This window comes from Pseudonaja textilis, chromosome 1 (genome assembly GCF_049901715.1).
Source record: "Pseudonaja textilis isolate UNSWEBS1 chromosome 1, rPseTex1.2, whole genome shotgun sequence".
In the NCBI taxonomy this organism is placed as follows: Eukaryota; Metazoa; Chordata; class Lepidosauria; order Squamata; family Elapidae; genus Pseudonaja; species Pseudonaja textilis.
The window spans coordinates 303,938,975-304,227,332 of record NC_141990.1 but is presented as its reverse complement, the minus strand read 5'-3'; the positions used below and the strand labels follow the sequence as shown (position 1 = coordinate 304,227,332).

Below are 288,358 nucleotides of genomic sequence, written 5' to 3'. Positions count from 1 at the left end.
GAAGACTCTGGAAGTTGTATTTCCATAAAGAAACCCTAGTCCATATAGATAAAACTATATGCTACTTCAGCAAAAAAAAATAGTATCTAAGACTTGTTTCATTTCCTACATCAAGCTTAACCATAATTCATTGAAGAACACACAATTGACTGGATTTACACATGCCTCAAATCATGGTTTAGAAAGAAATAAACATTAAGCCAAAACTAAACAAGAAACATTCTGGTTTAATATTGTATTATACATATTGTTCACATCATATATAACATATACAACTGTATGAACAAACTTGTCATGCTACGTATAAATTCATATTATTTGACAAATATTCATCCTATGCAACAGACCACATATCATTCATTACCCTTATACCAGCTATTTTCTTAAATTTTCCCCCTTATATATATAACTCACAGCCAATTGAAGCGTGTGGCAACAGGGAGAAAACTAAGTTAGGAGCCTTAAGGCCCAGTAAACCAGAAAGTTTCTATTCAATGATTATATCAAAGATAGCACAGCTAGCATGCTGACCTAGTAGGAAGGGATAAATGAATTTATCTAAAATATTCCTGCGTCATGCTTAATTTCCACTGTGTCTGCCTTTTCCTTTGTCCTACCTTTGAAATGTAATGAACCAAAGATATATACCAGTGGTGGCTAACCTTTTTGGGCTCCTGTGCTGAAAATTGCATGCGCACTTGCACGCATGTGCCAGCTCCCAGAAGGCAATGCATGCAATTCCCCCCTGCTGACACCCCCTTACCTGCACTGGGCATGCACACACCTCCCAGCTGATTTTCGGCCCGTTTGAGGCTTTTTTTTTGGCTTCCCAGAGGTTTGAGGGAAGCCTCTGCAGCCTTTGGAGGATGAAAAACAGGCCTGTTCCATCACTTCTGGTATTTCCAGAAGTGTTTTGGCCACCTCCCAGCTGATTTTTGGCCCGTTTGAGGCTTTTTTCGGCTTCCCAGAGGCTTGAGGGAAGTCTCTGCACCACTTAATAAGGTCATAATCCCCATACAGTTCAAGAATTTACTCTTATTACATATCTCCACAGAGGAACAACAGTGGCATACTTTCAATCAGTAGTCTCACACATGTTAAATAACTTGCACAGCAAACACGCCAATATTTTAATATTTATCTAGCTATAACCACCTATTCCTGCAGCCTTACCACTTTTTTCAACATTCTTAACAATGTATGAGTTGCTTTTGATCATCTTTTTCATTTTTCATATATATTTCAATTTCCCTCTTCAACATATCCCTATCATTTCCATCTCCCAAATGCTTCTTTTCAGTATTCCCTTACTTCAGTGGCCCCCAACCTTTTTTGTGCCATGGCCCGGTACCGGCATCACAAAATGATCCGCGGCCCGGTACTGGCATCAGCATGCATGACAAGGCAAGGCGAGCCAAGCGACTGGCCAGCCAGCCGTCCCACGCTTCTCCCTGCCACCTTCAACTCCTCCTTTGTACCTTTGTCGATGGGCTTCGCTTCAGGACGGCTTCGGGACGATCGCTCAGCTCACCTTGCCTTGGGTACTGAAAGAATCCTCGCACCTTAGTTTCGTTTGAAGCCCCCCACTTCGATGAAACTAAGGCACGAGGATTCCTTCAGGACCTAAACACCGCCTTCCAACCGGAAAAGCTCACCCGGAAGCACTTTCTTGTCAAACAAGATGGCGGCACCCAGCAAACCGGCGGCCCAGTAGGAAATGTTCCACGGACCGGTACCGGTCCATGGACCGGTGGTTGGGGACCCCTGCCTTACTTCATCCCAATCATTCCACCATTTTCATTATTATTTCCCAGCTCTTGGCTCCTTGTTTAGCACTTTTTCTTGATTTTCATTTTTTAAAAAAAAATTCACATCAAAATTGCTCAGCATTTTCTCTGCCTCTTTTGATCTTAACAATCTTGTTATGTCTTGGGAAACTTGTTAATTGCATGCCCTGGTCTAAGCTTCTCCTTCCTTCGAAATACAACAAATCTCTACTAGGCTGAAGGTACAATTGGCTGCAGATTGGAGGAATTTATATTCAGTGTAGTAAAACATGATATTCTGAAGGTTCTTTTTATCTGAAAAGCAGTTAACAAGCAATTTCCCAAAAGTGATTAAGACACGAAGTATGTTATCTGGTGTCCATAAAAGCACTAACAATGTTTTGAGCAAAGATAACTCTCTCCTTCTCCCTTGCAAAGCTGTGACAGGTCAGGAGTGGGTGTTGCTCTTGTCCTAGCTGCTTGGATGAAGTCTGCCTAAAAAGCTTATTAGCCTAGCTCTGCCTACTCTGGGTAGCTCCTCGCAGCTTTTGACTCAGTCCTCAGCCAGGATGGACACAAGTCACTGCCTCTCCCTCCTTTGATTTTTCAAAGGTAGCCTTTTCTCTATTTCTCAAGGGGAAAAAACCCTCAAAACAGCTAATTTTTTGAATTTACGCAGCTCTGCTTCTCAGCTGGTTTTCGGAACCACGCAACAGCTGAGGGCTGCTCCGGAACAGCCTGCAGAGAGCTGTGAGGCCATTTGCAGCCCTCCGCGGCAAAGAGGAGGGCCCAGTCTTCCAGTCGGCCGTTTTCAAGGCCGGGCATCTCTGCTCACTCTCTCCTGTGCCGCAGGGCCATTTAGGAGCTTCCGCAGCAAAGAGGAAGGCTGTAGTTTGAGTGGCCATTCCAGGAGCTGCCCTTGCCATCCAGGGGCCAGCGAAAGGTCAGGGATCCCTCCTTAGGGCTCTCTGATGAAACTGGCAGCCTCGTGGCCTGAAGCAGCTATTTTGGAGGACTTCGTGGCCAGGTGGCCATTTTGAAGAGTTCCTGGGCTGGAGGTGGCCATTTTGAAAAGGCTTGGCCTGCTCCTCCAACTAATCCTACGCCTTGCCAGCACTAGGCCACTGGTCTCTTGTCATTACTGGCAAGAAGACACCAAAGGGTAGGCATTTTTTAATTAATTTTCATCCCGGTGGGAGGCTTGGTTCCCTGTCCTGAAATAGACCAGGGCCTCCAGGCTCCAAGCTGGGCCTCATCTATATTTGATAGCCCTATTAGGCCCAGGAGGGTATGAGTCCCAGTAGGAAGTGTTAAAACATCCTACTGAAGATTGCATAGGGCTGAAGAAGAGTGATTGTTGGAGGTAGGGGATTGGAAGGAAGATTTCCCCTGAAGTTCATATATAAATCCCTTCATGTGTTTCTCTTTCTTGCGTAGGACTTCAATCCAGAAAAGGCCTTTCTTCTTTCAAGATGGCTGAAGCCCCTAGGGAGACCAGAGCATCTAGAGCAGCTAAAACTCACAGGGCAGCTCCTGCTGCTTCAAGTAACAAAAGAAAGCACCCTGCAAAGAAGGCCTCTAAGGAAGAGGAGAGAGATGATTCCAGGTGCCATCAGGCCTTAGAGAAGCATATTGCAAAAGTACAAAAGGCCTTTACAAGCAGTCTTCTCCTGCTTCGCATCTCAGTGAGGTGGATCTTCAAGATCAGGAACCTGGACCTTCCTCCAGAGCCATTGTCTAAACTTGATCCCCAGATGCAGCTGGAAGAGAGGCCTCCACTCATCCCTCGAAGGAGGGAAGTCATCAAGGTGATCCCCATAGTGGATGCAGAGCTGTACCTTGGCAGGAGCGTGTGTACAATAGGCCTCCTTTACCCCTACTGCAACAGGACTTAGACCTGCTGAGCCTTCTGATCCAGATGTCCCGGTCAACCTGCAGCTCTTGATTGACAAGGCCATCAGGAAAGGTATCTCTGAAGGTATGCAGAGATTTGCCTGACATTCTTCGGCAGCTTCTGAGATTTCAGAGAGAAGGTCCTGGGTTTGAAAGGGGTTCCGTGGTTCAGGAACCAGTTTCTATTTTGGCTTCAGCCTATGTTCCCACAGTCGCTGCTGAGCAAACCCTGGTTGGTGAACTTGATAAGAGGGAATCTGATATGAGTGAATCTGAAGATGAAGGGCCTTCCCATGAGATTCCAGTGTTCAAGAAAGTTTTAAGCATGCCTTATTCTCTTCCTTGCTGTATAAAGCAAGAAACATGGCCGACCTGAGGGATGCAGATGATGAAGCAACAGTTACCCAGCCTCCTGTGGAGTCGGATATCTTCTTTGATGAATCGGAGGTGTGCTGTCCAGACAGTTTAGAGTTAATGGGATTTGGGATAGTTACTTAGGAATTGTGAGCTGTCCCCTTAAGGGAATGCATCATAGTAAATGTAGTCAAAGGTATCCTGGGAAATGTAGTCCATGTCATGTGACCACATCTGTAATCCTGATTGGTCACTATATTGACCCTTATTGGGTTGGGGGAGGCTCCCTCACTCTTGCCTGAAACCACCATTTCATACCATGCTTCAATCATCATGGGGTTGAGACCTTTTTATATTTCTACACTACAAGACGGATATGCAAAGGATTGGACATTAAGAAGAACTTCGTTACAAATTTGAGTTATAAGGATACCTGATGTACCAATAAAAAAGACTTTGTTTTTGATGTTTTGTGGAGTTACTCTGTGATGCTTTATACCATCCAGAGAATAACATGCAGAACAGGAGGTGAGGAAGGAGGTGGTCCCACCTTCCAGGCTCTTTCTGAAGGTCATTCGGAAACAGCCAGAGTCACCTGCCTCAAGACCCAATCCCCTGTCTTTGGATTGCAGGTTCTTCAATGTTGACCCTGAGCTTACCAAGACCCTTCAGGTGCCCTTGGTGGATGCACCGATGGCAGCTTTGGCCTCCACCTCTTCAGCCCCTTCTGATCCAGATGATGTCCTCAAGGCGGATTAAAAGCGGATCGAGCAATCGCTCCAAAGGTTTCACCCAGCGGCTGCCTGAGCAGTCAAAGCTTCCACTGCAGCTTCGTTCTTCACCAGAACATCACTTAAATAGCTTAAACAGTTTCAGGACAGGATCCCAACTACAGATATCCAGGCCCATCAGGACCTCAATAAAATTGTGGCTGCAGCGAAGTTCATGGCTTATGCCAGGGATCCCCAACCACCAGTCCCCAGACCGGGAGCGGTCCGTGGATCATTTTTTACGGGGCCACAAAGCTTGGGTGCCACCATCTTGTTTCAACGGTGCTTCCGGGTTTTCGGTTGCTTCCGGGTTTTTGGTTGCTTCCGGGTTTTTGGTTGGAAAGTGCTTCTGGGTTTTCAGTTGGAAAGCGGCGTTTGGGTGCTCGCACCTTAGTTTTGTCAAAGAGGGGAGGGGCGGCTTCGAATGAAGAGCCGCCCCAATGGTGGTGGAGTCTCGCGTTACTCAGGTACTGGTCCGTGGAAGAATAAATAATTGTGAAACCGGTCCGTGGTTCAAAAAAGATTGGGGGCCATAGCTTATGCCACTCTTCATGGGGCTAGGTTTGCCACCAAAGCTATTGCTTCTTCAGTGGCAGCCAGACGCATGTACTGGTAGCGTTATTGGCAGGCTGATGGAAGAAGGAAGTAGAAGCTGGCCTCTACTCCAGTTCAAGAAGACAAGCTCTTTGGGGAAGCCTTGGAACCATTCCTGGTCGAAACCAAAGATAAAAGGAAGGTGCTTCCATCCCAGTTCAAGAGTGTTGAACATCAACCTGCTCCATACTTCAAATGCCCTATGTTTAGGGGTGAATCCAGTTCCAGCTTCCAGCGCCCAGCCAAGGCCCCTTACCAGCGTCTTGAACCTCCTCCAGATCATTCAGGCAAGGATCAGGTGTGCATGCACCGAAGCACATAGCACAGGTCACACGGGTTGTGCACGCTTGTGCAGGAGGCATGAGGGGGCCGCGCACATTGCCTTCTGTGTGATGGCACGTGAGCACGAGCAGGATCTTGGTTTCTCTATTAACATTAAAAAGAGCCAATTCATTCCGTCAACTCGTCTACTTCATTTGGGGGCCATCATTGACACAGGAGTGTGTCAGGTTTTTCTTTCACAAGGCAGGACAGCCTAAAAGGGTTGGCCAAGAGCTTTCGTAGTAGGGGTTCTATTCCTCTAGCTCATCTCTCCCAACTGTTGGTAAGATAATTTCTTGTATTGGTATCATTCCCTAGTATTGTTCACTCCAGGGCCCTTCAGTGGTTTTTACTGCCTCACCAGAAGACAGGTAAGAGTCATTCTTTAATGAAGGTGAGGTTGCCCAAGCAAGTATTGCTTTCATTTCATTGGTGGCTCTCCAGTACCATTTCAGGGGCCAGTCCTTCAGGGTGGAAGACAGGCTCATCCTCATGATGCCTCCTTATTAGGTTGGGGAGCTCAACTGGAGTCCCACATGGCCCAAGGGTTATGGTCTGCTGAGGAACAGGTTCATAACATTAATTGGTTGGAGCTAAGGGCGGTTCGTTTAGCCCTTAGAAAATGCATGAAACATTTTATTTAAAGCTAGTTATTTATGGCCTAAAATGTGTGTGTGTGTGTGTGTGTGTAATGAAGTAATGAATGTTTTATATTAGAAAGGTAACAAAATAATATATCAAACAGTTGTCAACAATGGAACTTGCATTAAATGCACTCTGTTATTGAATTAGGCCAATAGCCCATCTGATTCAATATTTTGCACCTCACAGCAATTAAACACAAGCAGATTCCTGGAAATAAATTATTCTAGGTACATGTTTTTCCCAGACTGAAAGAGAATTATTTGTACCTATTAATCACAATCTTCAAATTAATTACATGTTCTCTATGCCATTTAATTTGAACTGGCCAGCCCTATAAATCAATGAGATAAGTAAATACTGGATTTTTTTCTTGATAATAAACATATTCTAGAGCTGTAATTATTTAGACTGCCATTTCTGGATGGCAGAATGATGTGTGTTTGTTGTTTTTCATCTCTCAGCTATCCATTTTAAGGAGAGGAGATCTGAATTACACATAGTATTCCAGATATTCCCAGATTTATAAAAAGTCATTATTATTTGGGCTCTTTCCTTTTTGGTTCTCTTCCTAATAATTCCAAAAGAGTAATTCTCACAGCCTTTATATTATTTAATTTTAAAGCTCACCAATATTTAAAACTATGTATCGGAGATGAGATTTCCATCTTAATATGACTTAAAACAATTTTGACTTACTGAATAAATTGTACATGAAGTACTGAAGACTTGCCTCTGGTGTTTATGCATTGCAAGTTTGTATAGTTACTGCAACCTCAGCAACACTTCACTGGATTAGCAAAATGCCTGATATTTGCTCCTCAGCTAGTAAATTTGAAATCTTTATAAGATACTCGTATGTCCCATAACTCAGCTATTAGGGACACAGAAATAATATTTAAAACGAGCATATTCACATTCTTTGAATGAGTCTCTTTAAATATTTTTGGAAAGGAAAAAATGACAAGTACGTGGATAGTTTAAATTAATGAAGGCCAGTGCTCCCAAGGCTTCATACTTAAAATATATCAAATAACTAATAGTACTATTTATTATCTCCCATTCGCAGTAATCTAGACATTTTCACATTCTGGAATACAGTATGATAAATTTCTGGAACCTACTTAGTACAGTCCTACTTTATCTGAACAGAAAAAAAAATGACTTAACTCCAAAGGTGTACTAGTGAATGGCTGATCCAATGAAGAAGGGAGGGATTTCTTATACTAAAGACAAATTAACTTTGTGTTTTGCAAAAGAAATAGCTTCTTCCATAGTTTGTGCTGCATAAGCACAATTCACAATTCACTCAGTTATTACTAATTTCCCTGATGTCTTAGATAACAAGGCATGGCCAGTGGTAAAATCATTGAGAGAATCTCAATCTCAATATTTCTTGAGCAGAGACTGTATGTGTAGGTGACAATGAAACACTGGGTATGGGAGGGTGCAACACAAGGCTAACTTTGCCACCCGGGCTCACCACAGAGTCTGACAAATCAAAACTGCATATTTCAGATATTATATATACTTGTATGACTAGCTGAATAAAACGCAATGTTTACTAATAATACATGTGTGATATGATGTGTGTTTGTTGTTACATACGTTTTCTTACTTAATTTTGCACACAGGCTTGATATATTACTTTGTAAAATAATTTAATGAGTTAAATAAAAGCTTTTTAGCAGCTATGTTGGAGAAACTACAAAAATGAATCAGAAAGCATTTTTGCTTATGATATTTATATATTTACATATACAACATGGCTAATACTTGAAAAAACGGTTGCCTACTATTTTATCTAAACATGGCTTCAATATCATGTAAAAAAGAAAAGAAAACCCAAACTTCCACCCCAATAAAAATTGTGAATGAAGGGAAAGTGTTCAAAGAAACATGGACAGATGAATAATTTTCTGTTGAGACAAGTAATAAGGCAGTATGCTCAATTTGTAGGGAAATTATATCAGTTTTCAAAGATTACAACTCGAAAGGACATTATTTGCAAAAACATGTTGCCAAATTCGATGCATATCAAGGATTGTTTCATAAAGACAAAATAGCAGAACTGAAAAAAGTCTGTCATCTCAACAATTTTTTTAAAAATTTCAATTCAAACAGACTCTATTGTACAAGCTAATTATGTGGTAGTAAGTCTGATTGCAAAAAAATAATAATCAAAACTATTTATTGATGATAAGTTTATTAAGCAATGCATGGAAAGCATGGCATATTGCCCTGATTTTAAAAAAACTGTTTTTTTCTAAAGTCACTTGATTTTGCCATACTATAGCCAGGTGAATCGATGAATATATTAAAAGAGCTTTGAAAAGTAAAGCTGCTAATTTTAAATTTTATCCTTTGGCAAAAGATGAAAGTACTGATGCTACAAATATGGCTCAACTTGCCATTTTTATTAGGGGTATTGATAATGAGTACAACCTCACTGAAGAAATGGCTTCTTTGGTGCCATTAAAAGACCCAACTAAATATCTTAACTTGTATAATGCAGTAAAAATTACATTAAAGTAATTTTCTTTAACTTTTGCTAACATACCTGGTATAGCTATTGTTAGCACCATAGGTATGGTTGGTAAAAAAAAAAAGAGGGACTTATAAAACTGATAGAAGATGGTGCAATTGCCACCAGCAGCCGATGTTTGATGAAATATTACTGCATCATATATAAAAAGAAATTATGTGCAAAAGCTTTGAAAATGGATGTCATGCAAATTGTTATCAAAGCTGTGAATTTCATAAGATCTGAGGGACTGAATCACTGCCAATTCCATGAGTACCTTAAAAGTATGGGTGCTGGTTATGGGATATCGTTTACTTTTCTGAAGTAACATAGCTAAGTCAGGGTAAAATATTGAAAAGTTTTTATGATTTGCAAAATAAAATCACCTATGGAATCAAAAAGAAAGTTTGTGCCTGAATTTGAAGTGGAAAAATGGCTCATAGATTTAGCATTTATGGTAGATTTGACCACTCATTTAAATGAGTTAAACGTGTTTTTAAAGTGAAAATCAACTTTGCTATTGCAAACAATAGCAGCATTCAAAATGAAAGCTAAATTATGGCTAGCTCAAGTTATGTTAAATAATTTGATACATTTTGATACATTGACAAAACACAGTCCTGTGAAAAATATGCAGCCTTGTTTTCCTTTTTGATACAGGAATTTGATACTAGCTTTCAAGATTTAAAAAAAAATCTTCAATTTTTAAAAGGGAAATGGGCCCTATATTAGAAATTATATGTTAGTTTACTAGAATTCTTCTAAACTAAAGAAAATGATTTAAGATAGGAGAAATTTTGGAATGTTTTCCAAATCTCATCTGTAAATTGTGACAAACGTCTAAACTAATTCAGTAATGTAGAAAATATTTCAAAATTCCAACTAAGAGAACAGAAAATCAATCTCCCATATTTTTTTATTTTCAAATTCAGGTGTGGCCTATATCATCTGGCTTCAAGACTAACTCTCATGCAGCACAGGCTAGAATTAAAATGCTAAAATTCTAGCTATCTAAACGTTTACCTGGGAACAGATACTTTCCATTTTAAAATGCATGAGAAAAGTAAAATCAGTGTTTCACAGGAAATTATTTCACCAGCTGCAAACTATCTTAATATAAACTAAACCGAGTTCTTACCTGCCACCGTCCATAACTGAGTAGTAATAATGACAGGGGAATAACCGTGCCTGCCATGGCGTGAGTTGAGGGCATGCTGTATTCAGAATTGTAGAAAACCTCCAGCTTCACTACTGGGGGAGAAGCAGGCCTTGGCCAACGGATAATATCCTTGGTGCACTGACCCAAAAACATGTTCCAAACCCAAATGATGATGAGTCTCCTGCCCAGCCAAGCATCCACATTCCAGATGCAGAAGGAGAAAAACATGATGTAGAAAAGTTCATTGCCCAGTTCTGTGCCAAAGCTGAAGAGGTAATAAAGGAAAAAATTATGGATTCTGAACTTCTGCAATGTGGTTTCTCCAGTTAGAGAGTTGCGGCGAGGGTAGCTTTTTGAGACCCATTTCTTCCGCTTTTCCAGGGATGCTGGCTGAGATCCCACCCCGCAGGTGTCTTCAGAAACCATCCCATTCTTCCTACCATTTGAGTGGCTCTCATCCAGTTTCTCCTTCACGTTGGAAGAGTCTGGGGACACGCACCGTCTGCCACTTTCAGCCTGGGTCTTAGCAGCGGTGCAGGTCCCGTTGGCCAAGGGGTGCTCTGTGTCCACCGTCTGAGCAGGGGAGACAGACCTCCAGTCTGGTGGTGCTTCTACACCACAAAGTTTTTGGAAACTGGCAACTTTCTCGGCATCCTGCAGGTAACAAATCAGGCGATGGAGCAGGGACATGCTAGTTCTTCTGTCAGAGGGCAACTCAAGGAGGTAAATCTGAACTCCAAGATGGAAAGAAAGAAAGAAAGAAAGAAAGAAAGAAAGAAAGAAAGAAAGAAAGAAAGAGAGAGAGAGAGAGAAAGAAAGAAAGAAAGAAAGAAAGAGGGGGGAAAAGATATCTGGAAGTACTTAAGGGCAATTATCTGTTTTCAGCAGAGCGGAATTTGTTTTTTTAAAGTGAGAAACGGCTTGCAAAACAAGGGGAGCCGCTTCAGCAGATGACCCAGGCACCGACCTGTGCGCGCAGGGAGGGAGCTAGGGCGGCAGGTACGACTTCATAAGGCACGCTGTGAAGGACGCAAACCTTGCTGCCTGGAGAAGGGAAGGAGAAAGAAACAACGGGAGTAGTATATGGGGTTGAAGAGGAGGAGCTTCGGGATAGGGAGGAGAAAGCGAAGCGCAACGGGGGAGGGGGACCCCGAACTCAAGCTAAATTGCAGCCCAAAAAGACCCAAGAGAGGAGGAGGAGGAGGTTGCGTTAACCCGTTGGGACGCGAAGCTGCTGAGAATGGGTTCACCTCCACAAAAAGGGGAAGCGAGCTGACGAGCGGGTAAAGAACAGCTCCGGATGGGAAATCAGGATCCTCCGAAAAAAAAGGCGGCGTCCATCAGGCGCTCAGCCAGTCGACCCGGCCGCCATTCCGCCTTAACATCCCCACACGCAGCCTCTCCCCGTTCTTCGCTGCTCCGCGCAGCACCAATCCCATCTAAATCCTGCGTGCGCTTGTGGCTGCCCTTAATGAGCTGGGGGGCGCGCGCGCACGCACGATTAATCCCTGTCCGAAAAATCCGCTGCGCGGGGCCGCGCACGCCAGACATGAACGTGCGCGGGCTGGCGGAGGGGGAAGGAGAGGGGAGGCTGACGAGCGGCTGTTGCCGCTTAGTTGAATTTGTATCCCACCTGGTGACGCTTCTCCAAGGCATCTAATAAAAGCCCACCAAACTAGATAATCACTATATTAAAGCGAATACACACCCCATAAATCACACTGTGCAGTTTACAATACCAGCCTATTTCTGGAGCTGACAACTGTATGCCTCCTTTGGACCGCAGAGATTCAGCTTCTCACCTCGGAGCTCTTTTTTAAATACAGATTTATCGTAATTTTATTGAACATTGTAATTTAATGTAATGTACTAGGTATGAACTAGTACAAACAAAAAAACAGTAGAGAAAAGAAAGAAAATAATAGAAAAGAAAGGGGAAAATATAGTAAAGAAGAAGAAATAAGTCATAACTCGTATACATTTAGCAATAGCACTTTATATACTGCCCCACAGTGCTTTACAGTATTCTCTGGGTGGTTTACAATATCAGCTTATTGTCCCCAATAATCTGGGTCCTCATTTTACCAACCTCTGAAGGATGGAAGGCTGAGTCAACCTTGAGCTACATCAGGATTGAACTGCAGGCTGTGGGCAGAGTTTGCCTCAATATTGCACTTTAACCACTGTGCCACCAGGGCTCATTTTAATAAGTTACTTGATTCGTAAGTTATTAAAGAACTTGATTCCTTGTCATTTTTTCATTGTTCTCATAAAATTCTTCTCATAAAATTCTTCAAAACATTAATAAGTATCTTTTAACTCCAATATAAGAAAATTATCCAGCTCACTCTTTTTGTTAAAATATCAGCCAGTTTCATTTGTAGACGCAGTGTAACCTCTTGTTCCAGATCTTCCCATAGTCTGTAATTTTTAAATCCACTTTCAAACCAGTCTCGATCTATCTGATAAAATTATCTTTAATATTTTCTAAGCTCAGTCTTTTTATAATGGCATATGTTTCCAAAATTATCTTGCAGATCCCTTAATCATGACTATCCTTCAATACATTATTTAGCCTCATTCTGTATTAATAAGATTAAATCTTCTCCTTAATAATAACCTTTAGTTCCTTCTGGTTCCTTCTAGTATCAAAGCTTCAAAATCTTACATTTCTTACATATTTTAAGTATTCAAAACAGCAGCATGTTCCCACAGGAAGGATTCTTATAATTATTTTCAAAATCTTATTTCAAAAATAAATAAATTTTAAAGGCATAAAAAACTGCAATCAGAAAACAGTATAAAGCACTGGATATGGTTTCACATAGAAAATTAAACCTCATTTTGCTGGGATAAATTATAGCTCTATTATTATATGCAATATGGAGACATATACTATATATATTTAAATATATATATAAAACCAACCAGCAGAGTGGTTGTGTGTGAATTACTGGGCAATTTCTGCCTCTGGAGAGAAGCACCTATTATCCACTGTTTCCTATATGCTACCATATCCCTTATAGTATAGAAATTTTAGCATTTTTTTAAATTGAAAGCTGCTTCAAGAACCTTGTTGAAGAGCAAATTACAATTAATAGCATATATAGAATGTTTTTGAATATTCACTAAAGTACCACATGTATCATATTAATTACAAAAACTACTGAAAACCCTGTGACATACTTTGAGTCTTTGAGATTATTTGAAAAGGAAAAAAATAACCCTAAGAAGCAGCCCAAAATCTCTCCAGAATTAATCACTTTCAGATTATGATTGACTGTGATTGAGAGACAGAGGAGAGATTTGAGAGATGCCAGGAGCCTTATCAGAAGCTAGTTTCTAAATGGAGAATGCTTTCATTCCCAATTCCTAATGCATATGAGTCATCTACTTCAAAGTTAAAGGATAAATGCAGCAGCCAATCAAGAAACAGTCCTTTTGTCAGCAGTAGCTATGTTTCCTTAGTCATCAGAATTATGTTATAACAGATTCTGCCAAAGTAGTACTCAACAGATAACATGTATTTTCCAGGCCTGAAAATGCAAAGTTCATTTCTGATAAACAATAATGATCAAAGTTCTGTTTTAAACTGGCCTAGAGGTACTACATTTGGATAGCATCTCTCTCTGTCTGTCTGTCTGTCTCTGCAAACATTACGAGCCCCAGAAGTGTAAAAAGATATTTGCCATATCGTGTTTGCTACTGGTCTTGTCAGTATCTTGTAATTTGATTAAAAGCAGTTCTCTGAAGCTTCAGTTACAGCACAATATATTTTCCGTACAATTTCTTTCTCTCTTTTCTACCTCAGGGCCTACATACAGGCCAGGTTCATGTTTCATGCTTAGCCACTAGTTATTATTTTGATTTTGGCTTATTGTCTAATATAAAAATAAGACATTTAAATTGAACTCAATTCCTGGTGAATACCTGGATATAGCAATAACCATAGCAAACAATGATGGCACAAAAATACAAATCCACATGTAGTGATGTCATCACTCAAATGTCACTTTAATGTACTTTTGTCCTGTTGTCATATCATTTTGGGTAATGATGTCCTGCCAGGTCAGAAAAGGTGGACACACTCCTACCCCTTTCCCCTAAATTTTGCCATCTGATCGGAGTGAAAAAGTGGGCCTTTTCCATGGCAACTTCTGCCCTAAGGAACACTCTGCTCCCAAAGTTTGGTGGGTTTCTGCCCTCTTAGACTTTCATAGAGCTGTGAAGAGTATTTGTCTTTCCCCTCAAGCACTGGGATAAGATTGGGTAATTACACATTAAAAGTATGACTTGGCACCAGGTCCTTGTTGTGTTTAATGTGTAAATATTTTAGTTCATTTAGTTTTATGGTTTTAATACAATTTTATATGTTGTTTTAACTTTAGATTGAGAGCCGCCCAGTTTTAACCTTGGATTGGAAGATGGGAGACTATATAAATGTTTTAAGCAAGCAAACAAATAAATGAGGCAGTCTCACACATTTTGTGCTTTGTTGTCTTGTCTGACAAATCCCACGCACAGATATATCCACTCAGTTTTTGTGGTCATGGTAAACCCGTGGTTTGCCACTCCTTGCTTCCAAATATTTTCTTGGCTGGCAGACTTGATATTTCCTAATAGTTCCTGTTCAAATATTAACCCATTTAGCTTTTGAGTCTAGAACAGATTAGCGAAGTGTTGCTGATTATAAATCACTTCTTATAATGTATAGGTAGTCCTTGACTTACAACAGTTTGTTTAGTGACAATTTGAAGTTACAAAGGCACTGAAAAAGCAACTTATGACCATTTTTCACAGTTATGACCATTGCAGCATCCCCATGGTCAGGTGATTTACATTTTGGATACTTGACAAGTGGTTCAGTTTTATGACAGTTGCGGTGTTCCAGGATCATGGGATCCCCTTTTATGACCTGACAAGCAAAGTCAACTTAACCACCATGTCATTAACTTAACCATCATGTTATTAATTTAACATCTGCAATGATTCACTTAACCAGTGGCAAGAAAGGTCATAAAATGGGGTAAAATACATGTAACAAATTTCTCACTTAACAACATACATTTTGAGGTCAATTGTGGTCATAAGTTGAGGACTACCTGTATTCGGCAAACCATGGCTTAATGGAAAATGTGAAGCCAGCCTTGACATCAAGGTTGATTAAATTCAGAGGTGGGATGCTACCGGAACCGGGTAGCTCTGAAGAGCAGCAGACACCAAGCCGGTTCTGTGTTTGCTGCTGTTTGGCTCACCTACCCGCCCATCTGGGCTCTTACATGTCCTCACCTGCGCAGCACAGCTGAGATTGAAGAAACAGGAAAAACAGGAAAAAAGAGGCTTTACAAATGCTGCGCACCTGTGCACAGCGCTTTTCAGCTGTTTGGGCAGCACAGCTTAAGGGTTTTTTACACTTGCGCACAGCAAAACGCTAGTCACCAAACCGGTAGTAACATCAGTTGAATTCCCCCCCTGATTAAATTATTATAACATTTAATACCAAGCATCCCATAAGTACCTTACTTCTTATTGAGTCTCAAGTGCGGCGAAACACTTTCTGCTATTGCCCTTTAAGGGCCTTGTAAAATTGATTCCAGAAGCTCAGTCACTTTCAAATGAACAGTATTAGTTTCCATTCTTGGTTTCTAAAAATGCTCAATTCCCTTGGGTACCTTTGAATGCCCAAGAGTTTTGCCCAGTTGTTGTAAACTAGATTTTAAGCATCCATCTCTCCTCACAGCTTTGTCTAATTGTTGCTGAAGGGGACATACAAGAAACATAAGTATCATGGCCGCAGTTAAAAACCCAGTCTAACACTTGCTGCTTTGTGCATTTGACTTCCTGCTTTGATCAAGGCAAACATTCACTTCCTGCCTGTGGCTTTTTTGCAAATACAAAACCAGACAGGCAATTCATAGTTTTATCTCTAAAAACTATGCATTCCCCTTTCTCAGATTTTTTAAAACGATTTCATTGCTTTACAAATTCTTATGTAGACTCTTATGATTTTGATAGAAGAGAATACTTCTAGCTCAGGTTTGAATTGTAAGGTCCTTGTTGCTTTCTGAGCTTGGTTGTTTTCTTAGCAATCTAGGTAACATCATCAGTGCTATTAAGATTTCAAAGCTTATCTTGATGCAGTTCTTCTGTCGTACAAAACATGATTTACTTTAGCCATGTTTTGTGAAATAAATTGCAACATTTTGAGGAAACAGGATGCAATACTGTTGAAGACCATTACAACATATTTTTACTTGAAATCAAAAGAGTCATCAGACTATATGTACCAATAACAACTCCCAAATCCAGAAAAAACAAAGTACCATAATAATAAGGAAGCTTCAATCCAAAAAGAAATCACTTTGGCGGAAAAACAAATGTGGTCATGTTGCCAACTTCAAAAAAGCCACATTATGTATAATAATTGAACAGGGAAATTATCTTGTGTGCAAGGTAAATCTGTTTATCTTCTTATCCAAACAGGCTGTAATCCAACTTGGACTTTTAAGACATATTGCCCTGCTGGGCAAGTCCTGCATGACATTACAATGATACTTGGATTGCTCCTAAGATTTCCAAATCTTCACCATCCTCTATGTTCACTCTGAATTGTCACCGTTCTTTTTGAACAATGTTGGCCAGAACTAGACATTAGTATTTCATGTGGGATCTAACCAGGGCACAAGGGAGTGAAACAGTGACTTCTCGTGATGTTTATGTTCCTGAGGTTTGTTGTCTGTTTTAGCAGCTGCATCACATGTTGGGTTGTGAATAGTTTGCGATAACCAAAGAAACTGGGATTCTTTTCATATGTACTGCCAAGACAGGTAGGGATGTTTGCATTCTGCCTTGAATACATCTTAGTGGTGCACAAAACCCCATAATCTAATAATATACTTCTCTAAACTGTACATCTCTGCTTTGCATTGTGAACCCAGGAAGAACTCTGCTGACTTTCTTGCTTTCTTGCACACAGACAGCAACATGTTATGATGCTACTTGTTGGAACAATTAACATCCAAGCAATGTTTCACAGGCAAAAGGGGTTCCAGGGTAGATTTTATCTGGTGTAAGGAATGCACCTACCCAAAAGAGAGAAATCCATCCACGCTAAGGGTAATCAACTTACAATTTGAAACCTTACCCTAATAACCAAGGTTTTCGGAAGCTAACAATTTAGGCCCATGGCAGCAAGCTATTGGGCAAAAGGATTGGGCCAATTGAGAGGGAGGAGGAAGAAAAAGACAAATAAGATTTCAGAGTGGGGGAAAAAAGGCTGTGTACAGTAGTGATAACTGAACTACACCTTTCTAAATTAACCCAATTGTTTGGATCATATAACACACTAAGTATGTAGTCTGGGTTCATACCGCATATTGAGCCACAAACTAGCCAACCATATTTTAATCAAGGGCACTTTCATTCTATTTCAGTTTGAAAGCAGTTCTGGACCTCTGTATTCCACAACATCAGCAGCGTTGGGAGGGCTGACTTGATTTATTCCTTGCTCAGCTGTAGCATGGTAGAAATTGCTGTGATGGCAGGGTGAGTCTGTCTTCCTTTATGCTGGCATTTCCCCACCAGAAGAAATTCTTGCCTCATGCATCCTCCTGGCTCCTGACCTTTAAATCTTATCCATTAAGAGGAATATTCTTGCAGGCTTTGCAGTTCTCTTTCAGCATTAAGAATATTGATATAAATTTGGTCTTTTCCTCAGGAACAATCTGAGGATGTCAGACTAAGTCAGTCCTTCCTTCCTTCCTTCTTTCCTCCCTCCCTCCCTTCCTTCCTTCCTTCCAGAGATGAAGGAAGATGATTTTTTGCCATTGCAGCATCTATAGGCAACTTGAGGTGTGGCACTGTTTTTTTGTTTGTTCTCAGCGTTTCAAATCAGGAGAAATGATCAAGGAATACCTTTAAATTCCGTGTGAAAATTTAGGAAGAGAAAACAATGAGTGTGGGAAAGTGCTTCTAAGACATTATGTGAAGGAGCGAAGTGACAGTAGCAGAGAAGTAAGCTTGTCCATTTGGGTTATAGCTGAAACTTTTGTTTGCTTCAGACTTCCCCGGTTTTAACAGAGATAATGCCTTAAGGCACTCCTCGATTTTTTTAAAAAAGAGTACCCCTTCCTTATCTCTATGAATTTAAAAGAGAAGCCCAGCTGCAAGTAGACAGAGCTTGGATTTGATAAAATAACATAAGCTTTATTGTCATTTTTTACTATCAGCACACTGGCACACTTTACAAATGAAATGCTGTTGCATGCTTTCAAAAGAAATTATATATATTTGCACAATACTTTACTTTAAAAATGTTATTTTAAGGAAGGAAACCAAAACTGTTAAAGTGGTTTGGTCAGTCAACCATTACTTCTTTCTTTTATATATATATTTTAACAAATATTTTATAGCTTGTAAGCCTGATTATAATATGCATGGTAAAGTGCCTTATCATTTCTAAAGTCTTTTCTTTTTTTAGAAATTACCGGTACATGCAAAAGAAAATATTAAAAATCATCAGTAATTTGAAATGTAACAAATACAATTAGTTCCTTTGTCTCATTTACACAATGATATCTGCTTTAATAACCTTCCTGGATTTTACTAAAAATGGGTCATAAAAACACAAATCCTTTACAAATCTAGGCTTATACTTTTCAAGCAATCCTTTTAATGCAATCAGCTAAAAAGTTTAAGGTTTCATTGCTACCTTCAGTTTCCTCTTCTTGACAAGGGTAACTTTAAGTGAGGGGAAGCTGATGGAAGAAATATTCAGATCCAGTTCCAAGCTGGGAATAAAATTGAGGTTTATTGGAAAGAAAGTTGGTTTATTGATGAACAGAACCACCAACAGCAAGTGATTCTGGGACCAAATGTCTGAATGAGTGGGTGGATTTTTATAGTTTCTGTAACTTTAAAGTTTGGGATTTGGGCAATATGGGCTTTGTGGGTTGTTGGATAATTCTTCTTGTGGTTGATGGCTATGTCCTGTGTTAGATTTTTGGGTGAGCGGCTGCTCAATTTTGCCCATTAAGGACAATATGTGAGAAACAGCATCTTGATTATACCCAGAATCTAACTGCTAATCGATGAACTTGCAGAGCAGGGATGTCACCTATGAGGTTGGGCATGTCAATATATTTTTATTTATTATTACATGTATATACCACCTGAGTCCCATCATTACAGTTTGTGAACCATAGATTATATTTTAACCACTTCCCATAAACCATGATAAACCCATGGAATTTGTGAACTCCGTGTATTAGGCCCTCTCTTCAATTAATTGGGGAAGAAATGGTGTAAGGTGAATGATGGCTAATAAATTATTATTTAAGTAAGAGATAACTCAGCCAAATTTGACTTCAGCTAACCAAGCCTTTTCCCCCATCTCCCAAATTTTTTTGCGGAGGCCCTCCTTCCCAAATCCTCCCTGCCTTGTCCCCTTGCATCTCTTGCCTCAAACTTTAACATTTTTGCTTTCTTCTAACTTTTGCTGGGAGACAGATGAGGTGTTCAGGTGTTTTGTGGGTGAACTTTCACTTCAAGACACTGAGCTGTTAATTTCATCTCTGTTTGCGAGAGTTAAGTCAAGCTTATGAGTAAGACCTAAATTTGGGAACAGTGTGCCCTTAAAGGTTAAGCATATAGAGCCAAATGCATATGACCAGATCTCTGGGTTAATTTTTGTTCCTCTGAATGGATCAATTGACTTTGATTTATTCACAAAGTGGAAGCTGAAAGAATATGTTTGTGTAACCTTTCATCTCCAAGCTATTTCCTCCCTCTGGTGACCTTCAAGTATAGTCACAATAGCTAAACATCATGGGACCCCTAGTTGGGGCAGAATGACAGAAATTTTACAGATCTGTACTACTGAAACTCTTGTACTGCTGAATACCAGTGCAATGTAGTGGATGTGCAATGTGTTTGAACAATGGTGCAATGCTAATAATGTGTTAGCAAAGCACTAATGATTTGGCTTAGCTGCGATGAGAGTCTATTCAGATAATGGGTGTGTGTTTGTCCAAGTTGGAAGTCACTTCATTTCACTCTAGTGGTAACCCTGGTGAAGGTGTTAGGCACAAATGTTCTGGAAAGTAGCTGCACTCAGGATCCATAATTGCCTTTCTGCTTCAAGAAATGGCACTTCTTTGTGATGTTGCCACAATCAAAACAACCTTCTGAACTACGTTCAAGCCCTAGTGGTTCAATTTGTTGGATTGGTACAGAGAAAACCAGATTCAAGGCCACATTCCACTATCAAAACTCAATTTTGCATAGCAGGAAATTGGAAATATGTAATACAGTATGTACATAAATATACAGTATGTATTCTTGAATTCCTGAAAAAAATAATATATAAACTTAAATAAATAAAATGCTATCCTGAATCCTATAATTTGCTTTAGCTTGGGTGGGTGTAGTTTGAGGAAAGCCAGTAAAGTGAACTTGAATTCTAATAAAAACTGAAGACTTAGGAATAGAAGGTGGGGTGTATGATTTCTGAATGTAGAAAACTATATGTGTGGTTTTGGATGGGTAGAATTTCCCCAACAGAGATAACACAAAGAGAAATAAGATTGCTTACTTTGCTTTGGCAGTCCACATAATCATAACCACTTTTGGTTGATTTATCAACTGTGGCTTTTTCTGAGTCATGACATACTACCTACACTGATCTGTAGGTAGTTGTTAGGAATGTAAGTTATCTAACAGTTAGTTGGGTTGGAAAATATTTAAACCAGGATAGACATTTTAATACTGTCTCTTTAAGGGAAGGCTAACATTGTAATTGGGTGTGGTTCCTCAAACGGCCATAAGATGGAGCCAGAAACATGGGTTGGTTAGTTCCTGTTCTGTTCTGTTCTGCTTTGTTCTGGAAAGTGTTGCCGTTCCTATTGACTGTTATTCTTGGGTTTGATGTAAGTCTATTTACTGAACTGTTTTTGATACTGGACTTTGTTATTTTGATTATCCCTGGACTGAAAACTGACTGCTTTAATTGTGAATGACTTGGACTGCTTGTTTTGCTTAAATGTTTATTGGAAGTAAAAACCTACATTTTACTATACAGTGTATCTGTGTGCTGTTTGTGTGTTATTCTTCACCACTCTCACTACGTCTCCCTGTGTGCGCTCATTCTCTGATGAGTTGCGGGTCCCAGTACCAGGATGAATCAGCTGACGACCTGCACCCAGACAGACTGTCTGGGTGGGCTCCTCTTGATGGCAAAGATGACAGACACAAAGGTTTCTTTTGGTGAGAGGAAAAGAGCTCAGAGCAAACTTTGCCCCTCTCTTTTATTGTGCAGCAAGCAGGGGGGTGGGTTTAGGTTACATGAGGTTAGACAGGAACAGGAAACACTGCCATATATGGTTAATCCTTATGCTATAGCTGACTCAGGATTTTGTACAGGAACAGGAAACATTGCCATATATGGTTAATCCTTATGCTATAGCTGACTCAGGATTTTGTACAGGAACAGGAAACATTGCCATATATGGCTAATCCTTAGTGACTCAGGTTTTACACGTAGCTGTTCCTATAGTGTCACCCTATATATGTATTGTATGTGTATTGGGTTGTCTGTGTACGTGACTTCCTACTGATGTGTCATATCGCAACATCTCCTCTGTTTTTATCTTGTTTTTAGGGCTATTTACTCACTATCCTCACTGTTATGTCCAGTCTAGGTCCTCCGACTCATCCTGTCATAGGTTCATGAGAATTCGTGGTTCCCCTTTGGCAGCATCTTTGGTGAACTCGTTATCAGAGTCATCGGAATCTGAGGAGAATTGCAAGAGGGCCTTTTTCTCTATTAGCGCATTAATTTGTTTTTGTTTTGAGTATAAATCCGAATCAATTTGGCCAAATTTTCTTTTAAGGATTTCTAAGAATTTACCTATCACACATGGTCCAATGGTACATGCCAACAAGAGAAGGATAAGTGGACCAGCTATAGCAGATAACAATGTGGTTAACCATGGGGAAAGGTTAAATAGTCCTTGATACCAAGTATGTTGTGAAGTTCGCTCCTTTCTCTTAATTTTAATCTGGTGTCTAGTTCTTTCATGGAATCTAGGACAACTCCTGAGCTATCAGCATAGAAACAACACTCTTCTTTAAGTGCAGCACATAGTCCCCTTGTTTCAAAAACAAGAGGTCTAGGCCTCTGCGGTTTTGTAAGACCACCTCAGATAAAGAGGTAAGAGAAGTTTGCAAGGCAAGAATGGATTTTTCGACCCTTCTAAGATCTTCATCTATGGTGGCACTTAACTGGCGAAGATGCTGATCAGAAGTAACAAGGCCAGCTATACCTGTGGCCGTCCCAGAAGCCCCAATCCCAGCAGTACAGTTAGCATCAAAGCAGTTACTACTCTCTTTTTGCCCTAAGGTTATATTGTCTAGGTTCTAGTAAAGAAACAAAATCTTCTGAGTTATATACATCAATTTTGGGAAACAATTGTACCTGAATACAAAATGATTTTTTTGTCAATACATAATCATTTCAGCAAAGTCAAAATGTAATTTGGGGAAATAGGAAGAAATCATGGTGTAATTAGTTGTAGAGTTGAGTATTTGTCCATAAGCGTCCTTGATGACCCATGTGATGTTGTGTGGTTTGTGGGCGTTAAGGCTGGTGGATGTCCCATCAGTCCAGCGAAACGAACAGCCAAGCAGGAAGAAGAGGAGTGCTGTCATCTTTTTCGGATGATGGCTTCGCTGGTTGTGGGCGGTGATATGGGCGGACACACCTTGCAGGAACCCAAAGAGTTCTGTCAGGAAGCTGGACTGCTGCGTAGCCTCGACCCCAGGTGATCAATTCGGCAGGTCCTTTCCACGCAGGATCAGGTAACTGTCTATAATAGACTAGTGGTCTCGAAGTGGGAACAGGTGGTTTAGTAAAGTGTCGAGATGCAGCAGACAGGGAGGGGTGCCAGTGAGATTGAGGAAGTTAAGCGTATACAGACAAACATTTAAAATATTTTGTAATGCTGGGAGGCTAGGGGGCCTTTAAGGCCTTTTGACCCCATGTATGGTTGCAATGCCAATTTTAAGGTTTGATGAGCCCTTTCAACAATAGCTTGCCCCTGGCTATTGTAGGCAATCCCAAACTTGTGGATAATGGACCAGTGATAGCAGAACTCAGAGAATTGAGAGCTGATATAGGCTGGTCCATTATCTGTTTTTAGAATTTTTGGCGATCCCAGCACTACGAAGGTCCGAATACAATGATTAATAACATGCTTTGACGTTTCTCCCCTTTGAGGGGTGACCATGATGAACCCTGAATAGGTGTCAATAGACACGTGAAGGTATTTCCAAAGGGCAAAAGGTGAGAATTGAGTGACATCCATTTGCCATGTCTCACAAGCCTCTATGCCCCTGGGATTAATCCCTTGAGGAAAAGTTTTTGCTTGCAAACTGCAGAGAAATGCCAAATTGTTTAACCAAAGCCTTTTTGTTTTGATGAAAATAACTATGACTTTCCCCTGCTAATAGAGGGGAAGGTTGAGGCATCTTAATTGTCAGTTGCTTGTGCCAGTTCATACCAGACACAAGCACCATGAGTTTTAGAGCCATCAGTTAAAACTGTGATGGCTAGGAGTGTGAGGGAGGTGAAGCCATTCGATGATGTACAGCTTCTTTGTTTTGGGGGCTGTTTGGAAGAGAATAGCTGTGGGCAAGATAGCCAAAGATAGCAGACAGTTAGGAATGATGCGATCAAGCCCTTGAGGGCATGGAATAGAGGGGAAAGGGTTGCAATAACAAGAGTGGCTACTGTAGTGTTAACAGGAAATGAAAAAGATCTTTCACCTCTGAGAGAGAGGCAATTAAGAGTGGATGAGTCATAAAGAAAGGGGGCAGCGACCACCCCTTCCATGATCAAAGAGGAGTTTGGGATGATAGAAGTTGAAAGCAGAACAGAAAAAGCTGTTTGTGTGGAGGGGGCGGCAAGTTGGGGAGATGTCAGGAGCATTGAAGCCATTGTTTGCCATTCAGAAAAGAGAATATTATGGTTGTTAGAGATATTCTCCAGCATGGCACGCACATAGGGTGACTTTAGACCATAGTTGGTGGTGGCAGATTTAAGATCTTTCATAAGATTCCATTCCATGGGGGCATACTGAGCAACTGGATTGCCTCCTGCCACTGGGGCTTGAAGGATCATGGGGAAGCAAGAAAGATCTTCTGCATTAATCTTCCCATTAGCTAAAGCTTCCTGAAAGGTGTTACGAAGCAAGGGGGAGGGGTATCAGAGGGGAAGGAGTCAGGTTTTGTAAAGGAAGATTTTGAGGCTGAAAGGCTGTAGGGAGGGGAGGGGGGAAGAGGGGGAGAGGAATGCGAGGAATGTAAGGCTTTGTTGAAGGGGAGGAGGGAGGGGGAGCGGGGGGCGTTTGGAGACAAAGAGTAGATGGGTGGAGTTTCTGCTGGAAGAGGAGGGGGGGATTAAGGGGAGATGAATGAGAGGAATGTAAGGCTTTTGTTGAAGGGGAGGAGGGAGGGGGAGCGGGGGTGTTTGAAGACAAAGAGGAGATGGGTGAAGTTTCTGCTGGAAGAGGAGGTGGGGATTAGACAAAGGAGCTGCTGAAAGAGCAGGGGGAATTGGGCAAGGAAGCTGCCGAAAGAGCAGGGGGGAATTGGGCAAGGAAGCTGCCGAAAGAGGAGTGGGGGATTTGAAGAAGGAGGGAGGGAATCTTGTTGATTCAAGGTTGAATCAGAAGAATAAAAATATCAATCGCAGCCATGAGCGCTCTCCAGGTACAGAGAATATGTGGCGCTGCCCGAGGAGGTTGATGGATCCATTTCCCAATTTTCTCCCATGTGGAGCGTTTAAGAGTGCCATCCTCGGAATAAGCTGGGCAATGTTTTTGAAGATAGAGGAGGAAAGAGATTATAGCTTTCCTTGAAAGAGGAAAGACTGTCATGCCATTAGTTCTTTGCAGAGCATTGGCCTTCCTGACTAAAAATGAAGTTCATCCACATGCTTGGACAGAACTTTGGAAAGTGGGGAGCCCATACTTACGAATGCGCTTTGCTGTTGCCCAGTGGCGTAGTACGGGAGTCAGGGCGACGTCTCCCTAGAAAAGGAGCACGTTGTGAAGTGGACTCACGTCGGGGTCACCAGTTGATGAGTTGCGGGTCCCAGTACCAGGATGAATCAGCTGACGACCTGCACCCAGACAGACTGTCTGGGTGGGCTCCTCTTGATGGCAAAGATGACAGACACAAAGGTTTCTTTTGGTGAGAGGAAAAGAGCCCAGAGCAAACTTTGCCCCTCTCTTTTATTGTGCAGCAAGCAGGGGGGTGGGTTTAGGTTACATGAGGTTAGACAGGAACAGGAAACACTGCCATATATGGTTAATCCTTATGCTATAGCTGACTCAGGATTTTGTACAGGAACAGGAAACATTGCCATATATGGTTAATCCTTATGCTATAGCTGACTCAGGATTTTGTACAGGAACAGGAAACATTGCCATATATGGCTAATCCTTAGTGACTCAGGTTTTACACGTAGCTGTTCCTATAGTGTCACCCTATATATGTATTGTATGTGTATTGGGTTGTCTGTGTACGTGACTTCCTACTGATGTGTCATATCGCAACAATTCTCCTAATGGGGAATTACCTCAACAGTAGTCCTTGACTTATGACTGCTAGTTTTAACAACTGATTGATACTTGATAAAAGTGACTTCTGACCATGACAGAGTCTCCTCAGATATGTCATCAAAATGACCGCAACTGGCGGTCTTCTGGTTTGAGCTCCTTCGACAATGGACTGAAATCCACGATCGTGCGCAGTTTTGATCCATGCTCACCACTGGAATAACCTGAGCTGACTGGTTTCGGGACTAAGCCACCCTGTAGAGTTGGTGAAGAGGGGGGAGACCACCAGGAGGGTCGAGGAGAGCCTCATCTCTCCTCACCAGCTGGCCATTACTCCCTTTCCTGAAGGTGGTTGCAGTGGTAGTCAGAAATGGCCACCTCAAAGAAAAACTCGACTGGAAAAGAAAGTGCAGGAGGAAGATAAGAAGAGAAAGTTTTGGTTGACCAGGTTAAATTGAAAAAGCAACGACATAAGGTACCCTGGAATTTAAACTATAAAAATAACATTGTTCCCAAAGAAGATTTTGAAGTGGCGAAGGAGAGAGGAAAGGGAAAGGATTTGTTTTTTCTCTCCTCCCTTCCTTATACTGATAGCTAAGAGACTTAAGTAAGAAACTGATAAATATCCACTTTGACATTAATAGGCATTTAAGCTGAAAATAAAATGTCAAAGGGATAATAAAGAATAAATAAAGATTTTTGGATATTTAGAAACTTTTAAAATCAGGAAAGGAGAGAAAAGAATAAAAGGACAGGATCTGGAAAAATGGAGGAGACTGCCTGGAACTAAAAGGAATTTACAGTGAAACTTTAACAAGATTCCTAAAAGATACATTCCAACTGAAACTTTGTAACAAAATAATAGAACCCCAGGAAGAGAAAGTAAAAAAAGAAGCAAGAGAAACAGCTATTAATTATTTGGATTACTTGGTGATTTTTGGATTTTTGGCTATCGTATTTAAATGACTAAAATCAATTGGGTGGTTGTTTAAAAGTGTTTAAAATGGCATCACTTCTAGAAGAATTGAAAATGGAACTTGAAAAACAGAAAGAAGATGCACAAGAAGGGAGAGGTTCTTTTGGCTTCATATTTCAATTCCTAGAAATGGAGATCTGGAACTATGAGAAACAACAAGAAACGTTTGTAGAAAAGAAGATCTTGACAAAGAAGAAGCCATCTTTAATGATCAAGTAATTTTATGTGGGGGGAAAAAAAGGAAAGGGGGGAAAGAGAGTGAAAAGTTTAAGATGTGAAAAAACAACCAAAAAAAAAAATAGTTTGAAAAATAATTGCAATATTAGAAAGCAACAGAAGAGGGGATTACAGAAGAGTGAATTAGAAGTAGTGAGACAATGGGGTAAAAAGGGGAGGGAGAAGAGGAAGGCGAAGAAGGAAAGGAAAAGAAGTTATAAAAGACAGAAACAACATATAGATAAACAGGGAAAAGGTATAAGGATTGAAAGTACAAGCCTGTTCAGAGATAATGGGTGAAAATTTAATTGAAAAAGGGATTCTGCAAAAGTGCATAAGATAGTATTGTTATATTGGAAGTAGAAATAATTTTAGAAAATATGACTAAAATGATGGATAAAATATTTATTGTAATACAGTGGAATGTTCATTAATAAATAAAAGAAAGAAAGTGAATGAGAGAATGAAATTAGGAAAGGATGGGAACATTTTAATTATTAATGATTTATAAAAATATAAGTGAAGAGAAATATGAAAAAAATTAATTATGGAAAGTTTATAAGTGTTCACAAGGAAGTATGATATTTAATTGAAAAGAAAAAGATGTTAAGATTTCAATGAATATTAACGATAGAATTGAATTGGAATGGAATGACTGTTTTATTTACATATATATATAATTTTTTAAGGATATAGTGTGTATTTTAAGAATGCACCAAGCAGAATTCTATTGGAAGTTATGTATTATATTGAATGTTATAATTTTAAAGGTATACATTGATGTTTAAATAAGAATTGAATGGACAAAATCAAAAGATATAAAGGTGTCATACTCCAATTAGTAACTACAGGGGAAAATTTGTTTAATGAGAAAAGATAATATGAAATTGAAACAGGACAGACAAAAGTACAAATATAATGATTTGAACTGAGATATGAGATAATTAAAAATAAAGTTGAGGAAATTAAAGAAGAGAAAAAACTATGTAGAAAATGTTAAACAGTAATAAGACATGGAACAGAGCACAAAGATGAACGTGAAATTGAGTTTGTGTCTGTATGAAGAAGTGACAACCCGTGATCATGCTATTCTCAAAAAAAGATGTTTTATTTATATTATTTTTTTTGTGAAAACCCAAATAAAATTTATATTAATTTTTTTTTTAGCAACTGGCATGTATTTATGATGGTTGCAGAGTCCCAGGATCATGTGATTGTCATTTGTGACTTTTCCAAGGAGCTTCCAACAAGCAATGTCAATAGGGGAAGCTGGATTTGTTTAACATGTGATTCACTTAATAACCAGGATTATTCATTTAACAACCATGGCAAAAAATGGACCATAATTCACTGCATAACTGCATCACTTAGTGATGGAAGTACCAGTTCCAACTTGTTACTATGAAACTGCATGTATTATTTACTTATTTAAATAATATGCCTCCCATCTTGTGGTTCAAGGTTACTTGTTTAGAAACATTAATTAGTCAATAATTTTTCAAATAACAGAATAGAATAAGAGAGTTGGAAGGTCTTCTAATCCAACACCATGCTTAGGCAGGAAACCCTACACCACTTCAGACAAATGATTGTCCAATCCCTTCTTGAAAACTTCCAGTGTTGGAGCATTCACAACTTCTGGAGGCAAGTTGTTCCACTGATTACTTATTCTAATTGTCAGGAACTTTCTCTTTAGTTCTAAGTTGCTTCTCTCCTTGATTAGTTTCCACCCATTGCTTCTTGTCCTGCCCTCAGGTGCTTTGGAGAATAGCTTGATTCCCTCTTCTTTGTGGCAACCCCTGAGATATTGGAACACTGCTATCCTGTCACTCCTAGCCCTTCTTAGCATCAAACTAGATATACCCAATTCCAGTAACCATTCCGTTTTAGCCTCCAAGCCTCTTTGCTGCTCTTCTCTGCAATTTTTCTAGAGTCTCAACATCTTTTTTACATTGTGGTGACCAAAACTGGATGCAGTTTTCCAATAAGAATTTGACATTTGACACATAAGATTCTGACCAATGTGGTGGAGTCATACCAAAACATTTCGGGGGGGGGGATGTATTGGCCAATTTGGAGGATTCTGAAGCTATAATTAATTACTACTATTTAGTTTTAAGGAACTAGCTTGCTTGCAATTAAGAAAAACTGGAGAATGATGTACAGTATCTGAAGATCTGAAGATGACCAGCAGAGCTGTACTGGATGGTAAGAGCAGAAAGATAAGAGTAGCAGGTCACAAAGTTCAAGGCAAATTTGTAAGATAAATTATGCAATACAAGACATGATCCTATTTGCAAGCAGCTTTATTACCTACATAGGAAATTTGACCTGACAGCCTGCAGTTCAAAGATTACCCTGAACACAGAAAACCAAACAAGATGTTAAAGTGGGCTTGTGATTTTGGGCCAGAATTTTTGAATGTTCCTATTCCATTTCCCCAGTTGAAGCCAATGTTCTATTTGTCCTGCAAATGAATACTTACAAATATTTGCTATATCCATCATATAGCAAGTGGCAGCTGGAAAGGAGATCTTAATCTATTGTTGCATAATGTATAAAGCTGTAAAGTTCTAATAACCTGTGTCTGCATGCTGCCCCCCCTCCCCCAGTATAAACAGATTTTAAAAGAAGATTTGCAGTTTACTGTGTTGTTGAGATCTGCCATAGACATCATTTGGGAGATCTGAAACCAATTGCATCTGCAATGTTGTAGGTTACTCGGTCAGTTTCTAGACCTCAAATAGGGAGGGCAAGACAGTGGTATAAGCATGCTTGTTAACCAACCTTAAAAGTTTTTTAAAAAAAATAAATTCAAAGATGCGGGGGGGGGAGGTGGAGGAGAAGGAAACACATTACTTCCGTATTTCTTGCTCTCAGAATTTCCCCTTCTGGCCTACTATGCTCTACCGCAGTGAGGGTGAATTTATGACACATGTGTCACAGATGACACACCATGTCATTTTTACTGACACACCAGTACGTCCTATCTTTGCTGATGAGCCGCACGAGAATGTAGTGTGCTCTTGCATGTCTTCTTGGCTTTCTGGAAGTCGCACGAGAAGGGCTGTGCTCTCGCACGGAGAGCCCCCAAGAACCTTTTGGAGTCTCCAAAAAAAAAAAAATCACAAGAAAATGGGACCTGATTCAACCCATTTCTGGGAGGCTGCAGAGGGTCACATGAAAGCACAGGCCTCTCATGTGACTCCCAGAGGGTTCGAGGCCATGCACATTCTTTTTTTTTTTTTAAGAACAAGTTTTATTGATTTTGAAGACAAACAAAACGTAACACATAGAAGTATAAAACCTCCTTTCTAAGAATTACTTATAAATTTTAACAAGGCAAGTAAAGCATTATTTTTTTAAAACATCACATTTCCATTTACACATATATATCTTTTCCAAATTTCTCATTATTTCTCCCTTCACTTTTATTCAATTATATTTCTTTCTATCAAAGTTTTAGTAATTCTCAATCAGTCATAGGCACACAAAATACAAAACCTAAAGCAAAACATTGGAGAAAGAAAAAAAAAAAACCTCCTTAGTTATCATTTATACATGTCTTTTCCCAATTTCTCTCCCTTTGATTTCATTTCTCCAAGGTTTTATTAATTTACAATCAAACATTAATAATCAACACACAAAACATAGAACATAAAACTTCTTTTGAAAAGTGTCTTGGCCCCAGGTTACATCTTTTTTGACAGACCTAAATCAAATTCATGCCCACCTTATATACCCTTCATATCTTATTAACCATTTTATATTTTCTATATAATTTCTCCCATCTTTTCACTCTCTTAATTATATTTTATTTATTTCATCTTATTTCAAAGTCATTATGCTTATATCTTTTGTCCGTTCTTTAGCAAACATCTATTTATCTCTTCTCTTTAACAAAAAATTTCCCCTGTAATCACTTTTGACATATAACGTCTTCTCCTAAAATAAAGCTTAAAATAATACATAATTTCCATCTTGATTCTGCTTAGTACATTCTACATATTAAATCTTAAAATAAAAAAATAGTACATTTATAGTATAGTTAAATGTATAATTTCTATTCTAATTCTAATTCTGATAAGTACATTGTTTTAGAATAAAAAAATAAAATACCAAAGTTATAATAACATTAAGACAGTAACAAATTAAACTATAACTAAGCATGAATCATTTAACACATTCTCCTAATATTTTATTAAATATCAACATCTATCATTATTAAACATTAATATTTTATTAAATATTCCAATAAACTATTTCAAATGCAAATACTGCAATACTATCTTATGCACTCTTGCAGAATCTTCTTTAATTATACCCTATCCATCATCCTTCGTCTCTAAAAAAAAATTTCTTTTTAAAATCTTGTTCTAGCCCGTGGCTTTTTTTTTCTTTTTCCCTCCCTTTCTTCTCCAATCTGGTCTTTTTGCCCCTCCCTCTCCTCTCCCCCATTTTAAGTTTCCCTCTCTGTTGTAATTCTCTTTTCAATTGCTTTCTAACATTGTACCTTCTTTTCACCCTATTTTTCTTTTTCTTGGTTGTTTTATTAAATCTTAAATTCTCATTTTTCCTTCCTCTCTTCCCATTTTCTTTCTTAGTCGAACTTTTTAGTCCATTAAAGATGGATTCTTCCTTTTCTTCTTCTTCTTCTCCTTCTCCTTCCTTGAGTATTTGCTGGTACGTAGAAACCGCCATTTCTAAAAAATGGAAGGCAGCTCCCAAGGAATCCTTGCCACTTTGTTGTCTTTCTTTTAATTTTTCATATTCCATTTTCAGATCATTAACAGATGGTACCATTATAGATTTTTAAAAACAACCCAGATGCTTTCAATCTTAAAGTAATTTCCAAATGTCAGAGTTATCAAACAATCCAAACAAACGAAGATTATTTCCTCTTCTTCTCTTTACAGTTTTTCTTCCAGGGGCAAAATCCCAAATGTATTTTAAAAGCCGTGTTACAATTAATTAATGGTCTTGTAATCTTCAAGGCGTCTCCCCCAACAAAGTTTTTTTAAAAAATTTTTTAGTCCTCTCCTTCCCACTTATACCAAAGAGCTTATTTTTACCTTTAAAAAGCAGGTTTTTCTGTGCTCCTTTGCTTTCTCCATAAGGAGGGGGAGTAAGCTTTCCTTCAGCACTTTCGCGATAACAAATTCTTTTGGAAACAAATGTATCAATCCAAAGTCAGGTTTCCAGGGTGTTTTAAAAGTAACTTAATGTCCTGGTTCAGCCAAGATCCTTCTGGCTCTTCCTCCTGCACAATCTTATCCGGTTGAAGATTTCTTCGTGGCTGCCATTACTGACAGCCGCTCCACCGTCTCAGGAAAAAGGAGTCTAGCCGGCTGGGGAAGGGGGGTGCGATATCCCCAGACCCCTGCCCGGATCTCCTCTGTCTTCCACTGCCCCTTCAGGGCAGCGACAACCCCCAAATCCAGTTGGATTGGGGGTACCTCTACAGCGAGCGCAGCAGGGACCCACAGAGAAGCGGATTCCTGCCGCCGCCGAAGCCTTGCAACCGGAAGTTAATCCGCCATGCACATTCTTATGTGATTTCTGCAGCCTGAGAAAAATGTTGAAAGTTCTCATGTGATTTTTGGAGGCTCTAAAGGCCACACGAAAACATGGTGTGCTCTTAAATGGCTTCTGGATCCTCTAGAAGTTGCACAAGAGGGTCATGCTCTCACGTGGTCTCCGGAACCTCCAGAAAGCATATAAGAATGGGATGTTGTTTTTGGAGGCTGCAAAGCCATGCAAGTTTCCAAAATGAAAGCCTTGTAGGACCCGAAGCTGCCTGGAATGGGCATTTTTTCCCTGAAAGGTACCTGGGGCTCAGGCAGAATATTTATTTGACCTACCCTTCATATAGTTCCTATCTTCTTAAGTGTCCTTAGATTCTGTTGCTGTTTTGAAACACTTGAAGATGTCAGATTTCTTGCAAATTATTTGAATAATGGAAGGAGAGGAAGGCAAGCATAGGAAATGCTACTTGTTTTCTCTCCCACCAACTTCCCTCTGTTCCTCCTCACTCAGAAGTAGATGCTTTCGATTTCAACAATATGTGTTAGAACACAGCAACAAAGAAGTCATTCATTGATGCTAATCAAATCAAAAGCAATCTGTTGTTCCATATCTTTTCCAGTTCAATGGAAAATTACAACCATATTAAAAGTAGGGTCATTTTATTATTTAAGCCCAATAATAATCAGTATGCATATTGTTTTCTCTGTTGTAAGTCACTGTTTTTACTTTCACTTTTTCTCACTTTATACTTTTGCATAATTGCAATTTTCCTCCAATTAAATTAATATATTGCATGAAACTGTTTTTAATAATGAAATTGGAATAAAAAAGACTATTGTTTTTTCTTTATTATTTTGCATGTGTCTGAGTTTGTTTTATTCATATTTGTTTTTTTATAATCAATGGACTTTATGTAATGCATAATACTGCACAAGATTGGAATGTACATTTTTTTTAAAAATGGATACACAAAGAATTGCTTCTCTTTTGTCTAGGCCTGGGATGGAATTAAGATGCCACCCAAATCAAGTTTGGCATTTTCTGAATTTTTAACATGCATAATCAGAAAGATTTGCCATCACTGCCCTGTCCTATTGAAGGCCTACCTGGAACATACATGTATTTGTTTATTAAAACCAAATGTTGTTACAGTATTTTTATAACAATGTCTATTTTAAAATTTTAAGGAACAGACTGTCTGGTCTTCATATGTATTTAATATACACCGTATTTTTCAAAATGTAGCTTGCTTTGTCCCATTCCAAGTGGTTTTTCAGATTTTGCTGCAAAGACTTTGGAAGCATAAACATTTATTGTGTTGCAAGGCCCCCTGGTGGAATTTGGAAGATTATTTATGTATGTATATATGTATATATGCATGGCTTGATTTACACATTAGATTAAGCCAAGATTTCCCAATTTTTGGGGGTTTAGATACATTTGACGTTTTGAGAGCATCAAAAAGTAGTTGCCATAGAATTTGTGGCTAATCACAAAACACTCATCTTATTCATTTATTTAATCTCTCTTTTTAAATAGCTGCTGACTTCCTTCAGTGACTTTTGGTGGCATATATAAAAATAATAAAAAAAATGCTTAAACACGAGTAAAACAATCCATTTAAAATAAAAAACAACACAAAAACCAAATTAAAAAGCTAAGTGACAGAAACACAGTGCATTCTATTAACTATTGCGGAACCATCTAACAAGATCCACTCTACTGTAGTATCCTCAAGCTCGCTGACAAAATGATGTTTTAAGAGCCTTTCAGAAGGCCAGTAGGGTTGGGGCCAACCTTATCTTGGTGGAGGGAGAGGAATGATCTTCCATATAATGGTGGTTATAGTAAAAAAAAAAAAAAAAGGCCCAGTTTCAGTCCTTGGCTGACAGGAACCACAAAATTACAATCTTCTGCTTCAAGGATGAAGTCACCATTGCCAGAACCCACCTCCAGAAACCATTTATGTGACAACAAACTAAGCCTTAGGGTGCAGGTATGGTCCCCCACATTTGTGGTTCCTAAGAATGTATCTGGGATCTCTTTAGGACAGAAACACATCATTAGAAATACAAGTGAATAGTTTTCAACATGATAGTTTTCCATTCACCTTTTAAATTAAATAATATTTTTAAAAATAGTGGGACAAAGTTCTGGGTAAGCTCCAGCAGGCACAATGTCATCTTCCGCTGCCAAACTTCTAGGTAGGTACTTTCTTTCATCCTACTTGTGTATACCAGAGTCTAAATCTAGCCATTCAGCTTTCTACATTGGCAACCTTTAGAGGCAGCAACATGAGCACTTGTATTTAGTAATGTTCCCAGTTAAGAGTGGAAAAGAACTTTCCTGATTTGGAAGGAATGCTTTCATTGCTATATTTATCTATATCTACAGGCTGTAGCAAGAGAACAGAAGGCAGCGTTCAGGCTTTTCTGCATTGAGCAAAGGCATTGCATTGATAAACAAGGGGTACAAAAGACAGAATCAGGCCCTTGCACACATTCATCACACAATGATGTCATTTACACCATGATGTCATCTTGTAAATGACACTATATTGTGGAAAAAAAATAAAAATCAAAGTACATCAACAAGTAAAGAAAACAAATCTTTAACAGTGACTGTTGGATCTCTGCCACAGGATCAGACATCCATGCTTCAGCAAAGTCTATTGATTTAAGCCCTGATTTGTCTGTTCTTTATTCTTGTTTTGTACATGACCCAGTTCTTTCTCTTTCACATTTATATGACTGTGTGATGACTCCTCCAGATGCTTCCCCAGATGCCTCTCCAGATGTTAGTTCAAAGGAGGATGAACCAGTCCCAGCACTCCAGGAGGGGATTGGTCAGTGGCACCAAGCAGCTGGCTGAGGTTGAATTGACTGAAGCACAGCTGTAGCAGTACAGCCCGGAGGCTTCAGATGGGAAAAGCTTGCAGCTGCAGCCAGTTAGCGAAGAGGAGGAGGAACTGTCTTCTGCACCTGATATGAGAACACATCGGACAGAGAAAAGGCAGGAACACTGAAGGTCAGCCTGATTACTCAACAGGAGGCAGCCTCATCCCTCTTAAGGGGCTGCTGACTATTTATTTATTTTATTTAATTTGTCAATCGCCTACAAAATAATAGGTATAAGTATAAACATGACTAAGAATACAGAAAATAGGTACGATTAAATGGGGACAATAGGACAGGGACAGGAGGCATGATGGTGCACTTATGCACGCCCCTTACAGACCTCTTAGGAATGGGATGAGGTCAATAGTGGATAGTTTGAGGTTAAAGGAGTGGGGGTTTTAGGATGTAACTACAGTCAGGTAGTGCATTCCAGGCATTGACCAATCTGTTGCTGAAGTCGTACTTTCTGCAATCAAGTTTGGAGTGGTTTACATTGAGTTTGTATCTGTTGTGTGAACTTGTATTGTTGCGGTTGAACCTGAAGTAGTCATTGACTGGTAGGACATTGTAGCAGATAATTTTGTGTACTACGCTTAAGTCCAACCATAGGCAACGTAGTTCAAGATTGTCCAAGCCCAAAATTTCAAATCTGATGATATAGGGTATTCTGTTGCTAGCAGAGGAGTGTAGTACTCTTCTCGTGAAATACTTCTGAACTCGCTCAATTGTATTGATGTCTGATATACAGTGCAGATTCCAGATGGATGAGTTGTATTCAAGTATTGGTCTAGCAAAGGTTTTGTATGCCCTAGTTAGCAATTCAATATTTCCAGAGGAGAAGCTTCGTAAGATTAGATTTACAACTCTTAATGCCTTTTTGGCAATGCTGTTACAGTGAGCTCTGGCTCTTAGGTCATTAGATATGAGAACTCCTAGGTCCTTGACAGAGTGAGGGTCATCAACGATACAATCAATACAACCTAGTTTGTATTTGGTGTACTGATTTTTTTTACCAATGTGTAGGACAGAGCATTTGTTGGTCGAGATTTGGAATTGCCAATTGTTTGACCATTCAGACACATAATCAAGGTCACTTTGAAGAGCAGTAGCATTGTCAGTGGTGTTGAATAGTTTTATATCATCCGTGAAGAGGATGCAGTAGCTTATAAGGTGATCGCAAAGGTCATTTATATAGAATATAAAGAGTGTGGGTCCTAGAACGCTGCCTTGAGGGACATTGCTGTTAACTGGAGCAGGGTTTGATATAGCATTCCTTATTTTTACTCTTTATTGCTTGTTTGACAGGAATGCAGTCATCCACTTATGAAGGGATCCGGAAATGCTGTAAGAGTTTAGTTTTAACAGTAGTTTGTCATGTACCATTGAATCAAAGGCTTTGCAGAAGACTATGTAAATTGCATCTATTGCTTTACCCTGGTAAATTTAGGACATTTAAATTTAAATTTAGTACAGTAAACAGATGGAGGTGATGCTGGGAACAATGTATTCTTTACTTAGCTGCGTCTTTCCTGATCTTTGTGATTCCAGCCTTGGATTGATTGTATGTCTTGTGAACTCTGGACTTTTTTGGCCTCATGCATCCTCTTGTATTGTGGATTTAATTTTGCCTAGTGGATTTATCTGGTTTGGGAAACTTTCAAGTGACTTGCAGACTCAGTGGCCATTGCTCTGTGGACTAGGATTGTTCTGCTTTTGGCTGGGCTTAATTGGGACAGTTCTGAGTTTTTAATGAAGGGAATTGCTGGGGAATATTAATAAACTCACTAACCCACTGTTATGTGTGTGTGAGTGAGTGGCACAGCATAGACTGGTTCATTTAATTGTAATGCTAGGCTTTTAAAAAAGCAATACTGTCTTATATTTTTGTACAACATATTGTGCATTTGTGCAATGTAGTTATGTTCAGGGTTATCTTGGGGATAAAAAAGTCAAGATAGTTAATGACAGAAGCCTTTGCACCTGTGTGCAATATTGACACATATACATATAAAGCGTAGGGCTTTGATTATGCAGATGTTATGATTTTAACCTTTTGGAGGTGAGCTTCTGTGAGGGAATGAGAACAGAAATGTGCTGCAATTCAAACTCTGCCCTTATATATTTTCATGTGCTATTGTGATGGAAGTAAAATAAAGAGACCGGTTGTCCTATGATATCCATCAGAACAGTGTTTCCCAACCATGGCAACTTTAAGGTGTGTCTCAACTCCCAGAGGAATTCCAGGAATTCCAGAGGTTGAAGAATACTGTACTAGAACAGGTTGAAGAATACTGTACTAGAACAGAAGATTTGTAATGAGACCAACAAGACCTGTTACAGTGAATGTGAGTAAGAGCAGCAAAGGAGGTTCACGTGTACTGCAGATGTAGGGAACTGTAAAATTCAAGGAAAAAGTCTGCTTTTGCAAATTTTAGAATTACCTTCTAGTGCACAGGTGTCAAACTCACAGTGTCATGTTGCTGTCATGTGACGTTTCACAATGTTTTTTCCCTTTGCAGAGCTGGGGTGGGCTTGGCCTGTGCATGATACATCCGGCCCACGGGCCACCAGTTTGACACCCCTGTTAGTGTGCTTTCTAATCATCAATAGGCTGATGGTACACAGTTGTATCTTTCAACCCTGGGCTGGCCAAGTGAGGCTTTTGAGATTTTTATTAGAGTACCTGAAAATTTTATGGATTTAGATGGGGAAGAACCTTCTCCAATTCAATCCTACCAAGATTGTCTGTGGGACTTAGGACCACCCAGTTATTGGAATATTCAATCTTTGATCATGGGTGGGATTCCGCTTCCCTTTTCAAGGGTGGTGAACAATCTTCCTGGATTCAGTTCCTGCTTGATGAGGAGATGACAGATATGACTAGGAAGGCCATGCTGATTCTGCTCAGCAAGACCTTCATTGATTCTGTTTAGCAGGGTTAGCACACTTTGAGTTCCTAATATCTATTGGGATCCTGGAAACATGCTATCTCTGTAGCAGCATCTACTCTGTGAAATAAAGTCGTCCCCCTCCAAGATCCAGAGGTCTTCCACCCTGCTAATATTTTAAAGGTCCTTGAAGAAAATGAAGTTGATTCTTTTTTCCCATTCCATTTTCTATTGTTTTTCTTTTGTGTGTGTCTGATTGTATCCTTTTTTCAAAAAGTGATTTTACTTGTGATCTGCCCAGATTTGATGGGAGTCAGATGGTATACAAATATATATATTTTAATCTGCATGAGATTAACAGTAAAAATGTTGGCTCAGTGTGTTTCTTGCTGAAATAAGTTTTTCCCCAAATACTGATTAAATTCCAACACATTCTCCCAAGCCTTTAAAATGAAATATAATTCCTTCAACATGTTGTTTAATGTTTTGAAGATTATTCACTAGATGTCAGTATTGCTTTTACAAATAATCTACAATTTAGTTCAAATCTGAATTATTAAATATCAATTTTAACTTTATCCATCAAATAATCTTTGAAGGAGTTATAAACTGAAGATGACTATATCCATATTAAATAACTCTCCTTTTTATTTTAAAAAGCATGTAATGTGCCATGGTTGGATTGTTTCAGTACCAAGGTTTGTTTAGAAATAACCTAGGAATGGCTGAGATGTCCCTTGACTCTCTCTTCGATTCCCTGAATGGATTTGTTGTGAAGAGCTTCAGAAATCATGCCATGGGCTCTGTATTCACTGTGAGTTAATTAGATCAAAGCCCGGGCTCTACTGTGTTATTCTGCATTTCTCCAATCATCTTGTTACTGGAAGATGTTTGACCTTTGATTTCTGAATTTGTTTTTTCTCAAGTCAGACCTGGATTACTGTAATGTATGTGGTGTGGATTTGTACTTGGGACTGATTTGGAAGACATCATTCATGTCAGGTTGCTAAGGGGTGTTTTATCATATACACTGGTTGCCAGTTATGACTGAACCAAATGTATGAGAATGGGATTTCCGGAAGTATGAAGTTAATATATCTGAAGAGTAAAGTGAACTAAGTAGCCTGAGGCCAAACTGTCAAGACAGAATGCAAAATTGAAGGCCTTAACAGTAAGATTCTATACTCTGTTTCATTTAAAAAATAGTCATGTATTGACTGCATGTCAAAACCTCAACTACCTGTGGAAAATGGCAGTCTGAACATGCTCCTTTTTTTTGTTTAGAAGCCAGAAATCATAGCTGGTTTGTAGCTCAGGAGTATCCTTTGAAGCCTGAAGAATATTCCAGAGTTAAGCCAGACTAAGGAGAGTTCATGAGGTTGATTTGGGGGGCGAGGGTGAGTGGGTGAAGTTCACTTTTAATTTTAATTAAATTTAATTTTAATGAGTTTATAGTTTTCTCTTTTGGCACTGGAGTATGCTATAGATTTGTTCTGGCTTTAAAGAGAGCTCAAGGAAGCCAGTCTGGAAATATTTACATCAAGTAAGAGATAGGATAGACAACAGTGGAAAATAGAATGAAGAACAAAGACTTGGAGCTGGAGAAAGGCTTAGATAATATGATGTTGCTTAAGCTTAGAGAGAAAAGGTTTTGCTTAAGATTTTGAGCAGATCCTGAATATCTTGGTTAAGACATTAAAAGGGTAATGATTTAGGCATTGTCAAAACTATTGATTTGGTATGAGGATAGAATGCAAACAAAAATCGATAAGGTATATTGTATTAATTTAATTTATGCAGCAAAGAAAAATTCTCAAGAGATGTTTTGGCTTGAGGGGAAGTACAAAAGAACATATATGTATTATTGTTGGATTATATGTGCTACATGATGATAAAGAGAATATTTTTCAAATACTTAATGGACCAATTGGCTTTGTTTGCATACATAATTGCTATATATTGGGGAACTGGAATGAAGTAACATTTCCCCAACTTGATAAAACATATGATAAGGGAATTAAATCTAATCAAAGTAAGCTACTAAAATCACTCTCTTTTTAATTTGATTGACAATTTGGCTTTGATATACCTGTAGATAGAAAATGGACATTCAAAATAATACTTTTTTCCCCCAGAAAGTCATATTTTTTTCCCAAGAATTGATATGATATAAATTTCAAAAACAAGATAGTCCTACTAGACATTTTACCAAAAATGTTTTCTGATCACAACCCATATTAATTTTATGTATAAAGTTCTGGAAAATATGGATTTGTGGGCAATGTAAAATGCAGGGGTGGGAGTCAACTGGTGTTACTTCTAGTTCAGTGATCATGTTTTGCTCGTGCATGCATGCTTCTAGTTCAGTGATTATGTTTTGCTTGTGCATGCACACGTCTGGCACACACGCGTTCTGTGCACGTGTGTAAAAAACGTAAAAACCTTAAGCTGTGCTGCCCGGACAGCTGATGAGAGCTGCATGAGAGTGCACAGCATTTCAAAAGCCATTTTTTAACTGCTTTCTCAACCTCAGCTGTGCGGCAATTTATTATTTATTAAGGAAATAAAGGAAAGGTAAGAGCCCAGGCGGGTGGGTGGGCCAAACAGCAGCAGACACAGAACTGGTTCAGTGTCTGCTGCTCTTCTATAGAGCCAGGCAGAACCGGTAGCATCCCACCCCTGGTAAAATGGTCTATTAATCCAAAAAATCCTATGGATTTTTATTGGTCTTCCTTTAAAAATCATAATATTGTTAAGCTTATATTCTATTAATATTTTAGAAGATGTAAAGTATTCTGCGAGTGTGGGTGTATTCTGTGGAACTATGTTGCTGAGGGAGCATTTTAAAACTCAATGGTAGTGTAATTATTTGTAGGCTGGGCTTTGTATAAAATGCAATACTGTATGATACTAAAGTATCTTAAGCCTATTAAAGTACTTTGGTTTTCTGCTTGGAGCACTGTGAGCCAAGTGTGATTTAATTATGTGGACCCACAAAATATTACTAAATCACTATTGAACGCTGCTATTTTAAGTAAGAAAGGAAAGAAATAAATATTATTATTGTTCTTATTTCCTTGTCATGTTTACAGATTTTATTGGTTTATAATATAAAATACAAAAATATAAAAGCAAATAGTAGGAAAAATAAGGGAGGGAAAGGAGAAGTGTAGAAAACAATGGGAAAAAAAGAAAAAAAGGCATTGACTTATTTCCTTGTGAAATAAATAAACAAACTTGTAAATAAACTCTTGTGATGAATGCAGTGTTTTTAAAAGTTGGCAATGTTAAGATGTATGGACTTTAACATTCTGGCTGGGGAATTCTGGGAGTTGAAGCCCATATGTCTTAAAATTGTCAAATTTGAAAAACACTGATCTAAGAGGCTATTCCTCTGGGAAAGGAACACTGCAGAGGACATTGCAGAGAGACACGTTAAATTTAGGGGAGATTGGAAGCACAATAAAGAGATTCAGAATAACCTTAATTATCTAGGTATAAATTTAGCAGGGCTACTAGCAATAAAATCATCTCCAGAAATATGTTTGTTGTTTCCTCAGTTCGCCAGCTTCACCAGCCTGAGTACTGCCATTATCCTCAGCTGTGTGCCTGGTGCTTCCAATATTTTTTAATTAACAAGGTGGAAGTCCCACTGAGATTGGCTCATTACACCATCAATCTCAGGCAAAAGCTTGTCCTTCCTGTCACCCACAAAAAATGAAGGGCTCCTCTCACTTCCTTTCTGGAGGGTGAAGCATTTTGCAGGATTCTCTGGATGGCTCCTAGCATGGATTTCTTGCATTCTGGGGTTTCTAGTCTAAAGAAGCTTATCTCTTGAGGCCCTTGAGCCATTCTGAGCTTGATCATTTCCCTGCAGATGTTTCATTAGTGCACTGATGCTGTTATTTAGTTGGGCAATGAAATGTCTGCAAAAAACAATCAAGCTCAGAGAGCACCAGGGATTCTGAGAACCCAGATCGTTGAGGGCAATAAATTGTGGGGTTTATGATTGTTGGGGACTCTGTAAACTGCTTAGAGGGGGCTGTAAAGCACTGTGAAGTGTTATATAAGTCTGAATGCTATTGCTGTTCTACAGTTCAACCCTGAACCACGTATATTTTATCAGAAACTTGTATCTCCAGGCTTCCAATACGGAGAAAGATAACTGGGCCCATGCTAGCAATACTGAGAGATTGGTATGCTAGCATTTGGGAAACCCAACCCAGGTTGAAAGACAGGAGCCTTAAGGCAGGGGTCTAGCCCCAGTTGGGGTTATAATGGGTTAGCAGACATCCGGCAAAAGCAGTATCTATTCTCCTTTTTGCCCTCATGTCCTCTATCCAACAGGCAGTGCCTGAAATTCAAATATTGTCCAGCTTTTTGAGTATCTAAGAAGGTATCTTTTCTGGAGCAGTTTTTCTCCATTATACAGGACTTCCCCAATAAAAGCTAATGACAAGTTGACAAGTTCTGCTCTGTGACCTTAATTAGTTGATTAATACCCTCCAGCCAACTTCGGCTCCTGCCTAAAATTGACAAGACCATAACCAATTACAGGCTGAAGGCTTTTGCCTCCTAATAGCTCTAGAACATTCCTGTGATTGAAAACCAATATTTTTGATGCTGGAGAAAGTAATGTCATATAAATGTATATCTAAGTACGTTTTCTTTTCTTTTTCAGTTTTCATTGTAATTTTGTCACAGATGCAAAGAAAATCAAATAACTTCTCCTCCTTTCCCTCCCCACATTTGTCCTCCTTTTCAATTGTCCATGAGATCTTTTGTCTATTATGATTTCAAGTAACCCTCAGACCAATGGAGAAACAAAATCCTAGGAATAAGAAAATTGAGAAAAGGAGGATTTTTTTAAAAGGGTTTTGTGCACATTTATTTTTATGTTGTATGTTATAGCTGTCTGAAGTATGTCTGAATAAAAAGATATAGCCATTCCAAAATATTGTTTGGAATTAGGAAGGAAAGAATGGCTTTATCTTTATTTTTTATTGGTTTTATTGTAATTGGTTTTATTGTAATTTCTTTGTTCTCTATGTCAGAATCACTAATAAATTCTGGTTGTTTGCCCAGTCAGCCAGATGTTTAGACTGGATTTGGCATTTTTATCTCTATGTCAAATTCTTCCCAAGGAAGAATGTTGCTTTTTTTGATGGTGTAAAAAGTATCACCACAGGATGTAAGTTCTTCTTAGGATCAGATGCCCAATTTTCACAGAAGAGGACTTAGAATATGGAGAAATTAACAAATCTAAAGGCTGCAGTGCAAAATAGGCCAAAGCAATACTGTGCTTCTAAGATGCGGAATATACACTGACAGGAATCCATTATTATCAGTCTCCACAATTTTAACAAGAGATTAGTTGAGCAAAAGGAGAAATTGTATAAACAATATCTTAACTGTGTGATTAAAATTTATTGCCACAAGATGCAAATGTAAAAAAGAAAAAGAAGATGCTGAGATTTGATGATTCTTCTAAAAACTATGGTTTTGCCATACTTGGTTTCTCTAATATAAATTAAACTGGTCCTCTCCATGTAAGCCTCTTTGGTAGAAAAGCTCCAACCCAAAATAAAACATCATCTCCAAACATTAACTTTTTATAGGCAGGGGTGGGATTCTACAAGTTTGAACCTATTCATTAGAAATGGTTGTTAATATTCTAAGCAGTTTGGAGAACCAGTTGTTAGAAGAAATTACTGGCCTAATCCTATAAGGAAGGCAGGAAGGAAACATTCTGGTATTGCCTACAGAAACTGCCTCTCCTTTAGCCCTTATTACATTCTTGGCAGGACTAGACTTCCTGTCTCAGGAACTTCTCTGTTTTTTTTCCCTTCCTTTGCTGGTACTTTGCTTGTTTGGAGTGACCATTCAAAGTTACAATGGCACTGAAAAAAGTGACTTATGACCATTTTTCACATTTACAACTGTTGCAGCATTTCCACAATCATGAGAGGCCAGGCGAGGAGATGCGTGCCTCGATGTGAGTGATACCGAGTTGGCCACACCCAGCCAATAACATGACCACCAAGCCATATCTACCTGGTCACATGACCACCAAGCCACACTCACCACCTAAGCCACGCCTACAGAACCGGTTGTTAAAAAATTTGAATCCCACCCCTGTTTATAGGGGAGGAAAGAATATTGCTGAAATAGTAACCCTTGCTACAGTACTCAATCTCCAAAATAGGGGGGAAAGGGGAAAAAATAGAAATTCAGCTATGCATTCCAAGTTAATCAGCTCCAAGGTCTTTACTCCTTTATTTTTTACTGAAGGAAATGGGGTGGAGAAAGCTATTGGAAAAATAAATAACAAAATCAAAATTAGCATTTTCTTACATTCCTATCTAGGAGGTTGTCATTCCTGTGGGAATATTGGGCACTGCAAATGAGATTGTCCCAAAGACATCAATTACTTTCAAGCATGGATGAGCAGCCCTAGAACAGAACCAATGTAAGTAATTGCATCTTAGCATGTCTCTTTTCTTTTCCCTCTGCTGATTCCTTAGTGCACTGTAAAATACCTGAAAAACTGCCTTTTTAGCATGGAACCTTCTTTTTTCACTGTCCGGCATTGATTCATAGGGTATTCCTTTTTTTCCCCTATTTAGCACATATTGCATGAATTCATTTGTGCAGTGCAAAATACCTGGAAAAACTATGTGCTGCCTTTTAAGCATATTAGCTTCCCTTTTCACTATCCAATCATTGATTCCCAGGATATCCATTTCTTTTCCTCTTTAGTACATAGCTGTAGAAATTTCTAATTAATCTATTTCATGCCTGTCTCTTTCTCTTTCTATCAGAAAAGTGAGCCTCACCCTTTTCTCCCAGCTTCCCCTCCCTCTTAAGCCTTTTGGGAAAAGATGTGTTTGGCAAGCTGATATCTGCTATTTCCTTTATCTTGATAGTATCTATATTATTTATTTTGTATCCCGCTTTTACCTATTGTGGAGGCTGTATGTCTTATGATTAGATCTGTTCAAGAAGACAACCAGGAACATCTTAGTTCCCTTAGTTAAGGAACATAACATCTTAGAACATGTTTTGTTTTCACTTATTTGCAAGTAAAGAAGTACAGATTGCAGTGTCTCAGTCCAGCCTGTGAAGATTTTTGTAGATCCCTCCAAAGCGCTGCCTAAGAATGCCCAGTATTCTCTTAACCCTGAAACAGAGAAGGGTAATAGCTGTGCTTACTCAAAGCCTGTATGACAATCTGGACAGATATCATTTGCAAGACCCCAGGGATAATTTACAAGTGGGCTAGGCTTCCTGCTCCTCTTTTGAAGTCCCGGAATCTGCTTTCTTCTTCTTTCTTGTATAATCTCTTTATTTTTTTAAAAATAGCTGCTCTTCTTCATCCTGCTGCTCTATCCATCATTGAGCATATTGCTAACAAAACCTTTTGGAATGCTGACACCCTAGATACATATTGTCAGGGTCTTCTTTCAGATGTGAAGCTCTTTTGGGAAGTCTTATATGTCGGAGGTAGTCCCTGGCCTGAGGGAACCTGATTTTTCTCCAGAGCATCTGCCCAAAGATGCAACCTTACCATGTCCCAAATCAGAGGTCTGGCTATATAAACATCTAACAAATGAAGAATGCTGTCCAGCTGAGATGGAAAGGACATTTACAAATGCTGATCACCAACAGCACTATATATTGAAAAGACCATTCCTTCTTGATTGATGCTTATACCACAAGGGTACATTCCCATCAGCAGAGAAGTCTAAATATTGAATCAGGTTGATTCTGAACACCGAACCAAGAGAGGTGGATGATTTCTTTTCTTATTCCTTTGATTTTTATTGTATTTTTGAAATTTATCATTGCTTGGACTTTTATAATAATCTGGGTTGTGGAATTGTACACACTTAGCCTTAATCAAACCTCAGGACAGAACTAACTTTCCCTTTTTAATAAAATACTTTTCTGACTGCCCAAGCATGGCAACCTAAATTACTTAATAAAAGTAATAACATCCTCTAATTGAATAAGGTAAAGGTAAAAGTTCCCCTCACACAAATGTGCTAGTTATTTCTGACTCTAGGGAACGGTGCTCATCTCTGTTACAAAGCCGAAGAGCCAGCGCTGTCTGAAAATGTTTCCATGGTCATGTGGCCAGCATGACTAAATACCAAAAGTGCGCAGAACACTGTTACCTTCCCACCAAAGTGATCCCTATTTTTCTACTTGCATTTTAGATGCTTTTGAATTGCTAGGTTGGCAGAAGCTGGGATAAGTAATGGGAGCTCACTCCGTTTCATGGTGCTAGGGATTCATACCGCTGAACTGCTGACCTTTCTGACCAACAAGCTCAGTGTCTTAGCCACTAAGCCACTGCATCCTTATATTGGTGCTTAATATAAAATATTGGTGTCTAATTGTATATTGGTGCTTAACATAAAGTATTTTGCACACCAACTCTGTATATATTCCTGTGGCTAGTTCCTCCTCACTAAGAGCAAGTGACCCTGAACATCACCATACAAATGTCAAGTCTGTTATACATGCCAGATTCACCACTTCATCTATGATTAACTTGTAAATGGGGCAGATTTATTATAAACTTACCAGATATTCAAGGTAAACAACTAGAAATCATGGACTTGAGAACCTGATAACTTGGTTTATGGGATGAATACTGAGGGATGGGATGAGCATTGAGATATTTTTCAGATAGCTTCCCCAGTGTTAACAGGATTTATTCTCTCTCGGGTCCCTAGGAAGAGAATTTTAAGTGGATAGAGATATCCACTGAAGTGGAGCACTTTTATAAGTGGACTGTATAAAAATGAGGCATTTAAAATGATATCACTATAAAGCATTAGATTTATATTAGTGTGCAGAAAATGTTTAATTTCTTTTTCCTTTTCCTAAAAAGCATAGTTTTCTTTCTTTTTTCCCTTTTCTTTGAACTTGGCTTTTTTCCCTTGTTATCAGTGCCTCTAATGTAGCTATCAGGCCTCTACTATTACCAAGAAGCATCCTAACTTTGTGAAGGTTTGTGTTTTCTGCTTCAAAATGCACACATGATTTCCTCTTTATTTTCTGGTTGGCACACACGAGTTGTGCCTATCGAAGAAATTTAGACACTGTGCTATTCTGAGAAAGAGAAGAAAGAAATTCTGTTCTTACTTCCTCTGGTAATAAATAGACTGCCTTCACTTGAAGTTGTGTGCCCTGTGCTTTGAATTCTCCGTCCCCTTAACAAGTTCTTCTGGCTGGTGGGTCATCCATCATTCTTCTGCTCCCAGAAAAACACCCTGCAAAAATAATCAGAAGGAAATCTTCCTTTTGTTCGCTGAATGCAACACTTGAACAATCAGGCTTTTATAGCAACTCTGGAGAAATGCATCCCACAAGCTCTGTGTAGACCTATGCTATTTTTCTATAACTACAAGAATTAAGAAATAGGTGAATTAAAGCTTGCTTTTCTTCTATGTTAGAACATAGAAATGCTACATTTTATAGACAAAACTTCTTTAATATTTGCTGTATATTCAGGTTTATCACAGAAGTGTTATTTCAGACCATGTTCATTTCAAAAATGTGGTGGAATGTTTATTGACTATGTTCATTTATCTAGTTAATAGTGTATATCCAGTCTGATTGCTGAGCATTAGGCAATATCATTTTCCCAGGCTTGTTTATTAACAGTTTATTGTCTATAAATAATGGAGCAAGAAGGCAGATGAGATCATATGCATGGGCTAAATTGTATGAAATAAGAATGAAAAGGCGATAAAATAAACTTTATGATTGCTATTTTCTGTCCTATGCTTTTTGAATTCAGAAAATGAAACGATACTTGCATTGTCAACTTTGCTGCTTGCAATAAGATGCTAAAAAAGACATTTGATGTGTTCACACGGCATTGCTTTTCTACAAACAGCTGTTATATCTTTCCTAGTATGATTCACTGAGACAGTGTTTTTTCAGTAGCATTGAGCTGAAGATGATTAGTTCCTGGAATCAGAACCTCAGTCACTTGTGACCTACATATTTGGGGAGACAATCTGTGTGCCAGGGATCAGTCCAGAGACTGGTGCCTCCTGCTTACAGTATATCCACCAGTTCTGTACTCTTGCTTGTAATGCAGCTTATATCTGTATTTTCCCTTGGGGAATTACATTTTCATGTCAGCTTCTTCACTTAAAATGTTGTTAGAGCTATTTATACATCCTGTGTCACTTTAAAGTGTTGGAATATTATTTTTTTAATTTGAGAAATTATAAACCACTCATCTCTCCTTTTTAGAGGGTGCCTCATTTTTCCAGTTTTTATCAAAAAGCACCAACATTCAAATGTGCAAATACAATACTGAAAAAAGGAATGTAAATAATAATGTCTTCTAAAATGAAATAAAAAAACATGATGCTGTCCTTAGAATCTTCTTTTGATAGCAAGACTACATAGCATGAATGTTTTGAACAGCTTTGCAGAGCCTTTCTACAATAAAGACAATAAGCCTCTTCCTAAAATATTGATGCTGTGTCTAGGTTGCATGGGGCAGCTGTGTCTAAAAATATTTACTGGTCTCTTAAAAACAAATTTCTCTATATTTGCCTGTTTTATTCTATTTAGTGGGTTGAAATTTCATGGATACTAAGGATTAGAGGCAGGAGATAGCCCTACATCATGCTGCCTACAAGTACCAGCAGCATTTCTTGGCTCTGTTACTTCTGTTGTCATTGTCAGACATCTCTGCAAAGTGCAAAGAGCCTTTTCACAGCACTAGAAAGTAAAAGACAAGCATATCATCAAAATTAATTCAAGAATTTTCACTAGCAGTTTTATTCCCATGTTAATGTAACAGCTGCAGAACATGCAAATGCATCAAGAATGGAGATGCTTTGGAAACTGGTTGTATTTGGGAACAAGGTCAATGAAGAGCCTTGAAGAAGAAAAATCACTTTGCCTATGAAAACATTGCCATCTGCTTGTTCTTTTCTAGGAACAAAAGTCATGAATTGATACAATTTACTGAATATCTAACACTGCAATTTTTTTCAAATTTTATTCTGAAGTCAGAACTATAGAATTCAGAGATATTTTTCCCCAAATGGGTGTGTATTGCACAAATGGAATATTCCAATTCAAGGCTAAAATAATCCAATTTATGGCTAATACAATTTTTCTCTGACATACTTTTCGCACTACAGGCTCTTTTGACCTAAAATCTTTTCCACCATTGATGTTTGATACTGAACCAAAATGGAATTTCAGTTGAAGTCCTGCAAACCAAGGAGCCACTCAAGGCATTTTACCAGAATAAAAGATTGATAACCTTTCACAAAAAGATTAAGTTAAGAGATAATGCGGCTTAATTTTGGCTTAAGGTGTTGAGTAAGCCTAGACAATTGAGGTTTAATTAATCAATTGTGCTCAAGCAAACCAAGGCTTAATGCACTATGAGAAGCTCTCATTATCTGCAATGTTGGAGGTTTTCCCCTAATGTTGTAATAAGTATTTTATACAGCTAAATCACAAATAAGAGGATGAACAAAAATGATAAAGTCAGAAATAAGTAGAATTTTCCAGTAGATACACAGCCTTCCAGGAGTGGTTTGCTTTCCCAAAAAGTGTTGTGCAGATGGCTGAGGAGAGCAAGGATTCAGATGAGGGGCCAGGACCATTAGGGAGTGGACTGCTGCCTTCAGAGATTGTGGAGGCTGGCAGCAGTGATGAGGACGTTCCCAAGGAGCCTGTGCCAAGTGCACAGGATTGCTCGCAGGAAAGAGCAGCATGGGCGACTTGGGAGTAAAGCTGCAAGGTAATGGCCCCTCCTTCAAGAAGATAAAAGCCAGCTGTGAAACAAACGTTCTTTGCAGAAGGCAAAGACATTTTGAAACTCCAGCCTCGGGGACATTCCAGTATCCTGAGTTTGTATTTGAAGATTCTTGTATTGCAAATTTTTTTAAATAATTTTTTTCTTAAATTTTCAATAAACAAACATACACAAACAAAACACAAAACATAAAAACATAAAACTTCTTTTGGGAAAGCCGCTTAGTCCCGGGTTACATCTTTTTATACAGACATAAATCAAATTAATGCTCACATTATGTACCATTTCATGTCTTATTTATCATTCTACATTTTCTATATAGCTTCTCCCCTCTTTTTACTCTCTTAATTCTATCTTATTTATTTCATCTCAGTTTAAATCATTATGCTTGTATCATTTGTCTGTTCTATTTCAATTATCTATTATCTTTTCTCATTAACACAAAATTTCTCCTGTAATCACTGATTGAAGTATGACACCTTTATATATTTCCCCTAAATTTAACACTTAAAATAATATATAGTTTCCATTCTGATTCTGCTTAGTCCATTCTAAAGCTACATACTATATTTTAAGATAGAAAAATGATAAGTTTATAATATAATTAAAACAATAATCCATAGCAAATTAAACTCTATCATTAAATCTTAGGTGTTTTATACATTCCTTTTAATATTTTATCCCATTTTATAATCAAATAGTGTTCCACTTTTCTAACATTATTTCAACTACAAATACAACAATACAATCTTATGTACTTTTGCAGAATCTCTTTTAAAATTATATTTTTACCCATTATCTCTAAATAAATCCTGTTTCTTTACATCTTGTTTCAAACCTTTGTAACTTCTCTTCCTTTTTTCCTCTCCTTTCTTCTCCAGTCTAGCCTTTTTACCACCCCCCGTCTCTTGATCTCCACCTTCTTAATCTTCACCCTCTTCTGTAATCCTCTTTTCTGTTGCTTTCTGACATTATATCGATTTTTCACCTGATTTTTCCCTTTTTTGGTTGTTTTTTTTAAGTCTTAAATTCTCCATTCTCTTTCCCCTCTTTCCCTTTTCTTCCCCAACTAAAGCTATTTGTTCATTAAAGATGGCTTCTTCTTCTTCATCCCAGCCTTCTTGTTCTTGTAATTGCTGATAGGTAGAAATCGCCATTTCTAAAAAATGAAAAACAGATCCAGAAGAGCCCTTCCCCTCTTGTTCCTCTTCTTTTAGCTTTTTGAATTCCATTTTCAGTTCATCAACAAGTAATGCCATAGTGAAAAAGTTTTTTAAACAACCCATAAGTTTTTAATCTTTCAAATAATAGTTTCCAAAGGTCCCAAAGTCACCAAGCAGTCCAAATACACACAGTCTTTTCATTTAGCACTTTCTTCTTTTTATACTTTCTCTTCCTGAGGTACAGTTCAATTGTAAAGTTCCAAAATGTATCTTTTAGAACTCTTGTTACAATTTAACTCTAGTCTTGTAAGTTCCAAGCAGCCTCCTCCAGCAAAAATCTTAATGTTAATTCTTTTCCTCTCCCTTCCCACTTATACCAAAGAGTAAAAAAATTTTTTTTTCTTTTTCAATGTTCAGAAATCTTTAATGTCCCCTTGGCTTTAACTTTCAAATTTAATTACCTGCTGGTGCCAGAACGGGTTTTTCCGATTTCCATCTGCTATCACCGTAAGGAAGGAGAGTGAGAAAAAACAAACTTTCCCTTTTAACTTTCATCCACCGCTTTGCCCAATCTTCTTTGGGAATGATGTGTCTTTGACGAAATTAAAATTCCAGGGTATTTAAATGCTACTTATTATCCCAGTCAGCCAGAACTTTCACTTTTTCAGCTTCCTCCTGCACATTCTTATCTGGATGCAGGCTTCTTTGTGGCAACCATTGCTGACCGCTGCTCCGCTGCCTTCGGAAAAGGGAGTTAAGCCAGTTGAGGAGGGGGGGTTGCGATTCCCCCATACCCCTGCTGGTTCTACCCTATCTTCAGTTACCTCTACGGGGTAACTATTAGCCCCCCAAATCCAGCTGGATCGGGGGCACTCCAGTGGCGAGCGCAGCAGAAACCACGCACAATCGCGGATTCCTGCCGCCGCCGAAGCCTTACAAACCGGAAGTCCCCCATTGCAAATTATTTTTTGTCTGTTATCTTTTAGCAAGTCTCGCAGTTTGGCAAGGCTTGTGCTTATCGCAGCTAATTATTTTGCAAAAGCATTACAAGGTTTCTGTTCCTTTTGGATTGTGTTTGATTTGTTGGAAAAGGGCGTGGGTCAGAACACAAAGTGAAATATAAGGATGGGTGGATGATTGCCAAGGTGAAACTCAAGTTCCAACCAACCATACCCCAAATTGTAACATTTCTGGGGTAGTTAGTCAGGTTTGAGGAAGCAGAAACAATTATGTAGAGAAGTGTTGAATGCATGAAGAGATGAGAGAAAAACAATGGGTTATTTCATTCTGTTTATCACCCAGCATTTCATTGGATAAATGGGCAGACTAGACATATGTAATTGATGAATAAATAATAAATGTGTATGGCTGAATGTCACATTTAGTATCAACTGCAGGTTCTGGATCTAGCACAAGAACAATTCCACATGGAATACATTACTGTAGAGTAATTAAATATGAAAACAGCCATGTGAACAAATGTAACTAGGTCACCCCGTCCAGGAAAGGGCATAATTGGTGTATTAGCTGCAGATATAGTGCAGCTGCTAATAAAAGTAAAAGCAAACCAATAGTGCATATTACACCTATGCATTATTAGAGATTAAGGTACAGAATCTGAGAAATCTCCAAAATTCTGGCTTTGATAGAGAAAAATTTCCCATTATTCTTCTGGGCAATTAAAACTATTCACTGTGATTTTAGATTTGTCTCTCTTTTGGCTTCATTCCTATGAAGTCCTTAAAAGTTCACTAATTGATATGTCAACGTATCCTTACAGAACTAGTCTATGGGGTGGGTTATGTACATATTTAAATATGTACATATTTACTGTTCGATTTTCTGTTGCATTTGTCATTCATTTCATAATTTCAATATATTCTTTACATGCAAGGTTAATCTTTGATATGGACAAAACTGATCAGATTAATGCTAAAATGTAAACCATATTATTTGTTATATACATACTTAGGTTTTTCTTTTTTTTGTTAAAAATGAAAGCAATCATCATGCTAATCCATAACTGGCTCTACAATTTATAAGTAAAGATGAACTGACTGAAGTTTTCACTACCACTGTCAGGTAAGATTCCTTATTTGGAAACAGCCACTCCTGGGCCATAAATCACTCTTGTGTGCCACTATGGCCTGTACAGGTACACAGGTACACTAGTACCTGTGTACTATCCCTCACCTGGCAGCATCCAATTCTGAGTCCCAAATCACTCATGCTCATTGACTTGCCTGCCAGCCTACTTGCAAACCATCTGGGACTTGCAGCTTCCTGCTGGCTTCCCTACTGAGTTTGGTTGTGGGAAAGTGGCAGGAAATTGTGAGGAGGTCCTTGCTTAATGGTTTATAATCCTGGTTTAAAGACAACAATAAGGTCTGCTGGAATTGCCATTGCTAACTGATGTGCAAACATTCCATTTTACAACTGCATTGGTCAGCAGTGGAAATTTTGTTCCCATTTACTGTCATTAAGCAGGGACTAGCTGTTCCTCTAAAATTCAACATTTTCTACATCTAGAATCCTAGGCAATAATCACCCACTCTTAATATTGATTCTGTTTAGAGCATTGCTATCATTTAGAGCATTGTGTGTATTATTCTTTATATAAGCTACTTTTAAAAATAAGATGTTGCCATCATACAAACACCATACTTGACCACTGGATTATTTTTATATGGGATCCTTCAGACTCAAAGTTATGCTATCAACACTGGTTCACAATGTATATTTAAGATTGAATTCAAGGTGGGTGACAGAATTACTGGTAGTCACATGACTAATGACCCACACCAATAAAACCCACAAGATGACAAGTTAGAATGATACATAAAAGCAAGCCTCCTCTATGATGATCCCATGCTCTGAAATGACTTATGTGTAAGAAACCACAATCCTCTAACTTCATTAAGGACATGGCATGCTGCTATCCCCCAGGTGCCGTCTTATCTACTTGGTTGATTTACCACAGAGGCAAGCAATATTTTGTGACTGATAGGCACATTAGGAAGCACTCTTGGGGGAAAAAAAGCTATAATAAAGATGTGACAATCACAAAATATCCATTTATTAGTTGGCAAACTAGTGAGGTTCCTCACTTCCTGTTCAACCCCCACCATCAGAAAAACTTGGACATAAGCCCTTTCCAAGTCATTGATTCTGTGATCTCTGTTTTCTGGACAGGTTGACAGATTACTAATGAAGTGCTGGGCTTCCGATGCCAATTACGTTTATTCCCCAAGAATGCATTGCCTATGAAGTCTATGTGCCATTCTTGCAAATGAAGGCTATTTATTATTCGATAAGACTGACGTGATTAAAGTACTAGGTTACAAACTGGGAGACGGTGGGTCATAGGCATCAAATCAACTGGGTGATCTTGAGCCAGTCACTGTTTCTTGGCTGCAGGAAGAAAGCAGTGGCAAACCTCATTCAAAATGCTGCAAATAAATGGTAGAGATTAATTCAGGCAGTCTGCAGGAATCAACCGACTTGAAGATTCGAAAAGAAAAGAAGATTTAAATTTTTTTTACAACCAGCCTTTCATTTAGCAACTAGCAACTGCCTTTCGTTTGGCAACTAACTTGCTAGTCACTAGTTTTACTTGAATCTTAAAACAAAAAGGAAAACATACAACCAGGTGGACAAAGCGACTGATAATTATCATGGGAAATAACCATAGGTACATTCATGCCTGCAATGCAAGTATATTCTTATATAGTCTTTAATTTAAATTATCCTTGCTTGTTGCTTTTATAAAATGATGATCTCTTAATATATTGCTTACATGTTGCATTTTTACTGTCATTATTGTAAAAAGAGCAGATAAATATTTTAAAGTAATCAATTAACTATTCAATTGAAAATAACAGAACTGCCATAATTTGAAATCTGTCACTATACAATCCTAAGAATGTCTCTGATTGATCAAAATTCATTTTATTTTTTTTCTTTTCAGCTTCAAGGAAATACTGACTTTATATTTCTGAGCCAAGCCCTTGAATGGAAGAAATGTGTAGAAAACCAGTTTACCCCAATTTTAGCATATACTCAACAGACCAGAACTGGAAGGGATTGCCTGAAATGAAGCAGAAAACAGCAAAAATGGAAAAGTCAAATTCAAGACCACCCTTAGCTCTGAGATTGATTAATTGCAGTTAATTTAGATTGCAGCTTCTCTAACATACCACTGGCTTCTATTAAATGTAAAAAAAAACACACTCCAAACCCTATCATCACATCAACAGCACTTTGGAGTCAAAGTGCTTTTACATGGGTGGAGTGTTACAGACTGTACCATTTTGCAACTGATCAACACCCCAAGGCAATCATTTTGTGAGCATGCCCAGTACAGGCTTTCAAGTTTATTTCAAAATAAACTTTCTTAGTCAAAAAAGGTGGGAATTCTGGATTAATTTCATGGAAATAGTTTATCGTTCTAGCCTGTTGGCAGTTGTGTCTGGCAGCTATTTCATTTGTCTCAAGTTTACCTGAGTTAATTTACCTGAGTTAATTTGCTCAGCTTTTAAAGCACTTAGCAAAGCTTGGATGATGCTTCGGAATTGATTCCAAGAAAAAAAAGATAGGGATTTGCAGATCCATGTGATTTTATATTCAATTTCCTTATCTGACTGTCCCAAAGGTACTTTCTCAAGAGGCAACTGTACTTTCTGGGCTTTTTTTTTTTTTTTTTTTTGAAGACGTTTCGCTTCTCATCCAAGAAGCCTCTGAAGAAGAGCTGAAGCTTCTTGGATGAGAAGTGAAACATCTTAAAAGAAAAAAAAAAACAGAAAGTCCAGTCACCTCTTGAAAAAGCACCTTTGGGACAACCATGACCTGGATGACTGAGCATCTCCACAGACCTTATTCGACTGTATGCACCCTAAGAGAACGAATTCTCCGAAGTGAATTGAGGATGTAGGTCGACCCAGAGTTAATTTCTACACCTGTCACGATCACACTTTCTGGTTTGTAAAAATTTACTCCTACGGGGTTTGCCACTTGATGAGAAGCAGAAAGACCCGGTTTAAACTTCACCCCGGCTAGTCCCGTCACGCAACGCCTGTCTTGAGGAAAGTTCAGCGCTCGCGCCATCTTCCTTCCCGATCCGAGCTTAACTCGACTACATAATAGCAATAACTCAGTTTCCCTTTGCCCGACAACCGAGCAGTCGACGGGCCGCCTCTCCTCCGGCCACAGCAGGTGCCCTTTGCCTGGCCAACCTTCCCTTTCCCAGCCACGTGCTGTTTGTTTGTTTGCCTGGCCAAAGGGGGCGGTGGAAACGAACTCACGAGAGCCAAACAGAACCTCCTCCTTATTCCTCCTCTCCCGGGGGCGGCCTGGCGGGCCATCGGCCAAGTAGAAAGAGGGCGAGGCGGGGAGCCGCAATCTCCGTTTCCGACACTCGAAACGGTCACGGTAACGGCCGGAGCCAGAGAAATCAGACCGGGCCCGGCGGGTTTGGGGCGGAGTTTGCGCTCCCGAGGGAACGGCGAGGGCGTCGAAGAGCAAAGCCCCAACCTGTGAGGAGAGAGACGGATCCAAGCGGGGCCGCCCAGAGACCTTTCCCCTCTCCGTCTTTCGTCGCTCCCTCCCCTTCCAGCCCATCATCCACCTCCCCCCCCTTCCAGAGCCCATCTGGAGCGGCTGCCCCCCTCAGATCTAGGATAACAGAGCGCGCCGAAAAGTGAGTCTTTCTCTTCGTGTTTTTCTCCAGGGACAATCAAAGAGAGCTGCCGCCGCCCCGCGCGGGGATGCCCATTCGTAGCTACGCCAGCCCGCAGCGTCGGGGGGTTGGGGGCTTCTCAGGCGGGGGAGCAGCGTTGCAGCTGCGGAATGCTCTTCCCGCGTAGATGGGCTTGCAGTTGGGGAAACGGGGGAGGTCCTGCGCGCCCGCCAAGTTTCTGGAGCAAGGAGAAAAGAACCGCTTGAGCGTTAAAATAAAGGGGGATTTTGTTGTTGACGTTGCTGGTTTTATTATTGTTGCTGGTCGAGTTATTCGTAGTTAGTTTGTTGAAGCATCCCTGAATGAGGAAGTGGAGAGAAAGAATCCAGTCTTTCCCACCCACCCACCCCGTGTGTGTGTGTGTGTGTGTGTGTGTGTGTGTGTGTGAGAGAGAGAGAGAGAGAGAGAGAGAGAGAGTGCGAGCGCGCGCCCAGGGTACCAAAAGAGCCTCTGTAAACTCTCCCGAGAGCGGAGCCAAACATGTCTGGGCGGGAAGGATTAGGTTGAAAAAGAAACGGGCCATTTGCTCGAGTTGAGAAGGGGAGGAAGAAACCGAGTCCTCCCGCGGCGTGTCTTTTTCTCCGGGAAAGTTCCCTTCCCTTCCCTTCCTCCGCCCGGCTGCGACCTGGGATGCCCTGGATCGGGTCCAAGGAGCGACCCGCCTTTTTAAGGCTGAGTCCCTTTCCCTCCCTTCCTGACCGCCCCTCCTTCGCTTTGCTGGGCGATTTCCTCGCGCCTGCATTTTATTGGCTGGTTGCTTTACCTGGCGGCCTTTGTTGTCTGTAGCCGCCTTTGTTCTCTCGAAGGTGTCAACTCCACTTTCTCTCCCCAACCTATTATTTAACCCGCTTCTCTGCTCCGATAACGGACTTCTTCTAAGTTAAAAAAAGAAACCAGCTTAGTTTTGGACTGGTAGTGAAAAAATAACAAAAACATTTTGAGATTGGGGAACCCCCCCATAAAAATATAGTTAGGGACAGTCAGCTATGAAGTATGGTGGCCCAAGTTTCTACCCCTTTACAAGGTGGTGGTGGTAGTGTTGGAGGAGAAGACAGTATTTTAAATTTATTTTGTTTTGAAATGATCAAAGTAGAGAAGTCTTAGGAAAGCACAGAAGTGAATTTTATTCATGTTTATTAATAGATTTCTATTGCGTATTTCAAGGCAAGATACTGTTTCTTGACTGTTTACAAAATTTAGATAACATCAGCTGCATGTAATAAATATTGCATATTCATAGGAAAAAATAATAAGCAGAGGATGAAAGTTTGACTTAAAGGCACATAAAGTCATTACTTGCTGCAAGGTAGAATTTAAGAAATGTGACATTGATTAGATTGATGCAGATTAGAAATGTCTAAAGATGGTTTAACATGTAAAAATACTTTGGGGATCAAAAGTGGGAACAAAGTGGATTGCAGATGAATTCTAACAGAGGCAATCTTTTCATCAAACATTTCAGAAAACTAACTTCTGAGTGAATGGGATGGGTGATCTTTATTTAAGATGGTGTTTTGTGAGGAAGTAATGCAAATGATTAGGATGGAATTTTCTGTGAATGAAATATAGGCAATAGAAAAATATGGTAGTGCAAAGATACTTTATGGAAATTTCTATAACATGGAGTGGAGGGAGTACTTGTGAACCAAGATACTATTTTACTGTAGCTGTGACTACAAATCAGATTAATCACAACAACTTTCAAGGTATCTTTCAAAAATAAAATTATATGATGATAATAACACAGAACAAATCAGTAGTTAATTTTGTTGTTAATTGCTTCCAACTCTACATGACCCCACTGCTATCATTTTGCCAGAATTGTCTGTCAGTAATTGCTTCTTTGAATTAACTCCTATTATGTCATTGGTATTAGTTTCAAACTATCTTGTCAGTCTTTCTTAAAGTTTCCTTTAATTTTTCCAAGCATAAACATCAGATACCAGAACTGACTCAATAGAAATCTTGGAAGTATTTTGTAAGACTTTTGTTAACAATTGTTAATGATGGATCATGAGAAACCACATGTTGTAATTCATGTTTGTTTCTAGTTGAAATCTTACATACACCCTGAGTGCCATAAATGCTTTTCTCTTTCAACGTTATTCTTCCCTCTCTCATAAATAGGAATCCTGTCTCACCATTTGGAGCTGTGGTAAGAAATACTGAAGAAAGTAGATGGGATTTTGTACTCAGTCATACTTCGAGTAAATCCCTTTAAATCAATGGGCCTTATTCTATTCTATTAATACTGTGAAGCATTCTCATCCTGCTTGAGATGTTGCTAAAATGTGAGATGAAACAACTAATTATAAGGCCTGTGAGATGGAACTGATATGGATGGGAATGCTAAACCCAAAGCAACTGAAAGCTACTATTCAGAGAAGGTTGTTGTGAAGTATAACAATTTCATCATTTCTTGTATCACCTCCTTCTTATTATTTTGAGGAACTAAAATATTCCTCCTTATTCTCCTGTATCTGTTGCTTACATCAAGTCTACATTGGGACTAATGACAATTAGAGCTAACTTGGGTTGCCCTCAAGCCAGAACTTATAATTGTAGGTTGTGAATGGTCGAGGGAATACTATTGACTTTCTCCAGAATTTGACTTGACTATATATGTAACATGAAACCATAAAAATAGGTGAGACTTACTGTGAACGAGAAACCTCAGAAAGAAAATGATACTCCCAAACCCTACAGCTCATTTCCGACTTGGGAACCATAATCTGGAAAGCTATATAGTATTAATGGATTGGATTTTGAAAGGATTTTCAAATACCAGTATGGTGCAGGGCTGTCAAACTCAAGGCCTGCACGTTTTGTGTTACGTGCTGGCCAAGCCCGCCCCTGGTTTAGCAAAGGGGATAAAAAGTCCTGACATGTCACATGACATTGCCATGCTGATGTGAGTTTGACACTCCAGGTATAGTGCAACTATAGTGCAACTATTCAAGAAGCAGATGGAAAAAGATGAGGCGATGATCTTAAAATGCTTTTTTTTTTCATTAGCTGCTCCTTGTCTTTCAAAGTTGAAAGGGACAAAGTTTGCTAATGTTCATCCTCACCTGCCCTTGCCTGACCTACTCAGATTTTTTATTCATAAAGTTGACAAAGTTACTTGAATTGACATATACCTCCTTTTACTCTTGTACTTTAGGCGTGAATGGTGAATGTTGGAACAGGGCTGCTTACCTAGACTTCTGCTGAACTAAAGAAGTAAACTTGGGAAGTTGAATAGAGGAGAATAGAGTATGTGTAAAGATGATTAACTTTTTTTGAGGCAAATCCTAAATTCTCCCTTCCAGTTTGAATTATGAGAGTAACACTTAAATGTCAAAGTCTGCATTTTTACATTCCCTGCTTCTGTGTCTTTAAGAGCAGCCTGCCGTACAGAAATTTAGTAGAGGAACTGTTTTGGGCATAGCAATTATGTAATAGGGAAAACCTTCATACTGATGTGCAGTTAAAGGTAGAAGATGAAAACAGACTGTCAATTGCACACTGTTAAGCTTTTAATCAAAATAAAACTGTATATAATCAAACTTTGTAAACCTTCATGCATTTGTGCAACATGCTTTTTTGTGGTTGAAGCTAAGTATGATCAAGCAGCCCAGCAGTTAAATTTCTGTTTTGATTTTCTCTTCACTTGATATTCCAGCCATCTTTGGGGAGTTGAGTAACTGGCACTGTTTATTAAAAGCCTAATAAGCAAACATGGTAACATGATATAGACTGATCTACCTAGGATAAAGAACAGCTTATTTTTATCCATTCTATATTTATCTTGAGAAATCTTGTATGGAAATTTTGTATGCATTCAACTGTACATGTATTATATAGGACATATTGTGCATGTATTATATAGGACATATTGTGCATGTATTATATAGGATATATTGTGCATGTATTATATAGGACATATTGTGCATGTATTATATAGGATATATTGTGCATGTATTATATAGGACATATTGTGCATGTATTATATAGGACATCCAAATGGGCTGCACTTGTAGAAAAATCAATTTGCACTCACTCCCATTTCTATATCTTACCACTCCACTCAGTTTGAATAGTATATGAAACTGTGACTGTCCCAAGCAACTGTACAGTAAACCAAATACTAAACTGTGGTTAAAGTGATCACAAACTTTGGAAGGGATTAAATATAATTTTGTAGCAAATAGCATTTTATTTCCCTGCCATGAAAAGCTTAAGCCGTTGTTTTCTGCAATTCAGCTTATTGAAAATATTCAAGTGGGTTATGGGATTAGTTGTTCATGCCATTTATCATCAGGATTCATACTTAGCAATGATGGCAGTAATGCCAGAGGGGGAGAAAACAATGAAATTCTTCAGAGGGCAAGAAATCTTATCTAACAATTGATTTTTTTTTCATTAGCTGTGCCATTGTAGAAAATGAACTTATGAAAAACTAATTTTTAAAAACAAACAATTAATTCTAATTTGAACTTTTCACATGTGGGTTTGGTTGACCATATCTGAGACAATCTATTGGTTCAGCTAGCCACTATTAAGGGCTGTGTGATAATTTAGAAAAGCTGCTTCAGAAGTTCAAGAGTCCAAACAACACCTTTCTAAAACTCTTCTAAAGCAGACACATATTGCATGGCAATCTCATTGCAATTGCCACAATGCCGCATGATTCTTTGGAAAGGATGCAGCTGTTTTAAAGAGTTCCAGACTGGTACAAAGATGATCCACTGATACTCTAAAGCTATAAGGGGCTAGATGACCTTGGAAGCCAAAGAAAAAGATGCTGTCTAGGAAACAGATAAGAGAGGGCCCTCAGTGACTTAAAAATCAGAGAAAGAAACTTAGGAAGGATCCATCCTTTCCAGCTGGGAAGTTTGCATCTTTAAACTTACAAGATACTCTTAATGTAACCTTACAATAAAGTAGATTTAGTGTATCTAGATATTTCTTACCTGTCTGGTTTACTCAGGAGGGCTGACATCAATTTTGTAAGACTGAAGATACAAACTCCCCACTGCCACATTTACCTGTCTGATCAATTAGGACAGAGCCTTCCTAAGTTTCTTTATCATTAAATCCTTGTGGCCCCCCTCTCTCTTGTATGATTGTTTCCTAAGCAGTATCTCTTTCCTTCATCCCCCAAAGTCACCCACTTACTCCTTTATAGAAGCATCTTTGTAGAATCAGATCTGATGTATTGTTTGTACACCCTGGCTCTCTCTTCCATCACTTGTTGTATTGATTGGGATGTTGTATTGATTGGGATGATAGGAATTGCAGTCCAATAAAACTGGATGGCACTAGTGGTGGGATTTTTTTTTTACTACTGGTTCTGTGGGTGTGGCTTGGTGGGGTGTGGCTTGGTGGGCGTGGTAGGGGACGGATACTGTAAAATCTCCATTCCCACCCCACTCCACTTGCCTGCTTTCCAGCTCTCTTCTCCTGTTCAGGGAAACAAAAGAAGACCCGGTCGATCAGCTGGGACTCGGGAGGCAGAGAATAGATGGGGGTGGGGGGTGGGGGTGGCAGTCAGAGGCGGTATTTGCCAGTTCTCTGAACTACTCCAAATTTCCACTACCGATTCTCCAGAACTGGTCACAACCTGCTGAATACCACCTCTGGATGGCACCAGGTATACCTATCCTTTGTGATTCCAGATTAGAGTCCATCCCAATCTGTCTGGAGGTGCCAAGGATTAGGAAATGGACCTTCCATACATGCACTGTTTCTCTGAACTATGTTCCTTCTCCTAGAATGCAGATTTTCAGACTTTTATGATTGACCCAATATTTCCTGGTATTATTTCACAAATGTACTTTTTTCTACAAACCAAAGAGCGTAGATAACTTACGATTTTAAAAAACAGAGTTTTGAATTTTCTAGCCTGATGAATCTTGTTAGGTTTATCATTTGCTCTCTTTCAGTATTTGAACTTGGGGGTGGCAAATGATGACATGTGACGTTATTCTCTTTTGAACTCATCCTTGATCTGCATCACCAGAAAAATTTAAATTGGTTGTAAAAGCCATGTTTTTACTACAGAATAGCTTATAAGAATGAAGCATTTAAATTCTCACTGGTCCATTCATCATCCTGAGAGTCTCCACCTTTAGGAGAAAATTATCAGTCTGTGACAATGGATTTATTAAAGATTCCCATGTCTTCCTTCCTCTGCCCACAAGATCCTTGGGGACTTACTGGATGTAAGAGAAGAATTACAGTTTCAAATTCAATGGCCCATTTCAGCAGTCAGAAAGGAAACAAAAAATAAATAGTTGCAAAATGCATGTTACACTTTCAATATATTCCTTGTGATTTTCTCAAGATAGAATTCCACTAATGAAACAGCCAGGCCAAAGTGAACAATATGTGTGAAACATTCTAAGTAAAATGATAATGTATGTTTGTTTGTTTGTTTGTTTGTTTCTTTCTTTCTTTCTTTCTTTCTTTCTTTCTTTCTTTCTTTCTTTCTTTCTTTCTTTCTTTCTTTCTTTCTTAAGGCTGCTTTTCCTTGTTTCTCATCTGCTTACCAAATTAACAGTGCTTTAATTGCCAATCTCTCATTTGTTCTTGTCTTGCTATCTCTTTGAACAAAATAAGCCCAAAGAACTTTTGCTTCAGCATTTCTACTGCAGAAATGTTGGTACCCAGGGGAGGGATGCAAAGGAAAAAAGAAGAAGTAGGTCATCTATGCTATATGGTGCATCCCCAACAGATTTTTCTTGATTGGATTTTTTTTACTGTTGTTTTAATAACAAGACCTGTCTGTTTCTCCACTCTGTTCTCCGGAATGAATCCTATTTTTCACATTTCCCCTGAATGTGTTTTCTTCCTGTTTTTAAAAATCAATCAGTATTAAAAATTAATATATTTGGGCTTTTTAAAAATATTGTTTTCTGAATTCATTTGGAAGCTTAACTGAATTTTATAGCCTTATTGTTTTTTAGAAAAACACCTTCCAGTTGCAAAGTGAGTTGGGTACACTCTGTTATTCTATGTCTCCTGTGTGTTGGTACCACTTCCAGGAAAAATTCCTTCCTTCCTTCCCTCATTCCTCTTTATGCATTAGCATCACAGGATCTTCATTTCCAAAACTATCTAAGTCTCCCCTGTGTTGCTCAGCAAGGGTAGCCTGTTTCACTTGATTTAGGAGCAAAAATTAAATATGAGTTAAGTGGGAGCCAACTGTGTTATGCCTATCCTGGGGCCAGTGACATATCTGCATTTTCTTTCTTCTCTGTTCACACAACTACAGTGGATCGTGTTTTGTGTGTGTTGGGGGGTCTATCATTCAGCATAATCTTCCAAAACATTCCTCTGGACTTCTCATGTTTGACATCCTGAGCTAGTCAATCAGTTCCAGGCTTTATTAAAATTGATTTGAAGTATCACAGGAACATCGCTAACAATTCTGGCCCCAGGAACTTCTCCAGGAGGGTTGATCCCAAGATACTCTGCATTAAAAAAAAATCATTAGGAATCTCTCTACTAGTTCTGGCCCAAGGTGTCACAGAGATATCTCCATTAGATTTGGCCACAAGGTAGCTTAAACTCATTACTTATTTAATCGTATATCCCAGAGCATCAGACATGGCCAATGCACATGCATTTCAGCAAAGCTCTGCATAGAATTTTAATAGACAGAATGAAACCCTTGTTCTGCCTTGACTGAATTAATCATATACATTAAGAACTGGATGAGAAGTAGCTTTTCATAGCAGTTTATTGGTATCCAAATAAATAAAGCAAGAAAGCAAGCTGCCACTACCACATCCCATATCCCCTGTACTGCTTTGGGTTTGACCTTTACAAAAGGCAGAGAAGAACCCTGCCACAATGTCCATTGTAAGGACTTTTTAGTGAATCTCTCAGGATACATCTAGTAGGTTGCAGCTTTAGTTTGGCAAGACTCTGTCCAATAGGTGTAAGCCAATAAAGGATTGAACTCAATTGGATTTTGCTGTGTTGTCTCTGGGCTTGAGCCTCACATACCATTTTATAAAATTGTTAAGTAAAATACACGTTATATGTTACAACATATAAAATTGTTATGTCTTTTAGTAGTATATACTGTAGATGTGCAATAAACCTCCATAGACGGTATCACACAGTTTGAAAACACACTTGTTTGATCCAGTCAGAGAAGCTCTGCCTTAAATGTTGGGTGATTTGAAGGTTTTGCCAATATATTATCTTCCAAAATGTGTTGTTCTGTTTTTCCTGTAATATTAATGCAGGTAATCCTTGACTTACAACAGAATGCATAGTGACTGTTCAAAGTTACAAAGGCACTGAAAAAGTGACTTACGACTATCTTTCAAACTTATAACCGTTGCAACATCCCCATGATCATGTGATCAAAAGTCAGACATCTGTCAACTGATTCATATCTATGATGGTTGCAGTGTCCCTGGGTCATGTGATCACTTGTTGAGACTTTCCGATGAGCAAAGTCAACGGGAAAGCCAGATTCACTTAACTGTGCTACTAATTTAACAACTGCAGTGATTCACTTTATAAAAGTGTGGCAAAGAAAGATCATAAAATGGGTCAAAACTCATGTAACAAAGGTCTCACTTAGCAACAGAAATTTTGGGCTCAGTTGTGGTTGTTCAGTCGAGGGCTACCTGTACTTAATTTTTCACTTCATTGGAAGAGAGAAGAAAATACATTAATGGATTCAAACTCCCCCTGATTCCTCTAAATTAATAGCGTCTCAATGAATTGATAACCATTTCTGCTAGTATTTAGACATTCAAACAAGCTAGTGTGCCACTGAGCTACAGCCTTGGCTTAGAGAAAGCTTGCAGTCTTCATGCCAATGGTGATTTTAGCTAGAGAATCCAATCTCCGTGTCTGTGCATATTCCAGACACTACACTCTGAAGAATTTTTTAAGATATGTACATCTTCTATTTCTCCCCCACCCCCCGCCCCCAAGATTCAACAGCCCTGGTTGTGGGGTAGGGGAATGTTTTTAGCAGTATTGTTTTTAAAATATTGTCTTTTTTCTTATATATCACTTAAAGCAGTTTGGAATGGAAGGACAGAGAAATAAACAAACAGACAAACTATAAATACAATATTGTTGCTGCTATTTTCCAGTTCCTGCTATGGAAATTTTTCAATGTGTTATTTTCAGGACAAAACTAAGTTGGGCCTTTTCTTTTTCCTCTATGAGATTTCAGCTGTGGGTCTATTTATATAATGGTGGCCGGCTTCCAAGCCAAATATACTAGAATATGTGGCTTTCTCACTTTTGGGAATCAACATCTTGCTCTTTTGATGTTTGATTCCTAAACTGACTTTTCCTTCCCTGGAATAATCTCAGTTAAGCTGCCCATCAAACTTACCACTCCAGAAATATATTTGCCTCCCTTCGAACCCCATGCTTTCTCTTATCAATAGAGAGGTTCTTTGTTTTAAACTGGGCTAATACCAAATAGTTTCCCAGATTATAATAACTGTGGTGCAATTACTTTTCTTTTCCTTGCAGGCATACTTTATGCAAGATAGATAATCAGGTCATGGTTGCTATGTTTCTTCCAGACTAATTATTATTCTTCCAGACTGAATTATTTTCCAAAGTACTGGAAGGCAGGACAAGAAACAATGGATGAAAACTAATCAAGGAAAGAAGCAACTTAGAACTAAGGAGAAACTTCCTAACAACCAGTGCAACAGCTTGCCTTCAGACATTGTGGGTGCTTCATCACTGGAAGTTTTTAACAAGAGACTGGACAGCTATTTGTCTGAAATGGTATAGGATCTCCTGCTTGAGCAGGAGGCTGGACTGGAAGACCTCCAAGGTCCCTTCCAGCTCTATTCTATTCTAATTTTATTCTAGCTAGGCAAAACCCAGACTCAAATCTTCATTCAACCATTAAGCTTACTAAGTTGATTGGGCTGGTCCTCCTCAGTCACACTTATTGATTTATATTTTATCTTGGATTTTCTATTAATACATGGTGACCATGGGAAGGAAACAATAACAGCAAATGGTATCAGGAAGTGTTTGCACAACTGATGCAATTTGTATCATTTGCACAATGATACATGATGGTTATGGTACTGTTTTGAATCAAATATGTATATAGTGCTTATTCTGTTCTCTTTTTGCTGATATGAAATCAGCACTCATCAGTTGGGTAAAGGAAGACATCTATCTTAGGGAGACAGAGAAAGCAGGATAAAATGGCTTTTGGGTTTTGGCCTTCAACATCTGGTGGTCTGTCTCCTTTGACTCTGGATGTGTTTAGAGGTTCGCCTGAACTCATGGCTCTTGTTTGATGAGCAGGTGGCTAAGCGCCCTTTGCACAGATTTGTCTTGTGCACCAATTACATGTTTTCCAGGGCTGGGAAGCCTCACAGTCATTCATGCCTTAGTCACCTCTTAGCTATATTATTGCAAAGTGGAGCTGCCCTTGGAGACCACACAAAAGTTACAACTGGTCCAGAACACAGTGGCTCACACAATATTGGTTCTGCATAAGTTCGTCCATATTATAATTTTGTTGTGTGAGCAAGCACTGATTTCTTTTTAATTTACAGGTTTTATGCTTGTTTAATTTGCTCAGAGTTGCTTAAGATGGGTTGCCATATAAATTGTTTAATTTGAATATCAATAAATATTCAATATCTTAATTTTTACAGGCATGTTTCAGATTTAAGAACATATTATTAAACCCTTGTATACACTGTTAGGAGGGGGAGTTAGCTTTACCATGTGATTTTGTTTTAGTGTCCATTAAACTCCAACATACAACTATCAGAATCACATGGTGCTGCTGTTTTCCCTGAACTCTACTAATATATAGCTAATATACAATGAAGGATTTAAACGTATTTTCATTAAAATAACTCTTGCATGTAGACTATCGTTGTGTTAAGAAACAGGGTTTTATAATAATCTCTTTCGTATGTGAGTGGTTCAGCATTCAGACATTCGGTCCTCCCTTCTCCAGGGACATAATGATGTAGTACAATCCAGAAAAACAAAAAAAAATTGTTTATCCTGCATACATAGATAAGTTTTAGGAATGGTAATGGAATAAGAAAATCTGTTTGTACCAGAGAAGTGATTGCAGGAATTTTATGTTCCTGATTCCTCCAGGATGTTAAAAAATCAATGTTTCTGTTCAGCACTTAAAATGAAAACTGAAAGCTAGTTACACAAAGCCTGTGCCAATCTTAAGTTTTCTCTCATCTGACCTATGTTATAAATTAACAGTGTATTGCTGGAAGTATTCATTTGCTTATATAGAAGACTCTGGCCATATAAGGAAACAAAGTGATTCAGAATTCATGGCAAGATCATAAATAAATACTCTCTGGAGAATTAAATGGAACAGGCCTGTGTGGAAATTACTGTGTTTCAATAACATTTAAACAAACATAAGGTAAAACAATGTAATGTAGAGGATGGAGAACTGCTCTCCTGTTGAATCCAGTCCAATCCAATCCAATCCAGCCAACAAACAAACTTCCATGTTCTGCTTCTTCAAAGGGGCACAATCCCAGATTATTGAGTTACAAGTTGCTTCCTTATGGAGACTTTCCATTCTATCACAAAGAAACCATTATGAACAGTTTTTTCCCCAGATTTATCAGTTCCCCCCAATGTTTAGTTTTAGAACAAAGTGTAGATTAGATTTAGGTTAAGTTCGCACACTGTTTTAAGTTTTGTCTTTTCATAGAACAAAAATAAACCATAATTGACTGACTTTGCATAACACTTTTAAGGCATAAACCAAACAAACCCCGATTCTGGCTTACTAATATGAGTGAATTGAATCCCAGAGACTTCACTTCTGCTGCACCAAATTACTGCTGACAGATCTCCCCTCCATGTATTCATCTTGCCTTTCTGTTTTTCCATTAGATCACAAAGTAAGGATTCCATCGGTTAAAGGTTGATTGTCTGTGTTAGAGAGATTTGTTTTTAAAGTTTTAAACAAATAGAAGTGAAGAGGTGTTTTTCTCAGGACTGAGGAATTTTGATCCAAAACAGTAGAGAATGACAAAATTGTATGGACTAGATATCTACTACACCTCAGTAGAAAAAAAAAATTAAATTTACTGCCATTTTTGTGGTTGAGTGAAGGGCAGATTTGTTTGGCTCCTCTACTTGCTCCCAGTTTTTTTGTTTGTTTCTTATTTAGACTTTTAGATATAGTTTGTTTCTGTTTCTTCTTTAGATCTTTCACTAGCTGATAGCACAGATCTATTGCAATCAAGTCCATGAACTTTCTTTCATTAAGATGAGTTTTCATTGTCTATAGCAGCTCAATATGGGTTTTTTGATTAAAAAGTGTTAGCATTCAAAAGTTAGGCAAGTTACCAAGTTCAGGGCTGAAACATAAAATCTGTTGCAAAAGGAATTTGCATGGATACACTGTGGTAGCTAAGATACAGATAGGACAAGAATCTTGTGTCAGGCAACTTACTTTCACAGCTACCTTTTAATCTTTTGTTGGTTCTGCTACTTTTGTATCTAACCTGCTGTAATAATTGCTGAGCAAGAAAAGGTTCCCATCTTGCAAAAGATTTATTAAGGGTGAAATGAAAGAAGCTTCTCTCTTGGACACAATAACTGAAAGTATCTCAGGAAGCTGTCAGTTTGACTTTCTAATTTATCTTCCCCCTTTCCGATCTATGCTTCACATTTTTTTTTGATTTTTCAAGAAATGTATCTTTTGTTTTTGGCAATGACCTTTGCAGAAATGGAGGTGAGCCAATAGGAGTACAACCTAAAAAGCTAACTGATAGATTTATGATTCAGAAAGGAGTAGTTCCCAGTTCCAGATAATGTTAGCAAACATTGTTCATAGCAAACAGAAGCAGGTAAATTGCCTTAAAGAAAAAAAGGCTAGAGGCTTTTACAGAAAGCATTAGTTTTATAAGAGAAATCTAGTCAAGTTGGTTGCTATTAATGTTGGTTTCTCTTCTAGGTTTCCATCTTCCAGTTTGACCACTGAAATGAATGTACAGTGATTACTTGTCCATAAAAGCATGGAACCTCTTAAAACTTCATTGGTATCTGAAGAACAAACTTCTACAGAGATTGATGATCGACATTATTCATTGCAAGGTAGGCTTTGTTTAAATGCCACAAAATATATTTATTGAATTTTTTATGTGGCAAATGTTTATGGTCATAGCCTCATTAGAAGTTTATTTCAGATCACAGAATAGACTTGAAATAAAGTAAAATGAATAAGATTAATCTAACTTGGTGTCTTGCTTCTGATCATAATCAGCTGGATTTTACCAGCAAAGAAATAATGTTGTCATCTGAATACTGATGTTGTGCTAAACTATATCACTGTTTGTTTGGTTTGAGATCAGAGCATAGATATTATTTTATTCAAAGCTAAGAGCCACTTGTAACTGAAGGCATGCCAAGAGCTTCATTACAAAAACAGTGGGTAAAGTCAGGTTAAATATTAAATTTAATATATCTGGAATGGAAATGAAATGCTAATATATTACTACATGTAATTGAATATTCTCCAATCATGTATTTTTATTCTTTTGCTACATTAAAAACTATAGTTTGGATTGGTGAGGGATGTACTTAATTTTTTTAAGGGATGGGGCAAATGCAGGCATTTAAAATTATATACACTATATAGAAGCCAAATCATTACATACAACTGAGCATAGTTTAATACATTCTGGGTTATACCAAAGGTGCTTTTCAAAAGGCAACTGGTCTTTGTTATTTGTGTGAAGACCAAGAAGTTTGCTTGATGATCCAATAAGCATTTTTTAAGTTCAACTGAAGAAGCTTCTTGGATGGAAAGTGAAATGTCTTCAAGCGAAGAAACAGTTGCCTCTTGAAAAAAGCACCTTTGGGACCACCATGACCTGGATGACAGAATCTCCATATACATTCTGAGTTATACATTTTTTATGAATAAATTTCACAAAATTGTAAGTGTATGAATTTACACTCTGAACCTTCATTTAATGGCATTAGTATCAATTGTTTCCTCTTGTTTAGAATGTATTGGTTGTTCTGTTTCACTAGTTGAAAAAAAATAATTTGCTTTTGGAAGAAGAATGATGTTGAAACGTGGTAAATTGGTGAAACCTAAAACAAGTGAACCAATTCTGGTCCATTGGAAGTGGTGCCTCTGATATATCCAAACAGGGGCAAGTGGGAACCTTCTGCAGGACATGCCTAAACTTTGGAAGAGGATCTTTGTATAGGCTCAATAAAAATTGTAAATTGCTCTTTTCAAAGGTTTTGCACAACCTTAATAGAAATAATTTTGCTTTCATACTGTTGCTCTTGTGAAGACTTGTTAAGAAAAATGTCTGATGTTCAGAAATCCTCAGCCCAAGTACTTATCTATTTTGTACTTCTTGAATGGAGGTGCTCATTTAATATGAAAAAGCAGATTGGAAAATGGGATGTTTGTTTATTTAATTTTATTTCTGAATGACATTACAAGCAAGCATTGTAACTTGCAGAATAGTAAAGGCAGAATGTCACCTGGGGCTAAAAAGGACCCTTGAACATAAACTTGGGGAACCTGTGCAAACATTACAGAGAATACTATGTTATATAGATGAATGATCTATTGTAAATCAATTCCCTTTTAACTTTAAGAATATGAGAGGCTAGTTGGATACTCCTTTAATCAAACTTTCATTACTACTGCCAAAATCATGGATATAATACATGGACAAGATTATAACAGGACATGGCTAATGTTGTACATGGTGTCTAAATATGGTTTTCTTAAATACAATTTAGTGAATTAACTGCAATTAATTGGCTTCATAACTAAAATGTATGTGATCAGTGTAAGATAATGATTATATTTGTTATCTGTATTCTGTGATTAACTTTGGTTTACTGAATTCTGTCTGTTTCTGAATTGCCAACAGAAACTGGACTTGCACAATACACTGGGCTAAAATGACTAGATAAACAAGATATTTTGAACAGATTGACAGAAATATGATTTAAATCAGTCAACATGACAAATTGTTTTTTCCAATTTACTATATTATGTGAAACCAGTGTAGTGGTATGAAAACCACTTGAGGTTTATATGACATGAGGCTTATATAACATAGTATTAAGCCAACCAATTGTGCCTTGATTGATGAACTATGGATAACACAATATGTGAATCCAGTATATATAAATACACCCACAAAAATTTACACTTCTGAGCTTGTTTTTTATTACTTCAAAAGTTAGGAATTTAATTTTTTATGCTTGTAATTGCAAAGGAGGGATAAAGCAATCTATGAAATCTTAGACAGCTTGCTTTCTCACTTGCATGGAATTCTAGTTGCTCTTGGCTATTAGGCAAGTTACAAGCCTGTATCTACATGCTAACATTGAAGAAAGAGTAACACAGCAATTGTTTGTCATCTTGCTTAGTCACCTTCCTGGAATTGTGGTTGGCTAGAAAAGTGGATAAGCACAAACCTCATCCAAGTGATTTAATAACTCAAGTTTTTTGGTCTATATCTTGACATTATCTGTCTTCTTATTGATACACACTTATCATTTGGAAGAGAAGGAAAGTGCAGTTCAAAGAAAATCTTTAGCCCCAGTTATGAATACATCCCTACTTCATTGCAAAAAATGTGAAAGAGCTGTATAATTTATCAAGTAAGTATTCTGTTGGTAGTGATTTTCCTGGTTGGTTTTCATGAACGGAAATGTATAGACTTTATGCTTCCCATGTAAGTGTTTTTATGACTTGCTATAAAAACGTCTGTAAGTCAAAGTCAAACATCAAACCCACATGTTCATATTATATATACATATTATAAATACTACTAATGTGGTGCAGTGGTTAGAATGCAGTACTGCAGGCTGACTCTGCCCACTGCCAGGAGTTTAATCCAGACCGGCTCGAGTTTGGCTCAGCCTTCCATTCTTCTGAGGTTGGTAAAATGAAGACCATATACTGACATTTGTAAACTGCTCAGAGAGTGCTGTAGGAGCACTATGAAGTGGTATACAAGACTAACTGCTATTGAAGTTATTTCCTGTGGTGCAGTAGCACCTCTGTTTAATATTTGTTTTTAGAAAGGGAAATCAGTTCAGGTGTGTCTGCCACCACACCCTCCTCCTTAAAAAACAAATAAAGTCATAAATGCCAAGGATGAAGAAATAGTGAATAAATTCCATGATGACTCATAGCATTTTCCATTTGATTGGGCTACTATGCAGCTACACTGATTTGAGAGAAATATTATCCGAAAGACAGATTGTGGTTTTAATCTGCTTCCCCTTAGTCTGAAAATGTTTGTGTGTCGTTTCTGGAGACAGAGAGCTAATGTGGATGCCAACAACCTCATTGATATATGAGAATCCAAGAGGCATCATGGGTAAAGTAAGCCAGGCTACACCTAACATTATGGGTATGGATATCCATTTGTACAACAGGACTAAAAAAAGGGCTTCCTTCCTACTTGCATGACCCAGGTATCTTCTTAATTCACCTGGAACACATTTGTGTATACTTGGGATAATACAGAGAGGAAGAGGAACTTGTTCTGCTAACTGACAACAGTGGTTACAATTTGTAATTGCTTGCTCTTCCTTGCTGTGTATGAAGGAATAAATTAATATTTCTGATGCTGTGCCACTTGCACAGTTATGTTGTGGATAAGGAACATTTTATTTTACGCTGCTTCTGGTGTAATGACTTAGAGTGACCTTCAAATATCAAAAATTATTAAGGCAACAATATTGCAGTACTTAAAAATGAATAGAAAAGAAAGAACATTCATCCATAGCATTCCCACAAGGAAGGCCTGGGTGGAAAGGTGAGTCTTCAATAAACGCATGGTGGATAGTCCTTGACTTATAACAGTTTGTTTAGTGACCATTCAAAGTTACAATGGCACTTAAAAATGACTTATGAAGTATTCCACACTTACAACCATTGCAGTATTGCCATGGTCACATGATCAAAATTCAAACACTTAGCGACTGGTTCACATTTATGATGGTTGCAATGTCCTGGAGTCATGTGATTACCTGTTGTGATCTTTGGACAAGCAGAGTCAATGGGAAAGTCCGATTTACTTAACAACTGTGTCACTGACTTAACAACTGCAGTGATTCACTTAATTGTGGCAAGTAAGGTCGTAAAATGGGGCAAAATTCACTTAACAAATGACTTACTTAGCAACAGAAATTTTGGGCTCAATTGGTCATAAGGCAAGGACTACCTGTATAGTAAGTTCTCGTGGATTTCAGGGGAAAGAGCATTCCAGACAGCAGGTAACATCCTAGAGAGGTTCCCTATCAGTAACATAAGTGAACATTGCCAATCACAGCACATACAATAAGACCTCTTTTCATAAGCTTTTTGATCACCCAGTTCTGCAATGGACAAAAAATCTGGAATTTAGACTACTGCAAATGGTTTTATACTTACAGGCCCAAAGAAAAACTATGAACCTGGGTTGGGAATTAATTGACCACTTATGCAGTTGCTTTAACACTAGCAGTAACATCTAATGTAACCGATCCCCTTCTCAGCAAACAAGTAATTGCATTCTTCATCAATTGCAGGTTCAAAACAAAATATATCATTCTACTGTAATCTCAATGTATGGTTACTGGTGTACACCAGCCAAAGCTAGTAATAGGCAGCAGACAGACTAAAGGTAGACATTGTTTTATGATGCAATATTGAGTTCACTGTCCATTGTTGCCTCTGGATGATGCTATTTATCAGCAGCTTACTGCTGCTGCTTATATGACTTTACCTCAAAGCAAATTAATTTTGCTTAGCATCTATTAGACCTATGGACAGAAAGAAGAACTCTTCAGACATTTGGTGACAAAGATTGGAAGCATAGTTATATGATTATTATGATCTTCCCTCTATCACACTTGTTCCGGCCTCCAGTTCCTATGGATACTAAGCCTGAGAGTGCCAGGAAAGGGAATGAGGTATGCATCTGGGAGAGAAGGAAGAGGTGGGTGTGAACTCCCATTGAACAAGCCTGTGCAGGATTTACATTCCGTGCCTGCCGATCCAATTTGCACACCATCTGCCAAAGCACAATTCCCTTTCTTAACCTATTTAATTCTCATGCATAGGACCTGATTCAACAGACATTTGGACAAATCAGTTGTAAAAGCAGGTACTGCTTAATTGAACAGGACACTCTCATACCTTCTATCAGAGAAGAGATCATGAAAATATTGAAACATAAGCTAGAAGAAATAGCAATAATACTTAGACTTATATACTACTTCACACTGCTTTCGAGCTCTCTCTAAGCTGTTAAGTATGTCAGCATCTTGCCCCCAACAATATGGGTCCTCATTTTCCTGACCTTTTACTGGAAGGCTGACTCAACCTTGAGGCAGTGAGATTTGAACTATTGAACTGCTGGCAGCTGGAGGTCAGCAGAAGTAGCATGCAATACTGCATTCTAACCACAGCGCCACCACTGCTCTTAGAAAATTGCTGCTTTGTCCTTTATTTATAGAGAAAGGGCTGCATCTTCTAAAAATTAGATTATTTGTCACAGTTTATCTTGTGATTTTGTTGCATTACCATCTTCTTGGAAATATAAATATTTCCATTGAGTCAGTTTCTGAAAGATGCTTTGTAAATCTTCATATAATAGATACCAGTAATAGGGTAGAAGTTGGGTCATAGCAGTTTTTCCCAGCCTTGTGTTAAACTAAAGATGCCATAATAACATCAGTAATTGTTTTCTTGTCAGGAAAGGTTCTAATTTATGGCAAAAGGTTCCATATTCAATTCTAAACATTGACATAATAACAGATCTCAGGAGTAGATGATGGAGTAGTGTCTTCAAAGAACCATCTTAATTCAAAGATTATTATATATAACCTCTGCAAGTCTCATAGTTCATTTTAGCTATAGTGAACAATACTGGAAAAGATAGACAGATGAAATAACTGAACCTAAATTCCATACATTCAAATTACAGATGCATTTCATTTTTAATGAAAGATATGCACAGATTGCCTTTTTTTGTACATCTGCTTTAAAATCTGTGTCCGTGACCATTTAATGTTCTTGGAGTTTCAAATAATTCTTGAGTACTGAGTAATATCCATCCCCTCTTTAAAAGCATCCTATTGATCTTGAGTTACATATTCAGTGTAGTTTGCCTAATTACTAACATGTGCAATCGCCTAGGGTATGTGATTCTAGAGCTTTAATTCTTGCAGCACCAATGCTGGGGACTGGGGAAATTGTGGGATGAGCAGTGAGAAAGATCTGATAGTGTATGATATGAACAAACACATGTACATATGAGATTTATCTTAATTGAGAATTAACCCAAAGGTTTCTTGTTAATGAGATTGTGCAAGGAAGTGGCAACAAACTAAACATAAGGGCATATAGCAGATGTGGTGGGCAGGTAAATTAAAATATGAGAGACTGGTTGCCTTGCGGTCCATCAACTGATTCTTCTTACACCTATCCATTTTGTAGTCCCAGATGTATAGACTTTGACATTAATCCTGCTGATTTCAGTGGCATTTGGCAGAATAGAAATCAACTTGGGGTTAGCCGTGTTCTATAGTAATCTTGTCCAGGTTGGTGCTGGGCAGATGTGTCAAACCCTTACCAAACTAAATCATAGCAGAATAAAGTAATGAAGGTGACCTGTCAAGATGCCCTTTTGAACTGCAATTTAATATTTTTAAATTAAATACATTGATAAATTAAAGACAGAGGGAAGGAAATGTACATGAAAAATTGTGACAACATGATCATATTGGCCATTTCCCTGTGGTAAGATGGGTGGCTAATACATTAAATAAATAAATAAAAATAAAATATGCAGAATAAAGCCCCCAAAGCAAAATTAAAGAATGGCAGACTTCTAATAATGAAGGGTTTCTAGCAGTGAAAACAAGGGCATTGGTATATGACTTACACCAATATTTTAGCATTGTCTAATTTTGGATTTTCAAACTCTTCAGATGTATGAAGCTCAGCCCCCTCAATTCTCTGCTGAGAATTCTGTGGATTGTTATTTATGCATCTGGAGTGCATCCAAATGGGGAAAGCAGTTAGGATGCAATGGGCTATAATCACTCTAGACATTAACAAAAGTTACTGGAGATTTTAGGAGTTTTCATGGAAAACTACAGCTGTCCCAGTGGTGGGATTCAATTTTTTTTACCACTGGTTCTGTGGGTGTGGCTTGGTGGGCATGGCAGGGGAAGGATACTGTAAAATCCCATTCCCTCCCCACCCCACCAACCTGCTTTCCAGCTCCGTTCTCCTGTGCAGGGCAGCTGGAACTCGGGAGGCAGAGAATAGATGGGGGCAGGGCCAGTCAGAGGTGCTGTTTGCCGCTCTCCAAACTACTCAAAATTTCCACTACCGGTTCTCCAGAACTGGTCAGAATCTGCTGAATACCACCTCTGAACTGTTCCATTGCCTTTCTCAGATGTGGATGATCAATAGTTATTTACCTTTGGAAAAAAAGATCACCTTGCATATGTAGTACTTTTAAAAAGGAAATGCACAGTTTCTAATCCAATATCTTGAGTAAAATGTATTGTAGGTCACTCAGTTATTCTAAGCAAGCAACTGGAGCAAGATAAATCCAAGATAATTTACTGTCTTATTAAAATCCTCTGACACAAATAGTCTATTCATCATTCCTTCAGATGTGAAAAGTCTGTTTTAATGAACCACATGGTAGAAGAATGGGAGCTTTTGCAAAATTATTACTTCCTGGAGTTGTCTGGTATGGAAAAAGAATAGCCTCGTGTTGAAAATAAATGAGGGGGAACTGTGGAGGGTGGAAGCAGCAGCTGCAGTGGGGACTGAAATACCATTGGATACCCTGGATAAATAATTACTGCCTGCAGAGTAGTAGTGGCGGCTATACAGTCTTTTGACTGCTACAGACTTCATTGAATTGTGAACAGTTTGATTGAGGCTGCAAGACTTTATGTACAATTTGTCTAGCCAATATTTCTCAACCTCACAAACTTTAAGATATATGGACTTCAACTCCCAGAATTCCCCAGCCAGCATGTTTAAAGTTGAGGCTGACACTGATCTAGGCCCAAGGTCTGTTAATATCAATTGTATCAGTTTTGAACTAATATATAAAAGATAGCAGTATTTCACTGCATATTGTTCTAAACTTGTGACTTGTGGCTAAAATGCTTTTACTTGCTTTTGTTAAAAAAATAATAATTTTATAGGTGTCTGATAGAAACCATAATGGTGTGATATATATCATGATGTCATTGCGCAAAATGCATACAATACCTGTTTATTTGCATAATGGAATCATTATATGCCCCCCTTCTCTAGATATCCTTGCTAATTTCTTTGTCTTTCAAAAAATAGGACTATAAGAGTAACCCACAATGAAATTTATTTTAACACTAATACAATAAAAACAGATTTCTGATTTTAAGAGTTTTTTTCTTTTCTTTTCTGATACTACTCAATCTCTTCAGATTGGAGTCAGATACATGTATTGTAAAGTCAACCAGTAAATAATACAATATAATTATAACCAACCTAAAAGATAGCATGGAAAATTGGTATCACCATTATACATAGACTGGATTTCCAAGTTGTGCTAAGCTGTAATGTGGTTTGTTTGGTTTTCACTTAGCATGTCATGAGAACTCAAACACGGTAGTATGTAAATTTTTTTTTTTGTTTACTGTGATCAGCCAATCCACTCAATTGTGGCTTTTTAAAAAATACATTCACCCAGAGTCAAACAATTTATAACCAAGCAGGATGATTGATCCATGTCTATGTGTTAATGTGCTTTCTAAATGCTGATATACCTCTTCAATCTAGTTCCCTATCTAAAAAGTCTCATGAAAGAAGAAAAGAACCTTGAACTGTGCAAAGCATTTAAAAACAGTCTCAAAGATGCTTTTTCAAGAGGCAATTGGACTTTCTGGTTTTTCTTTGAAAACATTTTGCTTCTCATCCAAGAAGCTTTTCAGTTCTGACTGGATGGTGGGGAATGGAAGGATCCAGTCAGAGCTGAAGAAACTTCTTGGATGAGAAGCAAAACATCTTCAAAGAAAAACCAGAAAGTCCAGTTGCATCTTGAAAAGGCATCTTCGGAACAACCATGACCTGGATGACTGAGAATCTCCATAGACATTTTAAAGGAGCTTTGAGCAAAGTACAGTGGTATTAACAAAGCAGTTCTCCTCAAAGTATTAAAGCAGCCAGATCTCCTGGACCACTGTGAAAGCAATCCCCTAGTCACCTGCACATGTGTATGCACAGATATTTTAGCTGGGATCACAAGTGAAGAAAAGCAGGTGGGCATAAAGTCACAACCAAAGCAAAGTGGCTGTGTATGGGCACACATGTGGAGATAACAACTTTCTTAAGTAGCGCACAAAATCTTTCCCCTTTCCAGTCTGTGGATTTCCCTCCCCCCCCATGGAACCAGTTCCTGGTACCCAAAAGGATGGGGGTGGGGCGGGGGACACTGTGTTTCTAAAATACAGAAAACCCAACAAAAAGGGAGCTGTCAACTAAAAAGATAGCCATAATAGTAGCCAAGGTGGCTGCTCCAGTTTAAATGGGATAATCCTTTATCTCTTGCTCTGATGTTGATTCCTCAAGCAGGTCAGAAAATATCTGTGCCTCTGTGTAAGGAAAAATGGTCAGATTATTATTTCCTTGGCTTTTAAAGATGCAAAAACTCTGGCACACTGAGTAGTGCTTGTCATTTGAAGACTTCTGTGCCCCACATCATATATTGAATTCATCTTGTCTGTCTGTCTGTCTATCACATTTTTAAACCACCCATCTCCCATGCAGAGGGCCTTTCAGTAGTGAAATTGTTTTAGCACAGATAATGAGAGTACACCCTGCCCCTCATCTCTAACTTTACCTGAGCCTATCATTAAAGAAATCCAGCAAGGCCTCCTAGGCATTCCTCCTGCACTGCCATCCTTGAAATTAGTTTGCTTTATCTTCAGTTACACAAAAGTTTTCCCTTCTGTGAGAAAGTAGTTCAACCAATTAATCCTTGTACTGTAATGTAATAAGCTCTTAGGCTCTTCTGTCAACATCCTGACTGCTTCATTAACTTCCTCCATTTTGCTTTCCTTTGAGAAAAATACCTCTTTGTTGCAGCCATTGTCATTAAAGTATCCCCAGAATTCCCTTAAGAAGGAAATCTTGCTCTTGTCTTTTAGTTAGTTAACCTTCAGGAGATAACCTTTATTCTTCCTTTCCCCCCCCTTTTGCCTGGATCATATCAGAAATTATTAATTAATTAATTAATTAATTTGATTTGCCAATCACTTACAAGATAATAGGAATAAGTATAAACATGGTTATGAATACATGAAATGGCTACGGATAAGAAAAACAAAAAGAAACAATAAGACAGGGACGGTAGGCACGTTGGTGCGTTTATGCACACCCCCTACAGACCTCTTAGGAAAGGGGTGAGGTCAATAGTAGACAGTTTAAGGTTAAAGTTTTTGGGATTTGGGGAAGAAACCACAGAGTCAGGTTAATAGTTCTCTGATATGCTCAACTGTAACCAATTACTGAAGGTATATGTGCCACCATGTTTAACGTTTACTGTTTCTGCTTTTTAATATACTGGAAACAGTCTTCAAAGTTTCCAAAGTGCCAGTCAGGTGTTATGCAAGTAATTGCCTCAGCAGAAGTTATGTGCCCATCTCTCTGCAGCCCAACAAAAGCAATCATGGAGGGTGATGCATATTCTCAGAAGCCTAAAGTGCCTGGAGTAGCATGGCAGCTCTCAATACATATGTGTCATTAACTGCTTGTTTGAAGAAGCATCATAAATCATGTCAGTGGTCAAATCTATATTGGATGAAGAGAGAAAACAATGGCAAAGTGGAACAACTAAAGGCAACTTGAAGCTAGCTCATCACTGTGTATGGGTAAAACAAAGCCATTATCAAGAGCCCATGGAATTGAAAAAGAAGTTGTGGGACACTGTTAAGCCATTAGAGCAATTCTTCCGTGGTTAGAGTGATGTAGGATATGATTAAGCCTCGAATGTTATTGTGATGACCCAGAGTATCTCAGAAATGTAACAAAAACCAAAACGTAACTAAAAGTCCTTTAATGCCTTCAACTTGGCTTCACTGTTTAATTGTTCACAGTGGAGGAGTTAACTATTTTCAAAATAACATTTCAAAGGCAAGAAACACAGTTCACATTCAAAGAGCCGATAGCGAAGCAAAAACCAAAAACAAACCACACTGAATAAAGTTCCTCAACAGACCAGGATAGATAATTGCCAACTTCAGGAAGATAACCAGGTACAATCCATTGGAAGAACACCAACCAAGATAAACCTTTAGGAATAAAACACTAATTTGTCTCCAGCGTCTGTTAGCACTCAGGTCCAAACTCTTATGCAAATCTCACACATTTTACCCTGATCCTCTCCTCTCGAGTAGACCATGTTTTACCCTGATGCTCTCCTCCCTGCATGCCCTAGGATGGATAGGGGATGGGCCTGGGTCCACCTCTGATTGCTCAGCTGGCCTCTGCCCTTCCCCAGCCTCCTCCACCACCTCTGGAGCCACACTTCCATTCTCTGTTAGCTGTTCCTCCTCTTCCCCAGAGTCAGTCTCCACCAGGGGCATGACAGTTATGATCAAAGGGATTCAGGCTTGCTCTCCTTGGCTGCTATCATCTTCACACCATAAAGGACACAAAACACTGTTTGCAACTTTAGTTCTGCTTACAATTTGGTAGTTCAAATCTCACCAGACTCAAGGTTGACTCAGCCTTCCATCCTTCTGAGGTGGGTAAAATGAGGACCCAAATTGTTGGGGACAATATGCTGACTCTGTAAACAGCTTAGGGAGGGCTGTGAAAGCACTATAAAGCAGTATATAAATCTAAGTGCTATTGCTCTTTCTATATCATGTTTAACTACTGTTTTGGCAGTAATTTGTTGAATATGATATAGTGCAGGGGTCACCAACCTTTTGGACCTCAGGGACCACCAAACTCATAATTTTAAATCCCGCAGACCAGTGACCCTGGGAAAATCCCCCCAAAAGTTGGTGACCCTTGCAGTGGTTGCCGACCACTGATATAGTGGCTGGGTTTATCTATTGCAAGTCATAAACGATGGGTTTTCATCCTACTAAGAACTGGATTCTTACAATGTTGAACATGTACTCCATAGCCTAGCTATAATGAAATGTATGGGTCACCTTGAGGAACAAGGAGAAAAGGTGCTGCTTAGAAAATAATTAGACAAGAGAGACAGAAGCCCCCAATGACTTAAAAGTGAGAGAAATAAATTTAGGAAGAACCCATCTTAATGAACCTAGAAGTTAAAAGTGACAAAGGGAAATTTGCAGCTTCAAACTTGCAAGACTAATATAGCCTTACAATAAAATAGAATTAATTCATCTCATCCTATTTCCTGTCTGGTTTCCTTGGGAGGACTGATACAGTGTTAGCACAAGGGGCACACAATGTTTGGAGTTTGTCTAATTGTCTTTGCAATGGTTTTGAAAATATTAGATTTCTTGTGGAAAATGCCTATGCTAATGATTTAATCCTTATTTTGAATGAGGAACAAGATAATCCCTTGTGACTCTTTGCATAACAAATACTGGTGAAATGTAAATTAAATGCAAACTTAATGCTGCCTTGAGTCATGATGTTGAAAAATATCTTGCTAGCAAAGCATTTTAAAAGGGTATTCAAAGTAAAAAAAAACCTTACTTACTCATGAAGTACAGTATGAGTATTTCTCATTGTAAACAGGGATTTTAATATAAGCTGGTGATATAAAGTAGCATTTTTTCTAAGAAAAGTATATTTTTGAAAGTAGAAAGTAGGAGTGTGTATGGATATTTTTAGTCATCCAAGTCATGGTTGTCTCAAAGATGCTTTTTTCAAAAGGCAGCTGAACTTTGTTTTTCCCCTTGAGGAAGAAGATATTTTGCTTCTCATCCAATAAGGTTAATCAGTTGTGACTGGATGGCAGGTTGGGGTGGTGGGTGGTGGTGGAAGGATCATGTTTCTTTGCAGTCATCTGGTCACTAGCACTGAGTTAGCACAGTCAGAATTGATGAAGCTTCTTGAATGAGAAGCAAAAGGTCTTACTCAAGGAAAAAACATAGTCCAGTTGCCTTTTGAAAAAGCACCTTTGAGGCAAAGTAGAAGTAAATTGCTCTTTAATTCACCACAGTATCTATATCTGGGAGAACATTTCTTAGATAGTTGGGAAAGGAAATTGCATTTGGCCCATGGGCCAGGAGTTTGACAGCTCTGGCCTACTGTGTCTGCACTTCTAGATATCTCTAATTTTCCACTCAGATTCTATAGATGCTAAATTCCAGGTTCTTTTTCTTCTAGTCAGTATCAATTCACAGCCTGGCACCTGCAGTTCAATAGATGTTTTGTTTTCTCTGCAATCTTTAGAACTCCAGAGCACATGTGCTTGATTAAGTTGCAGCCTCACTGAGCACCAAGTCAAGGCACTAATAAAGAATATAACTCAATGTGATGCAAGGCTAAGATTGTTGTTTAAAAACACTGTACATGGGGAGAATACCATTAAGCCAAATATAAAGAAACCTCTCCCTTTCATTTTTCCACTGAAATTGTACACATTTGATGATCCAAACTCTGTCAAGGATCTTGGAGTACTCATCTCTAATGACCTAAGTGCTAGAGCCCACTGTAACTACATAGCCAAAAAGGCATTAAGAGTTGTTAACCTAATCTAAGTAGCTTTTTCTCTGGAAATATTACACTAATAACTAGAGCATACAAAACATTTGCTAGACCAATACTCGAATACAGCTCATTAGTCTGTAACCCACATTACATATCTAATATTAACACAGTTGAGAAAGTCCAGAAATATTTCACAAGAAGAGTTCTCTACTCGTTGCAGAATACCTTATGCCACCAGACTCAAAATTCTAGACCTAGAAAACTAGAACTACGCCACCTTCGGTTTGATTTAAGTATAGTATATAAAATCATACATTGCAATGTCCTACCTGTCAATGAATACTTCAGCTTCAACCATAACAACACTAGAGCAAACAATAGATACAAACTCAAGGTTAATCGCACCAAACTTGATTGCAGGAAATACGACTTCAGCAACAGAGTGGTCAATTTTTGGAATACTCTACCTGACTCTGTGGTTTTTTCCCCAAACCCCAAAAACTTTAACCGTAGACTGTCTACCATTGACCTCACCCCTTTCTTAAGTGGTCTGTAGGGGGCGTGCATAAGCACAGCAATGTGCCTACCGTCCCTGTCCTATTGTTTCTTTTATATTTTTTTATTTTTCTTATATGTATCCATGTATTCATAACTATGTTTTTACTTACACCTATTATCTTGTAAGCAATTGACAAATATAAATAAATAAATAAAAATAAAATAAATAAACATGCCCCTGTAAAGAATCCTGTGTATGAATTTGAGTATTTTTAGCTTAGTGAAGTAATACGCAGAGGCAATCAAGTCATTATTTCCATGCATTTGAAATATTGTCACATATGTTATATGATACATTTGTTTTTTGCTCTGGAGAATAGGGTTCAAATCATATGGCCACTTATCAACAAGAAAAAGATATTAATTTTCATAGAGTCTGTACTTGCTATTATATCTTGAGATATTTTTTTGTGGGTGGGAGTTGATTTCAAGTCAGTTTTTTATTCCTGGAGATTGCCTGGACAAGATTTTGGAAGTGGTTTGCCATTGCCTTCTTCTTAGGCCTAAGAGAAAGCAACTAGCCCAAGTCACCCAACTAGATTTGTGCCTAAGGCAGGACTAGAATTTATAGTCTCTAGTCTGCTGCCTTAACCACAACACTAAACGGGTTCTCTATGTAAATAAATAGTAAATAAATAAATAGTATGCTGTAGCTGGATGATATGCTGTGCTTGCTTTTCAGAGGCTTGAATGGAGAGATGCTATTTGAAGGCCTTTCTTTTTCTTGATGTTTTCAGTTTTTAAACTAAAACTTTTAGAGCAGGGGTCTTCAAACTTGACAGCTTTAAGACTTGTGGACTTCAACTCCCAGAATTCCTCCTCCAGTCATGTTCACTCATGAGTTCTGGGAGGTGAAGTCCACAAGTCCTAAACTTGCCAAGTTTGAAGACCCTTGCCTTAGAGAGAGCTGAAAAGCACTGTGAAGTGATATATAAGTCTAAGTACTATTTCTAAATGTAGATATTTAAATGGGACCTTTAAATAGACTTTCCCAAAGCTGGAGCTCAAATCCTTGGCCAACAGCAGACTGGGGAAGGCTAAAATAGCATACAGCTTTTAAAAATGGATTAAAGTTGATGTCAAAATAATTAATGTATGTATTTTGTTTTCCCTGACAATTAGTGTTTATAGATTGTTTCAAAACATATATAAACCATGGGGCATAGATCTGCACCATTGCAAACAATGCATTCTCAAGAATTGTAATTCTTGTCTAACTTTAAAGTCTGCATCTCTCATAGTAGTTTTCATAGAATTGCATATATTCAACATCTGTGGGAGCACTGATTGCCCCCCACTCCACAAGTGATAACCTGGTTATCTAAAAGTGTTTTATACATCTTGTTTTCATTCATAAACAAAATAAACATTAAGAGTAGTAAATATTGTATTTTTCAGAGTATAAGACAGACTTTTTTCACCCCCAAAAGTGAGTTGAAATGTCTGTGCGTCTTATACATTGAATGTTGTTGAAGCCCCGCCCATCCTCCAGCCCCCACCCTTTGGCCTTTGCTTCCTAGCAATTTGTTTCCTTGTAGCAAACAGCAAACAGCCTGTTTCAGTTTTAGCACAGCCTGATTAGCACAAGCAGCTGATCGTTGGTTGGAATGGCCTTCCGACGATCAGCTGTTTCAGGCTAGAGGGATTGCCATCACTTATTGCCGCCTCCGCATCCCCCATTTTTGGCCTCTGTGCACCCCATTTTCCTCCACTCAGAATCGGCGGAAAGTGGGACACAAGGAGGCTGAAAATGGGCTACATGGAGGTGAAAAATGGGATGTAGAGGCCAAAAATGGAGCATGCAGAGGCGGCAATAGGCGATGGCAACCCCTGCAGCTTGAAACAACTGCTCATCGGGAGGCCTTTCCAACTGACAATCAGCTGCTTGTGCTAATCAGGCTGTGCTGAAGCTGAGCAGGCTGTTTGCTGCTTTGCTACAAGGAGGCAAATTGCTGGGAGGCAGAGACAGATTTTCTTTTCTTGTTTTCCTCCCCAAAAGTTAGGTGCATTTTATACTTCGGACAGTCTTATATTCTGAAAAATATGATATATTTATAACCTTTATTTTTGTTTTTATTTTACAAAATAGCTAAGCAAGAAGACATTCAAAAAAGAACTTTCACAAGCTGGGTGAACTCACAACTAGAAAAGGTAATGGCATGGTGATGCTGTAGAATATCTTTTCTAAAATATATGTAAAGTATAATAATATTTCAGTCCCTTTTGTCTTATTAAATATTTGAATCTCAGTAGGAAAATTATATAGAAATTATATAGAGTGTTTACAGCAAGTATCAAAACTTGGTGAAATGCCTGAATTAATGGCCATAGAACTTTTTCCACGTGTGTAAAATAAAAAAAGGTCAGACCTGTTAGTTAAACCAATTTATTGTGGATTTATTGGCTTAATTGGTCATCTTTTACCACTTAGACCAGAGGCCTCCAAACTTGGAAACTTTAAGACTCACAAAATGCCCACTTATCAGTCTGGTGAATATTGCTCCCAAACATTCCTTGTGGTCTCTCAGGATGATCTATATTTCAGCAGTTTACAGTAGCCTTGTCTTTTGAAGGGTAGGGAAAGGACAATCCCCCACCATCTTATTTTCTAAGAATGCCTATTTACAAATGGATTTAGAAATATATAAATAGATGATGCTAGAGACTGATGCTTTGGTTTTCATATTGGCAGAATCTTTAGTACCATTATTAGTACTACTAATAAAAACATTTTTTAAAGTACTATAATCTCATGGAATAGGAAGACTAGCAAGAAAGTATCACTTAACCTATAGTTGACAGTATGATAATAACTAGCAGGTTTTTACGATGACCCAGAGACTAACACACTGAGGTGCTATTTGCAGAAGAGCCCCTTGGGTCCAGAAGAAAAAGCAAAATATGCATTCGATTATGCATATGGTCTTGTTGTAATGCATACTAAAACCACTATAGAATATATAACCGAATATAAATAATTATTCTGCAGCATCCATCACCTTCTCTTATCTTGGACTTGTATTCAGACATTGGGAAGGGACATGTGCTTTTGGATCTACTGGAGGTCCTTTCCGGACAACAATTGGTAAGAGTATTATGAATAATTCAACCACAAGAATTCATAGAAAGGCTTTGTACACGTAGTTCTCAAGTTTCTCAGTCAGTTAATCAAATAGCCCATGTTTCTCAGCTGAGAAAAATATAGATGCATTTCCTAAATCCTTTGTTTATTATTTATTTATTTTATTTTTATCCAGCCTCTATACTTTTTTATAAAAAAAAACTGAAGACATCAAACATATCCAACACACATTCCTCCTATTTTCCCCACAATAATATCCCTGCTGCATTGAGTTGGGCTGAGAGACTGTCACTCAAGATCACCTAGTTGGCTTTCATGGCTAAGGCAGGACTTGAACACACAGTGGTATCCTGTTTCTAGCTTCATGCCTTAACCACTAGACCAAACTGTCTCCTGCAAAGATATACCTCTATGTGACTAGTTGAAGAATCTGAATCACAAAAGCAAATTAGGCAAAATGGATAAAATGTGCCACTCTATTAAACACAGTTTCTTGTTCCTAAGATTATGTGTGAGTATTATTTTTCAAAATACAAGCTATTTTGTGCCAAAAGGGTTTAGGGTGATAATTATCTCAGAACATGTGCTTCTTTTTCCTTGTGTATCTATTTCCTCCCCCTCCCCTCCATTGCCTCTCTATAACTCATTGAAAAGGGTAAAACCCTTTGGGGCAGTGAATTTTACTTTCACTCTTTGTAAAGCATTACACACATACATAGATATTCCTGCAATATTTACAAGAACAGTAGTAGCAGCATATAAGAGGACAGAATCAAAGTAGAGAACAACTTCAGATCACAGCCGTCTGCAAATATAATCAATTGTTGCTACATCCTGGAATTGTCCTATTTTTATTGTCAGTTTGCCTTGTAAAATTGCAATCAAGAATATATATGTACAAATAATAAAACATTGTTACTGTTGATAAGGATCAAACTGTTCTTTTCTGTTTCTTTATATTTTATAGTCACGTGAAAAGGGATCGAACACTTTCCAACGCAGAAGCAACATTGAAAATGCCTTAACCTTCCTGAAGAATAGATCAGTTAGTATTCTGGCTTTGAAAGGAGCCTGTATTTACTTAGTTGCTAAAGCATTAAAATAATTATTAAATGAATTGTTCAGTGTTGATTTCCAGCATTTTCACTACAAAATTAGTTACAGATCTCAGCTATATAAGAACATTTTCCAACATGTGAAGGACATCCAGATTGACTGCTAGGTCTCTCTGATATTTGCATATCTTGTACTTTTATTGTATCTACTTTTTGCAATAAGCACACATGGTACTCCTTTTTTGGTGCCTGAATCACAATTGAGCAAGTTAGTTGTTACTTTTCCAGGGAAGAGAAGCAGATATTTGTGTCCATCAAGAGTTGGATTTGGGGCACTGTGTTCTTATCTTAAAGCAAGCTTATTTTCTTTCTACACTATTGCAGTTTGTTCCACCTCTAACATTGGATCAAGATTGTTATTATAAAAATCATATACTAAACATTGCAGATTTGTAACACAAGCCCATCTTTCCTATGGGTGTCCTCCAAATGTCCTGGGATTGTAACTCTAAGAATTTTCCAGTTGACTAGGAACTTCGGGAAATAATCTCAGCACATCTGGAGCTAGTAGTATCTTCCTGTTCATCAAAACAATAAGTCTTCCTTTTTCCCCAGCTGAAACTTATAAACATCCATGTTGCTGATATCATAGAAGGAAAACCATCCATCGTGCTTGGTCTCATATGGATCATTATATTGCATTTTCATGTAAGTATTAATCAACATAAAGAGAAAAGTTTTTCATTTTTTTCAAAGTTCCAGTTGGCGGTTGTCCCACAATTTCAATACAGTACTGACTTTGTCAATTCTGCTTCTTCTACCATGGCTAAACCAGGAAACTATTTCAAACATACAAATTGTAATGTAAAATTATGATAATTTTTCTAGAGTTTTATGATCTTTTGGCAATGTTCAATAATTTTTGGAAGTTATTTATCCTATTTTATCATGGCTAGTACAAATTGAAATTCAAATATTATTGCTGTTATTTGTTTTCCTCCATATGATTGATAAGGAAAATATTGAACATTTAGTTACATATTTTTTCCAACTCAGATGCATAGTGTTGAGATAGAATAGTTCCTAGGAGAATACTAAGCTCAATGTATTGGGTGACTATACTTATTTAATGTGATAGAAAAGCCAAATCCTGCATGAAGAATATGTCTTGTCAAAATCATGGCTAACTAGATTTTTTTTTGGTAGTCTTTTTTTCTGCATGGTTTTTCTGGCTGTTATATGAGGAGCAGATCATATCAAAACCAGCCATTTGAGCTAACTTTTTCTTTTAGATACAGTCAGACATTTTCAAATGCGTTTTTTCTCTCTTTCTATGTGCATGGATAGATTGAAGAATTAGCCAAGGCTCTTTCTTGTGGATACAGCCATTCATCTCTGGACAGTCCAAGCACTGGGGATTTATCACCAGCAATGAGCCCAACAGCTAGAACTAATGTCAAAGCAAAGGAACGATGGAAGATATCAGCGAAGAAGGCTGTCCTGCTATGGGCTAAGGAACAGTGTGACAAGTATGTCAGGATAGGAAAATCAGCCTATCAGTTATAAATCTGTTGTGTCCCATTTCCACATTTATTTGCTTATTTTAAAGTTTGAGCTATAGGGTAATTGCAGACAAATGCAGATCTAAGAAGCAGCTACATCTATATCAGCATATTAGTCTTAAGCCAATTTGTGTCAGTATTCCCCAAAATTGTATCCTTCAAAGACCTCTAAATGCATAAGATAGTATTTAAAAGATGGACTTCAACAAGCACATTGAAATGTATTTTTCAGCTGCTCTTTCTTCATGGAAAGTTTACAGTACAAAATGTAACAGTACCTGGGTATTTAACACTTAATAAAGCCATATTGCATGACTCAATGCTAAATCTAAATTAAAAATGTAGAGGAAAAGAGAGATAGATGGAAATAAGTAATAGCAACAGAGGAAGAGAAAGAGGTGTTTCTTTGTGTTGCATATTATAAACTGGACTAACACTAGAAAGCTTTATAGCAGGGTCTAATTCAGAGTTTGCAAGGAATAAATGCAGTTTACTACAGGTGACTTTAAATAAAGATTATGTGAGGCTTTCCTGATTCCTTCCAGATGTTTTGGACAACAATTCCAATAAAATCTCTGCCCATTACAACTACTTGGAATTTATGGGAGGCAGAATCTGAAACATCTGCTATACATTAGTTGAGGAAGACTGGACTGAATAAATTCATTATGAGTGCATAATATAAACAGATGGATAAAATGCAGCTTGACTTTATAATGAATGCAGGATGAGTTGCGGGAGATAATTAGAGGTTGGTGTTATAGCATTGTAAACAAAACTTTTTTGAGAGGTAGGTGCTGTCCTTCCAAACTCTTGCATAGTAATGAAACTGTTAATAGCTGTTGGGACTCTGCCCAGGAGATCAAAAGAGTTGGGTAAGTTATGCTGAAACAAATGGCAAGCTGATTTCCTGCTTCCCTCTGTGCACATCTGAAGCTCTTCCAGTTAAGTTCAGCAAATGATGTCAGGGCTTCAATGAGCCATTTCATCTCTCTGCACCCAGGAAACACCTATTAGGTTGCACCTAAATGCAGCCTATTCTCTATCTGTGTGGAGTTTTCTTAGTTTCAAGTCTGTATTCTGCTTGTGATGGAAATTATATATAGGGTAGGGAAAGTGCCCATAACTATGATTCTATGGGATTGTTGGGCTAAGTGGGCTTAGGAAGTGAAGGGAGTATTTGCAGAGTGTCTTTGTGGCTCTGTTATGTGGACAGAACACAACTGATTTCCCATTTTTCAAGTAATTCAGTTATTCTTCTAAGTGAACAACTTTTATTTCAATTGGTTAGGATTAATATATGAAATTAGACAAGAAATCTATCTGATACAAGTACATTCCTTCCTTGCTTATTTTCAGTTTAAGTTGTTTGGTCACCATTCATCTGGTTGAACTGCATAGAAAGAAAGTGTGGTTTAAGGAACAAATGGTGTAAAGTTTCTTTCAAAATATATTCAAATTATATTAGTAATCAGTTTATTATGCCATGGAAAAGAACCACTCTTCCTCTTAACTTTCCCAGAGAGTTTATATTGAAAGTCAGGGCAAACTATAAAGAACCTCCCACATTTTCTATTTTATTTTCTTTATTTTCTTTAATCTATCCATTCATTTATTAACAGAACTTCTTTACTTTGGTCTTTAAGATAAGGGCAGAAGGATTATAGCTAGTTTTAAAATCAGAATGAGGGGACAGGCTGATATGCAAATTTTTATTTTCTTCTCCAGCATAATATTTTTCTCCTCTCTTTAATTTTGTGTGTTTTTAAATGCTTTTGATCATAGGCATGGGTCTATCAACATTGCGGATTTCAAATCCAGTTGGAGGAATGGATTGGCTTTCTTAGCCATCATTCATGCATTAAGGCCAGGCTTGGTTGATGTGGAGAAAGCAAAAGAGAGATCAAACAAGGAGAATCTGAGAGAGGCGTTTCAAGTAGCAGAGAAGGAACTCGGGATACCCCGGCTGCTTGAACCTGAAGGTAACTCATAGATTTTACATGCACTTGATCTTCAATCTGCTTGGTGTTGAGTTTTGAGCATCATCAATCCCAGCTGTGCTTACTGTATTGTGCTGATTTATTCTACCAATTTTGGTTTCCTTGGCCTTAATATTAGATTATTATTAATAATATTGGATTGAAACAGATAAAACGACACGACTATTAAGGAAAATCAACATTATGGATATTAAAAGTGGCAGTGACAGAGATATATAATCAAATGTGCTTTGCAATTTTCTTCAATATCACTATCAAGCATAGAAAATACAAAATATAAAAGCATATAATCCTTTTGATTGTTTTTAAGATAAATACAAATATATGAAGTTATTTTAGGTTGAACCATAGATCTGTTTACCCCAGGATGGTCTAATTCTGAAGTTCTTAAGTTCTACTTAAGAGGGCAGGGAGTGTAGTTGAACTCTGCAGCCTCTTCAGCCATGAGGGTTCTTCACTGGGTTCTTCTGGATTGGATTTAGATTTATTGTGAATAAATTATTTAGACATAGTGAATAATTTATCCCCACCCCCAAGAACCTAATTCAGGCTGATAGCTGCATTTCCAAAAGTAGCAAGCTGGTCCACGCCTAAAATGTTTGGAAGCTTCTTCTTGGAGATTCTGCATTACTTTGATGGTGGGAAAGGGAGTTGACATATATTGGATGGCGGAGATTTCCCACTCAAAGATGGGAAAGCATTTCATTCTTGCTAGGGGTCCAGAAGTATTTGTCCCATGATTTCCTTCTCTATCTCCTATGCAAAAGGAAGGGCTGATAACATAATTTCCCACTAGAAAATATAAAGGTGAATACAACACCGGAAGTTTTTAAAAAGATGTTGGATAACCATTTGTCAGAAGTGGTGTAGGGTTTCCTGCCTAGGCAGGGGGCTGGACTAGAAGACTGCCAAGGTCCCTTCCAACTCTCCTATCCTATCCTATCCTTTCCTTTCCTATCCCTGTAATTGCTTGTGTTGTCACATAACAATACTTTTTGTTGTTATATTGGTCTAATTTATACATAATATTAAACTAGAATGAATGGTTCATAAATCATGCTGAGCTGAAATCCAGCAAAATGTATGTATGGACTATACAATTTTGAAACCCAACACTAATACAATTATGGGCAACGCAGATCTAATCAGTAATATAAACAGTGGATTGGTTTTCTGGACAGCAGTGCAATGTATTATTAGAAGTTTGTACTTTGGAATATATTCAAAGCTCTTAACGTTCCACAGATGTTGATGTCATCAGTCCAGATGAAAAATCCATCATGACTTATGTGGCTCAGTTTCTCCAGTATTTTAAAAGTTTACCTGTGGCTGAAGATAGAATGCAGGTACAGTATGTGACATCTAAAGCTTTAGAACATGTTTTATACTTTTTTTGCATCCTGTTTTTTTCCAACTTTTTCTATGATTGTTTTTTTGTAGAAAATCCATACCATGATAAATTTTATTTTTTAGAATTTGGTTAGACCTGCAGCTGGTTTCACTGATAATTAATGTTGCTTAAGATTTTGATCTTGTTACATTTATAATGCTAGATCAATTTTTTAAAAGCATGGTTTATTAAAACAAGTAATATGTGGTAATGGGATAATGATTTGGTTCATACATTACACTAAATTAATACAAATAGTTCATATGATGGCTTAGGAGCCTGGGTGGTTAGGAACAGTGGTTAGAATGCAGCATTACAGGCAAATTCTGCTCACAGTTTGGAGTTCGATCCTTATGGGGCTTGAGGTTCATTCAGACTTCTATTCTTCCGAAGTCAGTAAAATGAGGACCCAGATTGGGGGCAATATGCTGACTTTGTAAACTACCCAGAGAGTGCTGTGGAGCATTGTGGGGTGGAATATAAGTGCTATTGCTATAGCTGTAGTGCAATATGTGAATAGAGCAAGATTGGTATATTCTAGACACTGTATCACATGCTAAAAAGTGATTTATTTTAACCATGTTTTTTGGTTGAAGCATAGAAGCCTCAGTCACAGATAATGCTGAATTGTGTTCTAAACGCTCAATATTTGAGGTCAAATGACTTGCCCAAACTAAGAAGTCATATGAATTAGAAGCAAATATTATTTCAGAGTTGTTTGCAAAACAGTCTATCAAGGGCAAACTCTCTGGGAATAGAGTAACAAAGTACTATTTTTCTGTAACAATGCAATCAGGAATATATGTACAAGTATATACATTTTTTGTTCTGTTTTCCAGGAAAAAATCAAAGAGACTTTGAGCTGGCTCAATGCACAGGAATGCAAGTTAACAAAGTTGCTGACTGAGCTAGAGAATGCATCCTTCTACAGGAAGTTTGAAGTAAGTAACTTTGTAAATGTATCCTTTGGAGGATACATTATATGACAAGAAATATGAAATAGTAACAATTGAGCCCTTTTTGTATCCTTTTATGAAATCAAGATTTTGGATTTTGCTTTCTATGCTCTTTTTAGTCACTGTTGCATTTAGCAAACTTTGATTGAGGCCCCATAAAGAACGCATCAGCCTTAGCAAAGGCCAAAGTAAATACATTGCCAAAGTTGATCCACGAATATGTTAGCTGCTACATCACTGGTGTTATTGAAGAAGCCAAACATAATTGCATAAAAATATTAAAACAAAATAAGACATGGTATAAAGAGTTTACCTATCACTCAGGAAGTTGATGATAAAGATCCAGACTACTGAGAAGAATCAGACTGAAATGTTGTTGCTTAGTTTTCTGTTCCAATAATGGCCAAGTGGAACAGATAGACATGGGTTGTGTTTATGCAACATGATTTATCAAAGTACCTTAAAATCTAACACAGGTAGTCCTCGATTTATAACCATTCATTTTGTGACCATTCAAAGTTGCATTGCCTCTGAAAAAAAAGTGATGTAAACACATAAAAACTGTGTTATTAACTTAACAACTGCAGTATTTCACTTAACAGCTGTGGCAAGAAATGTTGTAAAATGAGGCAAAACTCACTTAATAATTGTCTTGCTTAGCAATAGAAATTTTGGTCAAAGGATTGTGGTCGCGTTGACAAGGATTATCTGTTTTAATACAGGTATTAAAACAAGATGTGAGTAATTTTAAGCTTGGTTAGTTTTTGTGCAATACGCTGTTATTTGAATCTACTTCATTTTGCATATAATTTTTGTGTGCAAATTATTATTAATTAAATGTATAAGCTGTCTAATCCCAGTTGTAGAAACTATGTAAATGATATAACCAGACTAAGTTCATTATGTGAATATTATGTTGTTCACTTGAGCCACCATTATTCGGAGATAAACTACCTTTGTATCCAGTCCCATTTAAATATTATGTTTTATAACCATTGATGATCCTCTTAATGTCCCTAGTTCTTTTAAGTGTTTGACACTGAACATATTGATGCACTTACACTTTTAAATATCCATTTAAATCCTTAGGCAATGCTATCATTTACAGAAGCATTTAATGAAGAAAAAAAACGCTTCCTTCCCATCCTGGAATCTAAAAGAAAAGGGTCAGACCTGAATGAAGATTACTTGGAGATGAAGGAGGCATGGGATAACCTATCGCATCAGGTCATTAGGATGTTTACAGGAATTTGCATTTATTTTGTTGTAAAGGGTTTCTTGTTCATGCATTTGAATATATGGCTTCCATGAGAACACATTTCCTGCCTTACAAATATGAAGCGAAGATGAGAGCAATAGAATATTTTGCCTGTCAGAAGGATAACTTATCTGCACAAACAGAACAATGACTCTAATATATTGGCACATTTTGGTGACATAAAGTATGCATAGTTGAAGGAGAAACTTCAGAAGTTTTGGGTGGTTCATCACTGGAGGGTTTTTAAGAACAGACTGAACAGCCACTTGTCTGAAATGGATAAGGTAACAGATAACAGATGATCACAGTTGGAAGGGACCTTGTAGGTCATCTAGTCCAATTCCCTGCCCAAGCAGGAGACCTTGCACCATTTCTGACAGATGGCAGTCCAGTCTCTTCTTGAAAGTCTCAAGTGATGAAGCTTCCACAACTTCCGAGGGCAAGCTGTTCCATTGGTTGCTTGTTCTCACTGTCAGAAAGTTTCTCCTTATTTCCATGTTAAATAAGGAGATATTAAACATGGAAATAAGGAGAAACTTTCTGAACTTTGTTCAGTTTCCATCCATTATTCCTTGTCTGGCCTTTGGGTGCTTTAGAAAATAGCTTGACCCCTTCGTCTCTGCTGCAGCCCTTCAAATATTGGAAGACTGCCATCATGTCTCCCCTGGTCCTTCTCTTCACTAGACTAGCCATGCCCAGTTCCTGTAACCGTTCTTCATATGTTTTAGTCTCCAGTCCCCTAATCATCCTGGTAGCTCTTCTCTGTCTCTTGCTTAAGCAGGGGCTTGGATTAGAAGACCTTCAAGGTTCCTTCCAGCTCTATTTTGATTAAGCAATGTGCTGGTATATTTTTATGTGATATAAATGAATAGTTGAAGAACCAACATGAATGGCATTTCTCTGTTTATTTGTCTAGATGAATGAATGGAAAGCAAAGCTGGACAATATGTTACCTCCACCTCTGGATGCCATTGAGGCTTGGCTGAAAGAAACAGAGCAGCATCTGGTACACAACCTACCCATTTCTCAAGATCATTTGAAAGCAACAGCTGCCCTTGAAGAAAAATTAAGAGCTGTACAGGTTGGTTAAGTAAAGTAAAATATTTATTGCCTCCCACCTTGTGGGCCACTTACAGCATAACAAACATTGAAAAACATTAAATTGAATATATCGTTGAACGTAAAATGACACAACAGACCAAATAAAATCATTAACACAAGATGGAAAAGGAGGGAGCTGGATAAATGGCAGGGGAAGGGGAAGAGGGATTAGCTTTTAATTAATCAACCACCTCAAGTGTAAAACTTTCCCATTGGGTCCCCAAGCCATCTGGCAGAACCAGATCTTAAGACTTTTTTTGAAAAATCAGGAGGGTGGGAGCCAATCTGTCCTCAGGGGATAGGATGTTCTGGAGGCAAGAGCCAGAGAAGAGAAGGCTCTTTTCCTGGGCCCCACCAGGCAAAATTCCTTTTACTAATATGTCTTAGTAAAATATATCATCCTCTTATATACTTGCCTTGCTTAAAGCAACCATCATGGCATTTACTGTTGTTTGCAGCACTGTTAGCACTGTAATACAATCATCAGTGCCTTTTTCCTATTCCCCTATTTGGGGAACCGTGAACAATATTGAGGAAAAAAGGACCACAAGCTTACATTTGGTTCACTGTATGATAAGAGTCTAGACAATCAAGTAAATCCAACTTACACATTTTTGTAAGCTGCCTATATTCACACGAGTGAGTGAAATAGGTAGTATATAAATTTGATAAATGAATAAGACAAATCAGCTAAAATGTGGGTAACTTCAGTTTCAATAAGCATGCATTTCTATTGGAATTTATCTTCTACACTTTTATATACACTTTTAGGATGTGTTGCATGGCTTTGATAGATTTGGAGTTGCTTTTCAAATGATTGGTTGAAGTCACATTTTGAGATAAGCCAAACTCTTGACATTTCCCACATTCTTTATGCTGGATCGGGCTTTGTAAGACATTTAAACAATGACTTCCTTCAGCCTTTTAGTTCTATTGAGTGAAAAAATGTAAAGGGCGACCAACTCTAGTATTGCTCTGAATAATATCTCTTTGAGCAAATACAATCCCAGTCATACTCACCAGGCAACATCAGTGGGCTCTGCTGGGTTTTGGGGCTTTTGGGCAGCTGCCCAAAAATTACAGCAGCTGATAATATATCCTGGGGTGTAAAATAAAATAAGATAAAATAAAAAAACAATGTAATATTAAAGCCATGCAACCTCATATTACTCAGTAACAATACTGTCAGCTCTTTAAAGAAAGATGCAATATTTCAGGAACCATCCTTATAATCATTCTGTAAACTAGTGCATAATTATTCTATATTTTTCTTTGAGAAATTTATTAGCCTTATTGCTCTTCTGTCCTATTGCTAGAAAAGTAAATGCATATATAGATGAATTAATTATAAGACATATGTGAATAGTGCTTCTGTTTTTAGAATTTGATGGAAAGTTTTCAACAACATTTGGAAACCCTCCAGTCCTTTGACAATAGAGATAATGCTGGAATGCTGGTAGTTCCACCTCAGAAGCTGGAAGAAATGAGAAAAAGGTTTGTGATGTCAAATTTCTCCTTTGATTGTTCCATTCAGCTAAATATAATTGTGTTCTTATCAAATTTAATACCCTAATTGCAAGACTGATGGTGGGCATCTCTGCTGCTCTTATTGACATACATACTGTATGCATTTCGCACAACCTGATATCCTCCAGATGTGATGTATTCACTAGATTAGGGAATTTATTCAATCCCAGGATCTGATTTTCCTTGTAGACAAGTTGTGTGGTCTTATTCTCCCCATGATCAATTCAAGCCTAGCTTGTGGTTTCTCTGAAAGCACTGCAGTGGCTGAATTAGTATAACATATTTACTTGTTTTTTTGGGGAGATTCATATAAGGTATTGTAATATAAACCAATTCAATAGTCTGAATTTTCACCAAACAAAGTTAAAACTAATTAACTAAGATTAAGACAAATGAAGCTCACCAGGAATGTGTGTAAATATAGAAAACAATGGTACTCTAAATGATCTGTTTAAGTATCTGTACTTTGTGCAAATCCAGCTAATAGAAAGCAAAATGTAGATGGGTCACAGGCCTGATTCAACACAGCTCTTCTTACATTCTTTGTTTCTGGACATTTTTTGACTTTGATCATTCATATTTTTGTATCCAGTTTATAAATGTATGAAGCTATTTAATTCTGAATCAGACTGTTGATCCATCTGGTTCAATTTTGCTTCTATTAATTGCCAGGGGTCTTTTAAAGTCCTCCAAGACGTCATGTAGTAATTAAAGTCTTTAGGCCCTCCAGCAATTGAAGCACTTTTCTTCTGCTCTTCAGATGCATCTACTTTATTCTATCATTCTTGCACCACCATGATCAGATCACAGCATTTCCTGTTCCTGGGTCAACCTAACACATCTGTAAATTGGTTGGTAATAAAGACAGAACAACTTATTTAGCCAGTAAAAAGCTGTGCATTTTTCTAGGTCACAGCATGCCTTATGGAGTGCAGATCACGCTCATTGGTTTTATCTTACATTTTATAGACAAGATGTTGGATTTATTTTCAGGTTCAGCAAAGTTCAACTTGAAAATTTCAGCATTATTGTGGAATACTACTGCTCATCCAGCTCAGCTGTCTTCAACGAACTGACATCTAAACTGAACATCTGGCACATCAAGTTTGGAACCAAGGAAACTGTGGAGTTATTGCAATTAGATTGGCATGTAAGCATTATAGTTGCTTCTTGGATAGCTATGCAGAAGAGACTAAAAAGTTGAATCAAAGGCACCCATACAAATATGTTCATACTATTTATTCATTTTAGTTTTATTTTTTATTAAATATTTTATCCTACCTTTATTACTTTTATAATTAACTCAAGGCAGTGAACATAAATAATATTTCCTCCTCCTCCTATTTTCCCTACAACAACAACAACCCTGTGAGATGGGTTGGGCTGAGAGAAAGAATGATTGGCCCAAAGTTACCCAGCTGGTTTTCATGCATATGGCAGGACTAAAACTCACAGTCCTCTGGTTTCTTGGCCAGCACTTTAACCGCTACACCCATCTGGCTGCTCTGAGCAAGTAATTTTCATCCAAATATGCACTATGGATTTAGCATGTTAAAAGTGCCATATCTTAGCTGCAGGTGTAAATAAGTAATATATATTTTGTCAAGGCTTTGTATAGGTGTGACAAACTCCTTCTCAGCAATGCATCCCCCATCAGGATCAAATAAGTTATGATAAGTACATTCATTGCAGAGTGCTGCAAACCCATATGAACAAAGCAGTTCAGCATCGAGCAGTATACAGAAATCCAGCCCTATATGTATATGAACTGATCTAAGGGTTAAATACTGAGTTCCTTCCTCAGGCCTTTTCAAGTCAACAGCTTTTGAATTGCTTGTTTTTTTTATCATTGAAGGTTTCAGCTATCTCTTTCCCATTTTAAAAACAGCTTTGTTGCATCAGAAATTATCATCTTATCAGTTTTAATTCTTCTTATACAAACATCCAGCAGATGTCAGTGTAAATCTACAAACATTTAATAAAAGGCCTGAGAAAAAAACATGATTTGCTTCTCTAAGTAGGAAGACTTGCCAAACGTTGTAAGATCTAAACCTTGACAGTGTTGTTGGTTTGAGAGGCAGAGAACACTATTCACTCTTGAACTGTCTGTATAAAGTCCTGTTGTTTTTAAAAGCTGTTTGTTAATAGAGCTTTGAATTAATTTATTTCAATTAAGATCATGTGTTCCAGGCCTATCACATATTTCAAAGTTCATGCCTGGTACAAACTATGCTGGATGAGGGTTTTTTTTGTTTTTTTGTTTCTTTCATCATGTTATCCTCATGGACATTTTAATTATTAAAATTATTTCTCACCCTCCTCCACCTCAGCAGATAAAACCCTTACTTTGTTTCAATTTCATCTGATCCACAAAAAATCAGAGAATGTAAATCTCAAATTGAATTACTTCTAATTTTCTACAGCAGCAGATATTTCTCAAATAATTATGTCATTTTATTTTGGGGCAGAATTTTATTGAAGAAAAAGGTTTTCCTGGTCAACTAGACACTGCATTACAAGTATGCGAAGCACAGAAAAATAAAATGATAAAGGCTCCTAATTTGGGTAAGAATTCATAAACATCACAGTGGTTCTGTCCAGGCTTCAACCTTCCCTTGATTTTCAGCGCTTGGTCTGTAAGGATTATTGTTACAGAGCCAGAATCGCACAACCCATGAACTATAGCAATGCATTTAAAGAAACTTAAGATTTAAGAGCATATAAATTTTTTTTTTAAAAAAAAGGGGGGGGGGAACTGTCAGAGGACACCTTTTCCTTCTTGAAAACAGCTTTAAGAAAATGTGTGTTTGTTAGGTATGAAATAGAGAATATTGGATAGAGACAGAGCAAGGAAGTATAAGGAACTAATGAAATGGCTAGAATCTTGAACATTCAAGGAGATGCATTTATTACACTGTTATGAGATCTTTGGCCTTGTCCTCGATGAAGTAAAGAAAAGTAAAAATTCAGCTTTTCAAAAAGAAAAAAAACCAGATAATCAGAGTTGGAAGTCTGGTCTTCTGGTCATCTAGTCCAACCCCCTGTCCAAGCGGGAGACCCTACACCATTTCTGACAAATGGCAGTCCAATCTCTTCTTGAAAGTCTCAAGTGATGGCGCTCCCACAACTTCTGAGGGCAAGGTGTTCCATTGGTTGATTGTTCTCACTGTCAGAAAGTTTCTCCTTATTTCCAGGTTAAATCTCTCCTTGTTCAGTTTCCATCCATTATTCCTTGTCTGGCCTACATGTCCCCATCTTCTCCCAAGTGTTCTTGTTTTTAGCATGAAGGGCTTTTTATTGTATTAGTAATAAGCGTTTCATGAAAGCAACATGTGGAGCACCAAAATAGATTTAACGGTAAAGGTTCCCTCACACAATACATGCTAGTTGTTTCCAGCTCTAGGGGTGCTGCTCATCTCCGTTACAAAGCCGAAGAGCCGGCACTGTCCGAAGGCATCTCCGTGGTCATATATCTTCCTAAGAACAACGGAATGTATACCTTGCCTTGAAAATGGCAAAAATTCCTAAATTCTTAAGGAGTTTCAGGAAAAATTACTAAATAATGTCACCATGATTTTGTTTGGTGTAAGATAGGGAAGAAAGAAACAGTGGCAAGCTTTCTGAATGCCCTGTTTCTTGACTTTGCTTACCTAGGACTGGTACCCTATGACCCACTAAGCTGTATTAGTAAGATTTCATTCATCTTTAAGGTAACTATTTGGGACAGAACAAATAATATATTGTGTACCTATTATTCCCTTGCTAGTGGATACATGTTTTCCATCTTATGGGAGCCTAGTAAAGAATGGTTGGCAACATGAAGTGAGACAATTTCATTAAATATAGGATGAAGGCTTGATCCTTATGGCAAATTTACTTAATTGCAGTTCATTCACTCATTCATTCCTTCGTACATACATACATACATACATACATATTGCAAGAAATGAATTATAATTGCATGTTAGATATAGCTTGAGTCCCATCCCAATAACAAATGTATTTATCTTATGCAAGTAGTTCTCTTTCAATATTGATTTCTGATCTGTAAAATCTGCTTATAATTCCTGGTTGTATAAAGTGAACCAGGCAGGTAGAAAGTCTTTGTATACAACTGTGGAAATGGTTAATGATATTATTTATTTTAAAATATTTTAGAAATTGATCCTGAAGAAATAGCCAAATTGTTTAAGATGACAGAAGTTCAGGTTGCCAAGTGCAGAGAGTACATTAATAATGTGAATGATACCTTGAAAAAAGTTTTATCGTCTTGGGCTATCTATATGGAGAACATCCAGTTGCTAAAACCTTGGCTGGAAGAGACTCGAAAAGACCATCTTAAGAAGGTATGCTTATTTTTTCCCCAGTTATTGATATTGTTTTGAAAATTATGGACCCCATAAACATCCTATGGATTTTAATATTATCCTTTAGATCTCCCCAGAAACTTTGGCAGCCTGGAATTCACGGCATGGTTCCTTGAACGAAGCTGGAAACTTTTTGATTGAATCCAGCAATGCAGAAGTGGGATCATCTGTTTCCGGAGAATTGAAAAAATTGAACAGAAAATGGGCTAAGCTTATAAAGAAGACAAAGTTTGTGAGTGGACATAAATATTTTACTTTCCTAATTTGATCAAGTCGTACTTTACAGTCCAATGAAGTGTTACAATATTAACACCTGACTGTACTGTGAGGTTAGAAGTTAATAGAAGGAATAAAAAGTTTCATATCATCACTTTGGGTTTAAGCTCAATGCCAGTAGTTCAGTGTTAAATTTACAGAGCAATTGCATTTTCAGTAGCACTTAAACTTATATACCACTTCACAATGCTTTACAGCACTCTCTGAGCAGTTTTCCGCAACAATCTGGGTCCTCATTTTATCGATCTCAGAAGGATGGAAGGCTGAGTCAACCTTGAGCAGCTCAAAATAGAACTCCTGACAGTGAGCAGTGTGTTAGCCTGCAGTACTGCATTCTAACCACTGCACCACCACAGCTCCATATTATATATTTATGTATTAAATCTGCAGACTTATCCCTGGTTTTTTTTCAAAAGGATTGAAAAAAACTCAAATGAAGTGATAAGCAACCTCCCCTAGATGGATGATAATTGCTTGACAAAATAAATAAATAAAACAGATGTATCCAATTTTAATCCTATCATTCATAGTCAATCACATTGCATTCTAATATTAAGTAATATTGCAGTGAATATTGTTATTCCTTCTGTAGTTAATTATTTTTTCTTTCTATCAAATTAAAATTAGAATTCAGTGGTTGTAGGGACCAATTTCACATTTTCTTAGTCTACAGTTATCAGTTTTACTGAAATGGAATTTGCATGTGACCTATTAATTAAAGTCTTCAAAACTCATTGATGGTTTTGTAATAAGTTAGTAACACAAGATTTATTGTGGCATATGCCTTAATAGACCTACTTTCTCATATGCATGAAATATTCTTAATTAGTAGTTTTTTAAAAAAAGCATGGTGAAAAGACCTTGATAAATGTTGATATTGCCACATTTATAAAACTCCAAATCTATACAAGAACACTAACCATTCATAATAGTTGTTATTTTATGGTGTTAATTGAGAAAATCAATTAAAAGTATCATGTTTACAGATTCTTGGATGACTTTCATTAATACAAACACATACTTAGAATAAAGCCATTAGAGTCCAACTAGCAAACTTGGGGATTATAACAAATGTTGCTTGATGTTTGTAGGAAATGAAATTGTTGAGGATGCAAGAGGAAGAAACAATGTTAATAACAGATAATAATGGAACTGTTGAGACTTCTAGGAAATCCAATCCAGACATGTTTAGTAATCCAGTGGAACCCTCAAAGGAGCTTCCTAAAATGTGCTTTGAAAAGGCAGAGGTAAAGAATCTGCTACTTTATATATAAACTAGAATTTTAGTACTTGCCTTATTTGCTGCATTCTGAACTAAATCTCTACTCTTGCCATTCATTACAGGTGATATAGCGTCTGTGCATTTGTAAGGAACTATGCAGGGAAGGAAAAAATCCCACCCATAATCCTGCTTCCAGATCTGCAGATATATTGGTTTAAGACTACCCATTTAAAAGAGCCCATACTTATACTGGGCAGTTATTAGTACTCTTATAGTTACAAGTCATGGTAACTGTATACTGTTTTCAAATTACTAATAGCTGGGGAACAAGAGTAGAAAGAAATTTATTATTATTATTATGTTAGCCAGATATTCAGATTGGGTTTGGAATTTTTGTCTACATATTGAGTCCTTTCCAAGGACCTGAGATGGGCAGATCTGGATGTTTGATGCAGTGGTGGGATTCAAAATTTTTTTACTACTGGTTCTGTGGGCTTGGTGGGTGTGACTTGGTGGGCATGGTAAGGGAAGGATACTGTAAAATCTCCATTCCCTCCCCACTCCTGTGGGAAGGTTACTGCAAAATCCCATTCCCTCCCACCTCACTAACCTGCTTTCCAGCTCCGTTCTTCTGTGCAGGGCAACAAAAGAAGACCCAGCCGATCAGCTGGGACTTGAGAGGCAGAGAATAGATGGGGCAGGGCCAGTGAGAGGTGGTATTTGCCGGTTCTCCAAACTACTCAAAATTTCTGCTACTGGCTCTCCAGAACTGGTCAGAACCTGCTGAATACCACCTCTGGTTTGATGGTGTTACAGATATCCTTACAGGATGTGAGCTGTTCCGGGTAAAGCTGCTTTTTGCAATTAACTGATGGTGAATTTGTCAATGTGTTCAAGTGGTGCTCCTGTTGTTTTTGGGATTGCACCCAAGGCCCCTATTACTATTGCTACTACTTTTGCTTGTTTGCAATATTCTTGCTGCAACTTGCCAGGTGGTCCACTGTATCTTCAGCTTCTTTGCATAGATGGCATTCACTATCTGTTGCTGTCTTCTCAATTCTGGCTTTGTATGCATTTGTTCTTAAGACAGAATTAGTCCCTTGGTCTCCTCCTCCTTCTCTTCCTCCTCCTCTACCACAGGGGAATCTGGTTTACCATGGTGAAAAACAGAATATTGAACTTTGGTCTAGCCCAATTTGGCTTGGTTTGTGTTTTTGTAATATCTATGAAATACAGTGTGAGTCATATTAACCAAAATTAGACTATAGTTCAGATTCATTTATGGAGTGGGCCTGTCAAAAACTTTACTCTGCCAGGCATGGGTACACAATTGAAGCTCCCTTAGACAGAGCACTTATATTTCCTGGGCTACTGTTTACCTCTTTGGCTTGGTAAACTTGGTTCGAGCCTGCCTTGGGGAGCTCTAAAAGTCAGTTACCCAGAATACAGGCTTGCATAGACTTCTAATAGTACCTTATTGGAAAATAGAGCTTTTTTGTTAAGCTAAATCCAAAAACTAAATGGAACAATCAGCTAGAGTTCAGGACTTTATTTGCTTATATGCAGTAGACAGAATCTTGCCAGACTAAATCCTTACATCTTTTACCCTAACAGATATATCCTGGGAGATTTTAGGGATGGCTGTCCAAACTCTCTTATTTGTCTCCAATCCAGGTCTGGGTTGGGTTGCCTCTTGTCTCCCCCCCCCCCCCCCATACCTTCAGGAATTATTTCATATTCTGCAGTGAGTAAGAATGGAGTGAGTGAGAGAGATGAAGTCTTGACCTTATTCTGAGAGATATCCTTTTAAATATGTGAAGGGTGTCATCATCTCCCTTCAGTTATCTTTTCTGAAGGATAAGCATACCCAGTTCTTTCAATCCCTCTTCATAACAGTTTCTATTCTCCTACCATCTTCATTGCCCCTAGTTGAACATTTTTCAATTTTCTCTGAATCCTTCCTAAAGTGTAGTAGCTAGAATTTGACACAATACTTGATGTGGAGGTCTGATCAAAGCAGAATATAATGGGATGATTTCACCATTTAGAAGTGGTACTTATGTTTATGAAACTTAAAATTGAATTTACCTTTTTTGCAGCCACATCTCGTACTATATTATCTATGTCTTATATTTATCTTTTCCATTTTCTAGTTTTTCAGAGGATCAGATCCATAAAGGATTTTTTAAAAATGCAGTCCTATAAGAGAATTAGTTACAGAAATGTACACAATCCTGAAATATATACTATACATCTTCCCATAATTGTTTCTATTTTGATAATGGTCGGAATTATTCCAGCTCTAGAAAAGGATTTTTAGTATGCAATTAAGTTTAAAGAAAGTTCAGATAGTAAGTTTTCCATCTTCCATCTAAACTCTCTAACAATTGCGTAATAGGAAAAGATGAATCACAGGCCTTTTGATGGATATATGGTAAGACTACATGATGCTTTTTCCTATTATTTTTCTTCCTAGATTGTTCCTATTAGCCTTCAGACAGATCCATTTACACCAGATGAGTTTTCCTCAGAAGATGAGGACAAGCTAAACTTTGAGAAAGCTCACAAGGAACTTGAAACAATTGTTCTAAAAGCCATGCATCTTGTAGGCCAAAAAACAATTTCTGAAGAACCACGTTCAAAATATGAAGTGAGTTAATCCATGATACCATTGTAAGCACCCTAAAGGACAGAGTACTGTGGTTGTCCTAAATGAAAAACAAAACTGGGTCTTATGCGAGTTTAAAATACGTGTTAAAGATGTCTCCAGGCAGAACTAAAAAAAAAAGTATGCTCTACTAGTGTTCCTTTTATAATGGTTTGAGCTCTGTCAACATTTTTAGAGATTTAATGGGTTCTTTAAATCTTGTACATGCTGAAGGCATTCATTTTACCTGTTAAAACCAGCTCCCAAAACAAGCCTGGCCCTATGTATTTTTGGAATGAGACCCTCAAAATATTATGCAAAACATGGTGCAGTATTTGAACTGATGGAAATTGTACATCTCTGACATAAATAATCTGGACTGTGAAAAACACCAAAATGATGTCTCCAAATCAAGTCTGAAAGCACATTTTTCAGTTAACACATTTTATTAAAAGGCATAATAAGCCTTTGTGAGCTGCAACTCCTGCATTGGTTGGAAAAGATATTACCAGACCCCTGATTTTTTGCTGCCATAGATTAACCACCTGTTAACAGAAACAGCAACCTTATGTTTATTAACAGTTACAATTTACAAACCACAGTTAATGTTGATATAAAGTCTTTTCCTTACCTGTAAAATTATAAGTTGCCTAAATCATTATAGCATTAATAATATCTAGTTCATATGTATAGATACCACTGTACCCAAATAATACAATTTATTACTTGCATCTTGCATCTTACAGTTCAATAAAACAGTATTTTTCTTTTTTTAAAAAAAAGGAACAGCATTGCCTGTCTCTTCCCCATTTTCCTTCTGCTTTTGATTATAAAGTAATTGAAATATGATGGTATGTCTTCTAGGGATGCAGCTTCTTGGTAGGAAACTGCAACTAACAAATATACATGAGTGTTTAACTTAGGGTTCCAGTTGGCCTCACCTGCTGGTCTTATCTTGTGCGGGCTATGGGGCTGAGATCAGCACACAATAGAATGGAGATACTTGTAATTTCCCTATGCAGTGCCCCAGAGTTATATCAAAGATCTAATGGGGAGGGATAGTAACAGGGCTTCAAACTAATGAAACTAGAGAACACAGGAAAGATAAACAAACCAGATGGGCCCTATCTTCATGTTAGGGCTACAGAAGCTTTTCAGTGCATTATGTCCTAGGGCCTGACTCAGTGTTTCTCAATCTTGACAACTTTAAAATGTGTGGACTTCAACTCCCAGAATTCACCAAGCCAGCATGAATGCACTGAATGCACATTAGATGAGCTGTTCTTGTTCTGACTATGGCTTCAAACATGTTATTTCAAAGGTTGTCCATCCACGTCCAGCAAAACTTGTTTTAATCTGTAATTGTACTGGAATGGGAAGGACCTTTATATCACCTAGGCCTGCATCTACTTTGGGATGGAGGGGTTGCTGTTTTGATTATCATTCCATAATTTTATGTCATTTTTTTCCAGGAGGCTTTTAGCATCTTGGATACTAACATTCTTAGCAAGTTTTTGAAAGCAGCAGAACAGCTGAAAAGCATTTTATCGGCTCATGAAAAGGCACTTGTGGAGGAAAGGAGCAAAGATGTTTGTGAGAGATGGGAGGTGAGAAAATGTGCTTGGAAATATATATTTTAATAAAAAAAGCCACTTGAGTATTTAATATTTGCATGAAATGTTTGCAGGATTTTTTTGCTACAGTATGAATGATATAAGGGTGAGAATTATTAGCTTTCATCCAAAAAGACCTAAGCTGAAGACATATTCCAATAAATTAGTTCCACTTAGTAATGATGGACAAGTTACTTTTATGTGGTTGCTAGAACTTTCTCCATGTCTACAGCAACTGTATATATCAGTGGCAGCCCAGCGGGAGGGGGAAAGAGTGGTAAACTCAGCCATGTGACTGGCAGGACGGCAGCTTTGCATGAGTGGCACGCATGCATGCATATGCTCTCTGGCCTACTGCTCGCAGAAGTTGAGCTACAGGTGCATGCATGGTGGCCAACCACTCATGTGGCCCAGTTCTGAATAGGCCATAGTCTGGTAGTTGGCCAATGCCCAGGAGTTTGGGATCTCTGGTATAGAGGATATGAATCTGTAGCATTAGACTGTATTTTGTTGCCAGGTCAGAGTTGGTTAGGAGGAATCTAGATGCAAATTCTTGTGGCTCTCCATACTACTACAACTTCTTCACTTGGGAGATTTTGGCTGGTATAATAATATATATGCATTCTTTTTGTTGGTCTTCCCTTCAGTATGTTTTCTTAAGTTTTCGCAGGTACTTACATGTATGGCATTCGGCTTTGTTCGGGTATTTTCCCACGTCATAGTAGTTGTGCTTTTAAAGTTGTAGCAACGTTTCGGCAGAATCTCATCTGCCATCATCAGGCTTCTGTATTGTGTTCGTTTGTGAGTCAGGCTTTCACAGCCATTTCTGTTTTAAATTTGGTGCTAGCCTACTGCTGTGTTAGAATGGTTTTTTCCTTCATCCTGATTGGTTGGGAATCTTGGTCTGTGTTTATTGGTCTTGGAGTTTGCTGTGTTCTGCTTGATTGGTGTTTCTAATATCTTCTGTCTGTTTTGTAGCATTTTTTGATTGGCTGGCAACATTGTGTTTCCTGTATTGGAGGTTTTTAGTGCAGCTTGGCTTTGGGTAAAAGGACGGCTATCATTTATTAGGAAGCTAGGTTTCATCTGGGTGCCTGGTTGGGGTGAGTTTGAGCTAGAGGTATCAGGGGGTGGTCTGTTTGTGCCCTGGGGTTTGCTTGGCTTGTGGTGGAGATTTTTTTGTTTGTGAGTGCAGGCTTCCAGATAATTGACAGTCTGGTGGAGTCATCTCTTCTATTCATGCTTTCAGGTCTTTTTTCAATCTCTATGGCTTCTCTGATAATTCTGTAGCTGGGGTTTTCTATAGCATATATATATATATATATATATATATATATATATATATGCAAAAGTGGAAGTTCTGCTTGGCAGAAGTTTAAGACAGAGCCTTTTCAGTGACTACATCCAAATTTTACTTATTTATTAAATTTTTGTGCCGTCCATCTCTCCTATGAGATGGCACTGGGTGGCTTACAGGTTATTACAAATTCTACAATATTACATGAAGGAGTGGTCCCTTTGTGTTATGAAATAGACAGTGAGGTCTTAGGATCCAATCTGGGTCAGTCACCGGAATCAGAGGTTTAGTCTTCCAAGCTTCTGGACTCATGCTGGAGCCCATCCTTGGGGAACCTCTCTCTAACAAAATGTGAGCTTTTAATTTAGAGAGATATTGCACCCACTCAACTAATTTGTTTTTCTGTTCTATGTTTTAATATCTTTTATATAATCATGTTTTAGTTTGCTTCCATTTTCAACAAAATTGTAAATAGAGTTGACATATTTAATGTATATAAATGTTAGATGAATGTGGCATATGATATGGTTTGTATAGATAGTTTGCTATAGTTCTCTTTGTGTTTTATTTGTTCACTTGTTTTTCATAATGGATTTTATCGTTAATCACTACAGACATTTTTAATGAAGGGAAGTGCCTAAATACACTGCTCAAAAAAATAAAGGGAACACTTAAACAACACAATGTAACTCCAAGTTAATCACACTTCTTGAAATCAAACTGTCCACTTAGGTAGCAACACTGATTGACAATCAATTTCACATGCTGTTGTGCAAATGAAATAGACAACAGGTAGAAAGCATAGGCAGTTAGCAAGACATCCCCAATAAAGGAGTGGTTCTGCAGGTGGTGACCACAGATCACTTCTCAGTTCCTATGCTTTCTGGCTGATGGTTTGGTCACTTTTGAATGCTGGCGGTGCTTTCACTCTAGTGGTAGCATGAGATGGAGTCTACAACCCACACAAGTGGCTTGGGTAGTGCAGCTCATCCAGGATGGCACATCAATGCGAGCTGTGGCAAGAAGGTTTGCTGTGTCTGTCAGCTTAGTGTCCAGAGCATGGAGGCGCTACCAGGAGACAGGCCAGTACATTGGAGACATGGAGGAAGCCATAGGAGGGCAACAAACCAGCTTCAGGACCACTACCTCTGCCTTTGTGCAAGGAGGGACAGGAGGAGCACTACCAGAGCCCTGCAAAATGACCTCCAGCAGGCCACAAATGTGCATGTGGCTGCTCAAATGGTCAGAAAGAGACTCCATGAGGGTGGTATGAGGGCCCGACGTCCACAGGTGGGGGTTGTGCTTACAGCCCAACACCGTGCAGGACATTTGGCATTTGCCAAAGAATATCAAGATTGGCAAATTCGCCACTGGCGCCCTGTGCTCTTCACAGATGAAAGCAAGTTCATACTGAGCACATGTGACAGACGTGACAGGGTCTGGAGAAGCCATTGAGAATGTTCTGCTGCCTGCCACATCCTCCAGCATGACCGGTTTGGCAGTGGGTCAGTAATAGTGTGGGGTGGCATTTCTTTAGGGGGCCGCACAGCCCTCCATGTGCTCGCCAGAGGTAGCCTGACTACCATTAGGTGCTGAGATGAGATCCTCAGACCCCTTGTGAGACCATATGCTGGTGCGGTTGGCCCTGGGTTCCTCCTAATGCAAGCCAATGCTAGACCTCATGTGGCTGGAGTGTGTCAGCAGTTCCTGCAAGACGAAGGCATTGATGCTATGGACTGGCCCGCCTGTTCCCCAGACCTGAATCCAATTGAGCACATCTGGGACATCATGTCTCTCTCCATCCACCAATGCCACGTTGCACCACAGACTGTCCAAGAGTTGTGGGATGCTTTAGTCCAGGTGTGGGAGGAGATCCCTCAGGACACCATCCGCCACCTCATCAGGAGCATACCCAGGTGTTGTAGGGAGGTCATAAAGGCACGTGGAGGCCACACACACTACTGAGCCTCATTTTGGCTTGTTTTAAGGATATTACATTAAAGTTGGATCAGCCTGTAGTGTTTTTTTCCACTTTAATTTTGAGTGCAACTCCAAATCCAGACCTCCATGGGTTGCTAAATTTGATTTCCATTGATAATTTTTGTGTGATTTTGTTGTCAGCACATTCAACTATGTAATGAACAAAGTATTTAATAAGAATATTTTATTCATTCAGATCTTGGATGTCTTATTTTGTGTTCCCTTTATTTTTTTGAGCAGTGTATATCAAACAAATATGTAGAGGAGGATTTTGTGAACCCTGCTATATTCTCTCTCTTTCTCTTATCTACATATCCTTTGGATGAACTTTAATCTTTTAATTACAATTTCATTCTTTTATGTTTATTTTACTGTTAACTGCCTTGAGTGGAAATTCAGGAAGGTTGTAATGAACAAACACATAGCTTGCAGGATTATTCTGAATCTAAAATGTTATTCTGATCTTAGAATAAGATTTGGATGTAAAATACTTCCCTTGCTGCTTAAAATGAATATTTGGATTTGTCCATCTCTTTTGCAGGCTGCTCGCTGTGAAATCATGTCTTATATTCACCTGAAATTGAAAATTGAAAGAGAGAAGTTCAATAAGACTTTTTCAAATCTCAATAAGCAGATTAAGAAAGAGAAGAAACTGCTCAATTCTGGGAAAACCAAAGGACTTATTGAGGAGCATGAGGTACCATATAAAACTGGCATTCTCTTTTGTTTCTTAGGCATTTTTTTTAATTCTACAAGCCACCATGTAATGGGTCAGAATTACAATTGTGGTTCTCCAGTATCTCAATGCCACAAGAGATTTCCTTTGACTCTGTTTCCTGACGTCATTGTCACTGGAGGAGGCCAAGAACCCATACTGGAATTGTCTTCCTGCTCAACTGGGAAACAGTGTAAAATTGAATGATACTGTAGTATAATGATGCAATCATGTGTTTAGTAAGTTGGTGAGCTGCATGTCCCAAAGTGAAATAATTATAACATACTAGTTCAGTAAAATCTATATGCCTGAGCTGAAAGTGTGCATATTCTGCCTGTCTACAGTAAGTAAGGATAATTTTTTTAAATCCAAAATGGTACCTGTGAGCTAAATTACCAGTGAACAGTACTGGGTAAGTATTCTGATCCTTTTAGTTCTTTCTCTGATATTTGGCTGTCAGTGCTTTGGACTTTCCCCCCCTAAAAAGTGCCTTGGAGCATGCCCCTGCTTTGAATTTGGCAGATATTACATTTGCCCTGGTGCATACTCCAAGGCACCTTTGGATATTGAATTTGAATCACCATATGATTTGGTCATTTAATGGAGCAAACAGTTCAACTTCACATCAACAGACAATTGAATATGTTAACAGGTCAGCCCTCTGGCTTCTGAATTTCAGCAGACATTCCTTATCCATAATGTAATCATAGCCATGACCCTTCAAGAATACGATTGGTTAGGTGAGGCTTAAATGTGTTTGTGGGACTGGCATTAAGAGTTTTATGGCATGAGTGGAGGTGATTTCAACTGTCAGTTAATAAGGACTTGGAGTACTCAAGATGGATGAATCTGCATTTCTTTATCCATTTAGGCCTTCTTTTCTCAGCAAGGTAGCCTGGGTGAGCTTAACACTTGCTTGCAAGCTTTGAAAACAATGAGTGATAAAATAACCAAAGTGGAAAAGGAGTCCAAAATAAAGCTGCCAATTGCAGAATATGAGCAAAAGGAAAAAGAACTTCAAAAATGCGCAGCAACTATTTACAATGAGTTGGTATCTAGGACTGGCGATGACCATTCACCTGAGAAAGGGTGGGTATTTTCAATAATTAGTGTAGAACTGTGGCATGGGGGCACTTATAGTTGGTTTAGCATCAGATAAAATTGCTTTTGTGAGAGGTTCTTAAACTATTTCACACCTTTGACTGTCCCTCATTTCATGGCTGGAGTAATGGATTTCATTATGCTGTAAATTAAAACCAGACATTTTGCAAAAGTGTGTGTAGTGTGGTAAGCTATTTTGAGGAAGAAACTTATAACTCACCATTATGTGTAAATTGATCTTGAAATTAAAGTACTTTTTCTGAAAGGGGTACATGGGGGGGATCACGGTGAGGGGTGAGCAAAGAAAAATTAAGAACAGCAGTGGGGTGATTTTATGTCACCAGTTCCAACCATTTTTTACACGCATGGCAGTATCACATGTGCTCCCAAAGGGCAGAACTTATAGCACAATGTTGTAATGTTGTTTTCATCATTGCAATGAAAATAGCAAGTCCCTGCAGATGCTACTATTTGTGATGTATGAATAAAACATGTTGAATTCCAAGGAAGAGCCAGGAGTGGAGATGAGAGGGAGAGAAAATAAGAAATGAAGTTTGGGAAACTTTGAATTATTTTCTTAGTAACATTACATAGAATTGGGGTGGTGCCCCCCCCCACGGTGTTAAGTTGTATTTTTCATTGCTTTGCTCTGGTGTTATTTCATTTTAAAATTCAGAGAGTTTACATCTGCTTCAGTCAATGAAGAGAAGGTATCATCTCAGAATCCTGAAGCTGAAAAGGTAGGACCCACATTTTAATGTTCATGTAGGTCAGCCTTCCCAAATCCAAAACTGAGTTGGGGGAGTTGCATTCCAACTGGTTGATGTAGACTGATGTATGTAGATAAACGTCTGTAGATCAATGCCTATTTGTTATTATGTGACACTCTTGCATGAATCAAAGAGCCACAGATTGGAAACCTGAAATTCATAAGGTACTGTAGTATTTGCAATTCTTCGCACAATACTTTTCTCCATTGGTGATTATAAGGTCTGTTTAGTATAGCATAGCAGTCATGCTATTAATTCATTAATACCTTTTGATATCAAGGCTTTCAATATGAACTCTTATCCTATAATAAGCAGCTATCCTGCATCCCCCTGAGATACAAGCAGTCCGTTGCATCCCTTCTGCATCATCACCTCCTGACTTTTACCTTGAGTGCTAACTCCTTGGGCTTCCAGAATGCAACTGACTAAGCCAGTCTTTCTCAACCTTTAGCAGCTTGAAGTCCACACATCTTCAAGTTGCAAAGATTGAGAAATACTGGGCTTAGCAGTTGCAGGTCTCCTCTTCCTGAAAGTTCCCTCTCACTGACCAAGATGTTTTGCTTGGACACTTCAGACCAGTTGGATAGCTGGCTACCGGGACAGTGAGTGGGGTGAGAAGGTATTGTGGCCTGTCGGCTGCTGGCCCCTCCAGCAGCCAAATCAGAGGAGAAGGAGGATGTGGTATGGGGGTCAGGGTCAGCATCAGGGCGATCTGGGAGCTCTGAGGGGGAAGAAGGAATGGAGCTGGCAGGGAGAGAGAGACAGAGGTGGAGCCTGGGCTATCTGTCAGTCCTCAGATGGAGAGTCAACAGCCCCCAGGTCTGGAGGTGGTTGATGAAGAAGGGGAGGAACAGCTGGGTCCAGTGCCTGATGCGCGGATATGCAGAAGGCAGAGAAGGGGAGAGCAGTGGAAAACTGTGGGCTGATCCTGGGGAAGGAAGAGCCACCACTGCTGATGAGGCCCCACCCTAGCTCTGGGGATAAAAGGCAGCGGGCGGAGATGAATAGGTGTGGCAAACAACTATTCATCTTCTGGCCAGATGGACTTGTTAGCATGTGAGAGAAACTTTTTGCCGGAGCTGCTGGCATTTCTAATAAAGGAATGTTTTGAGTTCACACATCAGAGGGTTTGTTGTGTTTGGGGAGCTGGGTCAGAACGGAAGGCTGTGAAAATCACAGGCACGCCTTGAGATGGATCTTCAACACCATTGCATCACAACCTTATGATGCAGATGACATAAATTGCAGTTAAATTTCATCCTTTGTATGTAAAGCCTGCTGCACTGAGGCCAGGTCAGATCAAGTTTTTCCTATATTGCAACTTTTTAAAAGAAGCAGAAAAAGTTATTACAATCTTTCCTGAATTCAGGCATGAGTTATTCCCCTGACAGCCTTGGAATTTTATGTCTGGATAAATCTAATTTAAAAACATCTTGGAAGTTCCCATTAGTATTAACAACAAACCCCCCCCCCCCAATAATAGTTTTGAATAAAAACATATAGCCGAATTTATTTATTCTAGTCATTTATTTATTTAGTGTAAAAGAAATTGTGAGGAATAATGAAGGTTGTCACTTTCATAATTCTAACTGATAAACTGGGGACAAATCTCAGGTGCTTATTTAAAAATTCAGATTGATTTAAAAACTACCTTCTATAAGCATTTTTGATCTGTATTCTGTAAAACATGAACTTTCTAGTCTGAGCACATTTACTATTTTACCATTCCTAATACATAGGAAAAAATACTGTGATAAGAACATTTAACTTTAGGTATGGATGAATGCAGCCTTTATGCATATGAAAAGTTCCTCTTTATCAACATGAATGGGAAAACAAATGTTCAATATCCCAACTTTTCATATAAAATGTCCTGAATTAGGGTAAAATAAACCTGTGAAAGTAATTTTCTTTGTGACTTTGTAATCTTCAGTCTTTTAAAGTGTTTAATTTGGGGGGGTGAGATTTCTTTTATATGGAAAATTAATAAGGTCTCATTCCATTGAATCTACATAATTATTTTAATGGATATTATATCTTACAATTGTTTAATTATTTTGGTTATATTTTTAGGATTCAGAAGATGTTTCTTGTATAAAATTGGAATCAGAAAAGGAATTGCAAAATGGCAGACACCACACAGAAAAGTTGGAAAGTGATGGAGACCTGGCCTTAAAAAAATTAAAAGAAAGGTATATTTCAGTGTTAAATATTGAATGATGAGAAATAGGTATTTACCAGAAATATCTGGAATAAATTAGCAAACATCTTTTTTTTTAAATAAAGCTGAATTTCAAACTGGTTTACCATGTTTTAATCTGATAGATTCCAGTCCTAGAATTATTATAAAGAGTAACATTTTTTTATTTATTTTATTTTTTATTTTATTTATTTTGATGTGTCAATTGTTTACAAGATAATAGGTATAAGTAAAAACATAGTTATGAATACATGGATACATATAAGAAAAATAAAAGAAACAATAGGACAGGGACGGTAGGCATGGTGGTGCGCTTATGCACGCCCCCTACAGATCTCTTAGGAAAGGGGTGAGGTCAATAGTGGAAAGTCTACAGTTAAAGTTTTGGGGGTTTGGGGAAGAAACTACAGAGTCAGGTAGAGTATTCCAGACATTGACCACTCTGTTGCTGAAGTCGTATTTCCTGCAATCAACTTTGGTGCGGTTAACCTTGAGTTTGTATCTATTGTGTGCTCTTGTGTTGTTACGGTTGAAGCTGAAGTATTCATTGACAGATAGGACATTGCAATGTATGATTTTATATACCATACTTAAATCAGACCGAAGACGGTGTAATTCAAGGTTTTCTAGTTCTAGAATTTCAAGTCTGGTGGCATAAGGTATTCTACAACAAGTAGAGGAGTGGAGAACTCTTCTTGTGAAATATTTCTGGACTTTCTCAACTGTGCTAATATCAGATACGTAATGTGGGTTCCAGACTGATGAACTATATTCAAGTATTGGTCTAGCAAATGTTTTGTATGCTCTAGTTATTAAGTGTAATATTACCAGAGAAAAAGCTAGGTAAGATTAGGTTAACAATGCCTTTTTGGCTATGTAGTTACAATGGGTTCTAGCACTTAGATCATTAGAGATGAGTACTCCAAGATCCTTTACAGAGCTTGGATCATCAACAAGATCTTGACTATTCAGCTTGTATTTTATTTTCTGATATTTTTTTTTGCCAATATGTAAGACAGAGCATTTATTTGTTGAGATTTGAAGTTGCCATTTGTTTGACCATTCTGATACATAGTCAAGATCTTTTTGAAGGGTAGCAGTATTGTCTGTGGTATTGAACAGCTTTACATCATCAGCGAAAAGAACGCAGTTGCTCTTAATATGATCACAGAGGTCATTTATGTACAGTATGAAAAGAGTTGGTCCTAGAACACTGCCTTGGACACCATTATTGACAGGTACAGAATTTGATAGGACACTCCCAATTTTGACCATTTGTTGTCTGTTTGACAGGAATGCTTCTATCCAGTTATGCAGTTGTCCAGAGATATAAAATGCATTTTCCTCATTCCCTCCCTTCTTTGGACTAGTCTGAATAATTATTTTAGATTTCACAATTATTTGGTCTTGAAATAGACTAGGGCTGTTCCAATTGAGTGCCTTACTTTATCTCCCTTTAGGAAATCTCCTCAGTGTTCCTTCCTCAGCCTCAGAAATCAGAACTCTCCTGGTTGGATTTGCTTACTTGCATGTTGAACATTTAATTTAAGAACCTGCCTCTTTTTGTGCATAGTTTTTGTGGCTCCTGGCCAGAAAATAAACTTAAACATAAAAAAACCCCATTCATTTAGGATGTGCAAGTAAGACGATGATTATATAAATCAAGATGGCTAATAGAAGAAATTAGAAAGTAAAACAATAAAAAACAAGCAGTTGTATTATTTCATGAAGACAAGGAGAAGGCAGCATTAGAAGAAACCGGAATTTTGTTTTCATGTCCAATTTTGCATAATAGTACTAACAATATCATGTTTTCTCTCAGCTATGACGCAGCAAGGCATAATCTGAAGCTTCACCTAAAGAGCATCAGGGAGACTATAACTCCGTCTTTAACTGATGATGTGAGAAACATTTCTTCCCTTAAGAACAAATTGCAAACACTGGAAGTAAGTGTTCAGATGCTTTCCTAAATTGTCTATTAAGTCAGGGTTTCTCAGACATTTAGCACAAGTGATTATGTTTGGAATTTTGAGAGAATATGGACATGTTCATAAAATGGTTATTAGGTCAGGTTATTAGGTCAGTTACAAAATACCTGTAAACCAGAGCACAAACAACAGCCTAAAATACAACTATCCCCATTTGAGTTTCTGACAGTGAACTTGGGGGCCACAGAGAGAGCCAGTAGCAGTGTAAGATTCTGTTTGAGGCAGATTATTTTGTTTATATCCTGTTAACTTAATACTAACTTAAAAAAGAATTTAGAAAAATTAAATTGATAAGACAGGAAGCTTGACTGATGCCAAAGAATGTCACAATGCAATTTGCTGCACACAAGCACAAAACATTATCTTGGGGTATTATGTAGACAGGTGTTTATCTTGGCAGTAAAAAACAAATGGATTCTAATGGGTCATCCATGGAACAGCTCACAAAAGAAACATACTGCAGGACATGTTATATAAGACTTCTGCTTATGAAAGTAAACATTATATTTTGCCATCCTTAACTGTTTCTTGGAATGTAGCAGGGTCTAGCACAAGAGTTTAATATAAGAATACATTATTCTTTTCAATTTTAACAGGGTTAGCATTGGTAATTATTGATCATTCATTAAGTTCCTGTGCAGAGAAATTGACAAATGAATTAAATTATTTAATTTAATTTAATTATTTGTTTTAATTATTAAAGTAATTAAATTTATTAATACTCCAATTGGAATTTATATGAATGTATTATAATCAATAGACAAGGGTTGTCCTTTGTCTCAGTTAACACACTATGGTAAACTATGGAAAAAAGCATAGTTAAAATTATTTCTGTGTTTGTGTTTATAAATCAGATAATGTTACTTAAAAATTATAGCACACCACTAATATTTATACATTTTGTTTCAGGCTTTAGAAAGCAAAGGTAATTCTTCCTGGAAACTCTTTGATTCTGTGGCTTCACAGTTAGTAAAGTTCTCAAGTGAGATGGACTTGGAAGATTTGCACAAAGAATGGGATGAGCTCCAGTTTGCTTTAGATAAAAGGTACAGTTGGCAAATTAAAGCTTGATGAAGCAGTGGGCTAATTGACTGGACATAAGGGAGGCACACATAGATTTTGTCTTCAAGAAAATCAGTGATGCCCTATTCTGAACGAGTCTGACTTATCAGATGGTGTGAGAGATGGGGAAAGTTAGTTTAGCTTGCAGATTGCCTCCTAAGTATTCAGCTGTTCATGTGAAGAGGGGATGGCTTGTACTCCTTATGGACTGAGACCACAGAAAGTGAGAAGAAGTTATAATGCACAATCTGGATTGATGTCTAGGAAGGTCTCCTGTTTAAAAAAAATATATTCATCTAGTCATAAAAAGGAAGAACAGAAATTCCCCAGAAATGAAGATAACAAAGATGTGCTCAAGTTACCCCATCATTATGAACTCCTAAGGGAAGTCGTAGTAACTGATATCAAACATTGTATCAAATTAGATTTGTCAAGCATAGCACATCCACATGGATGGCCAGTTCTTTCAGTAACTTCTGCAGGCAGTGAAAGTGATCTTGGGAAGTTTTGCTCTTTTTCTAGACTTTTTCTTTAGGCTCACATGGGCTTGATATTTTAGACAAAATGGTGAGTTAGGGCATTGATTATCCTACTGCTGTTAATCAAAATTTTGCAAAGCCTGGCTGATCCTCAAAAGCTAAGACCTATGAACTTCAATGAAAAAGCAAAAAAACAGAAATTCCTGGGTATATACCACATTCTTTGTTAATGGAGTTGTGTCAAGAACTTCTCCGACCTTATATATTGTACAAAGTGTGGAGGCATTTCCTTAAGTGATGTCCTGTTCCGTTTGTGCTTGCTGTCCTGCAGGATGGAATCTTTAAAGGCTGCTTTGGCCCTTGTTATGCCAATAGAAAATGAGTGGGTCTTACTCTGCAGATCAGAAGAACAGCTTTGCAAAAGAGACATTCCACGTTTTGTGATGAGTAAAACTGATCTTCTGTACAAGAAAGTGAAGGTTTGTACTGATTATGTTGAAATTTTCTTTGGAATTTGAAGCGCACCTATTCATCTCCAGTAGGTTAGCACCAGATTCATCTACAGCATTACCTATATTTACAGAAATCCTAAGTGCAAAATTGCAAAAAGAAATTTTCAGAAAAGAACTTGGAAGCAGAAATGCTGAAGCCTCCTCTTTTCTCAGTTAAAACTTCCCTATCTCAGCCACTTTTCTCTAAGGAAAAGTGGTAGAGAGGTTCTGAATCTTTCTTACTTTGTGTTATACTACAATATTTATTATGGCCCAAATACCCAAAGATTTCTTTAAGTGCTTTCTTCCAAATCTGTTTATTCCCCTTGAAGAATAAATGTGTCTTCTCATCATTTTTCATCTACATTTTTCATCTGTGCTTAGGAATATAAGAAACTAGAGTACTTTATATCAAGTTGGTCTATCAACATTGACCAGTAATAACTTTTTAGACTATCAGGCAGGAATTTTTCCAGCCTTACTTAGAGAAGTCAGGTTTTCAACTTGTACCTTTCTGAATAAAAGTATGCAGCCTAATATTTTGCTATAGAGCCATCTCTCATTCCTCAGATTTAGCAAGTGTAATAGCATTGTGGTTAATAATATGCATAAAACATAGTGTCCTGATCTTATCTTTCCTTCTTTCAGAAAATTCAGGCATCTATATCAAATTGCATTGAACAATGCAACAGCCAAGAACTAAAGAGCCCTGCAGGATGGACAATTGACCAAAGAGATAGGCAGGCCATTGGTTTAATGATCAGCGAGTATAAAATACAGTTAGAAGAACTGAGTCAAAAGATACAAGCCATTGAAACAGTCTTGCAAGATTTTGAAAGTTTTCTGGCTTCCCTGAGACGTATTCAATGTTCTATGGATGCCTCTACATCGCTCAGCTGGTCTCCACAGTCGATGGAGGAGGTTTCACACCTGGAGAAAGAGGCCAAGTCTCTAGATGAGAAATTGAAGCAACTTCATATCTATTTGGTAGAGGCTGAAAGTGATAAAAAGATAGGCTGTGAAGAGTTCGTAGCAGCTTTACTTGTAAAAGAATTCCCCTCTATTAGTTCTGAAGCAACTCAGAGTCAAAAAACTGAAGAATTTTCCTTAAGGAATAATGAGCTATTTAAAAATCTTCAAGATATATATGATTCAATCAGTGTGATAGGCTTGAAGGACCCAACAATTCCTGCTATTTCACAAAGGTGAGAAAACTTTTTTTCATTAATTCTTAGATATGGTTGGGAGTTATGGAAGGTGAAGCCCTTCTTGAAACTGGAAGTATTTTAAAATGATATAATGATAAAATACAACATAATAAAATACAACATAATCAATCTGAAAGATGCTTTTTCAGGCGACAACTGGACTTTCTTGTTTTTCTTTGAAGATGTTTCACTTCTCAACCAAGAAGCTTCTTCAGCTCTAACAAGGAAATCCAGTTGCCTCCTGAAAAAGCATCTTTGGGACAACCATTACCTGGATGACTGAGAATCTCTATAGACATCATAAATCTGAAAGTATTTTAAAATAAAGAATATCAGAATAGTCACAATGAAATTATAAGGTATCAATCTATTTTTTTCTCCTCATAATATAGGTTGAAGTTGCTTGATGAACTGTGGAAAAAGCTGGATCGCTGTGCTCCAGAAATGAAAGCCTTGAATGAGATTAGTCAATTTTCCCAGTTGCCAAAAGCCCAGGAGAATGAAGTCAGTCAGCAGTGGAAACTTACGCAGGACCTATGGAAGAAGACTAAAGTTGCCATTACGGAAAAGTAGGTCACAATTCTATATTTATATGGGCCTCCAAGGAAGCCCTACTGGAATTCAATAAAACATACTTCTGAATAGATTTCATTAGGACTGTACTATATACTCTATATGCTGTTCTGCTATATTTCATGCAACTGTAGGCTGAAATATTACCCATCTTCACACGTTGCAATAAATTAGAGATAAATTATCACTCATGCTGGAACACATAACTTCCTTTTTAACTGGATGGTAAAGAAAAAAAATTACGTTTATCAAAATTATTAACTGTCAAACAAGTCAGTTAGCAAGCCATATTTTCTGCCTGTGGTTGTGGGAAAAATCAACCTGGAACTTTTGGTTAAAATACTATAAAAAGAAAATGATGAAAAATGTGACCAGAAATTGAAAAAAGAACATTATTTTTGAAAGAAAAATGTATACACAAGCAATATATTGTATTTAACAAGTGTGTTGACTTGTTCATAGAAAGCCAGAATTCTCATGAATCCTGGCTGGGTCAGTTCTCTTACTTGGAAGTATATTACAATTTTTAAATGATAACCTGACACTACATGATTGAATTTTAGTTTGTGTAAGAAACTCTCTATGTTGGTAAGAAAGTAGAATGTCAGAGAATTAAAAATTTTCACTATGGAAGAATGAAAACTACTCCTTCTAGCATTCTAAGTGAAAGAGTCCAAGAAGGGATCTCGTACTTTGATATTCTGAAATGGCCATTCTTATCGTCTCCTTGCTCACTTTGTATATTTGTTTTTATAATATTTATTTTAAATATGGACTGTTATATTTTTATGTGTTGTTTTCATATTTATGGTTTTATTTGATTGTTGTATGTTGTTCAGAGTCACTTTTAGAAAGATGAGCAGCTATAAAAATTTGATTAATACATACAATGTAGGTATTATGCTGCCAGTGATATATACAGGTAGTCCTCATTTAGTGACTGCCTTGTTTAGTAACCATTTGCAGTTACAACTGTGATGAAAAAAACATTTTGTAATCTATTCTTGCCTTTAGGATTTTTAATGACCTGTAAGCTGAAGTAAGATCATAAGTACAGTTGTGTGTTCATTTAACAACTGCCTTGCATAATGACCAAGTTGCTAGTCCCAATTGTGGGAGACATAGTCTCTTTTTCTCTTTATATGGTCAGTTATCTTCATAATAAACTGATGCCAATTGTCATAGGCATCTATCATAACTAGAACAGCAGCTTAGGAGTGGGCGATGCAAAACTGAAAATAAGTTAAACTCCTCTCCTTATGTAGTATGATTCTAATTTTAATTTTCCTCTAAGATGGTATATGAAACTATGAAAGAATATTCCTGCATTTAATCCCTAGTCTGTCCTAAAGTCTACTAATTCTTTTCCTCCTTTTTGTGAAAGCTTAGTTACTTTGGAGTTGAATGGGCATACTGGATTCCGTGACATGTTCATAATCATTGAAAAATAAGGTTTTCTAATTTTAGACAGGTGTATAAATGTCTTCAATTTTCTTTTGGCTTTGTTCCCTTCTATAGGCGTGAGTACTGTAAAAGCACAATGGAACTCTTGAAGCAATATCAAAGCTGCAAAACCTGTTTGACTAGCATTATTCTGAAGCAAGAAAATGCCTTATCACAGCAAGTTTCTTACATGGGAAAAGAAAACCTGCAGAAGATAATTGCTAAGGTGAAGGTTTAGGAAATTTTTCTACATATGAAACCATTTCCTTGGTTCTCTGCAAATGATCAATGCCCTGTAGCATTCAGTGATGGGCATGGGACATAATGCATTGACAACTGGAAGTCTTTAAACAAAGACCTTGAAATTAGTCATAAGTATTTTTCCTCCTTCTTATTTATTTATTTGGTTTGTCAATTGCTTACAAGATAATAGGTATAAGTAAAAACATAGTTATGAATACATGGATACATATAAGAAAAATAAAAGAAACAATAGGACAGGGACGGTAGGCATGGTGGTGCGCTTATGCACGCCCCCTACAGATCTCTTAGGAAAGGGGTGAGGTCAATAGTGGAAAGTCTACAGTTAAAGTTTTTGGGGGTTGGGGAAGAAACCACATAGTCAGGTAGAATATTCCAGACATTGACCACTCTGTTGCTGAAGTCGTATTTCCTGCAATCAAGTTTGGTGCGATTAACCTTGAGTTTGTATCTATTGTGTGCTCATGTGTTGTTATGGTTAAAGCTGAAGTATTCATTGACAGGTAGGACATTGCTATGTATGATTTTATATACAATATACTGTACTTAGATCGGACTGAAGGTGGCATAGTTCTAGGTTTTCTAGGGCTAGAATTTCAAGTCTGGTGGCATAAGGTATTCTGCAATGAGTAGAGGAGTGGAGAACTCTTCTTGTGAAATATTTCTGAACTTTCTCAACTGTGTTAATATCAGATACGTAATGTGGGTTCCAGACTGATGAACTGTATTCAAGTATTGGTCTAGCAAATGTTTTGTATGCTCTAGTTATTAAGTGTAATATTACCAGAGAAAAAGCTAGGTAAGATTAGGTTAACAACTCTTAATGCCTTTTTGGCTATGTAGTTACAATGGGTTCTAGCACTTAGATCATTAGAGATGAGTACTCCAAGATCCTTGACAGAGTTTGGATCATCAACAAGGTCTTGACTATTCAGCCTATATTTTATTTTCTGATTATTATTATTTTTTGCCAATATGTAGGACAGAGGATTTATTTGTTGAGATTTGAAGTTGCCATTTGTTTGACCATTCTGATATATAGTCAAGGTCTTTTTGAAGGGTAGCAGTATTGTCTGTGGTATTGAACAGCTTTACATCATCAGCGAAAAGAACGCGGTTGCTCTTGATATGATCACAGAGGTCATTTATGTACAGTATGAAAAGAGTTGGTCCTAGAACACTTCCTTGGGGGACACCACTGTTGATAGGTAAAGAATTTGATAGGACGCTCCCAATTTTGATCATTTGTTGTCTGTTTGACAGGAATGCTTCTATCCAGTTATGCAGGTGTCCTGAGATACCGTAAGATTTTAGTTTCAGGAGTAGTTTGTTATGTACCACTGAATCAAAGGCTTTACAGAAGTCTATGTAGATTGTGTCTATTGCTTTGCCCTGATCGAGTTGTGTAGTCCATATGTTTTTGCAGTGTAAGAGTTACAGATTACATGATAGTTTTTTCCTGAAACCAAATTGTTTATTAGAGAGTAGGTAGTTTGTTTGTAAGTGGAGGATGATGGATTGGTTAATAATTGATTCCATGACTTTACAGGTGACGCAGCATAAAGAGATTGGTCTGTAATTTTCAACTAGGCTGGGGTCTCCCTTTTTGAAGAATTTTTGAAGATGGGCATGACCGTGGCTTGTGAGCATAGTTTTGGCAAGGAGCTGGTCCTGAAAGTTTTTTCAAAGATTATGCTTAGAGGTTCAGCTATGGCAATGGATAGCTTTTTTAAGAAGTAGGCCATCATAGTTGCCTTTTTAGAGATCATAGTTGCCTTTTTTAAAGTTATAATTGGGGATCACATTGTTGTGTTGATTTTTGTGTGGATGTATGTTGAGATAAAAATTAATAATGCTGTGCTCACTATTGGAAAAGGTTTTTTTAATTTGTATTCCATAAATTGAATTCAAACTATTGCAGAAGATCAGATCGATCAATTCGACTCAATGCTGATACTGCATTAAAACACCGCTGTAATGTTTTAAGTGCATCATCAGTTATATACTGCTTAGGTATATCATCAGAGGTGGTATTCAGCAGGTTCTGACCAGTTCTGGACAACTGGTAGTGGAAATTTTGAGTTGTTTGGAGAACCGGCAAATACCACCTCTGACTGGAGGTTTTACAGTATCCTTCCCCTGCCACATCCACCAAGCCATGCCCACAGAACTGGTAGTAAAAAAAATTGAATCCCACCCACTGTATATCATCAATTGACACAAAGGTCTAATCCCTAGTCATGAAACCCTATAATGCCCTCAGTTCAGAGTGTTATCCTCAATTTGAGCTGCCAGTGTCTGGCTCAAGAACATTATGTTTGATAGGCTGAAACTGTGTCTTACTTTTTGGTCTGTTGCTGCCTATCCAGTGCAGCTAGTAACTTACAGATTCATATTGAATAATGATAAAATCCTAATAATCCTACTCTAGGAGTGTGTATAGCATGTTCTAATGAAATGGGAATTATGAATCCATGCAGATTACAGTCCAGAGATGCATTGTTTGGTGCCCTTTGGCTAATACCTATTAAGTGCCAATTGCATCTGCTGCAGATGCAATCGGAAAACAAATCTTCTCTGCTACGGAACACCGTCTTCTTAGCAGTGATTCATTGGAGAAACTCCACCTGTGTACAGTGTTGCCATCAACACTTCATGGGGAGATAGGAGACAAAACTCCCAAGCCAACAATTTTGGGACTTCTTCCAGGCCTCATCCTGCAAGTGTTGAAATTTTTTAGCTGTTACCATGTCTATAGGCAAAGTTCCCTGTTGATTAAGATACAGATAAGTTTCATGGAAAGTGCTTACTGTAGAATAGAAGAATTGCTCACAGATACCCAACTTTCCATAAATCATGAAATATACCTCTGAAACAAGATGTTAATAGAAGTAGCCCTTGACTTATTACCTCAACTGAGCCAAAATTTCCTTTGCTAAGTGAGACTTTGTTCAGTGAATTTTGCCTTATTTTATGACTTTGCTTGTTCAGTGGATCACCACAGTTATTAAGTTAGTAACACAGTTGTTAAATGAATCTGGCTTTCCCATTGACTTTGCATGTCAGAAGATCGCAAAAGTTCACATGATTCCTGGGGATGCTGTAATGGTCATAAGTCACTTTTTTCAGTGCCATTGTAACTTCAAACAGTCACTAAATGAACTGTTGTAAGGTGAGGACTACTTGTCTAGGATATTTGAGTATGTCAATATTTCCACGCTTGAATGGGAAGCAAAGTTTATCAATAGGCAACAATGTCAACTTTAACGAAATATATAAAGCAGGGCTGTCAATCTCCCGGCCCATGGGCCAGATGCGTCACATGCTGGCCACACCCATGCCTGGTTTAGTAAAGGGGAAAAAAGTCCTGATACGTCATGTGATGCTGCTGTGACGACATGAGTTTGACACCCCAATATAAAGAAAAGAGATGATTCAGAATTCAATAATACATTTTTGTTACATTACCTTCCTTGAAAATTTAACTTCACCTGAAAGAGGACTTGGAATGGGTCATTCCATTTCAGAAGAATCTTGACATCTCTTTCTGTGTCTATTACTTAAATAAAGGCCTAAAGATTTATCATTCCTGGTCTTTTAGGATTCTCCCCAACTTATGCATAATGTAATTAATAATAAGAGTCAGAATCCAAATACTTATGTGTGATATATCTTTCCTTTCTGCCAAGGTTGTTTTATTTGGATTCAACAATGCCATGAGCATTCTCTCACACATCAAGTGCAATATTTCACAGGTGCAAAGAGAGGGTCCTTAGCTTTTTTTTTTAGCCTTTTTTAAAAGGGTATTGGCACACAGGTCTGCCATGTCATTCCATGTCATTCCTGGCTCAATTCTGCACTGACATTTCTAAGGAAAGAAATTGGTCAGAATTCTCCCCCCCCCCCAAAAAAAGTATGCAGAGTTTCATGCTTATTTTTTTCTGTTAGGAGAATAAGAGGACCAGTTGTCTATCATCTGTTGCTTCAAAACCTTTGTCCTTTTTTCTCATTGTCTAGCTGAATGTACTAAAAACAGTATTGTCTGACAGGGAACAAAGCTGTCATTAACAAAAGCTTTATAATTGCCAAGTAGTAAAGGTCAATGCTCCACTGCTTGTGTTTATGTATTTTGGGGGCATAAAAGAGCCACTTCAAAAGCCCAAAGTGGAAAATAAAAATGACATTTTGCAAGTTTCAGAGACACAGATTTGGTGACACAATTCTATAAATTAAAATGGGTGATTTATTTTGGGAAACAACTGTAGTTATCAAAGGAAATATTGCATTACCTGAAAAACAGTGTTTACTATTTTATATAGCAAAAGTCCCCAAACTTTTGGGCACCAGGTATCGGTTCTGCGGTGAGAGTTTTTTTTCTGTGGACTGGAGGAAGTGTGGTTTCATGTGCTGCCTTCATCCCATGGATGGAGTTTCACTTGTTTGCAAAGCCCAGTTATTGGCATACCGCTGACTGGTGCCAGTCATGGACCTGGGGTTGGGGATCCCTATTATGTAGAACAAAATATTTGAGGTTTGATTTGCCATCAATAATCCTGTTCTCAACATAGTTTTGACAGTATAATTCAATATTATATGAACAGTATATGGAAAATGTGTGAGAGGAGAATTTAGCGGACCTCGCCCGAGCGCGAGACAAACGCTGAAGAAAAAGAAGAAGAAGAAGTGTGAGAGGAGAATTGCAAGTCCATATATTTGAAAAGAAGATGAATAAACAAATTAACCTGAGATATTGCTATTGTGCAAGTTAATGAGTGCATTTGCATAAAAACAAAGCAGAATATTTCAGAAGATTTAGAATATTTGAATAGACTTAATTCTTGTTAAAAAATAATTGATTTTTTTAAAACTTGGAAAATTCATAATAAAGCACGGCTCCATGACTTTTTTTCCTCATTCTTGTTTTATGCTGAAACGAATATAAATATTGAAAATCAAAGGCAATGCGTTCTCTCTCCTTTTCCATTTTGATAAGTTTCTTACTCTTTAGAATTTCCCACAAATGCAACAGATTTGTTCTTAAATGGATTTTCTCTTCTTTTCATAGGTTAACATGGCAAAGGAGGAATTTAACAGTTACTCTGAAGATGTTGATAGATTAAACCAAATGTGCAAAAATCTTCAGTCTCAAGTGAACAAAATGAAGAGTTTTGAGGAGCCCCCATTTGAGAATGAGGCTAATGCTATTGTGGACCGATGGCTGGATGTATGTTATATAAACTAACTATAAGGATTTTCCAAATTATCATTCATTGTAATTATTAATTTTGACTTCCAAATATTATTCAAAGTCAATTAAATTAAATGTAGCATGATGAAGAACCCAAAAGGAGGGAAATTTGAGTTATAATTGGAGCATGTTTAATACAAAATGGGACTCTAAGAAATGCATATTTTTATTGGGTACCACAAGGAAATTCTTCTTGAAGATAATTCTCAAAGATGTAAACAAACAAGTAATATTATGTTGTGCTGTTTATATTGCTTAGCGCTCCCAGGAGTTTTTCCATGAGTGAAGATATTAAGAATGTCTTACTTCAATGCTTTAAAAAGCTAGAGAAGAATATTGACTGCTGAATGAATATGCCCAGGCAGTTCCTAACTAAAACCAGTTAGGACACATTATTGGGAGAAGATTCCATCTAATTAAACCAAGCCACCTTGCCAAACCTGTTTCTAGAGTCTGGAGAGCTATTGTGATCTTTGATATGATAATATTTAAAGCCATATTTAGCAAGAAATTGGCTGTATCCCATGGGAACGTTGGATTACTTCCCTCCCCTTATTTGTTTCTGTGTCTGGCTTCATTTTACCTTGCCTCTCTTCATGTTCTTACTTGATTAGAAAGCTTTATGTTCTGTTTCTTTCTTTTTGGGTGGAAAACATAATCCCCTCTTCCAGATCAATGAGCGGACTGAAAGCTATTGTGAAAACCTGGAAAGAGCTCTGGCTTTATGGGACAAGCTTCTTGACTTATCCAGTTTGATTGACGAATGGTCAGATGCAGTGCAGAAGAACTTAGAAGATGGGAATGTGACTGAAAAGAAATTGGAAGAATTGGAGGTATGGTTGATAGGGATTATTTGTTATTCTGTAATTGCAGGCAACTTTTTCTAAACTAGATGAAGAATGGGACAATGCTGTCAAGCTCTGATTCAAGATATAAAATTCTGTTCTTTTTTTCTTCCTCCTTGTTCTTTCTTCCATTGTGCCAGCATTTCTGCCATTTTTTCATTTACTTATTGATCACCACAAACACTGCCTTTGGGATGCTTCTTTTATATACATCCCACATAATATACTGGCTTTCTTCTCCTCTGCTTGAATGCAATGACAGATTCATTCATAAAATACCTTTATGAGATGCAGATATGAAAAAGATACATTTAAAAAGCTATTTTTATCATGAAAAGGGAATTTTAATCAAAATGATAGTAGATTTTGAACAAAACTTAATATGAGATCTTCAAAACCCTTACCATTCTTATGTTACGATGCAGCCTGTTCTAGAAAGGATTAGGAATCCATTGCAAATAATGTGTCTATCATGAGAAAGCTCTTTTATTTTCAGTCAAATCACTCCCTTATATAGTTCAGTATTACCTACATTAGCTTTAGAGGAGGTAATCATCACTGGTAATCAGTCTAGCTTAACAGCAGAGGGGTTACATGGGTATTCTGAATTTGTTCATAACTGCTTATGCCATTGCATTTTGGCCCAGTTGCTGCTTCCTAGCGATCTTCAAGGGCAGCGGATTATGACTTCTACTCAATGCTAACTGGTAAAATAAAATTTACTATTGGATAGTTTGTACATAATCTGTTTTCTGTATCTTCTCAGGCTGATGTCCTGTTCCAAGAAAAAGAGTTAGAGAAATTTGATACACAGGTGGATGAAATTCAGGATCTTCTTAACAGCAGTGAACCCCCACTTGAACTACAGGTGAAAGAGGAGGAATAACAAGAATTATGATTGTGGTTGATATAATAGGCCTGCCTATCTTTGTTGTCCAAAAAAGATTTTCTATGCCTTCATATTGCCTTGCAATAATGAAAATAAAACACAATTGTAAAGGTCTCTTTTGCCATCAGGTCTGACCTACTGCTTTAATTGGACAGTGCAGGGTAATTACTACTTCAGCTAATATTCAATATCACATCTCTTAGTTTCCTCTCCTTGACCAAGTATATAGGAGAAGATGAAGGAAGGCAAATGTCTTCTATTCTGTTACTTCTCTTCAAGCTGACTATCTGATATTGACTCAAAGTGCTGTGATATTTTGGAAGTAACAGAATCTTTGGTGCCAGTTTCTGAGCTATGTTACCAGATTACAACCACTAAGATACAAACGGGTGCTATCTGATTGTTCATTACATCTAGAGGTCATGATGTATTATGTTTCTCCTTGAGTCCTATGAAGAAGGTTCTTTTTTTCCCTTTCACTCATAAGAAGGTCTAGTTCTCTCTAGATGACTATAGGAAGAAGACCCCATTCCTTGCTGTTTAACTTCAAGGGACAAAGATTGAGTTGGTCCCATCTAATGGTTTTCTGGAGTTTTAACAGTGAGATGCAATAGCTCTAATTCAGCTATTTTTTTTCCTCTTAGTCATCTCAGTTGAGATTAAAAGGATTGGGACATATGTTAAATCTGTGTCCACTCTTAAGAAATGGAAATTTCTGGAAACTTGCCTTGCCAGAAGTGCCTGGCAAATACAATCATGAAAACCTATAAGTGTGTTTGTGCATCAGTATGTACATGTGTGTGTTTGGAAAGTGCATTCCTCATAAATATTTGAGTATCTGTGTAGAAGGGGAAACTTCTCATCATCCTCTCTGTGTTGCATGTCAGGAAAGAGTATAACACTAATAAAGATACTTAGCACCTAAATTTAACATTCTGGGGAGTGAGGACTGCAACAAAACATTTGCACAACTTTTACAACATCCTTTGCAGGCCATGAAAGAAGGGAAATATTTTCAGTGATGTTCTCAAGAAAATGATAGAAATATTCTACCGAAGTTACAGGGAAATTATTTGAATAAGAGTGGTAGTGCATAGTAGAAATTATTTTTCTGAAGGAAGAAATATTCTGCCCTGAAGCACATATATTGTTGCTTCTGACAGTGAGTGTTGTCCCTAATTAGTTGTGATGTAGTTGGTCAACATCTCATTTGAATGCTAGGTTATGAGACAACATGTTTCCAAACATATTATTATGAAAACAAACTTAATTACAACACAGTTCTCTGAAGACAGGTTCCAGCATTAGTCCAAAAGCTTGGGTCTGGTCCCGGTGACCGACCCAGATTGGATCCTGCAATATTATCCTGGGACACATGTATTTGCCTTCATTTGTTAATTACAACTGGTTTTCTTGATTTAATTTTCTGAAACAAAACTCACTAAATGATAACATTTTGTGTTGGAGTGAAGGAAATTTACACTGTAATGTTATCATGTAGACATTGTTACTAGCTATGAACATGGAATGCCTTTTTCAGTAACAACTAGTTTCAACCTTTTAAATAAATTTTGGGTATACCTAAAATCTGAGATGTATTTATCAATTCCTGCAAAAAAGAAGGAAATTGTAATTTAAAGGCAGATATGTATAGCAATATTTCTCCCAAATTTGTACTAAAATAGTCAATGAGAACTTCTATCCCAAGAAAGTAGCTCTGTTGAATTCCACTGTATAGTGCAGTGCTGGTACGGTGTTGGGGGTTTTCAATTTAATGTGTGGAGTGTGAAGGATGTGTGTTTGTGTTTATTTTCACAGTCATGATGTGCACTGAAGATGATGGATTTCGTTGTATGAGGTGCAATGACAATAAACTAAACTAAACTAAATTGGCATCTGGTTTTCTCCTTTTCAGGTTATTAAATCTTCTCTTTTGAACAAAATGGAGCTAATAAGAAAGTATTTACCAAATAAGTCAGAACCTACAGAACTCAAGGGCAGTACAACAGAGCTGAAAGGAGACCTTGATCTTGCCAAGTCTCAAATCGGAATGACAGAATCGCTTCTGGAAGCTTTATCTCCCTCTGATACCTTGGAGATTTTTACAAAATTGGAGGTACTTCAGACATATACAACAGCATAAAGAAGCATCTTTAGTTTGTTTGACAATGTGGGTGATATTCCACCTGAAGATAATACTTCAAACTGCTCTTACAGTGACATAATGATGGAATTTCAATGGTTGGTTCAGATATCACAGGACTTTGAGCGGGATCAGAAAATTAGGAGCTCCATCACTCTCTTCCATGTGAATTTCCCATATTCCATTCTCCTGCTGCCTTTTACAGAAGTTAAAAATTATGTCAATGTCAGTCTCAACCATGATTAATATGAACCAGGATTCAGAGAGTTTGTCCAAAATATTAAACCATAATGGATGGACATATAAGTAAAAAACCCCCAGTGTACATAGGTTTAGCACAATCTAGTTATACTTGGACAAGATTCACACATAAATATTAAGCCCTGATGTGATTTTTGAATAGTGTTATATCATAGTTGGGTTATTGTAACTTATTCAGCAAGTTTTTGTTTGAAATATATGTGAACATAACATAATATAACCTGAGGTACAAATTTCAAAAACTTATTAAAAACAAAATCCAATCACATTTACTTCTGTCAGCATTGCCAAATTATTACATTTGGACATTGGTAATTGTATATTTATATGATTGCTATTATTAATGACTATGCAGAGTTTTAAATTCAGTAGGGAAATGAGTGATGCAGAGCCTGTGGGAATAGATAGATAGATAGATAGATAGATAGATAGATAGATAGATAGATAGATAGATAGATAGATAGATAGAAACAATACTTTATTGGCCAACACTGGACACACAAGGAATTTGTCCTGGTGTAAATACTCTCAGTATACATAAAAGAAAAGATACATTCATCAAGAGTCGAGAATCATAAGGTACGACACTTAATGATAGTCATAGGGTGCAATAAGCAATCAAATCATACTAGGAAACAGTCAATATAAATCGTAACTATACAAGCGACAGTTACAGTCATATAGTCACAAGTGGGAAGGGATGGGTGGTAAGGAGTGATGACAAGATTAACAGTAATAGTAGTGCAGACTTTGTAATAGTTGAACAGGGTTGAGGGAATTATTTGTTTGGCAGAGTGATGGCTTTCGGGGAAAAACTGTCCTTGTGTCTAGTTGTTCTGGTGTGCAATGCTCTATAGCATTGTTTTGAGGGAAGGAGTTGAAATGGTTTATGTCCGAGATGTGAGGGTTCTGTAAATATTTTCACAGCCTTCTTTTTGGCTTGTGCAGTATACAGGTCCTCGATTGAAGGCAGGTGGGTTGTAATAGTTTTTTCTGCAGTCCTAATTACCCTCTGAACTCTGTGTCTGTCCTGTTGGGTTGCAGAATCAAACCAGACAGTTATAGAGGTGCAGATGATAGACTCAATGATTCCTCTGTAGAACTGAATCAGCAGCTCCTTGGGCAGTTTGAGCTTTCTGAGTTGGCGCAGAAAGAACATTCTTTGTTATACTTTTTTGATGACGTTTTTGATGTTAGGTGTCCATTTTAGGTCATGTGATATACTAGAACCTAGAAATTTGAAGGTCTCTACGGTTGATACTGTGTTGTCTAGTATTGTAAGAGGTGGTAGTATGGGAGGGTTTCTTCTAAAGTCTACCACCATTTCTACACTTTTGAGTGTATTCAGTTCCAGATTGTTCTGGTTACACCACGAGGCAAGTTGTATAACCTCCTGTCTGTATGCGGATTCTTCACTGTTTCAAATGAGACCAATCACTGTTGTGTCATCAGCAAACTTCAGTATTTCAACAGATGGATCATTTGAGATGCAGTCATTGGCATATAGGGAGAAGATAAGTAGAGAAAGCACACAGCCTTGGGGGGCCCCTGTACTGATTACGGATGTGATTCCACCTAGCTTCACCTGTTGCTTCCTGTCTGTTAGGAAGCTTATGATCCACTTACAAATGTGTTCAGGTACTACTAGTTGATTTAATTTACTTAGAAGAGTGTCTGGAATGATGGTATTGAATGCTGAACTGAAGTCTACAAAGAGGACCCTTGCGTAGATATTTGGAGATTCAAGGTGTCATAGGATGTAAAGCAGAACCATGTTAACAGCATCATCTGTCGATCTATTTGCTCGGTATGCAAACTGCATGGTATGAAAAGTGCAGCGGATCCGTGATGGTTTTCAGATGGGACAGCACAAGCCTTTCAAAGATTTTCATAACTACAGATATTAGAGCAACTGGTCTGTAGTCATTTAGTTCCTTGATGGAGGGCTTCTTTGCAGTGGTGGTGTTCAAAAACTTTTACTACCGGTTCTGTGGGTGTAGCTTAGTGGGCGTGGCCATGTGACTGGATGGGTGTGGCTTTTTTTGCAGCTCCCACCCATTTTTGGGAGCTTAGCCACAGAGGAGCCTCGGGGGGGGGCGTTTTTGCTCCCCTAAGGCTCCTCTGGGGCTCTGGAAGGCAAAAAATGGAGGGGGTAGGGCTGAGCTCCTCCCTCCATTTTTTGCCTTCCTGGGCCTCAGCAAGGGGAATCCCAGCACAGCTGATCTATGCACAGCTGATTATCGGGAGGGAAAAAAAAGAAATACATACCTTAGGCAAATGTCAGGCAGGTGGGCAGGGTGATCGAGCATCAGGCAGGAGGGCAACCAGATGGGGGGCGCGTGGCCAGTCAGAACTTACTACCGGTTTGGCGACTCGCGCCAAATTCTTCCTACCAGTTCACCTGATCCGTTGCAAACCAGCTGAATACCACCATTGCTTCTTTGGCACTGGGATGATGGTAGAGCGTTTGAAGCAGGAAGGAACATAGCACATCTCTAGTTATCTGTTGAAGATTTGGGTGAAGATGGGGGCCAATTGGTCAGCACAGACTTTTAAGCAAGAAGGAGTTATTTTGTCTGGCCCTGGTGCTTTTCCTGGCTTTTGTCTGTGTAATAGATCTTGCACTTCTTTTTTTGTGATCAACAGAGGTTGTGAACCCAATGAGTTGGGGCCAGTTGTAGGAGGCTTGGCTGTTGGTGTGTTTGAGGTGTAGGTTGTAGAGATAGGTGGCTGTAGTTTCCTTTCAAACCTGCAGATGACATTCAGGTCATCTGCTAGTTGTTGATTTCCTTCTGCCTGGGAAGGAGGTTTGCTGAAGCCAATGATGTTTTTAAGAGTTTTCCGCATCTTTGCTGGTTCATTTGTTGAGAAATGATTCCTTAACTTTTCTGAGTAGCTTCTTTTTGCTGCTCTGATCTCTCTTGTTAATATGTTTCTGGCCTGGTTGTATAGCATTCTGTCACCTTTTCTGTAGGCTTCCTCTTTGGAACGACGTAGCTGCTTAAGTTTAGCTGTGAACCAAGGTTTATTGTTACTATATATTTGCAGGTTCCTTGTTGGTAAAAGATCATATCTTTTGTCATAGTTTTAAATCAAATATGTCAGATCTGCCCCAACTTAGACATTTTGGAAACAAAGACCCTTGATTTCATTTGACTGAAATGATTGAATTTGAAATTGAGATTGAAACTAAAGTTAAGTGGTTGCAGCAAAAGTAAAGCTAGATCTGAATATTCCCACAGAAAGGTTACCCTTTCCCCCCTTTCCTTTGCCCTCCCCCCTTAACCAATCCATCAGTGACCAATAGGATGCCTTTTGGATGTTTTGGGAACAGCTTGGATGTTTGGCACATCTCATTACAGTTTCACATTCGGTTCCCAGGTCAGGTATCCTTGGAGGCTGGTTCATTCCGGTTCCCTTGCAATTTATGGCTGACTGGTTCATTCCCCCTTCCTTATAATTTATGGCAGGATGCTATTTTCCTGGATTCTGTATGAGCCCAGGAAAAGATGCAAGTTCTTTTAAAAGATGCTAACAAATGTCATCCTTAATATTCCCGATTTCCTTGACTTTCTAGGACTTAGCTTACGAAAATTATTTCCAGATAGGTGTTCTGACAACATGTGAATGATATTCCCTTTCTTATTTAGGAAATTCATCAGAAGATTCTTCATCAAAAACAACATGTGAAATTGCTTCAGAAAGAGACAGGCTATCTGAACCCTGATGTTATTGAGTTAAAGAAGCTGCTGACAAGTATCACTGACTTATTTAATTCAAAAAAACAAATATTTCAGGATCACTTTATAACTCTCTTAAATTGTGAGTGAAAAGTTATTATTTTTTCTTAAGTTGCCAATTTTAAGCTGTTTCTGTTTTCTTTAAAAGCAAATTTTAACTGGGGAAAATAGTCTGAATTGACAATTGCTTTATGTAAAAGTGTTTTCGAGCCACAGAAAGAAACAGAATATGATATTTAAACTGTTTAGAAACATTCATGAAGTAACTACTTCAAATTTTTATATAGTTAAAATATAGTTACTATAGTAAGCATATAATAATATCGATTTGTAACTTAATTTTAAAGATGTAATTGTGTGGAGGGAAAACCTCCTTTTTCAAATTGCTTTAAATATCTATACCTATAATTATTTTTCAGTGTAAAATAATTCTTATTGAAGGATTTTCAATTTTTCTGATTGGTACTTCAATTTGTAAAGGCTTTTCATCCCAGGCCCAAGAGGAGCCCAACAATGATAGAGCTAATTGCTTTGATTCAAATAATGAAGCCCTTTGTCTCTTCATCCTACTCATCTTTTTTTATATATATATATATTTTAAATTGCATCTTCCTACAGACCAGTGTAAGCGTTTTGATGATTGGTTCAGCAATGTACAAATCTCTCTGGAAGAATGTTTTGACTCCTCTGAAACAAAAGAGATGGCAGAAAAGAAAATTCATCAACTAATAGTAAGGCATAAGACTGCTAATTGTGTTGACTACTTTTCTTCATGATTCTTCAGATTTTAAATAAATTAGCCCTGTTTTTCTCACATTAAAAATGAGGGTGCATTTTAGTTTCACATATTCTATATGTGATAAATGGTAGATTCATCTTCTAGGAGAAGGGAAACTCTGATTTCAAACCTCCACTGCCTTGTGGTTATATCTATTATTGGAAAAGGCTTCAGGAGTCAACCTTGAGGTAAAATTTTGAGCCCGAGTCCTGAAAGCAGTTCATGACTCTGTACAATCACATTCTGGTAACTCCTGCAACGCAGCTGGAACTAATTGTATTGGCTCTGCCATTCCATTAGACCAGGGGTCCCCAACCACCGGGCCACGGACCGGTACCGGTCCGTGGAACATTTCCTAACGGGCCGCCGGTTTGCTGGGTGCCGCCATCTTGTTTGATGAGAAAGTGCTTCCGGGTGAGCTTTTCTGGTTGGAAAGCAGCATTTGGGTCCTGAAGGAATCCTCGTGCCTTAGTTTCATCGAAGGTGGGGGCTTCGAATGAAACTAAGGCACGAGGATTCTTTCAGCACCCAAGGCAAGGCAAGCCGAGCGACCATCCCGAAGCCGTCCCAAAGCGAAGCCCATCAACAAAGGTACAAAAGAGGAGTTGAAGGTGGTGGGGAGAAGCGGGGGATGGCTGGCTGGCCGGTCTCTCGGCTCACCTTGCCTTGTCATGCGTGCTGATGCTGGTGCCAGGCTGCGGATCATTTTGTGATGCCGGTACCGGGCCGCGGCACAAAAAAGGTTGGGAGCCACTGCATTAGACTATTTCAGTGACATGGAGAGGGGGGAATCTGCTGCTTGGGTAGCAGTTTATCCTCCATATTAAAGTACCGAGGCCTTGTGATCTGGAGAGGACACACCAGCTTTGCATACAGCATTGAAACAACACGGGAAGTGGCAGTTGCCAGTTTCATAGCACTATACCATAGTCTCTTGAGACTGAAGGATTCCAATTCAATTCATTCTGTATTGTGTGTTCTTTTAGAATACGAAAGAGCAGAATTAGTTAAATAGATTAAAGTTGTGATGTGTAAATGTAGTGTGGAGAAACGAGAAGTTTCATAGTATTTCCTTCTTAGTAAATTCACCTTGGAGAGCAATGTAAGGCTTGGCTACTCGATCTGGGTTGCAAATTCTGAATAACCATGAATGACAATCAAAATATCTAGAAAATTTGAATTCTGCACTACTATCTTGAGTTATCCAGATTTTTGCAGCCCCTATCTGATGATCCTGGTAAGGCTATGGTTCTAGAAACATTTTACCATAACTTACTTCTGTAATAGACCATTGACACTTTAATAGACTGATACATAACCTAGTTTAATTTTTGATGCAATCTGTGGAGGGCAAATACATTCCTAGAATGTACAACTTCCATCTGAGAGAAAGAAGTGGGGTTTAAATCAGTGCATGTTATGCATTTTTCTAATTTTATTTTTCCTTTTGCTATATTTTTAATCTGTCATTCCTCCAAAGTTGTCTGACAAATAATACATAGACTTTTTATCTTTAAAATTTTATCTATTGAAAGGTAACTATGACTGTGAGGTAGTTCATGAGTTGGATGTTATGGATAAGTGGGATTTTAGAACTGAGTCTCCCTGGCCCAAATCATATATTTTAATTACCTAATTTCATTGACTAATTTTATGTAAATTTAATTAATTGACTTAATAATGAGTCAGTTTTGTTGGCCTTTTAGGAGCCTTAAAACCTAGCTCTTCTCTTGGGTTTTAGGTTCAGGATGTTAGTTGAGCCTAGTTTGTGGTTTTTGCCTTGTGCTATTTGAGGAGTTGATTATTTTTACTTATTATCTTTTATTGTCTTTTCTACTGTGTTATATTTGATTCAGATGGGTGACAATAAATATTAGCATAGCAAACCAGCCACAAGTTTATTGAACAGTGATTCTAACAAGAATAGAACCTATGTACAGGTAGTCCTCGACTTACAACCACAACAGAACCCAATATTTCTATTGCTAAGTGAAACATTTGTTAAGTGGGTTTGCCTTATTTTGCAACCTTTTTTGTCACAGTTGTTAAGTGAACCACTGCAGTTGTTAACTTAGTAGCATGGTTGTTAAGTGAATCCCCATTGACTTTGCTTATCAGAAGGTTACAAAAGCTGATCACATGAACCCAGGACACTGCAACTGTCATAAATATGAGTAAGTTGCCAAATGCCTGAATTCATAATCAGGAGATTATGGTATGCTGCAATTGTCATAAGTGTGAAAAATGGTCATAAGTCACTTTTCACTTCCATTGTAACTTTGAATGGTCACTAAAAAACTGTTGTAAGGGCTATCTGTACTAGAGGTTGTAATTTTGCTTCTCCCCTTTCTATCTTCAGTGAAAAAAGGAAGTATTCATTTCAGTCTTGAAGTGTATCAAGATTGGAATAGTAAGTCATGAAACAGAGGAATAAATTTCTTCTATGAAGGATTCTTTTTTATGAGAAACATAGAATAATCCAATCATTTCCAATATATATGTATCCAGGGCAGTGTTACCTATTGGAAGGAGGCAAGAACATGCACAGCCACATGAAAGCATCGTCTATGGATGGATGTTTTGTGATAGAAGCCTTTGATTAATTGATTACTCACCATTACATGTTAATGGTTTTTCTTCGCTATGCCAAGAGGAATGTGAATGAGTACTTAGTTCTATTGAAAAATCATGCATCAATGTTGAATGAAAAATCAGTTGTGTAGGTGCTGATCAATTGGTTATAATCTATTCAGAAATTGCCACATTGCAATAATCAAGGAGTGAGTTATGGATAGATAGATGGATGGATGGATGGATGGATGGATGGATGGATAGATAGATAAAACTATAAAACATATCAAACATCAGCAGCAATGAAAAGATATTGCTGATCTTGGATAAATCTCTTTTATGGGTTTTTTTTTAGAGTTTCCTAAATTTTGAAGACAAAGGCAGTGATATTGATGAGGTGAAGACTATTGTGAACCAGGTAAAAAACTATTTGCCCAAACCAAATGTCCATCAGTTGAATAACTGGGTGAGGGACCAAGAAGTGGAATTGCAAAGAATAATTTCCAAATGTCAGGCACGAAAAATGGAGCTTCACTACTTTCTTCAACAGTTTGCTAGGTAAGAAGCCAAAATGAATTTAGCTTGCCTCATCTATATTGTGATCCAGAGTGATTAGATGGATTTTAAATCTAATCCTCCCAAAATATGTTTTGAGATTGATGTATTCCTCTTCCTACAGTACTAAATAAGTAAATAAGTATTAATAGGTAAGCTTGCTGAACTAGACTCAAACTTAATTTCCTGTATAGCATTAAGTGCCGCTGTTCATGGTTAGTTTTTTTTACAGCTTAACAGGATTTTCTTGTAAGTATTTATTTTATTTCTTTGAAGGCTTGAAAAGGACTTTAAGAGTCTGCAGAAGTGGCTAAGGACGCAGGAAGAAAAATGGAAACAAGTTCAAAAAGAAAAGACAGGACTTGAACATTTTTATCAAATTCTACTCAAACAAAGGTATTTTGTCTTAGCTATAGCAACTCATTTAACTTTGCTCCTCACTTGAGAGCTAGTTTCAGTGGAATACTCATGTGTTCTACTGAAAATGTTCCTGTCTAAAACATATTTTCAAAGATTTGGTATTCACAATTGAACACAAATTTATGTATATTTTTCCACATAAGCAATAGAGTAAATATAATGATTTTGAGTTCAAGTTGTCAGTCGCTGCCTATTTAAAGAATGACTATTGAATGCAGTGATGAAACAGAAGAATGCAAAGAATGTGATTTTAAATGTTGAATCATCCTGTCTTGGTCAATTGGAAAAAAAGTTGATATGATGTTGCCTTATATGAAGGTTGATCATTGACTCAATTTGTCCAGTTCTGATATTATTTAATAAATAATGACATGGGTAAAGCATGGGGAATAAAGATGACAATTAAATTTCACACAGTCGCTATTCTTTTACAGGGAGTGGTTTGATTCTTTTGATTGCCGGGCAAATTATTTGAAAAACTCAGGATTTTTCAATGATGAAGCAGTTCTAGAATCTGCCCAGTTTGTCAGTAAATACAAGAGGTTGGTTAATCATGTACAGAAAACCCTTGGAGTTTCTGAGATGTATTGTGTAGAAAGAAAGCATTTTGAAGAACTTGTCAGGAACATTTTTTGCTGGATGGAAATTCTAAAAAAACCTGTCTTGGAGATGAGTGCTGAAGAATCTGAGATACCACTGGAAGAAAGGTTGTTCAAAATCCAGGTATCAAAACATACTTGAAGCTCTACGTTTTATTAATAAAAGAACCATTCAATAATTCTTTCTTTAGTCTTTTCTCATTTTAAAAACATTTTTAAACGTGCTTGACATTTTTCTTGAATTTTAGTTTTAACTGTTCCATGCTCTGTTTGCAGTTACTATTTATTTATTTGTAATAAAAAAAACCAATAAAAATTGAATTCATAAGCCACAAAGAAAGTCTGGAGAAAGCAGAAGTCAGTTAATCAATTAAAATATTCCAGAAGAGATCAACCACTTATTCTAACTGAGGCCTGGGATAGAGCCAGGTTGTAAAAGTCTGCTTAAAAAAGGCCAGGTGAAGGTGAGCATATGAATTTCAGATTGAATGGTGTTCTAGCAGACTGCAGTAAGATAGAGAAGTCTATTTCCTGCATCCCAACAATTGATATTGTTTAATTGATGGAACCCACAGCATGCTAGGCATGATAGAATATATAGGCCAGGCCAAACCCGTGAATAAATAGCCCTCAAATAATCAAAGTCTGTATCCTAATAGGTGATAACCACAACCTTGAATTGCACCCTGAAGCATACTGACAACTAGTACAGCCACAAAGTAGAGTGTTATGTGAGCATATGTGGTGCATCAGATAAATTTGTGCAAAGGCAGTCTTGAGCATAGTTGCCACTAGCTCCTGCATGCCAGTCCCAAAAGGGGAAATACAATTACATTCTGGACTAAAGATGGAACCACTCCAAGCTCAGAGGATCAAAATAAAGGGTGAAGGTAAAGGTTCCCCTCACACATGCGTGCTAGTCATTTCCGGCTCTAGGGGCCAGTGTTCATCTCCATTACAAAGCCGAAGAGCCAGCACTGTCCAAAGAGATCTCCGTGATCATGTGGCTGGCATGACTAAACACCGAAGGTACACAGAACACTGTTGCCTTCCTACCAAAGTGGTTTCTATTTTTCTACTTGCATTTTTACATGCTTTCTAACTGCTAGATTGGCAGAAGCTGGGACAAGTAACAGGAGCTCTCTCCATTATGTGGTGCTGGGGATTTGAACTGCCGACTTTTCTGATTGACAAGCTCAGCATCTTAGCCACTGCGCCACCACGTCCCTATAAATATGGGAAAGACCACTAATTAACATTGTTGCCAAGACAAGCTGTTCTGTCAGTTTTTCATTATAATCAATCCATGTTTCAGAACCCTTAACTTTTACCAGCACAAATTAAATTAATAAAATAGCAAAATAGTATTTGATAGTTCAATATCAAAGCTGTAGAAGATGAACAGGCCAAGCACAGCTTTAAACATGTCATCAATATGAAGTCATTATGTTCTCCCAAAAGACTTAAGTCCAACCCCTGTGAATTCTGGCTTATCTGGCACCAATTGTCTTGAGTGTTAGTAAATCAGATTCTTGTTTATAGGTAGCATGTAATAAACAGTACTTTGAATTCAACCCTTGTTCCTAATAATTAATACCTGACAAAAGCACTTTATAAGCTTAAAAAAGCATTTAATTGTTTTATTTATTTGACTTATTTATTTGTATCATGCCTTTATTATTTTTACAAATAATTCAAGGCAGCGAACATATCCTACTTATCTTCTATTTCTTCCATTCCCACTCTCTCCAATATTGGCAATGTCTTCCAATATTTAGGGAATTAACAAAAGAACTTGAAGCAGTTTATTAATTTTCATTGTGTGAGATTTAATTGGAATGACAATTATTTTTTTAAAAAGGGTTGTTTCTCTTGATAATTTTACTATGTCAAAACTAGCCTGGGTGCTAGGTCAAAACAGTAAAAACAATTATCTTCATGTTATTTCTTACAATACAGGAGATTGCTTTGTTGAAAGTGGAAGGCAATGCTAAATTGCAAACTATCATAACTGTTGGAGAACATTTGAAGTGTGACGATAAGAGCAAGAACCTAGCTATTGAGCAGATAGTTTCTGATGTCCACAAGAAGTGGGACTCCACTATTCATTTGGTTATTGGCTGTCTGAGGTAAGTAGCTTAGATTACACCATGAAAATGTCCACTGAGTTGAAAATGCAGAAGAGTCATTCTAAAATAATATCATCCAGTGTAAAATTCCGCCAGAAACTCTCCACTCGGGTAATATTGCTGAAACTAGTGGAAAACTGAAGATTTTTCCTGCAAGCTTTTGACTAATCAGTATAGAAAAAATTTATAAATACAATTTTCTTTATTTATATTAAAATATAGCCCATTCCTTTACTGCATATGGGTTACTCAAGGCAAATAATGACCATTAAAATTTGTAAAAATTAGATTAATTTTAAAAAGAAAACATTAATTACGAAAAGATTTGGTAAAGAAGACAGGATCCCCAGAAGTTTATTATTATATATACAGTATTTTGTAGGTTGCAAGTATGTTACATCTGTTAACTAATTTAGCATTCTACCCTATTCTTATGAAAAACATGAACTTTTTGCTTTTTAACATTACAACAAGTTTGTCACTCTGTTCTTTATTAGGGGTGTCAAACTAGATTTCACTGAGGGTCGCATCAGGGTTGCATTTGACCTTGGGGGGCTGGGGTGGGTATGGCCAAAGTGGGCATGGCCAGTTTGACATCACTTGTTTTGGGGACGCCTGCGGTGGCCCGAGTGCTCTGCCAGTGAAAACGGGCTTCTGAGCTCTGTTTTTGGCTGCAACAGCCTCCTGCAACTCTCTGCCAGTGGAAACATTTTCACTGGCAGGGGCACCACAAGCCGGTCCTTTGGTGTTTCCAGGGTGACCCTGCAGAACAGATCTAAGCACTCCATGGGCCGGATCTAGCCCCCAGGCCTTAAGTTTGACACCACTGCCCTATATATTCAGCGGTCAGTTATTAAATTGATATTTATTTATTTTTCCATGATAGGGACCAGGAACAACTCCAGCATCAAATGGAACACGTGAAGCAGACAGAAGATGCCATCAATGCATTGTTTTATGAAGTAGAGAAGCAGAAGCAAGGATTAAATGTTGATATTCTTCCCAATTCACAGCAAGTGCAAAGTCAGCTAAATAATTATTCTGCACTTCTAAAAGAAATTGAAGGCCTAACACTTCTCTTAAATGAACTAACGAAGCAGCGCAATTCTTTGGAGATATGCACTAATAGCTTCAGTGCTGAATCCTTGATGGCTTTACAGCATCTCTACAAATGTCTTCTTTGCCGATTACAGGTTGGCATCTTGGCAGATTATTGGTTTGGAAGATCCAGAATGAAACTCTATTAGTGTATATCTTGCAATATAAATGTTCATTAGACATGGGATTAGATTTGATTCAAACAAACAGGTAGGATAAGATGAAATTGGATCTAGACCATGCCACTTTAATGACCAGTAGGGTATATTTATTTTAATGTATTTATTTATTTGTAAAAGTTTAATTATTACCTTTATATAGCTCCCTAACTCTAACACAGTGATTCTGGGTGGCTATATAAAGTTGTTTAATAAATAAAATGTTTGTTTATTTGTATATGGGTTCAGGGAGGTACTATGCTATATTTTTAGAGAAGTCTAATAGTCTGCAGAAAATACTTTATTATATTGGACAACTATCTATGCATGTTGGTTTTGATTTTGAGTTTTTCCTTAAATCACAGAATACAACTAAGCTCTTGGAAGGCTCTGTTGAGGGACACCAGCAATGTGAAGAGTTGAAAACACTTTTGATAACTTCCCTAGAGGAATTGTGGGAGCCTATGGGTGCAGAGCAAAACCAGGTCAGGAGGAATTTTGTTTCCAGTGAATTTGAAAATCAGTGAACTAGAAAGAGTAACAATGTAATAATAAGGATAATGAGCTGTGGTGGTGCAGTGGTTAGAGTGCAGTACTGCAGGCTACTTCTGCTGACTGTTGGCTGCCTGCAATTTGGCAGTTCAAATCCCACCAGCCTCAAGGTTGACTCAGCCTTCCATCCTTCCAAGGTGGGTAAAATGAGGACCCAAATTGCTGGGGACAATATGTTGACTCTATAAACTACCTAGAGAGGGCTATAAAGCACTGTGAAGCGGTATATAACTGTAAGTGCTATTGCTATAATATATTAAACTTGTACGCCTCTGAATATCGAGACGCTGAATGGCTCACAAATAATCAAGGAAATTACAATAAAACCCATAAAACATAAAAGACAAAAGACAGCAAACACAATGAAGTGAGGGTATCTCACTCTCCCTTGCTAAAGTCCTTAATGAGAAGCTAAATTCATTAAGAAAATTTGGGCAACAGTGTTTCCATCCCAGAACAAAAATGATTGATAAAAACAAGAAAGAAAAATACTGAAAATTAAGAGTTTTATGAGCAGCATCTTTTTATTCATAGCTGATTATTGGTGCAGAGTTTTTATCAATGCCAAATGAGATTGCTTTCAAGATTGCAGCATGAACAATTAAACTGAACAAGGGTAAAAAGAACTCTTGCAATTTGCCCCATGGCTGCTTTCTTATACAACTGAGTCATCTTACACAACTAGCAGTCAGATAAGTCAGCTGGGAATCAAGTGCAAGTAAAAATAATTCACATTCTTTTTAAAGCAATTTGGTCTCAGCACCGCCTCTTGTTTTATCAGTCTCTGATGAGCAGCACCAAAGCTCAAGCGAGCTCTCATTCACGTCATTGAAGAAGGGAGATCTGAATGTGCATGCCCTTGGGAGCATGGTGCTTTTTCATTTACAGATAGTCCTCGACGTACGACCACAGTTGAGGCCCAAATCTATGTTGCTAAGCGAGACAGATATTTGAGTTTTGCCCCATTTGACAACCTTCCTTGTCAGAGCTGTTAAGTGAATCACTGCAGTTGTTAAGTTAGTAATACAGTTGTTAAGTGAGTCTGGCTTCCCCATTGACTTTGCTGGTCAGAAGGTTGCAAAAGGTGATCACATGACCCCGGGACACAGAAACCGACATAAATACATGCCAGTTGCCAAGTGTCCAAATTTTGATCATGTGGCCGCGGGAACGCTGAAATGATCATAAATGTCAAAAACAGTCATAAGTCACTTTTTTCAGTGCTGTTGTAACTTTGAATGGTCACTAAATGAACTGTTGTAAGTTGAGGACTTCATGGATTTAAATGAATATGGATATCAGTTCTCTGTACAAATCAGAGAACAAGCATGATCCCTGACAAAGACATTGCCTTTTGTTTACTTTTCTTTATCAACTATCTAATTCTATATGAAAAAATGTTGTGAGTGTTTTACCCTATTTTATTCTCTCCGATAGCCTATTTGTAGAGGGCAATAATATTGTCAAACTGCGCAGATTCGCTGTCATTATGATCTTCTTGCACTTTTTCACTTAAGGTACAGTATGCTATTCTTTGTCAAGCTGAAGACAGACTACAGGAGGTTGTTGCTCTAATGGACTCCATCAGTTTGGAACAGACATGTGTGAAAGATGACATAGATGCACCCCAAATTAAGCCGAAGCATCTTAAAACTAAGTATGGACTTGAGCATGAGACTGAGGATATCCATTGTGATATACTCAAAGATAAAAAGGAGATGGATAATGAAACAACAAACAGAGAGAAACTGGTAATTTCTAGCATCCCCTTTGCTCCCCAAGAGGTTAGTTTTGTGGAAGAAATTTAGTAATATTATGGGATAAATATCCAAAGGGGGATGGGAATCCAGAATTGCTTATTTTCTCTGATTTTTTAAAAATTATGTTATGTTACATTATTTGGAGGGAGCTCCTTACCACTGAACATGGGATTATATGAAAATTTCAGTAACTCATTTTACCTGGTGTTTCCACTTATTCCCAAATAAATCTGCTCAAATATTGAACTTATTTTCACAAGCCCTTCTCTACATGTCTTCGTCATGGAAGGCTAAGCAGGGATCAATCAGGGTTTTTTTGGTACCATCATGTATCTGGAAGAACTTGTTTCACAGTGAGGCCCATGGCTCCAGGGTTTCCTGCCTGAGCAGCAGGTTGGACTAGAAGACCTCCAAGGTCCCTTCCAACTCTACTCTACTCTACTCTACTCTATTCCTTATTCTATCCTACTCTACTCTATTCCTTATTCTATCCTACTCTACTCTATTCCAATGCAGATTTATTACAACTGTTATTCAGACTATTTCTGGGCTTTATGGAAGACAGAAGCAGAATTGTTAAGATTTTAATGATCTGAATATTTTATTTTACAATAATAAGCCGGCAGTGCAGTGTTTGTTATTCATGGCAGTTTGAAGATGTGTGGACTTCAACTCCCAGAATTCCCCAGCCAGCATACTGAAGTCTACACATCTCCAAGATGCCAAGATTGAAAAACATTGGTATAAATATATAGTTGTAAACTGCCTAAAGACATTCAAGTAGATGACCTACAGATAATTATAGTAAATAAATTGATGGTGATAAATAAATAAAGACTGGTTCCAGTGTGGAAAGAAAATAAGCAATGCTTGCATGTGTGCCTGTACATAAACACACACATGCTCAGAAACTATTCTGAGATGGTAGGAATATTCCTACTTGAACTTTATACAGACGTTCAGTAAAGTTGTTTAATATCATTTTAAAAATAAAATAAAATAAAATTGTGGAGCTTTATAAGCCTACATGCAGCTTTTATTTTTTAATTGCAGAGCAGGGTAGTAAATATTGTACATAAAACTTCCTCTGTAAACTTTAGAGGTGATCAGAAGCCAGATTTTGTTTACAAGTTGAGAATAGTATTAAAAGCAATATATGCTTAGGCATTTCTTGGATAAAAATAAGGCATTACTGAAATAAAACACATGTGTAAATAGCTTTCAATGAAATTACAATTAGCTAGTAAATGTTGGGATTAAGTGAGCTGCCTCTGCAAAATGGGCAATGTAGAAGTCTAATAATAAATAAATTGAATAAAAAAGGTGGGAAGTTGCCAGATATAATGCAACATTTTTTAACCCTTTTAATCAAACTTGCAGTCATATTCTTTTGACAGGACATTTTGTACAATAAAACATTACTCAGAGGTTATTTTCAAATTTGTATAGACATTAACTTCACAAAACAAGTAACACCGGACAGCATACAACAATACTCAAAAAACAATCGTTCATAAATAATAATTATTATTAAAAACATTAAAAATGATAGAACACAGCTTAAAAAAAGAATAAAAGTATGTTAATAATAATGGAGCTGTCTTACTAGTATACCAGTTCTCTGGGCTTCTCAGGACTTGATGGCACATCCAGATCTTATGGACCTTTGGCTATTATTATGATGTATTCTGAATATAAATATAATATATAATATAGTATATAATCATATAATATGAATGTGAATACAGAGGTAACATATAATAATTCTCCAACTTCTGCAATCTTTGTTTGACTTAATTATTTCATTCTCTTGTTTTTGAAGGAAAATCCCCTCAGAGTGAAAAATCAACTGGATAGAGAAGCTCCAGAATTATTTCCAGAATGGTTTACAAATAAAGTACAGTTACCAAGCTCCTTAGCACTTGGATATGAGGAGAGAGCAGCTGCCATTACTGGGGTAATCATTTACTCTCCCTGACAATCTTACTTTCAAACATTTGATAGAATGGATTTTAAAGGGTTTTTTTTTATGCCATTTCCATAAAATAGTGTTTATGATATGGAATGATGAGGCCTGGATTAGTAAAGGATATGACTTTACAGTCACCAGTATATTTCCATTTCTTTCCTTATAAATTTGCTGTTTCTCTATTTTGAAATAGCTGGTTTATTTATTCCTAGAATATTGCTGATAGGTAATAAGAGAGCAAGAATCATTACAGAAAATGTGCAGCACTCAAGAAACAATTTAACTGTCCTGAATAACTCCTCTGAAAGTAAAAAACTGAATAGTTTTCTAATTCAGTGTTCTCCAGCCACTTACCTAAAGAAAAGTCTGTGGATAATCCTGGACTGAGACCAAATTCTGCATTCTTCCATAAAGTTCTGCAGGATATGGACCAGTTGGTTTATTCTCCATATCGTCTTCATGTATTTTTAAGGACATCTATAAAAGGATGAGCACTGAGTGAATGTGCTTAAAGTCCTTTTTGAAAACATTGGCACAACTCTTCCATAGCAACAAATTTACCATTGCTGTGCATTAGGAATTAATCTGCTGCTATCACCTTCTCCTCCCACTCTTCCAGCGGGGAGAAAAATGTCCCACAGCTCTTTAGAAGAAGAAGATTGTAACTCTCCACTGCATTTTCTTTCCCAGCAGCAGGAGGGAGAGCAGGTAAACAAGTGACATATGGATTGAGAGACAACCTCATATTCTGGGTTGGTGCCTCCAATGCTGTGATTATTGCCCCTTGCTGTTGCTGAGAAAGAAAGCATCTCATAGCCATGAACGGTATTATGAGTTTATTATGACAGCATTTTGTCACCTCCATTGGCTCTTGGCTCTTTTCTGGATCTAGTTCAAAATGTTGGTTTGATTTTCATACTTCTTTATAGCTTTAGGCCATAGTACTCAATGGATCCCTTGTCTCCACGTGTTCCTGTCTGTACTTTTGAGATCACAATGAAAACTATTCACGTGGGCTTTCCTAGGATTACTAAACTGCCAGTGTGTCCGGGCAGAATATGTATGCTCCATGTCTCTTCTATTAAATCTTGCCATTTTATGGTATCTGGAAAGTGTGCCATCTTGGGGGCTGTTGCTGCCCCTGGAACAAGCATCCTCTCAGAGATACAGATGGCATCCACTTTCCTGGTTTCTGAAAAGCCCCTTAAGGCTGGATTTGGTCCTAGGACGGTCTTCAACTGAGATTAATATGTTGTTGGGGCTGTCATGCTGAGGGGTTATATTTTGTCAATGTTTTTAACTGTTTTAGTTAGTGTTAAATTTTCTAAGCTACCCAGAGTCTGCTAGAGTGATAAATTTAAATAAACTAACAAACAAACATGGGGTAAAAACTGGATAACCCACAGAGGGCAACAAAGAGATGCAGACAACTCTTAACACCAAATTTTGCAGTGTAGATGCGTAGCTTGTATTCCCCACCAAATACTGTTCAATGCCCTCTTCTATTTTGTTATGCTTTCAGCAACAAGTTAATGTCTTATCCAGAGGAGTTACAATTTTTTTGGATAGCAAGCCCATAGTCTTTAGATAAGCAGGAACATACAATTATAATCAGGGAAACTAACGCAGAGTGACACTTTACAAATGCAAAGCTTTCATAACTGAGGCCTTCGTGGTTCTTCTGGCAATGGTCAATCTATATAATCTATAATACTATCCACATAAATTGATGAAATAAATTCAAGAGGTAGACAAGCAAGGTATTTATAGGATAGTTGCAGCTGGCAAGACACAGTAGAAAAATACTCAGAACTAAGATAAACAGATACAAGAACCATCAGCATTTGATTTTGCTTATATCTGCCATACTGGATGTTTTTCCTCAGATTCAACTTGTGGAAAGCTGAACAGTCCCGTTCCTTCTATCAAATCCATGGGGATAGCATGTTAAAGATGCTTCATTCCAGGGGTGGGATTCTACCAGTTCGGACAGATTTTATAGAACCGGTTGTTATGATTCTGCACATTTCGGACAACTGACAAATCGTGCCCCTGGCCCCTCTCTGCCCACCCCTCTCCTCCCCTCCCAATCAGTCCTTATCACACATGCGTAACATCGTGCATGCCCGACATCACTGACTACATTCTTCCCTGCCCAGTCACTCCTTAAGGTATTTCTTTTTTTCCCCTCCTGATGATCAGCTGTTCCTGTGCCAGGATTCCCCTCGCTGTCTTTGCCCAGGAGGCTTCCCTGAAGCCCAGGAAGGCAAAAAGTGGAGGGGAGGTGCAGCAACACCCCTCCATTTTTTTGCCTTCTTGGGCCCCAGGGAAGCCTTCTGGGAGTAAAAACACCCCCCGGGAGGCTCCCTTGAGGCCCAGAAGGCCCCAAAACAGAGCATGGGGATGCTGCATGCACACCCCAGGCTCCATTTTTTTCCTTCCTGAGTGCCAAGGAAGCCTTCTGGGAGCAACACCCCCCCCCCGAAGGCTCCCCTGTGGCCCAGAAGGCCCCAAAATGGAACACAGGGAGTGCTGCTGCTGCTGAAAAAAAGAAGCCATGCCCACCCAGTCACATGGCTACACCCACCCAGTCACATGGCCATGTCCACCTAGCCATACCCACAGAATCAGTTGTTTAAAAATTTGAATCCCACCCCTACTTCATACCATAGGGCCAATGTAACTTGTACATGTTTCAGACATCAGTTGTATTATACTGTCTGCTGCATTCTCTTTCTCATCTAAGGAGCTTCTTTAGCTTCTTTAGTGGGGAATGGAAGGATTTATACTCATTGCAGACAGCTGGTCATTTGTATTCTTTTAACAAGGCATTGAGGTCACCTGGAGGTTTACCTGTCATCAGGGTCACCTGAGTGGTGCAAATGAGTGTGAAACCTTCTTGGAACTGTTGAAACAGCTGTGATGTAGACTGGAGATAGATGATGTCATATTCCCCCCCTCCCCCATTGAGAGAGGGCTGTTCAATTATGACATAAATGGCCTCTTTGATCCCTCTTTCAAACCACTGGTCCTCTCTGTCCTAATGTGGACTTCGCTGTCTTCAAAAGCGTGGCCTTTCATCTAGTCCTGATACAAACTGTCAGGGAGTGCCTGTAATTTCAAGCATAAGTCTTTCCCAGTCCAGTTAGAAGATGCCAGGAACTCAACCTATCAATTCTGTATGTGCAATATCCTACATTTTATTACAAAACTAGTCCAGTGCTCCCATTTCTGATGGAAAACAGCTTTCCAGACAGAGGTGCTTTCTACACAATTGCATTAAACAGTATTGCCTTACGTGACCTGAGCTCTCCTCATGGATACTTTCTCCAACCCCTTTGTATGTCAAGCTGCATCACAGTATAGAGAGTAAACAGACTGAATCTGGTTAGTAGGGACCCATCTCCTCAGAATTATAAGATTACAGCCATAGAAGAAGAAAACTTTTAGGCCAATTAACTTTGTCAGAGCTTTGAACAACCTTCTCCATCCTCATAATATTGTTCCTTAGAGAGCTGTCTGTGCAGATGTGCTTTTCTCTGACCTTTACCACCCCTTTATTCTATTATTCTTTCACTATCTTTCCATTAAGAAAGCAATTGACATTTCAGTACCTGCTGTCCCGAGAAGGTTATGATTTTTCTCTCTTTCCCCTCCTTTCTCCTCCATTCTACTTCTACTTAGCAGGAATTGAAAGGCAATTTAATGGAAGCCCACAATTTCCAAAGTTCAGCAAGCCAGTGTGTAAAGCAGCGGCGGAAATCAGAGCAAATACTGGCGGATGATTATCCCAATGAATCTCCGCAACAGCAGCAAGGCTATCAAAAGAAATTGCAAGCAACATGTGCCTGGTCAGAAATGCCTCAAACCATTTTGCCGTTAATGAACGGAAAGGTAATGGAGGCTGACCCTACTGCTTTGCCCATTATACATCCATCTCCGGAAAGCAAGGTAATAATCTCTGTTGTTGCACAACTTCATTGAAGGACTTTGTTAAGTGCTATTCTTGTGCACTGCTACCTCTTCAGCCAGGATAGCTATTAATCCATAATTCAATCAATTTCATCCTTTCTTTTTTCAGTTTCCAATAGTGGTGGGTGGGCCACTGGCCCAGGAATACTGGTTCATATGATGCTGAGTAGAATAAACTTCTTTTTAGTGTTAATTCCCTCTAAAATAAGATTTGGCTTTTGAAATAATGCTTCTTTTTTTCTCAGTTTCACATGTGCATTTTCAGATCTTTATTTTGAGAGAGGGGGGGAGAGAGAGAAAGAGAGACTTAAAAACCACAACTGAGAAAGAGAAACAGAAAAAAGAAAAAAATGTGAAAAAAGAAACAACCAATAAGCAAATAGTAGAGAGATCTACAGCATTATCAAACCGAATGGTCAAATAAAATATCAAAATAATATAAATTTTGTTCCACATATTTATGTATCTTACCACATTTTAAAATATTTGTTCTTTATCAAAATCAAATTAATATGCAGTTATTAAGGGGATAGTCAGGTTTAACAATATTTAAAAGAAAATGGTAGGTTGGAAGGGAAATTCAACTTTTAGAATTTGTTTCATTCTATTATATTTTCCAAATTTTTGAAGTTTAACTGTTGCTACCAAAAATGGAAAAATAGTCTGATCAGCTCAGTGCATTTCCAACAATTTTTTAAAGAATGCATTGTCTATATTGGCAATTAATACTGGTGTAATGTACCATTGATGAAGTATTTATTTACTTTACTTATTCTTTAATTGTTTAGTCATAACTCAGAATCTCAACCTTGGATAGTAAACAAAAGAGTAAAAATCAAAGGAACAGGTCCAAATAGTAACTAACAAACATATCAATTTACTTTACTTTAACACCAAATTGCTGGAAATGTTGACAACAACAAGGTACCTTATTTCATTCTTGGTGGTCATGCTCCGAAGCGAAAAAATATTGGAAAATAATACAAATGTGGTTAGAAGAGTTAATTGGAAGCAAAATTGATTTTGTCCCTGAATTATATCTTATAAGGATAATAAAAAGAAATTACAATAGAAAGATAAAATATCTTATGTTACACGTATTAACACTAGTAAGAATTTCCTATGCGTACCTGAAGGTTTAATAATTAAAAAAAATCTTCAAGTGTGTGGAAATGGATAAATTAACCATGGAATTAAAAGGGAAAGTAGATACAGAATACTATGCAATATGGGAAACATAGTATATTTGGATTGAAAAAATAATAATTTACTTGAAGTGCAATATTCACCATAAACGTAATATTTTTCTTCCATTGAAATTCCCATTATTGCACTCTTGCATTTTTCAGCAATGAGAATTTCATGAGAAAAAAACCAGTTGGTCCCTCAACATGGTGTCTTGTTTGTATTTGTCTATGTCCAGGAAGGTACAGACATTCCAGGTTCCAAAAATGAATTTTCTTTCTTTTTTCTTGATTCTTGACTGCTAAGGTGATCTGCTAAACATGGTTAACTAGCCAGATGTTGTTGTGGGGCAGGCAATGTTTAGGGTATTTTTTCTAACCCCTCCATCCTGCAAGGGGGGGGGGCAATAATCATCTTAGCAAGAACAATGAGGAAAGTAGAGAGGATGTGACTTCCAGCAAGATTTGTTTTTGATACCTTTTTCTTCAATTAAACAAAAAATCTGGATAATTGATATAGGATTAATTAGTTGTTCTGTAGATTGCAAAAGAATTTATGCCAAATCAATGCAATTACCTGTTTGAATTTCCCAGCAGGGTTATCTCGAAGACCAAGCAATTGCTGAGTATGCTAAGCTGGAACAAAAGATCAACAAAGTGAAGATTTGGACTGCAGAGTTAGATATTGTGTTAATGAAAGATCAACTGAGAGAAATGGAGGTAAGAAAACAATATGTTCATTGGCATAGCTGTAAGCACTCTGTTAGTCCCTGTTATATTCTTATTCTCCCACTCGTCTGCTCAGGCACATGAGAGCCTCATAGCTATTTCTGGATAGTGCAATCTCATGTCATTGGATACATGAACATTTCAACAACACGAAGGGGATAATAGCATTGATTGTTCCCACCAATTGGCATCCTTCTGCCTAAAATAGCACAGGAAGAGTTTCTATGAGTGACCTCACCTACAATGTTGCTTAAAAATCTGCGGACCCATTTGAACTTTCCACATAAATGCATAAATGTGACCTAAAATGTGATCTGTTCTCCATACCAATCCTAAAAGTAGAGAAAGAGAATGTGATTAAACAAATGAATTGAAAACTTGTACTTATTCCTTTGTTTTTGAGAAGAATGATCCAAGGTTACATATTTATGTGTGGCAGGAGAAATGGGGTATACGGGGAGATGTCTTTTCCTCTTATTTTTAAGAAGGGGTAGAAAATGTCATGGACAATATGGAGGAAATGGTCATAAGCCCATGCAGCTCATTATAATAATTTCCTCCCTGTTGTCCATGACATTTTGCATTTTGCCCAGGTCCCTCTTCACCTTAGCAGCTTCACTAGACTTGGTGCCCTAAATGTGGACTTTGGGGAAGTATCTGACCATTTCTAGTTAGTAATACAATACGTGGTAAATAGATATTTCATCTGAACTGATCAAAAAGACATAAAAATGAAAACAATCCCTTTTTAAAAAACAAACAAGACAAGACCCATCCACCCCATCTGATTTTCTGTCATAGGATTTGTGTCTGCAGCTAGAAAAGAAGAAAGCCCAAGCTTTGTCAGTGTGGCCAGAACACTCAACGGTGGCAGAAGAAAGTCAGCCAAACCACCAGGGCGCCCACAGTGTTACTTCTTCCAGTTGGGACAGACTCCTGCAAGAATTAATGGCTGCTAAAGAAGCCAAGCAGAATCAGTTTAATTTAGTCAATCGCTACCATGAATGTCTTGCTACTGTTCAGTCTTCAATGAAACATTTATTAGCAGAAAAAGAAAAGATATATACGTAAGTTCCTGGACCATGTTTCTACATCTGTTGGATCTGATATAATTAACTTAATTTATTGTTAGTGTACACCATAAAGATAAACCTTTTCTTTCATTTACTTTGTAATTTGTTATATTCCCAAAGGCTTGGGGTAGACATAGAATAATATGATTTATATGCAGTACTAATATCTGAATTTTCCTATTGTGGCTTAGTAAATCAACATAGGATAGGAATGAATAAGCATTGTAGTTGCAGCAATTATTGCTAAGCTATTATTTATATATAAAATCCCTTTTTGGAATGGTTCCGATTATATTTAAATGTTAAAAGCATACATATTCATCCTTAGTAATTACATCCAATGTATGGCAGAGCTTTAATGTAATTTTATATATATGAAATAATACCTGATTAGTGATTGCATGTTGAGTAAATTGACTTTCCAAAAAAAAATTAAAGATAGCTATGTCTGTTTTTCTATTGCAGAAGGGGGCCCGTGGAAGACACAGTTCTTCTAGAGAATTTGAACAAATTGTTGGCGTCTCTACAAAAAGAAAATAGTCTTTTAGACAAGCTGAAAACTGAACAAGAAAATCTTTCTAGACATTTGTCTACTCTGGACAGAGAATTAGTACAAAGCCAGGTGGATCAAGCAGAGCAGTGGTGGAAACAAATGGGGGACTGTCTTCAAAAGAAGCAGTTCTGTGTTGCAGCAGAAATGGATGAGTTTAAGCTTTTCATGGACAAAGCAGAGGAGCTCCAAAGATGTTTGCAACAGCAACATGATTTGCAAACAGGCCTGAGTGCTCCTGGTACAGAAGAGCATCCATGCCCTATATCGATTCCTTTAGAATTGCACATTCTTAAGCGAAACATTTCTTTATTAAAAAGAAATGCAGAAGTACAGATGAAAAGAATGTGGAGCAATCCAGGAAAAACAGCCTTAGACAACACAATAAATGATCTTCAGAGCCAGGTAGAAGAATTGGAGCAAATAACCCCTAAAGAGAATGTCCAAATAACTGATAGTCATCCCCAGATATATGAAATAAGGAAAGAGATAGAAGATGCCATTTTGGGGAATAAAATTTTAATGCACCATCTTGATGAGAGGGCAGCACTCTTTCCAGATGATCTCCTCTCACAAATTAAATGTTGTAAGGCTGTAATCAGTGATGCTAAAGAAAAAGAGCCAACTTTTATAAGGCTAGCAGATGAAGCCCAGCATGTTGCTTCTCACATGCCATCAAAGGAGAATTCTGCACTTAGCATCCTTTCACATGAGTTGCAAACTGGTTACCAATTCCTTATTTTGAAATCATCTCAGAAGTTACAACAGCTGGAATTTCAGCTTGGAAAAAGGGAAAAACTTTTTGCAAATATAGAGAAATTTGAAGCACAACTTCAGAAGATCGTGGCAGCATCTAGCTTAGATATTGATAAAACAAATATAAAGTCTGAATTTGACCACATGCAGAATCTTTTAGAAAAGATTCCCAAGAAGGTCCAGGAGATGGAAGCCCTTGTAGATGCAAACTGCAAAGATTCATCTGAAGGATTAAATACTTTTGAGCAACTGTTTTTAAATGATTGTTTGAAAAGTCTGAGAAGTAGAGCAAAGAGGGCCCATAGGGTAATTCAAATTAAGGGTCGTTTAGCACAACACAAAATGGGTGCCTATCAAAAATTCTCAGAAGAGATAAGGGCCTTACAGCAGGATCTAAGCAATTTTCATTTTGATGAGCTGGAACTAAGTCCAGATGAGTTACTTTCTAAGAATCAAGCCATAAAAGATAAACTGAATATGTTTAAAGAGAGAACTTTAGCCATCCAGTCACGTTTATCATACCTGGACCAATACCAGGAGTTTTGGAAATGGCTGGATCCGAAATGGGATACATCACCACTTGTTGAGCTGAAAAATCAGTTCTGCAAAGCAAAGGATAACCTTGACAAGAGAGCTAAATATCTGAAGAATTTATTTGCAGAACATGACAGGCATCAGATAGTCCTAAGTGAGATTGAAGCTATAGTATCTAGTATTCAGAAAGAATGTGGTGATTTAAAAGATCTTACCAGTTCTACTCCTGAAGCCAATCTGATATTGGGGAAAAAATTGATGTGGCGAGTTGAACATGCCAAATATATAACTCAAGAAGCATTCAAGCTATTCAAGAAAAATAAGTCATTTAGTGTCTCTCTCAAAAAGGCCAACATGCAGCAAATAAAGTCCTTAGATGCAAAAATAGATGGGCTGGAACAAATTACCTGTTCTGTGATAGTAGCTAATCAAGAAATATGCAAGTACAAACAAGGTTTCCAGAGTAAGCTGGGCCACAGTTTAAGGACTTTAAAGCAAATTCAATCTGAGTTCCAGCAGCCTGTCCTACTTGACTTGAAAATTCAAATGATTCCCTATGAAATGATGTATTGCAAAGTGCTTAAAGGTGCTATAGAGGCAGAAATTCATTCTGCTGAAGATATAATAACTAAAGAGAAATCATCTACAAAACAAATATGCCTCCATTCTGAGAGTTTAGATAAAGAAATAGAGGAATTCCAAAATCTGAAAATACAACTGAAAGCAGACTTTGCTAAATACACAGTAAGTAGTCCTTACAGTTTTGTTTCTTTGTAAACAACTTTACAAACTTTGGTTGCTTCCATATAAGGATTGATTATGAAATACCATGCTTTTTATCTATATTTTACATGATATCCATGTAACAGATTTGACTTCTAGGCCTTGTAAGTTCTCCCCCACTCCCTCCCTCCCTCCTTCCCTCTCTTAATAGATTAATAATGACACAATTGCAGATCCATCTTAACTTTTACTGAAAGAAATTTTTTTAAAGACTGGTGATACTATTAAAATAAGTAGAAGGGTTTTGTAATTCAATGTAATAAAATATCCTGTGGAGACCTTGGAATTCTCTGAGCTTGGTTGTTTTCTTGCAGATGTTTCATTACCCAACTAGGTAACACCTTCAGTGCTGTACATTGCATTGCATTGCAGTATATTGCATAATATATAGGGCTATAAAATGTTCACTATTAAAAGCATGTATTTTTGACAGTGATTGTAGTGAATATCGCAATACTTCTCAATGCTTTTGCTCTGACATAAGTACAGTCACAAAATATTCAAATCTGTGACTGTTAATGACTTGCCATCCAAAGGACTGGCTTCTTTTCTATGACCCTGTCAGTTTATTGAGATGTTTGATGGATTTATAGAAGCTGTTATGAACAAGTTCATTTGCCATTTTATCCTTGACTTTGCAATGTCCTTCTCACTACCAGTCTTCAAATATTTTGAGACACATGAACATTTTTATTTAGAATAATATATTATGGCTTTGAATAAATAAAAGCTTCTGGATACTTCTTTGATAGTAGATATCTGTTCAGATTTATATGTATTTTTAATAAAAAAAAATTCAACTTGTTTTCTATATGAACTAAGCTAACTGTAGCAAAATTGATATTTTCTTATATTTTTCTCCTTCCCAAATTTGTTAGCCTTCCATCACTCAAATAATTTCTGCATTTATTAAATGCCAATTTAAAGTGGCAAAAAATTAAAGTGGGTTAAAAACTTTTAAAAACAATATGGAAGCTAATTAAAATATATACAAACTAAATATAAATTTAATGATAACCATGCAATTTAAAAACAAACAACAGCTGACCAGTGAAATACGCAGCAGAACCTTTTTTTTCAAGGTTGTTTTAACTTTGGAAAATTGTTAAAAACAGCAAAAGGTGGGCCTAGGCATCTGTAGGCTCTTTGACCATCAGTTAAAACAGGGGTGTCAAATTCGCAGCCTGTGAGCTAGATGCATCATGCGCTGGCCATGCCCACCCCCCCACCCCCCACCCCGTTTTAGTGAAGGGGAAAACGTTGTGATACATCATGTGATGACAATGTGTCGTTGCAAGTTTGACACCCCTGAGTAAAAAATCCACTAGCTAACAGACACGAAGTTAGATCAGGGCTGCAATGGTATGCCTTGGAACTGTAATTCAAGAAAACATTTGGGAGAAGAGAATCATTTTTCGGCTTGTATAATAACGTTGCTTTTAACTATTTATTTGTGCAGGAAGCTTTAGATGAAGCTTTTAAAATGGTGAAGCTTTACAACAAAGCTGTCGAAAAATCTGCAGATCTCCTCAGTCAGTGTGAAGCCTTTCTTTCCATCCCATTGCTTGATTTACCTAAATTAGAAGAATCTCATCTTGACTTTGCCAAGAAACAAGAAGAATCCGAGTCTGCAAAGGCTGAAGTGGAGGCATTAACCTCTACTCTGAAAAAGTCAATTAAATCAAAAGCCAAACTGCAGATGGAGAAAACGCTTGATGATCTAACTGCTAAGAATTTGACTATAAAAGAGCAGAGCCAAAAGAGAAATTCTTACATACAGAGGTAGGATGAACATTTTCATCATTTCAGGGATTTATGAAACTGCCCTATCTGAATCACAGCACTGATCCATCTAGCCCAGGGGTGTCTGTTAAGTATGGTCGGTGGGTCCCATGAATAGATGAGGCTTGAGTAGTGAACAACAGCTCTTTATTTAACAGATTCTGAGACAAAACACCCTAGCGCGCAGCAGCTCTTCCTATAGAGCTGGCCATGGCTAGGCAGCCAATGACAACTCTTTGAGTTTGCCGCACTTGGTTTCAGCCAATCGTGGCAAACCCTGTATGAGCCCATCAGGAACATTCAAGCCATCCAATCACGATCCGGCTTTTCTGGACCAATAGGAACGCAGGGTTTCAAGCCTGCTAATATGGAACAGTGTCAAATTCAATTTCATTGAAGGCTGTATCAGGGATGTGGTTGACTTTGGGGGTCCAGGTGGGCATGACTGGGTGGCTGGGTGTGGCCAACTTGATGCCACTCCCCAAACCGGGCTGAAGCCACGCTGGCCCAATCATTCCTCATCGCATTGGGTAGACCAGGACGGCCCCAAGGGCCAGATCCGAACTCATTGCAAGCTGTATCTGGCCTGCAAGCCTTACGTTTGACACCCCTGATATTTGACACACCTAATATTGTTGGTGATTATTAGAGTGAATGATGAGAACAATTACCCCAGAGATTACCATCCTTATCTGGACATGCTAGAAATCAAACTTGACCATGTTCTGAATGGAAGATGTGTTTTGGTCCTTTGAGCTACAACCAGGGGTGGGATTCAGCCAATTCGGACTAATTTGGACATATTTGTGCTGAGCAGTGAGATGAAATAAAATTAAGAAATCTTGACTGAGCGACTAGCTTTAGAGCAAAAAGGAATTCACAGCTGGTCACAGTTTTACTATGTTGCTCACCTGCTCATGATTAAGGTAAAACCCACCAGCCTAAAATAGTGGGTTTGGAAATTCTTGTGCATTCTTGTGTAAAGTACTGTTTAAAATACTATGTAAAATGATTGGGAAGATCTGTCAATTTCTCTCCTATGTACCACTTTTATTTCTACCAGTAGTTAAAAGCTGACTGCATAATTCTATTATTGGGATCAATTTAAATAATCTTATTTAAATACTCTTGCATCTGTAGGTATATGGAAAAATATCACAGTTTCAAAAACTCCAAAGAGAGGATATGTGATGAGCTTAACAATGCAGAAAAAGTGCTTTGGAAGTATTTGTACTATATTCCAGTATCTTACAAAGATTCTTTAGAACATTCAGAACAAAGCAAGGTGAGGACTGTCGTCGTCATCGTCATCATCATCATCTCCATAATTTAATATTTTATATATATTTTTTATAGCTTATATGTCTTCAGAACCATGTTTACAATAGAGAATTCAATGCACTTCACACTGGCTGTAACAATTACAGTAATTTATATTCTGAATAGTTATTAACGTTAGTCTTCAAAGGTTAGCTGACATCATGGTCAAAATGTGGGTAATGGATGCAAATCTGCATCTACAACACATGATTGCAAAGATTGTAAAGAAGCAGACTTTTTGTTGACTCCTTCCTTGCTGTGAAGTGTACAATTTTAGATATTATTACGGGTGCTTGAGATACTTTGGCTTGATTGTCGCAATTTGTTTTTGTACTCTGCCTTTTTCCCCCCGACTAGATGATTGAAACTCAATGTTTATACTTTACTCTTTATACTCTCCTTTATAGATGCTATTGTCCCAATTACTTTCAACCAAAGAGGAGCTAATGAGGTTGAGACGAGACTCACAGGCTCTAAGCTTGATGTGCAAAGAAAACGATGGAGGGTTGATTGTACCCATTGTATCAATGCTGTGGCTGAAATGGCTCTGTTTGTTCAATATCACAAAAGAATGGGAAGGCAAATGTGAAGAACAGAACCAAGAATGGAAATCTGTCAGTGAAGAAGTGAGTAATAGGGGAACACCTGACTGATGTTTTCAAACTCAGTTGTAAAGTGGACTTGTTTGATTGTCTTAAGTACAGACAGGCTGAAGAAGATAAAACTGCCTGGTTTGTCACCTGAAAATGAATGAAGGATAGAGCAGTGGTAGTACAGGTAATCCTCTCTTAACAATGTAATTGGGACTAAAGACTTCATTACTAAGCATTCCAGTTGCTGTTAAATAAATATCGTGCAGTTGCAGCACTTTGCCTTCATAGGATTATCATTTGCAACCTCCTGCTGACTTCCCCATTGACTTTGCTTGTTGGACTTGGTAGTGAAAGTCTCAGATGGGGATCACATGACCACAAGATGCCACAATGTTGTAATGAGAGTTGATTGCAAGGGCCCAAATCACAATTCACATGACTGCAGGGATACTGTGAGGGCCACAACTAGGAGGAATAATTGTAAATCCCCTTAACTTGTATACTGCTCCATAGTGCTTTACAGCATTCTCTGAGCCATTTACAAATGTCAGCATACAAATTGCCCTCAACAATCTGGGTCCTCATTTTACCAAGGATGAAAACTGAGTCAACCTTGAGCCCGTCAGGATAAAACTCCTGACCGTGGGCATAGTTAGCCTGCAATTCTACATTCTAACCAATGCACCAACATGGCTTCTTGTTGAGCACTGTTGTAAATTTAAATGGTCATGAACGATTGATTGATGAACAAGGACTACCTATACACAAAATCATGCATGATGTGGAGAAAATATAGAGCTTAATTTCTCTTACTGGAATCTGGGGTTATTCAGTGAAGCTGAATGATTTTAGGTTCAGTGGCTATCAGTAGATAATAGTGATTGTTGTACTTTGTATTGGGGATTAAAGGTGATTTGGAAGCATTTCATTTTGCAGCTTGTAGTTGCAGCTGCCATTTTTATACTTGCATTTTAAACAAAAGTAATATAGTAAATCCCTTACCATTATATTTCTTACATAAAATGAATACATCGATAAAAGCATTACTGCAAATATTTGTAGAAAAATAAGTCCCCCTGTATTAAGAGGAATTTATTTCCAAATAAGTGTGAGTAGAAGTGCAACTTCAATCTACTTAAATGTCTTTTCCATGTATTCCCCCGAATCAATATTTCTCTTTTTTTGCTTATTTTCTCTCTAGCTGGAACGAGAAACAATTATTCTAGACAGTCTTCAAGAAGAGCTGCCTGAGAGCGTCCAAGACAAACAGCAAGCAACCAAAGAAGAACTGGAAGAATTTCTGGAATCCGCAAGCAATTATATAGAAAATTTGGATACTGAGAAATTATTGCTACGCTTAATACTTTGCCGATTAAGGTACATTTTGAGTGTCCCTGGGAGTTCGTCTGGAAAGGAAAGCCTTCCTATTATCTGTGAAATTCAAAACATGCAGCAACGAACAGAAGAGTAAGTATAAAACAGGCTTGCTGAGTGAAGTCATACAACATTTTGTACAAAGTTTAATTCTGATTTCAAAATACATTCTGATGGGTTTTTTTTTTTTTTACTAATTTGAATTCCTTAACTGCTTGAGGAATTCTGGGCATTGAAGTCCACAAATCTTAAAGTTGCCAAGGTTGGAGAGCCCTGATCTAGATTATCTGGCAAATGTGCATAAGTTTCAGACAGAAAGGTATTTATATAAAAAAAAAATAAAACAACAAGGATTTATTTCTTCACCCAAGCCTTCCCAAAATGAATGCTGGAAGAAAGTTTTAATATCTGTTTACACCCAAGTTTTAAATGCAATGTTTTATTAACTATCATTATTTCATGTGATGTTAGTACTGATACTTTCTAGAACCTGCCACTTTGCTTTGCATTTCACTTGAATTTTATTTTTGCTTATTCCATTCATGTTAATGAAAGGGAATTGACACAAGTCTTAGAGTTGCCGTGATTCCTGGTCTCTTATTTGAACATAACGGGTCATTCATTCACTTATGGGTTCATTCATTGAATTTGTATATCTCTTGATTCCCAACAACTCTGGGCAGTTCACAAGAAAATAGAAAAACTATAAAACAATAAAAAATAAGCAAAAGGAAAAACTAGGAAGCCTGCAAACATGCAAAAATCTAAAAATGGGCTATGCCCTTCCTAGTTGAAAACCTGGGGGAAGAACCAGGTCTTCAAGGCCCTCCGAAACACAGAACACACAATCTCCTTCTTCTTCTTAATAGTATTTCTAATGGAATTTCTTCAGGCTCTGTCAAAAGGCTCAAACAGAAAAAGAGGCCACGCAATTCGAGATGGCATACCGGACTGAGTGCAGTGAAGAACTGAAAGCTATGAAGACTTCATTACAGGGCATCATATCCCAACTCTGTGGCATAGATTTGGAAACCCCTACTGAAAAGGCATTGAAACTTGAGGTTGGTAGAAAGCTGCTTCTGTAGATAGTGGACTTTAGATAAAGTACATTTTCTGGGCCATTTGTTTGCTTTAGATAAATAACATACTTTCCAATTTTTGAGTTGCAAATTGGTGTATCATTGATCTCTGGTCCTTCCAATAGTCATAATTATTAGAATTGTGTTGTCCTTTATTTCCTTCTACATTTAACTGCTTAACAAACATGGTATCCAGATGCTGTCATCCATACACATTTAACCAGAAAAGGAATGCAATGGAAAAATAGGGTTTTTTCCATTGCATTTAGAAATCCTCTTCATAGATGGCTTATTTAGAAGGACCAAATAAGCCATACATGACAGAGCATTGAAAAGGCTGTATAAAGAATTACAGAATGCTAGTTTTGGAACAGATTTGGTGTAATCCAAACCTTTGCATAGTCCAGAACCAATGAATCTGTCCTGTTGGCTATCCAGCCAATCAAGGAGACAATACTATTTACAGAGGTAATCTGTTCCACAAACACCTTTCCCTATTAAGAAACTTCTTCCAACATTTAATCAAATTTTGTTTCTTTGCAGTTCTTACCCATACTCTTTATTTTCACATTTGTTTTCTTACTGTGAAATAAAATCCAATATTTTGATATCTTGGAATTAAAACAAATAATTGTAAACGAAATGTATCTCTCAGCAAGAGATCCAAGTTATTTGGCAACAAAATGTATTTCACGGTTGTTCATGCCAGAGGATGTAGACCAGATTGAGTTTCTAGGCCACAAATATTAACAACTGTCAGGTTTGTTTTATCCTGTGAAAAAGATATCCTTCACGCAGAACTGGAAGGAGCTGTTTTGTTTAGATATTTTCATTAAGATGACACCAAAACAAATGGCCCAGCAAATGTACTTTTGGTCACCTTTTGTTTTTAGGGTTTTTTTGTTGTTGTTCTGAATCTGAAAAGCTCTTTATGGAGCTTAAATCAAGCAAGCATTGTGTCTCCTTTAGCATTTCGTCTGTCAGTAAGCCCTGACAATACAATGAAAAATATTGGGTTTAATGTATTCCCAGTGAATTGAAAAGTATGATATAAAACAAAGTAAGCATCTTTCAGGTTTTGCTCTGCAAAGCTTTCTCATGAAAAATAAATAAATCCATTTGTACCTTAGATATAGTGGGAGAGGTTATTTCCTCCAACCAATCTTGAAGTAATTTCTATTTTTTTTTTCCTGTTAGGAGATTCAGAGAGTAGTTGATAGCAAGAAGCAGATCATGGACAACCTACAAACCAAGTTCACTGAACTATATAGAACAGTCCCAGTTGGTATTGAAGGGCATTTGGAAGACTGCAAGGAAATGTTACGTGACCTGGAAGAAAAGGTCCTACTTGATTGTAAAACTTAGGGAAACTTGCTGAAAGTCTAGATTTATTCTAGTTAGTTGTTGTTTAGTTCTCTAGAAAATTACATTTGGGGTTCTGCTTCCCATGCTAACAAATTCTATCTAATTTTTATTGTTCACTATCCCTTTCACTAACCTTCTAGACAGTATTTTAAGAAATGCTCAGATAATTCTGTAAACCATAAGATACTGTGGTTGGTTTATTCTAGCACATTTGTAAATCCTGACTTTAGAAGGATAGATTACCTTCCTAAATCAGGACTAAGCAACATTTTGACTAGATAAGAATCTTAATGTGGATAGGAATGAAGTCAAATCAACCCTCTCTCAGTGAAAATAAGGTTCTTTCATACCCATAGTGACTCAAAGCCTTTTTTCCCAATCTTTCCTAAAGTATACCCTCTTTTGCCTGGTATTGCTAACTTTGACATAAGTGGTAGTTGAATGTGTAAAAAACTACCAGCTCTGGCCTGAGAACCATTGGCTTTTATACTTTTTGTACTACCAAATAATTTTATTACACCTTAGGGCAATGTACAGATCTAAGCTAGATGTTAAAAATTAAACTATAAAAATGGTAATTAAAGTAGAGTGGAGGGGTTATTCATAATCTGAAAAAACTGATAGTTAAGTTTTTAAGTTTATTTTCTGTTTTTTCCAATTCAGGGCTGAACTTTCCTTTATTCTCTCTCTCTCTCTCTCTTTACTATGGTAGGTCAGCACAGAATTTCTGAAAAATTCTCCTCACTACAATACAGAGAAAAAAATAGAAGACATTAACAAAGGTTTGCAAGCCATTGAAAATATGTTACATCAAAAGAGTGAGAACATTGCAAAAGCAAAAGAAGTTCAGAAGGTAACATCCCACTTCTTTGCTCCAGATGAAGCAATGAGCTTTCCTTCCCCAACTGATGTTGATTCTGCCCTCAGAGTGACTTGTTCAAACTAGACTTGCCTTAACCAGTGTAAATGTGGAAGTAGAATGGTGTTTTTAAAATAGAAAAAAAAATGCCTATAGCCATAGCTGAACCATTGTTCATTTGTTGTTTTGTTCTCTTACGTGCAGAGAATCTGGGATTTGATAGATCTTTGGCATTATAAAATGAATGAACTGGATTCAGAGGTTCAAGATATAGTGGAGCAAAATCCCCACCAGGCTCAAGAATTGCTAGATCGATTGATGATACCCCTGCAACGATATCAACACGTTTCACAGCATGCTGAGCGTAGAACTACAAACTTGAACAGGGTAAAAAGATGACTGAAAAGATAATTTGTGTTTGAAATCTGGATGCTTCTTGATTCCTGCCAGTCAGACTGCAGTGATCTCAGCTTTATCAATTGCACTGCAGACACATATTTTAAGGATGCATCTATCAGTGTGGCTGACAGGGTGAATTTCTACATAGGTATAATTCCAAAGGGCTGATAGATCTCCCCAAAGTGGAGTGGTTCCCTAAATTCTGAATATATGGCATTATCTACAAAACTACGGTAGATACTCAGCTGAGATCTCACAGTATTTCTTTTTTCTTCCTTTAAGGAAAGTAATCCTCATGCACCTGAAAATAATAACAAAAATAGACATCATATATGTAAATGGAAAGGCAGAAATTCTGTTCTCTGAAAAACCTGTTATTCTCTTTGTCAGGATTCCGACACTTAACCCCATTTAAATGAGTCTCTAGCCAAACTCCAAAAAGATTTATTGGGAGATAGAAGATGCAGCATTGCCTTGGTGTAGCCGACTCTATATAATTCATTGTCACCCTTGACCCTGGTTTTCCCCCACCCCCTGGGTGTATCATAATTCATATTCTCCAATGGGATGCATCCATAGCCAAGAGTCATCAATCATACTCTCCAGTTAGAATTTTGTGTGGCAGAAACCTCGGTCACCTGGAAATTATCTTTGAAAACATTTTGGAATGCAAGCTGCCCACTGCTTCCCCGTCCCTTTTTGTTGGCAACTCTAAAAGACCACAGGAATATTTTATGAGTTGACACTCTTTTTATTTTCAGACTTTCTCCATATTTTCAGTATATGCCCATTGTTTCTTCTTATATTTTAAACCAGAAATTAAACATTAAAATTTTAACTGCTGTGATATATCCTAAGAATATTTAATTAAGACTTACAATGAGTATAATCCTGTGATATTTATCTACTGACAAAAAAGTCAGTAGATAACAGTAGATAACATTTTTACACTCCCTCTTCCTTCATAAATTGCTGCAGAGGGGATGATGAGAAGGTTTTATTGCATGAGTGGAAATCTGCTTGGGAATCTGGATGACCTGCCAGTGTTTCAGATACCTATGTATTATTTTGTGTAAAATGATATGTGATATCTTATATTAAAGGCTGCTAGCAAGTTGGAAGAATGTGATGAGCTCCTGAAAAGCATTAAGGTTTGGCTTGAAAACACCAGCCGCCTCTTAACAGAGGAAGTGAAAAGTGATTCTGCAAAAGCTTTGAATAAACATGCCAGTGCGCTTGAGGTAAATTGATATGCAACTAAATGACGGGAGCAATGTATTGCTTCTCCTTGAGAGCCCATGCCAACATGTTGTTACATTGATAATGACCAGTACAGGTACATATGCTAGCCTAAGTAGTAGCATCTAGCTAGCCTGAACTTAGGAAGCTAAACAGAATCAATTAAGTTAGCGTTTTGGTGACAGACCACTAAGGAATAGCAAGGCAGTAGGCTAAATAGGAAAGTTTAAAAAAATCTTTGAAAAAGATATAATGAGGGAAAACCAATATGAGGGGAAATGTTTTACATATGTTGCCATCTTTAATATAAGGCGAGGGTGTGCCTATGCATATAGAAATATAGATGGTACTGCAGGTGACAGCATGCATATAAGGTCAGTAGTAAAACATCATTGAATACGTAGGGGTTTGGTCCCTCATGAATGGATAATTATTGATAAATGATTATTTTATTGAAGGTGTTATAGCTGGGAATGCAGTATTATGCTAATTGCTCATTTACATGTATATATTTATATTTATTCGGGTATTTTCCCACGTCAGTGTAGTTGTGCTTTTAAAGTTGTAACGACGTTTCGGCAGAATCTCATCTGCCATCATCAGGTTGAGCACAACCAAGCCCCCACCTGAACAGAACATGCCTCCAGCCAATCAGAACACGGCCAAACCCCCTACCAATGAGAACACACCCCCACCCAATCAGAACACAGCCAAGCCCCCACCCAATCAAGTCACACCCCCACTAGCAGTTAAAAGGAAGAAGCAGCTGCAAGCTCACATCACTCTGAGAAGCACAGAGCCAAAGACACAAGCCTGAAGATGATGACTGAGACTTCATCGAAACGTTGCCTAGATACTTCCAATCTTACGCGGGAGAAAACCCGAATAACCAAAGATCCACATACAAATACCCGCGAGAACCTCAGAAAACAAATATATACATACATATATACATATATACATACACACACACACACACACACACACACACAGAAGCCTGATGATGGCAGATGAGATTCTGCCAAAACGTTGCTACAACTTTAAAAGCACAAACTACAATGATGTGGGAAATACCCGAACAAAGCTGAATACCATACATACATACATACATACACACACACACACACACACACACACACACACACACACACACACAATCTAAATCTACCACATTAATTTTATACACACACACACACATTCATTATACATACATACATACATACATACGGAAATGTGTGCTACTGTATTACACTGGTGTTATGGATTTCTTTTTTATTTATTGATTTATTGAGATATATTCTGTGTTCTTGGGTGGATTGCACCAAGGGAAGCTCATTCAATTTCATCGTATACATGTTGTGCATTGACAATAAAGGCTTGAATGTGAATACAGATTTTAAACAAATAAGCTAATTTTCATAAGCTAATTTCCATTGATGGATTAATTAGAAAGAATTCAGAACCAAAACAAATAGCAAAGCAACAACTAGGGTTTGCTTGAAATACAAAGGAAATCAGTACATAATTTGTGATTAAATGCCAGAGGAATTCATGTAGGAAATTACTTTAAATACCACCACCCAACTGGAAGTTTCCTGCATAAATTTATCAGGATGCCCTTATTTATGTCCATTTTTTCTTGAATATTAATATATGTTTCACTATATATATATTTTTCCTGTTGTCAGTGAATTAAAAACCAGATGAAATATTCGGAAGATAAGGTTTATTTTACCAAATTGTGTGCTTCCTTTATGCATTTTAATGTCTTTGTTTTTTAAAAAAGAAAAATAATATTAACTTTTCCTCTCCAGATGGCATTAGAAGATTCACAACAAAAGCAAAGTATTCTTAGTGCCATTTCCCCAGAACTGAAAGAATTGTCCCCTTTAATTGAAACTGACAATATGGTGCAGGAATTGACAGAAGTAAATGAGCAAGTTAAAGCCTTACAGCAAAAGATAATGGAAATTCTTCCATGTATCCAGCATTTGGCTGATGTAAGTGTGAACAATACAATTATTTCTGTTTGATTTAGTAAGGTTCAGTTGCTATTCTTGATGTTGATGATTTAGCCACCTACTTGCATGCCTCTTACTGGAATACAAAACAGTAGAGGGGGCAAGAGAAAGACCAGAGAAAGGTGAGATAAAGTGAGACTGTGGTAGGCAAGAAAGGTTGTGCATTTATTTCAGTATGTTCTTGGGAGAAAAAACAACATAACATTATTTAAATATGGTATATGTGTCAGAAACATTTGGGACCAAAGAATAGTGAAATATCAACAAAACAGCAAATAAAGGGTGAAGATATTTTTTTTTATTGGCCATAAGAGCAAAGGCATAATTTATTCAGCATCACCTGATTTGGCTTCATATAATTCTAGCTTGGGTCAGAAGCAAATTTGATATTGTCCTTGTGGTTCTCATAACATCCAATATATTAGACAGTTTTTCAGAATTAAAATAGAGAATCATATTTGTTAGGTGGTAATGACACATGATTTAATGAGGGAATTAAAAAATGGATGCAACCAATTGGCTAATAAGGTAACACTCAAGGGATGTGTGGCTTTTTAGATATAAATAAAAATGTAGGCTTTCTGAGTCTTATATTGCTGCGAGTCCATTGGTTTTTGCATTTAAGAGACTTCAGCAGAGAATAAGTACTATGATTGTTTCTGAAAATGTAGGATGTTGAAGCTATTGAATCTGAAGTGAAAACAATGGAGAAGGACATAGAAAAAATAAAGACAATATTGTCCCCCTCTGAAGACACACTTGATCTTTCTCCTAAGGAGCATCTTAAACATTGTAAGGTAAGGTATTTCACTTAAAAAAGGAACTGGAAAAATCAACATAGGAACAATTGTAGTGTAATATATATATACTGTACAGTGCTGGATTAGAAGCCAGCTATTTCTAAACATTGCTATTCTTGAAGTATTCCCAAACTTTTGAAAATGTAATGATAGAGTTTTCTTTTTTGCTGCTCCTTTATGACAATGCTATAATATTTTTAAAAACTGCCTTTTAACTCTGAATAGCTCATCACCATAAATTTCTACCATTAACCTTCCACCTGTAGCTGCCAAATAGCCCCCATCTGCCAAGTGAAAATGGTGGCTCATTAGGTTCAGTCAAGAATTGGGACAATTCAGCAGGACAAAGCAAGATGTGCTTTAACCCAAGACCCAAGGTAGAGATAGCAGCTTTATCTAGCCAGATGGGGCTCTTTCATTTCAGAGGTCATTTACATTGTGGGGAAGATGGTTTATTGTTACAGAATTTGACCCAACAAATTCTCCTGAGAGGAAGAAGAAAGGTGCTTGGATTCTGTTACTAATATTCCTGGTTCAAAGTAACACATTGAGGTCATCATTTCCATGAGCAAGAAGCTATTTTTGAAATTAATTTTGGAGATGTATATAGTGGGGAGGAAAGTGAGAAATACAGATGGGTGTAATTCTAGATTCCATCTGAGGTATTTTGAAAATCATGCCGTCCTAGATTTTCGGAGATCAAATATGTGAAGTATTTTGAACATAAATATCTGAACTTCCCAAAGTGCTATAAGCATGCTGAGTCTTACATACTTTTCCCATCCTTGTTAATACATTCTATTTTAGGTTATATTGACCCACATCTGCCCCATGAAGAAGGCTGTGGTTGAAATGCAATCCTATAAAGCAAAATTGAGATTGACTGACATGAGAATGCAACCTCTTTCAGTATTCCAAAGAACTAAACAGCTTTTGAAAGAGCTGAAGGTTCTAGAAAGACTCACAGAGAAACAGAACACTCTACTTGAGGTAAAAACAAATTGATTGAGTGGTTATTTGTGAATCTTCTTGGAAAACACCTTCTAATTTTTTATTATGTGTTTTCTGAATAAGATCATAACACATGGAAAAGCTATTTTTTGAATCGTATGCATATGGGTTGGTTGATTATTTAAGGCACAGGATACTGAAAATATCTTATATTTTTAATTGACTTGTAGGAACTCATTCTAGTCAACTGCAATAATTAATCATTTATCATACAGCACAAACCATAACATCCATGATCTGGAATGCTCTGAATATATTAAAGCAACTTTAAATTGTGTCTGATTCCTTTTTCTCACATGCACAGTAGTAAAAATATGATTGGCTGAGTAATCTAGTGATTAAAACCCAGTGATATTTTAATGACACACAGATGGAAATCATTTTTTTTGCATACTATCTATGCATTTGATTGAAATAAGCATAATTGATATAATATTAACAATGTGCATGCAGCAGGATTGTTTCTTTCCTACTGCAATTTAGTTAACTATTCCCAAATAGTTCTCAGAAGCTTCCAAATGATGCAAAAATTAAAATAATTATAAGCTCCAATAGCAATCAACTTGAATGTATTTGCATGGTTCTCCTACAAGCAGAGCAACATCTTTTTACTGCTTGTTTACTACTAAGCATTTTAGAAAAATAAGTTTACTGCTTTAGGAAAACACGTTTACTGTTTTCCTAAGACTGCTCTATGTATCGCTCCAAAGTATGGCAGAATATATCAGCTGTTTAACCAGGTCGTGCAGTATTGTGTGAACTCAGCTAATGAGTTACTGTTTCTTCTACCTAAATACAGGTAGTCCATATGTAGCACACACAATATGGACTGGCAACTTGGTCATTAAGTGAAGCAATCGCTAAGTCGAACCACAGTTGTGTTTATGACCTTACCTTAGCTTTGTTTTGCTTTACAAATCTTAAAAGGTCATAAATATGAGGACCGGTCACAAAATTATATTTTCATTGTGGTCACAACTGCAAACAATCCCCCAAAAGGCAGTCATTGAATGAGGACTACCTTATTTTGCTCCATGTTCAAGATAGCAATAGCAAAAATGTGGGAGCAGAAAATCAGGAGTAGATAGTCAAAGAATGCAGAAAATATATTATCAATTAAGTTTTATAAAGAAAAACAAATCCCCCTACAAATATTCACTATTTCTATCTTCTGAAAGCCAGATAATCATTATTGGAGTAGTTGGATTAAATGAATCAGTGTTCCCACTTACTAGGAAAATATTTTCATACATATATATACTTCCAATTGAAATTAGAATCTGAATGTGAGTATTAATAGTTTATTAAAATATATGTTCCATTATCCACTTTGAAACATAGTAATTGCTGGTAATTCTGTTTTAGCCAATTGTAAAAGAAATAGAAGAATTCGAGCAACGAATTGACTTCCTAAAGCAAAGCCAATTCCCAAAGAGTAATTTAGATGAATTGCCCTCAGAAAATCTGTGGCCGGTTCAAGACCACACCTTCCTCAAGGTGAGCTTTATAAATTATATTGTATGTCTTGCTTCATTTACAATAGACAACTGTGGTAAAATTGCTTGACACTGCTATATTTCCATGATTAGATCCTTTCTAATAACCATAGGAATCTCTATTTTGGTGTGCGTGTGTCTACTGAATCATGTTCTTGCTTCCCCAGAAGCAAGTGGGCACAGGATCCAGAATCTCTTCTACATTTGTTCTGAATTTTATTTCCTAACCTGGCAAAAGGATAACAATATTAAATACATAAATAATAATCTTTAAATTATTTTTTAATTTAAAAACTACGAAAATTTGGATTATATAAATTGCCCAGAGTCAGTTGGAGTGGGCGACTATAATAAGTTCCCCCCCCTCTTGTTCACTGCATTGGATTACTTATAAAATAATAAAGAAGAAAAATCTAATAAATGATTACAGGTAGTCCTTGATTTACAACCATTCATTTAGTGACTGTTCGAAATTATGATGGCACTGAACTGTTGAGGTATTTCCCGTTAGGAGAATGAATACACTCAGGGAAATGTAGTGAGAGTAGTGTTGAATAACACACAACCAGCATACAGATACACTGAATACTAAAATGTAGGTTTTACTTCCAGTAAACAGGTAAACAAAGTCCAACAAACAGTCCAAATCATACACGGTTAAAGCAGGTAGTATTCAATACAATCAGTTCAGGGATAATCCAAAAACGAAGTCCAGTATCATAAACAAAGTTCAGTAAACAGAGTTTGCTAACAGTTTGCAAGACTCACAGCAATCCAAGCAGAATCAGGCAAAAGGCAACAAGGAAATGCAAGAAGAGAGCAAACCAGGTTTCTGGCTCCATCTTATGGCCGTCGGAGGAACCTCAGCCAATCACAATTACAACATTCTCTTAAAGATACAACAGTATTAAATACCTACTCTGGTTTATATATTACCAACCCCACTGTTAGGTGATTATCATTCCATTGTGACTTATGACCAATTTTCACACAACTATTGCAGCAAACCGGTGGTCACATAATGAAAATTTGGACACTTAATAACTGCCATGTATTTATGATGGTTGCAGTGCCCTGGGGTCATGTGATCACCTTTTATGACCTTCTGACAAGTGAAAGTCAATGGGAAACCCTTAACCATGTTACTAACATAACAACTGCAGTAATTCACTTAAAAACAGTGGCAAAAGAGGTCATAAAATGGACCAAATTCACAGTTGTTTGCTTAGCAATGGAAATGTTTAGCTCAATTGTGTCTGTAACTCAAGTACTACCTGTAAATGTATTTCTGTGCTTCTGTATTTTTCTGTCATGGCTCTGTTCTTTTTGCAAAGTGGGACTCTAAGTAGCATACTACTCAGAGTATAATTATATAATTTTCTGAATTTGATGACGTATCCCTGATTCGATATACAGACATGTAGTAAAGAGCATGCTTACACATGCACAGGGATGATGTGGCTTGGCCCCACTGGCTTACTCGAGTGATAGGCCTTAAATTCTGCACTCACAATCCTGACTCTTGCAACTTCCCACATTCTGGGCTTGGGGTTCTGTCTGTGTGCTGTCACCATATCACTCTTCTCAAAAATATTTCTTCTCTTCATATTTTCTCAGGAGGAGGCAGGCCAAATTCCTTCTTTCTATCTTCTTGCCTTTCTGTAGGTAGCAGAATGACTAAGTTATGTGGCAGACTAAATTCCCTGCCAGAATGTCTACAGACTTCAAAAGAAGGTATTATTATGTAATGTAAGGTTAAGGAGCTGAAAGTTGAAGAAAATATGGAGAAAGGAATTTTCATAATTTTTCTGGACTTTGACTCTCAGCTAATGTTCCAGGCAGGAATATTTCATACAAGTAGAACAACATATCGTATAAAGAAATGGGATAGATCAATGACATACATTTTTAAAAGCTCTTACATCATAACTCTCTCTGCATTTCATTAAATGGCTACTTCCTCCAGTTTTTAACTGATGGTGCCATATTAGGAGGCTAGGTGTCTTATTGTGATGAAAGACAAAAGAGAAAAGCAAACTGGAGTTTCCTCCACCCCTTTTTAAAAGCTCACCTGAGAGAGGGGAAACCTTCCTGTTTCTTAATGGTCATTCAGATTTTGACTTTCTTGAAGTTTTCTGACTTCAGTGTCTACATTGGCAAGGTAAAATTTGATGAATTTAAGTTTTTCTGATCCTCTCGTGATATTTGTTTCCCCTTTCACTACAAAACACTAAGTATTAATGCAGTGTTTATGATTCTGTTTATCAAAAAACAAATCTTAACACTAGTATCCATGCTTTATTATCATTCATTTAGAACTTAAAATCACATGTTGCTCATGTTTGGGGAGATAGATTTGGACAAGAAACCATACTTGTATTCTTCTGTTTGAATAGACTTACCTCTTATTGTTTGTTTTACTTATTTAGTTGCAAGTGGATTTATGCATCCACAATGTCATGCTTTCTTTTTTATGCCTAACCTTTATGGAAAATACATGCGTGTGATTTGCCGTAGTGTATTCAACAGTTGTTTCAGAATGCTCTTCTGGGTTAGTCATATGAATTAGCTGGTGCCGCCCAAAGTGCTAATTGCTTTAAGATTTCTTTAACTTGTCAGAGCTTAATTATATTGAGACTCAAAGTATAAACAAAAAGGTGGCTCCAGAAGAGGTGAACATTTTCTAATCAGAGAAGTCAACTATAGAGAATGCAATGCAAAAATAAATTAAAAATCTGCCAGGTAGCATTGTGCACTCAGTCACTTTTTAAAAAAGCTAAGAAAAGTGGAATAGATCATTTTTACTATGATGGAAGTCAAACTGCTGAAATAGAATATAGAGTTTGGAAAAATCGGAATCCACCAAAACTATGTCTGATGAAACCCATACATATGTTAAATTGCTGGTAAGTCTTGTTGGAATTTGGGGACAGCTTACAGAATTGATTAAAATTTCTACAACTTGAGACACCCCAACTCTCAGAATTTCCATTCAGCATAGTCATTGCTGCAAATCTGGGGAACTGAAATCCTCTTACCTGGAGTTTCCATGTTGGGAAAGAACATGAACCCATTTTACAGGGGGACATTAGCAGGAAAAGTACTAGTTAGGCAAAGGGAGAGACTTTTCTCGATAGACCTGATCTTTGCACAATTCTGATATTCTCATTCACATATGACAGCCATTTGGAGCCATACTATTGGAACCCTGCTGAGCTATACAGGTATGAAATTATTATTATTTAGATTGATTATAGCTACCCCACTGGATGGCTTAGAACATCCAAAACACAATTAAAACATAACAGAGTATAATATCATAGAGGATAGTAGCCTGGAGAAAAGCAACCACAATAACCATAAAAATGCCACTAATATGCCAGCCCCTGGTCTGAGAACAGAGCCAGGTCATAAGAGCTTTCCAAAATCCATACATACATATCTCTTGGAGGATGCTATTCCAGAGGACCTTGAAGACTGTCCAGGTAAAAGTGCTTGGAATTCTTCCCTGATGGATCCAGTTTTGCTGCAGGTCTAGAGGAGATACCTGGTGAGGACTCTTGCCAAGTTATCTGGGAATGGTTTGAGCCTTTTGGACCTGAGGAAGTGCACAAGATCCTTAAGACTGTGAGATCAGACACCTGTTCTTTAGATCCATGCCCCTGCTAGGTTGTGATGCTGGCCAGAATGACTTATCATGAGATGGGCAGCCATATCACATTAATAAATGAATAAATAAATTACATCCTCAATCTGGGGCCCGAACAATCACAGCCATAATCACTGAGTTTTATAAGGATTGAGCTGGACTTAGTTCTCCATATTCTTAACTTAACACCCTCAAGATACTGAGTTAGTATGGTGACAGCTTCATTTGCATAGCCCATAGTTTGTCATCATGTAATAATGACACCAACCCCAGGTAACAGATGAACTCCACTTCATGAGTTAGCTTCATGTAGATGTTAAACAGCAGTGGAGGAAAGTGTGGTATCATGTGATACACTACACATGACCTCACCAGCAATTTCATGTTGATATTAAACAATAATGGGGGAAAGTGGTGTGTGCCATGACAAACTCAGAAGCCTGATCTCCTCCCTCCTGTCAACTCTGACTGGAAATGATCACTGAAGAAGGAGGTGATCCACTGCAAAATAGTTCCCCACATTCTTAACACCCAGGGTTGATGGTTTCAGAAGCTACTGAAAGATCAAGGGGCACAAGGATGGATGTACCATTCCCGTTGTGAATCTGCCAAAGTAACTGACAAGCCAACCAAGATTGACTTCATGCTGTAGCTTGGTCTGAAATCTTACTGAATCAGGTTCAGATTATTCTTTTCCTTCAAGATCCTGTGTATATATACCTGTCATTTGATCAATTTCTCCACAACATTTTCCACAAAGGGAAAACTGGAAATTAAATTATAATTATCCAGGATAGCGGATTCCACAATGGTATTTTGAGAAGGAGATGCATCACTACCTTCTTCAAGGCCAGAGGGGAACCTCCTACCCTTTTGTGCTCCTTCAAAGATCCCATCCTCTGACTGCCTCCCAAAGCCAAGGAACCAGGGTTTGACAAACAAGTTGCTGTGCTGACAGTTTGTGGGACTATGTCTACTTCCTCAGGAGTCACAGGAGTCAGTGTCGATAATTGAAGAAGACTGTGCCCCAGGCAACTTACTTCAATCTGCTAAATTGGAGGCCAACTACAAGCAAATCCAAATATCTTTATTCATTAAATAGCATGAATCACAATCTGGTCCTGTTATTTCATACTGAAGTTTGTAAGAAGCAAGAAATGGAATAATAGATTGAAATGAAAAAGAGTAGCCCAAACATTTTGAAGCTGAGAGAAATAGAAAAGACGAGTTACAATTAGTTCATGTGACCTCTGCTAGATCTATATCCTGCCAATCCACTAAAATTGTACTCACTGGGAATGCTTTTGATCCTCAAATTACACCGACACTAGCAAATCTTTCTGTAATATGGATAGCATACAGCCCTAATTAAAGTGGATAATTTAATTATGCCTTTATTAAGTTGAAGGATATCCACCTTATGCAAACAATATTTGGCAAGGTTGCCAGCACAGAGTAGGAGTGGAAGGGTTACCTGTATTTTATTAGGATATGTTTTTGTGGTCTTGTATAAAAACAATTCACTTCTGCTAATTTTCCAGTTTTTCCCACTTGAAATAGGAAAAATGTTTTAAGAAAAGAAAAAGCTCTTCCAGAGAAACAGGAAGTGATGCTTCTGTCTTAATTAACCTACTTTGCATAGTATTATGAATAAACTGCATGCTATCTGTCACACGCCTGACCACTTGCCATTCTGGAATTCAGCTCCCAAATTCAAGCAGACAGCTATGAACTGTTCAGAGTGCTGTTCACTTTCCAAATGTCCCTCTAAGATATGGCTGGCTGCATACAGATCCAGCGGGCTTTACGTTTTGTATTGGGTCACTTGGCTTGGTTTTCAGCTGTGCTAAGGAAATGCTTTAGTGCAAAGAAGGCACCCAAAGAAAATCATGCAGATCATGTTACAGTAAGATGTCACAAGCTGTTCACAATTTTATTTCATGTTCCCATTTTTATGAGATATGTCATGTCTCAATATTATTTTTCCGTAGGATGAGGAGGTGGAAAAAGTAAAGCAACAGATTGCCCTATTATGCCAACAGAAAGAGGATATTCTATCAGCTATGAAGAATGCCTTGGTGGAACTTCATCAGAATCAAGAACCGCCAGAAACTGAGGACAGTGACTTAGAATCACCAGAGGAAAATGGAAATGCTGTTGAGTTGCAGGTAAGTTCTTTTAAATGGTTTCATAGAAATACAATTTTAATTTCCAAAGATATAGAGTGGCCACCAAAACAGGTATCCTTTTGTTGTTTTTATCCTCAGTTACTCAGAGCATACGGAAGATCTTCCTGCCTGTCATGCTGTCATTTTGTTGTGTGTTTTCTTTTATATATACCACATCATTGTCTGAAAGATAGGGGTGAATGTATGATCTTGGCTGTAGAAAATCACAAAGAAAAACCCTTAGAGATCAGAATTCAGCGTTTAGGAGGAAATTAATTTTGGATTTAAAAATTATATTCTAATTATACTCTAATGAACAGAGTTTCAGTTCTTTTCAGCTTGTTAGAAAATGAAGGTTTTTTTAAAAAAAACTGTAACTCAAAAGAAATGAAAATCTTACTTTATGCAGCGATACTGCCCAAAACCAGTATGTATATGTATATGTATATGTATATGTATATGTATATGTATGTATATATATATATATATATATATATATATATGTATATGTATATGTATATGTATATGTATATGTATATGTATATGTATATGTATGTATTAGGAGGGATTATAGGGCCCAGATTTCTCAATCGAAATTCAATATATATCTGAAATGTAACAATGATAACTTTTTTCAGCCACTCCCCATTTGATGTTCTATGGCCACTCACAGTTCAGTCTCACTTTTGGTGAAATTTTGCCTATTGTGGAAGCCAACTTTTAGGCTGATATCTACTAGCAGAGTATAAAGACAGTTTTTAATCTAAATAGAGACCACTCACTGCATACTGCTTTATTTTTAATCACTGAAATGAACAAACCAATTAGAAATATTAAAAATCATTCATGGTTGTATTAGCTGATCCATATTTAAGGGTTGCCAGTAATAACAGGTTGTGGTTTTTTCTGGCAATTATTCAAGTCATTGAAAACTTGATTAGCAATAAGATGATTCAAAGTATTAATATCCACATTAACTCATAAACTATAAAATGCATACATGGGGGTTGGGTACATGTATCTGTGAGATACTATGGTATTTTCAAACTGGGATTATTCCAGAGTGTAAATATATTGTGAAAATAGTATTCAGAATTATTCTTTCATCTCAGCATCTTCCAATTGTATCTTGCAACTTTCTATGCTATATGGACTACATTTTAAATATGACTACATTTAAAATTTAAAAAAGGAACCAAGCCAGGATATGAGACAGATTATATAATAGTTGGGGTTTTTAAAAATTGAATTATTTAAAGAAAAGATCGGAATATATATCTAGTGACAGTGCTGAAAATCATAAAAATGAAAGACCTCATCATTATATAAAAGCTTTAACTTAAATATTTGGGAGAAGAAGGGTAACTTTCTCATAAAATATGTATTAAGTGTTTTATATTAAACAATTATCTGAATACCTTTAAGGCAGTTGCAAAAGGATTTTTCTAAATTTATATTTTATCCTTAAAGTAGGAGTACATTGCCATTACATTTAAGCTTTGCTAGAAATGCAGTGGAATTTTAGACCACCAGTTTATGTCATTGTTATTCTGAGATAAGTAGTATGAAACATCAACAAATAAAGATTTTTTTCTGGAATAATTATTTCATATTATTTTAAAGAAACTGAAACCCATATTTTTATAGATTTCCATAGGTAACACTAAAGACTATGACATACATAACTACATAGCTATGACTTAGTTAATTAAGTAATCCAAGAGAAACCTTGCAGAAGGGAATTCCTGCCCTTGAGAATTGAATTGGAATAGATGGCATACATGGTTCCATTCAACCCTTCCACCCTGTGTTTTTGTCAAAATAAAATAAATGTTAAATAAAATGTAGAACAACTTAATATAGTTATAAAACAAACAAGTGCAGGGATCTGAAAAATGTGTTGTAACTGAAGGACTAAAAACATTGGACAGTAAACTGATTCCTATGACATTATATGAGATCATGCCTACAAAACTACTTAATTTGATTATTTCTTATTATTTCTGAGAAGCATGCATTGTTACATGTCAGATGGAACATATTTAAAGGCTGCTGTAATAATGGGGGGGTTTCTTTCTCTGCATGCTACAGCCCAAAAAGCGAGGCTCCCTGGCTCTTTTACCTTCCTTGGTTGAGGAAGCAGAAGACAATTCATTCCACAATGAAGTAAGTACACCATGGAGTATAATGGAGCTGAGTCTTATTAGAGAAATAAAAGGAGGCAGTGAAAGTGAGCAAGTTAGTCCTGGCAAAGTTATACTGATAACTTTGGGAATGAGCAGCATGGTCAGAATTGTCTTTTTAAATGCAGATTTTGATTATGGCAGTATTATAAATATGAGTTTTGAGTGGCTCCCTCACGTACGTCATTAGGAAATTATTGGGGATCTGTTTTTCTCACAATCTCTGATGACAGGATGATTGTGGATCATCTTTTTGTTTTATTCTGTTTTATTTTGATCTGATCTGTTTTTGCTTTGTATTTGGCATTTTGCCCTTCAGGTCAGTTATCTTAGCTACATGTTTTTAGTTGTGAGCTGCCCAGAGTTGTTTAAGAGTTAACAGATAACAGATAATAACAGCTAAGAGATAATCAGAGTTGGAAGGGACCTCGTAGATCATCTAGTCCAGTCTCCAAGCAGGAGACCCTACACCATTTCTGACAGATGGGAGTCCAAACTCTTCTTGAAAGTCCCAAGTGATGGCGCTCCCACAACCTCCGAGGGCAAGCTGTTCCATTGGTTGACTGTTCCCACTGTCAGAAAGTTTCTCCTTATTTCCAGGTTGAATCTCTCCTTGTTCAGTTTCCATCCATTATTCCTTGTCTGGCCTCCAGGTGCTGGGCAGCCTATAAATTATTTAATCAAAATAAATAAAATCATCCCACGCAGGACTGAACTTAAGGATTGTTTGCAAAAAACCCTTCAGTAATAGCAAAAATTGCTGCTTTATTTTGCAACCTTTTGGAAATATTTGTGGAAAGATGTAAATTGTTTGCCTGTTGATCTCATTTTGATGAATGCATTCAAATCTCTTCCGTTTTTGGTAGATGCAAAGGATGCATCTACTATCGGTGAGGAAGGGAGTTTTAATCTGAGGTTGCAGTGCAATCTGTATCTCATTGTGCAATCTGTATCTCATTGTACGAACCGTGGTGGGACATTGGTTAGAATGCAATATTGCAGGCTCATTGTGTACTGCCAGGAGTTCAATTCTGACTGGCTCAAGTTTAACTCAGCCAACTATCCTTTCATTGTCAATAAAATGAGGACCCAAATTGTTGGGGGCAATATGCTGACTCTGTAAACCACTTAGAGGGGGCTATAAGGCAACTATGAAATGGTATAGAAGTCTAAATGCTCTTGCTCTCTTCTGCAAGTCCTTCGTGTTACTTTTGAAACAAAATGTAACTGAAATGTCTGGCAGGCATCTTCAGCTAAAATCTCCATTACCACATATCTAACTTAAAGAAGCAGGCTGTATGTAGCTTTAGAGAAGCTATCTAAAATAAAATCTAGTACCAACTGTTTTTGGTGTCTGCACTTTAATTTTATATACAGAATATTTTCCATAATTGTGAATTGTTTTTATTAACTATTTTATTTCCCAGAGGTGCTTTATCAGAACAAGAAGGAGTGCATAGGCAGAAATTTATAGTTTTTTCTGACTCTAAATATGGACTATAAAACTTAATAACAATTCACAATAGGGACAATCTGTGAACGATATTCCTGCAGTTTTTATCATCCCTATGAACTTCAGAATGATCCAGAGACCTTTCTTAAGATTACTTGGTGGCTTTTGCAGTTACATTGGTAGTTGAACATCTAACTTTGGGTGGCTGCAACTTTCAAGTTAGAATCTTATCAGTGAGCAACTTCATAGGGAAAAAAAGCTCTCACTTTCTTTATAGGAGGTGGATACTGATACCACAAAGGTCATGTCCAGTGAAGACTCTCTTGACATTCCAACCAAGGTAAGTGTCCATGGCTATTAAACTGTTAAAAATTTAAATTGCTCTTTGGAAATATAATGATTTGCTACATAATATTGGAAAACTAAAATGATAAGAAGCAAATATATTGTCCAGCTATTGATATATATGTTGCATTCAATTGTAAATAAATCATAAAGAGTTTTCCCCAACCTGGAGCTTTCTCGATGTGTTGACTTCAAGCTATGATCCTCCTTAGCCAGCATCTTGAGAAAACTTGGGTTAATTACAATTTCTACACAATATTCAGAGCAATTGTATTCAGATCCTCTGTATATTTGTCTAATATGATCTGATCCAATAGTACATTCTGGACTAACTAAAACAACGTAATTTATTTTCTTAAGATATAATAATAATAATGATGAAAGGATTCAATAGGTGGATAAAAATGCCAAAATCAGTCTGAATATCTGGTTCACTGGGAGATGAACCAAAATAATTACTGTCATTATTTATGATTCCTTACAGTTTTAAAAAAACTACCCAAAAGCACATGGTCCTATATTATTAAAAGCATCATAAAATAGAATTATGCACAATAGCACTAATTAAAATGAATAGTAGAGGTTAAATAAGAGTATAAAGTCTAAAGGGACTAAAATAGTTTTTTTTTAGAATGCCTGGGAAAAATAAGACAGTTCATTATCTAGCACTTGAGAAAAATACTGCAGTCGATGACGGACATATCTAGGGAGGGAGCCCTAAGGAGTGCCACTACTGAGAAAGCTCAAATCTAATGACTACCAGATCCCCTCATCCGGCAAGAGAATCTGAAAAAGGACCCCAGGCAGGACTTAAAGTTCAAAGAATGTTGTATATCCACTTTTCCAGCTACAAATATTTCAGCTGTTGCACCCATGAAACACAAGACACTGACTTTGGAGAATGCCGAAATGCTTTTTTTAAAAAAAAAAGCGGGGGGAGCGGAGAGAGTAGAATGAAGAGGGGATTAAGCATACTTGCTTGTCACAAAATGCTAAAGGAATCTTGGGGGAAGGAAGAGTGGAATGACATTGTTTACAAACTTTATTTGACAACCTTCCCTTTTGTGAAGAAAGAACATTTCTCTTTTCTGTTAGGTTTTTATTTTATTGTTTTTAATGTTAGAATACAATGTCTTTTTGAGACCAAAGTTCAAAAGCAATATGTAAATATTTACTCTGGGGCCTACGTTCCAGCTTTGAAATGCATGCAGTGCCTGGAATCTTCTCCGACAAGCACTAGAAAAACACCTTTCTTTAGATCCTGTGGGATAGCATTTAATAATAAGCTATGAATCAGCCAGCTTCCTGTTTCGTCAGCCTTACCTGTGGAAATGCAAATGAGTTGCTAAGAAGCCTGTTGTGCCAGATCACATGTTGTTGATGGTGGCTGAGATTACTTTTTCTTTCTTTTTTTCTTTCTATCTTTCCTTTTTTAAATGTATATATATATATATACCTATATTTTAAAAAGTCCCATTTGGCAAAGTGAGAATGCATGCTGCTTTCTGAGCACATGCTCGCTGCTTTAGGTCTCATATATCCTGGAGAATCCGACTGTTCTTTCTTTCAGGGCAAATCTTCCACCCAACTCACCAACCCTCCCGAGTGCTTATGGAGATCACTGAGCAACACAAAGGCAACCAAGGACATAGTTAACGAGCCGGCTCAGGTCCTCCATGTGTGCCAGGCTCAGATTGCTGAGCTGGAGCTGTGGCTCGATCAAGTTAAAGAGTCTCTAGGATCGGAGGCCCAGATCTGTCAAATGCAGCAGTTGGTGGACCAGCATCTTGCTGCATGCCAGGTAAGAGGAAGAACTGGCTAAACTTCACCACTGCTTTCTGTAAACCATGAGCATTCTTTAAAGTCACTCCACACGGTACCTAATGTTTTCACTGCTCTTACTTCTTGTTCTCTTTGAAATGCCCCTTTAGTTAGATGGGTTAATTTTAAGGGGTGTAGCTAGATTAATTTCTCAATGCTCTTGACCCAACCAATCTCTGCTAGCTTGGACAGGCACTACAAGACAAACAATCTCAATCTTGTTTCCATTTCATTCGTAAACAGGAATGGGCAGAATACAGACTGGGGTCTATTAGCCTGATATTTTATAGCTGATCAACAAGTGTTTCCAGTTCCCAATTATTTAGCAGTAGCCGCAACAATATATTTCCCATCTAACAGGAGCTATGAGGTAATTCAGTTTTGGAATAATCAGGACTGTGAACTCAGTTTGGTGCTGATTATGAAAACTAACTCCTACACAAATATTCCGAAGGCAGTGTGATACGTTTTGAAAAAAACACATTTTGGCTGCTGCTTCTATATCTCTCGGGCCCAAAAGTGCTAAAACTCCGATACCATGCAAATACAATAAGAAGTTTTGTCCTAATTACAAAATGCTGACCTTGTTGTCCCCTAATTATGAGTCCTCCATGCAATGTCCAATTATAAGGGCATGAAATCAATAATCCAGCAACCTGGAATTCCAGTTAAAAAGCACTGCCAAGATTCTAGTCAGCATTACCATAACTTCAAATGAAATATGATTACCTGAATCAAGTTGCTAGCCCTTATTGTGACGAAGCGGGATAAACTACATGAAAGTACCAAATGAAAAATCCTAGACTATTTCCAGGACAAGAGTCCAATACCTGATGATTGGGCTGTACTCCAAGCTAGATGAAAAATTCAGGCAAAGATACCTTAGTATACACTTGAAGCCTGTCACATTTAAAGGAAGTAGGTACAAGGGTGTTTGTGTTTAGCTTCTTTTTGTTAAGACTTTTTAAAGCACAAAATGAGAAATTAAATGAAAATGTCAAACATTGTTACTTCTTTTGTCGGGTTAATGGATGCTGAAATACTAGGTATGAGGGTTTTTGTGGATTTTTTAAAATACAGTTTAAGAAGATGATTGAAAGTATTACTAAAGTTTCTATTGTTTCTGGACAATTTTCTACAAACTGATTGTTTCCTAACAAATTACTTAGATTTACAGCAAATTACTGTACTAAGCCTCACCTAAGTGACTTTTGAAGTAGATGGAAAGAGAACTGGAACAAGAATACTTAAACTTTATCGTTCATGATATTTGGGGAAGTGGTGATAAAGAATTTGGATTCTAATGTTTTTTGTATGGACCTCAGAACAAACTGCACAATTCTCTTTATCTCATCTTTTATTAGATAAGCAAAATCTCTGACATTTTTTGCAATGAGTAAGATACAGTATGGCAATACCCTACTAAAAGGGAACACTTCCTGCTCTAGCCTACCTTCTAAAGATACTTAATGAAATTAAGGGCTCTACAAAAATGCTAACAATTATGAGCCTGTACTCAATTCACTTCTGCATTTGAAACCTGCTTCTACATATCCTAAATTATTACAGCAACACACTTCATTGATTCAGAGAAGCTCTCATGCTCCTGAATCCTTTGCCCGCATGACTGATCATTGGGCTGAGCATGTCAAAAGAAAGTAATATTTTTCTATTGCTTGGTGATTTTGAAAATGTTATCCACGGATCATGAATATGGCTGCTGCCCTTATTTTCCCTTACACTGTGGTTTCCACAGTTCTTTAAACTTCGCTTCTGGGCCTCTTGCTGTCCCATTAGACCATCTGACCGTTTTCCAGGTGTCCTTAACACGGACATTCTGTTCCTGTTAGCCAACCCAGTGCGGTCACTCTGTGTGGTACCTTTTTTCTCTTTCACATGTGCCTCTGTTGTCAATCTTTCCAGCAGCAAGCTTGTGAAATGAAGGTTGGGGTGATGTTATGCTAGAAAGTAACAGTACAGTCAAACAGAGAAGTGAAAATGTTTCAAGTCCATTAGCGCTCTCAATCAGAATGTATTTTTAGGCTTTGGTTCTGCTCCTTTTCAACACACCTCCTCTAGATAGAATTTGCCTAGGGCAGAGTTTCTCAACCTTAGCAACTTTAAGATATATGGATTTCAACTCCTGGAATTCCCCAACCAGCCAATCTAGCTGAGAATTCTGGGAGTTGAAATCCATATCATCTTAAAGTTGTGAGACCCTGGCCTGGAGAATGTGTATGCTGAAAGTCTTCCAGGTCAAGGAGAAGGATGGAGGGAAAGGGTCAGAGGAGAACATTCTCCCCCAGGGAGCCCCTTGAATGAAACAGCTGACCCGAGCAGCAAGATTGGTCCTTTCCTGGTGATCTTTCAGAAACTTTTAAAGAGTTGTTTGAGATTGAAAGAGCAGAGTGAAATGTGAGAATGCTTGTCTTGGATAGAATGAGTGTGCTCTGGGTTCATTATGGTATTATATGTTCTACAGTGTTACTTGTTTTATTGGCTCTTTGGCTTTTTAAGTTGATAAAAATCAACCAGATTAATGCAGCGTAACAGCTGCAATGATTAATAAATATGTGAAAGGGGAAAGTCAGAAGGGAAAGGAAATCATCTCAGGTGGATATTTACAGAAGAGTTGTAGGATGAAATTGGCACACCAATATCACTACATGAGGCCAGCCTTCAGATTTCTGGGATGTATGGCTCTTTTCTTTTTCTACTAGAAAAATGAGATCCACAGTATATGTAATAAAAAAGACAGTTCCTCTGAATGTATGCTTAGCTGAGAATTTTGTGACCAGTACATGAAATGCATAAATTACTATTTCTTGATTCCTTCATCCCCCATATCGTCAGAAGCCTGAGGCGGGGGCAGGAAAGGGGGTCACTTTTAGATGGGCCTTTCCAGGCATTGGAGCTGTCAGCCTTTAAGCTTTAGGACGCTCAATAAATAAATGTTTTGTGAATGATTAACTGCTTGGCTTCCTCAGGTGATGTTAACAGAAATTGAACAGAAAGTCATGTGGTTATTGGAGGAATGCAAAGGCACAGCCACTACCAATAGCTCAGGCCTCGAACAAGAAACAGAGAACCTTTCCTTGAACCTTAAAAATGTGAAGTGCAAGTTGGAAAAAGTCCAGCGCATGCTCCAAGAGAAATACACAGAAGAACAGGTAAACTGAAACGTCAAGAAACTTGAAGAGTAATTATTATGCTGCCTGACTGCCAACAACTCTTATTGCATTTACTTAAAGCAGACTTCCTCAATCTGATGTCCTTCATTTATATGGATTATAGACTCCAGAATTCTCAGCATGGGGGAATTCTGGTAACCAAAGCCCACTTATCTGGCAGGCATGCAGCTTAGAGATAACTGGTGGAAAGGGTGTGTATATGTGTATATCCTGCACAATAATTATGACCAGGTAATTCCAGCCTTCTGAAACTTGGAGCCTTGTATGCATTTATTCTGGGATCACAGTTCCCTGAATTCCCAACACATTTGCAGAGCCCTAGCTTGGGGAAGGGGTAGCCTGTATTACAATTACTTGCATCTTCAGCTCTACTTAATGTTGTATCTATTGATCAGAAAATCATGCATTATTATTTTGCTGAAAAGTGTACTCTGCCATGTAGGTTTGTAGATGGAAAAAACATCACAGTTGCCTTTCTTAAATAATCTCAGGCACATCAATAACAAAATAGCTCATTATCTGTAGCAATTCTTTCCTGTATTGTGCTTCTTTCTCTGTGGTTGGTTTGTAGCATGTGGCATTCAACGGTAAACCATCATTCAGTATAGAGATGGGTTAGACGGAATTCACCAGGGTTGCAATGTTGCAAAAGATTGCAACATTGAATATTCCAGTTATGTATTTGTTTTAACAATTTCAAATAGCCATTCACATTTCAAATGGTGATTCTGGGTGGTGAACAATTATAAAATCAATTAAAACCAGTATAAACATTATAGACAAACACACATGTTCATTCATTCATTCATTCATTTTCTCCAGATGTTGTATTTTCCCCCAGATCTGCAGCTATTGTCCCTTTTCTGCTAATGATATTGTTTTGTCAGCATAAGAATGTATATTCACACAATTATTTTGCTAATCATTAAGAAAAACCACAATAATTTGATCTGATACAAGCAGCTTCAAACTGGCTTATATGCATGAAATGGATGTATTTGGACTGCAAAAAAAGATTCTTTTTTTAAATAAGGAACAAAGATACTGAGTCAGAGAGAGTACAAATGGAACATTAGCTCTCTGCCATTGGGCCTACCTCCCTGGTTCCTTATGATTGTCTGTTCATAAGTGCCCATAATTGGATTTAGTTCTTTGCAAAAAAATATATCCTTGTGCTTAGAGATGACATGGCCTTGGTGATAATGTATTTGGGGCAAGAATAGCAACAATTATTTTGAAAAACTATTTTGAAAACCATTTTTGAAATGCTGCATGAAAGTGCTCCAGGATTGCCTCATGCAGAGTCTCCTTTTCTCCTGGGGAGGGGGGGTGGGGAGGGGGGAAGAGAAGGAGAGAACTTAGTTGTTGCAGCAGGAATGAATAAATGAGCATTGTGGACTTTGATAATGAAACTGAAGTGTCTTCACACGGCCTCCAAGCTGCCTCAGAAGAAGAAAGTTGATAATGATGAATAAAATATTATTTCACTTCTCTGTCATCACTGCAGGCTGCCAGAGTGTTCCATGTTTGATTTAAAATGGTTCACCAAGCAAATATTTGTGTACATAATAGTGTCATGCTCAAGCATAGTGTACAGTGGTGGGCATGTCTGGCAGGAAAAAAAGTCCCAGATTCAATTCATGTATTTCCAGAGAAAACTCCTGCCTGAAACTCTTGAGAACTCCTGTCAGTCACTGTCAGCATCATCGGAGTTGGTGGATCAGTACTCTGACTCAATATATGGCAGCTTCCTGCAATTCTAACATACTGTGTTCAACCAGATTTGGTGAATAATATGAATACAAGGATAGGAATTTAAAGGAGAGAAGCTGTGGGTAGTAAGCAGCATGAAGTCCTTCCCTCAGTAGTTGCTTTTTGCCTGTTATCCTTTCCCTACTATCCATCTGTCTATCTTGGCCAGCCTTCTTGTCTTTCTGAGAGGAAAGTGACAGGAGTAGAAAGGGTACAGGGAAAAGCAGCAAGATGAGGAATGATTAAGAACCTCCTGTTTCTCTCCTCTTATTCTTTTAGCAAAAGAAAGTGTTTCCTAGTCCTCTGCAATCATTTTTTCTGTGTGTATTTTCATCAGAGAAAAGTTCTTACATGTGTATTTTTACTGTGACCCTTCTACTTTATTAAAAAATTGTAGCATAAGAAATTGTAAAGTGCATGCATGTTCTCTCTATATTTATAATAAAAAATGCAAGCTGCTTCTAAAAAACAGTATTCTTTCTCTTTGAAGATGAGCACTAATGAAGAGATCTCTGACAACTTCCCACAGCCACTTCATTTGGATTCCTCTAGTTCATTTCCAAATGAGACCTCAGAGAGACCTCTGTTTATTAGACCAAATGGTTTTCAGCATAAACAGGTAATTTTTCCTTTACTTATTTATTTATTAAATCACATGCCATCCATCTCACTGTCTAAGGCTTTTCCTCTTATTTATTAGTTTCTTTGTTTATGAGAATTTATATGGCTGCCCACTCACTTTCAGTGACTCTGGGCAGCTTATGAAAAATAAAAACCCAATGTACAAATAGAAACAACACCAGCTCCCTAGCAATAAAATCAAATAGGCCACTTGATGGGCTCCATTCCACTCTTGGTTTCCGAGGCCCGTTGGCAAAACCAGGTCTTTAGGGCTTTGCAAAAGAGTGTCAAAATGATGGCCGATCTAATCTCCACTGAGATGATGTTCCAAAGAGAGGAAGCCACCATAGAGAAGGCCCTTCTTCTGGGTCCTGCCAGATGTATCTCCTTAGGAGAAGGGATCCACAATATTCCCTTCAGGTAATCTGTTCCCAAGCTATGAAGGTCTTTATCAGTAAGCACTAGGATCTTGAATTGTACTCAGAAGCAAATCAACAGCCAATGCAGCTCCCACAGGAGGGGAAACGTGCATCTGGGCCTGTACAGAACCATGTGCATTTTGAGCAAATTGGAGCCAGCCCCATGTAGAATGGGAGTTGATTGGGGCATAATTGGCTAAGAGCAGGGATTCAAGACCAGAGATCGCAATTCTCCATGGACCAAAGAATAAATCCATTTCTTATAAAAGAAATGGGGAGCCCACTCACTATTTCAACTGATTTCTGGCCCATGGATGGTGAAAATGTTGGGTATCTTTACCCTTGCAAAGGATTGTTTTTACTCCTTAACCCCACTGTCCCAGTCCCAATAAAATGCAAGTCTGACAATATTGACACTTCAAATTCTGGGGAAATCATGATGTCACCAAACATGCCCACTGCAGCCTTAGGCAGAACACAAAGGCAAAATGCAACCTGCATGTTTAAAAATAGCTTTCTCTTCCCTTCCCTCATATGTCAATTATTGTGGGCTAAGTAAAGCTGCATCTAGAGCTTCTAGGATAGACATACCAAATTGAGTAAATGTAATTATATAATGTGGTTGGATTGGTCCTCTGGGGCCACCTGCTTTCCTTAGCTCTTCTGGGATGAAATAAGAGAGCCTCACTTTCAGTTTCGTGCAGTTCCCTCTTCTGAATTTTGATCTCAGGAAAGCAATAAATAATAAACGAACATCTAAATTTGTTGGTTCCCAGTTTGATTCCTACAGCATCTTATGATGAAACAGTATAAGACATTTTTGTTGTCAAACACCTACTTCTTACACTTCAATTTTCTTAACTTTGTTTTTATTTCTCCTGAAGGAACTGCTGTTAAAGCTGTCTGAGCAAGACAATCTCATTGACTTCCTAGAAGTATACATGGAGAAAATTCAGCCTCAACCTAAGCCCAGCAGAGTTCTGGGACTACAAACAAGGTACAGTTGGAAACACCTATCCCCTTTGGCTAATCTCAAAAACTAAACATGATTGGACCTTGTTAATATTTGAATAGGATACCATTAGAATCTCAAGTCTGCACACAAGATTTTAAAAATTGAAAAATATTTTGCAAGAAACCTTTGAAAGGTTCAGAGCCTTCCATGCTATTGCCGAGAAAATGTCATTGCCATGGCCATGTAATCACCATAGGCATGTTCAGCTCAAGAGAACCAAATATAATATAATGCAGAATGGCTTGAAAGAGGAGTTAGCGGAAACTTCTTTTCTTCACTTTTTATCTTTTCATCACTACAAATATAGGTAACCAGGGGTGGATTTCTACCAGTTCTGTCCATCTCTGTAAAACCAGTAGCTCTGAAGAGCAGCAGGCATAGAACCGGTTCTATGTCTGCTGCTGTTGTGGCCCAACCTCCCACCCCCCCACCTGCCTGGGCTCTTACCTGACCTTTATTTCCTGCTTTTTCACTGCAGCTGCTTTGCGTGATGCAGCTGTGGTTGAAAAAGCAGGAAAAAGGGCTTTTCCAACCACTGCACACTTGCACACAACTCTGCTTACCTGTCCGGGCAGCTCAGCATGTGCGTGTGATGCTAATAGACAGAACCAGTAGTTATACCAGTCGGATCCCATCCCTGTAGGTAACCAATTATGCTCCAGATCTTAGGATTTCAATTCCCATTAGTTCTAACCAACATGGCCATTGATAAAGGATTGTGAGAATGTTACTCCAAAATATCTGGAGAAGCCAAAGTTGTCTATCCTGCATTTAATGAACTTATATTAGAATCCTAATGGCTTATGCTCAAAACAGCATCTGCTACTTTCTTTTTTCCAACTACAGTAATAAACTGAGAACCCATGTGATAGCATAATGTGACATAACATAATCTTGGCATATTGCTGGAAAAATAGAGAGAACCTGAAGTTGCAGTTTTCAGTGGCAATCATATATGCCCCATTTCTTCATTTCATCTCTATATCTGTATCAGAAGCAGGATGCCAATATATATTAAGTCTTTGATGTGATCCAGGATTTATGTTCAGCAATATATTCACCAATGTCTCCTTTTTGTTGCCTTTCACTATATTTGCTTACTCATAATGGGGATATGATGCAATTCCAGCAATGAGGCACTCAGTTCAGGAAATGAGCCTCTTAGATTGACTCCAAAGGACCAAACGGGTGATAAATGGCAATATTTACAAGAAGAACTGCTACTCAAGAAGAATGCTCCTCATTGTCAATTGGATGAACTTCAGGTTAGTATATCCTTACTCACTTGCAGGTCAAAAATATAAGAAACATCACACAAGCACCTTCAGGTGTTAAAAGCAAATGTGAGGGAGTCATGCAGGTGTTGTCCCATAACCACATTCCATCCATCTACCCCAGCATACTTTTTATGAATGCAACAGATGCCAGAGTTTCTATTCTCAGAAGATTTAAAACCTGATGTTTGAGTGCATCTGCCATTTCACAATATGATGATGATCTAGTTTTAAAAGTATATTTGTTTTTACTTTAAAAAAATAATATTATATAGTAGTCTTGACTTACAATCACAGTTGAGACCAGAATTTCTGTTATTAAGCACTTACAGTTGCTAAGTGAATAATTCTTGATTTTATGACTTTTTTTGCCATGATTATTAAAGGAACAACTGCAGCTGTTACATGGTTGCTAAGCAAATCCAGCTTTTCCCATTGACTTTACTTATTGGAAGCCAGCTGGGAAAGTCACAATTGGTTATCACCTGACCCCTGGATGATGCAACTAAATACATGACAAGGCCCCAAAATTTGATCATGTGAGGAAAAGTCATATGTCATATATGTGAGGTCAGATCATACATCACTTTTTAAAGTGCCATTATAACTTCAAACAGACACTAAGCAAATGGATATAAGTTGAGGGATATCTTGGCAGCGGGGTTGTCTGACATTATCTGTATGTCACCATGAATTTAACCTGGGGCACTTGTCTAAACATGTTTTGGTTTTTTTCCCCAAATATTAGATCTCTACCAAAATAAATATTCTGCCCCTGGGTGTTACATCGAGTGTGAGAACTCCAACCATTGAGGAGCTAAAAACATACACAGCACAGCTGGACAATCTAAGCCAGGAAGCTTCTATTCAGGTACAGGTACTAAAGGCATTTCTCTGAGTTATATAAGTAGCCACCAGGATGGTTGAATAAGATCTAGCTTTGGCACCATGGAACATCTACTTTCAATGCACTAAAAAGTTAAACGTTTCCCTTGTCCAGTCATGTCTATTCTAGGGGGCAATGCTCATCTCTGTTTCTTAACCGAGGGAGCCACCACCTATAAAATGACCGTAGAATAGAATAATGGAGTTGGAAGGGACCTTGGAGGTCTTCAAGTCTAACCTTTTGCGTAGACAGGAAACCCTATACCATTTCAGACAAATGGCTCTCCAATCTCTTCTTTAAAACTTCCAGTGTTGCAGCATTCACAACTTCTGGAGGCAAATTGTTCCATTGGTTAATTGTTCTAACTGTCAGGAAATTTCTCCTTAATTCTAGGTTGCTTCTCTCCTTTATTAGTTTTCATTCATTGCTTCTTGTCCTGCCCAAAGGTGCTTTGGATAATAGATTGACCCCCTCTTCTTTGTGGCAGCCCCTGAGATATTAGAACATGTATCATAAAGCAATTTGGAATAAGTGCTCAATATTTTCCAGACTTATAACTTAGTTCTTGAAAATGTCTGTATATGTTTCCACCATAAATATTAAACAGTAGTCTTCAGGCCAGGATTTTGAAAAGTGCAGTTTCTTATGTAAGGATGAGAAGTTCTGAATCTAATAATATGACTGCTTCTACGTAACTCTGAAAATAATACTGTCTTCCACATCTATCTTCCTCTATATCAGATCATCCTAGAGATCACTTTCAAGTTACTTGTAATGCCCAATATAGAGGGCCTTTCTTTACATTAGGGGTCTTCAAACTTGACAGCTTTAAGACTTGTGGACTTCAACTCCCAGAATTCCTCCTCCGCTCATGTTCGCTCAGGAATTCTGGGAGTTGAAGTGCACAAGTCTTAAACTTGCCAAGTTCGAAGACCCTTGCTTTACATCTTCACATTTTTGATTATCAGTTATTATAGGCAGCATTGAGATAGAAGGACAAATGACCTGACTTCCTATAATCTGTTTTCTTAATAGATTAAAAATAATAAACCACAGATATATCTACTGCAGTGCCAGCATGAATATATTTACACTGGTTCATATGCTGCTTCCAAATAAATAGGAAGATTGAGAGGGAATTGAAAATACGTATCTTCCCATTTTGTAGGAAAATGAAACAGGAGAAAATCCATTAAGTCTGGATGGGAAACTCTTTGAGTTGTTTCTGGCAATCAGCCGCTGCCTGAACAACATGGAACAGATGTTGGGCACCTGTGTACTCTCCAGTGAAGAAGCTCCTGTACAGCAAGTACTTTATGAGGTCAGTACAAATGGGAGAATCTATGTCATAGGTGTTAATCTTGCAGCATCACATGATGTTTCGAGATGTTTTGTCCCTTTGCAGAGCTGGGCTGGGCATGGCCTGCACATGGCACATTTGCCCGCGGGCTGCCAGTTTGACACCCTGACCTATGATTTCATGAGGTACAAAGCAATATGTTTTATATTTTTGCATAATTGCAAAAACCATTCACCATAATGGCATTAGAAGTAGATATTTCCTGAGAATGCTAGCTTTTATTAAGATTAAGGTTGACCAAACTCCAGTTCTTTAAGATTTGTGGACTTCAAGTTCTAGAATTCCCCAGTCAGCACGGTTGGCTAAGGAATTCTGGGAGTTGAAGTCCAAGGTTTTAAAACTGCCAGTTTGGACATCCCGATTTAAAAGAAAGAAATGCAATTTTTTAGCCACTAAAATTGTACAGATGTGTTTTAAAAATTGGAGAACACCTCAGAAAATCTCAGAAGTTTAAAATGGGGGTCAGTTTTCATTTTAATACTATCTGATCAAATTTGTACTTACTGAACTAAAAGGATTGGATTGAAATATAGTTACTCTTCCAAATATGAACTTCTTTGAATTTGTTGATACAATTCTTTGCTCATGAAGCAGTGGGTGAGGAGCAGCATTTTTTTCTTCGCTTCCTCCATAGCCATCTGCTCAGATCAGCTCCCAAATATTGGAGTGAATATCAGGAAGTGTAATTTCCTTCCAAGCAAAAGTTGACTATTTGGGGGAGATGGGCACTGATACTTTTTTTTGGGGGGGGGGTCTTTGCTGCTGTTTTCATAGGCCATGGGGAGTATGCAAGTGACACAATTGTGTTATCAGAAGATATCAAATTCTTCATGTTTTGGTTGGTGATGATAAGGTTTTTTATTTTATAATTAAGCTAGCAAAGTTTAATGCACATGGTTCAGGACTTTTATGATACTGAAAATCTGTCAGTTGACTTAGATTATCTACCCCACAGCATTCAAAATTATTGTAGTATCTGAACTACAATAGGTTTATACATTTTTAGTTCCATTTACATATCCCTCCATGTTTACAAAGGGCAAAAAAGTAGGAAAAATCAGGTTATTGTACTGAGATAAACACCAAAAAATGACTAGTTGTTTTTTCTATTTCAAGCCAAATGTGCTCAGGCTAATAGAATTTAACCAAAAAACAAACAAACCCAAGTATAGAAAGTTAAAAACAAATTGATACTAAATATGTTTCGTATTTTGAAATCCTGGTGAAAGAAATGTATTATTCTAAATGGTGAGGAAACAGGTTAAACACAATTTCTGAAGGACTGTGTTCCATAGCTAAGGAGCAATGTAGGAGAAAGCCATTTCCTGTTTCAGAAAAATAAATCTCTGGCTATTAAGGTATATATAAAAGGAGTTTTTTGTTTATCTTTACTACCATACAGTTTATAACAATTGCTCTGTAAATAGCACTACCGTAAACTGTATCTGGTAAACAGCTGGCAATCAGTGCAGATCTTTCTATATAGATATTATATAATCCCTGTAGCATATTTGCAACTTCAAGAACATGTCAAAGATGTCCAAGAAGAACACCATTGAGTATTTTCTCAAGAGGGTGAGAGATACAGTATATGAATGCCCAAGTCTCATGCTGATATTAAAACTTCTCTCTTGAAATAAACAAATAGATGTTGATGGATTCTACAAAAGCCATATTTACTTGCCTATCTCACCTACAATCTGTTTCAGACACTCTCTGCAGAACTACAGAAACTTCATACAGATATTGGAGATAAGAAGGACGATCTTCTGAAATCCATCACCTCTGCCGGTGGAAATTCTGAGAGATTCTCCCAGTGTTTTAGCAACTTGCAGGCATGGCTCCAATTGACACAAACAACTGCTGCTTCTAGAAGCGAGTCTATGAAAACTGAAATGGACCATTACATCAATTATCAGGTATCACAGGGTCAAGTTTTCATTTCAGCCTTTAAAATCTATTAAAACAACTGCTCACCCAAAAACATGCTTCATCCTTTTTCAGTTGAAATGCTAGTGATGTCATATCGATTCACATGTGATCAAATTTACAGAAAACTCTGTTGGAAGAAATATCCATATGGTTCAGTTCCAAGTGGGGAGAAAGATACTGGAAACATGGATGTTGATTAGAAAGATGGTTTATTGATGAACAGGATCACATGGGTTGAGGCCTTGGGCAGCTGACCACGTGGAGTGGAGAGTGAGGGTTATTTATACCTTCTCTTGGGCCTTGCCCTTGAGATTTCTGTTCCTGTGCAAGAAATGCATTCTGTTGATTGCTGTCAGATTCCTATGAGGCTATGCAGGGGTCAGGTTGTAGGTTATCTGAGTCAAGCGTGGTTGAAGCTTGGATTGATGCAATGAAGGGGCTTTGTTATGCAGTTCCTCTTGTGGCTGAATGGTGTTGCCCTGAAGGATAATCCCATCATCCTGGAACCGAAGGTCTTCTGATAGGCTGGCCCAGTCCTTCTCAATGGGCACCAAATATCTGCTGGGGGCAGGGAGGTATAGCTGTGAGTTTCTGACTTTAGAAACATGTTTCTCCTTTAAGGAAAATATAATATTCTGTCTTTTTAATATTTCCTAAAATATTTCATTCTTCTAAGAGGGGTGGATGCTAACTTTCTACAACTCTGATCTCTTGTGCCTAATTATTACCTAGAGTTTTGCAACTAGACAGAGTAGTCCTGTTTTACAGTCATAAGCACAATCTTTGTATTGTACTCTTGCATGGACATCCTAAAAGAGCACAATTTCCTACATAGGCATTCAGGTATAAGCACGTGCTCACATAAAACTTCTACCCACAAAGGAGCTTATCTGAGATAAGACCCATGCTTGCAAACATAATGCAAACTGTATCACCTTTACAGATGATTTAATCTTTGATCTCCATCATGAGAAGCAATTTATGATTACAAAACTGGACTACACTGAGAGTGTAATTCTAATGCATTCCATTTATAAAAGGGCTCTTTTTCTCCCCTTCTCCAAACGTATATACATAAAGAATGATACTGATTAAACAAGCCATTTGAATTGCAGTTTCATTATCCCTTAATTTTGCATAATGCATTTCTCGATTGATATTGGATTTTTTGTTTCTTGTCACAGAATGAAATCAGGCTCTTGTATGATGCATTGATTGAGAAAAAATCCTCTTTGCAACAGTTTTTCAGTGAAATGAGTGGGCATAATATTTCTAAGCAATTCCAGGTAATTAAAATGAGACACGAAAATCAGGTATAATTAGATACCCAGCATTTTAACTAAATTCTTTTATTTTGCTTTTAATTCCCGCAAAATCAAATATTGTTTGTCACTGTGAATAATTTGTATATTTATTTATTACTAAATGTTTGTCTTACTTCTGTCAGTAATCTTTAATTGTGCTAATTGATGTTATTTACAACTACCTGATTTGCTAGTTTATAACACATTTCAATTATGCTTATGGAATTGCTGAAAACATCTAATTGGATTTTAAATATTCTATTAAGTAAAGTATGTCATATTAATTTGATACCTGGCTTTTTAAGTTTTTTTAAATTTTGATTTAAGATGCTGCATCTGTAAAAAAAATTGTTGAGAAATCTTAAAATGTTAGTGAATGCTAAAATCCTGAACCCTAAAAAGTTATCTATTATCCTCTGTAACCCTGTGTTACAGTGCCAGAGCCTAAGATATCCTCTGATAAAGATATGAATGCTTGTTTAACTTTCCCAATATAACTGTATGCTGACATGGAATCAGATCATGCATATAATATCCTCTCTCTTTAGAATCTACAGTAAAATATATCTAAAGTTTAATCTTTACGTTATTATTTTCTGCCTACCATCCCTTCTATGTTATTTACTACCTTTGGTAAAAATAGAAACATTATTATCAGGATATAGGCAACTTGCATTTCATGTTACAGAAGAAAAAAGGAATCTAATGTCATTTCCCCTCTATTTTGTAAAATCTGGTTTACCCTAAATTTTCATTAGAACAATAAAGAGGTCTCAGGTTTTTAAACTACAATTGACAGTTCTTGATAATCAAGTCAGAGGACTAGTGCCAATAAGATTATAGTCGGACAGAACTATTAAGAAATGAGAAAGAGGATATAAGCATTCTTGGTTGTAATGCAAAGATTGTAGAAGTGCAAACAAGCTAAGAGAAAAACCCTAAGTGGTCATTAATTCATCTACCCTGCCCCCCACCCAACAATTGACAAAAAACTAAGTACATTCATTATTCACAAAATACTGTGATTGTTTGGAAGAATGGGCTTGACTATTTTAGAAGAGAGCACAATTAGCTAGAATATGAAATAACTGCATTCTGTACAGCAACACTTACTTGCAGATCTCATTTGTAAATCATTGTTATAATGTTCCCGACATAAACAAATCCTCACTCCAATTACGCCAATTTGTTTTGAGTGTTTTTTTACTTAGACCAGTCCCTTTTTCCACTTAACAAGTGGTTGTTTTATTCTGTTATTTGATAGATATAATTCAGAAAATTGTCAGATCTTTTCTCTGCCTCAGAAATATCACTGCTATTAAAAAGACTTGCCTAATTCTGAATCATTTAATATCTCATTCAGCAGATGGATGTCTTTGAATCGGAACTGCAAAATTTTGAGACACAGGCAGTTAAACTAAGAGATCGTGGAGAAAGAGTTCATTGGCCAGTTGCTGTAACCCACGACGTGTATAAACTAGAGGTAAACATGCTGAATAACAAATGGACACATGAACCGAATAAAATGAAATGCAACTGATCCGAGCATGCTGAGATTGAGGTTAAATGGGGGGAAGGGCAAGGGCACAAAGTAGAATTGCTAGAAATGAGGGTGAGAAAATACATGATGGTCAAATACAGGTAGTCCTCAACTTACGACATTTATGTTGCCAAGGGAGAAATTTGTTAAGTGAGTCTTGCCCCATTTTACAACTTTTCTTGCCACATTTATTAGGTGAATCACTGCAGTGGATAAATTAGCAACTCCGTTGTTAAGTGAATCTGGCTTTCCCATTGACTTTGCTTATCAGAAGGTCACAAAAAGTGATCATACCACCCCAGGACAATGCAACAGTCATAAACAGTTATGAAGCATCTGAATATAAATCAATGACCGTGGGGATGCTGCAATGTAAGTGTGAAAAACAGTCACAAGTCCTTTTTTCAATGCCGTTGCAACTTTGAACAATCACTAAATGAATTGTAAGTCAAGGACTACCTGTACAGCATATAGAATAGGGGTTGGCAACTTCCTTCTACACAGGGTCCAGAAGCTATGCCACTGCCACCATTTCCAAAGGACTTACTGCTGTTCTGACCCAGGCTTTGTTCAAATTAAGAAAAGAAAAATTAAGAAAATGCTGTGTGTAAAAGCGAACCTTTTTTAATGTGATGCTGGGAATTATTTGCATTCCCAGCCAAAACTCATTAAACACAATTGTCTGAGATAAGAACATGCCTTTCAGGGTTGTAAAAGCTGCCAAGAAACAGACGTTCACTTAATTAGCAGATAAACTGACAGAGGTTCCAGCAAAGACAAACCAGAGTCCACAGGGCTGCGATGAGGAGTCAGAATCTAATGAACTTCTTTACTTCCTCACATCCCCAAGGGCTGGCTTTTATCCCTTATGGGAGGGGCAATCACCTCCCAGCCTTACTCCCAAGTCACTCGTGCTGCTTCAGCTGCTGTCTCCTTCTAGCAGCCCTGCACGCGTGCACACTGGGAACAGGCTTCCCGGGATCCTCTGCTTCACTGCTGCCAGAGTCCAATGGCTCCAAAGGCAGCACCCCACTTTCAGATAGTCCTGGCCCCATCCCTGCATCAGATGCAGGACCCTCGTCCAAGTCCTCGTCAAACTCCCTGACTGGTTCCCTTTCATCCTCACTGTCTGATACCTCTGCTGTCCACACTGGCTGCCAGTGAACCACAACAACTGCTCTGCCTTCATTGAGGTGGCTGATGAAGCCTTCCACAACCATTCACCCAAAGAGACAGCATGTGCTTTCTCTCTCCCCCCCCCTCTTTCCAGATAAACATATATTTGGGAGGGGGACTTGGGCTAGATGATTTTGGATAGCAGACCATATCTGACCCATGAGTCATGGGTTGCTGCCACTGAACTAGAATGTGAAATATGGCATTTTCCCTAGAAAGCAAATCACTAAAAGGCCTATTTTAATTCTGGAGATGATCTAACCATTTGATGTCTTTAGGAGCCACATCAGCCATTTCAACTGGCTGATGGACATTGTAATTTGATGGGGAAGATATAATATAGATACATAAATACAATCCTGAACTGCATCCAAAAAAGAATGGATTAGAAATGCAATGTTTGGCTTAGCCAATCAAAATTTGCAGGTTTATAATGTATGTTGTCAAAATATGCAGTTAAACCCTGATTGCTGGTCAGCCGTGTAATATAAAAAACACATTCTAGAACAGTAATAATATTAGTACTTTGTGGTATCTTGAAGACTATTGATTTTGAGATGCCACAAGTTTCTCTGTAATATAATTGTCTCATAAATTATTCTAATCAGAATTTCATTTAATTTCTAGGAGGTGCTGGATGACCTCTGGGAATTCCTAAGAGTCAAACAGAAGGAACTAAATTCTTCATTCATTAAGGAACAACAGTGTGAATTTTTGTTACAAGGATTTGCAGAGCTTATAGATCTTGGGCAAAAGAAACTTGTTCATCTTTCAAAGCTGAAAATTACCAGTCGATCTGATTTAGATTTACACTTGCAAAGCCATAAGGTATGAACATCTGCTTAAATTACACTTAAATATAATTTTCCATACCAAGAAATCACTGATGGATTTCTATTATATGTTCACAAAACACACAATGAATAAATCACATGATGGGTTGATGTGATTGTATTTATTTAAAACAGTTATATAGTCATCTACCTTATAGCAAATTCTTGTTGACTCCCAATAGTCCTACTATGACTATAATGGATTTCCCACCATACACTGAACCACAAACTATAGTTTTAGCCTAATCTAGCCTTGTATAAACCTAGCCAGTGAGATCATGGCAATACTAAGATTCATTGTTTAATGTTATCATATGTTCAGGCATGCATGCATAGATTCATTCACTGGTTAGAAGGAAATGGCCTCACTCCAGAGCTCCAGGCAGTCATTCTCTTAATAAGTGCATTACATTAGCTCATTTGTTCTATGTTTATTTTTCACTTAGAGCTTTTAATGTAATCTCATCAACATGAGCAGAGGTAATTTTATAGGAAGAGGAGGGGCTGTTGCTGTTATGTGTAATCATAACATCTATCCAGGGCTATGATTACTTTGCTGAAAATAAAATATATCCTTGGTAATGAAGATGAAAATTTATAGACTGCCCAGGAGAACATTTGAATAAACACAAGTTGATTTCTACTTAATTTCTCTGAATGTAAACTTAGGAGAAATAGCTATTTGGCATCAAATTAAGAAGGCTGTAATTGTTCGCATGTTGCATATGGAAATGCCCCTTATTTAAAATACTAGCTGGATACCACAGCTTCACAACAAAACTTTGTGATCAGGCTATGCAGGAGAAATTCAGTTCACAATCCATTGGCCCGGTGCTCTGGAATTGAAACACATAAGGGAATATCACTCCCGCCTCCTTGAGTCCGGAAGCAGTTTCATAGGTGGAAGGCGTAGACATTTTGGTGAGGTACCGACGTTTAGTACTGTAAGGAGCCCCAGACCACTCTTAAGTGAAGGAGTGGAATGTCTGTGAGTTTGAACTAAGGTAACGGAATGTGAGGCAATTGGCAGATGGAATAGAGTACTTTTCAGGTGGGGAGGGGGCGTAGAACTCCTTAGCATTAGAGCATATTAATTACTGTATAAGAAATACTAGATCTGATGGTCATTTCATAAAATCCTTTCTTAGTGAGCACCTAGAAGCCAAGAGGAACATATGTGCCCAATTTCAAGTTTGTAGGCTTTACGGTTCTGGAGATTTCGTGATGAGTGAGTGGTACTTGGCTATATAGATTAAGAAAAGAAAAGTTTATATGAGTGAATAATTACTTTTGGGATTCAAAGAGATTTTAAAGATATATATATATATATATATATATATATATATATATATATATATATATATATATATATGGATCTTTGGTTGTTCGGGTTTTCTCCGCGTAAGATTCGAAGTATCTAGGCAACGTTTCGATGAAGTCTCATTCATCATCTTCAGGCTTCTGTCTCCGGCTCTGTGCTTCTCAGAGTAATGTGAGATTGCAGCTGCTTCCTCCTTTTAACTGCCAGTGGGGGTGGGACTTGATTGGATGGGGGCTTGGCTGTGTTCTGATTGGGTGGGGGGTTAGCCGTGTTCTGATTGGTTGGAGGCGTGTTCTGTTCAGGTGGGGGCTTGGTTGTGCTCAGGTTAGTCTTAGTTGCTGGGGGATTTGAGCTGGTGAGTTTTGATCTTGCTGTTTGGCTTCGAGTTCTTGGTCGTGCTGCATCTTCATAGTGGGTGTCGGTTTGCTTCATGTATGGCTCGGAGGGGTTTGAAGTGGGTAGTGATGCAGCTGCAGTGCGAACATGCGAACCCGAACAACCAAAGATCCACATATAAATACCCGCGAGAACCTCAGAAAACATATATATATATATATATATATATATATATATATATATATATATATATATATATATATATATATGTATGTGTGTGCGTGTGTGTGTTTGTAGATTTTCACGGGTACAGGTATGCAGGCCTTGGCATGTTTGGGTCTTTTCCCGTGTAAGATTGAGGGTATCTTGGTGATGTTTTGATGAGGTCCCACTCACCATCTTCAGGCTGGTGCTTTCAGCTTCATGCTTGTGCGAGCAACAGCACAAAGCAAAGCATCAGCCTGAGGATGGCGAGTGGGACCTCGTCAAACGTGCCAAGATACCCTCAATCTTACACGGAAAAGCCCAAACACACAAACCTGCAATAAATATATATATATATATATATATATATATATATATATATATATATATATATATATATATATATATATATATATGGATCTTTGGTTGTTCGGGTTTTCTCCCGCGTAAGATTCAAAGTATCTAGGCAACGGTTCAATGAAGTCTCAATCATCATCTTCAGGCTTCTGTCTTTGGCTCTGTGCTTCTCAGAGTGATGTGAGATTGCAGCTGCATCCTGAATTGCATCCTGAACAGAACACGCCTCCAGCCAATCAGAACACGGCCAACCCCCCAACCAATCAGAACACAGCCAAAACCCCTACCAATGAGAACACACCCCCACCCAATCAGAACACAGCCAAGCCCCCACCCAATCAAGTCACACCCCCACTAGCAGTTAAAAGGATATATATATAGAGCGCAGTGTTTCTCCAGAATTGTTAGAATTAGTGTTTGATGGCAAAGAAACCCTCCACATTTCATTTTGGTTCAATCGGATAAAGAAATCAAGCTCTTTAAATGAGATATAATTTGCTTCCAAACCAAGTTGTGATTTAAATTCAACTATGTTGCCAGAGTAACATTATCAGTTTTACCATAAGGTCCAATTTTCTACCAATATATCCTCCACTCTTATCCAGATGTCCTGTACCAATTTATCCATCAGTTTCTGGGTCCACTTTCTTCCCTTGATTTTTGGGTATACGCCAATGACTAGGATAAGGGAAGCAAGGTGTATGAAGCAGGAAGCGGCCATATAAAGATGAATAATAAAATAAATAAACATAATTTTAGCATTGATTCAAATCTCTAATTTTGGAAAAAGGATCTAAAAAGATCCCTTTTAAGGATATATCATAAGTTTTCCCACTTTCCTGGGATTTGGTTGTTTTTTGCATCTGCAAGCCCAGCAATTTTCTACTTGTTTAGGGAATGACCAACAACTTACATATTTTGTAATATTTAGCAGATGAAGAATATTGGCATTCTTGGTTGAGTTGTAACAAATACTATACTTGTATTGTACTAAATACTTGTTTACTATTTTGCCATTTTTAATGCTGTTAAAATATAGATATCTGTGTATTTGTTATATATGCTGTTGGTAAAAGTTCGAAGGAATGAAAGAGGATAAGTTTTTGTATTACTGAAACATCCAGAGCAGGTGCATGTAGTAGAAACATTGTAACTTTATTTATGCTCTTAAAAGACAAGTGTGTTCTTTTTGAATAATTATTTTGCGAATATAATTATCTGTACTTATGCTCCTTTTCTTTTTTGAACATAGAGCTTCTTCTGTAAACTGAATGACCATATGCTTCTCGTACAAAAAGTGGCAGCTTCAATATTACAAAGCAGGGAGAAATACTGGAAGGATATGGTAGAGAAGATCAAATCATTAGAAGAAGAAGCTATTCAACAAGGAACCCATTTGGAAAAAGTTTTACAGGTCAGAGAGTAAAATAAAACAATGTGAAATGGGTTCAGACAAGTCTGTTGCACTCAGCTTCTAACCCAGAAGTTGAGTGAGAATACATTAATTTAATTTTAATCAATTTTACATGCATTTGGAATTTATCCAAATTCAAAACTGACTTGATACTGCTACAGCACACAACTTTGAACTGATTCAGCAAGGCTCTTTTTATATCTCAATAAATGATTAAATTAAAATATTTTTGTATTCATTATTCAATACCCATTAAGTAATGAGATTCAAGGTCATATTTGTAATGGAAGAACTAAATACATTTGTTTATGTTGGATACAACAGCTTTCCCAATTTGGCACCTTTATGATGTATCAGACCATAACTCCCATCGCCCCCAACCAATATAAATTTGTATAGGCCTACACATTTGGAAGAAACTGATTAAAGAAAATTATTTTATACAACCAGTTTACTACTGGCTTTTGGGAGCTACTAACAATGTTCTTCATCTTACAGGACTGGATGGCATTTGATGAGAACTACGTTTCATTCTGCCAAAAGCTGGAAGCACTTTCACCCACAATGCCTTTTGTGGCTTTAGTGGAAGAGACAGAAGAAAGAATAATGGAAAGGACTCATCTCCTCCAGGTATTGACTTCACCCTAGGTTCTGTAACTTCCATTGTAACTATGGTCATTATTGAACAAAACACTGTACAAAAGCTAATACTTGAATAATGTTTCCTCTATATGTAATTAAGGAATTGAAGGCTAAACATGTCTTTACAAACTAAATTGTCATTTCATGCAGTTCCATTTAAGAAGGACATTGACAAGATGGAATATGTCTCACAGACAGCATCAAGATGATTAGGGGCTGGGAGGAATGGTTAGATATGTTTGGCCTGAAGAAGAAAAGACTTTTCGGAAATATGTTAGCTGTTTTCTAATTTCTGAAGTGCTGTCATGTGACAAATGTTCAGAGTTGTTAAAGAAGGCAAGACAAAAGGGGTTTAAGTGACAAAAAAGTAGAATTTAGTTGGACATCAGGATAAATGTTGTAATAGAAAGAATTATTCAACAGTGGAATAGAGTGGCATAGGAAGTGATAGTCTCTGCTGGAGGTTTTTAAACTGAGTCTGGATTGCCAGACATTAAGATTGATATAATAGTATGATTCTGCACTGGGCCATAGGGTGGATTAGAGGATCTCCAAATCACTTTCAACTCTTATATTCTGTGATCTACAGGAAACATGACACTCTTCATAGCAGTTAGGCATTAAGTCAGAACACAGTAGATGTAAAACAATTATCTTGAGAGAAAGAAACAAGCCAGCAAACGTGTACAGCTCCCTCTTAAGAAAGTGAAAAAAAATCTAAATAGAATAAAATAAAGAAACAGATATGGGAGAGATCATTTTTTTCCCAATTAATGCTTGCGCAAAAAATTCATTGCAATTATAAAATGTGTTGATTGCCAAATTTAATTAAATGAACACTGAAGGATAAATAGATTTGCCTTTTTGTGTGAGATTAAAGAGAAATAAATTAATAATAATATGATCTGTTACTTTTCATTTATAATTTTATATAATTTCTTTATTGTTTCTAAGGAAATCCAAAAGAACATTGAAGGGGAACAGGCTAGATATTATCAAATAGTGAAAGAAGGGAAAAATTTGACAGAACTTCTGAGATGCCCAGAATTGCAATCCAAGATTGAGAAGCTGGAACATCAGTGGGCATCTTTTTCCCAAAGAGTTGGCCATGAACTACAAAGACTTGAGACATTGCACAAACTCTTGTCCAGGTAGGAGTTATGTTTGCTTGCTTTTGAAGGTCAGCTTCCCTGACCTGGTACTCTCAATAGACATAGTTCACAGAATTCCTTAGCAATCATGTTCAAAATCTGAAAATGCAGGTTGAGAAAGTAGACCAGTTCTAAAAAAAAACCCCTCACATAATAATAAACAATACACTAAATAAATGCTAAATATAAAATGGCTACCAAGCACCTAATAAGAACAAGCGTTATACATAGCTGGCCTCTTATTTGGGGGGAGAAGAGCTTCCTAAAGGTGAGATGAATTAGGACTTGTCATATATAGGAGCAGAGATCTTTCTGAAGAACAGGGGTAACCACAGAAAAGGGACACTTCCTAAGTCCCATAGGATGACAATATTTAAAAGAGAGAACATGGAGCATGTCCTCCCTGTGGAAATATGTTCTTGGCAGAAGTCAGTCCCTCAAGTAATCTAACCTTATACCTTTATTAGTAATAAGCAGCACCTTAAATCATACCCAAAAGCCTATCAGAAGACAATGCAGCTAGTGGAGTAGGAGTAAAGTACTCGTAACTAGTCATGGTTTTGCATTTTCTGGGTGAATTGAAGCTTTCAGATAGAATAGCCCAGTCAGAAGGGTATCAGGGTGAATAACCATTACCAGGACTCCTGTCCAGGATTGGGTACAACTGACATACAAGAATATCTGATGTTACTCCATCTGCTAACAGATAGCATATGGAAAGCTGATTTTTTTTCTTAAACAAAAAATAGCAAAAAGAGAAGTAACTGAAGTTATCTAAACAGTGAGGAGAGGGTAGACATTTTATATTTTCATTGCTCTCATGTAGGACTAGCAAATCAGATATAGCCCCCAAATTTCATCTGCCAGGATGCTCTTTAATAATCTGCTGATTATTAATTGCCTTATAAGCCTGTTACCAGTCAGAAACAGAGTTGTTTGAGGGATCTGTAGTGACTTATTGATTGTAGTTCCTGATTTGTTTTCTTTTGTTTTTCTTGAAGTTACAACAAAGATACAAAGGAGCTCAATGTCTGGTTGGAATCTGCACAGCAAAATATGAACTATTGGAAGGAGCAGTCTCTCAATGCATCTCAAGACCAGAATACTGTCAGGAACCATATTCAGAGTTTGCTTGTAAGTTAGACGGTGTTTATGTAGCAGAGATTGATGTAAAATTACAAGGACAGTCTTGCCATCTAATCTTGTACATTGCCTCCAATACAGGCCTACCATCTATCAATTAGTCAAATATGTTTTTTTTATTTTAAGTTTTGTGGCTAAGAGCCATTAATAAACATACAGTATTCTCCATATATTTATCTAATGCTGTTTTGTGAAGTCATCTTTAAGCCCATTATACTTCCTTTTCTAATCAATCTCACAGGATAAAGCCTGGTTCACTGCATGACACTCCAAAGGCTAGATTTGCACACTAATGTGATTTGTTTAGCATGGTTTGTTAAGACTGGGTGAATAATTCGGTTGTATTTTATGGTAATAAGTTACAGTTCAAAATCATGATTTGTTACTGACTATAGTTGTAACTTGGTGTGATTTTGGTATGCAGAGATGTAGAATTTATTTATAATTTTCTGGCTTATTCCTGATTTGGTATTACAGTATATCTTGTGCAAACCTCTAACCAAACCACAAAGATGCAAGGCAAATGAGCGAAAAATAAAGGGAAATTTTTCCAAATCAGTCATAATTGTTCGCAAGACTGTTCAAAAAATTGAGCTTAAAACAAACATTGACTTAATGTGATATTTGAATGTAGCTTCAACGCCTATTTACTGAGTCAAGCCTTCTTCGGTTTTCTCCAACCCACTCCCACCCCCTGCCATTACCTTTGCATATAGCAGGCGGACTCTCTTTTATGTAGCTGGTTGTATCATTCACAGCCAACATATGGGAGTGAATTATAATCTACCCAGACAAGTTATTGTCTAACTATAATTACTGTTGGAAGGTAACAGCTAGAACCAATAGTTATTTTATATAAGATTGCAAAGAACAATTTCTCCTCTCCTATTTCATAGCTGTTACATTTTAATGTTTTAGCCCTCGTTCTTGCAATTATTTTTGACTTTGTCATCTGAATGACTTTCTCATCTTGTATCCATTTGGTCTCTATCTGTCCAGAGGGCAGACAAAAATATAATATGGAAATGGAAAATGTCAATATAGAAAGTTTGAACCTGGGTCTAATTGACCTAAGCATTTCCATCTAAACTTTCAGCACTGCTTTTGGGTGCCCTAAGGTGTAAAATATAATGAGTAAATAATGTTGTGCAAAGGTTTGGACTTTGGCCTCCTCAGTCTATTCCCAGCTCTATCCAGAACACATAACTAGTGTTTGGCTTATTCTTTAAAAGTGGAAGGGGGAAGAACAATATTTTATCTCAGTTTAAAATGGTTTCGTAATGTAATATAATTAGCAAGCTTTTTTAACGCAACATTTTCATGCATACCTTATTTTTTTATTTTGTATGTGTCTTCAGGAATTCTCTAAAGAAGTTGATAATAAATCTTCCTTGAAATCTTCTGTCATAAGTACCGGAAACCAACTGTTGCTTACTAAGGAATCTGATGATGCAAAATTGCGCTCAGCTTTGGCAGAATATGAGCAGAGATGGACCAACCTTGTTGTTCAATTACCAGGCATCCAAGAGAAGTTTCACCAGGTAAAAAGTAATTCATCAGCAAAGCTACTAGGCATGAGCAACTTTGAGGACTGCCATAGTTATTAATTGGATACTGCAGAACATTACATATCTCTGTCATTTCTCTGTTTAAAAATCTTATCTGTCTGCTTTATCTATGGTGAATCCATCATACCGAAGTATTAAATACTACATTTGTTGCCATTCTTGTTTGTGATTCTGTTTACAAGTATTTGTACAGAACTCAAGGATGTTGATCCACAATTGTCTCACTAAAAAGTTTGACTGAAATTGCCCAATATTGTTCTTTATCTTTGACCTGTAATGGCAAATGTCTCAGCAGTTTAAAACATACTAGACAACCCCTTCAATTATGATTTCAGAGATATTTCTTTACCAGATTTCTCAAAGTCTTCAGTAATGATAGACTGCCTTCACTGGAAAAGTTCTTAAAAGTTCAGGAAGATATTCAGAGATGTCTCTTCCTTGAAAATAGCCCATGTAAAATGGTATTGCACAATCAAACATCAGCAGTTGAACGTCGGGAAATGTTTTATGACATTTTGCATTACATCCTAAAATGTTTTATGATAATTTTTATGTCATAAAATATTTTACAAAATTTGCCCAATTTCAATTTCATGGGAGTCACAGGTTCTGGGTTTTAGACACATTCTGTAAGTTAGTCCATGACCCTTGTTTTAAAAATTGTTGCCCTACAGTGCACTGTTTTGCCCAGTTAAAGTTTACAGAGTTTAGCGTATGATTCCTGTATAGTTGTGGGAGAAGAAGATAAGATGATGACATGTGCATCATGATATGCTCATGTGAATGACATTCCTTTTACATTTAATTGCTTCAGACATGATGATTTCATGACACAAATGCATTGATTGCATAATAATATGATGATGGAGACATTGTTCTGACATCACTGTAGCTTGTTACAGATGCCACTGTGCAGTTGTAAACTTTGTGCCCCTTTCTTAACTTGTGAACATTAGGAACAATTTGCTAAGATTAAAATGAACTGATCTGAAGGGGAATGTCTCCATCACAGTCAAAAATGACTGAAAATGAGATAAAAATCTAGAGCATTTCTGAATTGTAAATATTCTTCTGCAGGCAAGGCTGACTGTTGTTAGCTCTGATATCACTACAGAATAATAGGGGCAATTTGATGCTTCTTTACCAACAGTCTATATTCTATAGTTTAGAAGCCCATTGCAAGAGTATTCTGTCCTTTTTCTACAATACACCTAGCAGGAAGACAAAAGAGAGAGGCAGAGGTTGCAGTAAGTGAGAGAAAAGTGAGTGATTCCCATTAGTTGCCCCAGCTCCTACTCACCTAGCTGTTCAAAACATGCAAATGTGAGTAGATAAATAGATACCACTTTGGTAGGAAGGTAACAGTGTTCCATATGCTTTGTGGTATAGTCATGCTAGCCACATGAAAATGGAAAAGGGTAAGATGAGGATCTCCCCCTAGAATCAGACACAATTGGACAGGGAAACCTTTACCTTTATTCTGAAAACAATTGAGGGTTATGTCAATATATATATTTGATTCTCTGCTAAGATTTTAGTGAAATTAAGCAGAAAATAAGTGTAAGGAAACTTTGGAAAAGAGGAGAAGGAGGAATTAAGCAGAAATTAAGCAGAAAATAAGTTTAAGGAAACTTTGGAAAGGAAGGAATTTCCCTCTTGTACTGAAATTTTTGTTTTCATTTTTTTTAACCTACATCAAATAATCAGATGTGCAAGAATAAATGAGAAGGGATGTCTGCTCATGTTTATGGACAGAAAAATGCAGGAAAGCAAGGAAAGATGACATCAGCTATTGACCAAAGAGCTTTTGATTGCCTTTTAGAACTTCCTACTTTTCCCACAGTTATAAAAAATGTCCATTTAGAAAACCACCCAAAATGCATAGCAGTTTGTCATGTGTCTACCAAATAACAAATGAAAAAGATTTCATAGGAAAATACTTCTCACTTGAATATTCTGTGTTTATATTTAAATATCTTAGAAAATACATTAGATTTTGTTCCATAAAAATATAAGTATAATTTTCTAACAGCTCCAGATGGCAAAATTGTCATCTTATGAAGCCATCGCAGAACTGAATGCCTGGATGAATTGCATTGATCAGCAAAGAAGAGATGAGGTTGTAATTAATTTGCAAAGTTCTGCCAGCTTGAAAGGCCTTCTTAGGAGGTACAAGGTAAGCCAGACACTATAAGTTCATGATGTCTAGAAATGGTTTCATATCTTTTGGGCAGAAAATCAAATAATATAAATTCAAATAAGGAATCATACTATGTTGTCTGTTTGAGTCAACTGAGATCAAGAGAAAGGGAACTACCCTGTTTCTCCAACAATACGGCCTCCCCCAATAGGAAGTCCCAGCATGTTTTATAAGCATGAAATGAAATTAAGCCCCTCCCCCCAAATTAAGGCCTATATTAAAACATGCGAAATGGGGGGAATGGTGGGGGGGCTTGCCATTAGGAGGTACTTTTGTTGCACACCTGGATATGGTGCTGCCTGCATTGACCCCGATACTAAGTGCCTCACCAACGCCGAGGTCAACATCCAAGCCATCGCTGCCCGCCCGCCCAAAGATGCAAGGGGGGGGGAGAATTAAGTCACCCCTGAAAAGATGGCCTAGCCAATTTTGGGGGGCTCAAAAAAAAAAAAAGACCCGGCCTTATTATATGAGAAACACAGTAGAATAATATTCTCTATATCCTTAGGGAATTAGTGCATATCCTTGCATCTTTGATTTGGTCTCTATGCAGAGTCAGTTTTATGAGCTAGGTTTCTATCTGTCTGTCTGTCTGCTATCATCCATCATCTTAATATTGTCTACTTCACCTTATTTTCCCACTACCTATCATCCAAGCCTCTGGGTGTTCAGACAGCAATTAGCAGGTGTCTGACAGATTTATCTGTATGAGTTTGTGGGAAGATAAGATATTAATATTGGTATGACAAATATTTATTCATTCCCAAGATAGATTGATATATATAGTAGGTAAAAATCAGACTAAATATCTGGAATCTCTATGCAATGTTTTCTTCTAGAGTTTTCTTTCTACTTCTAGAGATCTATTATATAGTTACTCTATGGTGAGATAGAGGCCAATACATCTATCAAAATGTTGTCAGTTTTTTTTCACAGAAGGCATTTCAGCCTTTCATTTTGTCTATATGATTAAACATTTTCTGTGTTTAATTCACTAATACTATCATGCAAATAAAGCTAGAAAGGTAGAAGGCATTTCAGCCTTTCATTTTGTCTATATGATCAAACATTTTCTGTGTTTAATTCACTAATACTATCATGCAAATAAAGCTAGAAAGGTAGTGCTAACACTGTTACACAATAATTTGTCAGTGTCTTTAAATGGCACCATTCTTTTATGAATCACACATAAGAGGAAAATGAATTTGGAGAAAAAAAAGGCAAGCTTAAGTATACTTATAAAACCCTTATAGGAATCTTGTCTCTGGAGACTGCATCCAGCAATATATTGGCAGCAATATAGAAAACATTTGCTTTTGCTTCTCCCAGGATGTTTTTTTCAACTGAACTCACAATCTCTTCCCAATTTGATGCCTTCACAGATGTATTGTACTACAACTTTCATCGCCCCCACCTAAATAATTATTATAGGCAGTTACACTTTTTAAGAGCCCATGATCATTATGCTCTTTAACTACGAGCAAGGGATTTGGCCATACAATTATGAGTTATTATAGCTCTGCGCTTCTACCCTGTTCTCACTTACAGTAGAATCAGTTATAAAGGAACAAAACTGTATTTGCTGCATAGAAAACATGCTTATTTTGACAGAGTTGTATTTGACATTTCTAGGAGTATGTGATGGAAATGAACTTTAAACAATGGATAGTTGATTATGTGAACCAGTCACTACTACAGTTGACACCTTGTGATGTTGAAAGCAAGCGTTACGAGAGGACGTCATTTGCAGAATGTCTTGGGGAATTGAATATGAATTGGCACCATTTGCAAGGGACTCTGAATGAAAAGGTTTGAATGTCCTTTAGAACCTTTTGCGGAGAATGTGAGTCAACTTCAGATGCGCCTAGTGGAAGATCACCCATCCATTGCAGCTTCATTGCTTTGTTCTCTGTACTGCAGAGAACTCTTCAGAATGGCAGTGGGGTCCTTCCTAGAAAGGCTGCAGCTGGAGAAATCAGGCAGAGAGGTCCATGCAAGTCTCCTCCACCCAATTTGCCTACATTCACTGCTGCTTATTGGGCAGAAGCCTATCATGGTGGCATTCCTGTCCCATCTGCAAGGTCTGATGCTGTTCAGATCTGCATCAAGGATTAGGAAATGAACAAGGATAACAGATAACAGATTAACAGACTTGGAAGGGACCTTGTGGGTCTTCTACTCCAACCCCATTCCCTATTCTCCTGGATTCTCCAGGCAGCTCTAAAGCCAGCAACAACAAAAATAAATATGAATTTAGTTCTCACCTACTTTCTCTAATCCACAGTGTCAACTCATAAAATATTTCTATGGTTTTTAGAGTTGCCAACAGAACGGGAGCGGGGAGCAGTGGGCAACTTGCATTCCATAAATGTTTTCAAAGATAGTTTCTAGGTGACTGAAGTTTCTGCTGCACAGAATTCTAACTGGAGAACATGATTGATGACTCTTGGCTATGGATGTGTCCCACTGGAGAATATGAATTATGATACATCCAGGGAATGGGGGGAAAAATGCTCAATGGTGACAATGAATGATTGTCTCAGAGTTGGCTACACCCAGACAATGCTGGCATGTTTACACCTAATAAATCTTTAAGTTTTGAAAATTTGACTAATGACTTATTATTTAAATGGGGGTAACTACCAGAGCCCTGACACACAGACCTTAGTAAGCCTTATACCCATTTTGGTTTATGTTGCCCCACTGTCGCTGGGACAGGAATAATGCAGTGACAACATAACCATATTCTCTTTACATTTCCAATTAAGTACAATAGATTAAAGTTACTATCTGGAGGTGATCTGAAGCTTTTTTTTCTGTTATATCTGAGTCCAGAAACATAATAAATTAAAATATGAGGCACTTTGTAGAAAATGGGGGGAAATATTCTTTCTTCTGTGCTTATTACCATAAACTAAAAAATTTAAAACATTCCTACATTTTGCAAATAATTACAAATTGTCCTCTATGCAGATAAAGGAGTTGGAGCACATTTTGGAATCTGTTGTTAAAAATGAAAACAAAGCACAATCTTTGGGCAGCTGGCTAGAAGCACAAAGCAGAAGGCTAAAACACTTGAAGAGCCCAGCAAGTTCTATTCTTGCACAGGGCACGTTAAAAGACTGCAAGGTAAATGTTCATTATTTACATAAATAATAATATATTCATTATTATTTCATTACACTTGAAATGTCAAGTTCATTTTGTTGATGACCTCCAACATTTTAATCCTATCTTTCTTCCTATATGTTCAGGACAATATATGTGGATTTATCCTTGAAATTCAAAAACAACACAGTAATTGTCCACAATCAGTAATAAATCCAATCCATTCAAATTTGACCTAATAAAATCAGATCACAATGGGGCACAAAGAAAGGAGGGAAATAAACTCGAATATTTGCTCATACAGTTGGAGCTATAGAATGATCTCTCGGGGAGACAGTTTGGTGAAGAAGAAGAAAAAAAATAAAATAATAATTGATCCTACAACTGCCTTTTGAAAGGCTCTGTCATGTTTTGCTCCCTGATGTAGCTGTAAATGCCCTCCTGGATGGCATGTGCCAGAGAAAATATGTGGGAAACAGATCTTTTTCCTCCTGGGCTTTCCTCAGCTTCCAGTAGAATTAACTAGGGTCTTTTTTTGACTCAGATGGAATGGAGGGCAGAGGGATCTATAGAATCATCTTGTTCCACATGTTCTTTAAGCCGCTGAATGGAGTTACATAGAGGTTTGTAGAAAAACCAGTATGCTGCTAATGAATTGCTCTGTTTCTCTTACATCTGAGAATATAAGGACATAAAAAGAGTCCTACTGGATCAGACGAAAGATCAGTTTTGTGTTTCACACTCGGGCCAATCAGAAGCATATGCAAAATTCGCAATTTTTTCAGGACTATTGCAAGTACTGGATGTATTCTAGAATACCCCTAATGAATTTGTTTTATCCTCACTTAGGTTGGTGGCTGTCACATCGTCCTACCTAGCCCAATAGCTTATCTAGTACATTACATTGACTTTCTCTGAGCAGCACTGAATAGTCACTGGCTTATTGATGAAACCACTGACACTTTCTCATAGCAGAACCTGGGGCAAAATTCCTTTGACCCTAATACATCTAGAGGATTCCATGTTGAGGAAGATTCTGTTATTCTCAAAATAATAGTGGCAAATCATATTTGCTGTGTCTTTCTTGACTCCTTCCTCTTACAAGGTGCAACGTTTATTTTTTGCTTTATTGCTATGGTTACCCCATTCCTCTAATATAGTCAAACTGAAAGTAACAGTAATTTGGCTATTTATTCTCTGCAATGTTTTATTGAGCTCTGGAGCAACTTCATTTTTCTAGCTGAGAGATGGAGATTCATTCCAACTAGCCAGTAAGAAGCTTTGTAAATAAATAAGAGACAGATTGAAACTCTCCTAGTGAGCAGGTACACACACCAGGGGATAGAAGAAGGGAAACCAAGAAGTTAAATAAAACCAGGAAATATTTTTCAGGATTTTAAAAGAAAACTTTAAAAATGAACAAGAGATATTTCCCCACCTCCAATCTTAGCCACATTTATAAATAAGCATACAGTATATATCACAGCTTATATTTAAAAAGATCATGGCCTATGTAAATTACTTAATTTGGATGTTGTACTTAATTTATATAAAAGATACTGCTGTTTCTGATTAGGAGGACAAGTATCATCCCAACATACTTCAAATATTATTCTTTGCTAATAAAATTATGCACGTAGCTTAATGCCAGATGAACTCAGAAGGTATCTAAACATTGCAGATGCTTGGCTGTTCTTGCCTGATTATTGTTATCTTTCCTTCTTACGTGTATAGTTCATCTTTTATGCAAATAGAAAAAGGCAGTATCTGTATTTTCACCTGTTTTACCTTCATCACTACTCCTGTATTACCAGTTAGGCTAAGAAAGAGTGACCGGACCTGGTTCAGGAGTAAGCAAATCTTTCAGACAGCAATTATCAAAATCATAATGGTAAAGATAGTTGATTGGAATTTAAAGTACTCATCTTCAAATCATAGAAAGGCAGTGTGGTGTGGCAGATTAGGTTTTACACTATAGAAGGGAGGAGCCTTATGTACACTACCTTGACTTTTTAATTACGCAGGTTTGTTATTCTGTGCAAAAATTGGAGGAAATACTATGTATAATCCCATAAGAGAGATCCAGTACTTGCTAAAATAGACATTTTTTTTCCAAGGATGGGGGATTTAAGATAAATATGTATTGAGCTGTGGTGGAACTGTGATTAGAATGAAGTACTGCGGGCTACCTCTGCTGACAGCCGACTGCTTGTAATTTGGCAATTCAAATCTCACCAAGCTCAAGGTTGACTCAGTCTTCCATCCTTCTGAGGTGTTTAAAATGAGGACGTGATTGTTCGGGGCAATATGCTGACTCTGTAAATCACTTGGAGTGGGCTGTAAAGCACTGTGAAGCAGTATATAAGTCAAGGTGTTATTGCTGTTGCTTCACCCAAATTGACTTTCTCAGGGTGTGAAACAAAATAATAAAAGCAAACAGATGTGACAAGAGAAAATTTCTAGAACATATTGAGAGACTACACAGTAAAACTCCCCAGGTCCTCATGACATCCACCTGAGAATTTAAAAGAATTCAAATGTAAAATTACTGATCTAGCCAAAATATGCAACTTGTCTCTCAAATCAGTCTCAGTGACAGAGGACTGAAAGATAGCTAAAGTGATATCTATTTAAAAAAAAAGACTTAAGTGAATTCCTATCAATTATAGACCAACATAATGTCTATTCCTGAAAAATTGGTAGAAATGGTAGTCACAGAAAAAAAAAACCTAAATATGTAGCAGAACAAGTCTTGCTGAAGGAGAATCAACATAGATTCTATAAAGAGTTACTTGATGGTGAGCTGGGCAGAATATACCTTTAATAAATAGTTAAAGGTAAATCATGTCTCAGCTCTCTTAGAATGTTTTAAAACGCTAACAGGCATCTAGATGAAGGCGAACCTGTTGGCTTTGTATATTTCAATTTTCAAAAAACCTTTAACAAAGTTCCTCATCAAAGGCTGCTAAGAAGTTTACTGGCATGGTTGCCTGTCCTTTTATGAATTGCTAACAGAATTCAAAATGTAAAAATTTATAGGCAATTCTGACAATCGAAGTAATTAACTGTCATAATTCCCTTAAGGTAACTTTCCCCAACATTTCCAGCTTCGCAGACCGGACGGGCATGGGGGAGGGGGAGAGGGAATGGTTCTGTGTGAGTGGTGGCACACGCGTGCTCCCCCCACTTTCACAGCCCAGTTCCTAATGGGTCATAGCCTAGTACTGGGCCATGGCCTGGAGATTGAGGAAATCTGCCTTAAAGATCTGTAATGACACCAGTGATTTTTTTTTTGTTTGCTCATAAATTACTTCATGCAAGTTTGAATATAATAATAAAATATTTGGAATAAAAACCAAGAGTAATTGTGGAGATATGTATAAGGAGCTCATTGTACTGAATTAATAGTCACCTAAGTAGCAGTGAACTTCTCCTTCCCCTGGATTTCATATATGCTGAGCTGCCTATATCTAATCTGGAAAAACATTGGCGTCAAAGATCAATAAGATTTTACAATCAGTGTTCAGTGTGGAAAAGGCAGGTTCCATGTTAGGGATCATTAGGAAAAGATTGAAAATAAAATTGGTAATCCTGACATTCTTTTATACAAATCCACGGTCTGTCTCCATCTGGAACACTGTGTACACATGTGGAAAGGATAATAATTGGGGGGGAAAGTACAGAAAAGGATAACCAAAATATTGATGGCCTTCCTTATGACAAAAGACTGTCTGAAACTCTTCAGTTTAGAGAAAAAGGAGCTGAGACAGAGAGTATAGGATCAAGGTGTACAAAGCCTAGAGAAAATGGATAAGTGAACAAAACTTGTCTTTTTCTCAAAGCAGTGAGACAAGGAGCTGTCCATTGAAACAGATTGGAAAAGATTTAGAACGGGCAAAAGAGAGCATATATTGATGTAATAATGCATTATTAACCTGTAGAGTTACATGATATCGAACCTGTATATTACACAGTTTTAAGGGTGGATTGGATACTTACATACATACATACATACATACATACATACATGCAAGCATCTATGCTATATATCTCTATAACTCTCTCCCTCTTCCCCCCTCTCCTCTCCTAAATTAGGCTATGCTTATATTGTTCTTAGGTTTTAACAAAAAGTTCTGTTCCATTTAATTTAACATGTTACTTGGCATTGATCTTAATCATGTCCCATGTTCTAATGTTAAATGTTGATTCTCCCCCCCCCCCCAAATTGTACTCAAAGAATAATGGCTTTCCTCTTATGTCTACTTGTCAGGTGTTAGAAAATCAGCTTGCTGTGAAGTCTAAGGAAGTGGATCAACTGAAAAACAATCTTGCAGCTTTAAAGGATTGTGCTGATGCTGCCAAGAAAATAGGGTTCACAATCACCAATTTGGCTGAAATGAGAACTAGCATTATCAATCAGGTTGATATCTTTATTTTTTGGCTATGTATAAGAATTAGTGACTTGTTAAATGTCACCCAGTGGTTTCTTTCCATGCTAGGATTTGAAACCATTCTATACAAAGATAGGGTCTTTGAAGGCAATATGAGATATCTATATTCTGAAAATATGTATAAAGAAAAGAAAAAACAGATAATAAGTACAATGGTCTGAAGACTTTCAGGTTTTCATGTGCACTTCAGGCTTCTGTATGAATAGTTCTGTTGTATGTCTGCAATCATTTGGATTCAAAAGTATTGTCTAATCTAATTTTACCACTTCCACTTATATTTGAAATGTTCTCATCTACTTAAACAAACTTCTGTTTAAGAGAAAGTTAATGTATAAATGTTCATAGATTATTGTAGATGCTGTTATAGTGGGTCTGAACAGAAAAGGGATATTTCCTTGTTAATAATTAAAAGCAGTTTTCCTACCCATTCACATGTCCAGAATTGAGAGGATAATCTTCTGTTACGATTGTTAGAAATTAAAACTATGATATTTTCTGTGAAATATATGTGCCATTCTACTAGATCTTACACATTTAAATTAATCAAGAAGTCAATTTAGATGACTTTAGTGGTCAGGCAGAAATCAACCAACAATACATGGGAGCCAGGGAAGCTCCATTTGCCATTTAGAAACTGGGACTTAAATATATTTTCTCTCATACTGAAACATAAAATCAATTATTTTTATTGTGATCAAAGACCAACCAGTACGATCTAATAGTGAAGTTAATGATATCTCATCATTATGAATACTGCTACTGATTATTTCTTCTCTATAATATGCCTGATTGTTTTGGCATTTCTTAATTGATGGTTATCTCCATAATAGTGAATTCCACAAGATTATTATGGATTGTCTGAAAAAAGACTTGAGCCTCCTATTGGCTCATTGGATGACCTGAGATTCCAGCAGAACTAGAAAACTGAAGGAATAAGCTCTATGCTCACCTTCTATATACCATATATGATTTTTAAAACTTTCAGAATCATAGGCCAATAAGTAAATAACAAAACTTATATGGGCTGTTGGATATTTTTGATAGATGGCTAAATTTAAAAGTTTTGACACATCCTAAAAGTCAGCCTTTATTGAGATCTCAGTCCACTATTGACCTTCTATAATTGGAAAAGTCAAAAGTTGGCAGATTTTGTCTAGCAAATTATGAAATGTGAAATCATTATAAAATGAGACTATTTGCACATCTAGTCAAATATTGTCTATTCTGATTGGCACTAGATGCTCAGAATATCATATTTTACCTTTCCAATTTGATACCTTAAATGTTAATGTTTTTCTGCATGTGGGCTATCCTGGCAAAAGTGAAATATGAAACTCAGATTTTATCTCCCAATTCAGCCATTAATTCATTATGCTTGGTACAATAACTACCAAAGTTCTGTAGATGCTGCTTAGCTGCACGTAGTTTGTAACAAATCGGAAATAATAAAAACCCAAAATTGTTTAATAGCAATTTTCAGCTTTCATATAACAAAAACTTGCAGCTGACTTGTCTATTCCTTCTGCAGTTGAAAACTGCAGGAATTTCTGAATTTGTGAGTTTTCCTGCTGAGATGTCAGCATTCAAGAGAGTGAAACCAGTGCTTTTATTCCTTTATGACTTCATCTAACCAAGCATACTGGAATGAACTCTACAAGCACAACAGGACTTTGTCCTCATATTAAACTGATAATGAAAATTATTCTAATACTGCAGTCTCTTATACAGATTGATGATTTTTTTTTCTTTGAACACATTTTCTTTGAACACATTTGCATGTGCTAGTACTCCTGAAATCATTTATATTTTACATTATTAAATAAATACTTAGGTTTTTTTTTATCCAGCATGTATCAGAAAGAAAATGATGTAATAGAAAATCAACAGGGGGTGTCTCTTGAGCAGTTTTCAAATGTCCTAATAAGTAATTTCATATACATCCTTTTAAGCACAGGCTTGTATGTTTGCAGGTTGCACAGCTTAAGTCATCTACCGAGTCTGCTTTAGAGTGCTGGAAGACTTATGATGAAGTTTGGGATGAAATCAGGCTGATGCTTGCAAATGCTGCATATTGCCTGGAGCATAGCAAGAATCCTTTCATTACAATGAAGTCACTGAAAAAGCAAGTGGAAGATCTCCAGGTATATTTCATAAAGACCAATATGCTGAACTCCTTGGTTCTACAATATCCCTTCTTAAAAATAAGGAGCTGCTCTAGATATTAATGCCAAATGAATATGTGGTGGTGTTACATGATTGAATCATAACAGATATCCTGGACCCATATGCTGTTCCTCCCACATACTGTGTTTCTCCAGTTTGAAATGTAGTAGCAGATTAATTTATGCAAGACCTAAAAACCAGAGAATGAACATCAAGAACAAACCCTGATGCTTGATCCTGCTTGGGATAGAAAGCATAAATCATGATTTTTACAGATGAAATAAATAAAAACAATTTGCTCCAACTTGAAAAGAGAAAATGATGTGCAATGAGCAATCTGACAGGGAGCATGAATCAGCAGCCTTTAAGGTTTATCTGTAGAAAGCTCTGGAGAGTTAATCTGTAATGAGAATTGTCCTCCATTAGTGTCAGGACTTGGGAGTAGCACATATTTTTTGTACAAAGTTACTGAGTTTTCTCGGCATGTTTCCAAGCCCAAAAGGATCAGGAAGTGAGAAGATGTTTCTATTTACAAGCTTCCTAAAAGGAAGAATGAGTTTGGAAGATCTCCCCCTACACACACACACACCTTTTGTAATGGTGGGCTGCAAATGTTTTAGCAACTGGTTCTCTGGCTGGGTAGGCATGGCTGGTTGGTCATGTGACTGGGTGGGTGATGTCACTCATCACACGCAGCCCTGCCTCCTGACCACTCACCTCAAAGGAACAGGTAGGATTCAGCTAGTTGGGGCCCAATCCCATCACTGGCTGGCTCCGCCCCCGCCCATTTTTCGGCCTTTTTGGGGGCCATTTTCAAGCTGTTTTTTGCCCCAAAACATCTGAAAATGGTCTGAAAACAGGCAGGGGAGGGGCCAGCCAGTGTTCCTATTTGCCAGTTCTCTGAACCGTGCAGAATCGAAACAAGGGGTTCGGGTAAACCCATCCGAACCTGCAGCAGCCCACCTCTGACCTTTTGCCAATCCAGAAAAGCATGATTAACAATGACAACCTTGTCACTACTCAAATCCTGCTAAATTTGGTGAAAATATGCTGTTTTGGAAGGATGGATATAAGGTAGCATACCAATAACCATCTCCTCAAGCATCATCACATTTATAACTAATTAAGTGGCATTTTTTTCTACAGTCCCTTCAAGATAAAGCTGAGAGAAACAAAGAAATCTGGGCTAGGCTCCAGACTGCTGCTGATAACTTGAAGAAAGTGTGTGATCCCTCATTCTCAGAGATTATTGAACAAAAACACGAAGAGGCACGCACAAGGTACAATACTTTTTTTTTTCCTTTCACTATTTAGAAGTCTGACTTCAAAAAATTATTTCTGCCGAATACAATTGCAGTTATTGCCAGCAGACATAAGATACTGCTTAATTTATATAGGAGATTAATATAATGGTTTTGATTTGGTCATCTTTATCTTTTAGGGACAAAGTAATTGTGTGAATCACTTTAGTTTGCTCTGCACACTGGACACTGTTGTGCTGATCACTGCTGTTTATCTAAATGTTTGCAATAATAGCCTTCCTGGGCAGAAAAATAAGAAAAAGTTTTTAAAAAGGGATCTGGCAGTACCTAAAACTAAGGATTCAGTCTACCATCATTGCTTTAATTCCAAACAAGATACAACAAATATTATATTGAGAAACTTTTTTTAAAGGCCCTCATGCTCTTCAAAGTTTGTGTACATGAAGGATCAATACGTTTTCAAAAGGATTTTCAAACTCTCCAATCTCACTCATTTTCTGTGGCACAAGTAAATTCAGTCCATTCACACCATACCACTTCCAGTAGCTGACATGCCCTTAGTTCCAACTAATACGTTGAATTGCATCCAGAAGTAAATTAGATGCTTTAAGTAGAGATAAATGGCACTGAAAGCTACTCGGAGTTCAAACTATAGCAGAACAGTCACACTGCTCTTAGCCTTCCCAGAAGTTTATGCTCAAACACAACCAGTGTGTTTTCAGTCCCATACCCAGGCTTAAAGCCAGACTGAAAATGGTCCAGATAATCCTTTTTCTTCATGGTTCTATGTAACAATATCTCTACCACTCTCTCAACAATCTGCTTTCAAGAAGAGGAGGTTGCAGACAGATTGTCTATTGTTCAGGTAAGGAGAAGGTGCACCACTGCATCCTTCAAGATGGGCAGTACCAATCCTCTCATGAGGCAGGCTGTTCATGAGCTGAGAATTGAGAAAATCCTCTTTGGAACTATCATTGGGCTCAGGAGGCAGGAGCTACAATGTTGGTTGGTTTTCATCTACAATATTACTCGGATGGGAAGAAATCCTGTGCTTGTTCCATCATTGCCTCCAGAAGTTGTAAATGCTCCAACTGTAATGGTATAGGGTTTCCTGCCTAAACCAGGGATTGAGCTAGAAGACCTTCAAAGTCCCTTCCAACTCTGTTATTCTATTCTATTACCTCCAATTTGACAGGGAACATCATAAGAGAAATGGGAAGGCATTGAAGGGAGGAAAAATGTATCTTCCTTGGAAATTGAAGTTTCCCTCTGAAAGGCATTCTTCCTGCAAAGAGACCTTATAGCTTATTGGCGTTTAAGTAGAAATATTTTCAGCCTCCAGAACAAATTGCTTAATTCTGTTATTATGAATAAATCAGTGCATTTTTTTCATATATATGTGTGTGTAGTATCTATCTGTCTGTCTGTCTGTCTGTCTATCTATCTATCTATCTATCTATCTATCTATCTATCTATCTATCTATCTATCTATCTATCTATCTATCTATCTAATACCGGGCAAATTGCTTGCTCTTGTATTCCATTTTTATATCTTTTATAGGTGGATATTGACAAACCAAAATATTGAAGAAACACTACAAAAAGCTCGTGCACATTTGAACTTGTGGGGATTCTATACAGAGCTTTCAGCAAAACTAGACAAATGTGAAGAACAGTATGATTCCCAGTTGATGCCTGATACAGTCTCAAGCTGCACAATGGATATTCTTAAGGAGAAGGCAGAGAATATAAAAGTAAGGATGGAAGAATGTAAGAACATACCAATGTTTCTTTTCCTCTGACTTGAAAAAGAGGCTAGCAAGGTTGCGGCCCTCACATCTGCTTTTGTTGGAGCGAGCAGCAGGGAAGGGGACTCTACCCTTTCTCTGCTGTCTCCTTCTTATGTCCCTCCCAAGTATGAGTCCCTTGCTGCCTGCCCACTACAGATATCATCTGAACACCATTGTCATTTCTATAACTTCTGCAGCAGTGCTCTCCAATATGCATGGTGGTAAAGGCAGATATTGCTGTAGTGGGAGATAGCAGAGGTTGTCAGCAGGAATATCTTCCTTGTAGATATCTCCCATCAGGTCAATGTTTTACTGGAACCAAAAAAAGAGAAAACCTTGGCTCTGTTCTTTCCAGCAGCCACAAGAGACATCCAGCCCTGTTCTGTAGTGGGCCAGTTGGAATCCTAGACCTCATTGACCTCACCCAGGTTCCTCTTCCATGAAAATCAAAACCTTGCATAGGGAAGGGCTTGTACTTTTCCACTGAAAACCTGCTTTCCTGCCAGATCTGTTTGATCAGTTTTGTGCTGCTTCAGCAGCACAATGATCTCAAGTTGATGTTCAGATGTAAATTATAACTAGTGGGCTATCTCAAGGTGAAAGTAAGGGAATTTCTAATCCATCACTTTATGTTTCAAAGTAACCAGCTAGTCGCATTTGTAAAGCTGACTGGCTTAGAGGATTTGCCCAACATGTACCAAAACTTGATTGTCGGTAGATACCAAATATCTCAATTTGGAATTGATTGAAATTGATTGAAGAATAAATCTGAGCCTACCATTTTTACTGAGGAACTCAATTTTTTGCCAGAGTATCTAGGGCTTGTAGTCCTAGTCATGAATCCAAGCCAAAGAAATTTCAGCTGGTTCTGAGTGCTTACCTCTATTACAACTTTCTTCTGCACCAAGATCTTTGACCTTTGAACTTAAAAAAAGTATGTACAGTGGTATTTGCCGGATCAGAGCCAGTCCACCTGCATTTTATATCAATTTAACAGATCTACACTGTAGGGGGAAATATTTCAGAATTTTCCTCAGTAATACAGTAAAAAGTAGTAACACAGCAGTAGAAATGCTTCTGCTGTGTTATAATAATATAGAAACAGCTTTCTACAATATAATTCCATGACTCTGGACAACAGTTTAAAAAAAAGATAATTTTGTCAAACAAGAAGCAATTGGTAAAGCCATCTGGTGTTAATAGTCACCCCTCCGCCACACAACCTAACAAAAAATAGCAATGGAGAGCTAAACAATTCTTCTTTTATAAAGAGTAATTCTAAAGAAGAACCCTAATGGATGGGCATGATGTTTTTTTCATTTTCTTTTCAGTTGTGAATGACTATTAAGAATCTGTCGGACTACTTGTTGTGCTTTTAAGCCTAATCTTCTTTTTCCCCGTGCTAACAGTTTGAGCTGAGGTTGAGGATTTAGAGTAAAGTTCTCTGCATTTTCGCAAATGGTTAGAAAAGTGTGTGTGGCCTTAATAAATTGCTCGGGAAGCCTAATGTGAACAAATTAAAATGGACCCCTTTGGAACAAGGAATTCATTTAGCCTGAAAAGCAGCAGTGACAAGGGAAAAAAGGCTTAGGAAGTCAGGCAAGCATTAGTCCTATTGGCAAAATTTGTCATTAATGGTAGTAAATGAGCATTTTCTACTTATTTGATGCCCATTAACTAAAAAGCTGTGATTCTCATTCTCAAAAGCATGATTTTTAAGTAGCTGGTGTTAAATGGAAATGGTATTAAATTATATACTTTGGATGAGGGGCTCCTCAATTGCATTTCCCCCTCCCTTTCCATAAAATAGACCTACCAAGCTACAGTTTTCTAAAAAAAAATTGTATTGCTCATCATATACAGTCAGAAAGTTAAAGGGAATTAAGCATACCAACAATGTTCAGGATTGAAGATCTGGAACCTCATCAGTCTGGTTAATCTAGGTTTTATGTGAAGACCACCTTATTAGCTTTCAGAAGATATAGTCATTTTGTTCAAATATATCCTCTACCAGAACCAGGGATGGGATTCAAAAAATTTTACTACCAGTTCTGTGGGTGTGGTAGGGGAAGGTTACTGCAAAATCCCTATTCCCTCCCCACATCACTAACCTACTTTCCAGCTCTGTTCTCCTGTGCAGGGCAACAAAAGACGACCCAGCCAATCAGCTGGGACTCAGGAGGCAGAGAATAGATGGGGTGGGGCCAGTCAGAGGTGATATTTGCTGATTCTCCAGACTACTCAAAATTTCTACTACAGGTTCTCCAGAACTGGTCAGAACCTGCTGGATACCACCTCTGACCAGAACTAAGGTTTTTATGATGGGAGAGCATGGCTTTTTGGTGCCATATTTGGTTTGCAAATGGTGGCTGTTGTTGTGGAGCGGCAGAATAACCTGAGGCAAACACGGAGCGAACTTCAGCTTTTAATTTATTGTAGCAATAAAGGGTTGCTACAGCTGCCACGCTAACGTAGCCAGCCGGCAGACAACAGCTGATGCCATTTGACAGCTCCCTTTTAGAGCCGGCTGTCAAACGGCATCAGCCAATAGGAACGGTCCGAGTTCCCACTGGAAACACGGACCAGAGTGAAGACTTCAGCTCAGTCTTTTCCGAATGCCACAGCTGTCATAATTTATTGAATGAATAGTGTTTTAAGGTACTTCAGGTGAGTCTGTGAGCAAATTCATGAATCAGATAAGCAAGAAGATAACAGGACTTTTTGAGTGCTAGGACCTGATTCCTCCAATTCACTACCTGCAAAGATAATTCTCCCAAACTCTCTGCATGTACTGTATATACCTCAAATCAGTGGTACTTTATTGAGGTAATCTTCAGTTTGGTTAGCTTGTTGTAATCTCCTCACTTCCAGGATGTCATATGTAGAGGATGAAAGATAGGAATATGGTTAGACTGATGTATTTCTCTAATCTGATTTTCTAAGCTCAGACCTTTTCCACTTTTAAAAATCTACTAATAAAGTTGCATAACATTCTCCACACCTTTATTCTATAGACCAGGGGTGTTAAACTCATGGCGTCACGGCAGTGTCATATGATGTATCAGGACTTTCCCCCCTTTCATTAAACCAGGCAAGGGCATGGCCAGCGCATGACGCATCCGGCCCATGGGCTGGGAGTTTGACAGCCCTGCTATAGACCTACCAAGTTCAATGTGTCTTGTTCCTCAATTAGCGCACTCTAGAGTGTCAAACTCAAGGGCCAGGGACTAGATGTAATCCACAGGGTGTTTAGATCTGGCCCCCAGGGCCACCCGGCCCCCAGTGTTTCTGACAGAGAAATGGAGCTCCGTTTTCACTGGCCAAGGGCTGCAGGAGGCCATCACAGCCGAAAACAGAGCTCAGGAACACGTTTTCACTGGCAGAGTGCTCAGGCCACTACAGGCAACCCTGACATGAATAATGTCAAGCTGGCCACACCCACCCTGGCCCCTGAGGTGAAACACAACTCTGATGTGGCCCTCAAGGAAATCAACCCCTACTCCAGAGTATAATTGAAAAGTTTGTTCTTTTGTGCTTTCCAGTTTAGATTTATAAAGACTGTTTATATTTGCTATTACTGTTATATTGCTAATGTAACATTGTTTTGAATTATAAGATCCTAAGATAAAATAGGGCACATTTTTTTTCAGCTACATGTAACAGTTTTAACACTGATTTCCACTGACCGTCCCAGTGGAAGCTGAGGTCTAATTTGGGAGACCTGTGTAATATTCAAAAGCTGCAACTCAGCTGCATTGTGTGAGCGTTCTTGATGTTTTTAGTGCCAAAATCAGTGAAAAATCAGGGCTTGAAAATGAGGATAGACAAAAGAGAAGTAGTAAGAGTTAGATGAATAGTGGCTCCTTGTAATCCAGCAGGTAGAATCTTAGTTCTGGGGTCTTGCATTGCTTTTCCTAAGGCATAATTCCTTTATTTTTAGAGACTGCAACTTGGCCTTCAAGACATCAAAGAATATTATCTTCAGGCTTCCAAATCAGGCGATAGTATAACTCTGTTAGCTGAACCAGAAACACAGAACCTTCTTCAGGAGAAATTCCAGCCACTTCAAAGGATCTCCTATCTGGAAAAGATGCTACAGATGAAAGCAGATGTTTATCAAGTATTGCTAATTGTTTGATATAAGCATTTTCAGAAGAGAATAGGAAGTTGTATAATTTTCCACAAATGCTGTATTTAGAAAATACCTTTCATTTATATATCCGGGTTTCCCACACTTTTGCTATAATGGGCCAGCCTTGGAATTTTGAGAATGTATTTTGTGCTGTCACTGCTCCTTTATATTTTTTCAAAGAGCCATCCTTTGGAGAAAAATATGAGATTGAAAGCTGGTGTTTGATATATAGAACAAACTAGCAACTAATAATCGGTTTTAAAAAAAGATTTAAAAAATCAGGTGACAGGTACATAGGGAAGGTATGTAGGCTTGTTGGAGACTGCAAATTAATTGACAGGGTAGTAGAAAACACAAGGTTCTATATGATGCAAAATTTGGCCTTTTCATTTTTTGTTTAAACTTTAAAGTGTTAAATCTCTGGTTTACAGCCACAGCCCGTTTTGTTTCTGTTATTTGCCACTTTTTTCAGGTAAACTATATTTTAAAGCTATATGTTAAATCAGATAGAATACCAGTATTTCATAATTCTTTCTTCCCTCAGTATGGTCTTTTACAAATGGAGAATTTTGGGAATTCCTTGGAAAAACTGGAAAATCATGTTAAAAATTCCACAGAAATACTGGACAATTCATGTGAAAACAATAAAAATTTGGAGCTACTCATGGTAAGCCTACGTTTATATTAGTATACAATTAAGGCAGTTAAGGCAATGAAGTATTTCCTGGTGTTTTGAAGTCCCATCAATCCTAGGCAACATGATATAATCAAAAGGTACTTTGGGAGTTAAAATTCAAAATATATGAAAGACATCAGGTTGCAAAACAGGTACAGATATTGATTAATAGAATTTGAAGGGACCTTGTAGGATATCTAGTCCAACTCCCACCCTCCAATCAGTGGGGGGAGTTGGACTATTTCTGACAAATGGCAGTCCAATCTCTTCTTGAAAGTCTCAAGTGATGGTCCCACAACTTCTGAAGGCAAGCTGTTCCATTGTTTGATTGGGCTCACTGATAGCACCACCACTAGATGGACTTGCAACTGGCTGGCAAACTGTATTCAGCGAGTAGTCCTTAATGGGTCTAAGTCTACATGGAGGGAAGTAAGCAGTGGGGTGCCACAAGGTTCCGTCTTAGACCCAGTACTCTTCAATATCTTCATTAACGACTTAGGTGAGGGAATAGAAGGGGAATTTACCAAATTTGCAGATGAATGGAAACTGAACAAGGAGAGATTTAACCTGGAAATAAGGAGAAACTTTCTGACAGTGAGAACAATCAACCAATGGAACAACTTGCCCTCGGAAATTGTGGGAGCGCCATCACTTGAGACCTTCTAGAAGAGATTGGACTGCCATCTGTGAGAAATAGTGTAGGGTCTCCCGCTTGGGTGGGGGCTTGGACTAAATGACCTACAAAGTCCCTTCCAATTCTGATTATCTGTTACAACTGTCAGAAAATTTCTCCTTATTTCCAGGTTGAATCTCTCCTTGTTCAGTTTCCATCCATTATTTCTTGTCTGGCCTTCAGGTGCTTTGGAAAATAGTTCGACCCCTTCCTCTCTGTGGCAGCCCCTCAAATATTGGAACACTCCTATCATGTCTCCCCTGGTCCTTCTCTTCACTAGACTAGCCATGCCCAGTTCCTGCAACTGTTCATCGTATGTTTTAGTCTTCAGTCCCCTAATCATCATGGTTACTCTTCTCTGCATTTTTTCTGGAGTCTCAACATTTTTTTATCAGTGTGGTGACCAAAACTGGATGCAATACTCTAGGTGTGGTCTTACTGAGGCTTTATAGAGTGGTATTACTACCTCACTTGATCTTGATTGTATCTCTCTGTTAATGCAACTTAGGATTGCATTGCCTTTTTGGCGGTGGCTGCACACTGCTGGCTCATATTTACCTAGTTGTCCACTAAGATTTCAAGATCTCTTTCACAGTTACTGCTATTAACCTTGGTTTCACCCAGTCTGTATGTGTACTTTTGGTTTTTCTTGCCTAAGTGTAGGACTTTACTTTTCTCTACATTGAATTTCATTTTGTTAGATATGGCCCAGTGTTCAAGTCTGTCAAGATCCATCTGGATCTTGAGCCTATCTTCTAGGTTGTTAGCTATTCCTGCCAGCTTAGTATCATCTGCAAATTTGGTAAGTTCCCCTTCTATTCCCTCATCTAAGACATTTATGAAGATATTGAAAGGTACGGGGCCTAAGATGGAACTTTGTGGTACCCCACTGCTTACTTCCCTCCATGTAGACTTAGACCCATTAAGGACTACTCATTGAGTATGGTTTGTCAGCCAGTTGCGAATCCATTTTATAGTGATGCTATCTATCCCACTTTTTTCTAGCTTACCAAGAAGTACGTTGTGGTCTACTTTGTGGAATGCCTGGCTGAAGTCCACATATTATGTCCACAGTGTTTCACTAGTCTTCTAATTTAATCACTATATTGAAGAATGAAATAAGATTGGTTTGGCATGATTTGTTTTTAACAGACCCATGATGACTGCTAGTTATTACTTGTTTCTAGATGTTGGCAGATATGTTTTTTATTATCCTTTCCAGTACCTTCCCAGGTATTGATGTTAAGCTGATTGGTTTGTAGTTTTCTGGGTCTGTTTTTCCCCTTTTTTGAAGATGAAACTTTCGAAAGGCACCAATATTCAAGCAAAATGCCTTCCTTTTCTTAGCCTTTAGTTTCCTTAGCTTTTTCCCTCACCCTCTCCCTCCCCACTGCCAATTGCAACCATATCATTAGTAATTGTATGTTTGGCCTAATTGTGTGGCCTAATTGTATGTTTGTTTCCATGCCTAGATTGGATGTGCATATTTCACTCTTTATCTGCACATGGAACATGTCAAGCTAGGAGTCACAGCCATGGAATGGCTGAATATGACACATTTTTTGCATCTTTACCCAGAAGTCTTTCTGAATTGTTACCTGAAGAAAACAGAATAACATCACATTTCTATAGTTCCTTGTGAGGCATGTTTTCACATGCTCTGTAACTGTAAAAGGGACTTTACAAGAAGAGATCCTGCCTGAGACATGTAATTCAGTAGTCCTGATGTACAAAGCTCAATTGTGGCCAGTTGTAATAACTTGAGCAAACAAATTAGCATAAAATAGGGCAACCTGTGTCTACCATTCTGAACTAATCTGAAGGAAAGCAAGATATAAATAAGTCTAATAATTATATTATAATATTATAATATAAGCTCTACATTGTGTAGGAATGGCCAGATAGAAGATTTTGGTATTGAGCAAGGATTTCTGACTTTTGATCTAAAAATAAGTTTGGGATTTCTTTATTTTGTGTGAAAATAGTGCATATTCTGTGGCAATGTTGAAATTCCTGGTTTCAGAATTATTTAGTTCCAAATGTATAGTGTTGCTCCTGGCGCTATTTAATGAACTTCCACTAAATAATGAACATTTATTAGTTCCAAAAAACTGAGATAGGGGGGAGGAGGAGCTCTTGGACTCAATGATATTTCCCTTCCCTGATATTGCAAACTAGTCTGAAAACTTGCCCCACTAATAAATAGTTATTATGCTAATTTCTATGGTATGCAACATTGTATAGAGAGACTTGGAGATTTTTGCTTCTTGTTGTGCATCAAAGAAGTGATTTGCTCTTTTGGGTAACATTTGCAAGAAATCAAACAAACATGACTTTCTAGTATTTAATTTATTTGTTCTTCTCAGAGCCAGTTATTGAGTCTTACATCTTTGTCTCCTGAAATGGAGAGATTGAATGAAGTCAGCTTTAGATTGCCACTCTGTGACTTCACTGTAAAGAGATTACAAAACCTTAATCGGCAGTGGACTCAGAAAACGGCTCTAGTTCTGGAGCAGTGCAGGTAAAGAGGACTTTTTTTTGATATTATGATGTAACTCCATCACAATAGTTTTTGGTATTTTATTTGCACCCAAACTGTTTAAACTCTTGAAAACTCTGTGACTAAACTATATTGTATATGTGATATTTTCCTTCACAGCTATTTTCTATAAGAAGCCTTATTCATCTTTTAGTTTTGGCTGCAGTCTAGTAATCTTTCCATGCAACACTCATGGAATAGCTCCACGAGATAAAATTTTTGGAGTCTGCTTTTGAGTATATGAACTGCAGCCCAGTCAATTGAACATTTTTAATATTATGCAAATGCCAGTGAGCACATAAAACAGCATCAGAAATGAAAGACATTCAAGTTATAAAAAGAATTTTATCAGAGAGTGGGATATTTAATCTGTATCCAAAACTGGGCAACCACATTCTTCTTCCGAGCTCCCATTCTGGAAGGTACCAGACTAGCTGTTGTAGACCTTTTCCTTGCTGTGTATCTCCCACCTTCATGTATTTAGGGAAAGACAATCTGTGAAAATTACATTTATTTATTTATTTATATTGTCAATTGCATACAAAACAATAGGTATAAGTATAAACATAAGTAAGAATACAGGAAATAGGTACGAATAAATGGGGACAATAGGACAGGGATGGTAGGCACGATGGTGCACTTAAGCTTTCCCCTTACAGACCTCAGGAATGGGGTGAGGTCAATAGTGGATAGTTTGAGGTTAGAGGAGTGGGGTTTTGAGGATGTAACAACAGAGTCAAGTAGTGCATTTCAGGCATTGATCACTCTGTTGCTGAAGTCGTACTTTCTGCAATCGAGTTTGAAGCGTTTTACATTGAGTTTGTATCTGTTGTGTGCTCTTATATTGTTGTGGTTGAAGCTGAAGTAACCATTGACTGGTAGGACATTGTAGCACATAATTTTGTTTGCTACGCTTAAGTCTAACCATAGGCGGCATAGTTCAAGGTTGTCCAAGCCCAAAATCTCAAGCCTGGTGATATAGGGTATTCTGTTGTGAGCGGAAGAGTGTAGTATTCTTCTAGTGAAATACTTCTGGACTCGCTCAATTGTATTAATGTCCGATATACAGTATGGATTCCAGACTGAAGAGCTGTATTCAAGTATTGGTCTAGCAAAAGTTTTTTATGTGATATTTCCAGAGGAGAAGCTTCATAAGATTAGATTTACAACTCTTAATGCCTTTTTGGCAATACTGTTACAGTGAGTTCTGGCGCTTAGGTCATTTGATATTAGAACTCCAAGGTTCTTGACAGAGTGAGGATCATCAACGAGGTCATATCTGCCTAGTTTGTATTAGGTGTACTGATTTTTTTTTACCAATGTGTAGGACAGAGCATTTGTTGGTCAAGATTTAGAGTTGCCAATTGTTTGACCATTCAGATGCATAATCAAGGCCTCTTTGAAGGACAGTAGCATTGTCTGTGGTGTTGAATAGTTTTACGTCATCTGCAAAGAGGATGCAGTTGCTTATAAGGTGATCACAAAGGTCATTTATATAGAGTATAAAGAGTGTGGGTCCTAGAACGCTGCCTTGGGGGACACTGCTGTTAACTGGAGCAGGGTTTGATATAGCGCTCTGTATTTTTACTATTTGTTGCCTGTTTGACAGGAATGCAGTAATCCATTTATGAAGGGATCCAGAAATTCCGTAAAAGTTTAGTTTTAACAGTAGTTTGTCATGTACCACTGAATCAAAGGCTTTGCAGAAGTCTATGTAAATTGCATCTATAGCTTTACCCTGGTCAAGTAGAGTAGTCCATATGTTTTTGCAGTGTAGGAGTTGAAGATTGCAGGACATTTTTTTCCTGAAACCAAATTGTTTATGGTTTACATGTAGATGGTTTTACATTGTGTAAACCACCTCGAGTCGCCATGGCCAAGTAGGCGGCAATATAAATTAAATAAATAAATAAATAATACCATGCCCGTGATATTATTTATTTATTTAATTTAATTTAATTTATATTACCACCTATTCAAGGCGGCTTACACAATGTAAAATCATATTTAAAACAAAAAAATAAATAAAAATAAAAAATAAAAACAAAAAAGAATAACAAAAAGAATCAAATAAATTAGTAAAGTATGATAGAACAGAATTTGGGGGGGGAACAACTCCCACCCCCCGCCCTGACGACAGCAGATCACACTAGCCATTTGATGGGCTCCATCCCTCTTTGAGTTCCCCAGGCCCATTGGCAAAACCAAGTCTTCAGTGCCTTTTGGAAGAGTGCTAAAGTGGGGCCATTCTAATCTCTGGGGGAATAATATTCCAGAGAAAGGGAGCCACCAAAATCTATTAACGAAGTTTCTTTAAACTCACCTAAGTCAGGTGTTTTCAGTTAGTTGACATGGACACTAATATTTTGAAAAACACTTCTACCTTCTACTTTTTAACTTTTTACAGATTTTGTTTAATTTTAAAACAAAATTAATGGGAAGCTGGCATGCTGCATGCAGAAAATTCTGTACAGTTTTTGTAAACCAAATAAATAAATAATGTTCTTAACTCTCAGTCTTTGTTTATCTCTATGTACATCCCAAAACAAAGGTAAGGTGGAATTTGATAACACATATCCTTGGGACCTACAGAGTATAGCAGAAAAAAGCAGTTCACTAATTTGCCTTTTAATAAACTATAACTGGTCATATCCTTTATAGTTGCTATCTTGGTTATAGACAGCTCTCCTCCTTCATAATAGCTATTTCATTGAAGTGACCATAATATGCTATCAGTGTTTTAACCCTCAAATATGACGAATCTCTGATTTAAAACTGTTTGCTAGTTCTACTGCCTGACTTCTAGAAGGTTCCAAGCTGTTCTTTCTCACTGGTTGCTTTAAGTTTCAAATTAGATATACAGTCTTAATTCTTTCACTATACTCTGTAAATATGGTGGGCTACAACTGATAACTAGAAGTGAGGAGAAATATAATCTATGTCATTGGGAAAGTACCAAGTAAAGGAAGACTATGGTAGAGATTTGTCTACAGGATCATGGATAATATATTTGAACTACAAGTACACCTCTTGGACTTCCAGTTGCACTTCCGTCGAGGAGAGATGGAGACCGCAATTGTGCGCGGCTTCAATCTGTGCTTACCCTGTTGGAGGGGTCCCTATGGGACCAGAACCATCAGACCTACCTCAGAGGGGTAGGACAAGAAGGGGAGACTGCCAGCTGGGTTGAGGGGAGCTGTATCTCCCCTCCCTGGCTTGGTATACTCCCCTGGAAGACAGGGGAAGAAGCAGCAGTTTTAATTGCTGCCCTGAAAACAGGAAGCTACCAGGACTTAAGTGTGTGCTGGAGCGGTGAAGTGGTGAGTGGTGTGTAACCAGATAAGAGAAGCTGAACTTTTTGTTTTAATAACCCTGAAAAGCAGAAATAAAGATTCCTTGCTTGAGAGTATAACAGCGGCAAATGAAAAACAAGAGGACAATGTAAGGTAAATAAAAACTGGACTACAAAAGAGCTATAACAAAATTAAGGACAGAATTGAGAATAATATATAGAATCTGGCATTAATTAGGCATTGGATAAAATGCTGAACTTGCTTGGAATTGATTATATTTTTTAAAATGTTAAAAATTAACTTTAATATAATTGAAAAAAGGAAAAAAAAAAGAACTTTGAAAAGTGGAAGCAATATAGAGTGCCACCTAATGATACAAGACTGGATGACTTTATGGAAAATTATTGGTCTTTTAAATGCATGAATGAGAAAAGATATGAAATAAAAGATTTTAACAGAACAAGAACCCTGGAAGCTTAAAAGAAAAAGAGAGAGATTGCAGCAAGAGGATAAATGAAGGCAATATCTTGGGACTGTTGGGGGCTAGCTGTGCAAAGGAAATAGAAAGACCAATAAGGAAAAGAGAAATAAATGGAGTCTCTTGGCAAGGATTACGATTAACTTTAATAAAATAAAAAATAACACAATGGATTCAAAAACTGGAAGAAGCAAGCAAAGAATTTAAGTTGGAACTGCAATCTGTGAAAGAAATGTTAAAAGAAAGAAGGGGACTATTGGACATACTGGCAGAAAAAGTAATGTAATTTATAGCAGAACAAAGGAATCCTAGAGAGGAGGAGCCAAAAGAAGAGCCAAGATGGACATGAAGATTCAGAGACATTGCCAAAAGACATAAAAGGAACTAAAAATAAGACATTGATGACAGAGATAATAAATAAAAAAGAAAAAGCTCCCAAGAGTAAGCAAAAGAAGAAGAAGCTGTATAAGAAGAAATTTCAAAAAAGAGAAAAGGAAAGGGTGGGAGGAAAGATGGGGGACTGGCAGATGGAAATAAAAGTAATATTAGAGGAAAAAAGAGGGATAAAGAGCAAAGGCCAGGGAAACTTAGTAAAGGGAAAGCTGGCTAAAACTAAGAGAAACGACAAGGCTGAGAGATTTAGAGATAAGGGTTAGATATAGCATAAAAGGGGGATACCACGTGGGAATATATCTTTGTATTTTTTATTAGAAATGTAGACATGGGAATTTATAACTTACTGGGAATTACTTTAAGATTATCAGATAATTATAGATGAGAAAAATGAAGGAGTGAGCAATATTAAGAGGGTTCTATTGTTACTAATCCTTTCACACACACACACACACACACACACACACACACACACACACACATATATATATATATTCTAAAATATGCTAATGACTATTTAAATGATATTAGGAAAACAGTATGATTTGGGTGAAAATCTGGTATTAATTATGTTCAAAAAATGTGAATTAGGGTTATATAAATGCTATAGGTTGAAATTGGTTAAAGGGAAGTAAAAGGGGAAATTAACTTTGTTTTTATTTTTATTTTTTTCCTTTGTGGTATACATGTAATAGAAAATGTAATTGATTATACAAAGGATATGAGAAAATAGAAAATATAATGAACTAGAAGGGATTATGTGGGAATGTAAAATATAATGAATGCATTATACTTTTGGCTTAGTGGAAACAAAGAAAAAATATGAAATGATTATATGAATATCTCTGGAATATATATAAGATATATCGTAGATGGGGGGATATACCATGTGGATCCTAAATGTATTAATCTTACTTTACTTTTACTCATTTTTGAGAAAGTTATGATAACAATACATAATGTAACATAAAATAGGTAGTAAGCTGAAAATGGAAATAATAGGGAATAAAGAATTGAAAATATATGTAAGGATGAAATGATTTTGATATTGAATTAATGAATTGAAATATGAAAGGGAAATTTATCTGAAGATTAGTTGAATGGATAATAATTTGAGACGATCTGAATTAAGAAAGTTGAAAATGTAACTATGACTATTATTCTGTCCTCTACTGGCTGAATGTATAAAGGCAGATAGATAACTCTACAAAGCATCCATACAAAGTCTTTTTATTGGTTCATCAGGCATCCTCAATATAACTTACAGTTACATCGAGATTCATCTCAATGTTCAACTCTTTGCATAGCTGACTTTCTGGTGTAAAAGGATGGTAATCTTTCATCCCCAAAATGAAGGAACAAGGGGTTGAGACAGCAGCATGTTGCTGGGTTCCAGCCAAGAGTGGAGAACCCCCCCCGCAACCCACCAAAGGTCAATTCAGTGACCAATCAGGATTACAGATGTGGCCACATGACATGGATTACATTTCCCAGGATACCTTAACTACATTTACCATGATGCATTCCCGGAAGGGGACAGCTCCCAATTCCTAACTAAGTATCCCACTTCCCATTAACTATATACTGGCTGGACAGCACAACTATGTATAAATATTGTAATCTGGAATCACGTTGCTCACGTGAAGAGATGTGTAAAAAATAAAAATAGAAAAACTTTGAATTAAAAAAAAACCAAGTACATTGAAACCTGTAAGATTTAAGTTAGCCATACCTAATTTAACTCCCAACTAACTCTGTACTGAAGTCCTTTCATTTGATTTCTTTTTTTTTTTTAATTGCAGTGAACTGCAGAAGGATCAATCAGATGACAAGAATTTTCTTCAGCAATGTCAGAATTGGGTGCAGTTTCTAGAGAGAATGAAGGAGAGTCTGAAAGAGAACATGCCAGCTACACTTGAGAAGCTGCAAGAACAGCAGAAAGAATATGAGGTGATGTTTCGAGATGTTTGGCCTTGATTTGAAGAATTGGGAGTTTGGTTCAGTGTCAGCTTTAAAGTCACATTCTTGCCACAGCTGATATTCTTTCAGTTCATTGAACTATAATAGTGATTAAATGTTATTAATTACTTACAGATATTACAAACAGAGATTTCCATTAACCAGCAAATTTTCAGTTGCCTTGTGTCAAAAGCTCTGAATATGTTGGACTCAGAAGAAGCAGAAAACAGGTAAAATATATGACTTGATGGTGTACAACTTGGTTTTTATGACATTCAATAGTAATGATGTGAACCCAAGCAATAATCATTTTTAGAAAAGTTAAAGCTGTCAGTACAGATCTCAACTTATGACCAGTTGCTCAGCAATCACTCAAATTTTTATCATGGACTTCACAGGGGCTACTTAGGACCTAGATTGCCTGCAGTCACATGATCGCATTTGGTGCACTTGGAGGCCAGCCCACATTTACAACTGTTTACAGAGTCCTGCAAGTCATGTGAATGCAACTTACAACTGCTGTTGACAGAAAGCCAGTATTTGTTTCCTGTTTCTGGCAGTGCTCATTGCCCAATGGGTTCATTTATTTATCAAATTTGCTTAATAATTACAGTGATTCACTTAACAATCACCACAAAAAAAAATCATAAATTGGGCATAGTCATATTGTGATCCACTTAATAACTGGCATGATTTATGAGTATAATTCCAGGCTCAAATATGAGGGTTACCTGTATAGATTAATGGATATGGAACAATTGGCAAAGCCGAAGCCAGAAACTCAGATCTGATCTTAGGCTTAAATAATATCCAGTGCAACTAATGCCCATGGTGGAACAGAGAACTGCAGAGCCCACCCAGCATCTTCTGTTCATCAGTGTTGTTCTGCACTATTCTATATAACAATTTCTATTGTTTCAAGTCTGTAATTTCCTTTGCCTGCTTACCTGGATGCCAGGCCCACTGAATTTAAACTTTTAGGATGAGTGTCTCCACTTCTGCATATGCTATATATTCATATTAAACTTATTCAGCCTTTCCCAAAATAGTTCATTTCAGATTGTAAGAGCTACAATGCCCAGAATTTTAAAATAGCTGACAGACCCTTTCTGATATTTCTATAAATCAGTATAATTGTTACTTGGCTTTCAACATCTCTTCCTCATCATAATGGGGTAGGAAAGTCAGCTTTTCTATGGGACACAAATTTCATAAGCTCCAGTGTACATATGGGAGCTGAAATCCAAAACATCTGGAGGATACTTGGCTGCCTATGCCTGAAATTTTATATTTTAAAAATAACACTGTCTCCATTCCTGCTGACAAATCAAAAAGTCAGTTCAGTTTATTTACAGTCCAAAACCAATAACTAAAAATACATGATTTTGTGTGTGCCTGGGTATATGTATAAAAAACGCAAGCCTGAAACTGTTCATGATAAGAACATAAGACAACTTCTACAAACCAGAACTATTGATAAAAAATTTGCAACTTTCTTCTGAAAATTGGTTATAAAGAATGGTTACCTGTTGGCCATAAAAGAACTAGGTTTCTAAGAATAGGTAAGTTTTATTATTGTGTATAAGGGGGCATGTTAGTAACACACTTTTACAGTTCCAGCGTCCGTATCTGTGCATACAGAAGTACAATGCTCAGCAACCTGGAGAGGATTTAGCATCCCTGGTTGGCTAAATCCTATAAGTGACATAGGGTACCTGCTAAATAGCACCCTGTATCCAAAGCCATATATCTACAGTGTGATGGTAGCTTATGATACTGTATTAACATATCACTCTGGTTACTTTAGAACTGAGTTTATCTCCAGGCTCACTCTGCTGAAGGAGCAGTGGCAGAGTGCAATGCGGATGGCCCATCGGAAGAAGATTGACATTGACAGCCTTGTAAAGCAGTGGCAAAAATTCACAACCTTACTGCAAGATCTCACAAAATTCCTCATGGACACAAGCAGCTACATAGCTGCTGTGAAGAGCCAGGAGAAATATCGCTTGGATCAAATTAGGAACCTGAATCACAAATTCAAGGTTAGGCTTCCCACTCGCTATAATACAGAGAAATCAACAATAGACTGCATTAGCATATTTCTGGAAAATGAAAATTAGGTAAACCTGGATAGATGTGCCCCATAGTTCAGTTCTATTTATTTATTTGTTAAATGAACATGCTGCCCATCTCACAATTCGAGGCAACGCTGGGTGGCTTATAATGTAATAAAACAGAGATATAAAAGCAATGTAAAAACAAATTAAAATTACAAAAGATTAAATACAGATGAAAAGACCATGGATTTGGAGCAGAGCAGTGGTAGTACCTTCTCTGTCACTGCACCAACCACTTACAGCTTCTCCATCAGGACCACATGCCAACTGGCAGAACCAGATTTTAAGGCCGTTCCTGAAGACCAGAAGGGTGGGGGTAGATTTCACCTCCAGCGGCAAGATGTTCCAAAGAGTGGAGGCTGTGACAGAAAAGGCTCTTCTCCTGGACCTCACCAGCTGAAATTTCTTGGCTGATGGAGTCCACAGTTGCTCCCTTCTGCCAGAATGAGAAGAGTGAGCCAATTCCATCATGGTGAGATGCTTCTTTAGGTAATCAGGACTCATGCCATAAAGGGGATGACCAGCATCTTGAATTTGACCTGGAAGCAAATTGGCAGCCTGTGCAGCTTCAGGAACAGTAGGGTTACATGTACCACCCCATTCTGGACCAACTATAGCTTCTGAATAATCTTCAAGGGTAGCCCCATGTAGAGGGCATTGTAATATTCCAAATGAGATATGACCAGAGTATGAGTGACTATGCGCAGGGCCTCATGATGCAGACATTGCATTTCATACTCATGTACCTCACTTGTATTTCTTTCTGGTATAAACTCTAGGTTCAAATTAGATTAATAATAATTCCAATGTTGGGATTTGAATTATTAATGTTGAATTATAATTATTTATAATTCCAATGTTGGGGAAAAATTTACTGAACTGACCCTAGAAATTTCATTTTAATATTGTTGACCATAGAAAGCACGTGTGTATTGATATATTTTTAAAACAAATTGATCGTTGTCTCTCTTTTTTTGTATTTTAAGCAGCTTCAGTACAATTTTCTCATTTAAAGTGGTGTACTAGTTAAAAACCTATTTCTTTTTTTAAAAAAATGAAACTGGTGCTTTTCTGACACATGCTCGTCATCGCATATTATATATATTGAATCTCTTGTCCCCAGGATCATACATTTTTGGGGTAATACATACTTAGACACGGGTTTAAAGACTTGGCTATACCAGTATAAGAGAACTTATATCAGCAGCTGCCATCTCAGCTTCTTTCTCCCTCCTGTGGAATTGTGATAATAATAGATTTCTGGGAGTATCAGTATGCCTTTCATTCAGGCATAATGCTAACCAGAGGTGGCTAAACTTTTTTTGGCCAAGGACTGCCTTTTAAAAATATTTTAATTACTTTTGCTTCCCAGGACACAACAGAAGTGGCAGTAGTGCTGTAAAATCTATAGTAATATGGAAAGGCGTATTTCCTACTAAAATTACTCCAGTAATTCTTAAGGAGAATTTGTTTTCAAATAGTTGTGTAGATATTCTTTTGCATCTCTCTATGTGTCCTTTCAATACCCTACCTGCTAATCTTTTAACCATAACAATGAATAACAAACAATCTGGGTTTATTTGCTTTCTTGGTAGAATAAGAAAATACTTCAAAAGAGGTGGCAAACCAGATATTCTTTAATCTTGGAAACTGGGGAAAAGTTACTTGGCATGGTAGCCCCTGAAGCAAAGGCTGCCATGCAGCTGGAGATGAACAAGTTGCGAGTTAATTGGGACAACACACAATTTCAGCTGGAGAAGATTACCAGGCAATTTCAGGACACCATACAGGTATCTTGCAGAAACCAGTTATCTTTATTCTATAATAAATCAATTAGGTCTAGAGTTCATCTGTTTGTGTGAATTTGCCATTTTTGGAAGGTTGTTTTGTTTATTTACTTACTGCAGTTCATGTACCAATCCAATCCCGAAAATCTCAGGGCTTGTTTCTATCTCTTGCTACCAAATTCTTGGATTTACTGCTGCTAGAGACTGAATGTAGGCTCTTTTGAATATATAGAAAATGCTTTAATATTTAATTGTGTTCTGAAGCTTCTTATACATTTGCTATTACAGTTATTATTTGGGGAGTATTTTTCTATAGGGCAGAGTTAAGGTGATAGATTTGTTGGGGATTTAATTTTTTTATTTAAATGTGAATTTTATTCTGTATAATTTTTGTCTAGGATTGTGCGGTCCTGTTTTAATTTATAACTGCAGTACAGTAAATGCCTAATTAATGATTCTTTCAAAAATCATCTGTGATTGCAGAAAAATACTGCTAGATTAAATTACCCAGAGCATTGCTATTGTGTCTAGCTAATGCTAGTCTGGTGCTTAAGTATCATTTGCTTTTGAGGCAAAAAGAAGTTCTGCATCCAAATTGCTCTGGTTGTTTTGCTCATTCTTAAGATCATAGGACTGGAAGGAACCATTGAAGCCCACGAGTTTGCCACTTGCTGTGCATAGATATCCAAATAAATGCATTTGGATATCTAGGATTTACTTGCACACATTCAGTGAAAGGCAGTTGCATACCTATCTTGATAATTAGTTCTACTATAAAATTCTCTTTCATTATGAAGATTTTTCTAACAGAAATCTCAAATAATAGCATATTTGCGAATCAGTGCAAAAATTATGAGAAGATCAAAATGCATACATTAGCTATAAGCAGATAATAAGAGGCAAAAAAAATAATCTTTGTGGATACTATTTTTCTTCCTCTGTGTTAAAAGGAGAATCCAAAATGTATTGGAGGTTATCTGATAGCAGTAAAGCTTCTACCTATTGAGCAATATTTATTGCTCATCATGAACTCATTTTTCTTCTTTGAAATTACAGACCTGGGAGAACTGTGAAAGCCAAGTGAAGGATCTGGGTCATGTTTTGCTGGAGCTCAAAGGAAGCATAAACAAACCTCTTCCTATAGAACATGATGCATTGCCAGCAACCTTGGAACAAGTAAAGGTATGTCTATGAAAGCCAAGATCTGGAACAGTTTGAGGAACATCAGTTTTAATATTTTTCACACTAGAATTCAAGATATACGTGCACAACAATTCTTGATGTTCTAAAACAAGTTCTAAATTTGATTAGAATGATGGATTGGTGCAAATGGAACAGTTCTGAAATTAATGGGGGAGTAACAGAGGCCTTGTCTCCAAATTGAAGAGAAGATACAGTTCTTCAGCTCAGAAACAAGCTGATGGATTGAACAAAGATATATTGAACAAAGAAGATGAGGTTGTCTGGTTCCACTGAGATTTCTGGATCCTGTTTACCTGCAATTACTACTATTAATTGAAAAATAATGAAAGTGACATAGCACTTTTTAAAAATTTGACAAGAAACCTTTGAAGTTGCTACTCAGTCAAATGCTGCATGTTGTTCATTTTGGTGTTAGTTAATTATGTGAAATGAGACTCAGTCAGCAGCAGTGCAAAAGTAATTGTGCAACTATCTAGGTAACTAGATTTGTTTGGAAATTAATCCCCATGAATTCAACTGACTGTATTTCAAATTATTTTACCCTGGCCTTTTTTTGACTTAGTCACTTTTGATTGGGTAATAAGCACTATTGATCCCAGTAAATGTTATTCCAAGTAAACAAACTCTCTCATTTTTTAAATGCTAGAAGAGTAACTTTATTAAATTTCTTCTGGAAGGAAAGAAAAAATAGTCTCACAGATGTCATGCTGCATCTTAAGTAAAGTTTTATAACACTATACAATTTTAAGAGTTTGAGGAGGAATTCAGGAAAACTCTTTGTGTGCTTAATATTTGAAAATGACCCATTTCCTCTTCTCTCCAGTTGCCTTAATTTTAAGTGGCAACCAACAAAAAAAAAGCAAGATCCCAATACAAAAGGTCCTGCTCTCTCTCGCGCTCTCTCTCTCTCACACACACACACAAATTGCTGTCCTCCTTTCCCTTCCCTCTTGTACAGACCAATCACAAGATTAAAAGAATGCAGAGGCAGGCATGCTCGACCCCCCCCCAACTTCCCACATGCTCACCCACCACCACCCCAGGAACTGGCTCTGAAAGGGCCGTTGTTTTCCTCTTGGTGTTTCCATGCAGGTGCTGGAGAAAGCACTCACCAACTGGAGCCAAAATGCAAAAGAACTTGATGCACAAAAGGTGAAACTGGCTCAATTTATCCTCCCAGAAGATGTGATGGTGTTGAGAGAACAAACTGAACTTTTACACAGCCAGTGGGAAGAACTCTGCCTCAGAGTAAGTAGTTTATTTGGACATGCTGATTTTTGAGATTGGGCATTGCAAGGCAATGTGAATATGACTCTTCAGTTTTGTGTAAAGGAACACAAGATAAGCTTGAAGGATTTAAAGCCCTGAGGTTTTCTAAACAAAACTGTAGCTTTTTTTTTTTTTTGCCATGAACAAAAAAAACCTGCTTGTGACCACAGTGCTCTCCAAGTTCTGAAAGTTTTGAGCAACAGAGAACTTAAGAAAAAGTTCTGACTGAAAGATATGGTGTCCTAGAAGTAGATCAGCAATACTGACTATCAGCAATACTGACTATCTTTCAGTGATCTGAAATGATCCATAAGAGAAGGGCAAAGTAGATGATTAGTCCTTATATTTTTCACTGCATAGTTTTCTACATTTTTTAAAGGTGCCTCTCTTTCAAATTTCTCAGACCTGACTTTGTTCTATATGTTGTAGATGGAGGTTTCAAACATTGAGAATGATCACACATTTTCTTCCATTACTCATTATTCTTAAATCTTATGCACCTCACAACTGTGTGTTACGGAAGCTCAGGAATGCAATGCTACACAGTAATTTTCAGAAATCACCCCCAAGTTCTCATCTGAGGCAATGAGATCCCATTGGTGGAATTCCCTCCTCAGCAGTGTCTACTTGCTGCTAGTATTGCTATTTTATTGTCTTATTGCTTTTTAACATTTTAATATCTTGAGACAAACTTGCAGTAGGTCTTACTTTGAATAAGCATGCTGGATTTAACTGCATGGCTACAATCATAATACATGTTTAACTGGGATCAGTTAATTCTTTCTAGGTTCCTTTCTCATATCCAAGCCTAACATGAACAGTTAACTAACTTTAATGTGTTTACATTTTAACCATTTTGAATCTAACCTTATTTGTTGATATTTCTCCTTTACCATTTTTGTTTTAGATTCTAGACTAAATATATGTTGTCTTTTTGCCCACTATCTAGGAAATTGGTTCAGAAGTGAGAAATTATTATTGGCCCAAGCCAGATAAGGTCTGCTTTTGCGGTAGTTAAACTAAACAATGCCATCATTTGGATTCATATATTGTCCGACAGGTGGTTTTGCTTAATGTGACTTTTCAAATCAGGGATCTGATTATATAGTTAAGGAGGAAGGACTTTATAATCAGTAACCATGTGATGTTACAATTTAGTTTATCTTAATCATAATCCAGCATGATATTAGACTCTACATGTTGTATAAAGCCATCTGCCAGTAGTTAACCCTCTCATCTGTGGGATATGGGTAGCTTGGTGATCATACTTAGAACTAATTATAGCTTAGCCTGCTGCATGAATATTCAGTGAATAAATTGTAAAAGTTAGAATCTTAGTCTGATTCCCAAATTTATATTGTGATGTGTCTGTTATTCTGAAAACCAAGACACAATAAAATATTAAAAAACTGCACTAACCTCTCATCTTAAGTTTAAAAAATGAATAATTAGCATGCCCCATTTTCTTTCCTACCAATATCTCTAACCCTAAAACGAAATCTCCAACAAAAGCATATTGTTTGAAAACAATTAATGGAAAAGCCCAACCCATTGCCCATGTTCAAAGCGAGGCAGTGCAGCTGCCGAAGAGCCCCTCAGAATTAACCAGCCAGATGCTCCTGCTGAAAGAAAGAGGAAAACAAACAGCAGATGGGCTGTCTGGAGCAAGGAGGCGGGGAATATCAAGGGCAGGGTTTTGGCATGCCAACACAGTAGGGAAGGAGCACAGAGGAGCATATCAGACAAAAGACTATTTAAAATGAATGCAAATTTTTCATACGCTTGCTAACTTATAGAGATGCAAATGCCAAATCTGTTACTCCGGAAATATAGTGCCCTTCAACTTATCCAGAAAGCTTAAAAGAAGTTAACTTTATCTGCTGATGACAATCATCATTGTTATTTCTATCATTATTATTAATATTGATCATATTTTATATTTTATTTTATATTGATTTACATTGCTGAGTTATTGAGCACTTTAGAAATATCAAGATGAAGGCAGTTCTTGACTTACAACAGGTTTTTTTAGCGACCGTTCAAAGTTACAATGGCACGGGAAAAAGTGACTCATGACCATTTTTCACATTATAACTGTTTCTGTATCCCCGTAGTCATGTGATCAAAATCCAGACATTTGGCAACTGACCCATATTTATGATGGCTGCAGTGTCCTAGGATCTTGTGATCACCTTTTGTGCCCTTCTGACAATCAAAGTCAATGGGGAAGCCAGATTGTCTTAACAACCCTGCTACTAACTTAACAAGTGCAGTGACTCACCTAACAACTGTGTCAAGAAAAGTCGTAAAACTAACTTAACTGAACAGAACAGAAATTTGGGGCTCAATTGTGGTTGTAAGTCAAGGACTACCTGTAATTCAAATTGACAAGGCCTCATAAGACTTTACTGCAGAATCCACAGCATTGTAGAAATGATCCTACATTCCTGAATGCTGAGAAGATGCAAAGTAAAAGCAGATTGAGGCTCTTTTAACATACCTTAACATACGTTGTCTTTCACAGTGATCGTAATAAATATAGCTATGTATGTAATATAGCTTGTCTGTTAGCTATCTGAAATTTATACCAGAGTAAGCACAAGGCTGCATGTTTTTATGGCCTTCCTCATACATAATATTAAGGCATATATTTTTGGATTACCATGATATAGCAATAGCACTTAGACTTATATACCACTTCACAGTGCTTTAGATCTAAGTGGTAGAGGGTTTACAGCAGGGGTCCCCAACCACCGGGCCGCGGACCGGTACTGGTCCATGGAACATTTCCTACTGGGCCGCCGGTTTGCTGGGCGCCACCATCTTGTTTGACGAGAAAGTGCTTCCGGGTGAGCTTTTCTGGTTGGAAAGCGGTGTTTGGGTCCTGAAGGAATCCTCGCGCCTTAGTTTCATCGAAGGGGGGGGGCTTCGAACGAAACTAAGGTGCGAGGATTCTTTCAGCACCCAAGGCAAGGTGAGCTGAGCGACCGTCCTGAAGCCGTCCCAAAGAGAAGCCCATCGACAAAGGTACAAAGGAGGAGTTGAAGGTGGCGGGGAGAAGTGAGGGATGGCTGGCTGGCCGGTTGCTTGGCTTGGCTTGCCTTGTCATGCGTGCTGATGCTGGTACCGGGCCGCGGATCATTTTGTGATGCCGGTACCGGGCCGTGGCACAAAAAAGGTTGGGGGCCACTGGTTTACAGAGTCAGCATATTGCCCCCAACAATCTGAGTTATCATTTTACTGATCTCAGAACATTCTCAGAATCTAACTCCTGGAGTGAGCAGTAAGTTAGCCTGCAGTACTGCACTCTAACTACTGCGCCACCACGGCTCTATGAGCTGATATAATATATGAACTTGCCCTGTTTTGCTTAATGTCCCACATGAAGCACATTACAGTGTCTTATTCAGATACTAATATCTTTTAAAATTCAGGATAACATTATGTTTGAACATAAGATGTGTTATCATTCCATCTACTTAACTCAAATATGTCTCTCATGCATAGGCATAGTGCTCAATTTTGCCACTTAAATGGACTGACAAGTGAGATGATCTGGTATTTTCTGGATAGGCTTTACATTTCTTTGTTATATCAAAAATGTTTCCATCACTCCCCCAAAATGGGGGAAAATATTTATTACTAGTATTATTATTATTATTGGTTTTTAAAACAGACATAAACAAACAAAACATAAAAACATCAAATCATCTTCCATATATGTTCATACAGAGTGCCGGTTGGTTTACAAATTGTTTTGTGCTTCCATTTCGTAGTCTTCAATTACAATTACATTGTATATAATCTCGTATTTTCAATCAAAAATTAAATACCTTAGTATCATTATTAATCAGTCATTTGACTATGCTTTTATTCATTCATGTTTTAAAAGATAATCATAATTTACTCAGTTTGGTTTATAACAGTTCATTTTATCACCCCAAATCTATCCTAAAATCATTTTGTAGATATAATAAGAAAAAAGTACATCTTTATATATTTATTATTTTCTAAAAGTCTACAAAGTCTATTTCATTACTGTATTTTGTTGCCCAACCATTGATAGAGTAGATCCCAAATTTTATAAAATTGTTTATCCTCTTGTTCTCTAATTTTAAATGTCAATCTACTCATTTCAGCACATTCCAAAATTTTCTTAATGATTTCCTCCTGTGATGGTGTTTTCGCATTTTTCCAATTTTTAGCAAATACAATCCTAGCCGCTGTTAATACATTTACAATCAGATATTTCAAGTCTTTACTATATATTTCAGGTAAAATTCTCAATAAAAATATCTCTGGTTTCAAGTCTATATGTTTTTTTTGTCATTTTTTCCAACCACATGTGGATTTTGGTCCAGTATCTTTTAGCATCCGCACAAGTCCACCACATATGGTAATATGAGCCAGGTGTTTGATGACATTTCCAACATTTTTTGGATTTATTCTCGAACATTCTTGCTATTGTCGGGGGAAAATGCCACCTGTAAAACATCTTATACAAATTTTCTTTATATGCAGTTGACATTGTCATTTTATAATTTTGAGACCACAATTTTTGCCATTTCTCTAAATCAATCCCATATCCAAAATTCTTCCCCCAAGCAATCATAGTTTCTTTAACTTGTCCTTCTTCTAATTTAGTTTCTAATAAATATCCATACAATTTTTTAATCACCTTTTCATCAGTACCTGTCAAAATCTTATCTAAATCAGTCAATTTATCATAGAAACCTATTTTAGAATCTTTATCATACCTTGAATGTATTTGCACATATGAAAACCAATTCATCTTTATATCTTGTTCCTCTAGTTTTTGTATAGATTTGAGTTCATCCTTTTCATTCAATATTTCACCATATCTAACTGTTTGTTCCTTTTTGTATATTATAGGATAAGAAAATGCTTCAATAGTCGATAGCCAGAGTGGAATTTTCAAATAACATTGTCTTTTAATCTTTTCCCAGTTTAACCACAGAGACTCCCGTATATAATGTCTTCTAAAATACCCCTGTGTTTTAATTCCTTTATACCATCAAAAAGCATGCCACCCCAACAACAAATCATGTCCTTCTAATGTCAACAATCTAGTATTTCTTAGTGTTATCCATTCCTTAACCCACATCAGATTTGTAGCTTGATAATACAACTCCCAATTAGGCAAACCAAATTCTCCTCTAATTCTAGCATCTTGCAAAAGTTTTAACTTTATTCTCACTTTCTTACCTTGCCATATATATTTTAACACAATTTTATTTAAATCTTCAAAGTAATCTTTTCCAAGCCTAATTGGAATTGTTTGAAACAAATATAAAATTCTGGGTAATATATTCATCTCAATTATTGAAATTCTCCCTATTAGTGACAGTTGTAAATTTTCCCATTTTGCCAGATCTAGCGCTATCTGTTGTTTAAGTTTGATATAATTACCCATTTTTTCTTTCTTTCATTTTTTATAGATTCTTTCTTTCTTTCCCTTAGGGTGTCCTCTCAAATCTTAAAATAAAGAAAACGTTCTCACCAAACCGGCACACTTTATCTTTTCGTTCTCTTTCGTTTTGGAGCTGTTCCAACTTCAGCAGCTTTAATGGCTGCCTCTTTGCCGCTGGCAAAAAGAGCTTCTCCTGGATCTACCAGGGACTTTACAGTATCCCTGGGATCGACAGGATGCGCTCTTTATATTCACCATCTCTTTGGGACGGTTTAGATCTACTTGGACCATCCAGGAGCAAAGATATCAGCTGCGATCTCAGACCTCCAAGATCGCATGCCGTATCATTGCGACGCCAGCTCTGCCCTCCCGTGAAATATTATTTGTAAGTGAAGGAATTGTTTGAGAATGTTATTGGATTTTGCAGTGAAATCTGCAAGGAAAAAATATTCTTTTTACCTGCTCATGGATTGCATTGGTAAACTTTGGCTCCTCCCAAAATTTAATGAAGATTAAATTTAATTAATTTAATTAATGAGATGTAACTAATGTCATCTATATCTACCTTCATAGGTTTCTCTGCACAAGCAAGATATCGAGGAACAACTCAATGCCTGGATTGTGTTCAATGAAAAAAATAAGGAGCTGTGTACTTGGCTGATGCAGATGGAAGAAAAAGTCCCTCAGTCAGCAGATATCAGTATTGAAGACATGATAGACAAGCTGCAAAAGGTGAGTAAACTTTATTGATGTACACAGAAGTTTATTCTTGCTTAGGTATGCTGGCCATAATGAAGTTTCAGGAGACATCAATAAGAACTACCTTAAAACAATTTGACAATCTTCTGCTTTTCATATAACTGCAAAATAAATAAACTCTTAGTCTTCTGTGCTGATTATCTTTAAATTATTTAAATTGATACTTAACATTTATTTTTAAGAAAAGCTCTCTGAAACTTACAAAACTTATAATATGAGAGTCCCAGATCTTAAGTGTAAAATTGAAAAGCTGTGGTACACAAGGAAAAAGGGAGATGGAGGAAGAAGATAAAATGTAGGCTTAAATATTTTTTCTTCAACTTTGTGTAACAGTCATCTGGGAAAAAATAATGGAAGGGTCAGCTGTTTGTTTGCAGTAGCTAGAAGGCCAAAGGCAACTTATCAACAGAGGTAATGTCATGCTTAGGCTCCCTTTCTTTTTCTGTGCTCAGTAGGCTGATGGTAGAACTATTATTTAAAGGCAATTCTCAAAGTCTCTTTGGCCTTCTTTTAATATTTAAGGCAATGCCTTATTTGAGACAAGCTGAGCTCCTGGTAATTTCAAGGATATATCTATGTAATTTCCTTGGCAAACATTTGAAAGTTGCTTACAGTTGACTTCTTCCAGGATATTTTTCCCACCTTCCTGGTCTGTCTAGCATCTTTAGGATTCAAGGGAATCTCTTGCCAATGCTCCAAGAGATTTCACTTAATGTTTTCAGAGGACCTAGCGTCACAGAGGTGCCTCCATTTTCCATCCAGCTGCTGAGACAGGCTGAAAACAGGGGTGGGGATTGTGTCCTGTGGGACTTCACTTGCTAAGGAGACCTCCTTCCAGTCCAGTTTTGTGTCATTTTTGCTTTAGTTGCCAGAGAGAAAGAACCCTATCCTGTAGCTATTCTCTGTAGGGTTCAGAGGATTAAATGTGAATCTTTTGCCAGCAAAGAAACATAATGGAACTTTTCTTCTTAAGATTTGGTTCAAGGAACAATGGCTTGCTTGTCCAGGACCAGGTTGGAAGAGGATCTAGGACTGTTAACTTCACCCCTCCATTTCTGTGGTAGCTCCTCCTCAGCAGATTGACTCATCCTTCCCATTTAACTAGTGGAATGTTTTCCTAGCCTAGGGTAATAGAAACCATCATTTTTTAAATGAATATTTATTTTCATCCCATGAAAGGGAAGCATTAATAAACAAAGTGGAAGAAAAAAATGCAATCCATTTCTTTGTGGCTGAGGCCTAAAGATAAAATAAGAGGGAGCTGGTTACGGTATTTTTAATATAACCAACTATTCTGGGTTTTGGAATGGTAGAAACCTACATTTAAACTTCTCTCTGTAGAAGTCTTAACTTTTGTTTCTACCTTTTCCATTTCATGCAAAGTGTGTTACTTTAAAAGTTTAAAATTCTCTTGTTTAGGATTACATGGAGGAAATCAATCTATTTAATGAAAGTCAACTAGTTCACTTCAAGCAAATGGGCAATCAGCTGATCAAGTCTAGCAACCAAAGTAGAGGGGCTGAAATTGAAGAGAAACTCAACAAAATTAATGACCGCTGGCAACACCTCTTTGATATCATCGGAGGACGGTAAGTCTGTGTTCATTAGTTGGCATACAAGCATAGTAGAATTATGAAAGAAATAACAACTTGAGTAGAAGTTTGTCTGAAATAGTATAGAAATTCCTGCTTGAGCAGGGGGTAGAAGACCTCAAGCATCCCTTCCAATTCTATTATTCTGTTAGAATCCTTAAAGTTGATTTATGCATTACATTTTAGTCAATATGGTTGTACATCGTAATGCGTGGTGATAATTCATCTATGTTTTGTGAGTATGTGCTACCCCAACATCCTGTTTATAAAGATATGATTGGTTGGTTAACTGCTACTTTATATTCAATATAAGCTAAGCGACAAACTGATGAACACATCACATTTCCTTCAGAAGTATGTCTGTTGACTGGCAGTCGCTGTCCAACACTTTAGTAGCTCTATTTCCCAAGAAGTTATTTGCCTCTGACGCATACAAGAATTACTTTTCCATTTCTGCAATATAACTCAGATGTTTGGATTATATTGTAATATTGGTACTGTCTAATAATCATGTAAGATTTGCAGAGTTTTCAGAAATTTAGAAAAGAGACAAAGGATGAAGAAAAGAATAAGAGACCTATGTTTCAGCCTCAGCTGAAAGAATAAGAATAAGAAGAATAAGAGAAAGAATAAGACAGATGTTGCTGAACTAAGACTTTGGGGCATGCATTTTTCCTATCATTGATTTATGTGTTAGGAAAAGCATAGTATCGTAAAGATTACTACTTCACTATTAGAGAGGGAGATTGGAGAAATCAATTATTTTGGGCACTTGGATAGGCAGATAAGAATAACATTCAAATATGGCTTCATTAATCCTACATTGCAGAAGGAAACTTATTTATTGTAAAAGATGGATGAAGTTAACCTGTGGTGGATTAAAGGTGCATTCTATTTTGCCATTAATTTATGTCAGGAAACTATTCCATTTGCACAGATTTATACATTCATCAAATTTCAAACAATTTGAGCATATTTAGATGATACAAAGAGCTACCATAATCTTCCTCCCACCCAGAAGCCTGTGATCCTATCCTACGACTGCTTCCTAGAACAGCACAGCCAAGATGTGCTGCTTTTTAAAAAAGCTTACCACAATGTCTTAAGGATTCTTCCCAGCACAAGTAATAAGAGAGCTTCCCAAAATCTAAAATAAATAAATAAATAAGATCGGTTATTTGCACCTATGCCTATGGAAATTCTCAGTCATCCAGGTCATGGTTTTCCTAAATATGCTTTTTCAAAAGGGAACAAGACTTTGTTTTTCCTTGAAGACATTTCACTTCTCATTCCAAGAAGCTTCTTCATTTCAGCTGAAGAAACGTCTTTGAGGAAAAACAAAATCTAGTTGCCTTTTGAAAAAGCACCTTTGGGATTTACTCCTATGCTCTTCTTTGGGGGACGAGTCAGTGATGGAGGAGAAGAATTAATCAATAATCCAAATTTACAGGATATCTTGTCCAAATATATCCTCTTTTTAAAACAGTATTGCCCAAATTTCACTAAATGGTGGTCATAAGATCTATGTGTTTTGTGCAAATAAGCTTTGGTTTTAAATCAGTTATAACAAATGTGTAGGCCATATACATCTGGGGAACAGTTTAATGGCAACAAAAATAACTTGGAAGCCACTGGTCAAAACAGATCATTATACTAAAGATGTGGCTTCACCTTAAAGCAATAAACAGCTGGAGACATATGGGCAAATTAGACAGGCTTTTCACTTGGTTCTTGGTGTGCTTCTTATCCTTTGCTTTGCCATAAGGCTCTAGCTGCATGGGGCCTAGTCATGTTTCCACAGTGCCCAAGCACGCTTGGCTTCTGCCATGCACAAAGGCTTGCTTTGTGCAGAGAAGCAGCTGGAAAAGCAGCTGGAAAAGGATGTGTATCTAACCAGGAGCAGTTTGGGGAATTTAGTGTGTCTATGAACAACAGGAGAACAAATTAATAACATAGAGACATTTGTTTTCATTTTGATACATGAACATTTTGTGGAACTTCTTGCGCTGTTTCCTGTAGCAACATTGGAAATAGTTTGAAACATGGGGAAGAAGCCTTAAAAATTAAAAAGCACAATTCCTCATTTGGAGGTTGCGTTCCCTATCCTCCCCCCCCCCGCGCCCCCTGCCCCCCCCTCCACAATATATTTCTGTGTTCTTTAGATCAGAGTGGAGCTTTCCCCTACCAGGGTGCTGAAATGAAATAATATATGTGGTCCCAATACATCAAAGAGATGCAAATTTAATTCTCCGTCCCTGATAGGACTTTAAAATGCTTTTACTGCTCTGCATTATTTTGTTAATTATTTTGTCTTTCATTCCTTCCTCTTTCTTTGATCCCATACTTATGGCATCTAGAAGTCCTTGGAGCACAGAAGTATTTTATGTGTTTGTAATACTGTGTGAACTATATTATATAGAGATATTGTTGTATAAAAATATAAAGGATATAATGAACCAAATGCTGAATGAGAACTATCCATTATTCCTGGTATTACATGAAATCAAGGAGTATACCATTGAAGTATTTTTGCAATTCACACCATTTTATGCTGTTTGTGTGGTAACATAAATACACAAATGATATAAATTAAGTCATTTGCATAATGATATCATTGAGTAAATGATGTAAATTGATGCAAATGATATCATTTACGTAATACTGTCATTACACAAATGAATTAAGTCATGGTGGAATTTGGTCTGTTCCATGCAGTCTGTTGCCTCAAGGCCTCTATATTCTTGGTCTTATTTTATAGAATGTTTTTGCTAATACAAGCAGTTGAAATCCTGTATAAACTGCAGGTGTGCCATTCAATCTAAAAGACAAATTCAAGATTAAATTCTCAAAATAAGATACATGCTGCCAATGTATTTTTAGTCAAAAAACTGTAGTTGTGTAATTCTGTCATTGCACAAAGCTTTATAGAATTTTATAGACATTATTAACAAGATTCTTTGGCTGCTTTCCCATGTAACAAATAAAGGAACTGATTTGTGATACTGTTGAGGGCAGTATAAAGACAGATCTTTTCCATAAAGCAAACCTAACCATCCTAAAACGGGATGTGCAATAACTGTGTTTCAAGGACACATTATTTTGTGCAATTCAGGAATGTTAAGGTTTGTCCTCCAGATCATATCTGTCCAGGCATTCCAAGAGTGGCCTGGCAGTTTTTCAGAGCTTAATGTTCTAAACAGGAAGCATTTTATACTGAGGTGTTCCAAGTTCCAGACATGTAGCCGTTCTTTTTCTTGTGGAAAACTCTTGTCTATGACATCATTTCAGTTTAAAGAATTAATTTTTGGAAAACTGAAGGAATAGTCTCACCCAGCTCTGAAGAATGAAAGTTCAGTGGATATGTCTGCTCCTAAAAGGGTTTGCTTAAAGCAAATTAACAAATAGGCAACATTATGTTGATGTCTCCTTTTTCGATGGAATGTTTTGGACTATTAGAAATGGCATCATGCTGTGTCCTTACTCTCTTAAATTAACTTGGTTTTTTTTCCCTTCATAAAATGTTCAATCTCTTTTGTTGTTTATAGATTATCAAAAATAATGAGACTTGGAAATTGGAAAATTGGATACATTCTGAAATATCTTTTCATAGAAAGATATAAATTAAACAAAGTTGTATTTAATGATATCCCTCTCATTAGACTTTTCATAGAATGATATAAATTAAACAAAGTTGTATTTTATGATATCCCTCTCATTAGACTTTTTTAAAATGTTCAATTTGAAATATAGAGTTTTAACAGGCTCCCACAACATGCTTTCATTTTTTCATTAAGGAAAAATAAAAATGATAGATATTAAGTATATAAATTATGAGTCATGTTTTACATTACTCAGTTTACCTTTTTAACCAGAGAAGCCAAACGTAGCCCGCATGCAGCCTATTAGCCCACCTCCTGCAGCCACTAGAATCTTCCAAATTAGGACAAAGTAAAAATAAATTAAAAAAAAACCCTTAAAATTCTGCCTTGATATCCTGTGGGGACAAGGGATAAAGGTGCTTGTTTAGACTTGCAAAACTCTCCCCCATGTTAGGCCCACATCTATCCTTGAGGATTCAGAATCAATCAGTGCAAGTAGTCCTCAATTTACAATTATAACTATAGTCATTGTGGTCATAAGTCAAGGCATCACATGACCGGATTTGAAATTACATCTCTTTTAATGATGGTCATTAAGCAAACAACAAATTTGTTAATCCATTTCCCCCAAATGCCAGAAACCGGAAGTAAACACTGGCCCCAAAAAACATGTTGCAAATCATGAGCATGTGAATGCAGGATGCTACAAATGGCTATAAAGGGGAGCTGGTTGCCAACTGCCTGAAATATGATCATATGAACAGGTCGTAAGTAGATCTATTGTAGGACTATTGTACCTTCAAATAATAGTCATAAGTCATAAGTAAAGGACTACCTATAACTCTATTATCAGTACTGCAGTATCATCTATGTAGTAATGTATATACGATTGCTTTGCCAAAGTAGCATTATTCTCATTCATCAGGTTCTATTTGGAGAAAGGGAAATACTTGCTTTTGTATTTACAAAGTAGCATATAATTAGCTGTTTACCTGGTTCGCTGTGACAACTAAGTCACATCTGTAGCTGTACATTACCTACCCACAGAACTCTTCAGATCATCTCAGGGATACTAACAAATTATCTTTTAGATGGGGACATCCTGATTCCATTGTTTCCTACATCCCTCTTTCTGTGCCTTGAGAAGTCCACTGGCACCTACATTATACTATTTTCAATACAGTGCTAAGTAAAAACCACTTTTCTTTAATCTTAATTCTAATATCATTAATTTCAAAATCTTGTTTTGTCTAAGATTTTATATTGCAAAATTATTATATTGTATTTGTAATGATTTTCTTCAGTAGTGTTTCTTTTGATTTTATGCAGTTGTGGTTTTAGTTTCCTATGATTCTCATCTTCTCTTTTACCACTTGTAATGTTTTTAAATGTTTTCTTGTACAGAATCCAGATGCTTCCAGTAAAATAAACGAATAAACTGTCATGATTACCCAAATCTTAATGTCAAAATCTAATATTCTCCACCCTCACATTTGGTGTCTATGACAGGGAATGGAGCAATATAATGATCATGTGAAATTGTAGTCTAGGACACATAAATTATGCTATGTAATAGAGCGGGAAGGGAAGGTGTTTAGAAGATGTCTGTCATTTGAGTAGCATTTTCACACTGAGCATTATGGTCCTGCAAACGAATCACCTGCAAGTAAAAAATGGAATATTCTTTTTTTTTTCAAGAGCAATAGTTGGTTCCTTTTTCTTTTCTTTTTTGCACTTTAGCTGTTTCAAGCCAGCTTTTGGTTTGAATCTGATATTGTTGAACAGATACCAAAATCAGAAGAAAAATAGCATTTGTTTTTTAGCAGCATTGTTCATCATGGACCTAAAGGTGTTTGTATGGGCATGTCTGCACTACATTCTCTTTAGTTAGGGCTCAAAGGAGGAAAAGGGGAAGGCCTGAGATTCCTCCCCCCCAACAACTCTCTTCTTTCTTTCTATGTGGGAGAGATGTTAAGGCAGTGATATTAAATAGGGCATCCAAGGAGGAGGGGTTTCCTCTTCCTCCAGTGCTCGGCTCAGTCAGATGCTGTCCCTGCAGCTTTGGACTGATAAGCGAAGGAATGCTTTTCCCTTATAAACAGTAAGTGCATTTCTGGTCGTCAGGGGTCTAGTGAGAATAAAATTATACGATGCGGTAGAAGCCTGGTCTGTGTGCTGCAGCAGTCTTGGGGGATGGGCCCAGCTCTTGTCAGAATGGATGGCGATGTGTGTGTGGTGCATGTGTGTGTGTGTGGTGCGTGTGTGTGGTCCGTGGAGGGAGGATTGGACAAAGGGTGGCAGGGGGAGGAAGAGAATTGCAAACCAATAAGTGACATTCAGGGTCTTCTCCCTCTTTGTTGAAATCAACCCTTTGCTTTCCTCATTCTTGTCGAGAGAGATTAGTACCTGCCCGTTATGAGTGAATGAATTGACAGCATGACAGTTCTGCATCCCCCACCCAGCCACCCCAAATGCTGGCTCTGTCTATGGAACCTGGCATAAGTAGAATCTATTTGCACAAAGGCTTGTGGTTGCATGTTGCTCACGATGTCTCTGGGGAAACGTGCCAAATCTTTCTCCTATTTGGAATATTTATTTATTTCATTTTTAAAAAAAATCCTGCCTTACATACTAGCTTGGCCTTCATCAGATTGGCATCAGATGCTTTGAAATGTTCCAGATCCCCTGACCTTATTTTGTATTTTCTTCAACAACAGCACTGAAAAAAAAGATTTACAACTATTTTTGACACTTCTAATGACTGCAGCATCCCCATGGTCATGTGATATACATTTGGATGCTTGGCAACTGGTTCATATTTATGACGGTTGCAGTGTCCCGGGGTCATGTGATCACTTTTTGCAACTGTCTGACAAGCAAAGTCAATTGGGAAGCCAAATTCACTTAATAATATCTTAACCATTTCCGTGATTGACTTATTTATTTATTATTTATTTATTTATTTGATTTGCCAATTGTTTACAAGATAATAAGTATAAGTGTATACATAGTTATGAATACATGAAATGGGTACATATAAGAAAAATAAAAGAAACAATAGAACAGGGACGGTAGGCACGTTGGTGTGCTTATGCACGTCCCCTAGAGACCTCTTAGGAAAGGGGTGAGGTCAATAGTAGACAGTCTAAGGTTAAAGTTTTGGGGGTTTGGGGAAGAAACTACAGAGTCAGGTAGAGTATTCCAGACATTGACCACCCTGTTGCTGAAGTCGTATTTCCTGCAATCAAGTTTGGCGCGGTTAACCTTGAGTTTGTATCTATTGTGTGCTCTTGTGTTGTTACGGTTGAAGCTGAAGTATTCATTGACAGGTAGGACATTGCAATGTATGATTTTATATACCATACTTAAATCAGACCAAAGACGGTGTAATTCAAGGTTTTCTAGTTCTAGAATTTCAAGTCTGGTGGCATAAGGTATTCTACAACAAGTAGAGGAGTGGAGAACTCTTCTTGTGAAATATTTCTGGACTTTCTCAATTGTGCTAATATCAGATACGTAATGTGGGTTCCAGACTGATGAGCTGTATTCGTGTATTGGTCTAACAAATGTTTTGTATGTTCTAGTTAGTAGTGTGATATTACCAGAGAAAAAGCTACGTAGGATTAGGTTAACGACTCTTAATGCCTTTTTGGCTATGTAGTTGGGGTGGGCTCTAGCACTTAGATCATTAGAGGTGAGTATTCCAAGATCCTTTACAGAGCTTGGATCATCAACAAGATCTTGACTATTCAGCTTGTATTTTATTTTTGGATTTTTTTTGCCAATATGTAAGACAGAGCATTTGTTTTTTGAGATCTGAAGTTGCCATTTATTTGACCATTCTGATACATAGTCAAGATCTTTTTGAAGGGTAGCAGTATTGTCTGTGGTATTGAACAGCTTTACCTCATCAGCGAAAAGAACGCAGTTGCTCTTGATATGATCACAGAGGTCATTTATGTAGAGTATGAAGAGAGTTGGTTCTAGAACACTGCCTTGGGGGGCACCACTATTGACAGATACAGAATTTGATAGGATGCTCCCAATTTTGACCATTTGTTGTCTGTTTGACAGGAATGCTTCTATCCAGTTATGCAGTTGTCCAGAGATACCACTTAACAAATGTGGCAAGAAAAGTTGTAAAATGGGGCAAAATGTAATGAATTTCTCACTTAGTAAATGTGGGACTCAATTGTGGTTATAAGTCAAGGACTACCTGTATTCTCTAATTGCTCAGGAGATTTATCAAATTTGAGTAACATATCAACCCCACTATTCAGAAGGGTATTTAGATTGAAATATAAGCGTGCATTTTGCTGGACTTTTAAAACCAACCCATTAAAATAAAAAGATTTTCAAAGCAAAATTCATTCTGTCATGAGCATTCAAGTTGCCTGGTAGAAGTTTCTCTTTTCTCTGCCATTCTCTGTGTCTCTCCAGAAACTTCTCAGGAAAATTTGCAATCACATGGAACAGATTTTGAAAGATGCATACAACTGATATAGGGGAAGAAAAGAATATGGCTCTGGGAATATCACTTTTAACAGATTTAGGGAAATTGGAAAAGTTGCAGAGAAGGAGGAGGAGAAGGAGACTAATAGATGCCTCCATCAGCTTAATTATTTAGGGATATCAAGATATGTGATCAGTATCCGGGATCCTATTTCAGCCTAGAATTTTGCTGCAAACTGAAGATTTTTAAAACTCATATTGGAAGCAAATTGGCTGTCTCTGTCAGGTGTAAGACAGTACTTTTGAGATAAACACTTCTATGCTAAAGTGGCAGTTGATTTAGAAATTAATATATTTGTCCAAATAGCTGTTCCCAAGAACTGTACAGCTCTTTTGAGTCATATAGTTCTCTTTTGTTCTAAAGGAGTGTCAGCAGTCAAGTAGTAATTCAATTGCATAGTTACTTCCCCCAACCTGATTAGATTGAACTTCAGCTTTCTCCAAATGTTGGTTGGGATGACTGAAGTAATACTCCAAAATACCTTTAAGGTAGCAGCTTGGGGTAAGTTACTGCATTGAATTCAAAGCTTGATGTCTATTGAAATTCAATTAAATGAAAAGTGACATGCCACAACTATGCACGCATACACACAGACACCCTCTCTTGCATGCTTTATGCTTGTCTTGATTATGTATCCTTTCCTCATTCCAGAGTGAAGAAGTTGAAAGATACCTTTGCTTTCATACAACAGCTGGACAAAAATATGAGTCATCTTCACACATGGTTGGCACGCATTGAATCTGAGCTTTCTAAACCTATTGTTTATGACATCTGTGATGATCAAGAAATACAGAGGAGACTCGCAGAGCAGCAGGTAGGGTGGAGAAAAGTAGAACTGAAAGAGTTGGGCCAATTAGAGTTCCTGAGATCACTCTCTTCTATTCCTCTTCCCAAGTCTTTGGTATTGTTTTTATTTGAATTTCATGCATCCTCTTCAATAATGGTTCTACTCAATTCTCTTGTACATTTTTATACTGTGCTGGTGCTTTATTAATTTTCTTATTGCTTCTTTAATCTCTTAAATTGTTATTAATTTCCATGAGATTTCTCTATGTTCTTATGTAAAATTTTAGGCTTTGAAATATATGTTTCTAAATTTCCTTTGTCAATTTTTTATCAAGAATGCAATTCCTTAAATCTTTTTTAATTCTTTTTTTTCTTGTATGGACTGTAATAATTTTTCTTTCTCTGTTGTTCCAAGCATCTTTTTTTTTCTCTTTTCTAATTTGATAACCCAGAAGTTTACCTGATTTGTTTGCATTTACAAAGTAAATTTTTGGATATATTTTATCTTCTGCTGAAGTTCTACCATTTCCAATAAATCTAACTCTTTATTTAACTTCCTTAATACTTCTCAATCTGGGCTGGTTTTACAAAGCTTTTCTAATTATTTTCTCTTCAAATTGTGATTTCCATTGCATTTTCCAGCTGTGGTCTTTCAGAGACATATTTCTTTGATTCATCTCTCCTGTCAAAATAATATTTCCAATTATTTATAGCTTTGTTAGCAGCTCAAATTGAGGCATTGACTTTAGTTGTAGTGAAGTGATATATTATAGCACTGGGAATTGCCTACAGACTCAGTATACACCCCAATGTAGACACACATACAAAATTACTGAATCTCATGGGGGATAGTGTCTATCAGTATATCTAGCACAAAATACTAAAGTAGAATCTCTAAATTTTAGACATAGTTTATTAAAGAACAAATGCAGAACAAACAACTAGAAATGCTGCTGTTTTTATGCCTTGCTTGTAAACTTTAGAGGTGTATGTTTGCTGTAACTTGCACAATGTTGAGTTAGATCATTCTATTAGTTTCATATAGCATATCTTTTCATGTAGTTCAGAAAACCAATCGCTTTACTTGGAATGCCTATTAATAATTTAAAAGTGTCCAATTTGAAGTTTCCATTGAATGCTTTAAGTGTCTGAATCATGAATTGCTGTGATCAGCTCCTAACTTATCTCTATAATATAGAGCTAATCAGAAAGAAATAGGAGAATCTATTGAGAAGTTTTCTTGAACATTAAATGAAAAAAAGCTTTGTAGAAATACTTATATTCATGCAATCTGCAGTCTTTTCAATGGATCTTGACCAGCAGAATACCTGGATATGTTATGTTGCATTGGATCTGCCCTGTGGCCTTCTAATTTAATTGATAGAGTAAGGGTTTCAAAGGAAAACCTTACAGTCTAGGCTAGATGACTTCTTACTATATGATTGAATACAAACAACTGCAAATCATTTGTATGTTGTCAAGAAAATTATATAGGTGGTTCCATGAATAAGGATATGCATGTAAGGAGGATTGATAGTAGCAGGTATTACCAAGACTGTGAAAATTTTAAGGCATAAGAAGATTAACGTTTCCAGACAAGAGTTCAATGTCTGAAAATGAATATCTCTGATGTCTGTTCAAACATATTATTTGTATATTAGTGCTTTTAACTACAAAAATTCAAAGGGGGAAGTGCAGTAGCTATGCATAGGATGATAGAATTTAATATTTTAATATCCTATATTTTAATATAGGTTAAAACTTTGTTTATATAGCTATGTTTCAAGGTTTTTCAAGCCTAAAAGTGGAATTAAATGTTTAAATGTTCCTCCATAATAATCCTCCCAAAATATAATGTTAAGGAGAAAACTTAGAATGATTGCCACTATTGGGTTATATGTGCAGCTTCTTATTTGACAAGTGTATGTACTCATTTGATCTCTTACCAACAGTCTCTCACAATTAATCATATGACTAATATGTAGCAATCATTAGGAAAGTCTTTGGGTATATGGAATGTTTGATCTTTCATGTGACGTATCAGTGGCTTCTTCTGTTGTGTTGTACGAAACTAACACTACAACTGGAGATGACTTTTTGCTCATGGTTGTAGGACCTGCAAAGGGACATTGAACAGCACACAGCAGGTGTGGAATCAGTCTTCAATATATGTGAGATCTTGCTGCATGATTCTGATGCCTGTGCCAATGAGACTGAATGTGATTCAATCCAGCAGACAACAAGGAGCTTAGAAAGGCGGTGGAGAAACATCTGTGCCATGTCTATAGAGAGGCGGATGAAGTGAGGCATTATTTCTCTTTTTTCTCAAAAAAAAAAAAAAAAACCAACCCCCCAAACATGTTATTTTGTTAAACAATTTCTATGAAAAGCCCAAAAATCTATTCTTGAAAGAAAGAACAGATTAGCAATTTGCTGGTAGGAAATATTAATTTAGCGCCTTATGTTCATTGGTCTCTGCTTCATTCTCCATATAAAAAGAAATGATGAGAAAATCTCTATCTGAGATATTGCTCTGGTTCCTAAATACCCCTAAACTAAATACATTTATTGTCTGGGATGAGAAAATGTAAATGTCAATGGTTTATTCAGCTCTTTGCTCCTAGTTGTGGTAACTAAAGCTAGAATAAATTATTTAAAACATTTTGAAATGCCTACAGTTGATATTATTCCAAAATAACAAATTTAACATTTGATTAATTTACATACTTTACCTAGGCTACAACATACAGATTTTCCAGGCACAGAACATATACTATATTATGTATTTGGTATATGCATTTTTCTGTGTTTGATGTGTTGGCATATATCTCTGAGAAAATGCCAGAATGCAAACCAAGAGCTCATAGTTAAGATTGAATACTATATTGTTATATCAGTCTACAAACCTGACACTCCAAATCTTGGGATTTGGGATTAAAAGAGGAAATAGCCAACTGAGTTGTGAGGAAATAGAATGGAATGCATGCAAATGCACATCCCTGCACTTTCTATAAAACATGAAACAAATCTTTAGAAATTACCTTTTTGAATCATTTTAATTTAGTACTTCAGGTCACGTATATCTTTTTCCATTCCGGAGAAAATACATTTTAGTTAAAATATTTTTGATTCAGGATATTTTTGAATGCTAATAGAAGAGAATATATCAGGGCAGGATATCCAGTTCTCTGAGCTTGGTTGTTTGATGCCAATTTCATAACATCAGCAATGCCAATGCTAGGAGTATTTCTGAATGCACTTTTTTAGTTGAATTGAGTGTAGCTTATTGGATTGGATTTGGTTTGGTTCAGTTTAGATTGAAACATAAATGAATTTTGATGCAGAACATCTTGCAGAAAGGGATGCATATTTGCAAATAAACTGTTGCTGCTTGTTTCTGCAATAGGATTGAGGCAACTTGGCGACTATGGCAAAAGTTTTTGGAAGATTACTCTCGTTTTGAAGTTTGGTTGAAAACAGCAGAGAAAACCGCAGCTTATCCCAACTCTTCAGAGATTTTGTATGTAACAGCCAAGGAAGAGTTAAAGAAATTTGAAGTAAGAACTCCTTTTGTAGTTTTTCCACCTTTGTGTATAGATGTAAATTAGGTAAATTTACCAAATAGTGATATCAACATATCCTATATTTTAATTCTTCACGTTTCTTGGGTAGCAACTTTCCTCCTCATTATTTTGAATGCATTAATTTTAAATCTTTTGGAAAAATTAAAGTACTTTTTTTCCTCAGGCATTTCAGCGGCAAATTCATGAACGACTAACCCAGCTGGAATTAATCAATAAGCAATATCGGCGGTTGGCCCGTGAGAATCGCACTGATTCAGCTAACAAGCTCAAGCAGATGGTTTATGAGGGTAATCACCGATGGGACAATCTTCAGAAACGTGTCACAGCAATTCTCAGGAGACTTAAGGTAGTTGCAAATAGGTTTGGAGACAAATGTCTGTGGAGATTCTCAGTCATCCAGGTCATGGTTGTCCCAAAGGTACTTTTTCAAGAGGCTACTGGACTTCCTTGTTTTTCTCTGAAGACATTTTACTTCTCATCCAAGAAGCTTCTTCAGCTTCTTAAATGAGAATGAAATGCCTTCAGCGAAAAACCAGAAAGTCCAGTTGCCTCTTGAAAAAGCACATTTGGCCTTGTAGACAAAGCAGATATTAGAGGTCTAGGATAATGTATTCTTAAGGGAACAAGAAGGAAGAGGAATTTGTTGAATTCTGTAGTGCAGAATTGGTAACTTTAAGATAAAAACTCCCAGAATTCCCTGACCAGCATGCATCTTAAAGCATCTTAAGTTGCCAAGGTTGATAAACACTGCTCTCATGGAACCATCACCTAGACTTTCTGACTTCCTAGATGAAATTATTTCAGTCAGTGGTGGGATTCAAAAATTTTTACTACTGGTTCTGTGGGCATGGCTTGGTGGGTGTGGCAGGTGTAGGTTACTGCAAAATCCCCTCCCCTCCCCACCCCACTAACCTGCTTTCCAGCTCTGTTCTGTGCAGGGCAACCAAAGAAGACCCAGCCGATCAGCTGGGACTCAGGAGGCAGAGAATAGATGGGTGTGGGGCCAGTCAGAGGTGGTATTTGCCGGTTCTTCAAAGTACTCAAAATTTCTGCTATCGGTTCTCCAGAACTGGTCAGAATCTGCTGAATACTACCTCTGATTTCAGTTCTATACTTACTCAAATTTGCAGAATTAGAGAATTGTAGTATCTGAGAGCAAATTGGCGTAGCGTTGTAGTTAGTGTAGCAATAGCACTTAGACTCATTTACTGCCCCATAGTACTTTATAGCACTCTCTGAGTGGTTTGCAACACCAGCATATTGCCCCAACAATCTGGCTATTCATTTTACTGACCTCAAAAGGATGGAAAGTTGAGTCAACCTTGAGCCGGTCAGGATTGAACTCCAGGCTGTGGGCAGAGTTAGCCTGCAATACTACATTCTAACCATGGTGCTACAAGGGCTCTTATAGGTGCTACAAGGGCTCTTATAGTCTCCATAAGGCATCATATATTAGAGAAAGATCAAAATGTCCTGGATTCAAAGCCATATTTTGCCATGGAGTTGGCAAAATGATTTTAGTCAGTTAACTGCCTCCTGATTGTAATGTGATGTGCTTGTTAAATAATGAAAGAAAATAGTTTCTACCAATCCTTGATGGTTATAAATTAAAGGTGGGTATCCTGGTCTCTTCCAAATGACCATTTCTATAGTCCTTAATCATTGGCCTTGCTGATTGGGTCTGATGGAAACTGAAGTGCAAAATATTTGTCATGCAGTATGTTTTCTAACTTTGTGTTAAACAAATTATTGTTATTGTTAACTTATTTGAATGAAGCTAATGATGCTAATATTTCCAATACTTATAGAGAAGTTAACACATATGGGCATTTATAAGCTTTAATAAAACTTAGAAAGGAATTCAACCAGAGGTGGTATTCAGCAGATTCTGACCAGTTCTGGAGAACCAGTAGCGGAAATTTTGAGTAGTTCGGAGAACTGGAAAATACCACCTTTGACTGGAGATTTTACAGTATCCTTCCCCTGCCACACCCACCAAGCCATGTCCACAGAATCGGTAGTAAAAAAATTTGAATCCCAGCACTGAATTCAGTACCTATAAAACGATCACAAAAGTGATCAATTTTCCAACCCTTCTAATGACATTGTTTAATATACCTTAAACTAAAGCAGGGGTGTCAAACTCATGTTGTCATGGTGTCGTCACATTATGTACCGTGACTTTTTTCTCCTTCACTAAACCAGGCTTAGGTCTGGCCAGCAGGTGACGTATCCGGCCCGCAGGCTGCAGGTTTGACAGCCCTGAACTAGAGGGTTTTTTTTCCTTCTTATACTATTCCTTTAGCCCTTGTTTTATTTGGAGATATTAGAAGTTCAGTCTACAACCGCTTGCATGCACAAACTGGGTTTCAGTCCTGAAATTAAATCAGGAGGAGAACTGAATGTGATTAGAATGTCAAACTAAAAAGCAGGAGATTCCACTTCAAATCCATTTTTAGTCATTAAATTCATTAGACCAGCCATATGCACATATTCAAGCTTAACTGTCTTGTAGGATTATGATAAGGCATGCAAAAGAATTGCGTATACTTCCCTAAACTCTTTGGCAGGGAAGATAGCTAAATCTAATCATTACATTTGTATAATTGACTAACAACACTTGAGTGATTTTAATCAAAAAGATTACCAGATGCGCTCTGTGAAATTTACAGCTTGAGATGCAGGCTTGAGTGAATGAATTTTTATTTTTGCTTCATTCATTCCTGATACCATAGCACATCAACACATTTTAAGATGTTACTAAATAGAAGATTTTTAAGGACATTGTGTGTTATCACAACTATTGCTTTGAGTATCTGTATTATTTTATTGCCTTTAGCACTTTACCAGTCAGTGGGAAGAATTTATGGGAACAAAGGACAACATCATCCTGGTGTGGTTAACAGAAATGGATCTGCAGCTGACAAATGTGGAACATTTCTCAAAGAGTGATTTTGATGACAAAATGCGGCAGCTTAATGTAAATATTGACTTCTTTTTTTTAAGGAAAATGTTTCAGATAGATTGGGGGAGATGGGTTACAGACGTCCTATTGATTATCTTAGTCTGGTGCTTGTATTTGGTACCTGTATATCTACTTAGTTCATTTAAATTCTTTGATAGAAGCCCCATAAATTTAGAGAACACTATTTAAACTGCTATCTAAATAAAACAAAGCTACATTTAGGATATCTGAAATAATAAGTTTGAGGTCTCTTTTATATCCAGAGTTGATCAGTCCTTTCTTGCCACCATTCTTGGCCAGTCCGGCTTAATTCCTTCTTGGTTATTGGTTACCATATAAGATTAGGAATTCCATGTTTATCCTTGAAAGATCATTCTTGTATCCCAGTTAAAAAAAAGATATCTTCACTTCATTTGTTTTGTCTCTATAGAGCTAGTTTCCTAGAGCTCTTGCACTCACCATCAACAAAAATCTTAACTACTTTATAGTTTTCACCTTTGGTTTTGGCATTCATGATGAGATCCCATTGCCTTAAGAAATTAAATGACCTAGGAGCTTCACTTGGTTTATTGGTATACAGCAGGTGATTCCCCCTAATACTTCCACCCAATTGAAGGACATCTAAATGGCTGATAAGGAGAAATAATTTAATTTATTCTGGTTGCTTACAATATCTATAATAAAGAGTAAAACAATTAAAATCCACAAAAACAGGGAGCCTGGACTAAAGCAATTAGAGCAAACAGTACAAAGAAATAATACGATAGAAGTTCAACCAATAAATTACACCTATATTAATCTCAGTCTAGGAACTTAATACAAAAAAAATTATGTGTGCATCCCTCCATCAGTAGTAACTTCAATATAGATTTCACTGGAGAGGTTCAAGCTATATACATATTTCTTTGTGCACAAAGAATTATTTAAATTATTGGGGGAGGATATTTGTTTAGGAATGTGTATAGGGATCCTACCAGATGCAGAGAATACTCTGCTTTAGTAGTTGGACAAAGCTTACATATAATAAAACATAAACTAGAAATAGCTTATTGGAAGCAGCCTCAAATTCCAACTGTTGCTAGAAAGCAAAGCCTTTGGTCTTGTGTACCTCTGTTAAGTAAAGGAGTGTACATATTCCTTATGCTTTGGGCTTGTACATGTCTCTTAGCCTTTGTTTTGGGGTTTAGAAGGCTAGCTTGCCACCACATCTTCATTCTCTCAGCTACCAGAAAGATATAGAAAGCAATTTGCATCCCATATTTGGTGAGAGCAACTCAGGAGAAGTTTATCCTTCCTTGCTAATAGCTTGCAAATCTCATTGATTATACTATGATGGCACTTCTTCATGCTGGGTTGAAATATTTCTCTGACATAAAGCCCAAATCAACTAAAAAAACAAGCTGGTAAATTGATTAAAAAACTAATATTTCTGTATTCAAAGTTAGACAAAAAAACTACCTAATAACTTTAGAAAAGGCAGAATTTTCCTTGAAGAGTAGACATCTTTATTTGCTTTATCTGAGTTAATTTCACCAAACTTTTGCATGCTGAAATATTCTGTGCTTCTCCTTATATGTTCCCAACCTCTCTTTATGAGATTGATTAATCTGAATTGCACTAATTAAGTAATCTGTGCAGTAATGCTTAAGAAGCATAATTATCTGTCTTTTAAACAGGGTTTCCAGAGGGAAATAATGCTAAACACCAGTAAGATTGATCAGCTGATTGCTTCTGGGTTGTATCTGATTCAAAAAAGTGAACCAGAGGATGCCATTATACTCGAAGAAGAACTAGAAGAATTTTATAGTTACTGCCAGGAAGTGTTTGGCCGAGTAGCCCGATTCCACCAAAGACTGATATCCTGGCATCCAGTAAGAACTAATGAAGTTGTATCTTTGCTGGAACCCATGTTGTTTCTTTGCCAATAGATTCATTTTCAAAAGCCATGTAGATATAAAGAACGTGGAAGATATATTCTCCACACTTCCAATAATTAAAACACTGGGGTATTTTTCCAAGTTAAGGAGGGGGTTATTATTATATCCAAAGTGTTTTTTGTTTGATTCCAGGGCACCTGGAAACTAAGCAGGAACGATATGATTAATGACTAGATGTAGGTCACCTGTTTATATGCTCTGGGTTCTAAAGAGAAAGACTATATGTATGTATTTATGTTTGTGGCTAGATGGGTGTGTCTGTGTGACAAATAAAACACAACTTTAGAAGATGGAATAAGAACACTTTGTTGCAATTAAATGACAGGTTATTTCTTTTCAGTGGTTTCTGATCTGTCTTCAAATGGCATATGATTGAATGCTTCAATCACAATCAAAACAGCTGTATCATGATCACCTCGCCCCTAAGGTACTAAAGATCATGCAGAGTTTCAGAAGGCAAGCCTTGTCACAGCTGGCTGGGTAATTCTGGGAACTGAAGTCCATCCATCTTAAAGTTGCCAAGGCTGAGAAACACTGATTTAGAAGAAAGAAGGGAGTAGGCAACTCAGAGACTGTTATAGTTGGGCAGTTAATAAATTCAAATAAGTAATCCTACTTTGGAGGATTCCCACTTTTCTTGAACACTGAGACCACAAAATAGTTCCATAAGTAATTATTGTTAATAACTTGTGTTCAATATCAGTATTTCTGTTGTCTTGTTGAGGGACTGGAAGATGAAAAAGAGTCTTCAGAAAATGAAGCTGATTCAGACCATGCAAGGGGGATGGAAGTTGATCCTTGGCCAAAGAAGATAGTTCCAGAGGGGCCACCATCGCAGCAGTCTCTCTGCCACCTCATACCTACTGCAGGGGGTCCTGAGAGGTCTGGCTGTGAGACCCCTGTCAGCGTTGATTCCATTCCACTGGAGTGGGACCACACCGGAGATGTGGGAGGGTCTTCCTCCCCTGAGGATGAGGAAGAGGATTCATTCTTCAGCGCACTCTCAGGTAAATGCCAACCCACCATCCTATCCATAAATGTTAATACTTGGAAATACACAAACAGTGACACAATCCAAATACACAAAAGCAGTCACCCAGTTTTTAATTTTGAACCCTCAGTAACTGAGCTTTGCTGTGCTCCAAATTCAGTCAAACCCATTTTATATGTTACATAGAATAAGATAGAAAAATTAAATGGAAGCGATCCAGACCTAAGAATTAAAGATGAATTTGTTTGGGCTGCCTTAAAATGCAGCATTGCAAATTAAAATATAGTTCTAATAATTTGCCTTATGAGAGCCAGTGCAGAAATTGATTCATCCTCTAAAGTTTATACCGTAATGCTGTTCAATGGAAAAGCTATACATATCTGGGTATTAGGAGAGAATATTAATAAACAGAGATATTAGACATACAAAAATGCATTATAACACATAAATTGCCTACAAAACCAGAACACTCAGCGGAACAAAATGAAAAAAAATATATGAAAAAAAATGGGATAGAATTAGGAGAGTAAAAAATTAAGAATGGATAGATGTTGAAATGAACATATTTATCCATCATATCTGAACTGAACAATTTCATTCTACAACTGTGGACAGTGTAATATTTTTGAAGGAGAGGAGCTTGGAAGTAAACTATACCTGACACGTTGACTTAAAAGATTTTATTTGTGACTTTAGAAATGCTACTGTACTGTGCTGCATAATATTGACAAATAGACCTGCTATAAAACAATGTGATTATGTTGGTAAAGGACCATTGCATGCTCAAAACTACCAGATCAAGTGAAAAAATTAGCACAGTCCTTCCTGATATGCTAGTTACTTAAAGCAGGGAACTTGTTATGCTGATAAACTTGTAGCGGGAAAATGAACCTTCACTCTTTCTCTGTCTCAAAACCCTTTTGTTCAATTTGTTCTGATTTATTTTCTTTGTTAAACAAATCTATGCACTGCCCTCTTACTATCTAAGTGAATCAGAGTAGTTTACAAATTATATTCAGCAAAGCTTCAAATGTGTAGATGGGAAAGCAAGAAGTAATTGTGAGAAAAAAAAACAATGCTGTGAATATTTCACCCCGCAGAGGTTCTGATTTCCTATTTCCCATGGAGACTTCCTAGGTAGAAAACCAAGTGGAAAATATTGTGAATTGGGTAGGATACACTATATATATGTACTACTGAAAGAGAAAGTGATCCTGCTCCCTTTGCAGTTGTCGCATATACTTTAAAAAAATATTTCAGCAGGCATTTTTAAAATATGAATGTGGTTTTCCCTGATCAAAGCCTGGCTGCAATCATTGTTTGAAGCCTTGTATTTGTGGTCTTTCTGACGTCAGCAAACATTGCAGGAAACAGGAATCATAAACATAATAAAAAAGAAACATTGAGGGCCTTTGCCCATTTATTTATCCCATCTATCTATCTATCTATCATCTTATCTATCTATCTATCTATCTATCTATCTATCTATCTATCTATCTATCTATCTATCTATCTATCTCTATCTCGGCCTTTTCTTCTTTTGCCTTTTCTTTTTAGAACTATTAGGAAAATTAACAGTTTTAAAAGAATAGCAAAAAGAAACGAACAGTGGATAATTTTATAAGGGCATGTAGCTAAATGGTTGCTGCCTTTATACTTTACTTCAGGGCATTTTGACCACTAGTTTTATTTGGAAAAAGAATGCTCAATTAATAGATATTTAACAGGATCCATCTGGGGCTGCTGTAATGCTACATTCTTGTATGGTGGGAAGGGAAGAGTGAACAGACTCTTGCAAAGCAAATGGTGACGTTATTCTTTTTTCAGATGTAGAAATCACTGAACATCCTGAGGCATATCTTAAAATGACCACAAAAGCTTTGAAAGCAGCTTCTGGTAGGCACCTGCTACTGCATGTGTCTCAACATGACAGTTTCCCTGTGCCGCACGCTGTGCTCTTCACACCTTCCTCATATGCAGGTTTCTGATTCCCTAGCTTGTATCACCACCATGCACCAATTGGCTCATGGTGGATTCTCTTTTTTGTTTTGTTTATTTGATGCTACATCATCCCCACATGTCTCTACCAAAGTTAAGACTATGCATTTTTAGTTCTCCATACCAGCATAAAGGCATCAAGGCCTTCTTTGCTTGTTCCTCACACTGTGGCATGCATCGACAATTTTGCTGGTTCTTTTCACCTGTAGGGCAACTTAGCTTTGCTTTAAAACTCCCTTTGCCATTCAGTTTAGGGTCTGACAGGGCAATCTGGATCCTTCTTTATATCTGTAGCCCAAAACAATTGAGCACTTATTATCCTTTAGAAGAAGTAAGGTTCACATGCTTTCATGAACAGAACCTGATACAAATGTTAAAATCTTTATTGACCAACCACATTCTCAGCCCAAGAAGCTGAATAGGTATTGATATTTCAGACAGAAAAATTGAGTGGCAACTCTCTAAAAGTCTAATGGTAAAAAAATATATAATACACTAAATAATTACCATTAGCTGACCTATAATGCAATCCCCAAAGCTGCCTCCTGAAATAAGCTACCTCATTCTGCTTACTGCTGGGGTCATGCATCAAGTCCAGAAGTGCTTTTCAACCTTTCCCAATCTCTTCTTTTATGATGGTGGTAAGAACTCCTATTTTCTTTGGGCATTTTCAGAAAAGAATATCCTCATAACTGCATGGCCATTTCACTGCCCATGAAACACTGCTGAAACATGTTTGCAAACAAGCATGCTTTGCAAAACAAATGGCAATATTATCCATTTTTTGTCATGCCATCCTTCCTTCTCTGTAAATATTTTTAATTATTTTTTCTATTACATCTAATTTTCTGTGGCTTTCTTTTACCATGTTGCACAACAGGGAAATCTGCTGAAACTCACATATGGCATCCTTCAGAACACCCAGTTTGTCGAAAGCATTCGTACAACCAGGAAGAGATGGTTAGAAGTGTCTTATCAAACAATGAGGATTCCAGCACATCCTACAAACCAGGCAATGTAAGTCTGGGGTGCCTATATATTATGAAAAAAACAGGGCTAAATTAGCTTGTAACAGACAGGCTAACTGTCTATATATGTACAAAATAGTGGAGTTTTTTCAAGACAAGAAAATTTGGAGTGGAATATCAAATGATATTCCATTTATACATTTCTCAATAAAGAATAGTTGGCTGTGAATCTGTGCTATAATTGTGTAAGAATATGATATATTGCCAGAAGACTTATTTACTTTCTATTCTGTGTATTTCAGGTGATACCACTGAGCACTAGGAGTGTGGATGACATAAAAGACATTTCTAGGATCTTGCCTAGTAAAGATTCTCAAAATAGCCAGAACTTCATTAGTGTCTCAGGCATAGAGAAACAGCCAGGTACGTTAGCCATGGTTCCTGTTAATTTTTTAAATATATTTGTTTACATATAAAAGTAACAATTATTTAGGATGTATTTTTTCCCATGTAATAATAGCATCATTGAAGTTAAATTTCTCAGAACTGAAAAATGGGGAATAAATAAAAACATAAATGTAAGCTCTTTAAATCTCAACAGAAGGAGAAAAGGAACAGAAAAGAGGCAACTGTAATATGAATAGATACTATTACAATGATTAATTTAAAATACAATAATCGGAATTTCTAATATACAACGGAAAGATGATCAAAGAGTTGAACAAACTGAAATTAAGATTTAAAAAGCAAGGGAATTTGACAGGAAAAAGCAAGCATTGATCAGATCAAAAGACCTCCCAAAACTTTCAGATGTTCAATTTATGCTGAAACATTATTACAGAAAGTCTAAATAGATTTCCCAAGTGACAAAAAAATCATAAATCTAAGATTTACAAAGGAGAAAGGTCTATTTATATGTTCTTATTCCTTCTACTCCAGATGTGATAAGATAGTACCTTGAGTAAGTGGTTGGGAAGGAGCACATTAAATAAAATAGTCCTTCTGGTCCCAAGAATGTATCTGCCTTTATTTCTGGCTTAATGTTCACAGGACGATTAGGCTCGCAGACTCCAGAGGTAATATAATACATTTCTAATTTAGACTAGTCCTTCCTCTAAATACACTATTTGGAAATTGAAGTATAAAAAGCAGTGGGGCTATTTTGAACATTTTCTATTTGTAGGAAAAATTAATTCTGGGGGGGGGGGACCAAAAAGATACACCACACTAATGTTCTGAAGGGGTATGACCCCCTCCCACCACCAAACAATTCTGCCACCATCTCATCTCAATTTACCCACTATGCACTGCAAATGAGTTTTGAAAATAATGCAATTACCAAAAAAACCCCAACATGTGCCCAAAATAATGTTGATCTGACCCAAAGTTGTTGTTTTTTTTTAAAAAAAAAAACCTGAATAATTTTGTATTAAACTGCAGGAACTATTGAAAGATGGGAACTCCTTCAAGTTCAAGACCTAAGCAACAAGCTGAGAATGAAGCAAACGTGGCAGCAGTGGCAACAGCTGAATGCTGACCTTACCAACATTGATATTTGGCTTGATAAAATGGAAGAGGAAATGGAGGGGTTGCAGGAGGAAGAACCACAACCAGTGAACAGTATTCAGGCCATAGACCAGAGAGTCAAGAAACTGAAGGTGATTTAAAAAAAGAAAAGCTGAAAAAGAAAAATAATCTCTTTGATCAACACTTGCAGGATATTGCTGATTCGGACAGATTGTCCATTAGCCTTTCAATCTTTTTTCCCCAACAGTGGACATTCAGATGTTGCTTGATACTACTTTCACTTTGCCTAAAATAGGTAGTCCTCGACTTACAACCCCAAATTTCCATTGCTAAGCAAGACAGTTAAGTGAATTTTGGGGCATTTTTTTTTTTACCTTTCTTGCCACAGTTGTTGGCAAGAATCACTGCAGTTGTTAAATTAGTAACACGCTTGTTACTAACATTTGGCTTCCCTGTTGATTTTGCTTATCAGAAGGGTGATCATATGACCCCAGGACACTGCAACTATCGCAAGTACATGCCAGTTGCAAAGCATCTGAATTTTGATCACGTGACCATGGGGATGCTGCAACGGTCGTGTGAAAAATGGTCATAAGTCACTGTTTTCAGTGTCATTGTAACTTCAAATAGTCACTGAATGAATGATTGTAAGTTAAGAACTACCTGAAGTCTTATGAAAGCTCTGTGTAAATGCATGCAAACAATGCAAGTTGCAAATTCTCTCTTTCACATACTTTGTGCGGTCTTTGTCTCTGGATATTGCATTTTCTCCATTCTGTACCATGCTGTAGGACTCTTGGGTCAGAAGTCCACCTGAAAACCACTTGATACAAAAAGGACATCCTGAAGTTCAGTCATTAAAAAGCTCTCATAGTATAGCAATAGATCCCAGTGAAATGAGTGGATCCAAATTTCACATGTTGTGTTTGGAAAGCGCTTGTACTTTTGACTAAACACAGGACTTTACAATTATCAGGATGTCCTGTACTAACAAAAATAAAATCAACTTCACTGGTTTGAATGTAGTTTATCAGCTTTCCTTTCCAATTTGTAGAATACGCTGTAGAATACAAATTATCAATTTGCAGAACACACTGAGAGCCAGTGTGGTGTGGGAAGAAATACCCATCTGGTTCAGTTCCAAGCTGGGAGAAAGGCACTGGAGACAAAATGGAGGCTGGAGGCTGATTGGAAAGAGGGTTTAATGATGGACAGAACCACCAATCATATGGTTTGGGGCAGCTGATCACATGGAGTTGAGAGTGAGGGTTTTTTATATCTTCTCTTGGGCTTTGCACTTGAGTTTCCTGTTCCTCTGCAAGAACATGTATTCTATTGGCTGTTGTCAGAGTCCCATGGGCCATATAGGGTTATGTAGGGGTCATAGCTGGACCTATAGCCAAAGTACAAATCCTAGGTGTTTGTTTGAGCTAAGTTTGTTTGAAGTTTGGTCTGCTCTGAGATGATGCAGTGAAGGAGCTTGTGTTCTAAAAGGGTGTTGGACAATTCGTATTATGGCTTAATGGCTTTTCCCTGTGCTGGATCCTGAGTGAGGGTATTTGCTTATGAATAGAGCTATCTAGTTCTCAATAAGCTCTTTATCTCTTAAGTGCTGGCATCTGCTCATAGCTATTACACAAGGTGGGGGCTGCTTCCTGTCTCCAAGAGCATGTTTCTCCATTCCTCCTTTAGGGAATGCCTTTTTAATATTTTCTAAAATATTTCATTCTTCTAGGAGAGGGGTAGGTGCTAATTTCTACAGTGGTTTAAGGTGGTGGTCTGAGTCCATCAGAGTCCAATCTTAGTTGTTGGAAAGTCACTAGGTGTCCAGGCCAATCACCTCTCAGCCCAGCCTCCATTGCAGGATTGCTATGGTGGAAAAAGTGGAGGAGGAGGAGGCAGCCCTATGAACATTACACTGAGTTCCTGCAGTAAAAGTATACGCACCTAATAAATAGAAGGAAATTTTTCCAACCTTATTTTGGTGCTGCTGCTTAAAATCATTTTTTTTTCACAAAGAATTCAAATTTGTTTTTTTTCCCCCTTATCAGGATATGCTTAAAGCCTATAATAACTACAAGGCCCTTGTACTGTCAGTTAACCTGACAAGCAAAGATTTCAAGCAAACAGATAGCACTGGATACAAGGAGCTTCAGAACAGACTTCGACGGGTAAATTTACGATGGGAAAAGGCGAATATTTTACTGGAAAACTGGAAGAAGAATTTACAGAAAGCTCTGATTCATTGCCAGGTAAATAGCACAATAGCACATTATGTTTGTACCTTATTCTTAACAAGTTAAAATTAATAGGTTAGCAAATGCCTATGTACAGGCAGCCTCAATGTGTACTCAGTGACCATTTAAAATGATGGTGAACAAATAGTGGTAACAGCCAGTCCTTGAGAATTCTGTCCGTCCCAGCAAACCATTCCCCCATAGTCACATGATTGCAATCTAGGCACTTAGCAACCAATTCACACTTAAAGTCAGTTGCAGCACCCATCTATCACATTAGCACCATTTGCAACATTTCCTGACAGCTTCCCCAGAAAGTCAGTGGGGAAGCCAGCAGGGAAAATCACCAATCACTGGGATAATTCTCTCCCACAGTCCTGTGTTTCTTGTGCATCCAAACTGTGCCTTCCATGCATCCCCTCATATCACATGCTCCCAAACTCACATTACATTTCCCCTGCACATTTGCACCCTCCTCAACCCTCACCATGCTTCTTGTACACTATTGCACACCCTCCCCAACCCACACTGCACCTTCGCTGCACACCTCCTCGCTTTGTCCCCCCCATCCAGCATTAGCTATTTAACTAAGTCTTGCAATTTCCTGTCCTCATGACTTTGGCTGTAGGAAGTTAGCAGGAAGTTGCCTTATCTAATATCACCCAACAACGTGGGATTTGGTTAAAGATGGCAATTGGAACTGCAGGAATTGCCACTGCTAAGCAGTACAGTTGGATTTTACAGCCGCATTGTTCAATGATGAAAATTCCAGTCCCGGTTGTAAGTCGAGGAGTACTTGTAGATTTAATGAATCAGCTGCCACAAAGTTACATCTTGAGGTTACTTAATGTGTTTTTATATGATTATTTTCTGAAAAATGAGCACTTGTTTCTGCAGGATTTTCATGAACAGAATCAGAAACTGCTGCTGTGGCTGGCTGCTGCAGAGACACGGAGACACCAAGCACAAGTTAAGGAGCCAAATGCTGATCCTCACAGAATACAGGAAAGTCGAAAGGAATTAATGGTAAATTTAGAAAGAAAAAAAATCTGGAGCATCTAGAGACAAATTATTGCATCTTCAGCATTATGCATTGGGCCTCCTTTTGAACAATGGGACTTGCTCTACTCCCCACTACAGAGCTCATAAATCTGTTCCATAAATTTCATTTAGAATTATATATAAACAAGGGGTCCAACCAACCATGGTTATTGCAACCCATGGCCTATTGCAAGTGTAGAGATCCAAGCATGATTGATTGACATGTATTTGAGTGGATGTTGGAATGCCAAGCTTCTAGTTTTGGCTTTGGGGCATTGGAGTCCTGTTTGGTGTCCTAATATATGTTTAATTCCCATGAAGCAGGATTCATTGGAAAGTATTGTTATATTGTTTGCATGTATAAAGTCCAGATATTCAGCTGCACCTCTAATCCAAGACTCTCTCGCAAATGCTACAATCAGCCAGAGTAAAGTGAGTGGATGAACTAGTGATATGATTCTCTAGGAGGCAACTTCCTATGGTTGTTAATGTTTCCTCTTATATATTTTAAGCAACTGGAAAAAGAGCTTCTGGAACGGCAGCTCCAAGTAAATAATCTACAGGAAATTGCTGAATACTTGCTTGTCAAACCTGACGGAGAAAAATATATTGAAGCTAATGAGAAGGTCCATGTTATTGGGAAGAAGCTTAAACAGCTTCTTGAAGGAGTTTCATGTGACTTAAAGGCCTCACAAGGAAGACAGGTAGGCTGGACTGCATGTTCCGAATCTGATTACTCCAACTCTAATTTTGGAGAAATAACAGAGGTAAAGCTTTCTTCTTGTTTGTTCCTCTAGGATGTAAGTACATTTCAGGTGAATGGGGAAGAATTGGATTCTGGAAGCTATCATCAATTATCAGAGAAATCTCCCATTTCTAAAAATAAGGCAAGTTGTTTGATGGTTATTTTGTAAAAGTTTTTTCCCTTTTAATTTGTTTCTTTTTCTCTGTCATCATTCAATCTTGGTAGGTAGTCCTTGACTTACAACCATTCATTTAGTGACAATTCAAAGTTACAGCGGCACTGAAAAAAGTGTGATGGTTATTCACACAGCCGTTGCAGCATCCCCATGGTCACATGATCAAAATTCAGATGCTTTGCAACTGGCATGTACTTATCACAGTTGCAGTATCCGAGGGTCTTATGATCACCTTTTGCGATTTGATAAGCCAAATCAACGGGGAAGCAAGATTTCACTTAACAAGCGGGTTACTTACTTAACAATGCAATGATTCTTGCCAACAACTGTGGCAAAGAAGGTAAAAAAGAAAATGGGGCAAAATACACTCAACAAATGTCTTGCTTAGCTTTGGAAATGTTGGATTCAATTGTGGTTATAAGTCAAGGACTACCTGTATATGCTTTCAGGTATTGACTCTCATGGTTTTGCCCACACACTATGCATTGGGCCAAGTAATTTCCATTGTACATGTTAAATGATACTTTATTTATACTAGTGTATTCCTGAGACCCCATGACAACTGGCAGTATAGAGACCATGGCAGAAGGGATGCATTGTACAGCCAAAATACTCCTAGGCTGACTGTATTTATATGCAATTTAAACGTGTTTGCCTTTTGTACATGCTATTGCTTTGGGGTTTTATTTTTTTATGACTAGCAGTAGTAATCACATTTTAAATATCTACAGGTTGATGAAAAGAAGATCCTGCAGAGTAATACCAGCAGCAATGTTAGGTAATGCTTTTCAATAAACAGTTTCTTCTGTGAACTAAAAATTAGTATCAAAATTCCAATAGATTTAAAGTTCAATAAGAAATATTGATTATTTGAATGCAGATTTGCTTAGCTGTAGGAAATGCTAAACAACTTAGGATCATGTAGAAGGAAGGAGAGGTGATGTAATCCTTTATGCCACAGTCCTCCCCCAAAATCCCAAAGTCCCCAATGGATGAATGAATATTTGCATTTCCTTAAAAAAGAAATTCATTCAAGTTTGAATTGTGTCAGAAACATAGAAGGGAGTGAAAGAGTCGGTCTTCTCTTCTTCTCCATGGTCCAAAGCATGGTAATTGCATGATCTCAATGTCAGGTTGAGTTCAATTATTAGATACTAGCTGCATGGTTGGTTGCTAATGTCTTTAAGTATTCATAGTTTTCACAATGCATGACTTGTGAAATATTTATGACACTTCATATTAAAAACCATGGGATTTGGTGTAGAATTACAAGTCTTAATAGTTCAGACCACAAAAATATTTCATGCTGAAGCAAGTCTTAACAATATTTTTTGCAAGAATTCAGTCCAGCAATTGTTTTTGACCATGGCATTTGGTATCCAAGCTTGAAGAGGTGGTGCCAGTCAAACAGGCAATATAGGGCTAGAAGGAATCAAAATCTCACTTGGTACAAGAGAGTTTGTAAATTGTGCGGTTCCTTGGTGGTCTCTGAACTTGATTATTTTCTTGCAGACATTGCCAACTAGGTAACATCATTAGTGCCAGAAGAGAGAGAGGTTTGCTCTTTGTTTATGTACAAGTGGCTTGCCCTATTTATAAGTTGTCCTCTGTTTGCAGGATGGGGGAGAAGGAAGAGACCAATTCGTTTGCACCCAAGAAGCATGCTTTCTTCTGTCGTGTCCTTCGAGCAGCATTACCTTTACAATTGTTCCTCCTTCTCTTGTTGTTTTTGGCCTCCTTGATCCCCGTCTCAGAAGAAGACTACAGCTGTACTCAAACCAACAACTTTGCTCGTTCTTTCTACCCAATGCTACGATATATTAATGGACCTCCACCAATTTAAAGACATTCAATTTTTTAGTTAATATTTTCTATGGAGTCCTCTTTTTATGCTGCTAGAGTTTGTCCAGAATTTCAGTTCCTTAGTAACTTCAACCAGGGCTTAGGAGGCACTGATGAGTAACATTGACAATATTATGTGGAGATCTCTATTGCACTCAACAGGAACCAAACTAGGAGGCTTCAGTTCATCTTCTGAGTATATGCTATTGCTTCTCATCACTGAGATAACAATTTCTTAGCAATTTCAGTACTTGGATTGGGTGGGTAAGAGCTGTTAATTACTTAGAGCTTTGTACAGGAAAGCTGTTTCTATATATTTTCGAACTATACACAATGTACTTTATATTTTTTGCACAGTGTGTGATCAATCAGTGATCTTCATGCCAGAAAGAACTGGTGAACACAGAATTTACAAGACTGTGTCTTGTTGGCATTAAAATAATTTCTCTAATCAAAGATAAATGCATAATCCCCTAGAAGATCTACTGCATAAGCCCAATTATAACAGGTAGAAGCTAGAGTTGCACAACAGCATGGCTGCACTATTCTGTCTTTTCTCTTCATTTTGGTGAGTCTTGCAGAAAACTTCCTGGTGGAGTGAGCCCATCATTTTTAATGTAAAAAAAGAACTCCTTTTTCAGGTGGTACTTTGCATGCAGGGAGATCTCTTTCTGAATTTTGCTATTTTAGTGGAAAAACAACTTCAATTTTTAAAATATTTCTTATACTTTAGAATTTTAGGAATCTTACCTATTCAGTTCATGAATACGTATGTTTCCCAGATAGATTTTTATAGTGCTTAGTCTACTTTGTCTGATGTCTCCTTTTGTACGGTTTTTATAAAAAGAAATGAAAATGCTACGTGTAGGTAGCCTTTATTGTTTATAGAGGTTTTTTAAAGAAAAAATAATTAGTGTTGATTATCTCATACACAAACAAATGGATTTTGTGGACATACAGCTTTTTAATCAAACCCATTTATGTTTAATTTTCTTTGAATAACATACAGTAAATCAGAAATGATTTATGCACGATGATTTAAGCATCATTCCTGTGGCTAAGACAGCAGTATACTGTATATATGCACTGAAAATATTTGGGCCTTTATTTTCTTTCTCTCTTGATTCTAAGAATTAGCATATAACATTCCTGCATAATTCTGATAATGAATTACAGGAAATTGCAGATCCAAATCAGTGTCTAGTAGCTCTTTTTCTGACTTACAAAATAAGCTCATGGAAGCTTATTTATGTTTGCCCCAAAAGGTGTGACCAAGTTTCTGATTTTTTGACTATCATAGATTAATGCAGCTCTTCTTCTCTAATGTCTCCAATGGGGAAATTACAGGGAATTAACATAAATAAAAATAAAATACATGCTGGATCTTGAAATGAGAGGGAAAGGATGGAGGACTAAATGGAGAAAGGAGGGGTTTGTCTTATGGAGACCTACTATGTGCCTTCCATACACAGACAACTCCTGTTAGCTTTAACTGATATACAACATCTCTTTTTGCAAAGGCTCCATATCAATGACTACCAAAGGGATTTATGAATTGAGGAGGTATCAAGAAAGGGCCATTGTTCTCTTGTCACTGCTTTAGAGCTTCCTGCAAATCTTTGCTCAGTCTTTTTTGAAAATAGAACACTGGGTTAGATGCCTTCCTAATTTTCAAGTAGGATGCTGCCTCATCAGTGAGAGGCATCACATTTAAAATGAAGTGGAATTCATCTGATGGTTAAAAAAATGATTTTATTTAAATCAAAAATACACTGCTTCTGTGTACAATTCAATCATGTTTTCCTTATTAAAATTCCGCTGTTTATAGTAATTCAGCCTTTATCTCAATACTTCATAAAATTAAGTTTTCAGAGACAGATTATAGCAAATGCTGCAAATTCCTAAATTAGGTGTAACTATTCACTACTAGAACGCATGACCTTGTGTTGTCTTACTATAATTAACTCCTGACCTTACATTCCCATAACAATTGAATCCAGAGACAATGTGACATGTTTATAGTCTTATATGTACTTCTTTCTTCTACACAAAACAGATAACAGATGTCAAATATCAAAAACAATAGCACAGGTGATCAGTCTGTAGCCTACCAGATGATACTTGCCCATGATGGTCAACATTTTTAAGCATTACCTATGCAGATTGGTAGTTACAGGGGTTAAAATTTTTCCATCAGGAAGCCCCTCATGGTAGTTTTCTTATCTTTAACAAAAAAAATTAAAAACTTGTTACAATTGGGGGGGAGCCTAAAATATAATAACCAAAAAAGCAGACTATGTTTGCCATTCTATTGTAGTTTGCAGGGGTGTAGATCAGGGGTGGGAAACTTGCTTAGGAATTCTGGGAGTTGAAGTTCACAGACCGTAAAAGGGCCATAGTTCCCCACCCCTATCTTATATAATAGTAAGCAGCCCTACCAAAAACTAATGTTTGGTTAAGCACTATCCCATTAAAAGATATCATTCCCCTTCCAAAGAAGTAACACATATAATAATTCAAGGCACAGTTAGATAAATTGTCTTTCCTAACTGTATGGCTATTTTTCTCCCATTCATATGGACACTTTTAATCTTTCTTTTTCCTTTTTTCTTCCTCTTTCCCTTTTCTTTCTTTTCTCTAAATTTTTCCCTCTTTTCTTTCTTTTCTTCTTTTCTTTTTTTGTTTATTTGTGTATGTATTGTTGGTTGGTTTTAATTGTAAAAACTACTAAACTATATTTTAAAAAAAATATACCATTCCCCTTCCAAAGAAGTAACGCATATAATAATTCAAGGGCACAGTTAGATAAATTTTCTTTCCTATCTATATGGCTATTTTTCTCCCATTCATATGGACACAATATAAGATAATGTACAACAACAAAAAGTATTAATTTATAAAAGTCAGCTGCTAATCCACATGATCCTAGAACAGGTCATAAAGAGATCAATCTGTAACTACCTTGAAAATAATGTGGTAATTACCGGATGTCAGCAGAGATTGTTCAAAAACATGTTTTGCCAGAGCAATCTTATCTTATTATTTGATCAGATAACTTTCTTAATAAATTGTGGGGTAGCTGTAGATTTCAGTTTGACATTTGATAAAATATCTGCATTCTGAACAATAAGCTTGTTAAGTTGGTGTGACAAATGACTGCATAGCTGGCTGGGAAATTGGAGTTAATCAGAATCTGCTTGTCTTATAAATGTGATATCAGGTGTGTCTAATTCAAAAAAGACAACAATATGGGTGCAACTACATGATCAAAGCCTGTTTTTTAACTTGCCAATGACTCAGGACTTTGAACATGTGGTCACATCTGTAATTTTGACTTTTATTAACCCCCCCAACTCCCCAGGTTCTGCAAAGATGAGTTAAGGCAGGGGTCCCCAAACTTGGCAACTTTAAGACTTGCGGACTTCAACTCCCAGAATTCCTCAGCAAACTATGCTGGCTGAGGAATTCTAGGAGTTGAAGTCCACAAGTCTTAAAGTTGCCACAATTGGAGATCTCTGAGTTAAAGGAAACATACAAACAGGCCTCTTCACAAAGTTCCATAAGATTCAGCCTGTGGTTTGTCCGTTTTTTTCCTACAGAGGAAAAAATTCCTCTCCATCTTCATATGCACCATCCATAGACATGACTGCCTATATAGCTACAATAAAATAATGGATAAACAGATAGATGAGAGTGGTGGGTAAAGAGTCAGTGTTTTACTCCTGCTGACTGCCAGGATGTGTCTGCAGTTTTCTTAGCAGGGTTGGGTTTTTTTTTGGAAGTGCCATTTGATTTTGCCAGTATCTCCTTTCCAGGGCTGAGAGTGAGTGACTGGCCCAAGATCAGCCTGTTGGTTTGGTGCCTAAGGTGGGACTAAAACTCACAGTCTCCTGATTTCTAGCCTGGTGCCTTAACCGCTACACTAGACTCTTAAGGAAGAAAATAAATAGGAATTTTCCCCTTTTATTGCCAGCCAGTGCCTTGACTCCCTCAGTGGACTTCCTTAGTTGGATATTTGCCCACTCAAGCTTTTCACCAGTATGTGAAATGGTATTAACCTGGTTGGTTTCAAGAAACTGTAAACAAACTAGCAAAACAATGCAAAATTCAACTCAGTTGCAGAAGCCAATTGCTTCATTTAGTCTGTCACCTTTGTGGAGGAAACACAAGGAAACTATATTATTTATACAGTATTTATCCAGCAATGCCAGGATTCTTTATAACATGTTCAGTGTATGTGAGAGAGACAGATTAGGGTGATATTAAAAGAGAAAATTAAATGTTCAATTAAGGAACAAAGTCCAACAGATGGCCAAGTACCAACCCCATCTCTCTCCCCACCTTCAGCTAATGCACCATTAATGTGAGGGGGTTTTTTTAAAAAAAGTCTTAACAAATCTTGAAAATTTTATGAGCTAAAATTTGATGGGGAGGGGGGAACCACAGAAGAAAAGTGCCTGTTTCAGCTGCAACATCAGCTCATTTCAGCACATTTCAGCTCAAGTGAATGACAGTGGTAGTCCTTTCCTTAATACCCAAGCTGTGGGTTCCAAGACATCAATAGCAACCTATGTTCATGGTTAAAGCTTATTTAGGTTATTTTTTTCTACAGCTTAGGCTTCCAATGATGCTTCTTGCTCCTTGGTTCTAATGAGTATTCCCTAAATCAAGATAGTTCACAACCTTTTTTTTCCTTTTTCCTTTGTGTTACTTCAAAAGCCCAACATGATTAACCAGCGTGTTAGCAATTCACCATCCAAGGATACATG

At 37.4% G+C, this 288,358-nt stretch overlaps 2 protein-coding genes across 13 annotated transcripts in view; one reads left to right on the top strand and one right to left on the bottom strand.

The window, feature by feature from the left end:
• SGPP1 (sphingosine-1-phosphate phosphatase 1) overlaps positions 1-11,561 on the bottom strand; it is a 21,173-nt gene extending 9,612 nt beyond the window's left edge. The window contains exon 1 of the mRNA XM_026698625.2: positions 10,003-11,561. Within this exon, the coding sequence (XP_026554410.2) occupies positions 10,003-10,713 (711 nt within the window). The 5' untranslated portion in view covers positions 10,714-11,561. The remainder of the gene's footprint in view (positions 1-10,002) is intronic.
• Positions 11,562-56,412: 44,851 nt separating this feature from the next.
• SYNE2 (spectrin repeat containing nuclear envelope protein 2) lies at positions 56,413-285,420 on the top strand. Of its 12 annotated transcripts, none has more exons than XM_087922313.1 (115): positions 56,413-56,807; positions 69,799-69,938; positions 86,180-86,241; positions 87,080-87,175; positions 88,140-88,217; positions 88,843-88,935; positions 89,575-89,756; positions 91,575-91,771; positions 93,035-93,135; positions 94,019-94,120; positions 95,225-95,362; positions 96,310-96,474; positions 97,876-97,988; positions 99,015-99,171; positions 100,490-100,586; positions 102,180-102,367; positions 102,456-102,620; positions 103,756-103,911; positions 106,363-106,536; positions 108,006-108,140; positions 111,965-112,120; positions 113,010-113,227; positions 113,916-113,979; positions 116,083-116,201; positions 118,032-118,155; positions 119,107-119,243; positions 120,070-120,217; positions 120,878-121,434; positions 121,830-122,006; positions 123,529-123,679; positions 128,780-128,938; positions 129,634-129,795; positions 130,574-130,675; positions 132,612-132,812; positions 136,751-136,922; positions 137,459-137,571; positions 140,545-140,747; positions 141,021-141,140; positions 141,599-141,887; positions 143,723-143,892; positions 144,779-145,085; positions 145,514-145,633; positions 147,218-147,451; positions 149,283-149,417; positions 153,117-153,380; positions 155,183-155,305; positions 156,116-156,381; positions 156,853-158,971; positions 160,470-160,792; positions 161,933-162,077; positions 162,520-162,738; positions 163,907-164,172; positions 164,972-165,140; positions 166,356-166,499; positions 167,236-167,376; positions 167,587-167,769; positions 168,885-169,022; positions 170,835-171,020; positions 171,713-171,838; positions 172,649-172,831; positions 174,218-174,349; positions 179,989-180,165; positions 182,257-182,331; positions 184,079-184,141; positions 185,717-185,947; positions 188,955-189,137; positions 191,401-191,529; positions 192,835-192,947; positions 194,095-194,230; positions 194,988-195,110; positions 196,294-196,446; positions 198,195-198,404; positions 199,602-199,703; positions 201,085-201,204; positions 203,065-203,265; positions 206,741-206,902; positions 207,401-207,532; positions 208,499-208,695; positions 209,697-209,829; positions 211,197-211,379; positions 213,439-213,582; positions 215,239-215,415; positions 216,580-216,735; positions 220,985-221,134; positions 223,136-223,306; positions 224,475-224,608; positions 226,152-226,344; positions 230,321-230,500; positions 231,057-231,179; positions 234,228-234,382; positions 240,367-240,514; positions 240,659-240,753; positions 242,331-242,565; positions 244,236-244,430; positions 245,484-245,609; positions 246,723-246,878; positions 252,904-253,062; positions 254,509-254,678; positions 263,445-263,607; positions 265,693-265,880; positions 266,986-267,136; positions 267,327-267,509; positions 270,003-270,143; positions 271,805-271,999; positions 272,790-273,072; positions 274,884-274,952; positions 275,935-276,071; positions 276,325-276,445; positions 277,463-277,680; positions 279,601-279,801; positions 280,684-280,812; positions 281,340-281,531; positions 281,625-281,714; positions 282,479-282,525; positions 283,365-285,420. In XM_087922313.1, the coding sequence occupies exons 2-115, from the start codon at positions 69,860-69,862 to the stop codon at positions 283,588-283,590; spliced, it is 20,367 nt and encodes a 6,788-aa protein (XP_087778439.1). In that variant the 5' UTR covers positions 56,413-56,807; positions 69,799-69,859; the 3' UTR covers positions 283,591-285,420. The 12 variants fall into 12 exon arrangements, with proteins under 12 accessions (XP_087778439.1, XP_087778438.1, XP_087778437.1 ...); XM_087922312.1 differs by having other exon boundaries at positions 155,180-155,305; XM_087922311.1 differs by having other exon boundaries at positions 153,114-153,380; positions 155,180-155,305.
• The last annotated feature ends 2,938 nt before the right edge of the window (positions 285,421-288,358 follow it).

Coding starts and splice junctions, on each gene's coding strand:
- SYNE2 (XM_087922306.1), top strand. CDS start 69,860: ATGGAACCTCTTAAAACTTCATTGGTATCTGAAGAACAAACTTCTACA. Junction 121,435..121,829: donor ATTCCTGCTATTTCACAAAG/GTGAGAAAACTT, acceptor CTCATAATATAG/GTTGAAGTTGCTTGATGAAC. Junction 194,231..194,987: donor GTCAATTGGATGAACTTCAG/GTTAGTATATCC, acceptor CCCAAATATTAG/ATCTCTACCAAAATAAATAT.